This window comes from Biomphalaria glabrata, chromosome 12, assembly GCF_947242115.1.
Source record: "Biomphalaria glabrata chromosome 12, xgBioGlab47.1, whole genome shotgun sequence".
In the NCBI taxonomy this organism is placed as follows: Eukaryota; Metazoa; Mollusca; class Gastropoda; family Planorbidae; genus Biomphalaria; species Biomphalaria glabrata.
Genome location: NC_074722.1, coordinates 10202769 through 10491126, shown reverse-complemented (window position 1 = coordinate 10491126; position 288358 = coordinate 10202769). Strand labels below are relative to the sequence as shown.

Genomic DNA, 288358 nt, shown 5'->3' with positions numbered 1-288358 from the left:
CCAACGGCTGTATGACGTTAGGCCTTCGATTGTATAATTCTACCTCTGTGGGGTTAAATATGGAGTCAAAAGCAGGGTTCGTGGGGTTGGATTTTAGCTTGACTATATACTGCATTGCAAGCTTTTTCATTCTTATATCCATGGGGAGTTCTCCAGCCTCCACATGGAGACTTGGGATAGGTGATGTACGAAACGCGCCGAGACAGAGACGCAGGGCAGCATTTTGTATTGGTTCCAGTATTTTTAGGTACGACTTCCTTGCTGCTCCATATATTATGGATCCGTAGTCTAGCTTAGACTCCGATAGAGCAGCAGCAAGGTATCTCTGTCAGCTCCCCAGTCCGTATGGCTGAGTACTCTTAGTATGTTTAATGACTTTTGGCATTTCTTCTTAAGTTCCTTAATGTGGGGGAGAAAATTAAATTTGGAATCTAAGGTGAGGCCTAAAAATTTTGTAGTTTTCACGACAGGGATCTTCTTTTTGTGTATAAATAGTTCAGGGTCTGGGTGGAGCCCCCTTAGATTACAAAAATGCATACTAACTGTTTTGGAGTCAGAGAATTTGAAACCATTATAGTTTGCCCAACCCTGAATTTTGTTTAAACATAACTGTAATTTCCTTTCTAAGGTGTTCATGTTTTTCCCATAAGTAAGAATGACAAAGTCATCAACATACAAAGAGCACTCTATGCCAGGGGACAGCGCATTTATGATGCTATTTATTTTAATGTTGAACAGGGTGACTGACAGAATGCTGCCCTGGGGTACACCCATTTCCTGGTCATGAGTGTCAGAAGCGGAGTTGCCCACTCGGACCTGAAATTTTCGATTTTTCAGGAATTCCTCCACAAAACGGGGGAGGTGTCCCTTAAGCCCCATAAGCGCCAGGTCACGTAGAATGCCATGTTTCCAGGTTGTGTCATAGGCCTTTTCTATATCGAAGAATACAGCTACTAGATGTTCTCTTCTGAGTTAGATTATTAAGATTAATCTTTTGCCAAGTTTGATTCTCTTTTGTTTCTATTACAGGTATTTCCTTAATATCATTTTCATTATGATTTTCATTTGTTATTATCATCAAGCATTCTTCTCTTTCTGAAAATTTATTTTCTATTTCCTCCTGAATGTTTTGTATCAACTCATCTTCTCTATCATGATACAGTTTCAAATTATTTATGTGATATGTTTTAATTTTCCCATTTATTTCAATTTGATAATTCACATCACTAATTTGTTTTATCACCTTAAATGGACCTTTCCATTGTTTACCAATTTTATTTTTCAGGTCATTTATCAATATTAATACATTGTTTCCTACTTCTAGTGTTATCAATTGTCTTTTCTTATTTATATTCTCATGAGCACTTTGTTTGTACTTCTTATTGTTGTTATATGCTTGAGTCCATATTTCTTTCAATTCTGTTGTGATTGTTGTTTCACTGTCATTATTTAATTTATTCTCATTGCCTATTAGATTTTCTTTAAAAACATCTAATTCATCTCTGGGTTTTCTTCCATGTATTATTTCATATGGTGAAAATTGTGTTGCTTCATGGATGTTGTTTCTATGAGCAAATAGTACATAGTTAATGTAATGATCCCACTTGTTCTGATTATTCTGAATTATTTTTGTTAGTGATCTTTTTAATGATCCACCATATCGTTCACATAAACCGTTACTCTCCGGGTGGTAAACCGAAGAGTATATGTGTTGTATATTGTATTGTTTAGTCCATTTCTTAAATTGTTCTGACTTAAACTGAGATCCCTGATCACTCAATATAATTTTAGGTATACCATGTCTTGTAATTACTTTTTGAGTTATGGCATTAATGATATTTTCTGCACTTGTATTTGATAATGGGATTGCCTCTGGATATCTACTAAACATGTCTATTACTGTTAAAATGTATTTGTTATTATTTTCAGTTTGAATTAAAGGACCTATTAAATCAATAGATACTTTCTGAAATGGTGCTGTAGGTTCATCCATTTCTTGAATAGGTGCTTTATTCACTAGGCTTTTGTTAGATCTCTTTTGACATATGTCACATGAGTTTATGTATTTGTTGATTGTTGCTTTCATTTTGGGCCAAAATACTTGTTTTGACAAATTCCTATAACATTTCTTTACTCCCCTATGTGCTGCTAAATTATTATCATGTGTCATGATTAAAACATCCTTCCAATATTTCTGTGGTAAGACAAGTTGTTTTATTTTCTTGTTATCCTTACTTGTTTGTCTAAATAATATTTTATTCTCTATACAAAATTTCTCCATTGGGTTATTATTGTTTTTATCTGATATTCTTGAATAAATTTTCCCAATAATATTGTCATTCATTTGTTCTAATGCAAATTTGGGTGTTGTTTCTTTTTCACTTTGAGATATTTGTGTTTCAAGACTATTTTGTGTTTCATTTTCTATCTCTCTTTCCTTAACATCTGTATTTTCTATTTGTATTACATTACTGGTTTCTTTTTCTTTATCATTACTTATTACATTTATTGTATTTTCCTGTTTCTCATCTTTTTTATCCATTGATCTTGTTATTACCATACTTGTTATATTTTGTGTTTCTATGTTTCCATGATTTTGTCTTATGTTTTTGTATTTGTTTTGCCAGTCTTCTAATTCTTTTCTTGAACATTCTTTAACTCCTTTTATGTTTCCTACTAACATATCATATCTCATTTCTGGTATTGCAATGCCATCACAATAACCAGTGAAAAATGGAGTTTCAATGTACACCCTTATAGCTTTAAATTCCCTTACAGTGCCATCTGCTAATTCTACTTTCTTAGTAAACCCTTTATACCAATGAGGTTTGACAAATTTAGTTTTTACTGCCAAAGTGTTACAACCTGAATCTCTGATTAATTCCACTGGAATTCTATCTACAAACCCTGGGTACACTGCAAAATTGTTCCTATTTCCTTCCATGAAATATACCCTATCTGTACCTTTATTTTTGTATTCCCTACTGTAACTCCTATTTCTGTAATTTTCCCTGTCATTCCTATCTCTACTCCTATATCTACTGTTATTTTGTTCATTGTATCTATTTCTACTTCCAGACCTACTATTCCCTCTTCTACAGTTAGCTGCTATATGACCTTTTCCTTGACATTTAAAACAGGTTATTTCACTATATTTTCTATTTCCACTATTTGATCTGTTTCTATTTCTACTTCTATCAACATTTTCTTTGGTGTATCCTATTAAATCTACTTTGCTCTTATCCCTATCAGAAAATGGTTTATTTGGATAGGCATTTTTGTATACTCTCATTATTTCTGTTATTTCATCTATAGTTTTTGGGTTTCTTTCTCTAATAAAAGATTGTAACTGAGGATCACATTTATTTACAAAGTTGTCCACTAGAATAAAATTTTTTAATCCTTCATAAGAGTTATTCACTTTTTCTAATTTTACCCACTTATTGAAAAAATCCTTTTCCATATTAATGGTAGTTTGGGGTTCTATTCCTAATGATGGTATATTGTCAAAGTATTTCTTTCTAAAAGTTGTAGCATTATGACCATATGCATTTAATAACTCTCTTTTTAAAACCTGATAGCTATCATCAATATGATGGTCATGATTTTGGCATATTGTTAGAGCTTGACCATGAACAAAGTCTATCAGTATTTCAGACCATTCTTCTTCAGGCATATTAAATGTAGACATTTTTGCCTCATATCTTTTCAGGAAATCACCAATGTCATCCTTCTGTTCATCAAAACTTTGTATCTTTCTCTTTAGCCATGTCTGTGAATTAGGGTTGTCTCTTTGAGTGGTATAATTATTTGAGTTATTTGTGTTATTTCTTTGTTCAGTTTGGGCTCTGGCTTGTGCTGCGTCCAATCTCATCTTCTCCATTTTAGCTTCATGCTCTCTCTGCCTTTCTTGGTCTTCTTTTTGCTTTTCATATTCTTCCTTTCTGATCCTTTCTTGCCTCTCTATCTCTTGTCTTTGATGTTCTTCTTGTCTTTCTATCTCTTCTTTTTCCCTTCTTATTTTATCTTGACGTTCCATTTCTTCCCTCACAACTTGCTGTACATAAGCGGCTAAGTCTTTTCCTTTTAACTCCATGGCCTTTCCATCCTGCATAGCTGTTTCCTTAACCTCCTTAAGGTCCACATATGATGATGTAGCCATTGTGTTTTATATTTTATATATATTTTTCCTTAGCCTATATTGGTTATGGCTATACTTTAAAAGTTTTTACACACTTTTATACCAGTTTTAAGTGTTATGTCTCTATCTATAGATTTAGTAAATGTGTAAATCTAGTCTGAGTTATTATGGTTATATTCAAATCTGTATATTAGGTCCAGTATTACACACAAATTTAAATCTAGTATATTATAGTATGTATAATAATACTATTTAGATCTATAGTTATCAAGAGCACTATGACTTTTAGATCTAGTATGAATAACTATGATCAATTTTAAAATCTGGTATGACTGAAGTCACAGTGAAGTGTCTTAGAGTAAATTCAAGGACTGTCTAGAGTCTAGATCTAGAGTAGATTATGGTTCTATTTAACCATACGAAACAAATATGTGTATACAGTGTCAAATATATCTTCAACAAGATATATATATCTAGAATGTACTACCTTCATTCATCTTCAACTTAATAATATTTCAAAGTAGAGTCTAGATGATTAAATTGTACCAAAGAGATGTACAACAATTTGCAGATCTAAATTTAGCCAGACGATAGTGTTTGACTACATAGCCAGTTTCGGCATTATTCTCATGGCAAAATCATATTTGATTTTAACCGCTCAAACTAAAATTATTTTAGTCTGATTCACAGTAAAAGAATCCTACCCGCACTTTCTATCATTAAGTGAAAAAAAAATACAGATCTAATTAAATTAATAAAAATAAATAATTTAAAATAATATAAACAAATGAAATAATTAAATGAGACTATCACTATGGGTTGGGATGTGACAATATGGCACACAATGATAACGTCACGAAGTAACCAGGCAACAACGGATATGACGTTTACACAAACAAAACAAATTACAATCCTAAATATATAATATAGCTTTTCATCTAAATTACGTCTTCTACCCCGACGGGTTTTAAGGCGCACCACCTGATTTTACTCAGGCTAACGTACCAAATTTAGACAAAATCTATTTCTAAGGGCAATCTAAACATATACTAATAAGAAAAATGGCACTTAGCTTTTGATAAGAAAGATCCCTTTGTTCGGACTCCCGAATATGTTAGATCACAACAAATTCCACTGCCTCTCTTCCAGTTCTGACTCTGTTCTCCGGTGCTACCAGTATCCCACGTAATGCCACAGATGTCCTGATATGCCACAGCAAAATGTTCCAGTTTCTTCGACGACTGTTGATGACCGTATGTGTAGTTCCGACGACTTTGTGTACACAGTTACTGACGAATAGGTTAACGGTTCTTCTGGCGATGACTTGACTTGTGTAGATGACTACTGACAAATAACAGTCTCTTGACGGCAACTTGATCTGGACGACTGACGAATAACGAATTTCTTGACGATGACTTGATCTGGGCTGACGAATAACGGCTTTCTTGACGATGACTTGATCTGGGCTGACGAATAACGACTTTCTCGACGATGACTTGATCTGGGCTGACGAATAACGGTTCTCTAAAATAGTTCACTGCTTCTGCTGCTACTCTGGTAGTACGACGAAGTTTGCTGTTGTACTCTGCTTCACTAGACCAAACTGTCCAATGTAGACTAGGTGAGACCAAGGTCACCTCCGACGACGTTCCGTTATACGACTAACGGTTTTCAACGAGATTAAGTGGATGTAGCTGTTTCCACAACTGCAATATCAACAAGTCTAGATATGGTCTAGACCGACGAATACTAGATATATCAATGTTCAGTACTGATAAAGATTACTTCACTAACCTTCCAAAGGTTAAACACAGTGACCGTTATAAACGTGGCAAGCAACCGGTTCAATGAGCAAACTGCTCCACAAGAATCTCTCCAAGGGTAAGACGACAGAGCGATTTCGATTTAGTTAGCTACCAAACTTGTAGTACTCACAATACTTCTGACAGCGGGTAAACTGTCCTTCTCGAAACTGACGAGGTAAAACTTGATACTCAATGTGGCTCCTATGACGAAGAAAAAAATATGTCCAACAGGTTCACTAACGATCTCTCACCCGTTATGAATGAACGGTTTCTCTGGCTGTAGGTCGATTCAGCATATGAAGATCAGGCGTTGCGATGATTACGGTCCTGACGAAGGTCACCCTGAGTTAACGGCTCGTTGAACGTGCGATCAAACAGGCGACGACTGCTTGTAGATCTAGAACAAAGTCACTCTGTGATACTGCTGTGTTCAGCCGTACTCCGATGAAATCTTATATCTTCGAGTGCACGACCCTCACCTGAGTAAACGTTCTGCTTCGAGGTCCGGTTCGATGTTCGGCTTCAACAGGGGTCCGGCTTCGAGGTTCGGGGTCGCCACTGTGATGTTGCTAGTTCAGGCTGTCTTGAAGTCAACCAATTACTCTGCAATCGTTTGGGTGTAATTGTTCGGGTGTATTACGTGTAGTTGACCAACAACACAAACAAGAACTGGCACATCGATTGTAACAGGTGAAGAGATGTAGTCAACGATGACGAACAAGTTAATATATATTTATTATGATAAAAGGCCACAGTAGAAGTCTCTGTCACTAAACACGTCGTTACCCTGGAATATTCTAACGCTAACTGATTTTCCGGTCTCTAACCCAACATATCCCAAACGTCACTAGTCCCGTTCAATATGCGTCTACTATGGTGCGTCGCTAAATAACTAAAATAACTAACCTATATAAATAAGGTGTCTAACAGTAATGCATTTCTAATATAAGCTTCCAGCCTTACCAGGTGGTCAGTTGTTGTCCGCCCCTGCCGGAATCCGCACTGGTAGTTTGAGATCACTTTATTCCTTTCCAGGTACCAGACCAGCCTACTGTTAATCATTCTTTCCATGGTTTTGCAGATGCAGCTTGTTAGTGCTATTGGTCGATAGTTAGCTGGGTCAGAGCCGTCTCTTCCCGGTTTAGGTATCGGTATAACTGTGGCTTTCCTCCAGCTGTTTGGGAAAGCGCCTGTTTGCCACACACAGTTATAGACCCCTAGTAGGACTGCCAATGAGGGTTCGGGAAGGTGCTTGAGGAACTGGTAATGGATTTCGTCTTCTCCAGGCGCTGTGTCATGTGACTTGTCCAGCGATTCCCTCAGTTCCTCAAGCGAGAACGGTTTGTTGTAGTCTTCATTGTTCTCTGACCTGAAATCAATGGGGTGTCTTTCCTCCCTGGTTTTGACTTTTTGGAACTCTGGCGTGTAGTGTGCAGTGGATGATTTTTCTGCTATTGAGGATGCAAGGCAGTCAGCTATTTCTCTGGGGGACGTGACAGTTCGTCCTTGGTTTTTCAAATGCCCTATTGCATTTGATTCTTTCCCTTTGATTCGCCTTACTGCCTTCCAAACCGCTCTAGCAGAAGTTTTGGCATCCAGACTGCCGACAAAACTTCTCCAGGAATTCCTTTTGGCTGACCGTATGGTTTGTCTAGCCTTTGCTCTAGCTATCCTGAATAGCTTTAGGTTTTCCTGGGAAGGATTCTTTATAAATGCAGCCAGTCGTTTTTTCCTATCACCAATAGCACTTTTGCAAGCTGTATTAAACCATGGTTTGCTAGGCCGTTTTGGATTTGCAGAGGTTAGGGGTACAACTTTCCTGGCTATACTTAGTAGCTTGCTAGCAAAGGTATCAGCTGGGTTCTGTTCATGGAGGATATTTTCTGTGATATCCTCAGAGCATCTTTTTTGGAATTGTTCCCAATCGGCCTTATTCAGTTTCCACCGCTGAGGTCGTCCCAATGAAGGGAGATTGTTAGTAATGATGATTGGGAAGTGATCACTTTCCCGTAGATCATTGCTAACTGACCATTTAAAATCGTCCAGAAGTCCGGGGACGCATACGGTGAGGTCAATGCATGTGAATGATCCAGTTCCTGGGTGCAAGTAGGTCGGTGATGCATCATTAAGTATGCATAAATCATGTTGGAGGAAGATATCCTCCAGCATACGACCTCTTGTGTCGGTATTGTTGGATCCCCACATGGTGTTATGGGCATTGAAATCCCCAAGGATTAAATAAGGCCGGGGGAGTTGTTTCAATAGGTCCCCCATGTCTGTTCGGTTTAATGGAGCGCCTGGTGGTAGATACAGGCTGCAGCAAGTGATAACCTTGTGAAGGGTTATCCTAGCTGCTACGGCCTGTAGTGTGGTCTGTAGTTCTACCCTCTCATGGGGGATGCTATCCTTCACAAGGATACAGACTCCACCTGATGCTCTCTCTGCATCCTCAACATTCTTGGTGTAAGCACGGTAGCTTCGGAGGCTGATGCAATCTTTTAGAAATGTTTCCTGTAAGCAGACAGCTACAGGAGTCTCAGAGTCCATCAGTAGCTGCATTTCCTCGTAATTGGCCTTGAGGCCTCTACAATTCCACTGTACAATTCTGGAATCCATGGCTTATTCTAGATGACCTACTTGGAGCTATTTGGCCTTGGGAGGCCCCCGGAGGGGTTTCCCTTTATTCCAGTGACCTTGGTATTTTTATTCTTGGGTTTGGATGGAGAGGAGGACAACCCCCTTTTGGGGGAAGTCTTTCTCTCTGGAGAGGGGAGATCCCTCTGGTTAGAGCTGAGGTTTATTCCTCCTCTCTCACCTCGGGCATCCTCTCCGCTTTGATTTCTCCCCTTAGGGAGTTGGTCAACCTCTAACTCAGTAGAGGTTGGGGTGTCTGGCTGGGTTCTCTGAGGAGAACCTGTGTCAGACATGATGTCTCCGGGTTCTCCCGGAGTATTGGTTTTGACATGCTGCTCAGTCTCCATGCTCTCATCAGCGAGCACAGAGAACCTGTTCTTTAGCATGACAACAGGGCTTTCTTGTTTCTTCAGAGGTGTGTTCTTTGGCGGTGTTTTCTTCTGAGTTGGGGGAGGAGGAGGGGGTGGTGGGGTCAATGTGTCCGTCTGTGTGGCTATGGATCTTCCTTTCTTAGCAACAGCCTGGGCGTAGGTCTTTGTCAAGCCGAATTGGCCCTTGGGTAGGGCCAGTACAGCCGATTTCGCCTGGCTAAAGGTACATCCGTTTCTTGCCTTGTACTCCTGCACGGCAACCTCCTGTTTCCACACAGGGCAGTCCTTGGAGTAGGCTGAGTGGCCAGCTTGACAGTTTGGGCATTTGAACTGGGCTGTGCAGCCCTTGTCCTCATGACCCTCTCCAGCACATCTGGCACACACAGTGTTCCTCTTACAGACTGCCGCGCCGTGTCCATAACCCTGGCACTTGAAGCACCTCATGGGGTTAGGTATGTAGGGCCTCACTGGAACTCGTAGGTATCCTGCCTTCACATACTCTGGCGGTGTCCTAGTTCCGAATATGAGGATAATAGTGGCGGTTTTGACCTCCTCACCCTCCCTGCGCCTGGTAATGCGCCGGGCATGGGTGACTCCTTCAATGCCCTCCACTATTTCCTTCTCGGAACATTCCAGTAGGTCCCTAGAGCTGATTACACCTCTGCTGGTGTTCAGACTCTTGTGTGGCATGACTTCCACTTGGAGATCACAGAGTCTTCTGCATCTTAAAAGCCCATCAGAGTGTGTCTTGCTGTCTACTTCTACAAGGAGTTCCATTGTTTTGTGTAGCTTAGACACACTCTTGGGCTCTCCCACTACTGACTTGAGTCCCTTATAGATAATAAAAGGGCTCAACTTGGTCAGGCTTTTTCCCTCCTCTGTGCATCTAACCACCAGAAATGATGGCCAGGTGGCACAGCTTTTTGGGACCTCCTCTTTTTTATCGTCAATTCGTCGTTTCTTGCCCAGACATAGGTCTGGGGCAAGTAGTTTTGTGTGTGTTTTTTTGTCCATATATATTTTGGTTAATTCGGCACCTGTGCTCCCCACCCGCCATCGAGTCCAACAAGGGGACGGGCCATTCGGATGTCCAGAATGAGCCCGCCAGGGCTACACAGGTGCTATACTCAGTCAGCTGCTACATCGGACATGTGTCCGATACAGCTGCTCCCTGATTGACCCTCCAGCCACCGCCCTCCAGCATAGGTTGACGACCTATGCTGGTAGCTCGGCATGACCAGCCGGTTGACCCAGAGCGGGCCATCTGGGTCTCAGGTCTAGGGGAACTTGGAGCCAAAGTATTGTGTTGTTGTGGTTTATCCTCAGATAGCCACCACTCAAACACCAGGATCTCTTTATCCCCCCTTACCCGTCGCAGTCCACGGCAAACGGACTGGTCTAGGACGTAGTGAGAATTTAAAGTTAAGGAGACAGTGTGATGATCAATGAAGGCAGACTTAGGAAAAGAGGAGGCAGACACAATGATAGAAAAGAAGTAGGGCACTTTTGAGCTCCAAAAGTGCTAAGGAAAGAGGAGCGCAGTTTAACGTCATGTCTCGGGACGGGGTTATGTAGGATACATCTAATATAGTACAATGATGCAACATAGTAAAATAGAAACATATGGACTTGGACTTTATATTATAGATATAATACCAGACATGTGGCAAAAAAAAGGCATTTAAATGTCCTCTTTTTGTCTTTGGAAGTCTGAAAAACTCTTTGTTGGTTTTTTATTGTCATTTGTTGCTTATATGAAATCAAATTAAGTTCTATTTTATTCTGATCTAAAGACAGGACATAACTTTTATACAAACATAGAAGAAAGAAACCAAGTTGTTTTGACAACCTACTTTAAGAACAGGTGTTCATATTCAAGGCTACTCAAAACAAAACAAAAAATCTGTTACAAGTGTTACTCAGTGCTTCTCCAAATCTAAGAGTTTTTTTCTTTGCATTCCCAGACATGACATTATATTATTTATATGTTTTATTGTTGACACTAGATTATATAATAATAAGGAAATTTGTCTCACAAATTTGACAGTAAGCTTATGTGATGTCATTAGACTCTATGCTTAACTGTTAACAGTGAGGGATGGATTTCACAGATCAATGTAAAGACCATAGATCTGGATCTAAAGCCAAATCCTGGTATACAATCAAAAATGAGATACAAGACAAATGATTATAAAAACATATTATTCTTGAGAGTGTTGAAATAGACACACACACACACAAATTTTCCCATGGCAATTATATCATTAAATACAATTCCACTATCTAAACATTTCACATGTATTGAATTGTTTGAGTGAAACTAATGTGAACTAATATTACTATTTTGTTTTCTATAGATCTAGATTATATCTAGTTATAAATATTTTTTTAATGTAAAATGGTAATAACAAATACCATACTCATGCCCTATGCCTGGATAATGAATTAAGATTACGATTAGGTCTATAATATTATTACGTTTTATGACTATCATCTTATCTTTCATATTACAGACATTACTTCAAAAAAGAAGATAATTATGTCCTACACATTTAATGTGCCAAACTAGTCATGCTTGTCCATGTTAAACAATGACTTAAACTCTGCTAAATCGTTGGTTTTCCTGACTGATTCAGGCAACCCATCCCATTCTTTAATGGCATTATGATTATGGAAGAATGAGCACTTGTACAAATTTGTTATAGGGTATGGAATAAAAAATGTGCCTCTAACCTTGTGTCTAAGTAGGCCTGTTTCATTAGGTTTTGTTTTTCTATTGGAAAGTTATAGTTTAGTGTTTTAAGTATTATAGCTACTTTATTTTTTATTCTTCTGTCCTGAAGTGTTTCTAAGTTAAGGGAATTTTCTAATGGTGTTACTCTAATCAGATTTAAATATTCATTTGTTATAAATCTCATTGCTCTATTATGTATTTGTTCTAGTTTCTATATGTTTTCTTGAGTTGAGGGATCCCAAACAGACTAGGGCTAAAGGATGTATATATATATATAATAATTCTAATATTGGCCTATCTAAAGTTAAATAGCATTTTAATTTTTTGACTTGTTTTTAAAAATATCTTAATCTTTTAATAAACCCTAATTCTACTGTTCAGCTTTTTTTTTTTTTGGGAGGGGGGGGGTTCCTCTTGATTATCATGATGATGATGTAGACGTAGACTCTATACCTAGACCGATTCTAGTTCTAGTAGTTCATATAATTTATATAAATAATTATATAGAGCAGTGAGATTCATAACAAACGAATATTCACATTTGACTAGAGTAACACCTTTAGTAAAATCACTAAATTTAGAAAGCCTACAGGACAGAAGACTCAAAAGTAAAGTAGCAATTAATAATAATAATAATAATTTTATTTATAAAGCGCTGTTAACAAACAAAATGTAGGCTCAAGGCGCTGTAACAACATTACAAACATAAACATGAGAGCTAAAATGACAGTTAATCTAAAAATGTTTTAAACAGATAGGTCTTAATGTTCTTCTTAAAAGTGGTATAGCATGTTGTCTGTCTGAGATCAATGGGGAGTGAGTTCCAAACCTTTGGTCCGTGAACTGAAAAAGCACGCAGACCGTAGCTTTTGAGGGAGAAACGTGGCACTACTAAAAGCGTTGAGTCCATTGAGCGCAGGGTTCTCTGGGGGACATATGGAGTAATCAGTTCGCTAAGGTACAAGGGCATCTCATTGTTATATATACACTGATGACAAAGTGTGGCGACCTTGTAATCGATTCTCGCTTTCACGGGAAGCCAATGGAGCGTGCGCAAGAGCGTAGTAGCAGAATCTTGTCTAGTTTTTTTAAGGACTATTCGAGCGGCGTTGTTCTGTATACGTTGCAGCTTGGCTATTTTGTCATCAGGTATGCATAAAACACTGAACCATAATCTTCAAATACAAAAACAAAATTTAATAAAATACTCAGAAAGACACAAAGATAAAGGCACAATCCTCATCCCATATATTTGATATATCATATGCTAGGACAAATTTGTACAAATACTCCTTCTTCCCTACCCTAGTGCTATTAGAGCATGGAATGGGTTGCCTGAGCTAGCCAGGAAACCAGTCAGTGACTTGGCAGAATTTAAGTCATTGGTTAATATGCATGACACGTAGGACGTAATCATCTTCTTTTTTGAAGTAATGTCTGTATTATAAGATATTATATATGTAATTGTAATGATAATCATAATCATGAGTCAATGACATAATTATAATAATGTCTTACTCAGTTACTGATTACTCACTACTTTTATCATTATCACTACTATTCTAGATCTAGAAATAGTAGAGTAGAATAGTGACAATAGTCTGAATAGAATTTTCAATCTACTTTAACTTTAGTCTTTAGTAACTTACTACTATCTAGATTCTAGATCTAGTCTAGGACTCTAGATCTAGGATCTAGATCTGAATCTGACACTGAGTGAATGATAGTGATAGTAGATTATCATAAAAACGGTTACGTTACTAACGACGTTAGTAGTATAAATCAGTATATTATATATAGTTCTAGACTCAGGACTCTAGATCTAGGATCTAGATCTGAATCTGACACTGAGTGAATGATAGTGATAGTAGATTATCATAAAAACGGTTACGTTACTAACGACGTTAGTAGTATAAATCAGTATATTATATATAGTTCTAGACTAGTACACTACTGGATTCTACTCTGACTAGTACTACATACAAAAAATGGTATTAGTTTACGAGACTAGAAACGCTCAATTCTAAATAAGGCCTACCAGAGGCAGAGTGGTAGATTTTATTATGTGAGAAATGGATTGGGACTGTCACTGTGTATAACTGTGTTGTTGTTTTTTTTTTTCAGAGTTGCGCACCTTAGCTTCAGTTTGTTACCGTCTCGGTTATTTTGTGTGCTCTTATTTTATGAAAATGAAGCTCATAGATCTAATATTATTATAATATTATACCATGCTGTCTTAAAATATAGATCACTAGATCTAGGTCTATGGGTCTTTACTTAAGTCCCTATTAGCTGAGCAGATATAGAAATCTACATCTCACCTTGATGCTAAATTTATTAGCCAAGGGTTGCCTCCCTTACGCGTCCCAAAATTCCTATCGTCAACGCCGCCATGATTGACGCTTTGACAGGTGACAAAGGTATTCACGAAGTGTAAACAAAGACGAATGATGTTGCATTAATTCCTTACACATAAGACGGGTATCGTTTTCTTGTTTATGTGTTCATTTTTAATACGTGTGTAAATCTAGTTTTCCTATCTAGGCATAAACAGTTGATTTAATTCCGTAAAATGAGCTCTGAAGCTAAAACTTCATCGAAGAAAAAAGAAGGATTTCTCAGAAGACAAGCAAAATCGAAATGCGATCCAATAACTGAAGAGGAGTTGCTAAAGAAAGATGTTGTGACACCTGACGATGTGCTTAGACTTAGTAAATGCACTGACAGTAAGTATCTTTTGTGACTTTATTGTAGATCTAGATTAATCTAGAAAGTCTGATAATGTGATGATATATCTTCTAATCTTGTTTTAGAATAAGTCCATGTTTCAAAGGAATTCTTTCTACATTTTGCTCATTACTATTTCACTACCCTGTTATGATTAAGCTTCAATAGCTTTGTTATTTGTTATCAGAAAATGTTGTATTTGGTATAGAATTAAAGGAAAATGCATGCTCTTTTTATATAATACAAAGTCAAGTTTATAAAATTAAACATTAATTTAATGAGGTCAAAATCAACGCTGGTATCATCGATTAGGAGAGAAAGAGTTAAACCCTGTTAAGTTTGTGAAACAAAAATTGCTTCCAGATAAAAGTATTTGTTCAAGGCCAAAAAAAAAAGTTCCACTTTCAGACGTTAGGTATCTGTAACTGTGGTTAATGAGGGTGTCATGTGGCTATCACAATGACCAACCGCCTTTACATTTCCCCTACTGTCAGGTACGCATTAGAGCTCTCTGAACTCGGAAGGGTCATAAAGATCTATGCATCACCAGAATTTGAACCCAGAACTTATTGGTTCAGAAGCTAAATTTTACCACTCATCCTCGGTGCCCCCAGACAAACAATAACATTTTTTTTAAATTGGAGTTACATACTTTTAGTATGTAATGTTTTTCAATTTTTTTTTATCTTCTGCTCAATAAATTACAAAAATTTAAAGCTTGCATTCTACAAACATTAAGTATAAACTCCACATCTTAATTTTTTTTTATCTATATCTATCTAGAGTATTTATGCCCACCTGAAGCCAATATTTATGGAATAGATTTCACAAGATTCAAATTAAGGGATATTGACTCTAATCAAGTTCTTTTTGAAGTTGCAAAACCTGCTCCAAATTATGAAAATGGTAAGTAGAATTGAGCTGAAAATATATGTAAATAAATGTATTTATGTTAAAAGTTTGTTTGCATGAAAATAAAAAAGTTTTTAAGCTATTTGCATATATATATATATACCGGTATATACATACACAAATTTCTGTTATAGCTGTGTTATAATTAATTTGGTTTAAATGTACTGTGTGTCATTGTAAATATGTCTTTTAAAAATAACTTAGCATTTACTGTACATTGGTTTTACTGTCTAAATCTTTTATAGAAGAAGAAGAAGAGGAAAAGCTACCAGAGCCTGATGAGGATCCCAATTCTGGAAGATTTGTTCGTTATCAGTTCACTCCACAATTTTTAAAGTTGAAAACTGTTGGCGCCACGTAAGTTTTTGTTGCTTAGTTTAATGACTGGTTTTCTTCCCCTGATAAGACTTTCATTTTTCTTTCCAAATTTGTGCTGTACCCTTTTTGTAACGGCTGTTCAGCTAGTCTCATATTTCTCATTTCTAACTCTTCTATTTTCAGAGTTGAGTTTGTTGTTGGAGAGAAACCAGTGAATAAATTCCGAATGATTGAGAAACATTATTTCAGGGATAGAGTTCTTAAGTGCTTTGACTTCGAATTTGGATTTTGTATCCCTCATAGTCGTAATACTGTAGAGCATATATATGAATTTCCAAAACTTGGAGATGAAACCAGTAAGTATTTTATTAATACCTTCTTTTAACTATCTTTTTCCATTTTTTAAAGCTTGACTGGCAATATTTACATCTTGCATTGTACATTGTATTTATTTTATGAAATTTTCATTCTTTGTACTTAACAAACATTAAGAAATTCATAGGATGGATATCTCTGAATACCATCCTACCTTAACCCTTTCCATATGTCTTTAAAGCTGTATAAGTAAATTTAAAATTACAGTTCCAGTGTTAAATAATGCAGGGCAAGTTAGTAAGACCCACTCATCAACAACCAGCCACTATTCCGTTCTTCAACAAATAGATTACTCATTACAACTGGTGACCTTAAAGCTATTAAGCAATCTTAGAATGTGTTTACAATTTTAACCAACATTGAAGTAAAGAGGAAACTACCAGAAATCTACTTCTTGCTGTAACTTTTTTAGCTATCCTCTTGCGTTTTTTAGTAAGGCAAGAAAGTTGACTACAGTTTTGTCCAGATTTCACTTTTTATAAAAACTTAGAAAATCCACTCTGGGGTATAAGTCAGGAAACATTCTAGATTCTGTGGTGTACTGTGTTTAATCAGTTCTCATTCAAAATGTGTGATTTAATACAATATCAATGTTAGTGATATACTTATAGAAGATGTTAATATTTTGATTTTTTTTTTCTTTTCTCTCTGAAGTCCAAGACATGGTTAGGCACCCTTATGAAACAAGATCGGATAGTTTTTACTTTGTAGAGGACAGGCTCATCATGCACAATAAAGCTGATTATGCTTACAATGGAGGAACTGCAACGTCTTAGTTGGCACACACACACACAGACATATTTTGTGATGACGGAAGCTGACATGCCTGATAGGAAAAATAAGAACACTGTAAATGTTATGTGGTTTTTTCTTTGTTTTTTTTTTTTTTTTAATTCATTCAGCTCATTGACACTTTTGAGGTGACCCATCTTCTTTGTGCCATAATTTGAGACATCCATTGTTGGTGAATAGAATGTGTTTTGTGGTCAGAATGGTCGATGAGTTAGATTTACAGCGTAAGCTGTGCTTTACACAAAATGTTTATTGGCATTCATTGAAGCCCAGCATATTTTATGCACCAAAAAAATGCTTCTGTTCAGCTAAACTTTTATTTTATCATTGCACCGTCCAATTATAATTTTTTTCTAGTGTTGAAGCCAAATATTTTCCTGACTAAAGATCTTTGCAAAGAACTACTTTTAGAAAGAAATCTGTATTATTGCGATATATTACTTTTGAGTAATACTTAAGTTGAAAGTATTTAAAAAAAAAAGGGTTGATATAATAATGTGTACCTGAGTAATATTTTTGTTTATTTAAGAAACTAAAATGAATGAAAGTTATTTATTTAGTAATGTGTATTGGTCAAGTGCTTCAATTTACTCGTTCCCAATGGCTTACCAAGATATTTCCCATGAACTTAATGTCTCAGATGATTTTATTGCATCCTCCAAGAGTTAATGAAATTTAAAATTGTCTTTATAAATAGTTGTAAAGATTTTATTTTTTTTTGTCTTTGTTCCACGTCATTCACATACAGCATGTGCCCACACAGACACACACACACATCGCCATGTTGTTAATATATGTATGAAAGACAAGTGACATGTTACACGTGCCTAAATGTCTTTTTATTTTGTCTTGCTCAATGACATGCTTGTTATCATCCTGCTCTTGATAATATTTGTCACGTTCGACCAGAAGTCCTGGTTTTTTTAACCATCTGTGTTGTCAGGGTTTTTTGTTTTTTTTTAAATGTTAAACTGTATGTACTCCAAGCATCTCAGAATAACGAGCTCAAGTTGTTTTTTTTTTTTAAATTAGAAAGTTGTTTTTGAGAAATTACACTCCTTGCTACCAAACCTAGTGGTCATTAAAGTATTTGACTTTTGGATTGACCTTTTTTTTTTTTTTTTTTTTTTTTTTTTTATGGATAGTCACTAGCAAAAGATGTATGACAATAAAGGAAACTTAATATAATATGGAGTGAATTTAGTATTGTTTAAGAAAAGGAGTTTTAACTTCTGCTCAGGATTGACTTGTTCAGTTTTGTATTTGTTCTTTTCTTTTCTTTTTATTTGTTCCTTTAATAAGCTGTACATTGGTTTGTTTCCCACACGTTATCAGCGTCCAGCTTGTTGAATATCTCACAGCCTGGACCTCATGCATTTGGTTTTGTACATTCCAAACTTTTGTTCATTTTCTTTTTTTTTTTTTTTTTTTATGAACTTCTGTTTTGCCCACTTTCTTTCCTTTTTTCTTTTGTATTAGATAAATAGATTTGCTAAATCTTAGGAAGAGGTGAAAGAAATATGTTTAAATTCACTGATTTATCTGAATAAATGTGACAGCTGGGTTAAAATCAATTAATGTGTTACACACTCTCATTGTAACTGGATTTGAATCTCAACTTTTCTTTTGTTTGTTTTTAATTTGTACATCTTTAGTTGAAATACGTCTAATGTAATCTAATTTAATATAAATGATAGTGATCTAAAGTTAGTAATATGTACTATCTGTATCTATCACAGAAGAATAAAAGGAAAAATGTTCAATATGGTTGCAACAATTGGTTAAAAACAAAAGTACATTGTAGTGACTAAAAAAAAAGAGGGGGGGAAGTGAAAATAAGAATACTCAAAGATAGTGGTAAGAGAAATTTTATAGCATATTCCAGTTATGCAAAAAAAGATAACAGATTAAATAAATATTCATTTCGCTTATCATAAATCTAAATTCCAACTTTTTATCATTACAGTGACCATTATAAAATTGTGTGTGTGTAGTTGGTCAATATGTTGTCCAAGCCCAGTGAGCTAATTGGGAGATAAAAACATGATATAGACAGCACAAAGAGGCTCATCTCTCTATTAGAGCACTATTGTTTGATAGCAATACCAAAATATGAAAAACTTAATGCCATTGATTAAAATGATCTTTTTTCTTTGGGGGGGGGGGGGGTATTGTAGGCTGTTAAGAATTTTTATTTTGATAAGCCACAACAGAGATTCATTACTAAAACAGAAATTTGACACATTACTCCTTTGTTTGTTTTTCAACTTAGGTAAGGTCCCCATAGTGCTTTGGCTTGCAAATAATTAAGCTTCAAAGCTTAAGTAATGCAAATACAAAAATGATATAAAATCAGTTTCTGTTGTTTTAAATTAAATTAAAAAACAATAACAATTTGATATATATATATATATATATATACTTTTTTTTTTCAAAAATATCTATAAATGCATCATTAGGAATCATTGATTGTTTTCAATTCAACCATCTGCAATTAAAATCCTGTCATGTTTTATTCACTATGGTGGAGTATTTTTTCATTAGACTACTACATTATTGACATTTGGCTTATGCTCATGTGAATTAGCTATATGTGTAGTTTGACTGTGAAGTGGCTGGCTTGAAGGATTATTTACTTTTTTATTTATTTTCTGTCAAATGAAGCTATAAGTCACACTGAGAATTTCAGTTGCACAATGTGATCTCAAATGGCCTATTCTGAATCAGATGTATTCACTTGCTATGTAAGTAACTTTCCATATCAATGGAGCAACTTTAACTAGAGTTATATCTAGATTGATTGTATCCATAGCCACTAATTCTGACTTGTAAACATTATGTAAGCTTTGGAAAAATCAGCTGACAAAAAATGCATTCAACATAGATCAAACTTTTACTTCTTCATATAGTTCCCCTTTCAGACCTTACGATCTGTGGGGAAGATGATGTTAAGGTCATCTGTTTCTTTGGCCAACTGTTAACGAGTCAGATGTCATGTGGCCATCACGACGACCGCTTTCCCCAACTGGAAGTCAGGTACCCATTAGAGTTGGGTGGACTCAAGGGCGCCCTAAAAATCCCAAAATTCAAAATCAAGTCTTCGCTGAGATTTAAACTCAGGACACCCCCAGGTTCGGAAGCCAAGCGCTTAACCACATATAGAATAGCTCATGTTAGACTCAGGCAGGGCTATGCATTTATAGTTTTACAATTAATTTTATTAAATGTTTCATCAAATTTTTTTATTTTGTTAAAAATGTTAAAAGACTAAGAGGTATAAAACCTTGTATGTTTGAAGGACAATCATTAGTCCCACCTGCCTATTGTAGCCAAAGATCATAACTTACATTTATAAAGTTTGGGTTCTTTTTTTTCTATGTTGTGCTGACAAACTACTAATTGTATAATGAAGAAAATGTTTGCTATGTGGAGTCTGACATTTTACTTTTAAAAGTCTTTGTGTTTGACAAAGTTGATGCATAATTCAGATATTAGCATTGAAGAAACAAAATGGCAGATTATACAGGTTGAAAGTGAATTGATCCAACTCAGCCATTAAGAAGCATCTCACTCTGTCATTTTAGCTTTATGAAATAAAAGGCAGAACAAAAAACATTTTGTATCGAGTTAAAGAACATGTTTAGATATATTTTTTTTAAGGTTATTTTTAGTTCAATATTACAATTCCTTTTGTTAACTTGCAAACTCTTTGGTGACACAACTTGGGTGGGTGGACATAGATCTCGAAAACGACTCTAACAATTTTCCTAGAAATTTGACAGTACACATTTTGGGGGAAAATTTACTAGCTAATTGGTCACACAGAGAAAACTCAAAATATAATCTTCTGCCTGATGTGGAAACCACTGCAGGGTTCATCTCAGATATAGGATTACTGGTATGAATTCTCCTACATGAAAAATGAGAACAAAAAAGGTCAGGAACTCCTCTATATGTTGAACAGGGGAAAGTCCCCAATATATTCAGCAAAGAGTTAAATAAACAATATTTTGTGCACAATCTTATGTAGAAATCATTAGGTGGCCTGCTAGAATGAATTTGTGACAAATACAATTTATTAATACACAATATCAATATTGTATTTAGTATTCCAGTCTAGAATACTGTCTTTTTATATTTTTTTTTTTCTAGTTATCATTTCTATCAAAAAACTAGAATTTTCTATACTTTGAGTAAATGTATACTTTTGCGTAACCAAGATTTTTTTGCAAGAGGGGAGGGATCTAACTATTGTTCATTTGTTATTAAGAGTTAAAGTAATCGATCTTAAAGAAGTCATAAGCCAGCTTCACTAAAGAGGAATTGTCTTTTTTTTTTAAAGTCTTTTTTTATGTCCCTTGTTCTTTTTATTTCTTTTCTAATTATATTTGTTAGTTTGTATGTAAATATTGTTTTGTATTTAGTCACCTAAAAGTGAAATTGTAAATCAATTTTTTTTTCCATGACAAAAAATAAATAAAATGCCCCCCACCCCCCTTTTTTTTCTTTTTTAAAAATTAGAATTGAAATAACAGTATTTCTTTTTTCTGGTCACTTATTATTGGTTTTCCGTCCAAGAGAATGTGCAACAAAAAAAAAGTTGGTTTTGGTATTTCAATGAGTTAGAACATTTTGCAAGTATTGATTAATAATCAATGTTTGGGTTAGGGTTAGGGTTCTTCTGCTCTTCTGTTTTATTGACTGAATATACACATATGCTCCAGGGCCTCTAAGCATGCATCTAGTTTCAAAGATTTGTTTTAGCTGTTATTAACCTGCAGAAACTGTATCCAGGGTGGAATTTTTTTTATGAGTTCACTTTTCCAATCATGTATTGAGTTTAATAAAAACAACATTTGTTGACACTTAAACATGGTAGATTTTTTTTTTAGGCATTTAAGCATTGTTTGTTGATGTTTGTTGATTCTAAATATTTTGGTTTCAACATCTCTGAAATGTCTGCCCTCCTAAAGCTCTTGTCTAGCAATAATGTGATGATCTAATTCTTCTACTTCTGCTATCATCTAGGAGCTAAATAACAAAATGTGGATTAGGTTTTGTTTTTAATTAATACTTTTAGTTACTTAAATTGTTCTTTATAAGCTGTTTGTATATATATTAAAAAAATTCAAATTTTTTTTTTAGAACTATAAACAAGACCTTGTGTTACCTATGTAATGTTTTCATCCATTTCTGTCATAAGTATTTTTTAACATATGTAAGCTAAAATAGCTTTAAAACAAATTTATATTGGCATTTTGCTGCATTTGGGTCATCATTTAAAGTGAAGATTTTTTTTTTTTTTGTAAATTTTTTTTTCTTAAGGGACAGAAAGTAAGTTTATTTTGTATCTTTACATGAATGTGCAATCTTCAGCAAATAAAGGTTTAATTTAATACTTTCATAATAATTTTGAGACATTGCTGTTTTTAACTCTCTCTCTCTGTAATTATTTTCTACTTCTGCAAAATTATTCTTTTTACTCATGTATTTTAAAACCCTGATTAAACTTCAATAACCTTTTTTGTTTGTTATGAGAAAATGTTATATTTGGTATAGAATTAAAGAAGAATGCACACCTGTTTTTTTTAGATAAAACAAATTGATGTTTTAAAAACCAAAATAAAAGTTTATTTTGGATAATTAAATTAAAAAAATAAAAAATTACCCACTGTGACAGGTCTTTTTAGAACTGGATTTAGACTAGATCTATGCAGTATTTTATGATCCAAATTAAAAAATATGATTTTATGCTAGTTATTCATATTTTCACAAAACTAAATATATAACATATAACATATATAAAACATTTACATTTGTATTATCTTGAGGTACTATCTCATGTCATTAATATTTAAAAAGAATTAGATCCTCTTTTAGCCCCCACTCTTTAAAAACATAGTTTTTTGGTAAAAAGACATTGACAATGAAACAAATCTGTTTGTTTTTTTCCAGAGGGAAACTATACAAGATTAAATTATAAGCAATTAAAAATGTTTTGGAAGGAAAGAAAACAAAACAACTGACTTTTTAAACATTGACGATATCGTAGATTAGGCTGCAGAATGGGGAAAAATTAATGATGGTATCGTTGATTAAGAGAGAACGTGTTAAATTGGATTATCTTTCAAACGATTAGGACTATATATCTCTTCCAATTAGGCTTTAAGTTCATTTGTCTACTTTTTGTTTAGCAAACTCTTTTATCACTGAAATATCCTTCAGAAAATAAATTGTGGTCAAGGTTTAATAAACAAACCCTGTGATCATTTATAAACTGCATTAACAGATCCCTGGTTACCAATAATTGCAGACATGTAATTTTCAAATGAAAGGAAAACTTGGCAATGTATTTTTTTTTTCCTAAATTACTTCATTGGACATTGTGATGAATGTTTATTTAAGGGGAAGTTTTTAAACTTGTCATTGAGTCTAAATAGGTTATTGACTGTTTGAATATATTAATTTCAAAATGCTTATCTCAATGAAGCATCCATGTGTGCTCCTTTCATCAATCATTTTTCTATCAATGATTTGTCAGGCTTTGTTGTTTTTTTTTATCTCCCCCTCTGTCAACAACTATTGTCTTTTATTTATCCTAAGGTTAGGTCACAGACCTACATACACTTTTGTTATGAGTTCTAGAACAAGTATGGTCTACACATTGATTACTGTTGGTAAAGATCACATTGATATATGAGAGAAAGTATTTCTTGAAAAAAAATTCAGTGTAACAATAAGAGCTAATAAACACAACAAACTTCACAAATGACTTCGTTTATTGATATTTGTAATCATTACAGCAAAACTTCCTCCATCAGAAGCATGGTTATCAGACATATCTACAAAATAAATAAGTAGTAAACAACAAGCAAACATGGATGTCTGCATTTAGACAAGAGATAGTGTCCATGTACAAGATTCCATTCAGCTTTTTGACACCTGGAACATAAAAGCAAAGGAAGTTTTCATTATTCTGGTATTCTATTCTAACTGTGGTAGATCAACTAAGATTTTATATATATAGATTTCATTTATATATCAGAATGTAAACATTGTAAATGAGAAGTGAATATGAATACCAAAACTTTATGAAATAGAATTTAACTTTGTCTTCATAATAAGATGATGACTGAGCTGCTCTATAAAGCATGTGCATTTATCTTACTTTTTTTTTTCCATTTATCTTAACAGTATTAGTAGTTATAATAGTTCGAAGATTAGTGAGGAATGCAGTATTTCCCATGGCTACACAGCACCAGCTGTGACCTACATAATTTGCCACACCCAGCACAGACAACCATTGTCCGCAGGTGGTCGATTTAAATTTTCTTTTCACCACCCAAGTCTGTTCTCAGCAGTGGATTTTCTTTTGGCCTCAGAATGTGAATCCCGTGGCCTCTGTAAGTGATCTCCAGCTGTCTCATTCAGAAGCTGCCTGCAGCCAGCCAATTATTAAATTTAGAAATAACCATAACAAGTTTCCCAAAACCTCACATTGTTCAAGCCGGGTATTTTTTTCAGTTGTTTTAGGAATTCTGTTTTACTTTAAAGAGATATTTTCTTTATAATCAGTTATGTTTATGAATGAACTTGGAATAGGTTGTAATTCTAAATATTTCACTTTCCCATATTAGCCCAGTGATACCCTCTAAATAAAATATAAAATTCCCCTTTCAGACCATGCGGTCTATAGGGCAAATGATGTTACTTTACTTCTTCACTTAAATTAATCTTGTCATTAAATTCAAAGGTCTTTTTTTTAAGTAAGTAGACAATTATGGCAATAATACAATTAATAAAGATAGCAAGATGACATCCAATGCAAGACTTACATAAGATAACACCATCATCTATTCCTTGTACACAGATTTACACTCATTGCTGCATACAGTATAGAAAATAACACTGACACCAGCCAACCTCCAATATTAATAACACTGACACCAGCCAACTTCCAATATTAATCTCTGTTTCATACTTACCAAGGGAGGCCACAATGTAATTACTTCACCATGAAGACTTTCAGGAATCCATTCTAAATACTCAGCTTGAAAGACTGTGGGGGGAAAAACATTCATTTGTAGTCTATGTGTAAAATGGGACCAGATCATATCCAGATCAATAAAAATGTAATTTTGTGAAATAAGATATAAGAAATGTTCATAAACACTTGGGTTGGATTTTGGATGTTAACTTTTTATACTTCCAAAGTTGTTTTTAACACATAGAAATTGAATAAGCGGCTGTTATTGCTGACATTGACCTAGTTAATGTTCAAGGATTTACATTGATATTTATTTATTCAGATATGATTAAGTTTTTAAAACATTTTAAACTATTGGCGTAACCTTTTTTTGCATCTAGTCCTCAAAAATACAATAGAGAGAATCTATCTAATGAATAGTAATTAATAAACAACCACCAGTACTGTGGGTAGTAACTTACAAAGTGGTTCAGTTTTCCATATTCCAATTAGTCTGTCTCGAGTCTTGGCTTCTTTACTAATGAGTACTTTTAAAACTGTATCAGTTTTAGGCTGCAGCCTAGAACAAATTAACATGGCTAACTAAATAGTTTGATAAATGCAAAGAATCCAGAAACCCCAGGACATTATGAAACCAGAGTACAATAAAACCTTATCAAAACTCAACAGTGAGGCCAACATCCAAATATGGTCACTTTTTCAAAAGCTTCAAATCCTACGATTCACTTCTTTCAAGTCTAATGGCATTTCTGATTTTTGTTTTGTTGTAAAAAAAAAACAAAAAAAAAACAGTTTAAAAAAAAATTATAAACATTTCTTTATCATATGCAGTTACTATTATACATATTTGACTATTGGGTATGCATCACCTTCACTTAGCTTTGGAAAATTACAGTATTAGTATTTTGTTTTCTGTGTTTAATCATTGACAATAATATCAAACTCATACTGATCTGTTAAACTTTTCTCAAATTCTTTTGATTACGAAAAAAGAAAGATTTTAAGGTTATTTTAAATAAATTTGAGACATTAAAGGGAACTCTATTTAAATATTAGGATGCATATATATATTTTTTCAAATACAAATATAAAAAGTTTTAATTCCACATTATTTATGAGAGTTAAGGATCTTCTAATTTATACAAATTTAGCTCAATCTACTCACTTTACCTAACAACTTAAAAAAAAAAAACTTACTTTGCCCATGACTTTACCATTGTAGATGCATTCAGCAATAAAGATGATTTAAAACGTGCCAGGGCTGGAAAAACATCTCCATCTAATAGGAACTTTGCGAACCAGCGATAACTCTCTACACTGTCTGGGAATTCCATCTCCGTTGGTGCGAATTCCCAGTTACACCTACCTAGTGATTATACAGAGAAAGACAATGATCGTAAACTAATGATTAGTACCCTGATTTGAAATCCTCTTAAAGATCCCGTTATATATGGCAAATAAACATGCCCAAGAGTAGAAAGTTTATAGTCTTTTCAAATGAAAGAATTTATACAGTTAAGATGCATTTATGGATGCATATCACAATGTTACAGTAGTAACATGTCCAATAGGGAAATCAGGAGGAGTCTTCCAAAAACTACGGCCTATCTGAGAAAATAAATAAATCAGCCAATCAATAACATACTGAGATCAATAGAGAAATCCTCCTACAGAGGAGGCACGGTGGATGACCGCTAATGTGTTTGGCTTCTGAACTGGGGGTTCCGGGTTCAAATCCTGGCGAAGACTGGGATTTTTAATTTCAGTATCTTTGGAAGCCTCTGAGTCCAATTAAAAAATTATGTCCAACTTATATGCTTACTAAATAAATGTAGTAATTAGTATGACAGAACTTACATTACTTAGCAATACAAATGTAAAAAAAAATTTTGACAAAAAATCTAAAACCATTTGCATAAATGTGTTAAAAATATGGTAAATAGTCATCTCCCCTACTAAAGAGCCTTCAGTGTTTGTAACTCATAAAGCAGAACTAAGCACAAATATAAGTGGACTAAAACAAATTCATAGTGAAGTGAAGTTTTAAAAAAAATAGCAACTAGTGGTTTACCAAATGATCCTGACCGATGACAAAAGACTTTTCCAGTTTTCTGGTCATATCTGGGTGGCGGCTCCTCTAAAGGTTTAGACAGTACACAGTAGCTTGGGGCTAACTCTGGGAACCAATGTGCTTCAATACAGCACAAACCTGAAAACAAAGTACATAAGGCGAAAACTGTATTGTTAAGCTGGTTTTTATTTTTATGTTTCTCATTAAAGTACAGTTATCTTAGCTTCAAATAGAAATTATGTCTCCTGCAAGTCAATAATAATTTGCTTCTAAATGTAGCAAATATATTGATTTTGTGGAAATTAGTAACATTTTGTGTGTAAAGCTTTGGGTTCAAAAAATTTTTCAAACATCACATTGGATTTGTAGAACACTCATGCAACCATCTAAAAAGTTCAGGCTTTAATAAGGGTGACAATTTTAACTTGTACACTTGATTTTAACAATTTTTTTTGTTTGTTTCTTATTCTTTGAAACTGTCTTGGTCTCTTTCTCCTTTTCTTTACAACTAGTACTTCGCTTTGTTTAAGACTTGTTACAGGAAGTAAAAGACTTCATTACCTTTTGTCTGTTGGATTATTGCAAAATTCAGCTAATTTTAAGGCACTATTCTAGCATATTGATGTAACTACTAAACATATCAACATGGAGAAACACATAGCATATAATTAACCTCTAATAGCTAAATTGCTAAAGACACACATAACATTGACTAACTAAATTCTTGTGTACGTCTGTATTATATAAGATAAGAAAGAATTCAAGTCACCAGAAAAATAATTAAAGCCAGCTACTAATCAAAGATTACATTAACTAACCTCTCATGTATAGCCTTGATGTCTCTATCATTGACTGGTAAACAACAAACTCCACGTCCTTGTTTTTAAACATGACAGACTCTGGGTGTATGTAAACAAGATCCTCAAGCTGCATGCACTGAAAGGAACCTTTCAAACGGTTGCATTCAGTTTTATCTGCACCTGGTGGTGGGGCTGGGTTGCGTCTATACAGCAACAGTGAAAAAAAAAAATTAGACCTGCTTCAAAAATGAGGTAATTAGGTATTCAATGAATTACCCAAAAGGCATGTCTCATCTGGAACTTTTTGTGTCAAATAAAATAACAGAATCAAACAAATAAATGTTTTGTCCATTTTTTTAATTTTATTTACTAAATAAGCACCAAGTATAAATATATATAAACCAAGCCTTTTAAAGTTCAAAAAAAAAAAAAACTTTTTAGGAAAAAACAACAACATGACCTATATAAGCTTCATAAAGAAACAAAGCCTATAAGACTTTTATATAGATAGAACATGAAAATAAAGAAAATAAGTTTGTTATTGCCAGCTCTTTTATTATATTATAATTTTTTGGGGTTATGGTTAGGGTTGCTTAAGCAATTACTAGTTTCTGTGGTATCTAATACTGTCTAGCTTTTTAAACAACTGGATCCTGAGTAAACATTTAACACTAAGTTAAAACACATATGAGATTAATGTTAATGTTGGAATTAGAAAGGCACATTCCTCGTCCCATATGCTAGGACAAATTTGTACAAATACTCCTTTTTCCCTAGTGCTATTAGAGCATGGAATGAGTTGCCTGAGCTAGCCAGGAAAACCAGTGACTTGGCAGAATTTAAGTCATTGGTTAATATGCATGACTAAATGCATGACGCGTAGGACGTAATCATCTTCTTTTTTGAAGTAACGTCTGTATTATATAAGATAAGATAGAATTCAAGTCACCAGAAAAATAATTAAAGCCAGCTACTAATCAAAGATTACTCTAGTACTTCATTATATACTCCGTAGTAGAAGCACACAGATCAGAAGGAGAAAGTGGGTCAGTGAGAATAGACAATGAAAACAGACAACTGGAGAATTTTAGAAAATTGGTCTAAATATTTTTAAGTATAAACTTTTCATAACATTTTTATATAAGTAATATAATGTAACCAAAAATAGTTTGATAAAGTAAAATTATTTCATAATGAAAGTCATAAAAACTATTTTTAAAAACAACGTAGAAGATAGTAAAATTAGTCCTACCTAGCCACATGGTCAGCCAGTCCACCTAAAACAATCTTCCTTAAAGCCAAATTTTGTTCTTCATTAGGAGGAGGTAAATTAGGATCAACAACCAAATCTTCTTCTGGAAATGCTGTGTTTACTGTTCAATGACAAAAAAGTGTGTTATAAATTCTATATTAATATTAACTATATAAAAACATGCAAGTAGACACAAAAATTGAGCCAAAAATACAATTTATTTATTATAAATTTTGGTTTGTTATGTATTTTTTTTCAAGGCAATGTCTGCTCCTAGTCAGATAATGGCATAAATAGTATGCTTTTTGTTTAAAGCTACATAGAGAAATTCCGAAGGCAGAAAATAGGAATGTTTGATGAAGAGATATTTTTGTGCACATAAATAAAAAGTTAGTATTATGTTTTCCTTTTTTTTTTATTTATTTTTATACCTTTTTATGATTTGCAACAAGATCTGGCAATCAGGAGAATGGCCCAAACCCTGGACCCAATCACTCATCATCATCTTCCAAAAAAAGGCAATTTACAACTCAAAACTACCGCACAATCAGCTTCATAAGTCATCCCAGCAAAGTACTGTTAAAAATTATATTATATCGGCTAAAACCGATAGCAGACAAAATTATATCAAAAGAACAAGGGGGTTTTAGACAAGTTCGCAGCACAACAGAACAAATCCTTAACCTCAGAATACTCTGTGAAAAATACCTCCAAACCAAGAGACGACAATGGAAAAGTACAACATAAACAAAAACATAATTGAAGTTATCCAGAAGCTCTACAAGGATGCCACCAGTTGCAGAGTCCTTTCAAAACTTAAAATAATATGGAAAGACAAAGGCAGCCCTCTGCACCAAAATTAGACTGATGCGCTCCCTAGTAATGGCCACATTTGTATATGCTTGTGAGTGTTGGACGCTGACTGCAGAGCTAGAGAGGAGGATCCTAGCAATGGAATTGAGATGCTACAGAAGAATCCTAGGTATCACATTCAAATACCACATCACAAACCAAGAGTTTAGAGACAGGTTTAATGCAGTGATTGGACCCCATGATGACCTGCTAGCAATTGTAAAAAAATGCAAGCTAAAAATCTATAGCCATATCACAAGATCTTCAGGGTTCGCTAAGACCTTCCTTCAGGGAACAGTACCAGGAAAAAGAAGAGGCAGACAGACAAAGCAATGGGAGGACAACATAAAAGAATGGATGGGCATGCCATTGAATGAGATTCTAACTAAGGCTAAGGACAGAGAGGAATGGAGAAGGACAGTCAACGAATCTTGCGAGGTGCCCCAACGTCCAGCAGACTAAGGGATAGGTAAAGGTAAAAAAAAAGGTGCTTGCGAAGTTGCTAAATTAAATTCACAGTGAACTAATTAACATATTTGTCTTGTTAAAGTAGCTACTAAATAATGTTCACATTAATGGTCCTTGGTAAAATTAGAAAAAAAAATTTTTCTTTTTATTCATTTTTCTCATGTATTCATTTAGCAACTACAAATTTAAAATTCACAACAGAATTTCTATATCTGTACAAAAGCTGTCAATGTAGGCACCAAAATGTATTCTTTCTATAATAGTGTAGCCTGTTTCTTTTTTTAAGTATTTTAGCAAGTGCCATATTTTAGTAGAAAGATAACAGCTCAGTACCTTTCCTCACTTTTGCTTTCTATTCCCTAGATTGGCTCTTACAATTTGGAGTTATTTATAGGTTAAAATATTCATAAGATAACTAATGTCTGTCACTCCTTTTGCCAAAAAAAAAAAAAAAAAAAAAACATTTAAAAAAAAAAAAAGCTTTCACCTGCATTGGTCAACTGGATTCGAAGTTTTCTGATTTCTCTCATAGCTTTAAATCTGATTCCCAGTCGTTCACAAAATGACACAGCACATCCTTCAGACTCACAGGCACCAACAGCTTTTAAAAGTACCATCATGTCACCAAGAAGAAAAGCATTACCCTGAGGAACACAAAACATCATGGGTGTTTTTATCTATAATCTAGATGATATCCAGCTTCTTTTCTAATGAAAATACACACCCTCCTCTACCACAGCTGATGTATGTCAATGTTTTAGGATAATATTGATGATCATTTAGAGCATGATAATGAAAGTCTGGTAAACTAATTGGGTTGGTTAATGCTTTCTGCTTATATATCAATGGCAAGAGTGGGAAATATAACTACAAGGACATGCTAAGGTCAAAACTTCAAAATTAATAGTTCCAATTTTTATTCCTTTATAAATAGAAACAAATCCTAGGTACTTCATAGACTGTAACAAATTTAGTTTAAAGCTTAAAAAAAAAAAAAAAAGTTTTTGATTCATGTTGCATCAACAGATTCAATAAAGGATTATTCTATTTCTTTCATATTTTTGATAAGCTGTGTGATATGTTCTGTGGGATAAGAAAATGTGTTAGACAGAAGTTTTGAGAAAATGGCATTTATTTGTGGACTATACACTTCCACTGAAAAATCTCCTGATAGTATATATCTTGTAAGTATGTAAATTTTATAATTTGATAAGAAATGCAATCATAACTGCCTTTATAACTCAACAGCACACATTATATACTAATTATAACATAATGATAGTCTAATAATAAATCAACATAATTAGTATGTATACTAAATATTACTTACAATAAAATTAGACCTAAAAATACTCAATTTGGCGACTTTTGACAGCCATTTCTCTTTCTATAAGGAAAAAAGAATAAAAGTAAAATACATTTTGATCTGCAGTTTGAAGAGGTGTAATATTAGTGATTATCAATTTTCAATTTAAAAAAATATATGAGAATATTACTATTCAATTCTGGAGATTAAGCTCAGTGTTTCCCAAACAGTGTTTGGCGGAAGAGGAGTGAACTATTGGAGTCATTGACAAATAGTCCTACACATGAATTAATTCCAAAGTAAATATATAACAGAAAAATGTATTATATTAGCTCTTCCCAACATTATGAACTTTGAACTGATCTAGATTCTGACTTTAATTTGAAACAAAGCTAGAAAGATCTACCATCAAATAATTTCTGGTTAAGTTTGTCTGAAGAGTACCACAGTATTTTAAAAACAAGCTTTTGTTATTGTAACTTAATTTCCTTACAATCTAGTTCTGTAAAGCAGGATTTACTTATTGTGCTGTAACAAAGTCAAATTATAGAAACAGATTTTGATGCCACACCAGACATTAGAATTCAACTTACCAATACCATGCCCGATATCATGAAGTTATGCTTTTCAAGGAAACATACCTAAGTCATTATATCTTAACCTCGCTAGATGTTTGTCTGTATTTTTATTATAATTATTTACTTTATACTTGAAATAAAAAAGAATGCTAAATTTAGAATTGGTTTAATTAATATTTTAAAATATTTAATAATCCAACCTAAAAAAAATTAGAGAAGTGTTTCACTAGATTCTCAGAAGCATGAAGTATTCTATTAAAGAAAAGTTAACCTTTGGGCAACATTGATCTAGTTAGATTCTTCCTTATAATTAATGCTTCAATTGTGTTGTGATCAAGATTCTGAAAACTAATGTATTAGAAAGTAAGTTGAAAAAAAACAAAAACATTTAAGTGGATGAACTGCATGTGTACTCTTTGTAAACATTTCCTAAAAATATACATAGTGTTACAAACTTTGGCAAAAAAATTTGTCATCAACGTAGTAGTTAGAAAACAATTTTTAAAATTTATTGATCAAAATTTTGTTGTATACAATTATCTGCTCACAATTGCAATTTAAATTATTTCTCATTAGTTCACTAATTAGATCAACTTGTGATGAAATGTATTGTGCAGACAAATAACTAAAAGCAACACTTAAATTGTAAAGTATAATACAATTTAAACTTAAGTTTCCAGATATTAAGCCAGAAAAAAAGATTATAACAGGAAAGACTGAATCTTCTGAAGGATGAATGAGCATGATATTTGAAAATATTGAATTAGTACTCACATCACCCTCAGCATCCGAAGGTTGGATTGAATCTATGAATAGCTCATCAACAGACAAAGCCGCAACTAAAGCTACAGCATAAGGCAGCACTTTGTAGGTCTTAGCCAGCATCAACATTTTTGCATAACGAGGAGCGACAGGAAAGGTAGCCATGACCATCCCAAGATCTGTAATGACTGGACTTTTGACTGCAAAGTTAATTTTTTTTTAAACTAATTTTTTGTCCCTGTTAGTAAATGATAAATATATCTAGGAATGAAAGCAAAAACTTCATTTCAAAATGTCAAAAATGCATTACAGCTCATTCAGATGCTTGTAAAATGTTTTGTTTTATATGTTTCAAGTGTTCTTTCAGAATTGAAGACAATTCTAGTCTAAACCTCCTGCAGGAAGATGGGGGTAGGCAGCGGCAGGGTATGAGCCAGGGACCATTGAGACAATGTGATGACAGTCCAGTGCGCATACTGCACGACCAGGCAGCCATCCTGATTAATCAACCACATGGGGCAGCAAACATACTGGTCTTAATAACCAGCTAGTCTAATAAGATTAATATGCCTATTATTTATAAGACAATTTTAATACTTTAAGATTAGGTCCAATTGAGCAGCTGGTGGTCTGAGATTGACTGAGTATATAAACAAAATTGATATTGAATTGATACATATATCAGATATTTTTGATAATTATACAATTTTTATAACAAAAAATAATTGAAACTCTATTACTAATTATAAGTACATAGTTCTGATATTATATACTGTATATTATATTAATTGTGTATGAAAAGTTAGCTACCTTTTTTCAAGTCATTAAATCTTATGGACTGATTCCCTACAGGATGTAAAGCACCAAGGGACATAAGCAGACTTTCAGCAGCCTGCAAAATAAGTAGGTTTTTAAAACATAGAATATAATCCTGATTCCTGTTAAGGGGGGGGGGGAGTAATGATTGAATAGAAGAACAATACATGTGTATACGTTTTTTTTTTCATTCTTGTTATTAACAAGAACAAAAAAAAAATGTATACACATAATTAATTACACTACCACAAGAGAAAAACTAATAATAAATTGTATTCCTCACCATTAAAAACATTGTTATTTCATATCATTAAAAAGATATACAAAAGAAATTGTTAAAGAAGAAATTATTATATGTCATATTTATTAACACTATTCTACTTTTTTAGTAGAATGTTGAGTTCTAAATAGAATATCATTGATTATCCGTGTTACCTGTATTGCTTTGACAAGGCATTGAACTTCTACAAAAGATGTTGCTTTCTTTTAATTGGCTTATTGCATTAACTTTCTAACACTAGCCTAAAACTAAAAAAAAAAAGAACTTTGGTCTCTGGCCCAGAAGAATTAACTAATACCCAGCTACTTTACTCACCTTAATTTGCTCATTGGCAGGAGGTGTTGGAAATGGAAAGTTTGCAACTTTATCAATCCTCATGCTCTGAAAAAAAAATAATGGTAGTTTTAAGCTTCCGAGGCATGAATCACCTACATGATTCCTTGGTCATACTATTCTTCAATCTCCCACCAGGAACAAATGTAACAATCAAGAATAAAACTGGGTGTTTTTTTTTATTTTATTTAAGTAGCATATAGAAATAACCTTTCTAGACTGGGTAATACAAAGGTGCTAAAAATGTAACGTTTTCCCCACAGAACTTATGTCCTGAGGGTATTTTTAATACAAGGGCCAAAGGTTCTCAAATGAGATTTGTGATTTGTGATTTGAGGCACATCGGCACAATTTAGGCCATGTCGTGCCTGTCTCAAATGAGTTCAGCCAGACCAAAAGCATCACTACATCCAAGAATAACATTAAGACCTACTTGTTCAAAACATTTTTAGATTAGCTTGCCTTTTTATTTGATTTAGGTCTATTACGTTCTGAAAGCGCCATTAAGTTTAGTAACAGCCCTATACAAATATATTGTTTTTATTATTATATCGTGACCTCTTGAAGAAGGGGCAAAGGGAATGGATGAGAAGGAAGGGCAATGAGGTTTTAAAGAGTTTCCAAGCAGAAGGTAAGAACCAATCAAGCATGCCAACGTGAATTAAACAAGCAGAACAGAAAGTATTATAGAAAAAATAAATGAGATGACTTTAAATTTGGACATACTGAGGATTATGTATGCAACAAATATCTTGTTTATGATCATTTCTGTGCACAAGTCAGTCTTTACTTTCCCCTTGCCATATTTTCCATATCCCTACTCAGATATTTCTTAATGCACACAAAACTAAAAATCCCAAAAATCAGACTCTCCTCCCAGGAGTTACATTATAACATAAGATGAAGTTACAAGACCACTTTTAACACCTCTTTTCTCTTTCTGCTTATCAAATATTAATTATTCTCTGAAAGTGACGGGGCCCAGTCAGAGGCATGTGCAAAGAAAGAAGTCAAAGAAAGTTCTAAATTTAGTTTTTTATGGCTCTTATGAATGTATCACTATGGTAACCAAACAAATGTGTTCAATTTACCTTCATTTGTAAGACCAAGTCTTCCACAGGACGTCTGGTGATTTCTGGAGGTGTAAATAACTCAAAGTCACTAAACACTGCTGATGAGTATAACCTAGATGATAATAATAATCAAGTCAGAAAAAAAAAAACATACACACTTACATCACTGGTATTATTTACAATTCAATAACTGACCTGTAACAATGACCAGGACCCATACGTCCTGCACGTCCAGCTCTCTGGTTAGCTGAAGCCTGTGATACCCAAGTAACTCGAAATGTGGACACTCCTGTCACTTTATCATAGAATTTTGTTTTGGTCTGAAAAAAAATAATAATAATTCTAAAAAAATTTTTTTAAACTCTTTTAGATACAGTTGCAAAGTCAAGTAAAATTTCAGGAATTTGTCTAGTTGCAGTCATCCAAGATGGAAAAATGTAAAATATAGTAGATAAATATTTTAAGAGCATTCTTAATTTTTTTCTTTGGACACTTTACTGGAATGTGCTTTCCATTTAGTTAACCAAAGAAAATCTTGCATGATATGTTGTAGAAATACAATAATGGTGTCTCAAGAAAGTTTTAAAAAATATTTTATAATGTATACAAATAAAGAATTCATACTTTTACATTATCCATAAAAAAAAAATCTAACCTTTCCAGTGTCCACTACATATCGGATGTTGGGAATGGTAAGTGAAGTTTCTGCAACATTGGTGGCAATAATACACATTCTACAACCTTCAGGAGCTGGTTCAAATACCTAGCAGTTATATAATACATATTAGAGTACTGTACTATGTATGGATGTGTATGTGTGTAAAAAGGGATTCTTGAAAAGGTATATGTGAAAAAAATATAAGTAAAGTTTAATCACAGATTCTGTCAAATATTTTTTTTTTAAATATGATATTTTAAACTGCTTGAAAATTGAAATTGAGACACAGAAAACTTTCAAATTTATGATAGGAGAATGGAGGAGTTTCAGTATCCTTTATTCTCAACTATAATTATACTGAATGAATGAACAACAAACTCAATATAATAAAAACATTATATAAATAATTGAAAACACCAAAGTCAGGATCACTATTATCTATTGACAAAACCTCACTCTTATGATTTATCAACAAAAGCCTAAAATCTGCTCTACATCTTTAATACTAAAAAAGAAAAACCTCCTCGTGAGTTAAGTATATCTCTTCAAATCCTCACTTACCTGAGCTTGTTTATCACTTGACAGAAGGGAGTACAAAGGTAAAAGATACAGTGGTATACTGCTGTCTGGGGTCTCTTCTTTCATCATAGCCTTCTGAAACAGAGATCACACATTTTCTTCCATTGATGAATGTTCAGATATACTAAACAGAGTTGTCTAGGGAAAATAAACATTAATACTTAAACATGAGGTATGGTAGTAGCTCAGGGACTTGATATTATGAAGCAGAGCTAAAAAGATGTTTAAAGGAGGCAATATAATTGAGAATTGATAGAAGAATATAGCATTATACTTTTAAGAAGGTTGGTGGCAAGTTGTTTAGCCTCTTCTTTGACCCACAACATGGGACATGGTAGCCATGAAGCCCTAAGCTTAGAAGTCAAGGAGATATCAAGATCAAACTCTGGTAAAGACTGAGATTTTTAAGGCATACTTCAGTCCACTTAACTCCACTAAATACTTGTTATGTGTTGGCTAAAGTAATGTCTGTGTTGGCTACATGATCCTTTGTCCCATGGACTGGTAGGTCTCTAAGAAAACTAATGTATCCCTTGTTAACAAGATTGCATTGCAACAAGTCAACAAACAAAATTGCATTGCAACATTTCAACAGATAAGATATTAAAGAAGAAACAAATTTAAGATTAAATGATCACTATAAGAGTTAACATATAATGATTTGAACCTTGTCACATGCTTCATCCCTTCAGAAAGTGTACAGACAAGTCAAGTTTCAAATGTAATTACCAAATCTTCTTCCTCATCCTCTTCTTCCTTCAGTTCTGTGTTTTCCTCATCAGAGTTGACATCAATATTGTAATCATTTTCTGCCACTTCATCGTCTTGGGGCAGCACTGAGAAGCTACAGTAAATTTAAAAGTTTATTAACATGATAAATATGCATCCCCAGCAAGAAGAGCACAAAAGAGTAAATAATGTCACAGTTTACATGGAAGCAATACCTGTTTAAGTCTATCTTTATAACATCTTCAAGAAAGCAATACCTGTTTAAGTCTATCTTTATAACATCTTCATGAAAGCAATACCTGTTTAAGTCTATCTTTATAACATCTTCAAGAAAGCAATACCTGTTTAAGTCTATCTTTATAACATCTTCAAGAAAGCAATACCTGTTTAAGTCTATCTAACATCTTCATGAAAGCAATACCTGTTTAAGTCTATCTTTATAACATCTTCACGAAAGCAATACCTGTTTAAGTCTATCTTTATAACATCTTCAAGAAAGCAATACCTGTTTAAGTCTATCTTTATAACATCTTCAAGAAAGCAATACCTGTTTAAGTCTATCTTTATAACATCTTCAAGAAAGCAATACCTGTTTAAGTCTATCTTTATAACATCTTCATGAAAGCAATACCTGTTTAAGTCTATCTTTATAACATCTTCATGAAAGCAATACCTGTTTAAGTCTATCTTTATAACATCTTCAAGAAAGCAATACCTGTTTAAGTCTATCTTTATAACATCTTCAAGAAAGCAATACCTGTTTAAGTCTATCTTTTTAACATCTTCAAGTAATGATTCTTTTTTTTCTTCTTGCAGAAGTTTCTCTTTTCTTTGTCTCTCTCTTCTAGATTCTTTTTTAGTTGGCTCCAGGTTAGCTTTATAAGAAAAATATTTCATCAAAATCTGTACCCAACAAGTTCACTAAAGATGTCAAATATGTTTAATTTTCTTACTAACCTTGGCCAGGTATATAAGGAAACATTTTCCTAAGTTTTCGTACAAGTGTATGCACTTCTTGTTGTCCAGTAACAAAAACAAGAATGCCTCCCTCTGGGAGAGTTCTGTGAATTTTACAAACCTAAAAGATGAACAGGGAAGAAATAAATGTTATTTAGTTACAAAAATGAAAATAATGTACACAATAATAGGAGTCTGAAAATAAATGTTCAACAGTGAACTAAAATATCCAGTGTCTTGAATGATGTCAAACTATGATGCATACTGCTACTTTCATTCTATATCACCTTACATACAGAAGGACTAAAAGAATATGCACAAAAGAATAAGATCATTTATAAATATTTTAAACTATCAACACAAATTTTCAACAGGTTCGTGTGACAAGACAAACAAAAAAATCTTTAAAATCAAATGAATTGAAGAAAGAACAAGTTGTAAATTTGGCTTAGTACAGTACAATAATCCAATTGTATAATTTGGTGAAAATGAAGTTAATTGAAAAGTAAATATCATAAAAGAATGACATAAAAGTAGCACTTGTGATAGTCTGAAAAAGATTATTGCTGATATTAAGAAGCAGAGCTAAAAAGATGTTTACCTTCTTGTAAGCTTCACTAACATAATCTTCAATTGTTTTCTTATTAAAATGAACAGTGACAGGAAACTGACGTGCTTCTACCTAAAGAACAAACAGAATTGCTAATTAAGAATGTGCAACAAATTAATTTTTAAAAATTGTTTTTAAAATCCATTTTTTCTTGTGAAAAAAGGTAACATAAAAAAATAGTTTACAGGAATAATACCACAAAATCTAAATTATATATATAAAACAAAATAGATTTATGGCTAAAAACTAAAGAACATAAAAAAAAATTTATCTGAAGTAATTTCAGTTTAGTGAGATATGATTAAAAAACTCAGGAGACTATTTCTTTGGTCTTATTAATGTGACCCAGGGAGACTCAAAAGTTTCAGAATGACATAAAGGCTAATTTCCTCATGGATAATAAAGATTAGCAGTACTATAATTAAAAAGAAAGAGAATGTTAGACTAGGAGGATGGCACCAAAAAAAACATGATCTAATTACATTTAATTAATCTCTATTATCTTATTAGCGCAACCCATATTTTTATCACGTTCATGTAATAAAAATAATTAGCAGTAATAAGGAGATATGGAAAAAACAAAACCGGATTTGCGCTGTATGTCACATCTCAAAAAGCGCTTTTAATTTCACTATCTCCTATTTGATTAAAAAAAGCAACTACTTTTAGCACTATGAAAGCCAACCATTTTGATTTTAAAATTGAATATTCATATTATATAAATCCTTTTCAAAACAAACTGAAAAAAAAAAAATTCATGTTAAAATTTTTTTTTATCACAAGCTGAAAACAAACTATAGGAAACAAAATTACAATAATTTTAATCATGCTTAAAATATATTTATTAAACTTTTTTAAAAACAAGTTTTTTATATTGTATATGATTAGCTAAATTTACTATCAATTAGTATAACTGCAACTTTGTTAAAAAAAATATAATTACCTTAATTATTGGTGGTGGTTTTGAATATCTAAACAGGACAGAGCTTGTAAAGTCCTCAATTCTAAGGGTTGCAGACATAATTATTAATTTAAGAGGCCTCCCACGCTACAAGAAAAAATAACAATTATAAATTAAATCAAATAATTCAATGTCACTGCCTTACAACAAAACTCTGCCAAGCAACAACCTTTACACAACACAGACCAACAACACAAACAAATTCCAGGCTTGAACCATAGAACTGGTGTTAGATGATGAAACAAAATCTCAAACAACAGCCTGTGTGAAACAATTCAGCAAGAAATGAAATGATGCAAATGGGGCTGGATTGGACATACAATGCAAAGAACAGCAGAACATTTTGTAAAACAGGCTCTAAACTAGAACCCACAGGGGGAAGAGAAAGGCCCAAAGGCCAAAGCAATCATGGAGGAGATCAGTAAACCAAGAAGCAAAGATGGCAGCATGGACCCAGCTGATGGGACTCGCCCAGAACAGAATCCGATGGTGTAGTACTGTTGAAATCTAGGCTCAAAAGACAATAAAGTCAAGCCTGACAATCAAAAAAATAAACTCACTTGATTTCAAGGAAAATAATAAATAGGACTGACAGTGATTCTAATTACAGTGGGCATGGTACGCCCTAAAGCTGTTCCTCAAATATTTGCTCATAAGTTGTAAGTATCCATTTTGGATGTGTCAAGATTCACTGCATTAGAAATGTGGCCCCAACAAAGGCCACAGAAATTTCAATTTTCTAATCTGCTTCACCAAAAAAAAATACAAATTACAGCTAGTATTGATAATAATGTGTTGTTTTTTCTAACTCAGTTCAACAAGTTTTGTCAGGCACTGTCATTCATTAGTCAACAATAATATATAAACTATATAAAAAATCAATAATGTTGTAGAAATCAATCTATATGCAATCAATGGAACCTAAAATGAGTAGTTAGCTGTGCAGGTGACAGAAAAATGTACTGACGTTCTTGGAAGTGAAAATTTCAAGTTTGACAAAAATTAAATTGATTGCATTGTAAGAATTATATTTTATTAAAAATATATTTCAATCCTTTTCTATTACCAAGCTGATATATTGTAGAGAAGCTACAAGCTTGAAGATGTTAAAAAGACTTAAACAGGTATTGCTTTCATGAAGATGTTTCTATGACACTTAAAGCAAGGGGACTGTAATGAAAAGTGAATGAAGCAGTATGGGGTGCATTGATCTTATTCATTTCTTAAAGTCAAAATATATTTTTAATGCTGTAATGTTATAGTAATGCACACTGTACTACTAAAAAAAAGAAAAAGGTAATGCCATCTCTGTTTAAAATGTAATTGAAATCTGACAAATGACATGAAAAAAGCAAGCTTGATTTTGACAAGAAGATACTGACCTTTGCTCTCTGTCGCAGAACAATAGAGAGCAACCCAATCAAAATGTCTGTATAAACACTTCTTTCGTGAGCTTCATCAATGATAATGACACTGTACTTTGTCAGCAAGGGATCCTAGAGATAGAAATGGAGGTTAGTTTGTTGTTAGTTTTTAACAGTGACTTAAAAGAAATAATTTATAGCTTCCTGCCTTCTTCATTTTTATTGGTATCACCATGAAATTAGCAGTGCTTTGTGAAATAATGGGGGGGGGGGGGGGGGGAAAGTTGTGAATTGTATCCTTGTATATGTTTCATTAGCATTTTCAGGCCCTATTGTGCCATTTTGTCAGCTAGGTACTTTTAAGCAGATTGAAAATAATCAAGACCACAAAACAGAAAGCAGCCAACAGGAAACCTTCAAGTTTTATTCTCAAAGAACAACTTTACATCTTGGGTCTTTGAGTAATTAATTCCACAAACTAAAGAAACCTCAAGATTACAATGGGAATATATTTGAAGAGTTTTTGTTTTTTTTGTATGTTTTTGTATAGCACATTTTTCATGCTGCAGCATGCTCAGAGCACTCTGGTCCAAACTATTTAGTGGACATATTGAGGGAAGGGTTATCTGAGAGAAGGTTTCTGTGCTGCCTTTATGCGCTCAGCTAAAACTTATCAGCTCATGTTGGGATTCGAAGTTGATAATACGTAGCCAAGTGGTTTATGCTTCTCAACTATACATTCTAATGAGCAATGGATAGGTTTCAAGAATTTCAGTTTTTTTTAATTTATGAAATGGAAGAAGTCAAGCTGCTAGATTTTTTTGGTTATCTTAAGTAAATTAACTTAGCTTTTATATTTAGTGATTTTTTTTTACACTGTCAGTCGTCATAGTTGGCAAGAAAAAAAGTTTCCAAGTTCCTCCTCACTGTTTTTATTGGTTGTTGTGTAAATATTAGACAATTGTTATAAACAGCATTTGAGAAGTTTTTTAAACAGCTTCAAACACTAAGTGCATTACTTAAGAGCTTATTTTATAAGCAATCAAATGCAGAGATAAGGAGTTTATGAACATGGAAAATGTCAGTAATTATGATAGAGTTGGACTTAAAAAAGAAATTAACTGACCTGCTGAGCCTCTTTCAGTAAGACACCGTCTGTTACAAATTTGATCTTAGTCTCCGGAGTTGTGTTGCCCTCAAACCTAATCTGATAGGATATCTCCCTGTCTGTTAAATTCATTTCTGCTGCCACACGTTTGGACATACTGATAGCTGCCACACGCCTTGGTTCAGTGACACAGATTATGCCAGACTGACTTGATATTGTGAAACAAAAATGTCTATTAGTAACATTTTACCCATTGTTATGATTAAATCTGATGCATGAAGAAATAAAAAAGGAGGTATAAGAACTTTAATGTATGGAGGTATAAAGTTAACATTATTTATTGCAAAAAGATTAATGTGTAAAGCCTCAAGGCAAGCTAGTCTGACTGTCTCAATGGATGACTATTTTCTTTTCCATGAACTTAGGTTAGCAAAGAGAGGGATATTAATATAAAGAAATTTTTTTATAATCTTTTGGTTTGCACAATTTAAATAAAGGAACTTCAGTGTATATGTAAAGTGTTTTAATTAATAGAATTTACTAATTACATTGTTCACTACACTGGTCCTTGTTTAAAGATGTAAACTTTGGTGGTATGAAAGTTCTAAGACTGTGTATTATTACTAGTACTTATGGCTGCATGTCTTCTCTATTTTCACTCTTATTTCTAGGATTTAGAGAGGGGTGTATTAGTATTCAATATGAACACTATGATTAGGAACCGGTCAATGGGATACAACAAAGTGGTCTAAATCCAAGATGTTACAACTTCATAGATTTGCTCATCTAAGATTTCACCCATTATAAAATCATTTTCATTACTTTTTGAGAGCTCTGTGGTTTTCTGGGAAAACTCCTCTTCATCTCATGGATAAAATAGCTGATAAGTTATTGAAGATGGTATACTTCTTTAAACTTTCTTCATAAGTAGGAGGTGAGAAAAGCCTGAACTGCATATTTATAATTCTATTACCAACATAGTACAGACTACACATTAGCTTTTACTCAGTAACAAAAAGATCTTCAAAGGTCCTCACAAGAAACAAAAAGAAAAAAATAACAAAAGTGTATTAAGTGTTTCTGTCTGTAAGAAACATACTGTGCATATCCAGCCTCATAAAGAAACTGAGGAACTTGAGTAGTCTTTCCAGAACCAGTTTCACCACAGATAATTACTATAGGATTGTCATTTATAGTTTCCATGACAACCTGTTCTTCAGCTAGAATCGGTAGCTTTAACCTTGCTGCCTTAAAAAGAAAAAAAGAAATAAAATATAAAATGAAGTGGAAATACATGAGATTACATTTTTTTTTTTTTAATATTTTGGTTTCAAAATAACTTTTTTTTTGTGTTGTAGTTGTTTTTGATGGTTTTCTTTACATTTTTTTATCTAAAGAGAATAAATATTTAAACTATGTTAATCTATCAATATATACATTTATTTAATATATTATCTTTAAAAAATAATATTGCCTACCAATAAAGAGAAACAAAGAACTCAAACTTCACACAATGAAAGATATTTATGTGTGTAATATTTCTAACAAGAAACACTTTTCACTGTAACTTTGACATTTGCAAAGCACCGAACATAAAGGAGGATGTCAAATGAGGGTGGTCTACAAAATACCCCACAGTTTTTAATGATTTAAACATCTAATTTAAATACATAGATCAAAGTCAACCAATGATTATACAAAACCTGGTAGAGTTTTGTAGAACTTGTCTTGCTTTATTTTAAAGGTCAGATTTGTTTACTTGATCTAGAGTATGCTGAACAGTGAACAGATTTGATTCTTATGTTTTAAACTTATTTTGGACGCCTACAAAGTTGTGAAGCAAGGCATAACACATATTACTACAGTTTCAAGGTAACACAAAATTAAGGAACATGAATAGCTAAGAGACATTAGCTAAATACTACTTGACATCTTCACACATCATTTTCCGCTTGTATTTCCATGCAATGTCACAGCTAAACAGAGTCTTAATAGATCCACTCTATCTTATGCTTAAACAATGACTACTACTTCTACTACTGCAATTACTATGTTGCTACATAACATCATTTTGGTCACTGTGGTTAATTTACCATTTTCCCAGACGCGCTTGGAGAGCTTTTCCTATCCTTTTTGTCGCTCGATGTCTAAATCTAGGTTACTGACAATTGTTGAACCCAAGTAGGTAAATTCCTGCACCACTGAAAGGGTGTGGTTCCCTATATGTATTGTAGGTATTTCTGCGACATCTTGTGCCAGGATTTCGGTCTTGGAGAGACTTATAGTAAGGCTAAACTCTTTACAAGCAGTTGCTAAGGCGTTCACTAGCTTCTGTAGACCTTCTTGTGAGTGAGATACGAGTGTCGAGTCATCGGCAAACAGCAGCTCTCTTATCAAGATAGGACGTCTTTTCATTTTGGCTTTAAGACGTGCCAGGTTAATGCCTGTTTGACAGTCTACAATGCCTGTGTTGTGAGCACTCTCCTTTATGGCAGTGAAAGCTGGTCAACATACATGTACCAAGAGCACAGATTGAATAGTGCTACCTGAGATGCATAATGGGCATCTCTTGGAGGAACCATGTCTCCAATCAGGAAGTTTTGAGATTGGCCAATATGAACAGCATGTATGCTCTCCTGACACAAAGAAGATTACACTGGCTCGGACATGTCACCCGCATGCCAGATGGTAGAATCCTGAAAGATATCTTATATGCTGAGCTTGTGGAAGGAGTCAGACCCAAGGGCCGCCCAAGACTAACATATAGAGATGTCTGCAAGCGAGACATGAGAGCCACAGGCATCAGCCAAAGTATGTGGGAAAACATAGCCAAAGACTGGAGTGCATGGAGACAGACTGTGCGTGCTGGGACAACCCTCGCTGAGAACAAAAGAATTGAAGCAGCCTTTATCAAGAGGGGAAAAAAAGAAAGCTGCCCTGTCCGCTAGCCCTGAATCAGAGGCATACACATGTATGAATTGTGGCAAAGTCTGCCGTTCTAGAATTGGCTTGATTAGCCACACCAGATTCTGCCCAGTCTCAAGATTAAACCAAAACCAGTGACTCATTTGGGCGCATCGATTGCCTTTCGAGACAAAAAGAGCCATATTATATATTGTTGTAACTCTCTAAGGCAGGCACTCAACGAAAGACAGGTCGGCAACAGTAAACGATGTATTTATTTATTATAACTAGTATAAAAATCAAGAAATAGCAATAGTTACTAGTTAGACTTGGACGTCTACTATAAAGTCACAGGGAGTAATATGTCTAAGTTCTAAGAGTCCTACTTCATACCAGAACACAGAACAGACCACCGACACACTTCCCAGTGTCGCTCCAGGTCTCCCACACAGTTTCCTAGTATCACACAGGACAGCACTCAGCACCAGAATGTTCAGACTCCCATGACTTCTAGCCGGCTCACAACAGTCCTTCTTCCTGTCTCTATATGTCTTTCACTAGTCGTGTTCAGTAGTGCTCAGATGCGCACCATTAGTGTAGCGCGGGAGCGTGGTTACAACATAATGTTATGACTCTGCCATGCGCACCGCCATCCAAGATAGTGCAGAAAGAAGGTGCGCACTATCAGTGATCAGACAAGTCGGATGTTGACATAAGAGACTAACGATTTCCGCCCAAGTCTAGAGCCAATATGGAGATGCTGTGCTCAAGGCAGATGTCCTTTGTGTTTGTCATGTCTCAGTGTAAATAAACATCAATGTCCTCGTTGAGTTGCCTCACTTAAGTTATTACAATTGGTGTCAGAAGTGGGATTATAGACGACTCAACGAGAGGAGGTAGGATTCTAGCACAATGGCATCTTTGAAACAACTAGACCAGCTTTTAGTTAAAGAGCTAAGGCAAGAACTTCGTTACAGACGCCTGAAGCTTGGTGGTAGCAAGGAGGTGCTTACAGCTCGTCTGCGGCAAGCCTTAATTGATGAAGACGAAGATCCGGAGTCCTACCTATTTGAAATTGAACCAGAGATTTATGAGCTTATTGGCAAGATAAATGAAGGTATTGATGCAATGTGTGAACAAATGAACAGTATGGGGAACAAGGTAGATAAAATGGTGTCTCAGCTGAAAGAAGGAGTAGACTCGGTAAAGGAGCAGTTGCCTGTAGACTCGTTGGTCAAGAAGTTGCGTGGTCAAGACTGTGGTTGCACAAACAGTGGTGACGGAGACGCTGGGGATTTGAGCGCCGTCTGTGTCTGTGTTGTGGGGAAGTCTTGTGGTTGTGACTTTCAAGACGAGAAACGTGACAACGATTGCTGTGATGATCTCAACGAGATGTACCGAATCGAACGGAAAGAGACAAATGAAGAAACTGAAGACTGTTACGTGCCTGAAGCGTTTGTTCCTGTTGTACCTGTTACCAGTACCTCAATGAGCCTGACGGAGCAAGACAACGTTGGTTCTGCGTTCAAGCCTGTTGCTATGGACCTTAAAGACCTCTGCCTATCTGTCGGTGCTCACGAGAGAAATTCGAAGCTTGACAACTGCATCCAGAAGTTTAGCATGAACTGTACGTGCGGCGCATCACACATAGAATTTAGATGCCAAGAAAACCACCAACAGGGCATATGTACTTCTACCATTATCATCGACATTGGCATAGATGAATGTCAATCAAACCACTCTAAATCTGAGCTGTCAAGAGGAAGACATTTTCCACTTGAACCTGAAGAGACCTATCTTCTGGACGTAAGACTGTTGTCTGAGGATGACTGCGGTGCATTGGACTTTGCTTGCAACGTGGCTGCAAGCGAACCTGCAGCTCCCTTGAGAGGCGTCTGTCGGGAAGGTCTGCTGAGACAGCGTGTCAGATCAATGGCTGTGCTGAAGAAAACAGTGCTCGATCCTATCTCTTTGTGTGGCAAACGGCCACGTCATTATCGCAACAACAGCCTGGTCAACTGGAGAAAGAGAAAGCGGCACTGGAGGAAAACAATGCGGATGGCCTCGTGGGGAACACTCTCCCTGCCGCCTGTGGCTCCCACTGATCGACCTCCACCTGAACTGTCAAACCTCAGCTGCAGTGTTTCTTTTCGGGACGAAAAGTGCTAAGACGGGGGCAATGTTATGACTTTGCCATGCGCACCGCCATCCAAGATAGTGCAGAAAGAAGGTGCGCACTATCAGTGACCAGACAAGTCGGATGTTGACATAAGAGACTAACGATTTCCGCCCAAGTCTAGAGCCAATATGGAGATGCTGTGCTCAAGGCAGATGTTCTTTGTGTTTGTCATGTCTCAGTGTAAATAAACGTCAATGTCCTCGTTGAGTTGCCTCACTTAAGTTATTACAATATATACACATAACATCACTAATGGTAGCTGTGATGTTTCAAATCTATACAGTGGAACAGACCTACTCCAAATACTACCTACAATAATACAATTTACCTGGTCTTACCATTTATCAAAATTACCTTTGAATTAAGAACTTTAAATTGCCCACAGTTCCAAAAATGAAATAAAATTATCCAGATTTTTTTTTTAATTACCTGCATTTCTGGAATTCGATTCAAATGCATGTACACAGAAGGCTTAGAGTCAGCATTTTTAACAGGTTGTAAGTCAGCAGGTTTTGAGTCAGGATTTTTAGCAGGCTCAATCTCTGCTTGAAGCTAAACAGAAAGTAAAAGTTTTGAAAAATATGATTGTACTTTTTAAGAATACAAATTTAATTTATTTAGATGGATTTTTTAATAAATTTCACATACACAAATATCAAAACAGCAAAACAAAGCCCATTTGACTAAGACTAAAAGATAATAACAATTACAGGTTGGTTTATACTATCTATGCTGCTAGCTTCCACTGTAACATCATCTTTTGTTTGAGCAGAAGCTTGTTCCTCCATTATGGCCTCTACTTCCTCATCAGTTGACATTTGATCTGTGTCTTCCGATTCAGGATCTTCTTCTTTATCTTCTATGACTTTCATTGGCTTCTTTTTCCTTTTTGTTCTTTTGATGGAGTTGATTTTCATTTCATATGTATCTCCTACAGCCAGATCACTGAAAGAATGTCACAAATTTGTGTGTTGATCAAGCCTAGGTTTTAAAAAAGCATGCTTTATAAACCAATCCTTAGCCTAATTTCTGCTGCCCCTCTCCTCAGGGTGTGTATAATTCTATGTAATATATCATACCCCTGAACTAATTTTTCTTCAAATTTAAATCTTTATTTTCTTTGCTTTTCGTTACTGTCTAGTAAATAAAGCTTTTCTTTAAAACATCTAGTTTTTATGGGGCATATGTTTCTGCAGCAAATCATTAAAAAGTCATGTGACCAAAAATGCAAAACAAAAAAAAACTATAGTTTATACTTGCACCATAGAAATATGGGTTGATACAAACTTTCCTTAGTTTGCTTTGAAGCTTTTTATTATTGCTATTAAAAAGAAAGTTTTTTTAAATAATAATTTTAGATTATTAATTTTACCTTTTGTAGTTTTGGGTGTAAACCTCTGTGATTGAAGTAAATCTTTTCATTTCTTCTTCAGATGCTTGATTTTTGGACAATGCCTCTAATAAATTTGCTCTCTTTAAAAAAAAACATTTCATTAATAGTTAAGAGTTAAAGTTGTTAATAATTTCTTTTAAAAGTAAAGTTTCCTTATCAGAACTTGTGGCCCATGGAACAGATGTTGTAAGGCTCACCTATATACATGGTGCATGATTAATGAGGGTCTATGACTAAGACTAAGACTGCTTTATTGATCCTTATGGAAATTTGTTGTGATTACAAGTACTCTTTTCTCATGATCAGCACAACCACCAACCACCTTAACTTTCCACAACTAATTTCAGTTACCCATCCATTAGGTGAACTTAAGGAAATACTAAAAATCCTGAGCTTTAAAACCTCAGCCTTCAAACAGATTTAAAATCATGAATTTCCAGTTCAGAAGCTAAATGTTTTAACACTTGGAGCCATACATTTTAACACTTGGCCACTACACCTCCTGATATACATATATTGTATTTTAGTTGTTCAAGCAATGCAAAAACAAAAAATACCCGCTCTTTGTTTTCTTTTCTTTGGATGATGTCAGTAAGTCGTTTGCGTTCCTTTTTGCTCAGTTTTTTTACTTTCTTCTCAACAACTTTTGTTTTAATCTTGGCCTTTTTCTTTGGAATAACCACCAACATGTTTGTGTCATTGTCTGCAACATTTCCAACTGTAGATATGCCTTCCAACTGAACCTAAGAAAAACATTATTGACATTTATTAGTTAATAAAATTTAAAACAGAAATAGGTCATGAATGAATTTCTGTAACCTAGAATATGCGGGGCTCTTGGGAAAAGCATCCAGGAGTAAAGAGCAAATCTAGTGAAGATTTTTTTCTTCCAAAATTAAATAGCACATAAGACAAACAAGTTAAGAGATCCTCGAAACAGTAAGGTGAAGCGATCAAGATTATCGAAAAATTATAGATTGTTCATGATCATTTAGATTTTTTTTTATTCGGTAATATTGATTATATTAAGATTTTATACACAATACAGGGTACATAAATAATGTGAAAAATAGTTCCAAGGGTGCAGTCGTGCTGGTTCGATGTATTAAAATATCTAGTACACTGGCTACCAAGGTATTTGAATCAAGATTGTTGTGAAAGTTTGCTTATTATACACAATATATGTATTTTCTAATTCTATAATATTGAATACGTTAAGTTTGTATACACAACACAGAAGACAACAGAACAAAAGGATGAAGAGTTCCTGAAAGAATGTTTGACAATATCTACTTCACCAGATACATATGCTTTTGAATCCGAATTTGAGACAGTTCGTTGTTTATCACTTACAATACAAAGTCAGCTGGGATCTCGGATTCAATTTTCCAAAGACGAATTTCTAAAATACACATTTTAATGCACAGATGCTTCTATACTGTTATTCCAAAGGTGGCCAAACATAAAAACAAAATACATAGCCCTCTGACATCTGATCTTAAATTGATTTTGATATAATATCTTATCTTATAAAATAAAAAAAAAGATGATGATTACGTGGCAAACCTAGGTCAATCTAGTCATGCATGTTATTTAATGACTTGAACTCTGCCAAGTCACTGGTTTTCCTGGCTCCAAGCTCTAATAGCACTAGGGAAGAAGGAGCATTTGTACAAATTTTATATGGAAAAAGGAATGTGCCTTTATTCTTGTGCCTTTCTGAGTATTTTATTAGATTTTATAAGCCAACAATATAATATATTTAAAAGTCATGCCATCTTAAGATACTGTAAATCCAGATTTGATTCAACACAATTAGATTTAGATTACAATACTCTCTACTTCTCTCTAGATTTATATGAGATCTATAATAGGTATCTAAATATACAGACTTTCATATCTTTAGTAATTAGTATAGTGACAAGATTTTAAAAATCTACCTGTCCTCTAGTATGTCTTGAATTTACATGTTTCAGGAGTTCCTTCAAGATTGAAGATTATTAGAATAGATAGATCTAGCAAGCCCAAACCTCCCACTAAATGGGATGGGGGAGGGCAGGGTTCAAACCCAGAACCAACAAGACCATAATCCAAGCACATACCACACAATTGGTCACAATTATAGCACTTATGGGGGGACACCTCTGTAAAGGCCATCCTCCATGAATCTCATCAAAAAACCCTAGGCATGTTATCACCTCCCATTTAAGATAAGTGTCTGACCCACGCAGCTGCCTTCTATTGGTAAGTAATGCTTCCATACAATCCTGCCAGAGTATGAACATTACAATTACAGAGTGAATGGCCAATATTATATTATATGCCTTATTAAATTTTATGTCTTATGAAGAGCACCCAAGTCTCAGCACCACACATACATATTTTTATTGTTAGGGGAACAGTAACAGACCTATTTCACCATACGAATAAATACTATAATTATACGCTCAATTTGGAGGTGACCAAAAGCCCTGAAAGTATTGTTGGCCTTCTAAGTAAGCAAGTCTAAGGTGCCTTAAATCTTAAACTGCCTTAGTCACTTGTGAAATGGTTGTCTAAAATGTCTTTGAGTATCTAGAGTTGTTTTTTTTAGTAAGATAGTCACTAATAGTGAAACATTGGTCTGATTGGTAGGACACTATGCTGTCTACTCTAGGACACTCTAGGTATGTAAAGTATAGATTCTATTATATTTATAAACTTATGAAGTGGTTGACAACATTGAACATTTGTGTGGAAATGATTCAGATTGGGGTACTTCTAGTTCTACTTCTGAAGAATGAGCTCTATTTTTCTAGATTTCAGACAACAAAGTATGAAAGTAATGAGTTGAAGTTCCTGACACACTACACTAGACTGTGACTAGACTTGAGGATTCTAGACGATAGCACTTTGTGACTTATTGTTATTGAATTACTGAGCAGTCAGTGAGTCACCGAGAGACGTCGGAGAGTTCAGTCAGTTGAGTCAGTAACTGAGTCAGACTCAGTGTCAGTGAGTGAGAGTGACAAAATTCAAGAGAATTAGATTAGAATTGAGAATAATATATCTACTATAGACTACTACAGTACTACTGAAGTACTGTGACTGTAACTTACTTAACTTACTCTAAACTCTAAACTAGTAAACTATACTAAACTTAAAACTAAACTAAAAGTAGTAAAAGTAAAAGTAGTAAAAGTAAAAATCTAGATCTAAATCAAAATTCAAAATGAAAATCTAATATTAAATAATAAATATATATAGATCTATCTAGATTTCTAGATCTACATAAATACCGTATTTCCATCCATAGATCTTGAAGATTCAGAGGCATCATTATTTTTTCTTTTCTTTCCCATTTCAGAAATAACATAGATCTAAAACTAAAACACGTGTTTTTATTTTTGTTTACAAAATAAAAACATTGGGCTTGGATTATCTAGAATAGAGTAAAATCAATTCATCGTGTCAATAGTGCCAACTTCGAGATCACAGACCTATGTATATATTTCTATTTTACAAATCAGTGATGGGAAAAAATACAGCCCGCGGGCCAACTCCAGCCTGCGGAAAGATTTAAGTTGGCCCTACAAGTGTATAGTAGAAATTAGTTAAAAGTAACAAGTTCACTCACAAAGTAAAAAAAAAATCAAATTTACAATACGAGCTGAAATACTGGATTGATAGTTCGAATTTATTTTAATGATTCACTTTTGGTTATTAAATGTTATTCAAACAGGCGACTGTTGGGTTGGTGTTGTATATTGTTTCATTTCTCAATCATTTAAATTTAAAACATTTCAACTTTAAAATGCGGAATGAAAAAAAAAAATAAATTGATTCAAATTTTGAATGTAATGTTTTTAAAGAGGAGTGGGAGTATATTTTCATACATTTTAAAGACAAACCACCGTGTCTTTGGCAATGTGAATGTGGATATGTCAACAGGGCATGGAAGTTTACAATACTCTATATAATTGTGACGATGAGGAGGGTGATTTGCAATTATTCTGAAAGAAAATTGAGACTACATATAGTTAAGCCAGAGACAAAATAACAGATTTTTTTGATAGATTTAGAGCCCATCAGAGAAAACAAATAGAGAAAGTTCTGACAACTTTGTCAAAGACCTAAAGATTCTCTTACAGACTGTGGGTAGGGTCTATGATAATCCATAAGATGTGCTTATTGTTTATTAACAGAGATACGTGAAAAGGTACAAGAAAGTCAAGGACTAAAGTTTACCCTTAGCAAGGACAACAATATGAAATGTCACAAAGCCTTTAGGGAAATGTTTAGGGGACAAAAAGTGGGCTACTAGGACTACCACAACAGATAGCATTGAATCCATGGCAGAAGACGAGTTACAAAGAGAATTTCCTTAAAAGTTGAAAACCACAGAAACACTACCAGGAGAATACAAGTTTTATGTTAAAGGAAAATGCTAAAGGAGTTATCCATCTACCACGTCGCTTAGCAACATCGCTACGAAATATAGCTTTAGAAAATGCAAGCTGGTGGATTTATAACTCCAGGACACTCGCCTACTAAATGGGTCAGCTCACTTGTTGTATCCACCAAGAATGACAAAGTTAGAATATAGTTTTTTGTCCAAAAAGAACTAAGTAAAGCAAACAGGGACATCGCCCGAAAGAGACTACTGAAGATGTGATCACTAACATTCCAGATGTGAAGATATTCTCGGTAGGCCTTGTCAGAATTTATGCAAATGAGGATTGACATTGAAGCATCTTGTCTCACAACATTCGATACACTTCTAGGACGATATTGATGGTCACGTTTATGTTTTGTACCACAATTAAGCCCCTGAGATTTATCAAAGGGAATTTTGAATGCAATGCTTCAATGTATTAAAGGTTCATACGTCATTATTGACGACATTCTAATTGCTGGTAGGTATATCAAGCATCATGACCTCATTTTTTAAACAAGTCATAGGCTACGTAGATCGATTGATTACAATCTCAAGTTGAACCATGACAAGTGCAGGTAAGGCAAAACATAGTACTTTACATCAGTCATATCGTGTAAGAAATGGTATCAGGTCTAAAGAAAAAAAAATACACTGATAAAACAAACTGATCTGACAACGCTTATGACTTTCAAGTTGTTATCTCAGCGCTGCTGTCAATAATGTCCAGTAGGGAATCGGCGCCAATGTCCAGGTGACCGTTAAAAAGGATTTTATCCAACGGCCAAGCGTGAACCGTGAGCTCTTTACCCCATGTCCTGTTTGAAGGTTCCACAATGGCAGAATCCATTAGTAAGATTGGGTACCGCTTGCTATAAGCGACTGAAGGCCGCGCTAACCAAGGGGAATTTCAACATATTTCTTTTCTGTAACCGCCACAAGGTCGTGTTGCAGCTATTGATGACGGCCCCTTTTCTAGAACGGAGAGACAAACTTGTTGGACTGGGTTACCCGGCTATTTATTCCATCCCCAACCCGAAAGAGAAAACAAAAAGCTCACTCATTGTAGCACGAAGAGGCATTGTTTGCTTCTCGTTCTTAGCCAATCTAGTTCCACAACTAGACCTTTAAACGAGGCGCCACGCTGAGGCGACGGATGTTGAATTATCCGCATTCAGATACCAAACGTTTCAACTGAGGCGAGGCGTCGTGTTGTCTATATAGAGCTGGAATCTTTGGCTCAGAACTACCAGAAAATCACCTGAGCTACGCCTAAATACTACCAACTACATAAGAGCCACTTCTTTCAAAATGAATGGTCACACATGCCATGTGTCACACCATACGCAAAGGCAGAGTTGTCAGCTAACCAAAGAGACTCGATGACACTAGCTGAATTGACTTCTAATCTACGAAAAGTTGAATTTGTTACTTTTTCTGATACATGGATTTTATGAATTAAAGAATCAAGAGGGATGTAATCGTGTAGTATAATATCTATTGACATTTGCACATGAGCGCAATACTATGTTTTGTAGAACAATGTACAGAAATAATTGACTAACAACAATAATGTGTATCAAGATAAAAATATTTTAATGAGTTAAACATGTAACATTGTGCTTCTAGGCCTTAAATGACCATCAATTATAAGGCAAGACAACACACACACACACAGAAACAAACAGGTGAACAAATAAAAACAATATGCCACAGAAAAAAAAACAACAGTAAAAATAACTTATAAAATTATTACAATATTAAATTAACCTACTTAACAAAATAAGATGATCAGTTTAGAAGTCTCTTTAGAAAATACAAATAGAGACTGATTTTTAATTAGGAATAAGCAAGGAATCACCAAATTTAGTAAAATAAAAATGACAGTCTTTACACACACAAAAAATTAATTTTAATCAAGAGAGAAGAGACTATTTTATTTTAAACTTTTTTTTTTAGCACAATAATAGCTCAATGTTTTCTTTAACATCTTGAACAGTTTACACCTCCAAATATATACACTAATAATTTATAAACATTAAAACTATCAATTTATAAACATTAAAACTATCTTTCTTGTCAAACAAGATGAACAGTAGGACTGCTAAACAATCTGATCTATACATGTATTCTGGTACAGTGCATACAACATGTGATAAGCAATGAATGGAACACAGAATACATAAAAATATTTTGTTTATAAGACCAGTTCATTTAGATTTATCAAACAAAACAATTCATGGACACTTAAAGGTGTCCTAAGATAGACTCTGCTTCTTGGGAGACTAGAGCAAAAGAAAGAGGATCATGCTGCTACACTGTAAGAGACTCAAAGACACTAGAAAATCCATGGCAGACAAAACAAAAAGCTTGACTTACGAACCTCAGGGTCTTAAGTTTGAATCCCTAAAGTTCTAGAGTTTTAGGACGCTCCTCAGTCCACCCTACTCTAATAAGTACTTGACCTACATTAGGGAAGTAAAGGCGGTCGATCAATGTGTTTGCCATCTGACACCCTCATTAAGCATTAGTCATTGTAACAGATGACCCTTAAATCATCTGCACTACAGATCACAAGGTCTGAAAGGGGTACCTTTTTTTTATAATTTTTTTCTCATAAGCCTAGCACTTGCAGCTCCTAAATTAAATATCCTAATTTCAAATCCAACTTATATAGATATTTTTTTGAATAACAGAGATCAATTAGAGCAGGAATATGATATGCACTGCTTCTGTAGTTATGAGATAGTAAGCCATCTTAGTGTACATTCATGACTTTTTCTATTTTTTAACCAACTTGGTTTGTACATTTGGAAGTGTTACCAAATAATGACTCTGAAGATACAGTTTCAGCTCTTAGAGCAGGAAGTGGAAAACAATGATATCAGACTCTGTTCATCTCAACATTTTTGCTCTCAATAAATAAAATGGAAAGAATATAAAAAATATACTTGATAGAGAAAACCTTTTGATGGCGCTGTTTCTCTTTCTATTGCCTGAAACATACACAAGAGAGAAATGTACAAATAAATCTATTATCCACCATTTAAAAAATTGACAAACAATGTGTCTTGGTTTTGCAACAACAACAAAAAAAAATGAATACAAAGTAAAATATGAATCCTTCATTCTTATATATGCTGGTAATTTTTGTTTTCAGTAAGTCAAAACATAAACCATAATTTCAAATAATTTATTTTATTAAGCAGGATCCTACCATAACTGACTGAATAGAATGTCAAAGCAAAATACAAAAATCAATGAAAGAAATGAAACACACACCTAAAATCTTATAACTAACACAGACATTTGTCATACATCTCTACACACTCAAAGCTTTAAGAATTGTTTACAATATACATATGTACAGTATTATACAAATGGTAACATTGAAAAAGAAATGCCTTAAAAAATGGTAACTTGTCTATGAAAAAAATCAACATGTAAAACAATTGTTTTATATTCAGATACAACTTAGTTGTTCACATAGAATAGATGGGCAAAAGGTCAAACTGTTCAACTCTGCTCAAGATTGAAATGAACACTGGCATGCTAGTTTAAAAAATGATGTCCAGTTTTCTTCTACCAAGTTTTGTCTTCTTTAAATCTTGGCTTATAAAGTCACATGTAAGGAAAAATATCTAATTGATTAGCTTAGTCAAATATCATCATGATGCCCAGTAACTCCTTCAGCATGACATGCAGCTTTAGTATTAACAAAATATTTTGTAAAAAAAAAATCAGTTAATTAATCTTTTTTTTTTTTTTAAATTGTATTACATTTGATTAAATTAGACCAAATGGATTTTTTTTTCTTCAAAAAGGGCGAGATGTTTGAAAAGTTGATCAAGAACACAAGTCTGACAGCCAAAAGCTAAGAGAAAAACAAATGTCAGATCTAAGTCAGTGAAAAAATGTATTGCTCAGGTGATGATATTATGTCAAAGACAGGCTCTAGTCTGTATGATGGATGGATAACAGATAAATGTATCACTGATATTGCAATGAACTAGTTACCAATCAATAGTGTAAGTTAGGTCACAAAAAACTTCTTTCATACCTTACTTAAAATTTATGTAGAACAGGAGGAACCCAACATACATAATTAGAGACATGTTAATCTTAGTTAGATGAGCAGAGAGCCAAACACATCAAAGTAAAGAAGTTTTCAAATACCAGTCTGCCAGCAAACTCAATCTGGGTGGTCTCATTTCTAAAGGTCCATCTTTATACTGCCTTAGTCTCATAGATGACTTACTTCTTCAAAGTCTGCCTTGCTAACCACTTACTTTTATAATAACTATATTAGAAGTGATGATACAATCATATTCAACCTTTTATTGTTGTATGTTGGCCTTACAGAATCACAATTCTTACCAATACTAACAGTGCATTGGCACAACAGCATACATAAAAAAAAACATAGACAAAAAACTTGAACACTTTCCTTGCACAAGAAACAACTGTAAGCTATTGCCCTTCATGTAACAAGAAAGCACACTAGAGTAAAAACCTAAGTTTAAACTTTGTTTTAAGAAACACAATGTTCATTTGGTCCCGCTTATTAAATCCATACATTCTAAGTAACAATACATCATAATTAGTTAGACAAATATACAGCTTGGGTGGCAAAAAGAAATACTGAATTCAATTCTCAATATATGGCATTCTGAACTGCGACATTCTATTTGTAAGAGCATCCTCATCTCTTTTTTTTTTATCTAGTCTAAGAATCAGCGTGTTTATGCTGAGTGCTTTGATTACCATCAACTGCAAAGAACACTTGATACAAGTGCTGTAGGCCAGAAACCCTTGGCACAATGAATAAATAATTCTGTACATAACATAACAGTGGAGACTGGATGCAGGTTCAATATAATGGCAAGCCAGAGAGGCTCTAGGAAAGGTACAGTCTGTGGAAATCATTGGCACCAAAACCAGCATTGCATTTAGGGCACTTCCTCTGGCGAGTTTCGTAGCGTGTCCGCAGGCACTCCAGGCAGAAGACATGAAAGCATTTGGTTAGCACAGCATCCTTTTTGTTCACCTTACATGATGGGCAAGTCAGCTGCTCCTGTAGCAGACAACAAAATGGAAATCAATTAATAAGAAGTTCAAAATATCTTTTTGCGTTACATTGTAACAAAACAAGGCAAACAATCATGTTACAAATATCAATAAAGACTAAAAGTGTGTATATCGTGGGTCCCACACCAAAGGTGTGATCTTACTTTATATTCTTTAATCTCTTCCAACAAGACTTCATCTGCAGCCCCCGCCATTTCAATCTTTTTACTCCTCTCCAACTTGCGATTCAGTTTAGCAACTTCTTCCTGCATAATAAACAGTTTTCATTAGTTGAATTAAAACAATTAAAACCAAAACCAAAGCTATGTTAATATTTCTGTACATAATCACTTTTAATTAGATAGATGTCATTTTTTCATTATTATCTACAAATAAGAAATTTGAAATCTAAACTTGCAAGATCCTTTAAGATCACTAGAAATCATTTGTGTTAGGATCTTCCTCTTCATCCACCAGGGCTTGCCGGAGATGTTCTTTAAGAGTTTTGATGTTCTTTTTGTAGTACTTCAGTCCTCGCCATTTAAGCTCTTGTTTCAGTTCTTTCAGATTCAGTTCATCTAGCAGTTTTACAGAAGCCATAGGAAATCCCACTTCAAGACACCAGTGTTACCGTGTTACTCCTAATCAGGTGTTCTGTTAACAACTGCTCAACACACAACACATCAAGAACTGGACAACAAGAGTTCCAAAATAATCTGGTACTTCAATGAATAGATAACAGCCAATACTAGACAATTGGCAACACATCAACAACTAAAAATGCTACACTGTACATCACCGTACTAAAGTCTACTGTCTCCATCTCTTCCTGGACTCGTACATAACACTTGAGGACTCTGCCAGGACTGACTTCATGGCCGACTAACAGTCCCGTTCTCCTAGCTGTCCTGTCTTGAACTGCACAGCCTTACACGCTGTCTCTCGTCTGTGAGGGATTTTGATCACATGACCATAACACGGGTCATATTTGCATATACTAGCAGTACTGTCCCTTGTCCATGACAGCCCCTGAGTGACTTTCCTGAGTTCACGAGTGTCAGCTGAACCTACAGTTAACCCTATCAGGCGCCAATAGAGTTATAAAAGTATTTTAAAAAATCAAGGTGTTGACAATATTTAACTGCCCACCAGCACTGACCTGCATTCTTTTATATTTAAAGACTTCTTGCTCCAATGAGGCTGTCTTCTCTGCCACTGCCACCTGAGCTTCTTTCAGCTGTGCCTGATACTTATCCAAATGAAGCTTGAGATCAGCAGCTGTTTGAGAACTTTCCACTGCCTTCCTTTTGTGCATCTCCATAGCCTGCTGGGTAATCCTGTGGAAAAAGCCAAAGATTTCTCTTAGACACAGAATACAAAGTGAGTACACATTTATAATGAACCTTTATCATTCCACTGAAAATGTGTGGTTTCCTATGAACTTAAAGTTGATTATGAAGTCTGATCTTTGCTTTGAAGAGTCCGCCACACAGAACGCACAGGTAGGTTGTCAGTTGCAAAATAGCCCGCTTTCACTGTTTCAAGCCATGAGAAGCAATCAAGAGCTAGTGTTTCTAAATTGTGGATACCAATTTCACAATCTGAGGGAGCTCTTGAGGGTGTCATTCTATCACTTATTTTGATCCCTTTGAGAACAATTTCCAGGACACATCTCCCCATAAAAATGTTGTTTGGGGAGATGATTTTCAGGAAAATGAACTACATGTCCAGTCCATCATAGATAGAACCTTTTTGATGTGGCAAGGATACCTGTTTATCTTATCTTATATAATACAGACGTTACTTCAAAAAAGAAGATGATTACGTCCTACGCGTCATGCATTTAGTCATGCATATTAACCAACGACTTAAATTCTGCCAAGTCACTGGTTTTCCTGGCTAGCTCAGGCAACCCATTCCATGCTCTAATAGCACTAGGGAAGAAGGAGCTTTTGTACAAATTTGTCCTAGCATATGGGATGAGGAATGTGCCTTTATCTGTAACAGAAGTAAGATCTCAAAATCTGATCTGTCTATACAGCATACCTAAGATAGGTATAAAATATCAGGACCAAAGACTGCAATGTTGTACCATGTCACTCAATGAACTAGTCATCTCCTTGTAACTATGCTTTGTCTATCATAGTTTATTTTATATGAAAAGAAAAAAATAGGTCGTTGAGGGTCAGAGGTGAAGAGTTTAAATATATATATATATATATATATAAATACCAATTTCTACTTACGCTTGTTCTTTTTCTACAGCTGCCAAGCTGTTCTGTAGCAGTCTCTCTTTCTCTTCCAGGCTACGCACAACTAAGTTCTGAGCTTCCACCTGAGTTTGTAGTGTGGCCACTTGCTCAGTCAGGACATCTTTCTCTTCTCTCAACAACTTCTGAATCTGGTTGGATTTGATCCTCTACAGAAAAAACAAAAACTTTTTTCATTATTGTTAGTGAACTAAGTAATACAAAATAAACTATCTGTTCAAAACAACATTCTAGTCCAGACGAGATAAATGAGCACAACTGGTAACCTGAAATATAAGTAACAGAACTGTATGCCACCCTAAAAGAGAAAATGTTACGAAAAATGATTAGCATGTTCCTGCTCAAATTGGACGAAGGCTTGAAAAGATAGGGAATAGGTATGACCTCTACTAGCTTGCATTACACATTCCAGGGAAAATAAATGGGCTTTTTCATTAAAATATTGTTTACTTTAAATGTACCTCTGACATAAGTTTAAAATTAGCATCATCTTTTTCACGCAACTGCTGAAGAAGTCTGGTGTTCTGCTCTTGCATGTCTTCAAAGGCTTGTCCTGTCACATCTAAATCATTCAGCAGGGCTTCCTCTCTCTAAGAAAGTTTAATGTAAAAAAAAACCTTCTGTTAACAGGTGGAACTTTGGATAAAACAAATATATATTTAAACAAACTACTAGACTAGAAAAGCAAATGCACATTTTTTATTTGTTCTTTGGAAAAAAAAGTGTATTTGCTTTTATCTGGAGAATTCAATATAAATTTCACTTCAATAAATAGTAAAAAATCAAAATCCACATAGTGGGAAAAAAACATAATTTTTTTAAAGATTGAGTATAAATATTTCATATTTTAATAGAGCTTCATAAAAATGAAAATGATTTTTTTTTTCCAGTTAAGCTGCATATCCATCAAAACATTTCCATTTTTCTATACTGAGCTTTACTGAGGATCTTGCAATAAAGGTAGAGACCAAATTCTGCATCTTGCAAGCTTGTATAAACACACATCTCTATAGACCTTTAATTTTGAATCAATTTTATTGAGTAGCAATAACAACATAGTCCAGTCAGCTGGTCAGAGTAAATTACATCTCCAGCTCTAAGAAATGCAATGGATATCGATCATTTTTTAAATATATTTAAAAGTGAGTTATAAATAGCTCATGGTTTCAACAATAAGCTGTATTAATTGATATTCTAACTATCACTATAAAATTGAACATTAGCATTGCCTTTTGACTATTTTTATACTAATCAATTTACATAGAAATAGATGTTTTTGTCTTAAACAATAGAAATCTAACAATCAAAATTTACTTGTTTCTGATTAGCTAGATTTTTTTGCAGTTCTATTATAGTTTCTTCCATCTTTTTTATCTTTCTCATTGCATCTTCATCAGCTAGTTTTCTTCTCTCCCTTCTCTCACTGTCTTGCATGCGTTTAATGACTCCTTTCAAATCATCTACTTCCTGTCTGGCTTTCTTTTCAGCAGCCATCAACTGGGGAAAAAAGAAGACCTATCTTAAATGCCCATTGAATGTGTGGTAAAGGATAACTTATTAGCACAAGAAAGAGCTTGATATTAAGCTTGAGACCGTTCACTCAAGCAAACATATTGTTACGAATCTGCACTATCCAGGCTCTCTGCAAACTGCACCACACGACACAACAAACTTAAAGAACCTCACAACTAGGGGCTCCAAAGTAACAGTAACAGTTTAATTTCAAATACATCACAAATACTGTACAGTTGGCAACAACATTACACTGACTGTCCAAAAACATAGCCTCTGCTCCGACTGACTTCACACACCATGCTCATTCTGACTTCGCCTCGTACTTGTCACATAGCAAGGTAAGTGTCTTGAGGCAAGGCAAGTGTCTTGACGTTAACACACTCGCTCTTATATAGAGTCCCTACAGGCCTTCTAAAATCGGATGGAAAGTCACTTGACCACTCGGGCTGATTATATTCGCTGTGACTTACATGCTTAATATTTACAACACAGGACTTTGCAGAACTGGCGTGTACTGTGACGGTTGACCGCTCATCTAGCGCTGGCCTGGGGCGATTTCTGTAGTCTAAAACACACACAGCACTACCCCCATCTGTGTCATCACCAGGTTTATAACAATATATATATATATTTTAAACAAAAGCTACACCTGATTGGCCTTATTTTAGATTATGGCAATTATTTCTGAGCACAAAGGATGGAACAAATATTTTTAAAAAAGCATTTTTTTTCCCAAACATACAATCTATGTAAAAAAAAGAAAGGGGAACAACCCGAATTCAAACTCATGGCTCTTGCCTCCTCAAGCCAACATACTAACCACTCTGCTTAGATTGTATAGTTTTGTATTGTTTCAAACTTACTTTAAAGTGGTGACCTATAAAGGAGACTTATTCAGTTTAAACTACCACTTCAAGAACAATTTCTTTTCCTTATTCAATAGTTAATTAACTAATTGCTTAATTTTTTATTCTTTTTTTATTGATTCTCGTGTTGCCAGATGAAAGAAATAATTGTGCAAAATTTCAGCTTGATCCGAACATACAGAGTGAGTTTATAAGCTTTATAAAAATATAAAATGATAGATTTAAATTTGCTTATTTAAATCAAATAAAAATAAATAATAAAAAACAACATTAATTTCGTTTGCTTTGTTTCATGTCATTTTCTAGGCCACCATCTCATATGTTAAAAGAAAATGTTCAATTACCTGTACTTTTTCTCGCTGCTCTTTAGGTGCTGCTTTATATGTGTCTAACAGAAGTTTCAGCTCCCTGACATTATCTTGAGATTTCCTGTAAGTTATCAGTGTCAAGGTGTAGAGCTTTATACATATGATTATGGTACATAAAAGTAACAACTAAATTCAATTAAATGTCACATAATGGATTAAATATTGGTCTTGACAGATAGAAATACATGCTAATTATGAGAATAACAAGGCAGAAATGATTTTGTGTAAATAACTTAAAGAGGCTCTGCAGTCTCTATTATTATATCAAACATGATTACTAATCATTATGAAAGTAAGTAACAATGTAACATTTGGCAAGCTAGTTAAACTCACTTTAACTGATTTCTCAAATCTTTAATCATCTCTGGATCATTTTTGCCATTCTTATAGTCTTTAAGGTCATAATCATCTTCTTCTTCTTTCTTGATTGGAGTTGTCATCATTTCTCCTTCTTCTTTCTTAATTGTCTGCAATGGCGGCATTGATGACGGTGTTGAGCCTACAGGAAAAAAAAAAGTTAAAACTCATGTTACAGTAAGATTTCTACAATAGATTGATACTGTTGTCTATGAATTAAGATTTTAAAAAAAGCCTTGCTAACATTCATCCAAAGCTTAACATAAAAATTTCCACTATAGAAATTGGAGGTGGTAAAGTGCTTGGCTTCTGAACCAGAGGTCCCGGGTTCGAATCCTAGTGAAGACTGGTTATTTTTAATTTCGGAATCTCAAGGACACCTCTGAGTGCTAGCCACATAACACGGTCTTTAACCGTGGGCCACAGAAACAGATGACCTTTACATCATCTTCCCTATAGACTGCATGGTCTGAAAGGGGAACTTTTTATATTTTGCAAAATAGATTTATCGGATAGTGCCTGAAAATATAGAAAGACAAGCATGTCTGTAAACTTGTGTAACTTAGCATGCCCAACTTTTACAATTGCTCACTAAGTAATTGAAAGTCAATATTATTTGGATATCCCCAGCATTTTTGTTTAAACTGGTCTAAATACAGATTATGTTCAAACCTTCATCTTGGTAAAATGTTATACAACTTCAGAAGGCTTTGTCATTAAGTCTTAAGACAAGGAAAGAGCAGAATTTTACAAGGCTGGGAAGACCCAGTTGTGACATACACAATTTTCACAACTACTGCAGTGTAAGTCTTTGTGGTGGTAGGGTAATTATTCCATGCCTACCTTCCTCAGTCTTCCCTTTTCTTTAACAGAAATTTATTTGGGACTTTCAAGGTATGTGCAAGTGTCAAAGCTAAACCCCTTTTATTATGCCAGCTAGTCCTTGGATTTGAACTCATGAATAAATACAACTAAAGCAAACTACTAAATAATTCATTTAGTGAAGTCTATAGGTGACTAGTAAAGGACATTTATATGAAAATCATTATACTTTGCTATCGAATCCAAACAGCTGTTTCAAAATTAGTTTAAATGAAAGTCTGGAAAAAATACAAGACGGAACCAGAGGATGTTTTTTTAATAATTCAAAATCCTCTATATGAAAACTTCTGCTTTAATAGCTAATTAGCTTAATCCTACTAGTATATCTACCTTGTATAATGTTGTAGGACAAGAATATTCACATACCTGGTTCAGTTTTTACAGGTGACAGTTGTACCTCTTCCTTCAAGTGGACTATACCATCTTTGTTGTCACCAGCACATGTAGTACTCACTGCAGCAGGGGAGGAAGATGAGGTTGTTGTTACTGAAGTTGTGGCAGTCGCAGGTGTAGTGCTGCTCAGGGTAGTTGTGGTAGTCGTAGCAGTGCCAGTTGTCGTTGATGTTGCAGGTGGGTTGACCACAGCCAGTTCTTGTTTTAACTAGGAAAGAAAATTTACCATTAGATTGAGCTGGATGGCCTTCATACCAGCCATATATGACTCTTGTTTCAGCTGAAAACAAATGTAGTTAGATGACACAAAAATTAAAGTTTTATACAACACAAAATGATAAAAAAAAATACTTTCTTAGCCTTGTTTTTTAAAATAATAACAATATTTCTGCACAATGGTTTACATTATAAATGAAAAGCCAATTAAATATATTTGTCTAAATATAAAGTAACAGATATATACATGTTAACCTACCTTGTGAATTTCTGTTTGGGCCTCCCTGAGCCTTCTCTTATATCTGGCTGACTCCATCTTTAATTGCTGATTATGATTTTGTAAACTTTGGATCAAGTTTCTCATTTCTCTGTTGATAGTCACTGTTAAGATACACACACACACTGACATTGTAAATCACACTATAACATGATATATTAGAGTTCAATGATTGCTGATGGGCTAACAGTAGTACATTTTTAAACTGTCCTCATACAGTTTATCAAAAAGAGACCTTTAAATCTGAGAACTTTATTAAATTACCAATTAAATTTTACTCCGGTTGAGCTTTAGGTTTCATTTTGAACAAGTGCTACAAGGATGAATGATGATTAATGGTTACTCACAATTTTGATCATTGGCTGCCATGGCTTGTTCAAACTCAATCCTTAACATGTCATATTCTTTCCTGGTTTGAGCTAAACTGTCCTCCACAAGAATCATTTCAGTTCTCAATTTCTTTTGGCCTTCCAACTCATCTATCTGAAGAATAAAAAACATTTTTAGTGTAAGCTTTAACATAAAAAAAAAAACAACTGTCATCAAAACAAAAAAAGTATTTCAAACAATAAACATAAGTATTCATCTCAAGAGATAATGTCACTGAAGATGTTAATGCTAATTCTCAACAATTATTCTCTTAACACCCACAGCGGTATAAAATTTAAGGCTCCAATGTTGCCAGTTCTATTCTGTTTTCATATTTGATGTAAAATTGGACAACATAAGTTAAATTAAAGTTAAATCCTTCACATGCCTCCATTTGTTCAATCTGCCTGCCATGGTTGTTCTTATTGATAGTCATCTGGTTCCTTATCTCCTCTAGCTGAGTTCTGATCTGCATGCTTTCATTGTAGAGAACCGAGAACTGAGACTGGAGACACTTGTACTCTGTGGTCTCCAGAATCACATTCTCAGGAAGGTGTTGCAGCTAGAGACAGATTTTATACAATGGTAAAGAGAGTTCATGGCAACTATTTTTGTGTGAACACAAAATAAAAAATAAGAAAGTTAACGAAGCTGGCATAGAGAAGCATGATGTGGAAAAAAATAAATAAATCCTTATTGACATTTTAATAATCAAATATGGAAAACTAAAACATTTATTACATTATCTAACAATATTGTTTGCGAAAACTAAAAATTAATGCATCAAGTAAAATGAAGCAAAAAAGTAAAATAAAAATTTTAAATAAAATATTTTTTAAAAAGCATTGTATTTTTTGTTGAAAATAATGTAATAAGGGACCTTACATCCATTTTTAATTTCTCCACTTGTGTGAGCGTTTCCTGGTACTCGGCACTTAATTTCTCCAACTCCATCAGCCTGTTAGAGGACAACTCTTTATGTTCTTCAAGTTCTGAGAGTATTTCATCCAACTGAAAACAAAGAAACAGGAAAATAATGTATTATTACATTTTTCCTCTAAGAAAATAATTTGGTAGGTGTCTATTGAGACTAAATGGCATCACATTCCAAATCAAGGAAACATTCACAATAAAGACTAGAACTAATTTGTTTAAAAGTAGTGGGAAAAGTTTCAATGAAGAACTTAGTATGTTAAAATGTTAAAAGTTACTAATGTATTCTTGTACTGACCCTCCCAGTTGGGACTCCAGGTAAATTTTTAAGACCAGACAGAGGCATGTTTCCAGTTGTTTCCTGGTAGAACTGAAGTTTCTCTGAGACCTCAGCAAGCTGGCGCTCCAGGCTATCTTTCTTACACTCAGACTTGTCATACATATAATCCAGATCATCTAGTTTGTTTTTCAACTCTGCTATCTCTGTCTCAGATGCAGTCAGCTTGTCTTGGAGCTCAGATATCTGCAAGAAATGTATTATTCATGAAAAACAATTATACACTGATTCTTGTGAAATTACATTTTAAGCAGGGAGAATGAAAAATAAACTTGTCAAACAAATAATGATGTTAATTAATACTGCACATGTTGTTGTTTTTTATAGTAATTTTCAATGTTAAAAATCCATCAATGTATAAGTTCGAGCTGTTTCTGTCAAGACTATTTCACAAAAAGAATAAGTCATTATCCACTATAATGTTTGCTGTTTAATAAGTAATATTTCTTCTACTAATTTGACATAATAATTAAAAGGACTACAATATTTTAAAAGATTCCTACATTTTTGTTGAAGAACAGAGTTACCTTAAACCATATCAAACAATCACCTAATGATTTTGTAAAAAGAAAAACGCTGACCAAGAACAGGAAAATCATCTAGGCTAACAAAAGAGGCAGATTATCAGGAAAGAAATGATAGTTAGAAAGATATTAGGGAAAAGACTAAACAAGGGTCTGCTTAGTTAGTCAAAACTTAACATCATTTCTATTACAAAGGAAAGTTTACTGAATAACACTTTAACAACTCACATGGAGTGTATGCTCATGGTGGCGCTGGTGTAACTGAGTCACCAGATTCTGGAGCTGTTTGGCTTCTTTCTTCAAATCAGCAAGCTCCCCTTTCACAATGTCAAACAAGCTGGGCTCAGGCACTTTGTCTTCTTTCTCATCATCATTTTTCACTTCTGTGCTTCCTTCTTCAGATTTACTTGGTTTCTCTTTATTCTCTTCACCTAAGTCAATAAATAATAAATAATTTGTTTAGAAAAAACTGAACAAATGAAAACTGAAATGCTTAAGACATTTTGGTCAAAACTTGTTCCTATCTAATGAATAAAACTACATTCTTGTTATATTAAGTTTTTTTCTAAGTCCAGCCTTGATCTTTTGTTAATGAATAGACTTTCATATTGATTATTTCAAGCATTTTATAATTATTTATAGGTTCATATGTTCAGTAATAATAGAGATGTTATTATAAACAGCCTCAACATTATTACTATTGCTGAAGCTTTGTGTGACCATCATCTGAATAGGTAAATAATCATGTTTCTCAATTGTACTACTGCTCCTCTTCTGCTGAACTTGTTCATTAAGAATGCCAATTTATACAAATCAAATACTAACTGAATGTACATTTTTTTAAATCATTATTTGTCACTGTTGAAGTTTTGACATTTACTGTAAATAGCAGTTATTTCAAACGCAAGATATATCTAGCAAAGACCATATAACTAATTCCAAGATTGATCTAACAAAGTTCAAGCTTTTTTTTAAAATAAAAAACATCTATCTTTTCATAATTACAAAATGAATATGTCATTCAAATAACTTTAATATATTGATTAATTTTTCAAGATGTTATAACCTCTCTCATAAATATCTTTGATCAATGAACAAACAGTTTAGTTATACCCATCAAATAAAAAAGTGAGAACAACACTTAGCTGTGACATAAAAGCCAGAATAAAGGTTTTAAATGCATTTATATTACTCATGGAATGAATACATTTTCTAATAAAACAGTAACTTATTAGCTAACACTTCCAACTTCAAAATCCTTTACCACAATCGATAGCAAAGGAAGATGGCGCTTTAAAAAATATAATACACTTTTTTTTTGCAATAAAAAAAAAAGCATTAAATAAATAAGACAAAACAATAAAAAGTAAAACAATCAACTACATATTCAAAAATGTATATCTATGATCATTTTGCTACATAACATACTCTGGGTTTTCCTGTCACATTCAGTATATAAACTAAATACAAAATACCAAGTATTTGTGTATATTTATTTTTAAAGTTCTGCATAAGATGTCAGACACATATATAGCATTTTACCACAATAAAAACTAATAAGATTTTTTTTGTTTCTTATTTAAACAATTGTAATATGGTATGTAAAAATTGGAAAAAAAAAATAATAACTTCTACAATAAGCTTCCATAAAATATGTTAAATAAAAAAAAAATAACTTTCCCACTTCCAAGCTTTGACTTTGAAATGTGACTAAAAGAATAAAATGACTACACACAGCAAGCAACAAAAAAAAAAACAACCTAGACCAAACAAAAAATGACCACAACAACCAACTATTTGACTGAAGAGTAAAGAAAGGATACACCAGGTGATGAGAGTTAGCAGCACACAGCCTGGCTAATAATGGTGAACCTGAACCAGCTACAGATATTACAACAGTGTGCCACTCCACTACACAGCCATGTTGCTCGAGGGGAGAGATAACACCTACAATTTACCTTCCTTTTTTTTTTCGTTATCTTCCTCTTCGTCATTACCTTCTTCCTTCTTTTCTTCTTTCTCTTCCTTGTCCTCATCTCCTTTGGCTTCCTCCTCCAAGTGGCCATCTTTTTCCTTCTGCTCCACCTGAGGATAGAAAGACTTTGTCATTAGAAGACTTATTGGTAATAAAGAGTACAATTACTAATCACAAAATGTAATAATAAATTACAAAAGCGATTGACTTCGAATACAATTTATTGAAATTCAAATCCTGCTCAGACAGATGCTAATTGGTTTACAATGGATAAAGAGCATTGGAATGGTCTCACACCCAGTACATTGGAGTCTGGAAATCTGAATACAAAATGCTATAACTTTACTTTGCTTGTAAATGGAATACATGTTCTAATAATAATGAATACAAGGATTTTTTAATTCATTTCACTTAAATCAAATTATACAGTATGCAAATTGAATGGGCTCCATGATGTTGTGAATAACTCTTATTTGCATTTGACCACAGAACTGAAGAGCCTACTTTGGTTACTTTGTGAATCACACTGTCTCAAAAACAGACCAGATGGAAAACTAATTCAAATAACAAGAATAATTGCAAATACACATTTTAGTGACCCCAATTAACTTCATTATATATATTTTCACCTTGAAATCAATAGCGTGATGCAGTTTCTCATTTCTCTGTAACAGTCTATCAAAAGCTTGCAGCAATTTGCCAATAGCCCTCTTAGAAAACTCTACTCTCTGCCCAAGTTTTTCTTCCAGCTCTTGCTTGTCCCAGGTGGATAAAAGTGTTAAAAAGGAGGTCAACTCACTACTTTCATCTGAAATGCATGATACATATTTGAATTTTAGTGACTGGGTTCTTTTAATAAAAAAATCACCATAATCATCAAACTCCATTTGAGGGCTTGTGAGGCAATTAAAAAATACTCTCTTTCATTTAGATTATAAATGCAACAAATCTATTTTGTGATACAAATTTTTTTCTTCCTTTGTCAAGTTTACTTATAACTATTATAATAGTCCCAATTGGTTAACATATTAACTATTCAACATTTAGCCCCCAAAATTACATTAAGATAAAAAAAAATACACTTTGTTTCAATTAATTTAAATTTATTTAAAACAAAAACATGGTTTAAAAAACTATACTGTAATCTGTTTAATGTTTTGTCAACAGGGCAAAAGGGAAATAGTTAATTAAATTAGTTTTTAAAAAAGGGGAAAGGCTTGTACTTTTTGTCTCAGTTTCGTCAGATGTCTCAGCATCAAATCTTTGAAGTAAAACTCTCACATCTTCATCCAACTGAAACACAGCATTGGAATATGGTTTTAAGAATTTTATCATCTTAACTGTACAAATCAAAACAAAATCATCTGATAAAAAAAAAACAAGAAAAATTGTTAGAGACCATACTGAAATTTCAAAATAAAAACTATATTTCAGAATTGCATAAATATAACCAAACTGAACCTATGAGAAAACTTAATTAAATAGTAAAGATAGAATTCCAGAATCTATAGACTATGCATTAAAACTATTTTATTTTCAAAAAGTTTCAATTATTATGTATTATGCATTTCAGTAATATTTTTGCTAATGAAGTAGTCATCTACCTGATTCCAATAACGATTCACAATCATTAGAACAGCATCATCAGTACGTTGACGGTTTTCTAGCTGTTCTATACGCTTTTTCAATTCGGTCTCAGCTTTCTTTCTTTGCTCTATCCTCTCAGCCAGCTTTTTGTTTTGGAATACCAACACTTTCATGTCTAGCTCTTCCTGTAATGAGCATCTCATGATTAAAAGATTATACACAGATATTTAGTATATCTATCCCTAGGAGGAACAATCATATCAAAAAACAAACAAAAAAGTTGTTCAGAAAAAAAAAAATTATTTAAATTACATGGCTACTTATACAATTTTAAACAAAATTGAAATGAACAATCCCATTTCTTAAATATTTTTATATTCAATCATCCAATGCTAAATTATAATTTAGTCATGTCTACAATAGTTTATCTAATTAGTAGAATTGATTATAACTAATTCAAAAGTTAAGAAGTCATTTTTTCCTGACCATAATTATAACTACACGTTTAAAAGAAAGCACTAGTGAAGTAATCAAAAACTCCATTTTTTGCTTAAAACATTGCTAATCCCTGAGAACAAACAGAAAAATAATGTGAAGACGACTTTAAAGAATGAATGGGCTATCCAATGAAAGAGATTCTTTTCAAAGGTAAATAGACAGGAATGGAGAAAGATGATTGATAGATCATGTGTGATGCCCTAATGTTTCAACAGACTAAGGAATAATATTGTTATAAACATGGTGGTGACACAGATAGAGATAGTGCTGTATGTGTTTTTAGCTTAAGCAAATCGCCCCAGGCCAGCCACAACGAGTGAAAGTACATGGCAGTTAGGGAAGGATCTGTGTTGGGAAAAGTACTCAGGCAAAGCACATTAAATATAGTCATGTGATCAACCAGACTGATCGAGCGGCATTCCATCGGGTTCTAGAAGGCCTATGTGGACCTTACATAAGAGCGAAGGTGTCAGTCATGTCATTTCACATTACCTCACAATTTCACAAGTACAAGTTGAAGTCAGAATCAAGAACCAGCAGTGTGAAGGTCCAGAACATAGAACTGAGTACAAGTTCAGGAAGAGACAGCGAGCCAGGGTTACAGATAAGTTTTTGTACAGTCAATGTTACGTTTTTGCCAATTGTACAGTATTGGTTGTGATTTATTGGACATTAAATTGTTATGTTACTTTAGAGCCCAAGTTGTCAAGTTCTTTGAATTGGTTGTGTTGTGTGGCACAGTTTTGCAGAGAGCCTGGATAGTGAGAAACATTACAATATATGTTAACTGGTGATGGTGAAAAACAAATTTTCCACTTACCAGTGAGGTACTAACAAGAGAGTATAATTTCCCAAAGGGTAAAGTATCAAAGGGTATGGCCATTTTTTTAGCAGCAGGTGCTCCTGTGGCTGAACTGGCTGCTTCATCAGCGGGTCGCTTATTTCCAGACATTTTTTAATGACAGCTTGTAAAAAATTTATTCCATCTGAAATAATGAAAACATATTTAGTTGTAATAATACAACATGTCTTTTACAAAATTAATTGGTTCATTTAATGCTTAACAGAAATTGTGTGTACTGCAGACTTAAGGTAATGATTTTGTGATAACTTAGCATTATATATCAACTACTTGACTTAGTCCTTTGAACTCCCAGTGGAGCATAGGGCCACAACAGCACTTCACCATCAGACTGTTCTGGGCATTTCCCCTAGGCTGCCATCTTTGCCTCTTATTCTATTGATCTACCAACTAATATTATCTCGAATTTGGGGTTTTGACAAATTTTATTTAAATGCTTTTCTTTTAGATCTAGTCTGCTACTGAATTTTCCAATAATTATGATATCCTTTTAAAGTAACTTACAAAATGGAATCCTTTTTTTTTTTTTGGAATTAGTAACGAGTAATAAATAAATACAACTTCCCTTTGTGTGTATGTGGTAAAGTGGGGGGGGGGGGGGGGTAAAATCTGTACCAGATCTATTTGTTCAAAAACTGCTAAAAAATTTAACTGGACATTGAAATTCTCTCTAGATTTACATTTGCTACTGCTCTCAAAACAATATTCTCTGCAAAAGACTCATAAATGTCCATCTTCCGTTTCTTATTTATGGACTTTCCACTTTCATGATTAAAATACTAACAGAACAAATTTAGGCTTTATTAATATTTATATTGATAACAAATAAAAAAATAGTCTTTTTTTTAAATAGTATTAATTTTTATTGTAATGAAACAAACATGCTAATTTGATTCATATGGTATTGTAATAATAGCCATATGGGGAGCATAACAGTAGAATGTCTGTAGACTTAGTAGACCCAACCTAATTTTCTATTTTTAAGACCAGTGTAAGTAAATTGTAACTACTACACTTATTCTAAGTAGGTAATTTTTCACAAGTGTACCATTTATAAGCCTTGGCAGCAGAAAAAATATGAACTTGTGCTTTGCTTACAATAAATATGGTCGGGCATGAACAAAGGAAGAACTAGATCTAGCTGACTTAGTGATGTGCATAGCCGCCATAGACAAGACTTCTGAAGCATACAAGGAATGCAAATAAATGCTGAAAAACACACATAATTTGCTCAAACTGCACAGTCTACAGCAGCACCTCCAAAGCTCGAGATAATTTGGGACTATTAAAAGAACATAAATATATTACATAGCCCTCAGCACAAAATTCAGACTGATGGGTTCCTTGGTCATGGCAAAAATCCAGTATGTGTGCAAATCTTGAATAACTGCAGAATTAGAAAGGAAGATCCTAGCCATGGAAGAGAAATGTTACATTTAGGATTTTAGGAATCAAATGAAAAGATTGCAATACAAACATGGACATTTCAAACAGGATCACAATGGCAATAGGGCCTTGTGATGTCAGTGATGACTTTCTGACAACTATAAAAAAAATGGCCTTTTATATTAATAATTATAAGTTCAAGTTCTGCAGGGCAAGCAAAGACTCATTTTCTGCAGGAAAAAGTACCAGGAAAACAGACTAAGTGTGTAAGTCATAAGGGAGTCTAACAACTTCAAAAATGTTAAACTTAAACTAAGGCTAAGGCTAAAAAAATACTGCTTCAGTTGTCTGACTGTCTCAGACTCAAGTCTCAAGTCAACTGACAAGTGAGTCTCAGGCGCACTCACTGATTCATGATTCAGGTCAAGTTTTGGTGTATCATGTATGGTATGGGTTACGGGTATGACTATGACAACACATAACTACTCAATAAGTCATAAAATTCCGTCACTGACTGTGACAATCACAATCACTCACAGTCACAGTGCTCCCACACACTGACAGTACTGACACACTCATCACTCAGTATCACACTCAACTGCGACCTGTGACTGACTGTCACTGACAGTGACGTTATTCAGTATTAGTATAGTATGTTTAATAAAGTGCATTGTCTTAACATCAAGTGTGACCCATATCTAGATCTGAGAAAGCAAACATATTCACCAATACACTAAGAGTCTAGATCTTTACATCTAAATATCTTAGCTATGAATATTTTGCATAATCAACAGATAATAACATCATCAGACAATTTTGGTCGCCATCTTGATACCAGAATTTTAATAATTTTGATTAATATTGATTTCTTGTACATCTAGAATTTGGCTAATTTCGTTTTTGGCTAAAATTATATTTCAATACTTCAATACTATGATTAAGCCTATATAAGAATGTATCACTATTTTGATTTATAATTTCAATAATAAAGACATTGTAAAAATAAAATAGATTATAACCGTTTCAATAAAAGTATTGTAAATATATAAAATCCAAAATCCAAAAAGGCAAAACCATTAATTTGCACATTACATATATAAATTACAAATTTGTGTCAACTAAAAAAACTATGAAACATTGTTTTCACAGAACAATTTATTTCCTTTCTCTCTCTCTCTCTCTCTCTCTCTCTCTCTCTTCTTTTTCAAATAAAGAAAAGTTTCTATTTTGTTTCATCTGTCCGTCCGTCCTTCCAACCTGAACATCTAAACTTACAAAACACTATTGTTATGCCATACTCATAGTTAAACGTTCTTATTTTAAAAAAAAAACATCAATAACATAATGTAGGTTTTTTTTTGGCAATTTATCGAAAATAAAACAAAACAATTAATTAATCAGGAAAAACTATGTTTTAATAATAGGGCCTACGAGATGCTACAAACAGGTGAATGGCCAAAACATTTGAAGAATTGACTCATTGAAATATCTAGGGTCAAAACATAACATGATCAAACTGTGGAAAATCTGGATGAGTAAAATCAGCTTCCCAATAAAAATTAAAACTGTATTAAATTCTTCGCTATAGTGGCCCGGGCTCTGTACTCTTACATGGCTGTGAAAGAGGCTGAAAGAAGAATCCAAGAGTAAATGCTAAAGAAATATGCTAGAAAACGAATACAGATGAGTTTGTATTTATATAAGTCAACACTCTGGCTGGCTAAAAGAACAAACTCCTCAATACTGTTAAGATACGAAAGCTGAGCTGGTTTGGTCATATCGTGAGACATGACTCACCACCAGAAGTCATTCTTCAAGGTACAGTGTGGACATTGGCGTCCTCAGGATTTTTTGCAGGGGGGTGCAAGTTGCCTCCTATGGCTCAAAGTCGTAGCTTCAACATTTTGTTATTACAGAGAATAATAAAGAAAAGAACTTTTGCCCCCTCGCCCCCCAACACATACATATGCGATTTCAAGTTCACAGTAAATATTTTTTTCATGAAATTAAAATAAAAAAAAACTAACATGTGAACAAACTGTATTTACTGTACACGTTGGTATAAGTTTATCCGTGCATCCCGACAGTAGATGAAACAAAAAAAATGCAAACGCTGCCAAAACTGTCAATAACTTTATTAATAAATTGCGTCTAGTCGCGATGGACAAGCCGACGATGAACGCTTATCTGGCAGTTCTGGTATTCTTCGAAATCTGTACTTTGCAGCTCTTACATTGTTTTAGAATGTAGACAAAAAAGGTTGAACTGAGCATTATTTTTGCTTGAAAAGCAAAACGTTATTGAAGAAACTAACGAACCAAGATACGGAATGTAAAGCCGTTTTCTTTAATATCCCAGAATCCAAACATGTGTTTTTGCTCGGTGTATCTGCCGACTCCAAATTCTCGACAGCACCTTAACTCATTACCAAGTTTGTCTGCCAGCAGTCTTGCCTTACTTTGGATGCCATCCCTGAAGTGTTCCTCAGCATGGTCAAGTTGGTTTTTGATTATGTCATTAATGAGACTGCGGATGTGTTGTTGAGTGACCACTTATGCTAAGATGGAAAGACTGAAACATTGCTGAAACTGATTCAAGAATGGATGAATAATTGACGAGAATTAAAAGACAAATCAGAAACACACGAGAAGCAAGCATTGATTACAGATATGAAGTTTGTCTGGTTTCACTTACAACCGTTACTTTGATATGCGCCAAACAGTCAAAGATCTTCTCAAAGTTGTGACTTAAAGCGCGAATGAATTCGTATTTCTCAGTCCATCGTGTCTCACACAAAAAGAGGTAAACTTAAAAAATTAGCAACAACGCTTGGGACTGTTACGGAAGAAATAGATAATCTTCTTGATGACATCTTCTTTTTTGAAGTAGCCTAATGTCTGTATTAGATAAGATAAGACACCATCAGCATTACGTATATCTGAAACATCATTCAGGTCAATGATAACAAGTTCAAGTCTGTGGGACGCGCAAAGGACAAAGTCTGCTTTTGGATATTTTTTCACGAATCCGTACCTAAACACAGTTCTGAATGCTACCCACCACAGGGCAACCATCGTAGCCTTGGACGAGTAGTTTGTTCATGCCTAGACTACATAATGTATTTGCTGACAATGACGTTAGACTCGGGCAATGCGTCTCTCTAGACAACAGGGACAAAACCAATGAATTCTTCTCGAATACAATCGCCATCAACAAATCCAACGCTCAAACACATCTATTCAGTGCCAGAGATATCTGCATTTTCACTACCGAAATACCAAGACAACGCAGTTAATTCATGCTGCTGCCAGTGCTCCGTCGATACAAATCAACGTTTTGACTCAGATAGCATGGGGAGAACTTTTTTTTATATATCTTCTATCGTTAACTGGTGGACGTGTTTAACCTGCTATTTTATTGAGCGCTAACGATGACCGCAGCGTAAATGCATGTAGCCTACCAAGATAACTGCACTCTACAATCTTTTTCAAAGAAACTTTCACATAGGCCTATATCAAATCGAAAGACAGCTAGCAAGGATTTTTCCTCCAAGACAAAAACAAAACTTTTATCATATTCTAGGTCTTTACTAAATATAATGACAACTGTAATTATGTGCAAATGAAAACAAATCGTTACGACAAACCTTCTGTAGAATATTGAATTGCAAGCCTATAATAAAGCCCACATTGTCGGATATGAGCTACAAATTAGCCTATTCTAGTTTATTACAGTAATAGCTTATCCTTTTTAACTTTATTTCAGTGGGAGCACTACACGTTAAGTTGCTTCCTAGCAGAAGTTAATTGATTTGAAGGTGTAAAAAAACGGGCTAAAATTTGGTGACTCAGATTTCAGAGGGGTGCGTGTACTTGGTCAGCCATCACTTCCTGATAGACCTAGGCTAGTCTACTACAACTGTAGGCCTACTTCAGTCACCACTTCTTCAGTAGCTACTTAGATTTTAATTGATCCGATGGTGAAAAAAAATGGCTAGAATTTGGCTGCTCATAATCCAGGGGGGGGGGGGTGCAAGTGCACCACCTTGCACCCCGCCCCCTGCGGTCGTCCACGAGTACGGAGGAACCACGAAAAAAGGGTCGTCCAAAGAAAAGTTGGCTGGATAACAAAAGAATAGACTGGACTCTCTTTATATATACTGTTAAGAACAGCTGCTGACCGGGAAAAGTGTGTGTGTGTGTGTGGGGGGGGTTGTTTGGTTACGCGAACAGTCACAGTACCCCTATGACGAAAGTCAGATGATGATGTTTTAAAAATGTAGGTCTTGTTTTTCTTTTTTGTGTTAAGCGGTGGTCTATCTGAGCTAAAGCGGTGTGAGTTCCCTCATCTGTGTAATGAAAATGTCCTTAGGTTTTGAGGGAATAATGCAGCACAACTAGATATCCAAAAAAAAAAAAAGCGCATGATACATAAGGAACAATCAGTTTCACTATTGTATATGCCACCATGCAATCTATTCTACCACTTGACCCAACGAAGATGTAACACTTAACTTTCTTTTCACAAAATGAAACATGCAAAATATAAAATCACTGCCACATATCTCAATATTACATATAAAACACAATTAATTAATTACCGCTAATTGACTAATTGGTAAATTTTTTAAATTGATTCATGTATTGTCATCGGCTATGTATAATTATGCAAAATCTCAACTTGATCCGAGAATGGGAAGTTATGTAATAAGGTAAATAGCTTCACATATACAGCAACATCTCTCAGTAAGTAGCATTTATTTCCTTTTTTTCAATACCAAACAATAAATTAACAAGTAAAATTTTAATTGTGTAAAGTTTTAACTTGATCCGAGAACAGATGTGGGAGAAATAAGGTATACAAAAATTGTAGGAGTGAGTTGATTCAAGCTTTGTAAAAAAAGTTGTTAAGAAAACTAATATGTGTAAATGGTAGGTAGTAAAACCAACACACTTTTCTGTAGAGCTAAAAATAGACCATAAAGCCAATGGGAGATACAAATATGACTTGGTAATACAAGATATTTCAACATGTATTCTCTAATGGAGAGTATAAAAAGAGGATAGAAAGAATTCAGGGTCAGGTCTTAATTGTGCTTTCTTTCAACAAATTCACAGTGCATTTACTATTTTAATAATTAATATTGTCTTTATACCTAAAGCATTCTTTATTATTATACGATTCCAGTTTTTAAGAATAAATTATTGAATTTTCTGAAGTGGATATAATAGTATTTAACAGATCCTCAGCTGCACTTGATCTTTGTGTTGATAGATTCACACCCAGAATTACTGATATCATCATACAAAATAAAAAGCAGACACAATAACAAACTCTGACAAGGAATAAAAACAAAAGTCATACTTTTATTTCTTTAACTTGAAGATTCATTATTTAAATGAAAGTTGAGAGTAAATGAAAGACAAGCCATGATCATGATGTATATAAATAATAATTTAGCTTCAGAAACTCAGCATACACACACACTCACAGTAAAATGCTTACTCTACAAAACCCAGCTAGAACAAGTCGAAATGCCTTTTTGCTATCGCTGTTTTTTGTTTAATTTTTTTTTTTTAAATCTATAGTATATAAAAGTAATATGATTTCCCTCTGTCATGAAATTAATGTTAATTAATTGCAATGCAAAAAGTTTGAAAAAGTCTCATTGAACAAAGGAATATAAATAAAAGAGATGTCTTTGAAAGTTTTATAAGTCAAAATGCAGAAACATTGTATCAGCAAAACAGGCCTCTTGTGTACATCATCTTAAGCTCAAGAAAACATACTATTTTGAAATGCTTGATTCTGAACCACTGATCATTTCATCCTTGATAAAAATGTTGTTTGATTCATAATTGTACTAATAAAGACAAAGATTGAAATGTGAAAAATGAATTTTTAAAATTATGAATATCTTTAGAGAGTGAAATTTTAAAAAATTGTTAATTTATTTACAAAGTATATTCTAAATATGATGACCAAATAAATTGTCAAAAAAGTCTGATCATCTAATAATTTGTACAACTTATTTAAAATTTAAAAAGAAAAAGCTTAAAAAAAAGGAATATAATTTTTGAATGTTAAAATGTAGGTCTTAAAACATTTGATTGCTAAATCTCTTCATTTTTTTTTTCATTTAACATTTGTATAGATCTACATTAAAAAAAAAAAAGTTTAAAAATAATTAACCTTGTAAAAACATTTTCCCAGATAACCTAAGAATTTTTTTTAAAGATAAATCACTGTCATTGGTATCAATGCCTAACATTCAAATGATACAAAACATTAATATGATATTTAGATTACTTAAAAATAAAATATTACAAACTTAAAAAAAAAAAAAAAGAACATCTGGCCTGACAAAACAAGAATCACTGTTACATGACAAGATCTAAAATATATTTAAAAACTTAACCTTTTGGTAGAGAATCAGACAGAAAAGATGCAGACATAAAAATAAGATACAATGGGATGGAGTAAATTAAAATTTAAGTATTTAATAGCTATCAATAATGTAAGGTTGTATGAATGTTTTTTTATGAAATGAAGCAATATTATATTCTTGGATATTAAAATTAAGCATTAAGCTTGACATCATATTTTATCTATTAGTTTTCCTAATTTATAATAGTATTGCCTAATTAAACAATTCTTTTTGAGAACAGTACATTAAGTTATTTGAAAGGTAACAAGTCTGTAAATAACATATTTCTCATAACAAAATATGCATCTAGAAACATAATTAAAAAATAAATCAATCTTCAGTCCATTGCAGTTCTTTGCTTAGGAGTTCCACCATCGCCAGGGTGTCTTGACCTTTTAGTTGGCAAAGGTGTCCCTCCTGGACTTCTGTTCAGTCGAGTTCGCTTCAAAAACTGTTGAACATTAATAGCTTCAGCATGTCCACAGTCAGTGTTTTCTTTAGTACTAGAGCGTCGTCTGTGAGGAGAACGGCTAGTATTCTGAGAAGCTTTGCGAAGGCTTATTTTTTGGAGTGTTTCTTTGGTAATTAAAGGCTGACCAAATACCTATGAAAATAGAAAGAATGTAGCATCATTTAAAAATCATAAATTCAAAATTTCATAAATATTTTTTAGAGCACCGGTGGATTGTTTAAAACTTTGAAAGGATGGAGTTTTAAAAAATTAATCAGAGAGCCATACTGCACACAACAAAACCATTCTAATATGTCAGTAAAAGTCCACAGAAGAGATAAAACAGAAGTTATCTGTTTGGTGACTTCTGGGTAACATTGGTCATATGTGGTCAGCACAAGAATTAACTCTTATTTTCACCAACAGTTGTCGAGTAATATGTGATTAGGGTGAAAGAAGGAAAGGGTTTCAGGATCACAATAACCTTATAACTTTTGGTTCTATTTCCTGACCCTATTTTAGTCACACATTTTTATCTCTCTTGCAATAGACATTATACATTATCTACAATCAATCACTTGTAAATAAAAATTAACTATTTGCTTTTGAAGCCCAATTTGTCATGATTAGCTGTACATACATGTACTTATTTCAATTATACACCAATCAGACCTAACTATCTTTTAATTCTGTTTCTTTTAAATATTATCAACATGGAGAAACAAAATTTGTCTCCTGGATTATCTCCTATGTTTCCTGGCATTTAGCATAGACTAGGGTTTTCTCACGATTTTTATATAATCTCCACATTTTAAGGAAGTTTCTGGTCCTGCATGTTGCTCCTATGCTTTAGTAAAAGAACATTTAAGTCCTGCTGGTACTGGATTATCCATGGGATAAGATGGGGTTGGCCAATGCTCTCCAAAATGAAATTGTCTGCAGTAAGAAAGTTAAAGTGGACAGTGCACTAGGCATGCCCTGTGGAATAATCACATCATGGACCCAAACCCCTTCACACTATCACATTCACCAGTTCCAAAATCTTTCAAGATGGGATTACCTCCCATAAAATAGAGCAGTAGTAAGACATAACCTCTACTAAACCTCTACAGACAATAAAATAAGAAGGAAAATCCCACATATATAGGTGTAAAACTAAATCAGAGACTAGTTAAAACATTTTATGACAGATTTAAAAGAAAATTCCTCACAAAGACTAAACATAATAAAACACCTAGCCCAGCATAACCAACACTCTGTAAAGGAGAGTGAAAAAGGCAAAAACTATTTTTCCTTGGCACAGACTGCAAAGAGCCTACAGGTCAGCAGCAAAAAGAATTATCTTCAATGTTTTGATAATTTATTTTTGTTCTAATTTACCAGTAGACTCCTCCAAATATTGATGTTTTATTAAAATAAATTAGAGCCATGCTTCAATATTATAATTTTCAGAAAAACATGTTGAGCAGTTGATTCAGGTGACATTACCTGCCAATAGCCCAGCCTCTTTCTTCTGACATTATGTGAGATTTCAACCTTGCTTTTACATCATTAAAATAATGTAACCATCTCTGAATATTTCTGTGTTTAACTGATAAAAGAAAAAAGCTGTGCCAGGGTTATTACAACGCATTCTGCAATCCCTAATAAACCACCTTCCAGCAACCTCCGAGCCTTGGTTCAGCAAGCAGGCATTTTATCATACAACCACTGTAACAAACTACTGGCAAAGTAAATTGACAATCAAGGTTTAGGTGTGAAAAAAAAAAACCCAATTAAAAAACAAACCTTTGGAGAGTTCTCTTCAACACTTGGTTGTGATTTCAATATGCGTTCCTCTGGTTTTTTCAACCTCACTTTCTTTAGAGCTTCTTCTGTAATTTCAGGTATGACAGACACAATACCTGACTGAAATCAATTTCAGATAATCAAAGATTTATTTTTTTTTGTCTTTTTACTTCCAAATTTAAAAAATTGACGAGATGAAGTTGTAAAGGACTTGCTATACGTACAAGTATTATACAATACACTCAACGAGGGAGTATAAAATTAGTATTTATTTACAGCCAACAGTAAGTTACACATATAATATTGAATACATAATCATCAATGACTAAAAATACTAAATGTGCCCAAATTAAATACTACAGGGCGCTTAGACTAGATTCAATTAACATAGGCCGTCAATGCCACACATATATGTTACCCCCGAATAGTCCGTTCACACACATAGCAAGAATAATAATATAACATCTCCTTACCCTAGGCATAAAACTGATAAACAATCACAAGCACCCTACTCAGACCAGGTCAGCTTTCCAACTGCTAGACTGACCACTAGAAAACCTTATTGTCTCCCTTGAAAATCCTGTGCTAAGGCAGTTCACCCTCACAACTAATATAATAAACAAATACACACACAATCTCACAACTTACACACCCCTGCTCTTGACAGAAGTTATTTTTTAAAATGATAAAACAAAAACTTTGTAGGAAAAAAAAAGATTAAAATTTACTTTGTTATATTCTGAATAACTTTTATGTGCTTGTGATTATTTATATTTATTAGCGTTTTTTGAAAACTCATCTTCTATTGTATAGTCCAATATATTTTGTGCACCTGGAAGAGAGAAAGGCATTTGGGAGAATGTTTCTGTTGATGCCTTTATACAACTAACTTTGAGCCAAATCTCAAATTAAAATTGCTAGTCAACTTTGGGCTATGCTAGGTACCATAATGTTTATGTAACTAAACGGCACAGCCCAGTTTCAGATTGGTAAATATGAAAGACATATTTCTAATCATTTTTTTTTATCTAGTCACAAATTTAAATTTAACATTTTACGAAAGACTATATCTATTAGTTTCCAGTATAATGTTTCTTAGGTACTCTTAAACATGTTGAAAAAAATTTTTTTTAATTATCATGTTGTTAAAAATGTGATAAGATTATACAAATTATCATTGTAGGATCCTTATCTTCTTTAATAACAGCAATGTATCTGTATTCCATGAAACAAGTGAAATCATTTCACCTACCTTTCTTTTTTTCACTACTTTTCTCCTGGAGGCACTTTGCTCAACAGCTGCAATCTTTAAAGAGACAGGTAAGGGTGGTGGTGGTGGTGGAGGCGGGGGTGGAGGTGGGGGTGGGAGAAGGGTAACTGGTGGTGGAGTAGTGACTGAATCTGTTGAATGAGAATCAAAAGCTTTTGCTGGATTCAGCAGATCTGGAAGATCGCTATTGTATATTGGAGCAGTAAACACGGTCTGTGTCGTTGCATCCCTTTTCTCTATTACTAAGCTGAAACAAAATAATAATACAATTTGTCATCTCTTTCTATCGTCGTTATTACAGAGAAATAAATTATTGTAGACAATTAAACATAAGAATTTAACAGAGATATCTTTGAGAGAGTAGACATTAAAATCCATCATTTTATTACGTCAAGTCCTCTTAAATACTTTTCACAAAACATCCACAACGTAATATAAACATATTAGCACAGTTCACTCTTGTATATAATAATTTGAATATAATGCAGCCTTTCTCAAACCCTGGGAAAATGTCCTCACCAAAGAGGCTTCAGGCCGTTTAATTGACCTTTCATGGAGCTTATAAAATGTTTTATTTTCATAGTAGTTATAAATCAGGTTTGAATATTAATTCTCAAGACAAGATTCCAAGTTTTAATCGTAAGAACTTTAAGGAAGGAAGCAATATGTCACTGTTTGATGTTGTTTTGTGAAAACTACTAGTCAGGGTGTGACATAATGAGAACTGTAATGTCTACTCTTACTAAAGATGAATAACTCTAGTTCTTTATTCTTGTGTTAATAGTCTTTATTAATTTATTTATCTGTAGTAACAGAACAGGGTGGGGCACAACTAATGATCTGTAGACAGTTTTTCTCTATTTGTCTCTCTCTTTTACCAATACTAGGAATTGTTTTGAAATGACAAACTGACAAAAATACCTTTCTATGTTGCCAGACGGCTTTAAATCAATATTGGTTCCATTTAATTCAACACAACGGAAGCTGGGCTCATGACACTGAATACAAACATGCCGATCCAAACTTAAGGTTAACTCCCCTTTCAAAGCTTCCTGAAAGTTTTGACAAAACAATATCATTATATCACTTACTTTTATAATAATTTCAATCAGCATGCATTAAAATGCCAAAGTTCTGATATTTTATATTTCTTCTGAACATGAAACAGAAATTAAATACCTGTTCAGTATTTGTGACTTCTTTTTTTCCATTTATTTTGTCTGCGATTTCTATTTGTTTGTTGCCAATTACAAGATCTTGGACAGCGGAAAAACTCTGCAATAAATAATGGAAGTGCCTGTTAAAAAGCTAAAAACACAAAAAAAAAAATAAAGAAAATATTAAAACTTAATTTGATTGTTATATGATTGAGTAGAGAGTTGTACTATCCAAATATAAGCTGTCACCTGATCAAAGCCTTAGGGGGTTGAAGATCAATAAAAAAAAAATGTCACTCGGAAAACAAAATTTAAACAATTGCAGATTACACAACTCCTAGGAGAAAGGGAGCAGGAATGTGGCATTAGTACAAACCAACTGTTTAGTCATCCACACAGCAGCCTTTGCAATAAAAGCCTATGTAACAAAAAAAAAAGTCTCAAAATAACTGTGCTATCAGCATCAAGGGCAAAATTGGATCTGGTGCATCAAGAAATCATAATTTTTTGCTTCAGGCTGCAAAAGTAGGCAATAGCCAGAATGTAAGCCACACCAAAAAGACGTTAAAATATGGCTGAGTAGTAAAGCAGTTGGCTTCCAAACCGAGGGTCATGGGTTCAATCTTGGTGAAGAATGGGATTTTTAATTTCTGGAAAGGATGCCCCTGAGTACACCCAACTTCAATGAGTACCTGACATGTTTATACCCAACTTCAATGAGTACCTGACATTTGTTGAGGAAAGTAATGGTTGTTGTGCTAGTCACATGACACCTTTATTATTCATCAATACCTGGGTCAGGAAGATTCTTACAATCCACCAGCCAGACAAGATCGCTAATAAGGAACTATGTCATAGAACAAAACAGCAGCACATTAAAGAAGATATCCATCAGAGATGCTGGCAAATTGATAGGCCACACACTTCATAATCCTACATTTAACATCACAAGACAAGCCTTCACCTGGAACCTCCCCAAAGAAAGAAGACAGCCAACAAATACATGATGCCAATATTTGGAAGCAGATTCCAAGCAAATGGGCAAGATGTGGGAACAGTTGTAGTGACTTTCCCGGACAGGATCACACGCCGAAATGATCTACACATGATAGCATCAAGATAATAGTAATGTCGTGATTATTGTACTTTTATTGCTGACCTATACTCTTAAATCTGTGGTATATTTACCGACAACAAACTAGATACAAACAAAAATACATTTGAAATATGATTTTGGACTATTAAATTCAGAAATGCTATTTATTTCTTATCAATGCCAACTAGCTAAATGCAAGTTAATTCTTAATTGATAATAAATAGTTTAAAAAAAATTATATTTTGATTACTGAAATGTATACTGTCTCTAAAGGTACATTAAGAAATATAACAAACTTCAAAATTTACTTATAAATTTAACTATTGTCTAATCAAAGTAAATTTTGAAAAATTAGGTCTGAGTGAATAGAGTGAAGAAAGCAGTTTGTCTTCACTGAGGTTGGTGAAAAGCAAAGTTACATACCCAAAAGCCTAAGCATAAAGAGTATAGTGATTATTGCAAAATACCAACAAATAGGGAGTCTCAACAAATATCACTACTGTGATGCTTGTAAAATGGAAAACATGTTCTCCTCCCTTATGATGAATGTGTTGCCACTTAATATTCAATCATCATTTCTAAAACTGCATTGCAAAGAAATAATGGGAAATGTCCATTCTTTTTTTGTCACTTATATTCATAAAACAATTTTTACTAAGACATAATTTCAAATGAAATATAAAAATGATACAAAAGAGAGAAAATCAATTCTTTAAAACCATTCTTTTTTAAACCATCTCATTGAGTGAGATCAAAGCAAAATATTTTTTTTTAAATGTTGTGAATAACCCTAGGACCTCTGTTACTTTTACTGATAAACAACTGTTTCATTTTATAAAATAAAATTCAATATATATATCATTGGTGTGTAAAATAAGAAAAAAAAAAAAAAAATTAAATGTTGACTCAAGTAGGCCTGCTTACCCTGCTGACAGCAACTGTGCACCACTCTTTGATTTTAAACATCTCACATTAATTTTAATTTCTTTTCAACAACCTAAAAGTATAAAGGTATAGGTTTTATAGTACAGTAACACAACAGTGACATGTCATTGTTTTTTTTATTCTAATCTAATGATTTGTAATACCCCAGACATTATAATAATAATAATAATCTTTATTACTCGTGAGGAAATTTGTTTCACAATTGTGCATTAAAAAATTTTTAAACAATATTTGATAAGAGCAAACATTAGTCATTAGTACAATAGCACACAAGATATACATTTATACCCCAATTTCTTTTTAACATAAGATGCAAAATTTACAAGAGATAGCTATATATTGTTTAACGAATTGTCAAAGGAACAAAACAGTTTTTGTGTCTATTTGTTTTTGTGATCAGTATCTTTTATCTTCTTGGTGATGGTAAAATGTTAAAATATTAGTAAAAATTGCTATATTTATAAGAATTATGACAGTTATAATATTAATTACTAAACAATATTAATCTTATAATTTCTATAGAAGGATATTTTAGACAAAAAAATATGTCGAAAAATATAAAAACCATTGTGAAGAGCATGGCATCTTCTGTGAAATGAAACACTGATGTGAGTTATGGTAATATAATATGATTGCAACATCCATTAACCAAGCTCACTAACATACAGACATTAGTTTAGGAAATATATACAAAAGGGCCAGTCAGAACTTGCTTGACCTCATTTTGATAACATCCTGGTCCCAGATTAAAATTTTAAAAAGTAAATTTTTAAAACATTAAAATATTTATATCTCCCCTTTTACTCTGTCAAATAAGGATAAATTTAATGAGTTTAGAAATCTTAGTATTGTAATAAGTATGTGAGATGTTGCTTTGTTTACCCTAAAAATCTGAGTTCTATGTAAAAAAATCATTAGCTAATGCCCATAGTATGAGCCATACTAATCTAGATCTCGAATTATCACTAGATGTAGTATATATATACTATAATACTAATACTATATTATATATCCTATGCTGCGGCTATGGACTAATCTTTAAATTTAACCTTCAATTACCTCAATGCTTTCGATTTAAAAAAAAAGTATGTATATTATATGAATTTATATTTAAATCTAGTATTCTAGATAGACTCTAGAGTAGACTAGAGATTAATAAAAGAAGTTGTATCTATCTATTAATAATTATAGTTCTATGAATATAAGGCCATATTATACAATGCCATTTATATTACTATATTGGCTTATATAGACGAGAATGTCTCCAGAGATAATACAAGATCTACTGATCTAGTTCTAGAATATATCAGTGTATGGGCCATATTAATATTTTATATATGGCTAGTTATTAATAAAGATTAAAATTTAAGAATGTAAAACGTAAGTTATAAGTCTATTACTAATTCTGAATAATTTTAAAATTTAAGTTCTAGATCTATATCTAGGACAATCTAGGTTGTCTATACAGTATATTATTATATTCTTTATCTTTGAGTCTATCTGAATATTTTATTAGATTTTGTTTTTGTATTTGAAGATTATGGTTCAGTGTTTTATGTATAATTGCTACTTTACTATTGAGTCTTTTATCCTGAAGGGTGAAGGCTTTCTAAATTTAGTGATTTTACAAAAGGTGTTACTCTAATCAACTGTGAATATTTATCTGTTACGAATCACAATGCTCTATTTTGTGTCTGTTCTGTTCCAGTTTCTTTATGTTTTCTTGAGTAGAGGGGTCCTAAAAAGAGGATGCATATATTCTATTATTGGCCAAGGGCCCAAGGTTAAATAACATTGTTTTTAGTTTTTATCAAGTTTTATGTTCTTATTCTTCTTTTATTTATATTATACAAATTTTTCTTTTAATAAACGGTAAACCCTAATTGGGCCTAATGAAATGCTTTGTTAACTTTGTTAGATGTTTTGATAGTTTCATCAATATGAATATATATATGGCCGTATGGCCCATGGGGATTCCATTTTCCATGACAGTTTTTCATTTAGATTTTAGATCTACTCTAGACACTCTACTGTCTCTAGTACTAATGTAATTAATTAGATCTAGTTACTAGTAGTCTATATTATATAGTCACTATATTACAATATTAGATCTAGATACTATCCTATATTAGTATAGATTTAAGAGTCAGACCAGACTAATATCATTAAATTTTAAATATGATAATATTGAGACAATAATAATAATTAATAATAAGCAATAAGAGTAACTAGAATTAACTAGATCTATAGTATTCTATAGAATATAGATCTAGAATTAAATCTAGATCTATGCCTATGACCATGGATCATACTGGGACTGGATGGTAGTAATAATACTACTACTACTAGTACTACTTACTAGACTACTAAACTAACTACGTCTACTAGATCTAGTAATAACTAGTAACTACTAGTAAACTAGAGTATAAGTAATTTAAGTATGGAGTTAATGGAGTATTACTGTACACAGTATATCTACTATTCTATAGTACTAACTAACTAATACACTAATACAGTAATTTGAGTAATACTACTAATAGTAGTAATACTAAAAGTAATAGACAGTGTGAGTGTCTAACTTAGATAATAAGAGATCCAGTACTCCTCCTAGTCTAGATACTAAGATAAGATTCTAGGTAACAGATTCTAAATAGATCTTGATGTATTTATTTTATATTTAGTCTATGACATATGTCAAATTTGATATTTTAGAATATCTAGATATAGATCTATCATCTAGTCTAGATCTAGATTCGAAATAACCCGCTTGAAGTTTCCTTTCGCTTTTATTTTGTTGCTTTTCAGAATAATACTTTTACATTTTGTTAATCTTGTTTAACCCCAATTAAGAAGAGTTATTCAACTTACACTGATATATATTATTATATAATATAGATCTAGATCTGTATTCTATACTGACTATACTGTCTACTGTCTTCTTTGTATATAATAATTAATATAGAGTCTACTAATCTACTATAGATTTAGTCACATTTAAGTGTAGATCTATATTTACCAAAGATTGAAAGATAGCGAACGGCAATTCTCTTATCTATATATCTATCTATTAGACATTAGATCTAGATCTAGGACTAGTATCATCTAGAATATATTTTTTTTTACCATTTTGCCAATTTTGGTATTTTTTTTCTGTACTTGACTAGAGATTTTGGATTAGATTTGTTCGAATGATAAAAATAAATGATTACCGACAAAGGCGCAAACTAACTAACTACTTAACTAATCAAATCAGTAAGCCTAGGCACTAGTGACAGAGTACTAGTGACTAGGGGTAGGGCCATGCAGGGCTCAAGCTGAGAAGCTCAACTCATCAGTGAGATCAGTGTCAGTATAATAAATTATAGTATAAAACTAGATTCTAGATACTCTTGAGTCTCTAACCCTAAGACGGCTAAGATACTACACCTGACTTCAGCTGACCTGCTTTGTAACGTAACGAGCACTCTCAGTACACTAATGAACACTATTTAAAAATATTATTATCTTCAATTTTCTTTTTTTTTAATATCAATTTCTTTATACAAACTCAATTAGTGTTACTTTCCCCACTCTTAATTGGTCCCTTCTCTGTTAAACCCTAACGCCACAATCCTTAGAAAGGTTCATATACTGTCCTACTTAGTCCTTCTTTGCACTGTATTTTTGCTAAGTTATTAATGCTGGACTTTTTATGTGTCAAAAGCTTTTTTGTGCAACATGGTGTGTATTACCTCACTACTCTGATCTTTGCAGTCAATAACCAAACTTAGAAACTTAAAATCAATCTTTGAATATAGCAATTAGGTGAAAAAGCAAGTGCACAACTTAGAAACAAAAATATACTTTATTTCTATGTTGAAAAAAAAAAAAAAAAGAAATTAAATCAATAACATTTTGACTTAGAATCTACACTGTTTGTACTATGTCAAAGATAAATACTTTTTGCATTCAGTTTTTTAAAAGAATAAAGTTTGAATATTTTGATGACCTTGATGATAGTCATTTCAGCATCACACGCTTAAACAGAATAAAGAACTTTTGTTTTATTGTATTTCTTTCTTGACAGACTTGTCAATGTCTCTGTAAAATATAGTCACTGTGTACAGACTAGCAACCATTCTCAAGTTCTCCTACTACAGCTTGGCAATCCTAGAATAAAATTTATATCTATGTCAGGACTACGAAGAAGTCGACCAGATGAGCAAGATGTTATTCTACGTAAACTTCATGACATTGTAAGTACTACTGGTGTTAGTTAATTTGTAGAAATATAATATGATAAAATTTTGCCTTTTTTGAACCATAAATGTATTATTTAGCCCTACATAAACCATTCGAAATACTTGCAAGCAGTTACATATATATATATATTTACTTGATAATAGACCTTAGCACTTTTTGTATCAATCATATATATTCTCACACTCACAGCCTATTGAGATACCATCGTTTTATATTTTTATGCACATTCCTTGGATAGCTGATTTGTCTTGAGTGCACTTCACTTTCATCATTTTAGTACAGAGTTTTAACCCTATCCTTATCGTTCCCTGCATTCTTGAAGAGTGTAGGGGTAATAGGATCTAGTGTTTAACTAAACTAAATTTGATTGGTCAAAATTTGTCACGATTTATCTTGAACTTTCAGAATTTTTTTTTTTGCTTCTGCCTCTTGACCATTGTGTGTAACCATGTGTAGCATGTGACAAACACATTTTATTTACCATCAGCCACAGAAATATATGAAGCTTTCTAATTTAAAGATCATTGTGTCTTTTTTCTTCTTCTTCTTCATTCTCATTTTTATGTTAGAGCATTCAGATGACTAGACCAATACATGAGATGAACTGCGCAGTGGTTTCAAAATCAGGGAGCTCTCCATATAGTTTTCTTTCTATTGGGGTGTTTTGGGGCCAGAGTCTTTTACGGGCCTCATGGTAAAGAGAACAGTTTTGGAGGACATGGTCATCATTCTCTGGTGACACCCTTCAGCTTTTTGCTGCTGAGCTGTCAGCTCTTTTGCAGACTGTGCCAAGGAAAAATAGTGTGCTGGTGACACTCCACATGGACAGATTTCACTGGTTCCAATTTTGAGCTTCCGGTACATACGTTGTTGCATTCTGTTGTGTCCGGTCCTGAGTTGAAAGATTAGACATTGATCTTGTCGGGATAGCTTATAATAAGCATCATCTTTCTTGTGATTTGGATGAGAGCTTGTCCATTTCTCATTTATTTTATTTATTATTAGTTTCTTCATTTCTTCTGGGTAGAGTGCAGAGTTTAATTGTGAGAGTGTGTCTTTTAAAACTTAGATAATTAAGAACATAAAAATAATGTTAGATGGAAATATTAATTCTAAAAATATTACAAAAAAATGACATTTTATATTTAACATTGAAGTTCCACACAAATATATTGTTTTTTTTTTTAGCAAATTTACTGGGGCAATTGTTTATTTTTTAAATTCAAGTGTGATTTTACACTCCTACAAGTTTCACAAAACCATTTTAATTATCTTTTCGTTGTTGAAAACAAATATAAAATTGAGTTATAGGGAACTTTTTTTTTTTGCATTACCCTATGTCTTGGCCATAGATCCTGAGAAAAAATATGAATGGAAAATATTTTGTAAAGGCCATTTAATAGATTAAAAAAAAACATGTATTAAAATAATTGCTAACAAATATTTCATTAAAAAAAAATTCATATTTAAGATTTATATCCAGTAAGTATATTCTACGTTTTTGGTCTAATGAAAAAAACAGAACACCAGTCTTTTTTTTAAGCTTATAGATATATAGCTGTTTTTTAATCACAAGCTTTTTCCCCTTCTCAAAACACATAAATAATGTTTTGGTCGAAATTGCTTGTTTTGTTTTTTTTCTGTTCAGAAAATATCACACACAGAAAGACTGTCGTCTTCTTCAATCGAAGGTAACAGCAGTATGAAAGAGTCTATAGATGATTCCAGGTCTCTATCTTTACTAAAGAAGGTAACGTATATTTGAATCGTTTGTCTTATATTAAATTACAAGAAAAAATTAAAATATAATTATCAATAAACTATTATAGTATTTATTTGAATATTAATTGAATTTCAGGAAACATCATCTGGAAACTTCTTATCAGAACCTCAAAAACTTAGATGTGCATCAACTTCTGAACTATACAGTGACAATGTCTCCTCTGTTCACAATGTTTTGATGGAATATTCTACAATTAAAACTCAAGAAACTTTGCCAACTTTAACGTTGCCAGAGGGCTCACTTCTTCTCTCATCCTCAGGAATAACAAACAAGAGTATCAAAGTGGACCTGAGACCTGGTCATTCATCAAAGATGCCTTTGTTGTCACCTCCTGGTCTAACGAAACGGCTCCGAAGGTAAGAGAAAAATATTCATTTTATACAATTTATAACTTGATTTTTCTTTGTTTAGTTAAAAATTAGTTGATAAAATTTGTTCATTTAAACAGTATTGACCTTATTTGTGATGCTGGAGTTGGATGGTTGATTTAGCCCTTTTGACTCATGTCGAACATAAGACAGCAACAGCAATTTGCCATCAGACTCTGATCTGGGCTATTCCCCTTAGTCTGGTCTATGTCCATCTTGCCTTCTGTGCTTCTTAGTCTACTATAATCTCCTCCATGTTTGCTTTGGTCTCCTGTCCTTTCTCTTCCCCTCTGTGCTCCAGTCTATGGCTTGTTTTGCAATGCCTGCCCAATCCAGTCCCCATTTCTTCATTTAAACAGTATTAATTTTATTTGTGATGCTGGATTTGGTGTTTAGGGCAATTCAATACTTTCAAACATAAAGTGTAATGACCCAATTACCTAAATCAGTCTGTGAATTGGTGAAGAATTTTGAACCAACAGATTTGAATTGATGAAGAACCAATTGAAATCCTCTTGAAAAAATTGATTATTTGAATAATTCAAAATGAAATTATAGATTTAATAAACACACAATATTGCCTGTTAGATTACACAATGCAAAACTAATTCCACAGAAATAGAATCTTTATTAGGCATACAATATTTAGATTGCAGCTTGGACTTCGTAGCCATGGGAAAGGAAATACTGCACTCCTCCTTGAATCCTTATTAATTATTAGACTTATATAATACAGAAGTTACTTCAAAAAAGAAGATGATTACGTCCTACGCATCATGCATTTAGTCATGCATATTAACCAATGACCTGAATTCTGCTAAGTCTCTGGTTTTCCTGGCTAGCTCAGGCAACCCATTCCATGCTCTTATAGCACTAGGTAAGAAGGAGCATTTGTACAAATTTTTCCTAACATATGGAATGAGGAATGTGCCTTTATTTTTGTGTCTTTCTGACATAAATTTTCTCACTTATGGTTATTGCATAGTTTGAGTTCTTTTTTTCTCTGGACTACTTTTCTTGTTTAAGAATAGCTATGTGACTAAATCTGAAGATATTAAAAAACAAGTTTACATTTATGAATAGCCTTCACAGGTTTTATTTCTTGACATTATTATTGTATTAAGAAATCCTTTTCATTATTAATTCTGATCAAATTTGTTTGTATACTATATTCTCTCAGTGGCAGTGAATCTGGCATTAGTCATACATTGCAGGCCGCAGACAATAAAGAAATGGTATTATTTCATTTTAATTGGTTTTATCTATGTAATTTTGTGTATGTTACCTTAATTACATGTTATATACTATCTTTTAGATATTAACGACAAATAATGTTTTATCAATTTTTTTATGCACGAGTGTCCATAAAGCAACAAAAATTTAAGTAGGGATTGAAAAAGAGAATTCAATTTCTTTTGATTTATGTTTTAAGTAATTTATATATATTTTTTTTTATCAACTAATTAAGATTGTGTTTATTTTTGTATGAATATTTAGGTGTCAGGCTTCAACAAAAAATGGCATGATCTGTATTCTGTTCTGGAAGTTATGAAACAAGAACCTTTTGATGTTGATAAATATCTGCAGACTGTATCACTAGATTTGAAAGAAAACACATATGACAACAAAAAACAATCTGAACATGATGTGGAAGCTCTTCATGCGGACATTGTAAAGTTAAAAGAAAGCCTCCAGAAATTGGTAATCAGTTTAACATTTAAATTTGTACTAATATTGTAAAATTTACCATGGAAGATAAGCTAATGATATCAAATATAAATGCATTGAAATGAGTTTTTGTTTGTGTCAGATGTAAGAGTGTGCTTGGTATCTTCTTAAATAGGAAACTGAGGTGAAACATGTTAAATCAGAAAGAGATTGCGCCTTGAACTACATCTGTGAATTTAAGTCTACAAATCAAACTGCCATGGATGAAAGACAAGGTCAGTAGTTCTTTTTATTTTCTTGAAAACTTAGGTGTTTTAGGTCTAATAAATTACTCAATCTTGAGACGTCTATTCCATTTTTTCTTGCAGATAATCTTGGTATAAGTCATTATTACGAAGAAGGCATTGAAGGACTAAGAGCATCAGATGTAACTAAGGTAAAATATTTCTAAGAGGGACTAAACAAATATCATTTTTAGACTAGTAGCAAAAGAAAGAGAAACTAACTATTTTCTGCAGAAGCTTTAAATAGCATTATTTGTCACACTCAAAGCAATATCTAGTGTTATTATCTAGGAGAGATGCTCAGAAAATGAAGATCTTTCTTGGTTACCAAAGTAGAAAATCTCTTAATAATATTTGTTTCTTTACTTTTTAAAAAATGTTTTATATGTTTCGGATGTTCCTTCAGAGTTGAAGATAATTACTTCCTAGTCCAAACCTCCCGCAGGACGACGAGGGATGGGAGCGGGCAGGGTTTGAACCCTGGACCATCGATGAATCTGAATGACAGTCCAGCGTGCAAACCGCACGACCAGGCAGCCATCCTAAGTCTTTTGTTTCCCAGTAAAGCTAATTTTTTTTTGTAATAGGAACAAGTGTTGGAAGTGATGGGACATCTTGTGAAAGAGTTCAAAGGTCAGAAATCATACTTAGACCGTCTACTACTTGTAGTCATCACAAGAGCACCATGGATGTTGGAAGAAGTAGACGAAGCAGAGATGTTACGAAGGTCAGATTCTGATGATGACTATACTGATGATGAAGTTTGGTGTTAATATGCTCACAACTCTAGTCAGATGGTGGGCATTGCTTTAAATATAGTAATATAATCCTATAGTTTTAAACTGATTCATGCATTTATCGACAAATAGATATGAATTTACCTATGCATATACCTTGCAATGTTTGACATGAATAAAATAAATAACTATTATAATTAGATGTAAATACATTAGTGAAATGATGAGCTGATATTTCACATTTACTGTTCTTGTCTTTATGTGATAGTGTTTTTGTTGAATTTGTTTTTTTTTAAAATCAGTTGTAAATAATTCATCAAACAGGCGTTAATATTCTTTCAAGTCATTCTTTAGACATTGGTTAGTCTGTTTTAAATAGAAGGTTCCAGTTTTCACATATTATTCTGAATTTAGCATTTGTTGGTTTGAAGATATTCAATCAAACCACTTATTCAAATGAATTTGACATTCCAGTACTTAAATTGTCCCATTTTTTTTTCCCAATTCATAATTTCTGTGTTTTTAAAATGATTCTTTATTCTTTCAGTCTTTCAATTGTTTTGACTTTTTAAGACAACGCAACACCAATGTTTGTGAATCATTAATATAAAATAGTTGTTGTGTCTTGTTTGAGATTTTCTTTTTTCACATGTTATTCTGTTTGGAAAAATCATCCTCACCCAAAACACAAACAGGTAATTAGTTTATTGACTTTTCTATAGCAAATTGTTTATTGACATTGACTCAGTGGATGACGATTCCCGAACTCTTAAAGTTATCACTAAAATCCTAATGTGAACTTTTGGCATTATTTGTTATTTAATTCAATTACTAAGATGAATGTGTGAGAAAAGATTCAATATTTTAAAATTTATTGCACTTTCATTAGTATTTTTTGAAATTGTAATATATTTTTTTTAAATGTAGCAAAGACCTGTCAACCTGGTATAATGGTGATATATGAAATGATGATATCTAAAACTCATCATAAAAATAAAATAAACAGATGTTACCAGAAGTTACTGAAGGCAAGGGAATTATTTAGTCTTCTTCTAGCCAGCTTTTTGCTACCATATTTTATCTTGTCACGCAATCTGGACTGTAGAAAAATGCCATATCTTCCTTATTTGCTCTTCACTTGATTGAGTTTGGTCTGTCTTGTAATGTTGAGTAGATGTAAGATGCCTTATCCTTTTAGATGTCTTGTTTTAAATGAGACGTTGGTTTGCTCTTAGCAAGAAAAGATATTATTTTATTATTATAGCTTTTATATAGCGCTATTTTCATGCTTATAGCATGCTCAAAGCGCTTTTGGTCCAATCTCATTTGTGGACCAGTGAGGGGGAGGGGGTATCTAGGAGTTGGTTTTCCGTGCTGCCTTTAGGCGCTCAGTAAACACAACTCTGCCCGAGTCGGGTGTTGAACCTCGAGCCCCTTTCTAAGTAGCCAAGCCAAGTTCAAGCGCACTTGGTCTCTCGACCACGCTTCCCACATATTGCTATTATCCTGCTCATTGGGTTTGTTTCTCCTAAGACCTAAATAGTTCAGCCGCTCTTTTTCATAGTTGTAGCTTAACATTGTCATTAAGGTGTTAGAGCGAGAAACAGAATTTGAGTAAGTAGTTTGTTTTTTTCAACACAACTCTAAAGGTTTCACTGAAACCTATACATGTACTCATTAGTTGTATTATATGTGATAGTGTTATATAATATTATTATATAAGATTATTATTATAATTATAAGATAAGAAGAAGAAGAAGTTGCTTTTAATAATAATAATAATCTTTATTATGCATGAGGAACTTTGTCTTACAATTTGTGCATCACACCAAACAAAACATTATAACTATACAAAACCAAAATATACATTCACACCAGACTCATTCAGAATTTAAAGTGAACCAGAGTTTCTTACATTTTAATATTGTTTATACTTCCCATAATGGTAATTACTTTTAATGCAAAAGTGCTCTTTATTTTTTTTATAAATATAACATATATGCACATAATAACACTTTCAGCTGCTATCTTTATAATTTTTGTTTGTGACAATGTTTATATGTTTAAAATTTAGATTTTTTTTTTTTATAACAGCACTACACCAAATATTTGCCTTAAATAATGAATATGGCATTATTCTGTTTTACTATAATATGAAACATAAATTTCTAATGAAGTTTTCATGTTTAATACTGGTACTTATGGCTTTGTTTTCAAATGTCATTTTTAGTTCAATTTAATTTGGAACATTTGTTGTATACATTGTCTTCTTCTGCAATCTACTTTTAAATCAAGCTTCCCCGTGACATGGCAATGAGCTGTTGGTCTAAACTGCCCAAAGGTTGGGATGTTGCGGTCAGTGTTTAGGCCTTCTATAACGATTGAACTCGGTGCAGCTCCCTCTTCCTTGTCTGCTGAAATTGTATGACCTTAGTGGGGCTAACTTTATGAAATGCTTTTTAACATTCATTTTAACATATTAGGAAGAGTGAATATTTAATTAATGTTTATTAATATTATGATTGCACTTTTACTTTTTTAAGATAACAATAAAATATGTTTTGAAAGTTTTTCTCTTTGTCCTACAGTGAAAATAATGGGGAAATTAGTTATCTCATCATCATGCTGCATTGTAAATAAACATCCACTTTCACCTTGATTCCCTTTTGATTCACAACAACATATTTTTTATACACTAGAGTTTATTTATAAGGATAAATTTTATATATATATTTTGATATATATATATATATATATATATATATATCCTAGACCAAATAACTGTAATTGTATTTTGGTCTATAAATAAATCTTTAAAAAGATTTTATGTTTATTATTCTCTTTGTGGTGCTTTGTGCTTTGTATTTCTTTAGATGAAGTTTATTTTATGTATGAATTTACTTTTAAATATACTTTTAAAACAAATTATTGAATGGACAATCAAAATGCTTTATATTAGTCTTTTATATATATATTTATATTTTTCCTTGTTACTATAGCATTTTCTTCACATTTGTTTCATGTTGTATTCATATTTGTTCAACAATCTTTAGGTGAAATATAAATTAATATAAATTATATAGATGAAACTTGTTTTTTTGTATTTCAAATTTGTTAATATACATAAGTCCTAACGAAAAAATGTTTTGCAGTTTCAATATGTACCAAAAGATAAAAAGACTAGTGGGTTGATCATGCTGGAAATCAAGCTGGCACTTTTTGAGACATTTTTATAATATTAGAAATCTACCATTGGCATAGGCATAGTATGTATAACAAATATACCTGACGATGTAGACTACAAAAGAATATTACATCCATTCTTCTCTTAAGCAGAGCACGGCATGACCTAAATTGTGCTTATGTGCCATAAAATCTAATCTGAAATCTAAATCTTAATCATAGGCAGTAAAATTATGTTTCGATGAATACATGCTCGGTGAAGAGCGTGGGCGCTGTTCACTAAATTTTCAATAATCCAAAAACCCAGTTTCAGTCTCATGATGCCTAGTTAGCTTTGTGATTTTATTCACCAATTAAACACAGACTTGCAAATAGTAAAATTAATTTGAATACCCCTGATACATACCTTAATTATTACACATGTCAATGTTAGTTGTTTTTTTAGCACTGTGCTCAGACAAGCATGTTCATATTGCTAACTTTACTCAATTTTATTTCGTGGTGTAACTGAAAAGTTTTCATCCCATTCCAAAAGGGAAAATTTACTTGTCTAGATTCCAGGTGATCCCTAGCAAAATGGGAAATTTACTACAGTGATTTGGGTTAAACTGCAAAGGTCATCTAATTTATTCCATTAGATAATTCAGCAATTAACAATTTTTAAAATGAAATATTATGCTCAGTCTAAAAAATGTTTATGTTGTTTTGTTGTTGTGTTTTATCATGAGACATTTTTGATAGTTTGAGGCAATGATCTAGTCATGTAAGTTATCATTTTACACCAATTTTTAGTTTTGTTTTATCTACATATATTTGTAATAAGTAATTTGAAGACTGAAGAACAACAACATAAGAGGAAACAATGAGATTAACTCATAATCTTATAATAAGTACCGGTAATTTCTTTTTTACTGGAGTGATTTTTTAACTATTTCTTTGATGCTTTTTGTTGTTTTTGTAATTTACTCTTGAGCTCAACTTTTGTTATAAGAAGTTTTGCATTTGTCATTTCATTAAATGATTTTCAACAATTATTTTTAAATAATTGTGTAATTAAAAAAAATAAATTTCATTCTTATTTACAAAACAATATTTCCTAATGTCTTAAAATCTGCTGATGTTTCTCTACCAACAAATGATTATCTTCTCCTCACATTCATGTTTATTTACACTTTTGTTAAACAAAGATTCAAATTTCTGTATATAATTGGGTTTTCTTGGCCGGTTCTAAAAACTTCTTGTGGTCCTGACACTTCTTGCGCTAGTGGTTTTTGAATGAAGATCTACAAGAAAAAACACTTCATTTGCCACAATAGAAAGTTCAAGAAGCATATTTTTTTAAAAATCTTTTTCTAACATGATAGTCTTCAGTAGATAGCTCTGTAGTAGATCTCATGTATAACTGAGAACCTTGCTTTGGTAAAGAGTTAAATATAAGACAATCTAGAACACAAGAGTTATTGGCTGTTATTAATGTCTTTATTATTCAAAGTTCAAAGATAGTGCATTCCTTATCTATACTGTACCCAAATATATATGTAACACATTCAACTCAATATTGTGTTTTGATCAGACTGTTTCACTCTTGATATAGAATTGCTAAAGTACCAATGTACTAACCTGAGATTATCAAACTCTGTTTATCTATATACACTTGTTTATTTATTGATTTTTTTTTTTAAACCATCTTTTAGCTGCTGTATACTCCTATTTTTTAAATAGTGTCCTGTTGAATTTGTAAAAATTTGCAATCATTTAACTGCTGAAACTTTTAATAATAAAATGGAAATGTTCATTTGAACGCAACTGAGTAATTGAGCATTTTGAATGAACAGAATCATACTGATTAAACATATTCACTAAATACTGTTAAAAAAAAATATCTGTATATTTAGTTCTATTTATCAGCTTATATATTACATTTATAAATCAAACACATCTTATATCAATCAAAGCAAAATGTATTTAACTTGATTATCAGATTTAGTGCCATTATTGCATTCTTACTGGAGGCTGTATGTTTTTTTCCCTTTTTTTGATTTCTCTATCTCCTTTTTTTTTTTTGAAAAACTTTTAATATTTGTAAATTTCTAGCCTTTAAAATTAGATTATATGGACGTTAACATTTTGACCAATGATTCAACTTAATTATCATTAAAATATCTGGCCTTTCCTCATACTTCTTAACATTCTGCAGTAAAGGGTGTGAAGTGCTTTTGTAACATTTCATTTGATTTCAAATATTTGTTATATATATAAATCAAGTAATTTTTATTACTGAACTGAGACATATACACACTTTGAAAAAAAAACAAAAAAAACTATATAAACCTTTACTATCTACATATGCAGACGTTTTTTAGCGGCCCCGTAAGAGGAAAAGCCGCTATTAGGTTTGTGCAAATGTCCATCTGTCACACTCAGATCTCGAAAACTAGAAGAAAAATTTAAATATTAAAAATATTATTTCACCATGCGATGCGGCTTGAAAAGTTTAGATGCAAGGGCTAATTTTGGTTTTCTAAAAGCAAACCGTTTAATTTATAAAATTAATTATGCAAGCGATTTTTTCATAAAAATACACCAATTCTAAAACAATTATGTAAATGTAAGGGAGGCAATTTTACAATATGTTAACAAAGAAGAACAATTATCCGGTATCACTAAGTCAAATATATTTATAAAATGTTCAAGAAATATTCACAACAAATATAAATATTAGTTAAAGGTGGTTTTTTCTGGTCAACTGTCTACTAAAATTAAAAGAAAACATTTATGTTTGTTTATAAAGGCTAAGAATGCACTTTGTATGTAAATATTACTCACATTTTTTAAAATGGACTTTTTATGCAGCGACTTTCGTGCAGTAGCGTGACAAGCAGCGTCAAGGCATAGTACTAATCAGTTCCCTCAAATTTTTTAAATATTTAGATTTTATTTATTTTTTGTTTAGTGCCCCCATCAGAATAAAAGACGCTTATTTTTGTGCGTTTTGTCTGTTTGTCTGTCACGTTTAGATAAAAAACCAACAACACTAAAGGCTATTGAAAATCTGATTTAACCTTTAATGTTCCTTCAGAAATATTGCAATAGTTTTAAGTATCTATAATAGATTGATCCGGATGTTTTGTGAAAAACAAATCAATGCCAACAAATGTTTGTTTGCTCTTCTAACTTATATTAAATTTAATTTCCATGCTTAAACGTTGCAAAAACACATGATCATTAATATGTTGTTCCGTTTTTTTTAAAGTAAATAGCATATAAATGCTAAATGAAAATCTCTATACTGGTTTATATTTCATTAACTATAAAGTTGTTCTGGATATTGTTTTATAAAAAATAAATGATGTCAAATGTTTGTTTGAAATCGCATAATTGTCTAATATTACAGTTATATTCTTGGACAATACGTCACTATAGTTTATTTATCAATATCAAATTGTTCCGAATTTTTAACTTAAAACAAATTTATGTCAAGTGACTTTATTTTTTCAAAAATATCCACAATAGGTTGTTCAGAATTTTAAAATAAGAAATTTAATTTACTAGAAACAATTATTGAAAATCACTTTTTATACTTATTTTACAGTTAATTTTCTTGCAGAAACATAACAAAAGTTGTTTTATCGGTAAAGAATGTTCCGAATTTTGTTTTGAAAAAGAAATCGACATACATTACTTAATTTTCTTACAAGTCGTCGCTAAAAATGTTCAGAATTTTATATGAAAAATCTCCTAATGCCAAAATAACTGTTTGAAATCCCTCATCAAATAAATAAAACAAATAATCTTCTCATTTACGAAAATTGGTTGTTCCGGATTTTTTATGAAAAATATTTTAACTCTATGTAAAATCGCACTTCTCTCTTACACTACATTTAATTTTCTAGATAAATATTTTAACTCTATGTAAAATCGCACTTCTTTCTTACACTACATTTAATTTTCTAGATAAGAAAATCTAATTATCTTTAATATTATGTTCCGATTTTTAAGGAAAAAAACTTCCTAACACCAAAGTATGGTTTGAAAATCTCTCAACAAGGCTATGATACATCTAATTTTCATACGAGACCATCCCAAAAGTTTAATTAACGGTATTTGATTAATCTGGAATTCTTATTTTCTCTCACTATAAATATATAAACATTCAGAACAATCGATTACAGAAACTTAAAACTATTACTATGTTTTGGAAGGGAAATTAAATTTTAATAAAATTTTCAATAGCTTTTAGTCAATTTTTTTAAAATGTTAACATGACTGACAGACAAAACAAGCTAGTGGTTTAAGTAGAGTTTGGAACCAAGAGAAAATGAAGAGGGGTGTAGATTGTATTTTTTAAAAAAATTATTCTGCAATATCCTTTATAATCAGAGCCGGGGTAGGGGCGATTGACCAAGGTCCCGCGCCTTACGGGAAATCGCTACTAACCAAATGTATGTTGACTTGTGTCTTCTTTTTGTGTAGTGGCCTAATAGGAATTGTCGGCTTCCAAAGGTTCCGTGTTGCTTTTTGGTAAGTCAACCATTATCGGTTAAACATATAATTGCAATACAAATAGATAACGTAGGCCTACATGTGCATTATTTTTCAACAAAGTCTGCCCTTGCTTAATGCACTTAGTTCAACATAGTCTCCCCTTGCTTTTCAATGCACTTGGTCCATCGTTGTACAAGCTTTACGAAGCCCTGATAATAAAAGCTTTTTGGTTGAGCTTCGAGCCAGCAATGCACCATTTCTTTCTCTGATTTCTTTCAAGATAAATCTACGGCCCCTTCTAACGGAAGTCCTATGACGTCATTTTTGATCACGTGTATGGGCGTGGTTTTGCCCGGGGAGCTTAGCGCGTCAGTTGTAGACAGAATTTCGTAGAGAAAGGTCGTAGATTAGAGTTTATAGAATTAATATATTTATTTGATAACGACCTCAGAAGTGGATATTCAATCGATACAGTTTTATTTGTACATTTTTTATATTGCGAGTGATTCCTGAATTAAAGTTTAGTATTTTGAATCATTATTTGAATTTCTAAAGATATTTAATATCTACATAAGAATCCCCGGCTCACAGAACAACCCGTGACACAAAGAAACAAGCAATAGAAAAATAAATCTTAAAAAAAACAACAACAAAGCTTATGTAAGGGAAAGAACCGGTAATAACTGCCATTTATGACAGGGTTTAGCTTCCCTCTGCTATATAAAACAAAATTATTAATTAGTGTTAGCCTTATTGATTAATTGGTTAATTTTTGGATCGATTTGTGTAATTTCATCGACTATGGATAATTATGTACAATTTCAACTTGATCCGAAAACGGGAAGTGAGAGAAAAAATGTGTCAAAACGTAATAAGGGGATCAAATCCATACATACATCTCTGATTCAATAGCATCTATTACCCTTTCTTTCGACATCAAACAAAATAGGCCTAATAAATCGCCAATAACTAATTTTTATTGATTCACCTCTTTTCAGGTACAATGAATAATTGTGCAAAGTTTCATCTTGATCTCAGATTTGGAAAGAAATAAAAACATGTTGAAACGTTTTACCAGACAGAGAGACACACAGAGTAAGTTGATATAAGCTTTGCTTTGTAAAAGATATCACACTGCGGATGATAGTTAACTTATCATCGTAGCTGCTCATGCCACGTATCCTGTTAGCACCCGCTTTGGTCCTGCTCTTCAATCACAAAATTCATTACAATGCACGTAAGAAATACAGTATAGATCCACTGCACATATAATTAGTTATCCCAATCCAATTTGTCAATGGGAATGTTGAATATTGCTCCTAATTGGTTTCAATATCGATCAGGTTTCACTGTCCAGGCATGACTGGGAATATAGAACAAATGAACAAATAATGTTTTGGTTTATGTTTAAGAAATATATAAGAATGAATTTTAAAAAAAGGCGTAACATTTGTTGCCTTAGTGTTGACATTTCTATAGTTGTGTCAATGTCATCATGGCCGTTATATAGTTCATCCTAACATGGTCTCGAGTCTATTAAAATCAGATACACTGTTACTATAGACGTTTTCGACATAGGGCTACCACATGTAAAATAAAATAAAAACTAGCAAGCAAAATACAAAAATATCTTTAAAAACAAAACAAAGCTTATCTTAAAGCTTAATACTGACATATTAGTTTTTTTGTTTGTTTTTTTGTATCAAACAAAATAATTAATTAATAGTAGGCCTAATTTGTTAACTACTAAGTTATTTTTTAAATTGATTCATGTTTTTGTTAGGTACAATAAATAATTGTGTACGGTTTCAATTTGATCCGAGAATGGGAAGTTGGAGAAATAACCTGTTCAAAATTTTTACCAGACAGACAGATAGAGTGAGTTGGTCTAAGCTTTATAAAAATATCAGAAGTATACAAGGAGCATATGCGTAAAGTTCATGGGCCTATTAAACGTTTTGGTAGGTTGTTATGACATGGAGACGAAAGGCCTAGGAGAGATCTGACTGGAGGTGTTGAAGCAAGCCAGAGCCCTCCATGGGCTGTAGCGCTACTGGGATGGGTGGATGGGTTTCTATAGTGAAGGTGAGAAGATAGCGATTGGTTGGTGGCTTTGCAGTGTGAATGATGCAAGATAGACGACATTGTCGTCAAGCTGTCTTGGGTACGCCAGATGACCCCAGGATGCCAGAGTGTAAAGACGTGTTTTTATAGTGAGTTAGATTTTTTAAAAATATAAGTTTATTTCATTTCATCTTTAACCTAGTGCAGTAATAATGGCCCTAATAATGGGTAATTTCCTCCATCCTTCTGTTATACAAGCTCGAGCGTTTATTAATAAAGCGAAATCCTATTCCTTATCAACATTTAAGATGGCCTACTTAAAAAAAAACGATGACCTAGTAGGCCTATTAGCCCTTAACTTTGTGTGAAGTACTAAAATCAGTGCAAAACTTCTGTAAGCCGAATTTAGATTCCATGTATTTTTATCACAACTTATGCCTCAATAAATCGTGTACTGCGTTACAGTGTTTTTTTTTCTCTCGTAATATATTACGGAAAGTTTTAGCACACAAACGAAGACTATACAAATATAGAGATATATATTAATAATTAATAAATATTTCCCCTACCTTTGGTTTCCATTCAATTGAAAGCAACGCACTCCTATGATATTGAAGAACACGTTCCCAACCATATAAGAAATAATGCTGTTCACTTTACGCAAACACGTGGCAAATTTTTCGTCACAAGTACAGTGGCTGCTGAAACATTCAATGATCAAGCTGATAGCGAAGGGCAAGTCATAAATTCGAAACTAACCTAAAGCATGCATTTAATTATGAAATAGCTACAAAAATGAAAGGCCAGTATTCAGTGGCGTCACTAGGGAGTGCGGGTGGTGCGGTCCGCACCGGGTGACACCTATCCTAGTGACGCCACTGCCAGTATTCATCCGTTTGAGTGAGAGATGGAGCAGAAACTAAACGTCTCCGTCCTGGGTAGAAACTAATGTGCGTAATGTTTGTTTATTTTCATTTCCAGTCACTAGCCAATTGTTTGTTGTAAAACAGTTTACTCGTTACGGATGACCTACTTCCTAGTCCAAACCTCCCGCAGAAAGACAGAGGATGGCAGAGGGCAGGGTATGAACCCGGGACCATTGAGACGACCGAACGACAATCCAGCTCGTATATCACACGATCAGGCAGCCTGCCTCGTGGTTTTTCTGACTTATCCCACCGGCATTGGAGCAGGTTTGTGACAGTCGATAGCCAGAATCAGACCATGGCATAAATGGGTTCATTGCGCCCGGGCCCAGGGACGATAGACACAAAAAAAGTCGTCTGATACTTTGAAGAAGACGTACAATCATAGAGGTGGGGGAGGGCATTTTATCTTGAGCCCGGAGTAACGTTCACTTCATACGTCCCTGTTGTTCATCGCTTTGCTTGGTATCTCGTAACGTCCCTTCACATTGTGGCCGTGACATCTTAGTTGATGATCTCCCCTTACAGAGACATTCGTAATATTTCAGTACTTTCGGTCCATAGACATAGATTCTAGCAAATGAAACAAAAACAAAAAAATGCACGTGATTAACGTCATCGCTGTCAAGCTGGTATTTACGGGTCTAACTAGGGGATGATAGGTATACTTAGCCGTGTGCCCCACCTCAACAGCCTAATGCAGTAATAAAAGAACAAAAGCACACCAAGTTCATAAAAACTGAACAGTAAATAAGTGGTCACCGATCGTTGAACAAGAGCAATATTAAATACTAAATCTAGAATCTAAATAAAAATAAATAATATTACGAATTACCTTTACACAAATCATGGGGTAACAAAATAATGCATTGAACACATCTAATGCATGCACACTCAATTTCGGCCATACGCCCTGTAGCATCAAATACTACAATAGGGATTACGAATCAGTAAAGGCTCCGGGGGGGGGGGGGGCGAGCTCAAAACTACACTCTCAATCATAGCTCCAAGCCTAACTCCCGTTAAAACGGGGGAAAGAGTAAATCTGAAGCGTAACCAGATTCTATAGCTAGAAAGCTCCCTCTGCTACAAGAAGAACAATTCAGGAACTAAGCGTGACGTAAGCACACACAACATTCTTGACAACAACACTCGCCCAATACAAACTACTTCCTATACATACAAACACAACTATTAAATAAGAAAAGAAAACTTTACGCGGGCACGATAATCCCCTCATCCGGGTCAATGGCGTATAGTTATATTAGCTTTTAAAGATTGTGTTTCAATATCGATGTCTATGAAGTAGAGCGCCTAAAAATCATTCATCGCACTCTCAAGATAATTCCTACCACAGGGTTACTAGTCCAATTACCTAAAATACAACCATTACTCCTTTGTAGGAAGTGTGACATACACAATTAATGAAAAACGTTGAGTTAATTCATAATTGCCTACTCCACTCTTCATGACTTTTCTCAACAGTCCAAGAGTAACCATCAGGGCCTCCTCAGGTGCGGAGGTCGTACTTTTATAATTCATAATTGCCTACTCCACTCTTCATTACTTTTCTCAACAGTCCAAGAGTAACTATCAGGGCCTCCTCAGGTGCGGAGGTCGTACTTTTATAATTCATAATTGCCTACTCCACTCTTCATGACTTTTCCCAACAGTGCAAGAGTAACCATCAGGGCCTCATCAGGTGCGGAGGTCGTACTCTTTTACCCTAAGAGTCTAGTAAGAGTCGTCTCTTAATATCTTTACAATGGTTGCTTATTGTAATAAAAAAAGAGCTTTAGAAAAAAGCAAATAGGTCTAACTTGCTTGCAAATAATAACTTAATGTCCTGATAGTAATTTTCGTTTTTATAAAGCTGAAATCAACTCGCTCAGTCTGTCTGTAGAGGTTAAAAATTTGTACACGCAGTTTCTCCCAAACTCCATCTCGAATTAAGCAGAATTTTCACACAATTATTTCTTTCACATCAAGAAACAATTTTAAAAATTTATTTGTTTGGTATCTTGAACAAGGGAAAGAAATCGTCCTTGCCAGATTTGGTGGTATAAGTTTAATTATTCCCCTTGAGGACACTTGAGCCCTAAATGAACATTTTTTTTGCATTAAAAAAAACGATCATGTAAACATTCACAAAGATACCCCCTTCTTCTCATCCCCTTTCACAACTAGTCCAGACAAGCGATAAGATCATAGCACATTGAGAAAGCTAAAAGCTTAACAAAAACAATTGGTAAAAAGAGTGCTAATCGCACGGACTTATTACGTCAAGGTCGATTACACATATAATTACTAAACTGATCCAAACTAATTGATACAATTACACTAAATATAAGTGTTTTTTTTTAAGTGTTTTTTAAAAATGTTTTGCTTGTTAGTTTCTTCAATAAACTAACCAACTATTTATAAGAACTTACATGGTGTAGCTGTTAGAGTTGTACAAGTTATATTTTGTCACCCCGGACATAATGGTGTACTCGCAGCCATCGTGTTCCCTACAGCAGGCGTCCGTGTCAGACCACAGCCCCAAATCTAACGGGTGTTTAGCTGTATCTCCTTTTCCACACCATTTGGTACCTAGATGACCAGAAAGTTGCTGAAGTCCATTAAAAAAGTGGCTAATAGAAATGAATACCCCCCCTCTCCACACACACACTTTTGTTTTGACTATTTTTTTTTTTAACTTTAGCAGGTGTAAATTTCGATTACACTCGCATTACATAATAGTAGGCCTATTCATATTGACGCATATCATAAATACTCACATTTGACTAGAGAAACATTTTTAGTATAATCACTAAACTTAGAGACACTTCAGGACAGAAGACTAATATGTAAAGTAGCAATAACACATAAAGCTCTGAACCATAGCTTACACATACATAAATATAACACTATAAAATAAAATAAAAAAGACTCAAAGATACGGTCACATTTCTGATTCCATATGCTAGGACAATTTCATGCAGGTCTTTTTTTCATAGTGCCATTAAAGCATGAACCGGGTTGCCTGAATCTGCCAGAAAATCCAGTGACTTAACTACCTAATTAACATGTAGGACACATGGATACGAGTAGGATTTCATTGTCGTCTTTTTTTGGGGGACGTACATGCGGTTTATAAGGATATAATAGACTATCTTATAGATACCATAACACTATCTTATAGATACCATAGCACTATCTTATAGATACCATAGCACTATCTAATAAATACCTCAAGTGATTTTTTTAAAGATGTAGAGGTAGACTAATTAAATGATTTCGTTGAATTGTGAAAACAAAAGATACTAATTGTAAAATTAAATTATGTCTGGCCTTAACATAAACTTATGGGCTGCCCGTGTGTCTCTGGTGTAGTAGGCCTACTTGCTAAAGGGACTGAACTTAAAAGTTATATTGAATTTATCTGAATAAAAGAAAAATGTTGATTATAGAAAAATTGTTACGCACCTGGTAAAATCCACAAGAAATTGTCCAAGAATCCCCGCTTATAAAGGGAGTGTGTCCAGTAGGCTTTGTCAATGTCTGTCTTTTTGAACTGCTGCATGTTGTCACGTATGCATGCATTTATCTTCCGAATCACTTTGAAAGTTGTTATTTTGATTTCAAGTCGTATTCCGAAATCCCGAAGTACGTCCATAGCGCCACTTTTCCTGTACATATACGTTTGAAGTGAAAACAAAATACCAAAGCCCACAAGTCAACGTAGGTTTTATAATAAAAATAAAAAAGGTAAAAGTTGATCTCTACTCTGTGGCGAATCAATGTAAGACTAAGACTTCGACTGCTTTGTTGATCCTTATTGGAAGTTTGTTGTGATTACAAGGACTCAAGGGAAGATTAAAGGAAATCTCAAAGCCCTAGTCATGTTTTCTCCATAAACTTTTTTCAAACTATCATATTTCCATTAATAAAATTTCGCTCTACCTGCCCCTTTTTTCACAATAAATTACTAAAATTTTCTATTATTTTAAGTTAATCTTGTTTGCTGACAAAGTGATATGTAGTATATAATAGCCTATAACAAATACCCTTTCAGGCATTGCAATCTATGTTTCTATGGCCGAGGTTAACGATACCGCCTTTACTTTTCCCAAACAATCAGAGTTCGGTGGACTGAGGAGCGTCCAAAAAATCCAGAAATGATAAATTCCCGTCTTCCCCGAGATTTAAAGAAATTAGAAAAAAAAAAATAACTAAAAAGTTCTAAAACAACAACAAATACACTCTAAATCACACCTTTTTCAATTTTGTTTTCAAAATGTCTAAACTGTACCTGAGATTAAATACGATACATTTTTTTGTGTGCAGATCTTTTTCCCTTGCTGGCCAGATCACCGCTAACTGACCGTCTGAATATACAACCAAGTTGTTGCTAGATAAATTTGATTGGATGATCGCGTATAAATCCTGCATAGCTGGATCAATATTTTCTTCACAAAAAACTTTCATCAACTGGCTGTAACTTAGAGTTGACAGCACTAGAACCATCATTTGTCCAGTCATTTTTAAACACTATTATTTTAAAGCAGTAACTTCTAGTTTAAACTCTAATTATGTAAGAACAAACAATAGCCTATAACACAATCGTAAAACTTAAAACTTGTATCATATTCTCATAACAAATACACACAAACACATGATATAGAAAACGTAACAATCAATTTTTGGTAATAATAAAATCCACTAAGCCTAGAAAGGTCTATAGCCTATACTGTAGACGTAATATTTTGATGAATAGATTTTAATATCGAATATTTGCTCATGTTGAAGATAGACATTTATAGGTCACAATAAATCAGCGGTTCTATACTTTTTCTTTTAAGACACGAAATCTAATACTCACTTTTGGGCCATAGTCAAGGTTCATCACTTTGGGTGGTCTACTTCTTACCTTCAGTAGGTTGAGAAACTATAATATGTACTAAATGATCAACCTCTTTCAGAAGTTTTATGACCACACCGACCTTCTAAAATTGTTAAGTTTGAGAATTATTATCAAACGTTTGTAAATACTGCTGGAATGTCTTTGTTCTATATTGCAGCTACATCACTGTCAATGAGCCAAAATGATTAAAGTAGTTGGAGGTTCATATTAAAGTAAGCCAGTCTTTATATCCATAAATACGCGTAGGAGGTAATCATCTTTTTTGAAGTAACGTCTGTATTTCATAAGATAATAACTGAGATCTAGATCTATTTAAAATAATTTTGTTTCAACCATTTTATCAAGCAATGTTGGAAGTTCAACAAGGGAAGAACTTCTTTTATTTCTGCTAAACTCATTGAACTAGGACTAGGTGTAGCAAGTAACTTTTGTTTGACTGAAGATAGTTGAGAGTTGTTGGGGGTGCGTTTTTTTATATATTATATATATTATATTTTTTTTACACTTACATAGAAGTTTCAACCTGCGAAAAATACTGCGATTAATAGGCCGATTTCGATTAATATTTTACTTTGAAATCACATGAAACGGAGAGTTCTAGACTAGCGAACAACGAAGTAGGCTAATGATGAAACACTGTTGATTAAAACCAGAAGATTTTTTAATACAACCTTAAGACGGTCTGGTAGACCAAAGTTTCAGAATTCAGTCAGAAATAATCATTACGTCATATCCCAGACTTCCTCTAGGGCGGCAGCAGGGGCTGACTGGGTGTCAAAATCGGCCCTGGCATTAAAATGCAATCCAGGCAACAAATTGTGTGCATAATAATGATGATAATCCATTTGCACCTGTCCACACGTGCAAAATTTTTAATTTGATAATGCATACAAAACTTTATCGCACACATCAAAGGCTAAAAATTTTATAATTGAATTCATTAATAATAGCCTACTATAAGCTCTTCGCCTTCGTAATATAGTATATTTTAGGTAGGCTAATCCATCATTAAGAACAATGCATAAGGCTAGTATTGCACTGTAAAATCTACTTAAGGCATAGATCTGTAACAAATGGTTAGGTGAGTCAATGACAACATACACTGGGACCCTTTTACAAGAAAATATACAATCCTTAATAGGCTCAAAGCAAACATTAGGCGACAGCCCCACCGGCCCATTGGATGCCGGTCCATCGTGTATTTACCCGAAATCCCATAAAGCCAGTCCGCCCCTGGACGGCATTTAATAAATTAAAGCTTGCTAGTCCAAGTTCGAAAGTCAAGATCATATTAATACTAGTCCAACGTGCGTCCCGAGACTTCTGAACGGACATCACAGGTATTATGTGTACAATCAATCAAAGCAATCAAAGTGTAACTTTTACTACACATGAACTACGGCTCTTATTATTTTTTAAAACATGTATGTGTATGTATTTGAGTATGGTTTGGTGTGTATTTATTCACAATGGGAAAGTAAGAAAAGGTTTGTTTTTATTTGGTTAATTACTGCAATAGTGATCAAATTAGTCTATCAACGTCCGACATTAATAGCTTTATAAAATGCACACAATATAGGCCAAAAGATCTAATTAGTCTATCCCACATTAATAGCTTTATTAGAACACAAACAACAGCTTGATCCAAATGCACACAACTCTGTGCACTGTGCACATCTGCCAGACCTTACAACCAATGCGAAGTTAATTTTATATGTAGGCCTACTTTTGGATATTTGACGTACGACCATTGTTACAAAACTCGAATGAAAAAAAAAACAACAGATCCTTTCTTAAGAAAGTATCCTTTCGTTTGTTTGTAATAGGCGATTCAGGTGACTAACATTGCGCTTTCATTTCATTATACAGTCAACACTTTGTGAATATTTGTTTTTCTTGGATTGTGGTTCATATGGATATTCTGCCTTGTAGGAAGTTTGGACTACGGCGTATTAGTCTTTATATATGAAAGAGCGTCTGAAACTTAATAAAACAAAACAGGCTAGACAAATCACTAAAAAAAACATTTAATGTTAAAGATTTCTGATACTTTGATTATGATCCAATCAGAATAATGAAAATAAGATATACAAATGTTGATAAACACAGCAATTCTTTGCTGACATGAATATGTTTATTTTCATCCCAAGAGTGACCCCAGCCAGCCTGTTACAGAAACGTTTCCCGCCAAAACCTCGCTGAAGCTGTGCGCCGGTCTCCCTTCATTAAACGGTTTAGGTGATACAAGGTATGCAGTTCTGCAAAGACACATGTTATTAGAGAATTAAAATGGTGTTCATTGTGTATGATTCATTTCTTCTAAAGTGACACTTTGCTGTTACATTTTAAGGCACGCAAAAATAAAGAGAAATTTATAATGACTTAAGTATAAAAAATAGAATCTATATATTTACACAGCGCAATGTACAAGTGTTTAGTTTACTTGATTACAATAATAAAACTTTTTAAAAAAGTGGGGGGGGGGGGGGGGGAGAAGACAAAACCCCACATATCTCCCTCAACAATAAGAAAAGTTCTAACTTTTCTTATGAATATTTGCGACATTTTGTGAGTGTTTAAAAGGCTTGGTGCGCTCTGTCCTAACAAATGTTTATATGCTCATTTAAGACTTCATAAGCATGCCTATGTAGCCGCCAGTACGCGATATTCGGCAATGACCGCTTTGGCGCCAGAAATTCTGTCGATGTTTTAGTAAACACAAAACATTTTGTAATCAACATTTTTTTATTAAAAAGAAACAGACGTGAACATTAAAAAAAAATCACTTGATTAAAAAAAAAAAAAAAGCATTTCACACCGGTTACGCTCGTCAAATTGTTCCCATGCTATATATATATTGCTTATATCAGGGGCGGACTGGGTGACAAAATCGGCCCGGGCATTTCTATACCATTCGGACCATAATTTGTATATCATCCAATTCTACCTCTACTCAAAATCATAATGTTAAGTTTGATAAATTATCCATTTCAGACCTTGCGATCTATGGGGCAGAAATTGTACAGATCATCTGTTTCTGTAGATGTTATTTGCTTTTGTGGCTCACGGTTTACAAGCCGGTGTCTTGTGGCCAGCACAACAACCAACCACCTTCACTTTTCCCCAACTAATGTCAGGGTACCCATTATAGCTGGGTGGATCTTCTCCGGGGACCCCTCGGTTCGTAAGCCAAGCTTTTCCACTCAGCCACCGCGCCTCTTGTTTACGGATATAGGCCATTACATTAATTCGGAAAATGTGTTCGATTAAATAAGTATTACACTGTACAGTCTGTAAAAGGTTTTATTCTCAACACGACGCTCAGATGGTCAATGTTATAAGAGAATACTATAAAACTTTTAACAATTCAATACGTGTGATAATGACATCCATGCGGCCGTTTCGGTGGCCTTCCCGGCCCACTTTGGGTACCGGCCCACCGGGCATTTGCCCGAATGCCCATATAGCCAGTCCGCCCCTGGCTGATATAGACCCAAACTTTCCCTCCCCCCTGTTTTTTTTTAGAACTACCGAAAAACGTGCCGCATTTTAACGATACTTTTTATCCCGTGAATTATTGTATCTGTTACAACAAAGTGGCACGCTCTCTTTCTCTTTCATTCTCTCTCTCTCTCTCCTTCTATTTTCTCTCTCTCTCTGGAGCCCCCTTTTTATTATTTTTTTCACCTTGCATATCGTAATCTTCTCTTAAATAGACTTTTGCTTTAAATTGAAACGACCAGCTTGATAACGCCCCGTCCCGAACACACACACACACTCGCACATGCTTTTGGCCCATGAATTCTTCTATCGCTTTTACTTATCCGACCCCCCCCCCCCATAAACACACACACATGCACCAATCCGTGCACTACAAAAACGCTAGTTCTAAATACAATTTTTTTCGCCTTCTCAATTTAATATCGAACTATTAAATATAGAATTAATGTCGTTTTTTTTTTTTTACATCGAAGAGGAAGGAAATGGAAATGCAATTTGACGTAATGACAAATTAAAATTTAAAATTGAATTAGGGAAAAAGAAAGAAAACTTGCTTTAAAATTTTAGAAGTGTTAATTTTGTGTCATTTGTAGTTATGCTTTAAAAAGCACTGCGGCAAATATCGAAAATAAAACACGAAGGTTTAATAGAAAGCTTGCGTGTTTTCGTCAAATTGGGAGCTGCAAATATGTCTAAGCCGCGTCTTAGCAAGTACCCCAAAAGGTAAAAATGTCATGCGAATCGTTTGCTAGTTTAAGAGATCTCTTGATACATATACCAGTCAGTGAGGTGTATTTTTGCTCCTGTAACGTAGATTGGAGCACAATTTAAAAATTTATTCATCTTTTAAAAGACGTATTTAAATCAATTATTCTACAATTGTCTACAATATTTAGCCGCGAAACATCTGTCTCCAAAATTGCGTCGCCACGACTTTCTGATTTGGTAAACGCTTTACCTAAATGGCTACTAACCACTGTGCCTGCGAAGCACTTATATATGAGAATCGAAAGTTTTATAGTTACCAATTGTTAGTTTCAAACTTTAAAGCGGCGTCCTATTTCTTTCTACAAAGTATTAATGAGACTAATTCAACTTGTACGATTCCCAAATCATTCAAGTACAATTTCTTTCCCTTGTTTGATACCAAACAGAGTAATTGATTACCTCTAGTTAATTCATTGACTGAGTTTTTTAATGGATTGGTTGATTTTATTGATTTCTTATTGATTCTAGTTTTGTCAGGAACAAGAAATAATTTTGTGCAAAATTTCATCTCAGGTTATGGGAGAAATGACGTGTACAAACTTTTAACCAGACAGAGTGAGTTGATATAAGCCTTGTAAAAAAAAAAAAAAAGGCGTATGGTATGAAACTAATTGTAGGCCTACCTACCTGCCCAATGAGAAACCTGCTAATGTGTTTTCCTGTATGGCCATGCACCGAGTTCCTACCACATTAAAGAACAATACACCAACAGCTCTTGACGTGAATGTCCCGACGTTCTGAAGGCAGCTGCGAAGCCGTTTATCACAGTCACAGCTACAGCTGCTCATTAAAGTAATATATTACTTCTAGCTCATAAAAATATTTTTGTGATACTTAGGTACAAATTATCATTTTCTTGTAATCTGATTCTTTTCAATATATTTTTGTTTAGTAGATAAATACCAACGTTAAAGAGAAAAATATAAGCAAAATAGAAAAAAAACTAGTCGACCGGCGGCGTAGCATACGCCACTATTTTGCAGGGCCGCCCTTAGGCCACTGCAACCTATGCGACCGCAGAGGGTTCCGCGCTTTCATAGGACACGCACTAATTCAAGGTGTATAAATTATTAAATTGAACCATTTCCCGCGCCCTCCGGTTGATTTACCAGGAGCTCCTGGAAATCTCCCGAAATTTTAAAATATACGAAAAAGTCCTTAAAATATACGAAAATATATAGACAAAAATTATCATTTTGAGATGTCATGCAATATGGAAAACGCCAATCCTACGCGCGATAAATAAAAAACGGCATTATACATTAGCCGTAATTTTGTAATCTGGTGAAAGAAGCTTCTCGCGCCGCAATTTCGTGAGATTTCCAGGAGCTCTTGGTAAATCGACAGGAGGGCGCGGGAAATGTGTTTTAAGTTATAAAATGATTTCATTTAATAATTTATACACCTTGAATTAGCGCGGGTTCTATGAAAGTGCGGGTCCTATGAAAATGCAGGGCCCACTGCGGTCGCATAGGTTGCAGTGGCCTAAGGCCGGCCCTGCAAAATAGCGGCGTATGCTACGCCGCCGGTCGACTAGTTGTAATATAATGTATTAACTGGGGAAAAAAAAGCAACAAATCGTATTGTTTAGAATTGATTTTTTTTACTGACGCCTCTCACGAAAATAATATCAAAGATTCAACTTAGTCTTAGAAATTTGGACGAGGTCATTTAATTGAATAATAACATTTATTAAATAATGGCAATAATATTGATTAATAGGCCTAATCGAAATGCATTTATAACTACAATGCAAATACAACAGATTTGTTAGGCCCTTGAAAATAAAAGAGACCGTTTTCGAGTCCCCTACAGTTAGAGAACCGTGGAATAATTCTTTTCTCTGCGTTTAAACATTTCACTGTTTAAAACTAGCAAAAGAACCCGGTTTTGACCAGGATATATATCTAAACTTATAGCAGTATTACTCACATCGTGTACTGCTGATCGTTGAGTATTCCATACTTTGACTTCCCGGGCAGGATAAACTCGTCACAGTGGTCGTGTTCCCTACAGCAGATGTCGGTATCATTGTAGAAGCCCAGGTCAGTATAGTTAACTGCTAAAGAACCATCCCCGCACCACTTGGTACCTGGAAACAACACACACTGGATCTCAATGTAATCATCATGTCATTTATTATATACTTACATTGAAAGAAAAGAACGCAGGTTGGGGTTAAAGAAATAGAAATATTAAAATTTCGTTCTGCTGGTGTATTGTTAAAAGAAACTCATAATAAGTTGTTTTTTTTTTTAAATTAAAGTTCTATGTTAAAAAAATATAGTAAACTATATGGGGTCTTCAACTTTTAACACTGTCCCATTGGCCATTGTGATCCTGATCCGAATCTAGTCATTTGTGATGCGTTCTTAGTATATAATACCTAGAATCCTTTTATAGCTTCTCAATTCCATTGTTAGGATGCTCATCTCTAGTTCTGCAGTTAGCGTCCAAAATTCGCAAACATACGAGAGTTTGGCCATGACCAAGGAGCTCATCAGACTGATTCTAGAGTTGAAGGCTATGCCTTTGTCTTACCAGATTGTTTTGAGGTTTGCAACTGCTGCTGTTGACTGTGCAATTCTGAACAGTAGTTTTGGTTTGGTTACTACGTCTGAGACGATAGCTCCAAGGTGTTAGAAAGTACTGACACTTGCCAGCTTTTTGCCTCCAATACTGATGTGTCTATTTTAAAGCGCTGCTAGCTATTGGTCATAATGTGTGTTTCTTCGGCATTGAATAGAAAACAAAACAGATTAGATTTAGTAGGCCTAGTTGTGCAAGAGAAATCTAACCTGGATATATTCCTTCAAGAATATTGAAGATGCTTCGTCTTCGTAATAAGTGTTTGTGTGTATTTGATTCTATGCTGTTTAACTGGCAACTGTTGGCCATCTCTGACAACGACAAAGTGTCCAGCATGTAGAAGTTGTCAAAGTTTTCTTTCCAAAATGTTGACTTGAAGTCTTTTCTGAAGACAAAAAAAAAAAAACTATATTGTCTTTGTAAAATGTGTACTAGCTTAAATAAAGTTAAAAAACAAACTCTAATGCTTAATCAAAGCTTTCGTGAGGACTTTATCAAAGCAGATGCTAGGTCTATAAAGACTATAAATAAATGATTTGTTTTTACTGGAAATAAAGTATTCTTTTTTTTTCTGATACTATTTTATTTACAAATTTAAACTATAATTTAAAAATCTCTTGTCTAATAGTAAACATACTTAAATCTCCCCCAAAAAATGTTCAAAGAGAGTATGTGTTTCCCACAAAATCAAATGCGGCCTCGAAATGTCTGTTTTGGTTAGTAATGCAGGTAAAGGGTTAGGGTTCAATATTTTATTTTCAGCACGAATAATGAGCTTTAGAATACTTAAGATGTCACCAGAATGGGTTTCTGCAATTCAAGAGTGCAAGCAAACCCTAACCAATACCAAAAGCTATCATCACTCCATATTGTTTGGTCGACTGACGTTGTTATTAGTACCACACTGTATTACATAATAATCATAAGTATTCAATGGACTGATTGGTGTGAAGATAAGGTTCAGTTTGACCCTAGCCTAACATGTGATTGAATGACCATCTAATCCACTGTTTCCCAAACCTTTTTCTTAACGGAACACTTCGAACAGTCTGAGTATTTAGAGGAGCACTTTGCTATTTTTTTTAAAGAAAAATTGATTCACCTGGTGGCATACTAGTTAATTACACCAGTAGTTCGTGGACTTTGAAACATCTATTCATGCCTCGCGGAACACTACGGTACCGGGGAACACAGTTTGGGAAACACTGACCTAATCTACGGTTAACCTACGGAAAATTGTACTGTAGAGTGACCATCCATTTTGGAAGAGTTCCTTCCCTTTGTCAAGTGTCAAAAAGGCTAATGGCCTCTTGAATACTGATGATAATAAATAACAATCTTAAGTTAAGTACCCCTAGCAGACCTTACGATCTATAGGGCATATGATGTAAAGATCATCTGTTTCTATGGCCGACAATTAGCCTAACGAGGGTGTCATGTGGCCAGCACATCGAATAACAACTTTTTCTTTCCACGACTAATCTCAAGTATCCATTAGTGTTGGGTGGACACTAAACACTGCTTATTCAATCTTAGCTATGGTCCAACTTTAACTCACGGTACCCAGCTGCGGGAAAGAAGAGGAAACCGTGTCTCATATTCTTTTTGACTGCCCCAGACTTGCTGATCTCCGTCTCGACAGGTCTGGGAAACCACAAATTCTCGACCTGTATGGTGACATGTATGCATTATGCAAAACAGCAGTGTTTTTGTCCAGGGCTTTTGCAATAGAGGATTTAAGCCTCTCAAGCCCAAACGGAGTTTGCCTACTATTACATGTATGATGTATATCATTCAATCAAGCTCTTTTGCACACATATCACATATTTTACGTTGTCCAATGCCAAGAATAACTGAATAGGTAAATTTTTCTATTTCCATCCTACCGTATATCATACACTGAGCAAGACGAATTGCTAACACCAACAAAATTCCAAACCACTGCTGTTGTCCCATCTGTGTAGACAGTTGGTCCACATTCAGTTAATTTCAACGCAGATAATAATAACAACATCGTAATCATGTTTGTCTTTATCATTAATATATCTCCAAGAATCACTTTGCTTTGTACACACGCTTTTATTCAGACAGCAATATGTCCACACTTCATAACATGCGTTAGACAATGTAATATCCATGTGCATTGATTGTACACATACAAATCTCACTTTATATAATTATATATTTATAAAAACTTTGGCAACTTTTTTTTGTACAAAGCTTCAATTGTATGCGAACAACTAGTAAAGAGAAGTACACAGAAACTAGCCTGCTTGCACACACACACATCGTGATACATAAATCATTTCTTTGACGCACATCCTTCACGAGTTCTTTGTAGTTCTCAAAGTTTGACGAAAACATTTCCTTGGCCTTGTGACCCATGCTTTCCTTTGTATTACTTATATATTTAAGTGGGGTGTTTCTTACGTAGCAAATTTAGAACCTTTCCAAAACCTTTCTTTCTCGGGATTAAAAATGAGCACCAAGAAGAATGAAACAATAATCTGTGTGCAGCGCCCATAAGATTACAAAAAATCTGACCAAAAAAAAAACACGGCTTTCTCGTAATTAATGTAACAATTCCTTGTTTAAATTAATACACAATCATCGAGACAAATTGCACGTGCAATCCATGAATCCTGGAATTTTTCTTTAGCAACGAAATGCCTTAGCTCTAGGTAACCTATAAGGAACCCCGCTCAGTTTTTTTTTCTTTGTGTGTACCGAGTTAATGTATTATGCGTAGGCCTATATATATATATATATTTCAAATTTATTCACGTAGTGTTTCACAATCATTTACTAGTGGCCTCCAAAACGAAAAAAATAACATGTAGGCTTAGACCTATGCCTATTTCTAGATCTTGAATCTTTAAAAAATCCAAGAAAATACTAGCGAGTGTGGGAACAGTAATTAGTTTCTAGAGATAGGGATTGATCTTTAGGTCTTAGCGATTACTTCAAGCGAGATCAGTTAATAAAAAAAAATGAGTTGTAAAATAAATTTAAAAAATAAAGTTCTTTGCGCTTCTCCCGCACAAGTCAAACCATTTTGAATTCGATTGCTTGTTTTACATGTTTCGAATGTCCTTTAGAGTTGAAGCAGCCTTGCCCAAGCCTCCCTTAGGACGACAGGTTAAGGCAGCGGGCAGTGTATGAACATGGAGCCATCAAGAATAGCAAACGGCAGTCCATCTAAAATCGGCTCATCTTATTGGCTATCTACATAATCGGAAATAAATTCACTTAGATCTAGTCTAAAACCTAGAATATAGATCTAGATCTAAATCTATTACGAAACACTTGACTAAATGTATCTTGGTTCAGGTTTTTATCGCTAAATGTGAAGTCCACTTCGATGAACACCAATCGCCATTACGGGATTTTGAAACAGCCATAGTACATTGTCTCACGTTGACAACTTCGGTATAGATCACAGGCGTGTGACAGTCATAGTAATAAGGGGAGCTATGTGATGCTGATTTTGATTTGAAAAGGTTGGCTATGAAATCCTTCAAAGTAGCCTATCTTTCAAAGCAACAAGTTTTAACTTCCTATGTCATTTATTGACAGTAGAAGCTGTATGAAGTAAAATATGTATATATATATTGTTATAAACCTGGTGGTGGCACAAATGGGGGTAGTGGTGTGTGTGTAGTCAGACGACGCAAATCGCCCCAGGCCAGCGCTAGACGAGCGGTCAACCGTGACGAGTTACGACGGTCAGCCGAGTCGAGTGTCAACAGGACGGTTCGGGAAGGATCGCCGTCGTGAACAGAGCTCATGAGCGTCACGAGAGTTGTCATCTGACCAGCTAGAACGTCGAGCGACGTTCTGTCCGGTTCGAGAAGGCCAGTAGGGACCCTATATAAGAGCGGAGGTGTCGCAGTCAAGACGGTTCAGAAAAGGGGCTCAATACAACGAGGTTCACGACAGAAGGTCCACTACAGCCCGGTTCAATACAGTCCGGTCGACTACAGCACAGTTCAACGGTGCGGTTCTGTACGGAGCATTACGACGGTTCAGTGCGGAGTACTGTCAAGTACAGTTGAGACGAACGGCGTCTTGATCTTGGTCTGCGATCGAGTCCGACACAACGAGCCTAGTGTGTGAAGTCAGTCCTGAACTGTTGAACCCAGTGCAAGCCCGGAACGAGACGGAGAGGCCAGTGCAAGAGTTGATACGGCGGTACGGTGTTATCGGAGAGATATTTGTACAGTGTACGTGTTGCCAATTGTACAGTATTGGTATTACTTATTTAACTATTAAAGTGTTACGTTACTTTGGAGCCCTGAGTTGTCAAGTTCTTTAAGTTGGTGGTGTAATGTGCAGTTTGCAGAGAGCATGGATTGCGAGTTTCGTAACAATATATATATATATATATATATATATATATATATATATATATATATATATATATAATGAAACGCAATACTTCCTTTATACGGCGACTGTTTTTCTCTTAGTAACTAATGAATGTTAGATTAAAAAACAAAGGCACATTTTTTTACCCCGCCCCCCTCCTCACGACAAAGAGGAGCGTCCAGGTTCCACCTTCCACATTTTCTCCACCCATCTAGACCTATTAAGCCACCCATCATGAAGTTCTGACTAGAGGCATTGTAAAAATATTTTAGGGTAAGGGTGCTTTGGATGACATACCTTTTCTTGACGTAGATAAAGGCGAACAACTGAAGACAATAATTACACCGAGAATATTTTAAATAAATAGTTGAAGATACCATAAATTAATTAAATTTAAAAAAACATTTTTTTTTGTGTAAACGAAAAATTGCATCAAATTTTGTCTTCAATCATTGTTTCACACATATATCACGGATCAAGCAGAACTTTTGAACAACTATTTCTTTACCTAACTAAACAAGAATCAATAAAAACAAAACCAACATCAATTAGTTAATTAACTATTAGTAATTGAGTACCAGGTGGCCGAGCCTCGCTAGTTCTAAATGGTTTTTGTACATGGCGATTAAATATAAACTTAAGTCCTCCTACAGTCTAGACAAACCACAGCTCACGTCGTGTCGTTTTACAATGCATCTTTTGCGTAAAACGGCTGTATTATTATTGGCTTGGAAGAAAGTCTTCGCAGTGTAACTTCTCAAATGGTTGCCTTAATTAGCACAGAAGAATATGTAGGAACATCGAAATTTCGATTACAAGATGCTCTTGATAAACTCAATAATTGGTCCTAAGACTGGGGCATGTCCAATAACACAAAAAAGACAACATATACCATATTCTCACTCTCAACAAAACAACAAACAATAAAATTAACATTAGATAAGAAAGCTTTAGAAAAAATGACAGTCTTACTTATCTTGGAGTCACCTATGACCCGAGACTAACCTGGAAAAACTAAATAGATAAAACACAGAGTAAAGGCATCCAGAAACTATCCCTCTTGAAAAAATTAGCTGGCACAGATTGGGGAGCTAATCACAACATCCTGAAAAAGACCTATACCAGTTATGTAAGACCTGTACTAGAATATGGTGCCACAGCATGGGGCTCAGCAGCCCAAACCAACTAAGAAAAATAGACAAGGTTCAAAATATTGGTCTAAGGATAATGACAGGAGCAATCAAAACAACACCCATAAGCCCTAATCTCTCTGGATGAAAGAAGAGAAATAAAAATCCTTTCCCAATTCACTAAGTTGGAAACCTTGGAGAGGCACCCACTCAGAACAAAAATCCACAAAACTGGCACAAAAAAACCGTCTCAAAAGGACCAATTTCATACAGGAATTTCTAAACCTAAAAAAAAAAAAAGAAAAAAAAAAACACCAACATGAAAAAATTACTCTGGAATCCTCGATACACTATAATGAATGTCCACCCTGGGACGAAAGCCCTCTTCCTACTATAAGGGACCATATTGAAAACATAAAAAGAAAATCTGATTACAGACCAACAGAGCACAAGGAAATAGTGAACTGTTTTCTACACACCAATTACCCTAGCAATCAGTGGATCAGAGTTTACACGGATGGCTCATCCCATAAAGCCACCACAGATGGAGGAGGTGGAATACTTAAGGAAAACTAGAAAAATCCATTGCAACTGGAGAGCTCTCTGACAGTCACAGAGCAGAAAGGGAAGCACTAGCACTAGCTGCTACCATACTAGCAAATCATCCAAGTTCCCCTCACACGTCAGATTGTCTTTCTAACAGACGCGAAAACAACCCTCCAAAGCTTGCAAAACTCTAATTCCCCTTATATCAAAAACCTCAGAACAGCACTTACAAAGCTAAACAACAACAGCAAAAAATCTGTTATTCAATGGATACCAGCTCACATACAACTAGCAGGAAATGAGAAGGCTGACACACTCGCCAAGAGTGGGAGAACAAACTCACAAGTAATCACTGCACTCTATCCAGAAGAAATGAAGAAATTAATTGTAGATAAAATAAATGAGAAATGGACGAGCTCCCATCCAAATCACAAGAAAGATGACGCTTACTATCCCGACAAGATCAACGTCTAATCTTTCGACTCAGGACCGGACACAACAGAATGCGACAACACATGTACCGGAAGCTCAAAATTGGAACCAGTGAAATCTGCCCATGTGGAGTATCACAAGAAAATGCCGACCACGTCCTCCAAAACTGCTCTCTCTACCAAGAGGCCCGTATAAGACATTGGCCCCAAATCACCCCAGTAGAAAGAAAACTATATGGAGAGCTCCCTGATTTGGAAACCACTGCGCAGTTCATCTCATGTATTGGTCTAGTCATATGAAGACTCCAACATAAAAATGAGAACGATGAAGAAGAAGAAAAAGAAGGTTACGATCAGACCTTTAATATTGCAATTAGTATATTCATTATGGCTTTAGTGCGAAACATCAACACAAATCTCTACGTAATAGGGTAAAACAGGCACTTTGTGACAAAGTAAAATGGTGCATTTTTTCTTAATAAATGTAAACCATTGCGTTAGTTTTCTAAAGAAACGTTTCCGTGGGGCACCACTGTTACACCGACCACCTTGCCTTGGCACATGTTCGTCCCCCATATGGGATACGTGCCCTGCACAGCGTAACTGTCGGACCATAAGAAGTTTCTCTGTACAGTTCATACCGGCGTTCTATTATTTTATTTAGACTTTATTGAATATATTTTATTTGGTTAAAATGTCCAAAAATGTTACGTGATAACAAGGGTAACGCAAAGAACAAAAGAGACTTTGTTACTAAATTTTACAAAAAGATAAATTATTAATTATGTGATGTCGTTTTATCGTCCAAGCATAACATTTCTACGTTAGCTGCAAGATCGATTCAAAAGGTTCTTCATGATTATGTTTTTTACGGCAGTAAGGATGATCTTAGGACAACAAGCCCATTACAAACTTGCATGAACTACTGTAGCTTTCCTCAAGCTGTGGCTACTAATAAGGATCTTTTACCGTTTTTTTAGAGTGATGCGTCTGCAAAAAATATCGAATAAAAACTTTTTCAAGAAGACATTTCAAAACGTCTCTACTGACGTCACTCATTTTGAATGGGCAGAATGATCAAATTCTTTCTTCAGAATGGTCTAAATTCTTTCAAGTGTTTAACAAAAACAAAAAAGTTCGCGGCAAGGCTTCTTACTGAACATGAAGATGATCTTTTAGACATACGTGTGCTATATGTACATTGAACATACCTCGTATAATAGTATTGGCCAATGCTGCCTCTTCCTTTAATAGACTTAGTTGGAGCAACTTTTTCTAACTAGTATAAACAGTGCGCTCAGATTCCAAGAAAATCTTTATCGGAATGACCCACTTCGTTATAATTTAACATTGACATGGACTCTTGTTACTATCGGAAGAAAAATACGACAAAAGCTGAGAACGAAGGAAAACGCTTGGAGGAGGGCGCCAAAGGTACAAGATTGAAAAACACTGCTAATTTGCCTCGAATTTCTCTCACGCTTCTTAATTAAATTTTATTTGACCTGCAATCTTCTTACTAATAGAAATTGTACATGATAGACTTAATTAATGAAAATGAGTTTATGAAGCTCAAAAATGCTGAAAACTGCTTCGCCCCAGGACATGCATATTATGCGTCGCAGGCAGCGTAAGTGAAGGCTATTTAATCTATGCTCTTGACGCATGTAAGTTGCCCAGCTCTCACTAGCCTAAAGAAGTGTGCTCAGAACACAGGCATTGTAGACTAGTCAATTTGTTATTTTCCCAGAGAGTTTTGCAATTTCTGCAGAAGCCTTTCCTATTCTTTTTGTCAGCTCAGTGTCTAAATCTAGGTTGCTGGCTATTGTTGTTCCCAAGTAAGTGAATTCCCACACCACCGTGTGTGATTTCCAATATGTATCGCTGGTATTTCTGCGACGTCTTGTCCCAGAATTTCGGTCTTGGAGAGGATTATTGTAAGGCTAAACTCTTGACAAGCAGCTGCCAAAGCATTCACACGCATTTGAAATCCTTCTTATGAATGAGATATGAGTGCCGCGGTTCCTTAATCAAGATACGCCCTCTTTTCGTTTATAGTATTGTTATGACTTTGCCATGCGCACCGCCATCTAAGATAGTGCAGAAAGAAGGTGCGCACTATCAGTGACCAGACAAGTCGGATGTTGACATAAGAGACTAACGATTTCCGCCCAAGTAGAGAGCCAATATGGAGATGCTGTGCTCAAGGCAGATGCCCCTTTGTGTTTGTCATGTCTCCATGTAAATAAACGTCTATGTCTCGTTGAGTTGCCTCCCTTCAGTTATTACAGTATAAAATGCATTTGAAATGCAATCACGGTAACATTGACTCAGATATCCCCTTCTTTCTCAACCCTTCCTTTCAAGACAAGTGATTGGATCATAGCGCATTTAGATGCAAATATTAAAAATAATATCTATATAAATTATTGAAAATGTCTCATTCTAAAAAGTTTTAAGTAAACTAAGATTATGTTTATTGGCTATACATCAATACACTCAATTCAAGACACAATCTCTGAGTGCTGTGTAGGCTTGGAACAAGATGACAAGTGTAAAGAATGATGGAGCTCGATCTTTGACTAAGAAATTTTTTTAAAAAATATCCCAACCATAAACTCTAAATAGGAAAGTTTGCACAAAGCTGCATAAAATTGAATAATTTCATAGTTATAGTGCTTATAGAGCTAGGGGTGATAACCACGGGTAGTTCCGACTTATGAACAAAATAATCCAATGTATCCGCTAGCTTAGCATGGACAAGGCAAATGAGATATAAAATCTCAAGGAAGAAATTGTTATGTTACTTGAAGTCTATTGACTGTGACTTTGTTACCAATATTTCTAATGAAGAGTGGTAGACGGGTTTCTTGTTTTTTTTATACTCTCTATTGCAATTGGTTGTTTACATATGAAATGTAATTGCATGCTAAATCTTTTCAAACAAGGCTTTCCCATTTCTACAAGTAAGCAAAAGAAAATAGTTTTTGTCATTTTCCTTTGCTGAAAGGTGAAACTATTTTAGTGAAATGATTAAAAGTACAACACTTATTAAGATTCCCTAATTGTGCAGTTTATAAAAGCTAATTTTAAGACGTCTAGAACCAGTTTTCAATACCATCAGCTCACAAATTATCGCAGAAGCTGATTCAGCTCCAGAGGACATAACCCCAAGAGAAGCTCCAGTCAGTACTACCACGGGCGTCTTATGGGTGCCAGAAGCTGTATTTCCACACTTAAAAAACTTTGCTGCTGTTCACACAATTTGGGTATACATACATCAGTTCTTCTTCTTCGTTCTCATTTTACATTGGCAAAAAACAAACCCCATTTGGGCAGTTGTTTGAGACAAACATCCAGAAAAAAGCTAACAAGATCCTCGAAATAAAGAATCACCCTTTGTGTCAGGATTTTGTGATTTTACCATCACAAAAGAGATACAAGACACCGATAGCAAAGACAAACAGACACAAACACTCTTTTGTTCCCCTGGCAATCAAATCATTAAATAAGAACAATCTGGTATAAACTTTGTCACATGTAAATTATGAGTGAGTCTGGTGTGAATGTACACTTTGGTTTCTTATAGTTATAATGTTTTTTGTTTGGTGTAATGCACAAATTGTAAGACAAATTTCCTTAAGGATAATAATGATTATTATTATTATTACATGTTGCAGGTTTCAGATCAGTAATTCTATATCTCAGATGAACCGCGCAGTGGTTTCCAGATCAGACAGTTCTCCGTTCTTGACTAAACCTAAAAACAACTATATATACCAGTATATATGATATGGAGGCGCGGTGGCTGAGCGGTAAAGTGCTTGGCTTCTGAACCAGGTTTGATCAGGCAGTTCTCCGAATAGTCTTTGGAGAGTCTTGTTTGGGTCTCTTGATTTAGTATGCACCACTGAAGGACATGGTCAGCATTCTCTGGTGATGCTCCACAAGAGTAGGTTTCGCTCGTCCCGACATTTAACTTCCGGAACATTCAGTGAGCAAGCTTTTTTTTTTTGTGGAAACTAAACAAGTATAATCACTGGTCAATGTTGACTGACTGTAATTTGACAGCAGTCACAGTGGTAACAACTAATAAGTAAGATAATTTCACAGTTCCGGAACATTATGCACGAGTGTAAAAAGTAAAATACTGCACATTAAGTACAAATGTATATTTGTGGGGATATTGTGATATAAAAACAACAACAGCAATTTAAAAAATCGTAAAATTGGTTACAAAAATTGCTAACTCTTGTTGTAATTTTTCAACGTGGAGTGTGAAAAACAAAGAAAGAAACGTGAGTATGAAACAGCGTAAATATGAGTTAAAAGACATTCTACACAGTTAGCTAGCGTATCTTTCTAAGATATATATATACATATATACATATATATATATATATATATATATATATATATATATATATATATATATATATATATATATATATATATATGTATGCGGACCGCCATTCCCAAACTTTTTAAAATGCGGCCCTCGATACAAAAAGGTTGCCCTCCCCTGATATAGGTCATAAATACATAGACATTATGTCGGTCTTGGCTTTTGAACTGACTGTACAAACTTAAAACAGTAATCATCGAAGCGTGACAGCCGTGTAGTCATGTGTATTAAAACGTGTTAGTTCAAAGTTTAAATCTGTTAAGTTTTATGGAGTATAGTGTTCTCTTACGTGCTGTCTAGGAAAGAACGATTGAAGGCTGTGTTTGCGTTATAAGTATGTTAAGTATATTCGAAGGGACGTTGTCCTTGATACTCTGTATTCTTTCAAACCCTTGGTATCTGGCAGCAGTCCTGGCATCCTGCCTGTCTCTTCACATTATAGCAGTTCACTTTTGGGGGAAGAAGATAGGGGTAAACCCACTTGCTACAGATTTTAGGCAACCTACTAAGCCTTGTGTCATTGATATCAAAGCAAGAGATGCAGTTCTGAAACAAAGTAAGGAGTTATTCGATTTTAGTGAACCACTATAAGATAATGTTACGAATCTCACTATCCAGGCTCTCTGCAAACTGCACCATACACCACCAACTTAAAGAACTTGACAACTCAGGGCTCCAAAGTAACGTAACACTTTAATAGTCGAATAAGTAACAGCCAATACTGTACAATTGGCAACACGTACACTGTACAAATATCTCTCTTGTTAATAGCCGTTCCGCCGTATCGACTCTTGCACTGGCCTCTCCGTCTCGTTCCGGGCTTGCACTGGGTTCAACAGTTCAGGACTGACTTCACACACTAGGCTCGTTGTGTCGGACTCGATCGCAGACCAAGATCAAGACGCCAGCCGTCTCAACTGTACTTGACAGTACTCCGCACTGAACCGTCGTAATGCTCCGTACAGAACCACACCGCTGAACTGTGCTGTAGTCGACCGGACTGTAGTGGACCTTCTGTCGTAAACCTCCTTTCTGAACCTTCTGTCGTGAACCTTGCTGTATTGAGCCCCTTTTCTCAACCGTCTTGACTGCGTCGCCTCCGCTCTTATATAGGGTCCCTACTGGCCTTCTCGAACCGGACAGAACGCCGCTCGACGTTTCTAGGTGGTCAGATGACTACAACTCTCGTGACGCTCCTGAGCTCTGTTCACGACGTCGAACCTTCCCGGACCGCCGTCGATCCTTCCCGAACCGCCGTGTTGACACTTGTCTCGGCTGACCGTCGTAACTCGTCACGGTTGACCGCTCCTCTAGCGCTGGCCTAGGGCGATTTGCGTCGGCTGACTACACACACACCACTACCCCTCTCTGTGCCACCACCAAGTTTATAACACTGCCCTCTCCTTAGATCTGTCCGTCCCGGACAGAATCAACATCATGGCATTGGCTGTGAAGTTTCATCGCTGTAGGTGGGGGTCGATCGGTGGCAGTTGGCTTGCCTCTTGAGCTTGATGGAGCCATCCATGTTGCAGTCATCTTCCTTCTTCTCCTCCAGTTGGCCTTCACCTGTTTGCCTCGCCGTCGTGCTTTCATCGCCATCCACGTTGAATTCAGAAAACGTTTTCTTCTTCTCCTCCAGTTAGCCTTCATCTGGTTGCATCGACGTCGTTGTCGCATCGTCATCCATTTTGCACTCAACAAAAGTAGCCTTCTTCTTCTTCTCCGCCAGTTGGTCTTCATGTGGCTGCAGTTGATTCTTGGTAGCATCACCATGCACGTTGGACTAAGCAAACGCCGCCTTCTTCTTTTCCTCCAGTTGATCGTCTTCTTGTTGCAGTGACGTTGTAGTTGCATCGCTCTCTTGTCGTTTGGTACTGAGGGCAGCCAATTGACACATGGAGAGGTATAGGATGTAAGGGCAGGGATTACCAAGATTGTTGGCAAAAGAGGTGGCTTCATAGGGCTTAGCGAAGAAGGACTGGGATGGGATTCAAATCCACAGGACAGGGAATTGTGGAACAGATCATCATCTTCAGCCTTGTCTGGAGTGCATGCTCGTGGGGCAGGTTGGCAACACTCCAGGTGCAAAGGTCCCTCGTCTTCGGCTTCAGGCTCCATTCGACTTTCTTCACCACCATCAGGACCTCTCTCTCTCGTCTCAGTATCGGGCCAATCACTTGTTGGTTTCAGACCTTGTCGATTACTTTCGTCTTTCAAATGTCCATCAATGTCAACGTCAGACTGCCTTGGATTCTCTTTACCGCCATCAGGACTTTCCTCTCCAGTCTTGGCAGCTGGACCAACGGCTGTTGGGTACGGACCTGGCTGGTATCTCTTAGCTTGCAAATGTCCCTCAACAGCTTCGTCAGATTTCATTGGGTTCTTATGGTCACCATCAGGGCTTCTCTCGCTGGTCTTAGAATCTGGGCAAGCGCCAGTAGGGTCCCACCTTCGTACGCCACTTGCAACTTGCAAACGTTCCTCAGCAAAATGCTTGGACGCGGAGCAAACATTCACTTGATATGTCTTGCTGTTTGAGGTGCTCATATCAGGTACAGCTGCATCACAAGCTTCGTTCGAACTATGGGCAGCTTCCATTGTCTCTTCATCTGTCTCTTTCGGCTCCACAGGTCTGTACTCCCTGTTTTCAGATTGACAGGTAGCACCACATTCATCAGCATTGCCGTTGTCCCTGCATATTTCTTCAAAGCTTTGGGTGGCTAGTAGTTCATTGTTTAACGATGGCGCAGCTCCTTTATCTTTCAAGTCTCTTTGGTCGTACAGGGTTTCTTCCACCACGTCCATCGTTTTCACCACGGGGCTCGTCACTTCCTTCACTGAGGTATACATCTTTTCAAGCTTGGTACAGGTCTCTTCGTTGGACTTCTTTCATGTCGTATTCATAGCCCGCAACTCTTCCTTCCAGTCATCTAGCTGTTGGTGCAAGAACTCTCTTAAAGTTGGTGCGACTTCAAACAGATACGTGTCTGGATCTTCCTCTTCTTCAACTATACATTCTCGGAGGCGTGCTTGTAAGGTTTCTTTATTTCCGCTCGTTTTCAGATCTCGATCACGGAGTTCTTCCTTCAGTTCTCTAAATTCAAGTTCGTACAGCAGTGAGTGAGGGGGGGGGGCGGTCCTATTTTTCTGGAGAATCATAGTTTGTGAACAAAATTAGTTGAATATCTATATAATATAAACTACATATTGATATGTGGACTCATTGTATATTATGTCGTACCACACTCTAATCTCAAATTTTATCATTAGTAAAATTTAAATGAAAAAGGGTTGTACCAGTTTGGGAGGGGCGATTCATGCAATCGCCTTTCCCCCATCGGACAAAGCAATACTTTTTCTTTTTGTATTACAGTTAGGAAATTACAAAACAAAAACATCTGTCACTAATATAATTTATATATATAATAAATTAAATTCTTATATCGAGTCGCCACACCCTTATTCTTTAATGCCAAATGCAATCTTTAGCAGAAATTATTAAAGAAGCGAGGATTAATCGTTTTCACTCTACCGCCCCTCCCATTTCCAGACAGAGTTTATGTAATTTCACATGAATTTATCATAACTATTTTAAGAAAGACTTTGCATTCAAAAAATTAGAATTCAAACGAAATTTTTCAGTATAAGAGTCACGATTGAGATGAGTTCTAAACCCAAATCATTTTTTCATAGTCGCCTTTTTCTAACCTTTACTCAATCTGATATCTTCTAGTTAAATAAATTTGGGACTATAACTCACAATTTATACTTTTATTGAATATTATTTATCGAATAATTTTTTTTCGGCGGAGATCCTGAAAGCCAAAATCTAAATATGTGGGGTATCTTATCTTTTCAAGGAACAAATCGTTTTTTTTGCAATGTATTAAGGGCCTATAAATTCATGTTAGAATATTTTTCAAGTACAACATTATTCAAAAGGTCCTTTTTTAATAGTATGAATAATGAGTTTTAGGTCAGGAGAATACGTTTCTTCTGTGAAGTATGCAACAAAACTCTTTTGGCGGCGGGGCTTCGCCCCGAACTCCATTGATAAATAATGAGCTGTAGAAGTCAGGAGAATGCGTTACTGCAATGAATAATGCAAGAAAACACTTTTGGCGTCGGGGCTTCGCCCCGAACTCCATTGATAAATAATGAGTTGTAGATGTCAGGAGAATGCGTTTCTACAGTGAAGTATGCTAGAAAACTCTTTTGGCGGCGGGGCTTCGCCCCGAACTCCATTGATGAATAATGAGCTGTAGATGTCAGGAGAATGCGTTTCTACAGTGAAGAATGCAAGAAAACGCTTTTGGCGGCGGGGGATGAATAATGAGCTGTAAATGTCAGGAGAATACTTTTCTGCAGTGAAAAAAGCAAGAAAACGCTTTTGTCGTCGGGGCTTCGCCCCGAACTCCATTGATAAATAATGAGCTGTAAATGTCAGGAGAATACTTTTCTGCAGTGAAAAAAGCAAGAAAACGCTTTTGTCGTCGGGGCTTCGCCCCGAACCCAACTTGATAACCTTATAGCGATGCCCCAGTTGTTTTGTTTTTCACCAAAGGTTGAGAAATGCTGCTTTTAAAAAAATTCTCATGTATATTGTTAAAAATATGGTAAATCTACATCTCCCCTACTAATGAGCTCAAGTGTTTGTTAATTTTAATAGTGAATAGTTGTAACAGTGGTGTATTTTTAAGAAAAAACTGCTTGCATAATTGATTAAAAAAATAGATTTTTAGCTTTCAGAAAAGAAAAAAGTAGCCGTTGCATCAGAACTTTGAATGATCTTAAATATCGTGATGTCCGATTTTCATTTTCTCTTCTAGTTTCTGATGGACAGATGGACAGACAGGCCACACAAAACTAATAGAGTCTTTTCCCCTTTCGGGGGCTGCTAAAAATACATTTTAAAAACATTTAAATGTTATCTAAGCAGTAGAAAAGTAAAGTCACTATACACACTGAATCTCTCAATACTGCAAGGTTTAACTCCTTATTCTATTTAAAACATAATAAATTAATTACCACTAATTGATTTTTTTTTATTGATTCATGTATTGGTCATCAACTATGAATAATTTCCACTTGATCCAAGAATGGGAAGTGGGGGAAACAACTTGAGTTGATATAAGGTTTGTAAACAAAAAGTACTAAAAGAATCCAAGAGAAAGGCACATTTCTTAACCCATATGCTAAGACAAATTTGTGCAAGTGCTTCTTCTTCCGTATTGCTATTAGAGCATGAAATGGATCTTACCTTATCTTATTTATTACAGATGTCACTTCAAAAAAGAAGATAATTATGTCCCTTGTATTTCATGTCAATTTAGTCATGCATGTCAATCTATGACTTAAACTCTGCTAAGTCATTGGTTTTCCTGGCTGATTTAGGCCACCAATTCCATTCTTTAATGGCACTATGGAAAAAAGGAGCACATGTATGAATTTGTTCTATAATATTAAATTAGTGCATTATCATCATTAAAGGATTGGTTATAGTAGGCCTGTATCTCTTTCTTTGTATCGATTTACAATAGTGATTGTATAGTACCGTAGTTAGATTCTAATTTGTTTCGCTTAGGATAGTTATCTCTGACTCATATGCCTACACATTTAAATATAGACCGATCTATGTGATTTATGTGTAGGATTGACTATGGAACCTTAGGAACCTACTTTAGGAATTCACTGCAAATAAAAGTTTTTGAAGATTTTATGCTCTATTTTTCTTTAAATTGCTAAACTGTTTATTGCAGTTTTTAAACCATTAAGATTTATTTTTTCCTGGACGATCTGGATAATAAAAAATGGCAGACTTTCTCATCAAATGCTCAGAAATATCTCTAAGCTGTATCAAATAGTTGATTTTTTGGACCTATTTTGGTAATGGTTTTGAAGTTCATGTGAAAATAAGTGTTAGACGATTTATTGCAAAGGTTACAGTATTGTAGGTCTTATAATAAAAAGTTCAGTACAGGGGTACAACATAAAAATAATATTATACTTGCTACTAACTCTACAGGATTTAAAGCCTCTCAAGTTCCAGAGAAACTAGATGTGATTGTAATAGGAAGTGGTGCTGGTGGTTTGACTGCCGCAGTACTACTAAGCCGAGCTGGTCTCAAAGTTCTTGTCCTTGAGCAACATGATCAAGCTGGTGGCTGCTGTCACACTTTTGTTGAGAAAGGCTTTGAGTTTGACACTGGTTAGTTGACAGACCTTTCTTTAATAAGATAGAAAAATAGAAATGTACCTTTTAACAAGCCTTTTTTATACCAAATATAAACCTCCTATGATTGACTAAACCTAAAAACAACAATATATATACCAGTATATATATGATATGGTGGCACGGTGGCTGAGTGGTAAAGTGCTTGGCTTCTGAACCAGGTTTGAATCCTGGTGAAAACGGATTTTAATTACAGGATGTTTAGGACGCCACTGACTCCATTCATCTCTAGTGGGTACTTGACATTAGTTGGGAAAAGTAACGGTGGTTGGTCATTGTTGTTCATCATTAAATGTGGGCCACAGAAACAGAAGACCTTTACATCATATGCCCTATAGACCATGAGGGGAATTTATATATATATTACCCATATATATTAAATATGTAGTTGAATCTGTACATTAACTTTTGAGAGCTTGATTTGAACTGAATTTTAAAAAGTACCGTATATAAGCTTATCAAGCTAATTATATGAATAAAAAGGTTTATTGTGTCGTGTGTTCTCTGGATTCTACTAGGTTCAAGCCTGCCACTATCCCCTGCCATCCCATAAGAAGTATGGGCTAGGATGTAATTATCAATTCCAAAGGAATATCTGAAACATAAAAAAACTGTTTGATAAAATTAATTTGTTATTGAATTCCTCCTTTGAATACCTCTGCTGCTTCACATGATTTTCAATTAGAAATATTTTTTCTGTTAAATCAGAGTTTTAGATTATGCATTGCAATAAAGCTTAGAGATCTCTGCAGTGCATTTTGAGTCCTTTTTTTTTCTCCCTCTAAACATTCCACTGGTCGTAGTGTAATTCATTGTAATTGAAACTTTTGTGGCAAAAGGCTCAGCATTGTGGAATTCAGTGTCACAAAGACAGTCTTTTTTTTTTTGGTGGCATAATGCAATCATGTAATAGTAGTAAGGCTTCTTTTTCTAATTAGTTAAGCTTGTGTTAGTACCACCCCAAGCAGCTTAACCCATCAAGTTACATGTCTTAATCCTCTGTTGATCTTTTTAAGTCTAAAATTAAAAATCTTAAAAAATGTTTCTCCCTTTTTCATACTTACTAGTGATTATTGCATGTGTAGTAACCTATATATCTTTTGTCAGTCAAGAGATAGATTATTTTGTTAAACTCATCTTTTAACAATCAAGGAATACACTATGTTGGTAAACTACAAGATGGAACTGTCAACCGTACACTTCTCGATCAGTTAACTTGTGGTCAGCTAAGATGGGCACCATTAGATGATGAATTTGACCATGTAAGCTATAATGTTTACATTGTTTTTCTCAAATATTTTAATATTGGTAGTCTACTTATTAATCTAGAAATTCTATTATTAAATTGTATTTAACTTGGTAGAAACATTCACCTTTCTCTTCTTTTTCAAAGACTAATATTGCACAAGAATTTCATTATGAAGTCAGTAGAAGAAAATATTTTTTTTATGAACAGATAGCACTAGGGGATACAGCTAAAGCCAGGATATACAAGATGAAGTCTGGGGATGAAAGGTATGTTCAGAACCTCATTGACCTATTTCCTGAAGAGAAAGATGCAATCAGCAAATATATGGAACTAGTTAAGGTAAGTCTTTTTAACAAACATTTTCTTCCTAGGTGAATATTTGAGAAAAGTGTGAGTTATTATTACTATTTAAGGTATTAGAATTATATAAGCATGGTTCACTGACTTCAAATTACATAGAACAAAAAAATTTTTAATTATTGAGTCACATGTAAATTATGAGTGAGTCTGGTGTGAATGTATATTATTTTCTTTAGATATAATATTTTGTTTGGTGTAATGCACAAATTGTTAGACAAATTTCCATATGGATAATAAAGATTATTATTATCATTATATAAAGTGCCTTCATTAATACTATTTCATCTTCTTCATCAATTTTTTTGTTTGTTTGTTATTTTTTGACACTCTGGATACAGATTCAGAGATTTGCTGTATGTTTTATTTTTAAGGATGCTAGTGCATCAATGTTTGGGCTCTCCTTGTTGAAAATTTTGCCACGCTATATTGCTCGATTCTTGGTGTTCACTGGATTGTATAAACTGGTATTAAAGTGCTATAGAAGAGGTTACACCGACAAAACTCTACAAGAAGTTCTGGATGGGTTAACCAACAACAAGGAACTAAAGTTGGTCTTATCATATATTTGTGGAGATTATGGTACGTTTTAGTTTCTAGTTAAAGATATATCTAAATCTTTGTGGTTTGTTCATCACTCATGCTGTCTACCAATTTTATTGTGATCACGTCACTAATAGTCATTGAGTAACAAACGAGTGGGTGAACAATTTTGACTGAATATTTAATTGTACAAGATGAGTGATAAATGATGAATTCTACATTTATGACCATGGGCCCCTCAATGGCATCCCTATATGTGTACATAATTTTTAGAGTACAAATATAAATATATATCACATATCAAAGCTCACACCTTAAATACTCTATCCCAAGCTGGTACAGCAACACAAGCATGCATTATGCCATAGCTCTATATACATCACACCACTGGCTCATCAAAAGCCTATATTTGCTTCCAAACTGCCTGAGCCAGAACCTATCTATAGCACCATCTTTAGCTCCAAAGAATGGGAAAATAAAAGGGCCAGATAGGCTGACTAACCAAGAGCTTCAGTATCAAGCTCCAAGTCAGAGAAAAGATAAAATAAAAGCTAACATGATGTAATCACAGCATTCCAAAATTGTATAAACATCACACCTAAGCATAACTAAAATAATAAGAATATACCTATAGTTGTAGCAGATTAACAATCTAATATGCTTGACTAGATTAACATTAGGCACTCATAGGACATAACCATCTTTTTTGAAGTGTCATATGTATTTTATAAGATAAGATAATGAAATTTTGCTTAGTGCAAAGAAATCTTAGTAAAACATTTTGATCAAACTTTGCTTACCATATAGAAATCTAGTAAAACATTCTGATCAAACAAATTGTTAAGCACATAGAAGTCTAGTGAAACATTATGATGAAACTTTGCTAAGCAAAAAAGAAAACATTAGTCAAACATTCTGATCAAACTTTGCTTGGCACATAGAAATCTAGTAAAAAATTTTATCAAAATATCCAAAATATGTGTCTAATGACACATTTTGACCAAACTTTGAATGGTGCATAAAAGTCTTGTGAAACATTCTAATCAAGCTATAATTTGCTTTTTGCTTAAAAGTCTACTGAAACATTGTGATTAAACATTGCTAAACACATGAGATTCTGAACATGTCTTACATTTCCATTTTTAGTTCTTAAGCTGTTGACTTGACTAAATAACTACTTATTATTAATTAAATATTTCATTATACCTTTTTTTCCAATTTCAAAGGTGTGGTACCCAAAGACGTGCCTTTTATACTTCATGCTGCTGTAATAGATCATTATATTAAAGGCGCTTTTTACCCAGTGGGTGGCACTTCAGAGATCGCCTATCATATGATCCAGAGTATAGAAAAGTTTGGTGGAAGGGTCATGGTTCAAGCTCCAGTAACCAAAATTTTGTGTGATGATAAAGGAAGGGTCAATGGTCAGTAAATTATTTTACACTACATTTGTCTCTTACTTCTGATCTATTAATTTATTTTATGGTCAGTTTTTTTTTTTTATCAGGTGTTAAGGTGGGCAAGAATGACTTTGAGATTCATGCCAGCTACATTATCTCAGATGCTGGAGTAATGAATACATTTAACACTTTACTACCAGAAACAGTGGCTAAAGCTTCTTGTAAGTATTTATAATGTTTAATCAATATTTTGTCTTGAACAAACACCATTTTATAGTATAAATCTGTTGGATTATCACTTTTATTTCTGGTTAATCTAATAAGGTTTGGTAAAATTCATGATTAACATTTGATTTCTTATACAAACTGAAAAGGAAAAATACTTTTCTTTAATACATATTAAAAAAAAATATTGTTTATTTTGCTTTTTATTATAAATTATATGAGTTCTTGTATACATCTATGATTGTGCTCTACTTTCATTTTAAATTAGCCTCCAAATGATAATATCAATACCAAAAAAATGTACAAAAAGATTTCAAATTTTCATAGCAAATGACCAACAAAGAACGATGTAACAGTGCCAATTTCTTAAAAGCATTTTTCAGTTATACAACTGAGCACCTTTTCAAACTTTTCAGTGTATTAACTTTTGCATCTGAAGGAATTACTGTTTTGTTTTATAAATAGTTGTCTACCCAATGGTTACCAAGGTAGGACCAAGTGTCTCATATATAACAACATTTATTGGAATTGAAGGCAGCTCTACTGACCTGAAGCTCCCAGCAAGCAATATATGGCTTCATAAAACGTTTGTTAACTTTTAATAATCTAAATGTTTTGCTATTTGTTTATTTTTCTCTTTATAGTTAATAATAAATTAGGGTTGTTGTTTTTTTTATCATTTAGGTGGTACACATTTTATGGAATATACTGGTATTGATTTTCTTTAAATTAACTGTCTTAGTAATAATTATAATATCTTAGTCATTGTTATAAATACTTATGCAGAGATGATTTGAACAAGTCATTTGAATTATTCCTGAATACAAAACCAGAAGACATAGAAGATATGAAAATATTTTTCGGATTTATTTCTTTCCCATCAGCCAAAGATCCAGAATGGGAGAAAAGATTTCCAGGTCAGTTTTTTTTATTTAAAGTAAAGTTGTTTTTGCTTGTTTTGCTTTATTTTTTTAGATGTTCTTTTACAATTGAAGATTATTAGAATATACACCCTTGCACAAAACTCCCACAGGATGGCAAGGGAAGGCTGTGGGCATGGTTTGAACCTTGGACCATCAAGGCATATCACCACCTTTTTGCTTACTTAACTTATAGTACTAGTCTATTCAAAGTCGTGGGAACATATAATTTTTTAAAATGTAATTTTTAAGCATAGCAAAAAGAAAATGAACAGATTCATGGTTATTTAACATTTTTTTTTGCTTGTTAAAGTACTCTTCTTTTATAGTACAGTTTTTTATTTGTTTTTAAAATATCTTTTGTTCTACACAGAAAAGAGTAACAGTTTATAACACAACATCATCAGCATAGTGTTTTTTTTTTATTTTCAGGGAAGAGTTCTGCTCTTGTGATCACTCTGGCCAAATGGGATTGGTTTTCTCATTGGAAAGATGAAAAAGTTCGTCACAGAGGAGAACATTATGAAGGAATCAAAAATTTACTTGGCAGACAGATGTGGCAGCAGTGTTTAGACTTGTTCCCTCAGCTGGATGGAAAAGTAAGAGATTCACTTTAGTATATGTTTATATATATATATATATCTATATATATGTAATATTTCTTTTATTAATGTACATTAATACCACTAAGATACATACCTCTTTATCTAGAAAGTTTATATGGAAGTTGGGACACCTGTCTCCAACAGGTATTATCTGGCATGTCCACAAGGTGAAATGTATGGACTGGATCAAGGGAAACAGCGTTTTTCAGCAGATGCTGCCTGGAGATTAAGAGTTGATACAGACATACCAGGACTTTATCTAACTGGTATGATTCCTTCTTTAAAAAACATAGTTAAATCCTATGATTATAAATAAATTCATATGAATTAGTTTCTTTCTTATATTAAAGATCAAAGATGTGCCACATGAAAAGGTTACAACTTTTTTAATGTCAAAAAAGTTTGCTTCAATTTGTCTTTCTCCCTTTGTTATTATTATTGTAAAGTATGGAAAGCTTGAAATGTTTAAAAGGAAAAAAAGAATTGAAAAGGCAAAACAAAGAGAAACGAAATAGCAAACTAAAAAAGAGTTAAAAAGCTTCAAGCAGAAAATGGAAGGACTATTCCTAGTAAGGAGTGTTCATGTATCATTTGAAATAGGCCTAAAATCTTTTTTACAAAGGTTATATTAACTAACTCCATCAAAATTAACCAATAAATTAAATTATTATTGGTAATCAATTATTTTATTTGGTGTCGAAAAAAGGAAAATAAAAGCTACTTTTTGAGTGATGACGATGTATATGTGGAGCTATTTTCCTTATTACATTTTATGCAAGTTTTTTCTCCCACTTCCCACTCAGATCGAGTTGAAATTTTGCATAATTATTCATTATTGATGACAATCAATTAAAATAATTAACCAATTAGACAATCAGTTAGTGGTAATTAAGTTTGTTTCATATAAAAAAGGACCTTATTTCTGCAGTATTTAGATTATGATTTGACTGTTCTTTCCATTAGATAAGCTTTGTTTTTTTTATAAGTTTTTTTTTTTTGGTTATTTTACAGGTCAAGATACATTAACTTGTGGCTTCACGTCAGCAGTTGTCTCAGGGCTGCTTTGTGCATCCCAAATACTAAATAGAGATTTATACTCAGAACTTCTAAAACTGAGAAAGATTCTTACTGAGACAGAACATTGCAAAAATGAATAGTGTCAACATAATTTATCAAACTGTACAATTTCTAAACAATTTTTTTCCATGCATTATTTAAAGTATTTAAATAAATGTTACATTGTAGTTAAATTTTAATACTTCACTGACATTATCTGATACAAAAAATCATGTTTAAAAAAAACAAGAACTGTAGTTGTTGAACATTTTTATAAGCTATTGGAAATAAATAAAATAATTTTTTTGGGTTAATAAAAAAAAGCCATGTTTCTTTTTTTTTTATTATTGTTAAAATAAATCTTGCTAGAAGTACTGACATATAGAGACTTTTTGGGGAATTAAGATCTCGTAAACTAGAAAAGATAGTGAAAATCCAACATCATAATATTTTAGACCATTCAAAGTTCTTTTTTCTTTTCTGAAATCGAAAAATCTAATTTTTAAAATCATTTATGCAAGCAGTTTTTTCATAAAAATACACCACTTTTACAACTATTCACTATAATAGTAAAAAACATGGGAGGCTGTTTTTAACACATATATGCAAACAGTTTTAGATTATTTGTCAAAAAATTATTTTTTTTTTACATATTTATTGCTAAGTTATGTAAGTTGTTATACTAACTACTACATTTTCACAAAAAATTGTTTACTTTTTTTTTTAAGAGAAGAAATCTATATAGTATGCATATAAGTTAGACATAATTTAAAACAACAATTGATAAGTAGTTTTTCATATTATTGCGTGAACTGCAGTACTTACTACTTACCCACCCATGCCACATATGTGGCCGGCTTTTTAAAGCGATGATTGGACTTTACAGGCATCTTCGAGTCCATAGGAAATAAGAAATGTGCTCATCTTCGACCACGAAGGAGAAACTATGTATATAATAATAATAATTTTATTTATAAAGTGCTGTTAACAAACAAAATGTAGGCTCAAGGCACTGTAATAACATTACAAACACAGACATGACAGCTAAAATGACAGTTAATCTAAAAAGTTTTAAACAGATAGGTCTTAATGTTCTTCTTAAAAGTGGTGTAGCATGTTGCCTGTCTGATAACAAACAAAAAAGTTATTAAAGTTTAATCATAACAGGGTAGTGAAATATATATGAGCAAAATGAAAAATTCCACCGGAACGAGGAAAATAATTACGGAAAGAAAGAGTTATGGGGTAACTTAGATTAGCAAAGATGAACTGCTTTGTTAACTTGAATTTTATCTTAGATATTGTAGTGGTTCATTGGTTGTTAAAAAACTATTTTTTATACTGACTCTCTATTATAAACAATATTTTAATTAATATTTTTTTTTTACTTTGCACATTGACAGTGTTGAATGCTTTAAATACTTTCAAAAATATTGTTTTTAAATGTCATTTATTTATTAATTTTCATTTGTTAAATATTGATTGTAGTTTTAGCTTACTTCAATGTTTTTTTAAAAGACATTATACAATAAGTTTTAACCACATATTCATAAACAGAATAAACCCACAATATTTCATATATTTTTCATGTTAAATTTGTATTTTTAAATTATTTTTTTCTAGTACAGTTTGTTTTACCATAAATATTATGTAAAGAATGGAAAGCATTTTACTAGATATGACTCTTGTTAATACAAAGAGATTGTGAAATGGTTTTTCTAAGATTACAATATGGTCATACCATAAGATTATAAACAAATAACAACAGCAATAGGCCTCCTTCTGTACACCTCATCAGATAAATGATGAGCTCTGATTTATTAGTGTAGAATAGCTAGGGCACCTCTTGATTTCTGCAGCCATTCTTCCTGAACCTGGGTAATGTCCCTCTACAATCTACATACTCATAGACACATAAGGTTTCTCTTATAGTACAGTAGTTACGCTGAGGTTGTCAATTGTAGTCAAACTGAATTTCCATTTGATTGGATCAATAAAAGTTATCTTGATCAATAAAAGTTATCTTATCTATCTTTTCTTATCTTATAGACCAATGTGTAGCTATTAACATGCAGAAGGCAGTTATATGAATAAAAATGGAAAAATAATGATTGGTATGGAGTTTGTGTTATTGTTATAAACATGAGCTCTGATTAAATTATATACATTACATAATTTCTGAAGCCCTGTAAGTCTCTATTGTTTTCGAGCCTAATAAACCTTCCCCCATATATTACTCATTCAAGTGAGGTCACTCTTTTAGACTCTTTTACTGTGTGGCTTAGCATACAAATCCACTAGGGAAAGTGATAAGTTTAGGTCTCAAAATAACATGATTGACAAGGTAAGCATGTAATAGTACAAAAACTCAATTGTTCCTCACTCTGCAAGACTTTATCAGCACTAAACATCTATACTCATTTAATGAATGTGAAAAAGATCATGACGTCTGTCAAAATCAATGAAAATCTCTGTGTGTTGTGTCTTCTTTTGTCAATAGTTGTTGTTTTTAAATTTAAAAAAAAAGAATCCCTGTAATCACAACAAATTTCAAATAAGCGTCAATGCTGAAAAACAAATCATTCCCATCTGATAAAACAATCTTCTCTTATAAAATACAAACGTAACTATAAAAAAAAAAGATGATTACATCCTAGGCATGTCCCTAGGTCAATCTAGTCATGCATTTTAACAAATCATTGGTTTTCCTGGCTGGCTCAGGCAACCCATTCATGCTCTAATAGCTCGAGGGAATAGCATATGAAATGAGGAATAGTGCCTTTTTTCATTAAAAGTGAACAGTATGGATATTGAATAAGTAAGTTTGTGTGTATTTATTATTAGAGTAGATCTAGATATATATAGGCAGAAAGAATGTATTAATGTATGCCAATATTTTTATTCTTAGCATTGGCATTGTTCAGATGTTGATCTAGCCTATATAATTAACTACTAGATCTAGGTACTTATTAGGAAAATGTAGGTCAGTGAATTGTTTCTAACTCTTTTAAAAATAAAGTCTAAAGATCTAGACTATAAAAAAATTATTCTTTTCGCACTAAAGATCTAACATGGCGCAAGGAAAATATAAACCTTCTAAGATTCAAGTTCCTGGCAAGAAGAAAGAGAAGAAAAACAAAAATAAAGGGGTCCTTAAAAAAGGTAATTTAAAGCAGTGCAGTTATTCTTAAGAACAAAATGGCTTTATACGACATTACTCTCTAACTTTCAGACAAACTGATCAGATTCTTAGTACTAGCCTAGCTCTCCTCACTCTACTTCTAAACTTCTAGAGTTCTACTAGTTCTAGGAGTAGGAGCTTGACTCTTGTCAAGTCTTGTTCCAGGTCAACCGATGTTATTTTTTGTTATTGTTATATTTATGTCAAAACGCCACAAAAAAAAATCATAACTTTCTAACTGTTAAACATAAAATCGTAATTTATACACCATTGGAAAGTTCTGTTAAAGTATTTTAATGATGTACCAACAATGAAAAATTGTTTTTTCAAAGATAAATTTTTTATTTCACATCCCTACATCTTCATGATCTTGAATCTTTGTTTTTTTTAATGTAACGACTAACTCACTTGACTAAGTCGTCTAAGTTACTAATGGCTGTAATTTAATTTTATAAGATAAGATTATTAAAATATATCAATCTAGATCTAGAATCTAGTAGTTAGTCTAGATTACTCTCTCTAGAATAGGAATCCACAATAGGTAATCCTGTATAGACATCTAGATCTAATCTATATAATATAAAATATCTGAAATTAATCTGAATATCGAATATTGACGAATATCAGCTTCCCAGGTCATTTTCACATTCTTTTTTTGTCAAGGCTTGATCAACAACTTAGGACTTAGACTTAGCTTCTAAGCTAGATTTAGATTAAATTTTTCTTATATAATACAGTAACAACTTAGGACTTAGACTTAGCTTCTAAGCTAGATTTAGATTAAATTTTTCTTATATAATACAGTAACAACTTAGGACTTAGACTTAGCTACTAAGCTAGATTTAGATTAAATTTTTCTTATATAATACAGACATTACTTCAAAAAAGAAGATGATTACATCCTATGCGTCATTGCCCTCATGCATTCAGTCATGCATATTAACCAATGACCTAAATTCTGCCAAGTCACTGGTTTTCCTGGCTAGCTCAGGCAACCCATTCCATGCTCTAATAGCACTAGGGAAGAAGGAGCATTTGTACAAATTTGTCCTAGCATATGGAATGAGGAATGTGCCTCTATCTTTGTGTCTTTCTGAGTATTTTATTAAATTTTGTTTTTGTATTTGAAAATTATGGTTCAGCATTTTATGTATAATTGCTACTTTACTTTTAAGTCTTCTATCCTGAAGGCTTTCTAAATTTAGTGATTTTACTATAGGTGTTACTCTAGTCAAATGTGAATATTCGTTTGCTATAAATCTCACTGCTTTATTTTGTGTCTGTTCCAGTTTCTTAATGTTTTCTTGAGTTGAGGGGTCCAAACAGCGGATGCATATTCTATTATTGGCCTAACCAAGGTTTAATAACAATTTTAGTTTTATATTTGATGTATAGAAATTTCTTTTAATAAACCCAAATGCTTTGTTTGATTTTTTAAATAGTTTCATCAATATGGGGAGTCCATGACAGTTTTTCATAAATTATTATAACATATAAGTATTTTGCGTTTTTAGTGTTACTGGTTTACCATGAATAAGATAAGTGGAGTTAATTTGTTTTACGTTTTTTTTTTACTCTTAATAACTGACATTTTTCTGGGTGGAAAGACATGCTCCAATGAGACTAGGCTGTAATCTAGATATCTACTATCTATTCCATTGTAAAAAAATCATCACCTCGTTTAGTCATCTAGAATTTATTTCAAGACACATTGATGTCTGATGTTTATTGTGACACTAGAGGCAACTCAGGATGATCTTATTGATAATTTAATTCATTTGCCCTGTGTATGTGGTATTCACTCGGGACTATTAGCCCAATGGTTCATAGTTAAAACCCTATTACCTGTCATCCCTTGTAATTCATCTTTGGGCTCGGGCATTAACTATCTTCATTGCTGAATAAACATTCAAAATGTTGAAATAAACATATTGATTAAATAGATTCCTGCATATTCCTATAATGACTAAAGATTCATTATCGCTGTGACAGGTTGGGGAAGTGACTTGTGTTTGGCGCGTTTAGTGTCTAGGGGATGATTATTTTTAAAGCTATCACACAACAACCCGTCAGCATATAAATCGGGAGCAGGCACGCAACGAGACAAGCAATGAAAGATAGATACAGAGTTAAAAATGAATAATATTTATTTACATATGAGAATAAAAAGGGGGAGGGTTTGCATCTATCTCTAGTGAATACTATGTTTAATCATCACTCTTGCACTTAATAATTGATGTTGCAGCTGGCTGTGTCCTGGCTTGAGGTTCTGCAGCTGGAGGTGGCGCTCTAGCGGATAGAGGGACGCCGGTGACTCAGTTCTTGTGGAGTCTCAATCCAAAGTTCTGATATCTGTAGTGGGCACAGTAGGGCGGGTGGCCCGCTACCATGGGCACAAGGTTACTGCGGGCAGAGCTGATCTGCCGTGGGCAGCGTAGTTAACAGGATATGTCCAGTGAGTTGCAGAGGGTTTGGCGTAGCTATGACGTCTCAAACAGATCTGGGTCTATAGGGATGTCGCACCTAATAAGTTGACAGGTGGGCAAGGCCGATAGCGCCAAGTAGTAGAGTTGAGTAGATCCACGTAGTCAGTAGAAGATACTCAATAGCAAGTGGGCAAGTAAACAGTTGAGTAATGCCGAGTAGACACTGAACAGCAAATAGGCAAGCGCAGTGCTGAAGAGCACTAAGCGCAAAGGCAGGTAAATAGGTGATTCTCGATAGCAAATAGTTGAGTAGTGTCGAGTAGACACTAAACAGCAAATAGGCAGACACCTGAGGGAGGCTGCGGATAAATAAAGACAAGTTAGGACATGTCTCTCATGCATCTTATCGATGCCCTCGACTGTGGTGCGTTCGTCAGATTGGTAAAATTGCTTTAGAGCACAATGGGGAGATGATGACAAATGGGATTCAAAAATAGATGGCAGATAGTAGCAATATAGAAATGTACATAAAAGGGGAAATAATAATATAAAATGTACATATAAGGGGAAATAATAATCTCAAATAAACAACACAAGTTGGAAGAGAAAAGAAGGGGGGGGGTGAAATGGGCGGTGGTCATTGACCAAGGCGGTTTGTTTACATACGACCGTCGGCCGAGAACAATGGAGAGGGTGTCCGTTCAAGTGGCGCAACTCTCGCTAGAGTAAAATTAGTGAAGGGGAGATAATTCATATATCTTCTCTTCTAAAGGCAGTATCTGTGCGCTAGTAAAATTATCAAGGCGGACAGCCGAGATAAAGGAAATAAAATAAGATGTACAAATATATACATGGTTGCATCAACGATCAATTGAGCAACGCAGCATTAATAGATTAATGCAATACTTAAATACATACATAGGACATGTTTATGTTTTCTACTTACGACAGTGAGAAATACACAATGCACTAATAAAATATAAGTGAAGTAATAAAATACACATGATAATCTCCAGTGAGAAATATGCACAAAATAATTAAGATGGAACTTGTGATTAAGTTCGGCTTACCACCAGGTATTCCTCTAGGAGTGAGAATAAGTGATATAGTCCAGACTCGATTGACATCGATAGAGAAATCGGAGGGTCTGGCTTGATTTAATCTACATTATATATAGGCCTGGAAAACGTGGGCGGAAACAGGAAATGTCCTAGACTTAGAATTATCTTACACGTGGGTGAATTTGACTCGAGGTGGGAGTCGCACCTTGGAAAGGTCAATGGGCGTGTTGGTCCGCGTGATTTCCTAGATCAAAGAGAGGGGGGGGGGAGAGTGACTTGCGTTCCACACAAGGTGGTGTCAACTGCGCCCGTCAGACATCCGGCCGGTAAGATCAAAGAGAATGTGTGTATCTTTGCCCCGGTCAAGGGAAGATAAATCAAAAGACGCAGCCTAGCTATCTCCAACGTGGTCAACTAAGTCTAGCCTAGAGAGGAAAAGGTGGTGCGGGTGAAGAATTTGGGGGTAGGATGGGGAAATAAATAAAATAAATAAATAATGAATAATAATAATTAATGCTGTGATAAATTTGAGTGACTCTGACAGCAAGTTTTTGACTTGTCACAATCGCAAAAGTTGAAGAAATTGGATCCAGAGCTGTTAAGACTTGTCATAAATAAGTAGAATATCCAGTAATCAAGTAACCCCTTTGAGCTTTTGTCTCCCTGTTTCACTGCCACAGCGTAGGCAAAATAAGACTTGAGGTGGCAGAGACTAAAGCTCTGTTTGCCTAGCTTTTGTATGAACCTAACCAATTAGGAATGTTGATAGGTTTTTTCCACCTCTTTTAAACAAAAGAACAACAGATAACAAAGACATTCAACAAGTGTATTGTTGTTTTCCAAATATTGTTTTATTGTTATTTTGTTTTCATTTTGGTTTTTCTTTTTTTTTTTTTCTTTTTTTTTTTAGTATTAATTGTATTTTGGCTTATGAGCTATTTATTGTAGACACATTAAATGGTTTGAGTGTGTTAAGTCAAGTTTAATTCTCTTTGATCTGTGTAACATTCATCATTTGCATTTTTTAAATTATTGAACAGGTCACATACTAATAGCTCCAAAGAAAGCCAAACTAGTGGAAGCAGCCAAGTTAAAAAAGGTACATACATTTTGAAAATTGTATGTTTGTATCAGCCTTTTTTTATTACTTTTCTTTTTGAGAATTATTGTGTATTTGTTCTAGTTTCTCTATCCATAAACAATTCACAAGTTTCTAAATAAAATAGTTACACTAAAATACACCCTGAAATATCTTTTGAGATTGAATATTTAATCCTTTTTAAACCCAATCAACAACATAACAATTTAAATCCAAATATTGAAACAAAGTATAAAGTACTGAATAGAGTAAATAATTAGGCTATCAAATGACAGAACTTTAGTACAATTATATGACAGGCTTGAATTAGGATTAGTCTAACTGACCTTGATTCACAAGCTGGTTAATTTTTAATCTCTTGTGTTTATGTCTGATAAGTTATTACAGCGCCTTGAGCCTACATTGTTTGTTAACATTACTTTATTGATTTTTTTTTTTTCATTATTATGCATTTAACTAAAAATTTCTTACAGTAATAGTGATATTCCAACCTTTCTTAGAAGATTCTTTTTTTTTGTTGTTAGCCAATTGGCTTAGTGACATATGGACTGTCATGAACATTATTTTCTTTGACTTACACGAGAAGCTGTCCTTTTGACAAGAGTGCAAAACAATTAAGCTTGACATATAATCTTCACATTCTAAATGTTAAGTTTGTTTAATTAATTTTTTAATGATTTACATGTAAAGTAAGCAATTATTTTACCAAAAGTTAGATTTAAAGACAGAATATTTATACATTATGTAAGTGTTATAGCCAAATTTCTATACAATAAACTAATTTAACCCAGCTCTTTTTTTTTTTCTATGTATTCTTCCTGCCATTAAATGATTATAATCAAGCTTGTTAATTAAAGCTCTTGCTTTTTATGTCAGCTTTAGAGTTATAGGTATAAATAATGGATGCTTTTTTTTTTCTAATACTAATTTTAGTTAGAGAAATGTAATATTTTTATTGTATAGAGAGTTGTGTCTCCTAGCTTGTCAGTGGAATTGTGGTTGGTAAAATAAATTTTTGAGACAGGACAAATTTTGTTTTAAGTCAGTTGGTTTTTGTGAACAGTGGCTGGAAGTAAAGCCATGTGGTCAACATACTTTAAAAACTAAAAATGTCATGTATTTATTATAAATGGAAGATTTTTAAAATTTCTTCTGCACAGTGCTTAAAGCATGCTAAGAACAATATGGTCCAATCTCTTTTGTGGACCAGTGGGGGGAGGGGGTACCTGGAAGAATTTTTTTGTGATGCCTTTAGGAGCTCAGCAAACACAACTCAGCTTGAGTCAGGATTTGAACTGGAGCCCTCTTGATAGGTAGCCAAGCTGTTTTTGCCACTCATCCTCGCATAACTTCACTTTAGCTAATAACATGACAGTTCTTATTCATAATGTTCTGAAATCCTTAGTTTTAGAATTCATAAGATCCTATCAAACCACAGATTTGTCAGGCTGTAAAGATTTTTGACATTGATTATTGATGTATGATTATAAATATTACCTGACATTAGTTGGGGAAAAGTAAAGGCGGTTGGTCTTTGTGCTGGCCACGTAACACCATCATTAACCGTGGGCCACAGAAACAAATGACCTTTACATCATTTGCCCTATATATTGCAAGGTCTGAAAGGTGAACTTTACTTTATAAAACAATTTTTATAAATAGTCTAGGTTGATGTATTTCAGTGTAAGTTTGAGTATTGCTTCAATCGATTGAGAATGGTATTGCTTAAACTATAATTTCTAAAATTGTTTTTGATTAGTCTCAATTTACAATTAGTGGCAAGATTTGAAATAGCCTAAGTTGTACTGGTTAATCCTAAATCATAATAATTTATATCAGCAATATAACAATCATTATGTTTATAATTCCTATATCATACAGTGATGTCTCTACTGAATTATTCATTTAACCACCATCCTGCAGTTGTTTACTTCTTAAAACATTTTTTTTTATCTTTTAGGATTTAGAAAAAGGAATTAGAGCCTGCATTGAAGAAGAACTTACAGCAAAAACTGTTTCATTAGAGCCAAGATCATTAGCTATGTTGAAATCATCTACATCAAAGACAGCTTCAACTTCATCTAAAAAGAAATAGTTCTGAGAACAATTTCATTAAATATTGTTACATTTGTTGTATAAATAAAATAAATTATTGCTTTTAATTAATCTTTTCAACTGTTTTGTTTTTTGTTTTACTGGTATCTGTATTTTTATTTGGAGTGTATCTCATGTTACCTTAATTGCTTCTGCTTATGACCAGCACAATCACCAATTGCCGTTACTTACCAACTAATAACAGATACCCATTGAAGTCGGAATAACTCATGGACATCTGAAAAGAATTCCTTGAGACTCAAGCTTGTTATCCCAGCTTGTAAGTCAAAAGACATGTACCTTGTCATTCAATCACCAAGCCCCATTAATAATATTAACTAAAAAAAGAAGAAATACTACAGAAAACTTTAGAAGTCTTGAATGTTTATGAATATTGGTAATTATAATTTAATTATTTTTTTAAAGAATTATTTTTATCAATTTTAGTTATCTATATTAAATTAAAACAGTCATTTACACTTCCAAGATGCTTTATTGTTTAATGCTTGGATGCTAACGACTCAAGTATGCAGTTACTAGATCTAAGTTGGCTTCACAATCTTTTAGAGAAAACAATAATTTTTGAAGTAAAATAGTTTTTCAGAAAGTCCTTTTTTTTATACTGAGTACCAGTACTTTAAAAAAAATATATATGTAAATATCAAATAAAATTCAGTCTTGTTTAATATGTTACTTCAGAAATAAAAATTATTACACCCTAAGCCAAACTGTAGGATGATTGTGAAAAGGGCTTGAACTCAGAACCATTTTGATGATAGTTTGAAGTGCATACCACATTACCAGGCAGCCATTCAATTTCATCTTGCTTATATCACCCATGTGTGTAATATCCTTAAGTATTTAAGCTTTTTTTTTGTTATTTTGTGCTACCAATAGCTAAAATCTGAAGGAAAGAAAAGGCTTATGTATTTTACAACACCTTGATATATTCAAATTTAAAAAAAAATAAGTCGTTTCTAAGAATTAGTTCTTGATCTAGACTATAAGCAAAATCTCACTGTTGTCCACATCATTTTAATTAAAAAGAAAAAAGTAATATCTGTAATATATAGGTTTGTGTAAACAGCCCTATTATATCAATATAATATATATATATATATAGGTTTATGTCTGTTTAATAAATAACGTCCCTGGATAAGCTCGTTCTTCACAAAATGAGTGAAGAAAAGAATGCATTACCTTCTAAATGTTGATAATTCAATTAATATCATAGGTATGATGAAGAGAGAGCCTATGTATATTGTGTACATAGATTAGATCTAGGTAGTAATATTCTAGACTACTAAGTATCTCACTGGCCCTTGATGCAGTAGATCTGTGTCTATATGATCCGTTCAAACCCGTGCTCACAATACTGATTTGTGTATATTCTGGAATTTTTTTTTTTTAGTAGTGAATATGGCTAGGTACACACTAACACAGATTCAAGTGTCATTAGTATTAGATTTGAAATAGCATTAGAATCTAGTGTCAAAAATGTATTTGGTCCCTTTCCCGTGAAAAAGGTTGGGCATCACTGTACTGCTAAGTGTAGCTAGTCATAGAATAATAATTACAATGGAAAGGTTTGCCTAATCATCCTAGAATATCAATAACTTAGCAGATTTGGTCTCTCAGTAACATGCACAGCTAAATTAACATGGATATCTTAAGACATAATTATCTTCTCTTTCAGAGGTAGAAGGGACAAATTTGTGGCCCAAAATAAGTACCTAGCCACAGAAGACATAAAAAAACAGACTCTCTGCAGATAACGGATTTGTCTGCATAAAATTTAATTAAATATGCAGGTCACAACTAGAGTCTAGGTTTGCGAAAAACTGTACTCATCCTTAATCTTCGTAATTGAAGACATTGTCATTCAATTATTTTCTTTTTTGAAGTAATGCTAGTAATTTATAAGATCAGATCTTGAACAACACTCTTGATCTGGAACATATTTAGACTTATAGAATTTAGATTCTAGGTCTAATTCTTCTAATAGATGTAGATCATAGATGTAGGCCCTGTTCTTGTTCATTTAGTTAATGAATTAGCTACGTTTTTTTTAACACTACAGTCTACAATTAATAACTAACCCTACACTATGGCAGTGCATACATTGCTTTTGATATCATTAGATTGTAAGAGTGATTGCTATCAGTAGATTTAGATAGTAACATTAGCTTTTTTCTTTTTAAAGCCAAAATTAGTCTTGTTAATCTATTAACTAATATAAAGAGTCTACAACTACATATAATTAGATTATTTATACTAATTTATAGAATCTAATAGGAAATAAACTCCAGACTTAGATCAAGTATTATGAAATTATAATTAGCTCTACTAAATGTAGATCTAATTAATTGAAGTATCAAAATCATTCCATGAACTTAAAAAAAAACAACAACTTAGGTTAAATTGATAAATGATCTGGACTAAGGGTCTTAGGGTTTAACTGACAAAAAGATAACATTATCATGTAAATTTCTGATCATAATGTATTGAGCAAGGACTTTTTGGCATAGATCTACTTAGAGGCCTAGAGATATCTATTAGGATTTTAAAAAGTACATCAGTTAATTTTTTAGATCTTTAGCCTAGAGTCTAGTATAAGTTGAACTATTCCATATTATGATATGGTTTTGCTTAGCCATGTAAAACAATGCACTCATCCTTAATCTTCGGGATTGAAGACATTGCCTTTATTATTATAGATCTATTTAAAGATTTATTATTAAGTCAAAATATTGACTCTCATTAGATCTGCTAACTTGATGAAAATATTTTAAAAATTAGTTTGTTTCTGGAAAGTCATTTTATATCTATTCCTAGAACTACTCTAGTTTGAGTCTACAAATATTGTCATTGGAATTATCCATGACATTTGAGTTGCATCCACAGAAATGATTTCATTTTTAAGCAACATTTTTTTAAACCCATGGTTTTTGGTTGGAGGTTTTATTTTCTATATTTTGCTCTACATAATATCATCTTACTTTTTGGGAGAAACTAAAGGAAAAAACCCACTAGCTAAAGATTATAGGTTACCTCCTGAACCAGGTGTTATTGATGCTAAAGCACGAAATGCAGTTCTTAAACAAAGTGAGTAGCATACCTTACTAAATTATGTTTCTAACTAGATTTGAAAACTTTGCTTTTAACATAGAACAATAGGCTAGTATTTTTATCTAAATTTCAAGTCATTTTTTTTTTTAAAGTCTGCTTATTACCTATGAGTGTCTTTCATAATGAATACTTATTGAAATAAAATTAAAATCAGGCTAGTTGAGAGGCTGAATTTAATATTTGTTTTTGTCTTTGAAAAAGTTCTAAAATAATTTGGTATTCTTGAAAAGAAAGATAAAAACAGGATTGTTTCATTTTTCCAATGCAAGACTCAATGTAAGATTATGCATTGAAAATATTGAACATGAAAGTTGTGTCATGATTGCTTGACCACTAAACTCTAAACTGTGGGTTTTAATAAAGTTTAAATTCTGTAGTCTGTTGCTTTTTTATTCAGTATTAGAAGCATCACTTTTTCATATCTGGACTTGTAAAATTGAGTTAAAAAAAAAAGACTATTGTTAATGTTGCAGGCTACAAATCATATTTATCTAAAAGTATCAGGTTTTCACCAAAGATAATGAAAATGGGTTAGGTGAATCAATCATTCAATGGTTTGGGTATATATGTCATATCCTAATATTAAAAAATACTTCAAGCCTTATCTCATTCCTCTTCCACCTGTTTTGATTACTTAAAAAACCCCACTAAGTTACAATATTACTAATTTTAGGCATGGCAGAGCAACAAATTTATATTTATTAACTGAATAAGATTTTACCGGTACATAACATATTTGTGTTCTTAACTCTACAGGATTTAAAGCCTCTCAAGTTCCAGAGAAACTAGATGTGATTGTAATAGGAAGTGGTGCTGGTGGTCTAACTGCTGCAGTTCTACTTAGCCGAGCTGGTCTCAAAGTTCTTGTCCTTGAGCAACATGATCAAGCTGGTGGCTGCTGTCACACTTTTGTTGAGAAAGGGTTTGAGTTTGACACTGGTTAGTAAATTTAAAAAATTAATTCGTTAACTTGAACTTCATTTCCCGGGCATGCTACCCTGCCTCATAGTGGCGCCCAGGTTGAAATGATCGTAGGAGGAAATGATTAGGCTAAAGGGTAGCAAAACAAGACTCCCGTGGTGGTGCCTAAGGGGGTGCGAGAGCATCCTCATTGCACTGTGCGGAGTTGTAAAAAAGCTCCCACAACCTTGTCACAATCCAGGCGCTGTTCCTCAAGGGGCCGTTACATAAATGGAGTGTCCCGCACAGTTAGCCTGGTATAGAAAAGGAAAATGGCGGGGTTTCTTTGTGTACGTGGCCTCTTGCCATGAGTCTGACCCACCCGCTAGACAGGCCGGTGAGAGAGAGCTCTTGTTCACTTTTGCTGGACTAGAGTTCCAAGAGCCGAAGGCTCAATTCTACCTGACAGTTTCAAGAAGAAGAAGAAGTACTTCATTTTGGTTGGAATAGGCAAGAGTAACTAACACATGTGAATGAAAATAGAGACAGTTGCTAATGCCATTGTCATTTTGAAAGTCACCTATACTGTTATTTAGACTTTTGATCACATAAGTACAGAATGGCTGCCTCTGGTCATGTCTTATGAACCATCATTTGGTCGTTGAAAGCCCTGGGTTTGAACCCTGCCTGCTGCTATCCTCTGACATTCTGTGGGAGGTTTGGGCTAGGATGTAATTATCTTCAGAATCTGAAGGACCATTCAAAACATGTAAAACAAACAAATCATCTTTTTCTGTCCACTAGTTTATTTAAAGTTTGATTTTTAAAGAAAATCTGGTCTTAGATAAAATTAAAAAGTAAAGTTCCCCTTTCAGACCTTGTGGTCTATAGGGCAGATGATGTAAAGGTCATCTGTTTAGGGTATCATGTGGCTAGCACAACGACCAACCACCTTTACTTTTCCCCAACTAATGTCAGGTACCCATTAGAGCTGAGTGGACTCAGAGGTGCCCAAAGATCCAGAAATTAAGTCTACACCAGGATTTGAACCCGGGCCCCCTGGTTCGGAAACCAAGCGCTTTACTGCTCAGCCACTGCACCTCCTGGTCTTAGATATGAGACATTTAATTTATTATTTTTTTTGTCTGTCAAGTAAACTATTCACAATTTTAACATATTAAATTCCTGTTAGTGTTTTGATTTATTTTCATTTTTAAAAATAAAATTAATTATTGTACTATATTTTTGCCCAGGAATTCATTATATTGGTGATCTTCAAGATGGAACCATAGACCGCACACTTCTGGATCAGCTAACTTGTGGTCAGCTAAGATGGGCACCACTGGATGATGAATTTGATCAAGTATTCATGCATTTTGTAATATAAAAAATAGCTTTTATTGTGTCTGATACATTATTTAATTCTTTAGAAAGAATAGTTCAATGGCTTTGTTGTTTTAGTTATTAAGTATTACATTTCTGTTGTGTGAAACATTTGAATGATGTGTTGTTTATTATTACAGATAGTTGTGGGTTCTTCTGACAAGGCCAAAATATACAAGTTGAAGTCTGGAGCTGAGAGGTATGTTCAACAACTTATAGATATGTTTCCAGGTGAAGAAAAAGCTATCCTCAAATTCATGGAGCTTGTAAAGGTTAGTCTTAATATCTGGATTACATAATGATTTTTGAAATGCTTGTGATTTTCAAGATAATACATTTGATAACTGAAGTTATAGGACCTTACCATTAATCTAATATCGGGTTATATAGTAAAGGAATTATAAGCAGTTTTGGTTTCTTTTTTATGAAGTTAATAAGTGAAAGCTAAAGTATTGTATTATAATGAAGTTTAAAGTTATTGCCTTTGATATATTTTGTATTCCTCAATGAAGAAAAAATGGAAATTACTAGTATGGCTCACATCTGTTGTTAAAACAGATTATTTAACATATCACTTTTTTTTTCCTTTTTAACAAAATAATGCTACTGCAGATATATTGGAATTGATGAGAATGAGAGAAAGATAGAAAGGATGAAAGAGAGCTGTGAGAAAGATAGAATGGATGAAAGAGAGCTGTGAGAAAGATAGAAAGAATGAAAGAGAGCTGTGAAAAAGATAGAAAGGATGAAAGAGAGCTGTGAGAAAGATAGAAAGGATGAAAGAGAGCTGTGAGAAAGATAGAAAGGATGAAAGAGAGCTGTGAGAAAGATAGAAAGAATGAAAGAGAGCTGTGAAAAAGATAGAAAGGATGAAAGAGAGCTGTGAGAAAGATAGAAAGGATGAAAGAGAGCTGTGAGAAAGATAGAAAGGATGAAAGAGAGCTGTGAGAAAGATAGAAAGGATGAAAGAGAGCTGTGAGAAAGATAGAAAGGATGAAAGAGAGCTGTGAGAAAGATAGAAAGGATGAAAGAGAGCTGTTGAGATAGTTGGCCTAATAATCAGGATCAATATATAGGGCTTAGATGTTGGATAAAAGATAGTAAAGTAAAACTCCCATTTTTTCAGACCTTGGGATCTGACCTTGTACATCATCTGCCCTTTACAAAAGATATTACTAATTAATAAATTATGGAATACAATTTATTTTTCACATAAAAAAATATACCATTTATCTTTTTAACTTCTTTCCAAAACAAGAAACCAATCTCTAGCGAATACAATTTGTAAATCATTGATTAATAATAAAGTAATTATTTAAGATATTATTTATCACTAATAGATTGTTTAAAATTATGTGAAGGATGCTGCCCCAACAATGTTTTGGTATTCACTGCTGAAGATATTGCCTCGACGTATTGCTCAATTTTTGGTGTACTCCGGATTGTACAAACTGGTACTGAAGTGCTATAGAAAAGGTTACATTGACACAAGTCTACAACAAGTTCTGGACAGATTGACCAACAACAAAGAGCTCAAGCTTGTCTTAGCATACTTATGTCCAGACTATGGTTAGTTTTGAGTATTAGGCCCTTAGTTTAATCCTTTCTGGAATATTTTGTGTCAATGTTCTTGGGCAGAGGTTCTCAACCTATCGGTCATGACCACCTTAGGGGTTGAATGACAATTTGCAAGATGTCACCAAAGACCAATGAAAATATTATTTTCTTTGTCTATTTTAACTAGTAAAACTTGACATTGTACAAAGTTTTCTATTGGAATTTACCTTTATTTTTGTTATTTGAGAATACATGTTGCAGACAACTAAATCAGAAGGATTTTAAACATTTTAATTGTCGCAGAATAAATCTTTTTAACAGCTTAAATTAGTGTAAATAAATTCATAACACAACATTACGCCATTATGGAATTATAGATTAGTTTTAACGTGAGATTTATAATTAATTATACGCTATTATGTCCATGTTATTGAAGGTTATATTTTCATTATGGAACAACCCATAAAAATTGATATTGAACTAAGGAGCTTAAGAAAAGAAAGTAGAATATTAACTTTAAAGGTTGTTTTTTTTTACTTCAATAGTTTGAGCAGGAATTCGTAAACCCCAGTGTGTTATTTATAACAAAGTTCACTGCATTGACCAAATTGACTAAAAGAAGTCTTAAAGAGTAAATTAAATAATAAATTTAAGAATTTTATTTGCAAAAAAACAACAAAAAACAACACATCTATATCACTTTTTATTATATTTTGTAAATAAACACGACTTGTCTACTCTTTTTTATTTTTTAGGTGTTCTGCCTAAAGATGTACCTTTTTTACTTCATGCCGCTGTTACTGATCATTTTGCTGAAGGTGCTTTCTACCCTGTTGGTGGGTCTTCTGAGATTGCCTTTCATATGATTAAGAGTATAGAGAAGACAGGTGGCAAAGTCTTGGTTCAGGCCCCTGTGACCAAAATATTGTGCGATGGCAAAGGAAGAACATATGGTCAGTAGAATGGTTAATTCTGTTTTTATGATAATCAGTGAAGAATTTCTTTAAATTTTCACAAGTTCATTTTTTTTTAAATAGGTGTTCAGGTTGGCAAAAACAGTTCTGAGATCTATGCCAAATACATTATTTCTGATGCTGGAGTGGTTAATACTTTTAATGCTTTACTTCCAGAAGCTGTAGCTAAATCTTCCTGTAAGTATTTCTAAATTTAAGATATATTAGTTTATTTAGAGTGTTTAACTATGACTACTTGTTTTTATTATATTTTTCATGAATTTATATAGTGTGCAAACATGATTCTTTTTTAAGAGAAAAAAATGTGTTTAAATAAAACTGAACGAACTTCAAACACAATTTTTTGTAAAATGTCCACAGTACCAGTCAAGCAAAAATCAAAGTCTATAGGAAAACAATGAATGTAATAAATGTAATATCTAAGCTTTGAAATTAATTCAATTTTATGCAATGACTAATTCTTAAAACCAATTAATCCCTGAACAAAGAATATAAAATTTAGTTGCTTTTAAATGGTGATGCTTTGGTGACATAACTGGATCCTGTTAAAACATTATTAATAAATGTCAGTAAATATTCATGCCCTAAATATCTGTCACATTTATTTATTTACAATTTTGAAATTTATTTTTGTTATCATTTGAATCTCTATTTGATGGTACTATATTACAGTTATATACCCAACGATTGCGAAGGTTGGACCAAGTGTCTCATTCTTAACTACATTTATTGGATTTGAAGGCAGCTCTAGTGACCTGAAACTACCAGCTAGCAATATATGGGTCTATGCTACGTAGGTTTTCATAGATTGATTCTAATATATTCTAATATACATAAAAATGTAATTAATATTCTTACTAGTACCATTTAGTAAAATGTAGCATGTATTAAGGTTTTACAGTTCTGTTCTTAAGGAAAGTTTTAATATACGAATTTATGTAAATTTTGTTTAAATGATACTTATTTATGATATGATACTTATTTATTTTATGATCCATTACTTAGCTCACCAATTATCTTAATATTGGAGGTTTGTTGTAATGTAGAATTATGTTTGTTCTTTGTTCAAGTGGCATCTTTTTGAAACAGAAACGAAACTTTCAAAGAAACTACTTGTGGGAGTGTATTTCTTAAACACTTAAATTCAAACCCATACTTTTTAAAATACCTTGCTTTATATTGTTCAAATGATTTTCATTCTTCCTTTCTATAATGAGAATTTTATTTTCCTTTCAAGTTAGCTTTTTTTATTTGTCAACTTTCTTTTTCTTTATTTAAAGAGAAGACATTGGCGAAGCTCTAGATAAATATCTGAGTATGAACCCAGAAGACATTGAAAATATCAAAATACCATTTGGTTTTATTTCTTTCCCATCAGCCAAAGATCCAGAATGGGAGAAAAAGTATCCAGGTCTGCATTTTTTTCTAAAACATAACAATAATTCCTAATCCAATTTTAATTATTTTTTGGATAGATACTATGAAACCTTAAAAAATCATGCACCTTGTTTGCATTGGACATAAAAAGGTATTAATACATGATTCCATTTCTACAACCCCTTCATTGAACTAATCTATCATTGAATGAGTCAGGACATGGAGCTTGGTATTTTTTGTAACCTATCTTGAGATTACATTTTTTTTTCTCTCTTGTGTATACATACAGTGTTTGCATGCAAACTACAATCATATTACAGTTTACTACAGTGATAATGTTTTTGATATTAAGTTATTGTTATACTGATACACATGATCTCTGATATTTATATTATAAATATATGTCTAAAAGCTTATGGAGTTGGGATCGGCTTAGTTGAACTTTATTATTTCTTCTGTGATATTTAAGAAATATGGTAATTACAATTCAACAATCACAAATGCTTATTTTTTTAAACATAGTCTGATTGTGTGGAACTAAGCTTTACCAAAATTAATTTGAATTCTCAGGAAAAAGTTCTGCCCTTATAATCACTCTTGCTAAGTGGGAATGGTTTTCAAAATGGAAGGATGAAAAAGTCAGTCACCGTGGGGACCATTATGAAAGAATCAAAGATATAATTGGAAGACAGATGTGGCAGCAGTGTTTAGACCTGTTTCCCCAATTAGATGGAAAAGTAAGATATTAATAAATAACTTAATAAGTAATTACAAATATACAAGTGGTTTTTTGAAACACTGTGCATCAAATGAATTCATTCTTACCCTAATAATGTAACAGATTTGCATTGCAAGCCCTCTATTAGAATGGCTCACACTATCTGTTTAATGCAAATAATTCAAAGTACAATTACAAACTGTATAGGTACTCTGGACTCTATCTAGATGATCCTGGGTTTGAATCCTGCCCCCTTCCCCTTCTCCCGGCCATCCTCCGCTGACCTTTGGGAGTTTTTGGCTAGGATGTAATAATCTTCATTTCTGAAGAAAAATCTGAAATACGCAAAAAGTTTTCTTTTGTAAAATTCATTATAATGAATCTATTTCCTATCACAAATTCAGTTCACTATGTAGTTTAGGGTAGTCGTGTCAAATTTGCGAAGGTTTGACTGCATTATAATTATAGGCCCCTATCATTATTTAGTCTAAAAAAGGCACTGGATATTATTATCACTTTTCAAATCCCATCTAGAAAGTCTACCTAGAAGTTGGGACACCTGTTTCTAACCAGTACTATCTAGCCTGTCCACAAGGTGAAATGTATGGACTAGATCAAGGTAAACAGCGTTTCTCAGCAGATGCAGCATGGAGGTTGAGAATGGATACTGACATATCAGGACTGTTTATAACAGGTAATATTTAACCCTTTAACTGACTAAACTATATGACATTTCATTAAGAGTGTTAGTCTTATAAGAAAATTATATTTAAAATGTATAACATCATTTTTTAAATTTCACACTTAACTTTACTTTTTAAAAAGATTTTGCTTTGATAAGTTAATTAATATCATTATTATTTGTAGAAATCACATTACAGTAAAAATTAGGTACAATTTGATCTGAAGCAAATATACATTAATTGATCTCACTAAAGTAATATGGACCTGTATCAAGAAGATTTGATCAATAATGTTGAAAGTGTTTCTACTTACTTCACACATTGAACATTTGCTTTTTTAAATTTTCGTAATTGAAAAAAATTAGTATAGAATTGCAATAGGTGTATTTTGGAGGTGCGTTGGCTAAGCGATAAAGCCGTTGGCTTCCAAACTGGGTTTGATTCCTGGTGAAGACTGGGATTTTTAATTTTGGGATCTTTGGACGCCTCTGAATCCACCCAGCTGTAATGGGTACCTGACTCTATTTGGTGAAAAGTAAAGGGCTTGTTGGTCATTGTGCTGGCCACAAGACACCCTTGTTAACAGTGTGCCACAGAAATAGAGGACATTTACATCATCTGCCCTATAGATCACAAGGTCTGATAGGGGAACTTTACTTTACTTTTTATTGGTGTATTTTATGTGCGTAATATCAGAAATGTTAAAGAGCTACTTACTTTAAAAAGTGTAGAATAATTTTCTTGCACTTTTTAAAACTGCAGAATCAAATTCCAAAGCACTTCTGCTAATAGAAAAATGTAATTTCAAGATAGAGGAAGAATTATTGCTCAACCATTTTTGTTGGCATAAGTGATCTTTCAATACAGCATCCTTGACATTTTTTTTTTCAAATTAATGTTGGAAAGACTATGGTTCATATCATAGAAATGAAATGAAAGTCTGCACATTAGCAGTTTCCTCCTCTTCAAACAGCTGATGTGTCCAAAGGGATGTCAATAGTTAATAGTTTGGAATCAGCTATGGCACAGGTTCTGCCAGTGTGTATCACTGTGTGCTGCAAGTTGCCTAAGGGTCACTGGCTCCTGATTTTTCTTCCCAAAGCCTTTACTTTTGTTATCTCAAAATTTTTAAATGTTAACATTTGTTCTATTTTCTTTTACAGGTCAAGACTCGTTAAGCTGTGGTTTCTCAGCAACAGTTTTATCTGGACTGTTTTGTGCATCCAAAATTTTAAACCAGAGCCTGTACTCTGAACTTCTGAAACTTCGGAAGACAATCATAAAGGCTGACAGATCCAAGACTTAAAGATAGACAAAAAATAATTTTTAAAATGTTTTTTTTATTTCAAGAAACATTTCAGAGTTGTGTTGCACTAAAATTATTGAGTGCTGCAAAAAAAAAACAAAAAAAACAAAACATGAACAACACAGAAAACACAACCACAAGAAAATGAACTTCAGATCTGGAGCTTTATAATTCTGTCATTTAAAATGAAATAATCTGGATTTATATTTATGACCAAACTATAAAACTTTTTTAGGGCAGGCAAAACTAGTAAAATTGTTGTTTTTTTTTAAATGTGTCAATTGAGTTTTTACTATAATTAGAAACTGTATCCTATTCTGAATAATAATCAGTAGTTGGTTTTTAGAAAAAATATTAATAAACATTTTAAATATTTAAAATAAAAACATGACTAATGGTTATTTTAGCCTCATTAAATATGTATAATTTTCAAACAGTATAACTTAAATTTTTTACTAATTATTTGATTAAAAAAATTTTTTCACTGCTATATTTTGTTTTTAAAACAAGATACATTTTTCAAAAGACTTATTTTATTTGAAAGCTTAAATTTCATTGGTTGTAATTAAATAGTCTCTAATGGATGAACTGGCAATAGCTTTTCATTTATATTTTACTTAAGTTTTGCTCATAAATCTGTAAAAAAAAATTTAAATTTTGAAAATATGTATATATTTTGTATTTATTATATTGATCCCAACATAAGTCTTTTTTTTTTTAATATTTAAAATATGTATTTATATTCCATAGCAGAAACAAATACACACATTATTTGTGCATTTGTGATTATAAACAAATAATGATAACAATAAATAAAGTTGTAACTAATTTGATAATGCTTTGAAGACTTAATTACTGTTTGAGTTAAATTTAATGTTTACTGTACTATATATGCTCATGTAACACTTTTGTTTGTATAATTTTGAACAACCTCAAAACAAAAACAAAAATTAAAAAAAAATAATTTAATTCTTAAAGAATTTTGGTATTACAAAAGTATCCAGTTTGTGCAACAGAATTTTTTTCTTCTTAATCTTGGAAAATGAATTATAGGCCTATTACATACCTAACAATAGTGTGGGTATAGTCTGTATTTGAATGCAGTCAATGTGATCCATGCACAAGAAATTATGATGCATCTATACATATTTAGAAATTTTAAAACAAAATAATAATTTTTCCATGGATAGTCAGTGATTATATATAAAACCTTAATATATAAGCATATATAAACTCAGGCCAAAAATGACATCATTCCATTTCCTCTTTTAATATAGAATGCAGCGTAATATAAAGACAACTTTTTTTTTAGCAACCCTGTAAGAAAACTCCTCTAGATTTTGTGCTTTCAGACTCAGGTGGACGGTGTAACCGATCCAGACCATAAATTTGTGCTATATTGTGGGCATCCATTTGTACTTCAAAATTATTATGAAAAGTTTAATAGTGTATCCCAAATAGGATACAAGAATATTAATTACTTCAGTATGTTCCGAGTGCTGCAATAAAGGAAACTAAACATTTTTTTGTAACACACTCAACTCATATAGACCATGGTTGTGAAAGTTGGATGCTGAAGTTGAAACAAAACATGTTAAAAGTCAACAATCTGTCTGGCAAAAAAATGAGGAACTTCTCAAAACTGTGAATAGACAAAATCTGATTGGTACAGTCTTAAAATTGAAACTGATTCTTCCAAGAAGTTAGATCTAGTTATTAGTTAGGATCAACACTGAAATGTTAAGTAGAGAAAATAAAGAATTTTGTCATCTATCTCAGTCTCTAATCAAGATCGAGCATATAAGAAACAACAAACCATTCCTTTTATCACAGCATGTCCATTCTCTCATCTTCTAAATTCTCCTTTTTTTGCAAGTTTCATAAAGTGTCCCTGAAGAAGAGTCATATTTGAAAAGGATGCTGGAAAAGTCATGTGATCCTGATCCTATTCCAACTTCGAACTTCCTTGCTTCATGACCATCAGAATTCACCCTACATGGTACAGTGGAAAGAAAATGGAGAAAGGGTCATTAAGAGAAAGACTGGCAAGACACAGTGAAAGAATGGGTTAGCCTCTCTTGATATTCTGCTAAGGACATCTGCTGACCGAGAAAAATGGAAGCAATTTTATTATGCGAATCATCACAGCATTGTAAGTTAAAAGACAATATCAAATCTCCCCCTTGTTTTTGGTGACTGGGAAAGGGGGGGGGTCTACTTTGCTTTAGTTTTTCTCAAACTGTTGCTTGAATTCTGGTAGATTTACTTTATATTACTTTACTAATGGAAGCAGGGGAGATATAGATATATTAATAATAATTTATATATTAATCTTTTTACAATAAAATAAATTTATTTTGATAGATCTAGATCTAGTCAAAAGCATAAACATATATTGGATCTGTCGTCAAAATCAAATCAATGTCATATTAAAATGTTGACAAATTTTTTCCACCTATCACAAATTAGCAAATTAATACATTTTTAAAATTGCGAATTTATTACTAGATTATAAGGTCAAAGGTCGTTAAAATCAAAACTAGACTATCTACTAGAGCTATTCATGAAATGATAATGCTATCAGAATATTATGCAATGATAACATAGAGTTACATTTTAAATTAGACATACTACCTAGTGACTACACCTAGAATCTACATCAAGTCAAGTAGATGTAGTCTTACTTAGCTTAGCCAGGCTAGGCCTATCATCTATCATTAATCTATCATTTCTATGCGTTAGCCTCCGTTAGGCCACAGACTCACTCACTCTGAGTCAGACATACTCACATACTATGATGATGATACTTCACATAGTATACTAAATCTATGTCCAATTACTATAACTAGTATAACTATAGTTAGCCATTAAGCCATCGCATGATCATTGACAATTGAATTATTAATTGCCATCAATCAAATCAATAATTAAATATTATAATATAGGCCTACTTAGTCTTAGACTAAGTTATATTAGATAATAGATCTATACTATAACTATATTATACAAGATCTATATAGACTAGATTAATTAAATATAAATATATCTTTCTATATAGATTGATGATTTGGAGCTGACAGTTCAGAGGCAATGTCTGATTTTAAAAACAATTCTGTTATTGACAATCAATATTTAATATAAATAATATTATATTTTATACCTAAATATTTTTAATTGGTGGAGTTATTGGTCTTGAACTTAGAATATTCCCAATATTGGAACATTGTCATTACCAATCACTGCTGACAACACATCTCAGAACTAAGGAACAAAAGTTGCTTCATTGAGCTAAATTCCACCACTTCACTATGTCTATAGACATTGGGCTGCGATCGTTTATTAGCTACATTTTCTCAAATCCATGGTTTCTGGCTGGAGGATTTATTTTCTATATTTTTCTTTACATCGTATCTGTTTACTTTTTTGGGAAAAAATTAGGAAGAAACCCATTGGCAAAGGATTACAGGCTATCTCCAGAGCCATGTGTAATTGATACTAAAGCACGAGATGCTGTTCTTAAACAAAGTAAGTCCACTAGTTTCACATACTTGTTAAAAGTCAATTTTGATGATTTGTTTAAAACCTCATAATTTTAAACAATTAACATATTTAACAAATGATAGATGATAGATCAGACAGTCATGATGAGTCATATTAATTGTCACAGTTAATAGACTGATGTCACGGTGAATAGGATCTTGAATAATCTCAGATGATGATCTTCTCTAATTGCTTTGAGGTGCTGAAATCTTATAACCCTGATACAGAGGATTCTCTACTTGAAGTTGTCATCTGATAAGATGAGTTGTCTTATTTGAAGATATCAGCTGATAAGATGAATTAAATATTTACTAATAGATTCAATGAAGAAGATCCTTTTTAATTCAAATACAGAACTTTAATTACTAACTAGGAAACACAAATGTACGTTATTTACAAAGTAAACTGTATATTATATAAAACATTCAAAAGATTGCTACTAGATTCTAACTCAAAATAATACGTCTACACTATACAAATTTCATTCCAAGACTGAGGAATTAATAAATTATCTCTTGCTTCTTTGTTCACCACATAGCGTTTCCCCGCCCATATCCGGTGCCGCTTCCAATCAAATCAAAGTTTACTATTACGTGACAAATGCTTCTCTTGACTTGATTGATGTGTGTCACAACGTCATTGGAGTTTCCAAGCTTGACATAAAACCTTGAACTAAGTTATCATTATTAAATAATTATTAATTAAAATAATATGTTTAGACAATGATACGTGACACTAATAATGTTATACATTTCTTTTATTCATGATAAATTTTAGTATTTTGAGGGACTGGCAAACTGAAATTTTGACCATTTCATTTTGGTTAAGATTCATATATTGTTTTCTGATCTACTTTAATTATTACTTAGAGGATGTGCAGTGTCTTGCAGAATTATCTTGTACACTAAGTTATAAATATTATCTGCAATTTTTTTTATTGTACATATGTATTTATATATTTGTCCTTAATTCCTCAGAGTTTAAAGCCTCAGAAGTTCAAGAGAAACTAGATATGATAGTTTAAAGCCTCAGAAGTTCAAGAGAAACTAGATATGATTGTCAGATCTTCTGTAGCCATTTCTTAGTAGATGTGTGTAATAGATACCTTGCAGAATCATCTTAAATTTACAAAGTTATAAATATAATTTTTTATTATTAATGTATATCAAGTAAATTTCCCCTTTCAGACCTAGTGATCTATTTCTGTTTCTATGACCGACGGTTAACAAGGTGTCATGTGGCCTGCACAATGACCAACAGCCTTTACTTTTTCCCCAACTAATGTCAGGTAGGGTGGACTCAAAGGCTCCGAAAGTAAAAAATCCCAGTCTTCACCAGGATTTGAACCCAGAACCCCCGGCTTGGAAGCCAATTGCTTTACCACTCAGCCACAATGCCCACAATGTGTATGTATATTTAGTCTTAATTCTTCAGGATTTAAAGCCTCTCAAGTTCCAGAGAAACTAGATGTGATTGTAATAGGAAGTGGTGCTGGTGGTCTGACTGCTGCAGTACTACTTAGCCGAGCTGGTCTCAAAGTTCTTGTCCTTGAGCAACATGATCAAGCTGGTGGCTGCTGTCACACTTTTGTTGAGAAAGGGTTTGAGTTTGACACTGGTGAGCAAACATACCTCTCTACTCTTTAGAATAGAAGTAGATACCTTTCAGAAATTCTACATAATAAGCCTCTATATGTAAAGCTTCATCTAAAAAACTACAATTCTATGATAGCATATTTGTGAGCTTGATACCAATACCAGTACTAGAAAAAAATATTAAAAAAAAACAAAAAAACAAAGCTTATATTAAATCATGCTTATGTTCACTAAACCACGATGACCTATAAAAGGGACTAATTCAGCTTCACCACCACTTCAGTCAAGTGCAATTTCTCTCCTTTGTTTGAGATACTGAACAAAATAATTTATCACCAGACAGAGTGAGTTGTAAGCAGGCTAATTTACATACTCTTATCATTAAGACCCTTTGGGACTTGAAAGGAAAGTTAATATAAACAGATATTTTCATGCAGTTTTTAGACACAGTGTCTTACAAAAAGTTTGGGGGGTTGGCATATTTGATTTTGGCATATGATTAATCAAAATTGCATTTGAAAATAATTTATTCTCCCAGTTAATTGTGTTACTTCTTTTTGTGCAGGGATTCATTATATTGGCAAACTACAAGATGGAACTGTCAACCGTACACTTCTGGATCAGTTAACTTGTGGACAGCTTAGATGGGCACAGATGGATGATGCCTTTGACCAAGTACACATTTCAGTTTCTTGATTAAATAATATTTATAAAATATGTTTTGTATATATGTGAAGTCATTATATTTTATTAGTTATTTTTGTTATATTTGTTCATTTTATATAATATTTTTACTTTAAAATGTTAAGAAACTGTTGGATTTCTCTTGTTGAAGGCACCTATGAAATTTATTATTTAAATGGAAAAAAACTTTTTTTGTTATAACCACAGGTAGCTGTTGGGGACACAGCCAAAGCCAGAATTTATAAGATGAAGTCAGGAGATGAGCGATATGTCCAAAACCTTAAAGAACTCTTTCCTGAAGAGAAAGAAGCCATTATCAAATACATGGAACTTGTGAAGGTTTTCATTGCTAGATACTCAATTACTCAATAAATACTTTATTGAAAATGTAAACTTTTATGTAAAAAGATTACTTTTGTTATTTCCATGAACAACCTTAACCTATAGCAAAGTCTGTTGGACCTTAAGGGTACTCAAGTAATCTGTCAACTAGTTCGTTCCATTCCAATCTTGTTTTTTTTTGTACCATTCTTGATGTCGTGTTCATTTTTTTCAATGTTATCTTCTAGTTGTTTTCACCTGCCTCTTTTTATGCACAAAGGTCTTCACCATTATTGAAAATTTTGTGACATGGCTGTACTAGCTGAGTTCACAAGGCTTAGTGAACTATTTCATGCAGTCTCTAACTTTTATCACTTGTTATGCAGTCTCTTTACATCTAGAGTTACCTAATGATTTCTTAAAGCACCTTTTTTCTACAGATGGAATCAGCTGTCAAAGACTTACACTCATATAAGAGTGTTGCCCAAATCTAGGAGCCCATCAGCTTGATCTATGCGCAAAGGGTTATATTTTTTGTGATTACAACTTTTTACATTGTGAGCGCTTCTGTTTCCTTAGTAATTGTAGGAAAGAAAAAAATTGACAAAAATTATATATTATTCTTCTTCGTTCTCATTTTTACATGTTTGAGGTTTCAGATCAGTAATCCTGTATCTGAGATGAACGGCGACTGGTTTCCAGATCAGGCAGTTCTCCATATAGTTTTTGTTCTATTGGGGCCAGGGTCTTGTTCGGACCTCTTGATATAGTATGCAGCTTTGAAGGACAGGGTCAGCATTCTCTGGTGATGCTCCACATGGGCAGGTTTCCCATGTCCCAACTTTAAGCTTTTGGAACATATGTTGTCTTATTCTGTTGTGTCTAGTTCCGAATAGAAAAATTATGCATTGGTCATGTCACAATAGCTTATAATAGGCGTCCTTTTTCTTGTAATTGGGATGTGAGCTGGTCCAATTTTCATTTATTCTGCTCTCTATTATTTTCATCATTTCTTCTGGGAAGAGACAGATTTTCATTTGTTTGTTCATTCTTCCCTCTTTGGCCAGTATGTCTGCTTTTTCATTGCCTTCTAGTTCAATTACAATCTGATCATTTTCTACATTTTCTTTAGCTTAGTAAACATGAAGTAAATAGCAATAACTTGAGTTTTTCATTGTCACACCTTCATCTTTATGCTTGCAGTTAGAAAAAAGCACTCAAACAAAATTTAATACTTAATATTTGAAGGATGCCAGTGCATCGATGTTTGGATACTCAATGCTGAAAATATTGCCACGCTATATTGCTCAATTCTTGGTGTACAGTGGATTGTACAAGCTAGTGCTAAAATGTTATCGAAAAGGTTACACTGACACAACACTGCAAGAAGTTCTGGATGGTCTAACTAATAACAAGGAACTGAAGTTGGTCTTATCCTATATTTGTGGAGATTATGGTAATTATAATATTTTTAGTAGTTTAGTTTTTCTGACAAGATTTTTTTCCAGTACTTTTTGTCACATGGTGAATCTTAAGTTCTTGTATATGTAGATTATTATTAGCTTGTGCATAGCTGTATTTGGTCTGGGATTAGACTATATGTACACTAAGAATACAAAATAATGATAAAATATGAATGTGCTTGCATGAGCTCCAGCCATGTAATATGTAACAGACTCTTGAAAATAGCATATTAACACAACAACATGATGAATATTCTAAACCACCAGAAATCATAAGATAATATTCCAATATTAATGTACTGAGAAAATATCAAGTCTTATATCAAACATACAGAGGCGCGGTGGCTGAGCGGTAAAGCGCTTCACTTCTGAACTGGGTTCCTGGGTTCGAATCTTGGTGAAGACTGGGATTTTTAATTTCAGGATCTTTGGGCGCCTCTGAGTCCACCCAGCTCTAATGGGTACCTGACATTAGTTGGGAAAATGTAACAGTGGTTGATCATTGTGCTGGCTACATGACACCCTGGTAAACTGTAGGCCACAGAAACATATGACCTTTACATCATCTGTCCTATAGACCACGAGTTCTGAAAGGGGAACTTTTTTTTATCAAACATACGTCTATTCTACTATTCTAAGACTTTAGGTTACTGACCCCAAAAGCCTTCCAGTCAGGCTGACTGTTCACATGTCTGCATGAATTAATTCTTATGAGTTAAACTCTCATTTCACAAGCCAGACAGTGACACTTTTGTAAAGCCCATCTTTCAGACACCTTCTAGCTGGTAGGTCAGGATTTTCACTGCTAAATATGTTCTTTTTTTCTGAAGTCTTAATTGTTTTTAATTATTAAAATTTACCTTAATATTTTTTTGTAGGTGTGTTTCCGAATGAGGTACCTTTCATGCTTCATGCTGCTCTCATAGATCACTATACCAGGGGGGCTTTTTATCCTGTGGGTGGAACTTCAGAAATAGCATTTCACATGATCCAGAGCATTGAGAAGGCAGGTGGTAAAGTCTTGGTACAGGCACCAGTGACCAAAATTTTGTGTGACAGCTCAGGAAGGGTAAATGGTTAGTGATTGATTTCAGCTTTTTTTAAACTTCTTTAACAAAGTCAACAATATTATTTAAAAAAAATTAGTTAATGTAGCTATATTCCTTGGAGCGACTGCAGTCACTTAATGCAAATTTACACTTTCATCAGGTGTTCAAGTGGGCAAGAATGACTGTGAGATTCATGCCAGCTACATTGTCTCTGATGCTGGAGCAGTTAATACATTTAAAACATTATTGCCTGAAGCTATAGCCAAATCTTCTTGTAAGTACCAGAATTTTATCGTAACATAAATGTGTTGAAATATACTCATGTCAAAAACTTTTATAATTTGTATTCTAGCATTAGTATTTTATTTGTATATTTTTTCCCCCACTTTTTGAAAGAATGGCTGAACACTTTGCTGTAGTTTGTTTGAAATTTGTTTGTTATAGTTAGCTTTACTTCAAGAAAGGTAAAAGCAAATGAAATTTTTTTTTTCTAAATAAAAATGTTACAAACTTAAAAGTGTGTTACAGTGTTATCATTTGTAATGTCATGTTATGTCATTTATAAAATTTGTTATAAAAAAAATGCTAAACATGTTTTTTATTTTATTTGTAGTCATATACCCTACGATTGCAAAGGTTGGATCGAGTGTCTCATTCATAACCACATTTATTGGAATTGAAGGCAGCTCTAGTGACCTAAATCTACCAGCTAGCAATATATGGCATTACAATACGTAAGATTTGTCTTAATGAATCTTTCCATATTTTTTTATGTACTAATTATAAGAGTTGTCATATCCCTTCTTTATGCTCAACGCCACACGCTCATTGAAAAATGAAATCCAAACTTCTAATTCTTAGAAGTTTGGCTGTTTTCTGAGTTGTTTTATACTTAATGAGTAGAGTTATGGATAGGGTTAATTTTTTTTTTTCAGTTAGCATTGTGACATTGATTTAGATTTTTTTTTTTAGCTCAGTTTTAGAATTTGGGTTAAGTTTAACCTTCTGAAGACGACGCAGTCGATCTGTCGACCCAAAGCTATTTGGCGAATAAGATGAAGCGGACAATCTATCAGCCAGAATGTTTCCATCCACAAGATTGGCTAGCAAATCGGATTAGTTCTTACTTTTTTTACACATTAGTAGACTGTATTGGTGGCTTCCTTTGCTATTTTTATATGATAATTTGTTTGTATTGATTTTTTGAAGTTATCTAGTGACAGCTGAAAATTTTAACATGTCAGATGTGATATTGAGGAAAGCAAACTCATTGACTCTGATTTTATTTAAACTATGATAGCCCTAATAAAAATCTGGGCAGTATTGAAGAAAGCTTTAGATCTAAGGTTACACTAGTATTACTAGTACCAGATCTAGGTCTAGTATGTGTTGACGATGTCTATTCATGGTAACATGGTTTATAGGTAAGGGTGAGGAGCTGGATAGAGAAGACCCATTTGAGCACCAAGGGATTAGCACCCCATAGACTGTTTTATGCTCTTTTTTACTATCAGTTTAGTTCAAATGTTTGTCTGGGAGATTAATAAATATGATGCCAACTTTCTGACCAACAAACAGCTCAAAAAAAGATCCCTGGGTCATAAATGGGTGGCTGTCACTGTGGCAAAAATGAAGGTGTTTGTTTCCATGGTACTTGGCGGTGAGGAGAAAAGAAGTAAAATAATGTGATAGAAGAGTCTGGGTTTCCATATGCCTTGTTTCACTAAACACATGTATTAAGGCTTATTCAGGCCTAAAACTTCTTTGAAAACTCTTACCTTTATAATTCTGTTCTGTTTTGAAAAAAACATTTTTGGCAATTTATGCGCATAAATTATGCAAATTAGCTTGGATTATTTTAATAAATATTAATATTAATGGATTCCATAAGATTGTATTAGTTCATTCATTTCTCTTCAATAATATATATAATTTTGTGTCTGTAAAGTAATTAGTTTATTTGTTAGGAATTTGTTTGTATGAGAAGTGCTTAGTCTGGAAATAGTGCTCCCTCTTTTTGGCAAAAGACATGCTAAAATGCTCCGTCTTAAGAGGGTTAATGTTAGATTTAGATTGTTACTACAATGAGTGTCATTATTATCTATCATATTGTTTCTGAATCTTCTGGCTAAATGTATTAGTAGGCACACAAATAAAAACACTGCAAAGAACTTGACGACTAAACTTTCAGTTTCATATAACTTTAATGACTATTAACTCTAACAATTCGTTACTGTAACATGTAGCGTAGAAGACTGTACAATATCTGTCAGTTTACAGTTAGCTATACTTCGTTGCAATTCATCTCTTCACTTCGTTGCAATTCATCTCTTCTCAACTTGCATCGAGCAGTATTCCACAGAACAGACCAACCACACACTTCCCAGTGTCGCTCCAGGTCTCCCAACGCTGAACCAAGTCGTACTCAATTCTACCACATCAGAGCCGCACACGTCTTACATCGAATGTATCGACTGTAACGGCTCAAGTCCACTGTAGTTCGCTGTATAGACTTTAACGACAGTAGTCCACTCCAGTTAACTCTACCCTAGTTAACTTGCATCGAGTCGTACACATTTCTCTTCCACTAGAGCCGCACACGTCTTACATCGTCTGTATCAACTGTAACAGCTAACTCACAACTAACTTTCACATTAACTCTCTGGCTTATATAGAGTCCCTAATCGCTTGTCCAAAGTTGCACAAACACGGCTAGTATCCTCTGGAATAACACGTGAGGAAACGTCACATCCTGTCTTTGTTTATACATGTAGATTTCAGAAAACATCGGCTGCAGTGTCATCTTGCCGGGGTCACAAGTTGTGACCTCTATCTGTCACTGGACATTGCTAGTACCTTCTGGAATAACACGTAAGGACACGTCACGTCCTGTTGATACATGTACATTCCAGAGAACACCCGCTGCTGTCTTATCTCGCCTGGGTCATACGTTGACCTCTACCTATCACTGTTCATTTGTAACACTGCCCCCTTCTTAGATCTGTTCGTCCCGAACAGATTCCACTTCACCACGATACTGAAGAAACCGATCGACGATCAAGAAGGAAGCTTTGGTGGTTGCCCCCTTCTCAGAGATGTTCTTTCAATCTGGCCGTTGTCCATCTTCTTTCCATAGAAGAATGGGAGCCAAATCCTCATTTTCAGCTGGTCCTCACAGGTATTTTCATCAATCTGGGTATGGAAACATCAACCTTCAGATGACGACATTGGGCAGCATTCTAACGAGTTTGTGCTTCACTGGCTGAGTTTTACATTTTCAAGCATCTTTTTACAGAGCTTCTTCAGAGATACACAGGTTCATCACAGTACAGCAATATTCACATGCTCTTCTTTTAAACAACAGCAACTGACTTGGGTTTGTACGATGTCTGTTGGGTTGATCTTCTTGTACAGTTCTGTCACAGATGGTTACTCACTACAGTTCTGACATCTTAAACTACTTCTTTTCTGTCCTTCTTGCTTCTGACTTAATTAGCGTTCTTCTAAAACCTCTGTTATACTTCATCAAACCTATTCTTATGAGGAATGTTCTTAGATTATTCTTTAGTGGCTTCACACTTTTAACTGATTCATAAGGCTTTCTTCTTTGGTTTGATGGTCCTGGACATAATCTTTTCTAACAACATGGGCTATGGAGTTTCATTAGTGCAGGTGGGGGTCTATCAGTGGGAGAAGTGGTGGGCTTGTTTTTCTAACAACATGGGCTATGGAGTTTCATCAGTGCAGGTGGGGGTCTATCTGTGGGAGAAAGGGTGTTCTTTTATCTTGATCTTGTTGGAGTCATCCACGTTGCCCTCTGCATGTGTCGCTTTCTCCGCCTCCTCCATTTGATATTTCTTTGGTTGTGTTGATGTCGTTGTCTTGCTTTCTTGTCGATCAATGCTGATGGCAGCCACTTAACACATAGGAAGGTATTGCATTTCATAGCTGTAGTCATCAAGACTGTTGATCTAACAAGTTGCTTCAGCATTATTCTTCGATGGGTGCTTTGCGAATGATCTGCAAGTCCACTTGATGCAAGTTGTCTAACACTTTAGCACCTTCATCCAAGTCTGGATGACTCGACTGTGGGACAGGTTGATAACATTCAACGTACAAAGGTCCATCAACTTCAGCATCAGTTTCTATTGTCATTCCTTGACTATCACCAGGGCTTCTCGCGCCTACCTTGACAGCTGTACAAGCTTCTGTTAAGTCTAGAGCTTGTTGATGTATTTCTTGGCATTCACAGTCTTCTTGCATAGCTACGTACGTACAGTTCTTTTCAAACGCATGGGTGCAATAATCCAGCTCTTAGTTCCTCTCGTAGACACTGGCAGATAGACAGAAGTCTTTAAGGCCTACAGCAACAAGCTTGGACGCAGACCCAACGTTGTCTTGATCTGTCTGGCTGGTTGAGGTACTCATATCAGGTATATCTCTAGCAAAATCTTCGGTCGAACTATAGGTCTCTTCTCTTGTTTCTTCAACTGTCTCATTCAGCTTCTTGTTGAAATAGTAACAGCTATCGTCTCTTTTCATTTCTTGTGGGCCACATTCATTTGGTTCGCTATCACAGTCAAAGACAGCACAACCATCACCAGCATGCCTATCGTAATTATCTGTATCGCCACATCCTTGGTTGGACAATTGTTCGCTGTTCATCAATGGTGTAGCTCTTTTATCAGTCGACTCAATCTGATACTGCTGGGTGTTCAGCAGCTCATTAATCATGATTCTCGTTTGATCTTTTATTTGTTCTTCTGTCTTGTTGGGCGTGGTAGCTATTTGTTCATTTTCATTCATGGCTTTGATCAACTGGTTAAATGAAGAAAATCTGGTGTTGATTTCTGAATCTATCTCCTTAATGCTCTCTTTCACCGAGTTCACTTTGTATTGCAAAGTTCTCAGGAGCTCCATCGTATTAGGTTTGATTTCAAATTGGCAAGTGTCCGGATTCTCATCTTCCTCCAACAGGGCTTGTCTGAGACGTGCTGTTAGCGTTTCCTTATTTCCGTTAAGCTGTAGACCTCTTTCTCGGAGCTCTTGTCTAAGTTCTTTCATGTCAAGTTCAATAAGAAGTTTGATGGAACACATTCTAGCCAGAAAGATCCCACTTCTGACACCAATTGTTACGTATTTCTGAATCTTCTGGCTAAATGTATTAGTAGGCACACAAATAAAAACACTGCAAAGAACTTGACGACTAAACCTTCAGTTTCATATAACTTTAATGACTATTAACTCTAACAATTCATTACTGTAACATGTAGCATAGAAGACTGTACAATATCTGTCAGTTTACAGTTAGCTATACTTCGTTGCAATTCATCTCTTCACTTCGTTGCAATTCATCTCTTCTCAACTTGCATCGAGCAGTATTCCACAGAACAGACCAACGACACACTTCCCAGTGTCGCTCCAGGTCTCCCAACGCTGAACCAAGTCGTACTCAAGTCTACCACATCAGAGCCGCACACGTCTTACATCGACTGTATCGACTGTAACGGCTCAAGTCCACTGTAGTTCGCTGTATAGACTTTAACGACAGTAGTCCACTCCAGTTAACTCTACCCTAGTTAACTTGCATCGAGTCGTACACATTTCTCTTCCACTAGAGCCGCACACGTCTTACATCGTCTGTATCGACTGTAACGGCTAACTCACGACTAACTTTCACATTAACTCTGTGGCTTATATAGAGTCCCTAATCGTTTGTCCAAAGTTGCACAAACACGGCTAGTATCCTCTGGAATAACACGTGAGGAAACGTCACATCCTGTCTTTGTTTATACATGTAGATTCCAGAAAACATCGGCTGCAATGTCATCTTGCAATGTCATCACAAGATGTGACCTCTATTTGTCACTGGACATTGCTAGTACCTTCTGGAATAACATGTAAGGACACGTCACATCCTGTTGATACATGTACATTCCAGAGAACACCTGCTGGTGTGTTATCTCACCTGGGTCATACGTTGACCTCTACCTATCACTGTTCATTTGTAACAATATAAATGAATTTTTGTCTTCCAGCTACTTAAAAAAAAATCCCAAAACCTTTTTTGTCAATACATATTGTTTTTAAATACAACTAGCTATGAAATGGAAGTAGTAACATAAAACATAAATGTTGAATCTTGACCGCATTAGTCTCTTACATCAAATTATGCTTAAGACATTTTGTTATTTTAAAATACATTTTGCTTCATTTTGAGAACAAAATAAATTCATAAAGTAGAATTGTAAAATGCATTTACATTCTCTTTCAGACATGACCTTTTCTTTATTTGGGTAGTAAACTAATCAATTTGCTTTATATTGTACAAATAGTGGATTCATTTTGTGCCACATATTTACTCCTAATGTTTGCATTGAGCTAAAAGTACTATTTTAGGAAGACTTTTTACAATTTTGAACATTTCCAATAGAGATGACATCAGCAAAGCCCTAGAAGAATATCTCAGCATGAAGCCAGAAGACATTGAAGATATCAAGATCCCTTTTGGATTTATTTCTTTTCCTTCAGCTAAAGACCCCATATGGGAAAAAAAATTTCCTGGTGAGCTCAACATGTTGAAATATTTAATTAACCATGCTAGACATTTTTTAGACCAACACTGTACAACAATTAATGAACATTTATATATAATAGTAAATGTGCAAATGTCCTTGAGTCTTCAAAATTTAGAAAGATAGCAGAATCTCACATCTTGGATTACCCAGTTTTGGCCACATCTGTTGCAGATAAAACTTGTGTACTGTGGATTCATTTACTTACTTACTTACAGCCCCCTCACCCTTATTGGAGTATGGATTACCAACAGTAGATCTCCATAGTCCCCTGTCCTGGGCTGTCCTTTCCATCTTGTTCCAGATGTAACCAAACTTCATTGCGTCTGCCTCAAGTTCGTGTCACCAGGTGCTTCTTGGATTCATTTAAAGGCCTTTATTTGATGTTTATTTTGGACTCTAAGGACTATAGTGCATATGTAGGAGCTGCTCTCTCCAGGTGTCTCTTGCTGAAGCTATCTACTACAATTTTTTCTAATGATCTTCAAGCGCAAGAACAAAAATTCCTTTGTCATGGGCACTTATTATGTTAATAATTTTAAGGTTTTATGTTAAATTTAAACGATTAAGAAAGTGGAGTATTTCATGTATTTATTCAGACCTAGCTGTGACCTACACATTGGATCACTTTTAACTCAGATGAAGCCATTATCTGATGAGGATAAAGTTTTCCTTTCATCATCTGTACCTGTTGAAAATGTACTTGATGAATTCTTTTTAAGAGTTCTTTTACTGTGAGGGGTTCTTTTCTTGTTCATTGAGAAATAGCTGACTCTTGAACTGGTTTATAAAAGTGTTTCTGGGGAGCTCTTTTGATACACCTTTCTCCTTTGAGCAGTCCTTTTTTTTAAATCTAATTTAAGTTCAGTCTAGATTAGTCTTGAAAATATTTAGTAAAGCTAAACAAGGTAATTTAGAAAGTTTTTTTTTGTTTTTTTTTACAAAAAGGTTGATTCAGGATCTTGAATAATTTTGCTGAACCAGTATAAAGTTAGAATCTATTCTATCCCAGTTTAAAATTATCATGTTTTGTATTTCTCAGGAAAAAGTTCTGCTCTTGTAATTACCTTAGCCAAATGGGAATGGTTTTCAAAATGGAAGGATGAAAAGATTCGTCATCGTGGTGATCATTATGAAGGAATCAAGGATATAATCGGCAGACAGATGTGGCAGCAATGTATTGACCTGTTTCCTCAATTAGATGGAAAAGTAAGATTTGACAGCTCATTTTTACCTAATAATTTAAATAGTGTCAATAAAATCCTTGATACTATTACTCATATTCAATTCTTAGACTTGATTAAAGTTGTTATGGTACAATTAGGATTTGGCTCAAAAAGTTATTTGTTTCATAAAAGGGAATGTCCTGACTTAGAGACAATGATGTAACAAATAAAAAAACAAGTATTTAGGAAGTAAACACAGAAGACTTTTGGCAGCCATAGAGTAAGGTTGGCTTTAGTAATTGAAGTGGAGATTTAGCTTGATGACATTCAACAGTTCCCTTTTTTATTATTAAACTTCTTGTTTGACATTTGCTATAAGCGTTGTCTAGCTTATATTGTTGGCCTTTCGCCTGTGTTTTTTGTTTGAATGTTACCTCTGTTTGACTTATCTGCAAAAGTCACAGCATGGAAGCGTCTAACAAGTTAAAAAGCAAAAGAAAAAAAAAAAACTTTTTAAAAAACAAAGCTAATCTAAGCAAAAGAACTGCTAATTACTGTCATTTATCTGAAAATGGCAGCGTTTAGCTCCCTTTCTGCTATATAAAACAAAATTAATTAATTAGTACTAAATGATTAAATATTTGGTTAATTTTTTTATTGATTCATGTATTGTCATTGACTATAAATAATGAATAAATTTCAACTTGATCCTAGAATGGGAAAAGGGAGAAAAAAAAATTGTCATAATTTAATAAGGGGGATTAAATCCATCCATCCACTTCTCTCATAAAGTAGCATTTATTCCCCTTATTTTAATGTCTAACAAAGTAATCACTAACAATTAATTAACTAATTGGATAATTTTGTATTGACTCATGTCTTGTCTAGTACAATGAACATTGTGCAAAGTTTTAACTTTATCCTAGAATGGGAAGTGGGAGAAAAAACATGTTCACAACTTTTTACCAGACAGAGCAACAGATAGTCTGACAAACAGAGTGAGTTAATCTAAGTTTTGTAAAAAAAGATAATCAATAATAAATTACATACTCTATTTAGAAAGTCTACCTAGAGGTTGGGACACCTGTTTCTAACCAGTACTACCTGGCCTGTCCACAAGGTGAAATGTATGGACTAGATCAAGGTAAACAGCGTTTCTCAGCAGATGCAGCCTGGAGGTTGAGAGTGGATACTGATATACCAGGACTGTTAATAACTGGTAAGTTTTAACCCTTTACCATTGCATTTAACTTTGATACAGTCCATTTAGGATATGGGAGCATCTCCATGAACCCTTTGATCAGCAGTGATGCCCAAAATACAGCCCGCGGGCCATACATGGTTTCATCTGGCCTGCCAAAACGTCGGTACAAAGTGTAGAAAATCCCCTCTCTAAGGAAAGGTTGTGGGTCCTCATTTTTTCTCAGATGGATTGACACTATGACCTTTAACAATTGTATGTTTATGAAATGAGAGAGTCTAAGAAACTACAAGTGGACTGTGAATTTAGAATCTACCAGGAAAAGTGAACTGATCTTTTTTTTTTTTTTGTGGAACATGATAATAAACCAACATGTTTGTTTTATAAGGAAAGTGTGGCTGTTAAAATAAATCAACAGCATTTATCAAACAACAATGACAAAATTTATGGTTTGAGAAGTGAATAAATGATTGTTAAACTACGCATAGAGATTGGAGGATTGTTGGGCATATTTACCAAAAAGAGACAAAAAAATGATCCGCAGGTAAGCTAGCTACAATATTGTAAGTAGACCAATAGTCATTTTCAGTTGCGTAAAAAAAAAGAACTTCAGCTATCCCATAAATGAATGTAAGTATTAGATCCACAGGTTTCTAATAAAGTTGTTTCAGGTCATATTCATTTCATTTTTGTACATTTTCGGTGGTCCACAATTCGAGTGCCGAAATTAAATTGGCCTGTAGGTCGAATTAGGTTGGGCATCACTGAACAAAACTATTTAATTTGTCAGCTGCTTAAAAGTAAAACCAACAGAGTAAACTGAAATACTGCAATACAAGTAAAAAACAAATTCTACTTTGATAATTGGATTAATTATTTAAATGGTCTAAATGCACTTTACATTATATAATGACATAGCACATGGTTTCTGTTTCACCTATGCAATATTTAATTTGTTTTTATTAGCAGTACTTACCACTTTAAGACTTATGCATATGATTACAATTTCGAGAGTTGAAACAATTTAACTTCCTAAATAAACTTGTTTTTGTGTTTTTATTTCTAGGGCAAGACACCTTAAGCTGTGGTTTCACACCAGCAGTTATTTTTGGACTACTTTGTGCATCCCAGATTTTAAATAGAAATTTATACACTGAGCTACTGAAACTGAGAAAGATGATTACAAAGATTGACAGTGCCAGGAAAATTGAATGCTTGAAGAAAGACGAATAATGACCAAAGATTTATTTTTTTTTGCTCAGTTCTTTTATATTTATCTAAATTTGTTCATTTAGAGTTGACAATTATGACAAAGACTTTTTTAATTTAAATTTGTTGAGTCTTGGAGGTTTTAATATATTTCAAGTTGTTTGTCATGAAAATGTGAAGAAAATTTTCTTTTTAAAATTTATAAACTGAACTTAGTTATCTACTTGAATTCCTATAGAAAAATTGTTAGAAGTGTCTGAATTTCAGTACTGCTTTTTCCATTGATCCAATTTAATGTTAAAACTGTAATAAATTACATATTTTTCTTAACTCTTATTTTTGTATTTATATATTAAGCCAATATTTCTGAGATATGTTTCAAATGTGTAAAACAAACATTTCTAAGCCTTTTTTTTTGTATCCTAGACATTATTATTATTTTTGTTTGTTTCTGTATAAAGCATCTTTCATGCCTATAGCATGCTAGAAATGTTATGGTCTAATCTCTGTTATGGACCAGTGGGGGTGGAGGCGGAGTTATCTGAGAGAAGGTTTTAGTGCCTTCAGGCGCTCAGCAAACAACTAAGCTCGAGTATGGTTTCAAACCCGCTTGATAGGTATCCAGTTCCAAGTGGTTCATTCCCCTAAGTGGTATTTTTGAAATGATAATATTTGAGTGCTGTGAAGAATAATTGTGTCTTTGAAATGACAAATTAAAAAAAAAAAGAGACAGAAGCTATGTTTCTGTAATTTTTCAAGTCTTGTGAGAATGTCTGTCAGTCTTTTTACTGTGCATACTTGGATAAGAGGTTTTACTGTTTACATGCCTAAACTTCACGAAGCATGGCAGAACCAAAATAGGTATTATCCATTTTTTTTTTCAACTGACAAAATTGTCCTTTATCTTTATGACTGCAAAGTCAAATGCCCACAATCATCCTAATCTCCTCATTGTAATATAAAGTAGTAAGCAAGCATATTTCCTTTTGAAATCTTGCACCTATGATATAAAGATCATCTGCTTCTATGGCTAACAGTTAAGTGTGTTGGTGGGTTGTAATAACAGCTAAACAGCTTTACTTTCCCCAAATTATGTTAATTAAGTATTTATTAGAGCTTGTTGAAATAACAGACTTTCCATTATACTTAATAAGAACTTGCAATGTTCACCAAGATTTGCAACACAGTCTCTTGATTCTTAAGCAGAGTGATCTATCCCTTAGCTACCTCTCCAAAGTAAGTATAATAGTTTCTCTACATTTCATAAAAGTAGTCAAATCTTGCAAGGAAATCCTTAATTGTAGACTGGCACAATGATAAATTAGGAAATAGTTGTCCATCCATGCTGAGAAAGTTTGTGTGTAATTTGATTGTGTTGTGACTAGAACGTTGTTTTATTGAATAAAAAAATTATAATTTCCTTTTATTACATATTCTTGCTTTGTTAATTAAACACTTTTTTTATGGTATCAAATTTATCATTTCATTTTTTAAAGTTACAACCTAGTGTAAAAGAGATTTCTAAATCTGTTTTGAGATGACTATGAGGGGTTATAGCTCCTGAAGACATACAGCTTTTAACATGATTGAAATCTAAACTATAACAAACTAAACTTTCACAAAATCTGGAAGGCAAACATGAACATGAATTTAACAAAAATGAATGTCTGTCAGTATTAAAATTAAAATTGCACAAAAAGAAATAATAAAAACGATGTATGTGTAATTAATTACATTTTGAAGAGTTCAATTTTAAATCAAAGAAACAGTCAAATCACATAAAAAGGCTGCAGACTACACATTTGAAGCTATTGACTCAGATATCACTGACAAAACACAATGGTTTAGTCTGTGCTGGATGTGGCAAAATATATTGTTGTAACACCGCCTTGCACCAATGCTTGTGCGTACCAGCGCACTATTGAACCAGAACAGGAAGGTGTTAGGATAGAGGAAAGACCAGTGGAGAGTTGGAAACTAAGGAGCCGTCTTTTGTGCTGCCTGAAGACTGTAGTGGGGACATGGAGCGAAGCGGGGAAGGCTGTCATTGGTCCGTATTCAGGTTGCTGGTGAAAGGACTGGTATAATTAGTAACAAGACTCTTTGAATGAAGAAGACTTATGTGTTTGTCCTGGTAAATAAACACAATTATTTACCGTAGAACTTCGTTGAGTTGACTGCCTTCGATTTACAATATATTTCACAGCTAGAACTGCCTGGATATGTGAGTTACTGCACTCCTCCATATTCTCTGGCTCGAAGTCAAACCTTATAGTATGATCCATCCAAAATGAGCCAGTATTGTCCAACCTCCTAGATATAAATAGCCACCACTTTATTTTAACAGTATAACAAACTTTAAAAAAGAAATTGAAACGGCAAGCAAGATATGACAGGAGTAATTAGAATTGATACTCGAAATAAAACATGGAAAAGTAGAGAGTACAGATACACTATTCATCACCTACTGCCAAGTTTCTTCTATACATGAAGTTCTTGGAGATTTGTTTTTGGACTCAACTCTGTCTTTTGAGTCACACATAAGTCAGCATTGCCAGAGTCTGTATCTGCAGCGGTGCAGATTAAGCCCGATCTGACTATATTTGACAACAGAGTCAACAAAAAAATAAGAAAAAGCTAGCTGTGGTATTCATACTCTCCCGCCTTGACTATTGCAAAGCCAAGCTATCAGGTATAGGACTACCCGATAACAAAATTCGCTAAGCTGGACCGATTACAGACCAACGTTGCATGAATAATATCCTACGAAAAAAAACGAGTTTGCGATTCTGCTGCTGCTCTCTTGCGTACACACCATTGGCTTTAGTAAACTGATCACTCTTTCTTCTTCTTAATTGTCATAAGAGCTGATTCTAAGACTCTTGAAACTCTTAGGCCTTTGGAAGCTTGTCTCTAACTGCCTGTCTGGATAAGATCCAAGTAGAAGTAAATTATTATCGCTCTATTACCGATGGTTCATAACAGAAGATGCTCGGATTAGAAGAAAGGCCAATGGTCGAGCACACGGGAAAACTCCCACCATTGAAACGTCCTCTGAGGAATGGTGTGTGGATAGTGACATGTTAATTTGTTAATCAAATTATACTTTTTTTTTTAGATTAGTAGGCCTATGTCATTTTAGCTCTTGTGTTAATGTTTTATATCTCTTCATTTGGCTTAAGCTGTTTCTTAAAAGCGCTTTATAAATTAACTTATTATTATTAATTTTGATTCGAGTTACTTTAAAAAAAATTATTTTTTTTGGAATAGACCTATAACAAGAGTGACAAGTTGAATTTAGACTTCTAAGACTTTTTATCTTATCTTATCTTATATAATACAGACGTTACTTCAAAAAAGAAGATGATTACGTCCTACGCGTAATGCATTTAGTCATGCATATTAACCAATGACTTAAATTCTGCCAAGTCACTGGTTTTCCTGGCTAGCTCAGGCAACCCATTCCATGCTCTAATAGCACTAGGGAAGAAGGAGTATTTGTACAAATTTGTCCTAGCATATGGGACGAGGAATGTGCCTTTATCTTTGTGTCTTTCAGAGTATTTTATTAAATTTTGTTTTTGTATTTGAAGATTATGGTTCAGTGTTTTATGTATGATTGCTACTTTACTTTTGAGCCTTCTGTCCTGAAGGCTTTCTAAATTTAGTGATTTTACTAAAGGTGTTACTCTAGTCAAATGTGAATATTCGTTTGTTATGAATCGCACAGCTCTATTTTGTGTCTGTTCTAGTTTCTTAATGTTTTCTTGAGTTGAGGGGTCCCAAACAGAGGATGCATATTCTATTATTGGCCTAACCAAGGTTAAATAACATTTTAGTTTTATGTTCTTATTTGATTTATAGAAATTTCTTTTAATAAATCCTAATGCTTTGTTTGATTTTTTTGTAGTTTCATCAATATGTGGATTCCATGACAGTTTTTCATTTATTATAACTCCTAGGTATTTTGCGTTTTTAGTCTGTGTTACTGGTTTGCCATGAATAAGATAAGTGGAATTAATTTGTTTTAGTTTTTTTGTTACTCTTAACAACTGACATTTTTCTGGGTGGAAAGACATGCTCCAATTTGATTCCCATTTCTGTAATTCATCTAATTCTCTTTGTAAAATATCTGTGTCTTGTGTTGTTTTTATTGTTCTATATATTATACAATCGTCTGCAAATAATCTGACTTTTGTTCCTGAAGTAATGCAATTTGGTAAATCATTTATGTAAATTAAAAATAGTAGTGGACCCAAGACTGTTCCTTGAGGTACACCTGAGTTTACTGAATAACATTCTTAAAAAAAAACAAACAAACAAACAAGAAAAATATAAAAAAAATACTTAAAACAAAAAAAAAAAAAGCTTATATTCAGTTTGGTATTGTATCAATAAGTTTGTATATGTCATGTAATTAAATTTTTAATACATCTTGACTAACAATAAAAAAGCATTTATAGGGGAAAAAAAAGGGGGGGGGGGCTAGTCTCCGGTCGTGCGGTTTGCGAGCTGGACTGTCGTTCGGACTTATCGATGGTCCCGGGTTCAAACCCTGCCCGCTTCCATCCCCCACCATCCTGCGGGTGGTTTGGACTAGGAAGTAAATCATCTTCAACTCTGAAGGAACATCCAAAACATGTAAAACATTTTACAAAAAAAGTCGCGTACCTAACAAACAACGAACAATTTAGTTCCGTATAGATCTACAGATCTCTATCTAATCTGGGTATCATTTCGGCCAAAATGTGTGTATTTGCGTTAAAATAAAACAAAATGCGAAACTTTAGTCACGTGACTACATTTCAAGATGGCGTTGTGCTGTGCAAGTGCGTGGAAATTATTTCAATTATTATTTCAAACTAACAAATATAAACACATTTTAAATAACATCTTGTTTGACGTTTATTCAATATGTGTTTTTTAATAACATTCTCAATAGAAAATAGATCTATGTATCGTAATGGTTAATACTTTAACTCGGTAAAATCCAGACCGTCACCGGCGTTTGTTTGGGCTTGGGATTTTTTTTTTTGGCTATTCTATTCGTTATTCTACCGTGTCGTTGATCGTCTACATTGTAACATTCATCTCTTATAGATCTATTCTATTCCATAGAATCTATTCAGATTCTAGACCTAGTTATAGAATATGAATCTAGCAATTTTAGTCATTCTTATGAGTTATGTTCTGTTGATTCTAGATCTAGTTTTAATCTAGTCACTAGTACTAGTGTCAGTTACTCAGTAACTTACTGTGTTATGTTACTGAACTATTGTTATTCTTACTTTAGGACTTTACTACTCTGAGTTCTCTTTAATTTTTTTAGAGTTACTTAGACTTAATCTACATGTCACTCTACTTAGGACTTAGAGACTTCTAAAGAGTAATTTAAGAGTAGAGTAGACTCAGTACTGACAGTGACAGTAGATTTAGAGTCGAGTCGAGCATCTAGATTCTAGAGCTACTCAGTCAAGCGAGTATAAGTATAGTATTAGACTATTACTATTCAACTTGAGTAGTGTAACATACAGTTACACATATGACACACTAACTTCTAAAGACTTAGTCTTAAAGTTTGAAGGGATTATTAAAAGTGGCAGTCTTTACTCTTACTCTTAACTAAGACTTAGTTAGGTACTTTGATTTTCCGGAATAGGTCGATTTTTTTTGGTTACCGGAAACTAGTGTTTCCCTGCGGCAGTATATAAGGCTGAGACAATGTGTGGTCTAGTATAATGTGGTTTTGTTCTCAAAATCATCCTTAATCGGATTAATTGTGCCCATTCCTTTCACATGGATAGTATATCAGTTAATTATTTAGATCGACATAAGCGTGGTTCTATTGTTTTCATGGACATTTCTCGTACGGCAGATAGTGGTAAGTTGACTTCAAAATTTTTATATTTTTTATCGCGTGTCGTCATTGAAACTAATTACTGCGTGTAGATTAACATTAGACCTAACTATTTTCATTAGTTTTATCTCAATAAGTTGTTGCCTTGATGGCCAGTCGTAAGCTCTAAGGACGGGGTATCGTTTTCGAGAACGAAGCGATCGCGACCATTTTACCGGAAATGATGGAAACAATGATAACAATGGCCGTATCGTATTTTTCTTACATTCCTTTTATTTCTAAATCCATCAACAGCGATCAATTCTTTGATCATCTATTAATTTAAAACTTTAGAAATATTATTTTGATGATAATACTTAACTTTTATGATGTTATTTTCTTTATTTATCTCGCAAGAAGCCTAATATTCAATCGCGATCAAGGCCGTTAATTAAGAAATAATTTTAAAGCTAGATCTAGTCGCGAGATCATAACTCCGTTATAATTAAATTAAGCCTATTTAAAAATCTTTGCTATTTAATTTAAATAGTAGATCTATACATATATTTATAAATTTAGCAGTGGAATTAGATTTTAAATAGATCTATGTCCAAAAAGACTGGATTCCTAAAAATCATTAAAAATATAATTAAGATTAGATAGGATTAGCAAGGACCCATCTTCTAATCTAAAGACATATTTTTTTTTAAATTTTTTTTTTTTAATTTTAGAATACTAGGTCTATTTAAAAGAATATTATTATTACATACTATGCTAGATCAGTAGCTAAGAAAATATTTTAAAATAACTTTTCTAAAATAAATCAAAATCTAATAAATTGTGTTAAATTATGAATATGAATACATGATAATTAATTGAAAATCAAATTAAAGACAATTATTCAATTATAAATATTTTTTTTATTTTCACAGAAAACTTCATCATGTACATAACTGGCAGTGGTGTGCCACTAGGTGGTGAGTGTGGTGACATGAAAGTCAGATGGATGGCTGCCTGGTTGTGCGGTCTGCGCACTGGATTGTCGTTTGGATTTATCGATGGTCCCGGGTTCAAACCCTACCCGCTCCCTCCTCGTTTGGAGGTTTGGACTAGGAAGTAACTATCTTCAACTCTGAAGGAACATCCGGAACATGTAAAACAAACAAAACATACACTGATGATGCAGAGGCAGGGAGCAGTAGTGGTGTAGTTACGTTGTATTGGATGATACACTAACTTTGACACCTGGCAGCATTGCAGAGCTCAAGAAGGAGATGTGGCTGCGGTTTGACATGATTGTCATACACACTAATGTGGCAGCAACAGACAGGGATGTAATTTAATACTTTAACAGATTCTGCCACTATCATTGAGGGCAAGCAAAAAAGTTCATATTGGAAAATTATTTTCGACCTGGTGACTTATTACATCTACTTACTGTCGCCACAGTGCTATAACCAAAAAAAGTTTTGTGCTAACTTCAATCTCAGGTTTCAAAATAATGAAAAGAACAACACAATTAAATTCATGCATTTGTGCTGAAAATTTTATTCATATATCTCTGAAAATTAAATAATTACAGCCTTTTTAACAGAAAAAAAGCACTTTTCTGTCTTTTTTTTTTTTGACACGTGGTGCATCGTCATGAAGTGTAAAATATTTTCTTGGACTTCTATGTATAATTTAAAGGTAAAATAAGTAGTAACAGGTAATCAAGCATCTCTGTTTAAAATTGTATTCAATTATCTCTTACGGTTCAAAAGTTACGGTCTTTGAAATGTGAAAAAGTACTTCTTCGTCGATCGTTTCTTTTTTACAAGTAACCTCACTTTAAAAATTAATAAGAAAATTTCGTCAAAGTCTATCTGTTGTTTGAAAGTAAAATAAATATCAGGACATAATCATGCATTTCTTGTGAAATTTTCATGCAAATAACTCTAATAGTTTATAAGTTACAGCATTTTTATTGCAAAATTTCCCTTTTTCGGTCACGAAATATTTTAAAAAATATAGGCAAAATTTTCGCCACTAAAATTGCTATAACTTCTGTTCTAATTATCTTATAAACATAAATTAGGTATCAATAAATTCAGTTTAAAGAGCTCTATCTAACTATATCAGTTTCATTACAATATATTGAGTTTGAAATTTTTATCAAAGTACCTAACTTAGTCTAATAAGTGTAATACAACTAGACTCTAAGACTCTAGTCACTACTCAACTCTACTGTGCCATTTTTTGTTAGCCAATAGTCTTGAATAGTCAATGAATGGCTGGTCTATTATATATTTAGTCTATTTTGTTACCTATAAAAAGTATAAATATAATACTAATAATAGTAATATTTACTCACTATGAATACATTAGTCTTAAGACCAGGTCTATACTGTGTCTGTGACTGTCTAGAAATGAGTCTAGATCTAATCTGACTATACTAGCTTAGGCTGAGCGTGGGAGGCTAGATCTATTTTATAAATTATTAATTAAAAAATTAACTTGCAGACTAATGCAAACTTAGAAGATCTAGAATCTAGACTAAGCTAGAGTCCTAGACAAGACCTTTCTGGATCTCTATTGTGATGTTGTCAATCTAAGTGTTAAGCTACCAAAAAGAAGAGCAACTGTTTGCAACAAAATATGATTATTGAAAATAGAGCTATATTTAGGATTTTATTAATTAATCAGCTGATTTGATCTTTACCATACTTTACATTTTGACTTTCATAACCATCTTGTAGCATTGAAAAGAAATTTGGCTTTAGAAAATGTTAAAAATGCTGCTAATTCTACTTCCAGTTAGTAATGAAGTTCCAGAGCAGCCAGTAATTTCTCCTGTGTCTGGACATGTGTATGAAAAGCGACTGATTGAAAAGTACATTTTAGAAAATGGAACTGATCCAATTTCAAATGAAAAACTATCTGTGGATATGCTTATTCCAGTTAAAAGTCAGTAGATTAATTATATGTACCTATTTTTCTTTGAACTTTCACTATTATCATCTTTTCTGTGTTTTAGGTCATATTATTAAAAGAATATATATACAAATGCAAAGTAGGGCCTTTAACTCTTTGACTTCGGCATTATTTTCCACTTTTGGACATGGTTAATTTTTTCGCCATTTCAGAGTGCACTACTTCGCTTCGATTTAACTTGTATAACTTTTTTATTTATTATTGGAAAAAAAATTAATTTGATATAGAATTAAAGAGAAATGCATGCTCTTTCTATTTTTTCTTAAATTTTCTAGCTTGCAAATCATATTGTTGTAATTTTGGGTTTTGAATTTAAAAATGAAAAACTCACCGACATTGAAAATATCCATCCAAGTGCATGTAATAAGAAATTTATTGTCCGAATTGAATCAAAAAAATTTTTTTTTCTTATTTTTATCCATTTATTTACAAAGCACCATAGAAGAAACAGCAACAAAACAAATTTATAAACTGGAACTAATAATCCAATGTTACTACTTTTAATGAAAAAACCCATAAAAAAGCAACACACTTGGAACAAAAAACTTTTACCCTAAAATTAGTCCAACTGTACAGTATATATATATATATATTGTATTTTCATCTAAAGTTCTTCTAAAGGATCCATTTAATAAAATTTACTGAACCAGAAAGTCTTAATATCTGATTTACTGTTACATAGAAATAGTTAATGTACTTTTGTAGCAGTCAATTTTGATAATATCTATTTTATTTATTCTTTGAGTCAAAATTATTAGCATTTTATTTTCATTTTTAGGCTCAGCCATTGTAAAACCTAGACCTCCATCTGCTACTAGTATTCCTGCCATTCTTAAAGCACTTCAAGATGAATGGGTAAATGAACTAAAATCTTACATTTCTGTGAACATTTGTTATTGAAACTATTTGCCCACTTGAATGTACATTTTTGGTGTGAAAAAGGAATCATAACAATTTGAACCTTCAAGACATAATACTTTTTATTAACCATTGGTTCAGAAACTGTTCTGCTAAATCGTTTTTTTTTTAGTGACTCTGAATTTCTGAAACTGACACATAATCCTCATTTATGAAATTTTTTAAATGCCACATTTAGTGTAAGCTCTTAGCTTAGAAATATACCCTTTGTAGTAAGTAACTAAATTTGTTTAAAACATTCATTTTACTATCTCATCGCTATGATCACAGCATTAGTAAAATTCGTTTAAGATCTTCACTTGTATTGTTTTTTAATGAAATGAATGTTTGGCATATTCTGCATTATTGTAATGTTGTTATTCTTTGCTAGGATGCTGTCATGCTTCACAGTTTCACTTTACGTCAGCAACTTCAGACTGCTAGACAAGGTATTTAGTTGTTTGTTTTTTTGCATTATAATGAATGACTTCTGTTTTTTTTTTTTAAATTTTTTATATACTAATTACAGAATCTATGGTCCTGAGTCTAGTTTATAAAACATAAATAAATTACTGAAGGTTAAGGTCTAGGCCACAATATGCTTTCCTTTACTGCTAGATTGTTTTAATGTTTTTAATATTTACAATGATGTATAATTTATAGATTTTGTGTTTGGTTAACAGATTTTCAAAGTTATTGAGAAACTTAGTTCAGTGTATGGTTAAAAATGTGGTTTTGCTGATACCACAATGCACACTGGTTAAGATATGCTTGGTTTTGGTATCTAAATATGTAATAATAACTGAGTTACATTAATACAATTTTTTTTTCACAGAGCTGTCTCATGCTCTTTATCAGCATGATGCTGCTTGCCGTGTCATTGCTCGTCTCATTAAGGAAGTTACAGCTGCAAGAGAAGGTTTGTGTTCTAATAATAACAATCAGAAACATATCATTGTTGGCAGTCACACATTTATAGGAAACCTTTCTGAAAAAAAAATAATTTTAAAACTAGATCTGTGTGTTTTTTTAAAAACAAGTTTGATGGGCCATATATGTATCATACACATATAAGTAAATATCATAAACATTTTAAATTGGAAACTGTTTGTAAAGTAAGTTCAAAATAATTGCCAACCTTAAGTGTTTATAATAAGCTGTGAATCATTGCACTAAATTAGCACAATAGGTTGCACTATCTCTGCTAAGGTGCTGACAGTGGTATGGTTGGCAATTTTCTTGATTTGTGAAGCACAATGCAAAAAAAAAATTACAAATAAAAAAAACAGAAATATTGAGTATTGGTGCATTAATAATTATAATGGTTATAAAGTATACTTTTTCCAAATAAAATAAGCATAGATCATTAATTACCATTAATGATTATATATTGTTACACTTGATCAACATTTAAACTACGATCATATTTTTTGCTTTTATTGACTACTTTAGTCAAAGACAGATAAATGAAAATGATCATAATATAGAGAAAATTATACGTTATTATGTTTTTTCTTCTTCACAGCGTTGGCCACATTGAAACCTCAAGCTGGTTTAACTGCGCCCATTCCTGGCTATAATGCACCTGCTCCAAATCCAGTAAGCTGAGCTACAATAAGTTGAGAGAACACTATACAAGTCTCAGTCTAAATCTTTACTTAATTTTATTTTTTCTTTTAGTCCATAGGGGCTGATGCTGGTCCAGAGTCTGCTACACAGCCTGTTGAAGAAGCTGTCATGAGTGATGAAGTTATTAAAAAGGTGATAAATAATTTGATGCATGGCAGTTTATTATTGTAGATATTTTATTAATATTTTTTTCACTCTTTAAGGAATTGTCCTAATAAGCATTACTTACTGTAAATAATACTTTTTTTTTTCAACCTAATAGCTGCAAGATAAAGCAACTCTATTGACTGCTGAAAGAAAAAAGGTAAACAAATATTAAAGTTTTAGTAAGCTAAAAGAATTTGATTAAAACAGATCTGACTGCCAAGTTTTTTCCAAATGAATGATTTGCTTATTTTTTCCCTTTATACAAATTCTAATGGGTTAATACTATTCAGTGACTTTTTATAATAAATAGATCGTACGGGTAATCTTCCAACTATATACACTGTTTTTGATTGTGAAATTAGAGTTGATTAGATTTTCATTTAAATTTTCAGCGTGGCAAAACAGTACCAGAAGGTTTGGCAACTAGTGATGATATCCGAAGTTACAGACAATTGGCTTCTCATACAGTGAGTAGAACACTATAGCATATTATGACTTCCTGTGAAAATAATATCAAAGTAATGAGATGTAGACTTGCAATTTTATTTGTATATACTTGTAGAAGTTATTTATTACTTACTCATTTAAGCGTAAAAGTTAGCGTAAGAATATATTCTCAAAATTATTAGTAGCACACAATTTAATACTTTAGCAATACCATTTCCTTATACACTAACATTGCATTCTAAATGTTTTATCGTCAGTTAACTTAGTCTTAATTTTAAGTTTGAAACTTATTCTTTCTGATTATATATGTCATACCGGTGTAGGCTAAAATAAAATGTATTTTAGTACATTCTAACTAATTAAAAGTATTTTATGAAATTTATAATGAAATGTGGCCTACTGAGTACTTTTTTTGCACCAAAACTTAAGACCCCAATGTTGAAAAATGATTTTAAGGTAAACATTCTCATCTGGCTTTTTCTTTGATGTTATTTTCATTCTAGCCACTATTCCTTTGCACCTTACCACTCAAGATTGATACCATTAAAAATAGTGTCTTAATTTGCTTTCGATTTAACTTCATTTCAGGGCCTTCATAGTGCAAGTGTGCCAGGTATACTGTCAGTTGATGTCTGTCTAAGAGACACTTCGAGAATTGTCACAGGAGGCAATGACAAAAATGCAGTTGTTTTTAACAAGGATACTGAACAGGTTATGGCCATACTCAAGGGTCATAGCAAGAAAGTAACTAGTGTTATATACCACCCTGAAGAGGTAAGAATTCATGTATTTAGATATATTCACTTCAGCTTAGTGTTTTGGCTTTTCAGTTTTTTCTAGAGTTAATAATAGTATTTGTTATAGGTTCATTCTATATTATTTCTTAGGATTTATGAGATGCTTTTTCATATAACTAGTAAATCTGATGAATACTTGCCTTATCTCCACAACCACAAATCAGTTATTTACAACCAGCAATGCCAAATAGACAGCTTAATTTTTTATAGAAAGTTGTGCAGTCAAATGGGTTTATTAACAATTATAAGGTTATGTCAAAAAATTTTGCATTGAGATAAGAATCGACAGTTAGTGAATTTGCAACTTATTGATTTGGTTTTAAGTGTTAAAGAATCATAAATATATATTTAAGGATCCGCTTTAGCAGCTTATCACTCAGAACAATGTAAAAAGAAGATTTACTTATATTTGTTTTGTTTAAGGGGACATACGAGTCGGAAAGAAGGAAAAAAAAAAGTTCTCCATTTAGACTAAATATTTTATATTATCTTAATAGTACTTAATTAAACAATTGAAAAAATATAGTTTTTGACTTTATAACTTTACTGGTTGTCATGGAAACAATCCAAGATGGCCGCCAAACAAACTATAATTAAAAGCTTATAACTCAAAAAATACTTAAGATAAATTAATAATTTTTACACACAAATATCATACATGACAAGTATTAAAAACGCATGAAGGGAAATATTGTTATCTTTTATTGTCTTTTTTTAATGATTTTTTTAGTGTTGCAACCATGAAAAATACATAAATATTTCATAATTCTAAACTTTGAAACGCTAAAACAAAAAAACTACTTCAAATATCAAAAAGTTTCTGCATGCGTTTGTAGATATCTATGTACAGAATAAGTATGCCAAGTATGAAGTATGTAGCTCAAGTAGTTTCAGAGCCTTAGCGTTTGGCAGATAGAGATATAATACAAAAACAAAAAAGGAGAAAATGCAAAAAAACAAAATAAAATTTCAATTACAAAAATTTTGTCAGGAAAATACCAGATAACAGGTATGTAATTTATAGGTTGGTATAATAACTATCTGAAAACATTTAAAAAATATCAATATTTAGTAAAGGGCATATTCTAAATTTCATATAAATATAGCAACCAATTGGTAAAATAAAACGCAAATTGTACACAATTGTATTACAGAGTAATATTTCAAACAAAAAATCTACTTATTGAGATATCAAAAAGTTTTTGCATGCGTTTGTAGATATCTATGTACAGAAAAAGTATGCCAAATATGAAGTATGTAGCTCAAGTAGTTTCAGAGCCTTAGCGTTTGGCAGATAGAGGTATAATACAAAAACAAAAAAAGAAGAAAATGAAAAAAAAAAAAAAAAATTTCAATTACAAAAATTTTGTCAGGAAAATACTAGATAACATGCATGTAATTTATAGGTTAGTATAATAAGTATCTGAAAACATAATAAAAATAGCTATATTTAGTAAAGAGCATATTCTAAATTTCATATAAGTATAGCAACTAATTGGGAAAATAAAACGTAAATTGTACGCAATTGTATTACAGAGTAGTATTTCAAACAAAAATCCAACTTACGCAAATATCAAAAAGTTTTTGCATGCATATGTAGATATATATGTACAGAATAATTATGCCAAATATCAAATAAGTTCCAAAAGTAGTTTCAGAGCCTTAGCGTTTGGCAGATAGAGATATATACAAAAATACAAAAAAAAGAAAGAAAAAAAATTCAATTACAAAAATTTATTCAGAAAATCACTGAATAGCAAATATATGTTATTTACACTTTAGTATAGCAGCTTTTAAAAATAGCTATTTAGTATATTCCATCCAGATTACATTATAAAATAATATATTATATACCGGGTATAACATTTAGCAACCATAAAGAAAAAAAAACTTGATAAGAATGTAGGATGTACCGGTGTGCAATCTAAAAACCCAAACAATTTGCAACAATAAATATTAAATACTAAAGAAAAGAGCTTGCTTGAAGTTCACAGAAGATTAAAATGAAAAAATGTCATATATATAACAATGTCAAATAAGAAAAAAGCGCTAACTCAAAATCTGAAACTCATGATAACTGTTCAGTAGTTCTGTTATATCTCTACTATTCATCTAGGGAGTTCTTTAGATAGCATATATATAATTGTCAGTTTAGATAAAACTTGCTAACATTTTCTCTTGAATTAAGGTATCATAATATATTTGAAAAAGTTTGTTGATCTATATTATTTACATAAACATAATCAGATGGTGTTGTTTAAATTTTGCTACAAATTAGTTATTACATTTTTGTTTCAAATAATTAAAACAGCAACTAAACTGTCAATATGCTCTAACAATAATGAATAAAAACAAAAAAAATTATATAATACAAAAAAATATTGACAGTAGTATTGCTAATGAGCACCAGCACCATATACATTCCCATCTTTGGCCAATTCCTCTCTGACTTTTTCAAACCGTGTTAAAGAAACAGTCTTTCTTCTTTTTCTATAATCCTCTTGGCTAGTAGTGTCAGACTGAATAATTCTTTTATCATTGACCTTTTTTAAATTATTTAATGCTACATAAGAAACATCAATATGCATCTTATTCATCACGTTAATTAATTCATTGGCGCCAGCATTAAATATTGACACAGCTCTAGCAACACTGCCTTTCACTCTGCCAAGTCCCATGAAACTTGTTTTAGGACATCTCGTCCAAATCATAGCATTAAGGCTTTCGTTGTTGTTTTGAGTACCACCATGAGCCATTCGTTGAAGCAAGGACTCATCTGACATTCTTCGATAAATTGGAATTAGCTTGTGAGCCACCTCTAGAGACAAAAATGTTGATGCCTTATGATTAGAGTGGCTGTCAGGGTCTTGTCCCAACGAAATCGCTTGTTGGTACCAGCACCAACTATTTTCTCCTAATGGACATTGTCGATGATGGTGTTCAGTATCTGTAGACATGGAGTGGTATAATCCTGCCCAAACAGCATTCCTCATTTTGGACACATCTGGAATATTGTCTATTATAGCACCACGATAAAAATTTTGCAAACTGTCACATTTTTTTTCTGTTAACCTGCCAACTCCTCTGCCACCAAGATGGCTTTCTTTGGCAAGTTTTCGAAGCGCTGTCCCCATACGTTTATGGGCATGATTGATACAGTCAAGTTTAGTAACAGCTTTATCAGCATATGGCTTAGACTCAAGCACAGCTTTAAAAGCAGAAGAATCTCCATCACTCAGCATCTCCACATATCTAAAATTATATTTTGCCACAGAACGATTCCACAGAATTACAGCACTGTCCTGTTCCATAGACTTGCTGGATTTGTGGTGATTAGTACAGCAATCATGCTGTTCTTTCCAAACTGCGAGGTCAGTTGCGTTCATGCTCTCAGCTTTCTGTATGTGGCATGCATGGCAGTACTTAGATCTAATATCGAAGTCGACAACAAGACCTGTTAGTAAATCGATGCAGACACCTACACCATAAAGCGATGTAAAGCCTCGCTTTTGCCAGGTCCCATCATAACTGACTGAAATGTCAATCAAAGGGTTTTCTCCTCGTTCAATGGCTTCCCTAATGTCATCATCCGTCTCTGCATAAGCTTGACGTATGGCGTTGGCTGTGCGGTAGAGCATGTCTTCCCCAGATTCCACTTCACAGTCTGAAGAAAAAAACAAAAAACATTAATTAAATTGATTTATAAATATATATATAATATATATAAACTTTAAAAAAAAAAAAAGATTTAGATCTCTAGAGAGCCTACATTGGCTACATCATAGTGATCATACTACATGTATTTTTTATCAAAAGTTAGAACTTTGTAAAGATTGACTAGATTCTAGATCTATAGTTACTAGGTCTAGATCTATAATTTTTATATGGTAAAGATTAAAATTTTTAAAGAAATAATTCTAATAGTAGATTATTGTGTAATTTAACATACCTGTGATTTTATTATCATGGTCTTTAAAGGCTCTCTGGCTGATTCCAGAAATTCCTAGGACGATGCTAAATGTCTGCAGCGAAGTGAAACCCTTTCCTATCTCATGGCTGTATAAAACCATCTTGGTGTTTATTTCAAATGCAACATTTGAACAGTTACTTTTTTGTATTCTTGGAGATGAAAACTTTGATTTAGTATATCCACAACTACTAGATCTACAACATAACTTCAACTTTGATGCGAACCCCATGTTTTCATCTTTTATAACTCTAATAGTCAAACTTGACTGAAAACAATTAGGGCATAATGCATCCGACATCAAATCAGTAAGCTGATTAGTATTAGCAATAGTCCATAATTGCTCTGTTTCTTGTAGATCTAGATCACTTGGAACATCAGTATTTATTGAAAGACGGTCTAATTTCGATCTGGATGCACCACGTTGTCCTTCTGATGCTGGACCTAAACTAGACCTAGACCTAGAGGAATTTCCACGCAGCTTGTCAGATAGCATAACATTTCTTGCTTTATTGAGCTTCTCTAGCATTCTTCGTCCCTTTGGTCGAGGCATTTTAATGTAAAAGATATTTTCTTTGATGTTTACAAATACCAAACAACTGAAACTGTCTTGTGCAAGGCTTTCAGTGACTTTCACTACAAGAATGTGTTTACGCTGTCGGCCATTTTGAAACGCCTTTTCCGGATGAAACGGCACATTCTGATTAGTCGATTTTTTCCGAGTTTTGCCGATGTGCCATATAAGGAAGTTTCCGTAGATTATATAGCTCGGAAAAATACGAATTACAAAAAAACATATAAATCCATTAGTTTGAACCCCAGATAAACATATAAATCGGATCGTGACCTTTCTTTTGATGTATCATGGTCCTAGCTTTGTTAGATTGGTAATATCGTATCCAAGGTGTAAACATTGATAAATTTCGATAATTTGTAAATAATCACCAAAAGGTGTACATGTTCAAAGTCAAAATACACATATTTACAAACATTTTTATGCTAAAATATAATATGATTCATATAAAAAAAAGGTTAAATTTTCAAAATCTGAAAGAAAAAAAATCGAAAAAAAAATTAAAAATTCGTCATTTTCCGACTCGTATGTCCCCTTAATATATCATCGCACTGTTCATATATGATTTTTTTCTTTATTCTAGGAACTAGTAATCACAGCGTCCCCAGATAATACCATCCGAGTCTGGGGCATCACAACTGCATCTTGTGGACAAATTATACGTGCTCATGATGCACCAGTCACAGGAATAAGTTTGCATGCAACTGGAGACTATGTTCTATCTTGCTCAACAGATATGGTGAGTTGTACAAAACTTGTTTTGCTTTGTTTTTTTATCTTTAAAAAGAATTCAAAAATAATACCTTATCACTTTTCTGTTCAATATTCTGTGATTCAGTACTTAGGTGGTTTAGTAGAAAAAATATTTATTAAATTATGAATCATGATTTATTTCTATATGACATTTTGTTTTAGCCTTAAATGAATATTTATATAAGCCCCCTATTGCTGTTTGCTGAGGGTTAAGATTTAACTGGTAGAGAAAGGATTTATAAAGTTGTACAAAATGTATTACCTACTTGGTAATGAACTGTTGTATTTTCATATAATTCTTGTTTTTAAATCATACTTTGGTTTTCTTCCTCAGCATTGGGCTTTCTCTGACATAAGAACAGGGAGAATTCTAACCAAAATAATGGGGAAATCAGATCAAATTAGTAAGTGTTTTTATGTTGTTTGGGTTAAATTTTTTTCCTTTCTCTCACAATAATATGATATAATTTCTTGAAGGGTTAGTTTTGTTTTCTTTAAAATATCTTTTTAAAACACTGAACTGTGTCGAACTGAATCACTGCAACATCAGTAAAATGTTCTCACAAGATATAATATGGTCGCCAGTTGCGTACACACTACACTCATCCTTCAAATGCTCTCACAATAATATGAAATAATTTCAAGATGGGTTAGTTTTTTTTTTCTTTAAAATATCTTTTAAAAAGCTGAACTGTGTCAAACTGAATCAGTGTTAATTAGATCCCAATATTTTAATGTTTTTCTGAGTAACCTTACTCGTTTGATTTCAGCCTCAGCTTTGACGTGTGCACAGTTTCATCCTGATGGTCTGATCTTTGGTACTGGAACTGATGACTCAACAATCAAGATTTGGGATCTGAAGGAGCGATCTAATGTGGCTAATTTCCAGGGACACCAGGGACCTATTTCCAGTATCTCATTCTCTGAAAATGGTTAGTGTTAGATTTTATTTAAAAAAATCAACTCACTCTCATTTAATTATGAAAATATTATCACAATGCTATTAGACTCTAATCACTTTTCCGACTGACTAGGATTTGAATTGCTCACTATATATTAATTTTATTTATTTAATTTTTGTTTGGCTGACCGACCTTTCTTTTATTTTAATTTTCAAAAGTATTTTTTTATCACCAGCATTGTTTTTTCTTTTCTTTTTTAGGTTACTACTTAGCAACATCTGCTGAAGACTCTGTTGTCAAACTCTGGGATCTTAGAAAATTGAAAAACTTTAAAACCATTCAACTAGAAGATAACTATCAAGTGAAAGGGCTTTGCTTTGACCAGAGTGGAACTTACTTAGCAGTTGCTGGATCAGATGTCAGGTACTGTTTGTTTAGATTTTTTCATGAGTTATTGTATACTATTTATTTTTGGATTTATTGTTTGATTTCAATATGGCAAAAGAGTGTGATTGCATGATTAGTATTATGTTAACAGACCTGCCTACCGTTACGCAAAATGCGTATTCGTTACGCAAAATCTCCCAAAAATGACCGCCGGTACGCAAATACGCATTTAACCCGTCGCGTTACGCATTTCGTATGCTTGTTTTTTCTCCTCTCTAGACTAGCTTACAAGCGGTCACCGAGGTCACGCTAAGCCCACCTGTGGGGAGAGGGGCGAAACAGAAAAGGTGGGGTGAACACAATGTGCCCAGATCTATACGTTGATTGGTACTTAACAATTAGATGTCTAGAAATAAAGAACGCGAGAGTGAGGGAGTGGCGGGTTGGTACCAGGTTGGTACTGTCAGTTAGCTGACCAACGTGACTTTTTTTTTTTGTAAGTTCATGAGTAGAAATTAATTATGTTGGTGCATTCCTGATTCTTGTATACATTTGTATAGAAAAAAAATCGAACAGCTATCGATTAAAAACACATTGAGTGACATTGTAGATATCTAATCTAGATCTGGATTCTAGATCTAGAATCTAGATAACTTGTTATACAGGAATAGATCTAGCTCGATCGAGTCTAGCTAGTCATTACGTTATGATTCTCTACATTACCCTACAAACTAGTTATAGATCTAGTAAAATCTAGTATGATTTAGAATTTAGATTGACTAGATCTAGATCGATAACATCTACTATCATCTAGTCTAGATCTAGACTAGATTCTTAGTCTTAGTATAGAATAGATCAAGTATGAAGGTAGGCCTACGAAAGTTTGGATCTAGCGGATCCATGGCATCGGTAACACTTTTGAGCCCAGATCTAGAGTAGATTATATTAATATTCATTATATAGACATAGATCCAGATCTAGTCTAGATATCATCTCTATTGATCTAGATTTAGATTGTAGATCTAATCATGACATCTAATATTATATATATATATATATATATATATATATATATATATATATATATATATATATATATATATATATATATATATATATATATATATATATATATATATATATATATATATATATTATATATATATATATATATATATAATATATATATATGACAAAATAGAGGATCACGTAAGTGTTACGCATTCTGGTTCCAAAATACGCATTTTGACCGTAAGTGTTACGCATTTGGACTTTTTTTGGTAGGCAGGTCTGTGTTAAGCATAGTTTTTTCTATAAAGTAAACAAAGCGATTTCACTCATTTTTCAGTTGAACAGCTGTTCAATATTTTTATCTCACTCTCTAGTGTTGAATACTGATGCTTGTCTTTGGGATTATTATCCTCTAGAATGTGTCATCAAGGTTGACATATTCCTATTGCTACTAGAACAACTTAAGACATGGAATTCCAAGCTAATAAACCACTTAAACAACATGGCCCAATTAGTAAACAAGTTCTTCTCAATATCTTTGTTGGGCCTCCTTTTCTTATGACTGTGGAGCCCTATTCTCGAGAGGTACGAGAGTTATTCCCATCCACACCTAATGCTTTTCTTCCAGAGCTAAGGCCAATGCTTTTTCGCTGTCCATAGCTTTCTTGGTCTCCATCTCTCTCTACATACTGCAGTCTAGGACTATCTCTTTCCAGTAGTCAACATCATTACTGCTTTGAGGTCCAGTTTGATTACATTCATATATTGTAGGTGGGGATGAGCCTATCACTGGTTGTCTTTAAAGGTACAATTTTTCTCCATCTGGCGGGTAGGACTAAATTGTCTAAGGATTTTAAAGATGCCAGAAAAGCCCTTTTGAGCATGTATCTTAGTATTACACTCTCTTTCTTGCCATTTGCAACAGATTTAGTAGTACTTAATAAATTGTTAGCCAGTAGTCCTTCTCAAAATTGAACTAAAAACATACTCAATCCAATAGCTAGCATTGCAAAAACTCATTTAAAAGAGTTTTTGAGGTAAAAGGTAAGGTTTTGACATTTATTTAGTTTCTTTTGTGATTCATGTTCACAGCTTTCAGTGATAACAAGGTTTATCAGTGGCCAAATGTAGTGTCTCTCTTTCTGAAGATCTTCCTAAGTGTTTTCTCTATTTCCAACAATGTTCTAATGTAACTTCCCTAAAAATGTTGCATTATCAGTTTCTGTCTTCTACACAACTATTTTGATTCTAGATTCTTGTTGAGCTAAATATCTCAAACTACTAGCATCATATCCTTAGACTATCTGGAGATCTGTGCTGTGTTCATACTATTGTGTGATCTAAATTATGTTCTAGCATGTTTGAATAAACAATATTTGCTAATTTTTCTTTCAGAATCTATTTGTGTAAACAGTGGAGTGAACTGGCTGTGTTCAATGACCACACCGCAGCTGCCACAGGTGTAAGGTTTGGTCACAATTCATCCTTTGTTGTATCTGTCAGTATGGATCGGTCAGTCAAGTTTTTTGGTACAGCTGATTAAGAACCATGCCTGGGAAGTAACCATTGACTTGTTTGTTTGTTTTTATACAATATCTTATTCTTAATAAGGGCAAAGTTCTCCTTTGTTTTAACTCAGTCTAACTTTGTATTACATTTGGATGCTGTTGGAAGAAGATTGTTAATACTGTTACTTATTCAAAGAAATGAAATGTATAGTTTTATATCAGCTGAAAACTTAAATAAAATTAAAATTCAAAATAAAGTTCGGCTTTAAAACTTTTTAATTTTTACCGTTAGGAATGTAAATCTTTGTAATTTAAGCTACTCTTAGTATGTTATATATTTATATATATATGCCTTGAACTTGTGATGTCCATCCACCTAAAAAATATTATTACATTGAAAGAGACAATTTTTGATGGCCTCCCTTAAAAACCATTGTCCCCAAATTGGCTTTTGTCTATTCAGTTATTAACTTGTGACTTGTATTCATATTTAGAGCAAGCATTGACTTCATATTGTTATAGTCTAGGGCTCAAACTGAACGTTTTTTCTAGATAAATAATTAGATGTAACTCACAGAATGTAACAAATGTTCAGCCCTTTCTATGTACACACATTTTTGATAGAAAAGATAGATTCTGTTAAATTCAGTGTTACTTAGGAGAAACATTTTTACCCCACATTCTCATTAAGTTACACATTTGACTGGAATCTTTTTTTTTTTTAAATAAATTAAATACTTTTTTGTTAATGAACTTTGTATGTCTTCTTTTTTTTTTATGCTATGAACATTGTTCATTCTGAACAAACCATTTCATCTATGTTGTGTTTATCCAACATTAAAAGAAATAGACGTCTCTAATATTGGTGTTGTTTGACTCGCAGATGTTTTTGTTTTAAAAATGTTGTACATAGCAGGATGACATGGCACAGATTGCAAAAGAGCTAAAGCGCAGCAGCAAAAATCTGGCAAGAAGACAATGAAGTTTTTTTAAGATACATTTTATATTTTAGTATCAAATGGTGGACAAATGTTTATTTGTAACAAAGACAATCTTGCTTTTTGACAAACTAGAAGGGTAAAAACTTAATCAGACAACTGGAACTGGACATGGTTCTCCAAATGGCTCTATTGTCTTTGAAATTTGATAGATGGTCTACATCTGTAGTCCTATCATTAGAATATTATAGTCTTGTGGGTGTATACATTTGCATAACCGGGATTTTTTTTATTTTTGAGGGAGGGGGAGAGAGAAGTCTAGATCTATTACAAATGTAAGACCAGATATGTTGGGGAGCTAAAGCGGAACATTTGCCGATCACTGGACGTAAAAAGAACAGGCTTTAAATATTTTTTTTTCGAGCGATATTCCATCAGAATGTACACAATTTACGCCCAATGTTGGCCTATACACATTTATGGATTTAGATATAGACGGAAAGGTTTTTAATAAATTGCTTAGTTGTATTTTTTTTCGCAGTTTTTTTTTTTTTAATTCATTTGGGTCCTCCAAATTCACTTCGAAGGCCGGCCCTGGCATCATCACACACACTGGACGATTTGGATTATGAGCAACTAATGAAAGTAACGAGGCCCCCTCGAGTTTGGCAGCAGCCATAAACTTACTGTAGCTAACACCTTATTCCCACACAAACCACTCAGAATAACTACGTGGCACGTACCAGATAATAAAACGCACAGCCAGATCGACTAATATTGTTTCCTTTAAATCTAGCATCAACAAAGCTAATTAAACCAGAACTTTCCCTGGAGCTTACATATACAGTGGCTATAACATAGTCTTCATTAATGTGAAATTGAAATATATATAAATTCGCAAACCTACGAACCATTAAATACGATGTTATTAAAATTGATTCCCAAACATTGTTGAGGTCATCGTGGGGGGGGGGGGGGGGTAATTTGCAGCTCTCAACCTAATAGGTCTACACGAGAAGGACATTGACTCACGGATAGTATTTCACGAGTCATCCCCTGAGGCTCTTGTGAAAAAGCGAAGAAGAATTAAGCCATTGGTAGAAAATGGCATCATTGAATTATTATGCAAGAACTAACAAAGAAAAATGTAATCCATTGCTGGCAGAAGAATACTGTACAGCTCAGTGGGTCGTTGACCAGTAGGCCTACACTATAATTAATAGCACCATAGTTTGCTTAAAAAAATATAATATTTTGGCATTGATGGTCCATTGCATCAGTGGATTAAAAATTTTCTGATAGGGAGAGAACAAACTGTAACAATAAATGGCTCTAAATCAACACCAATAACAGTAAACTCAGGCGTACCTCAAGGAACAGTCTTAGGTCCACTACTATTTTTAATTTACATAGGCCTAAACGATTTACCAAATTGCATTTGTTCAGCAACAAAAGTCAGATTATTTGCAGACGAGTGCACAATGAACAATAAAAACAACACAAGATACAGAAATTTTACAAAGAGAATTAGATGAATTACAGAAATGGAAATCAAATTGGAGCATGTCTTTCCACCCAGAAAATGTCCGTTAGTAAGAGTAACAAAAAAAAAAAAAACAACAGCAACAACAACAAACAAACCTAAAACAAATAAATTCCACTTATCTTATTCATGGTAAACCAGTAACAGACTAAAAACGCAAAAATACCTAGGTGTTATAATAAATGAAAAACTGTCATGGAATCCCGATATTGATGAAAACTATCAAAAAAATCAAACAAAGCATTAGGGTTTATTGAAAGAAATTTCAATAAATCAAATATGGACATAAAACCAAAATGTTATTTAACCTTGGTTAGGCCAATAATAGAATACCCATTCTGTTCTCAAGAAAACATTTAGAGACTGGAACAGACACAAAAAAAGAGCAGTGAGATTTATTACAAACGAATATTCACTTTTGACAGAGTAACACCTATAGTAAAATCTCTAAATTAGAAAGCTTTCAGGAGAGAAGACTTAAAAGTAAAGTAGCAATTATACATAAAACACTGAACTATAATCTTCAAATACAAAAACAAAATCTAATAAAATACTCAGAAAGACACGAAGATAAAAGGACATTCCATATGCTAGGACAAATTTGTACAAATGCTCCTTCTTCCCTAGTGCTATTAGAGCATGGAATGGGTTGCCTGAGCCAGCCAGGAAAATCGGTGACTTGGCAGAATTTAAGTCATTGGTTAAGATGCATAACGCGTAGGACGTAATCATCTTCTTTTTTGAAGTAACTCTGTATTATATAAGATAGGCATAATTAAGATTCACTAACATATCAAATAGTGACTTAGATCTTGAGTCTAGATCTACGTTCGATTCGGTGAAGATAATTCGCACATAGCCATGAAAAGTCAGCGAATATTAGTGACTTAGATCTAGAGTCTACATGTTCGCTAAATCACTCGATTCTAGTGAAGATAATTCTCACATATTGTCTGCAGAAAAATACTTGAAAACAGGCCCTCGTCATAAAAAGTTGGAGAACCTTTCTATATGTGTAATGTGGTTTTATAATGAACACAAAGTTGTTACCTAAAGTTAAAAAAAAAAATTCTTTTAAAGCCGTCCAAGTAGCATACTATAGTGGTTATTACTGAACTGAAGGACGCATATACATTAAGAATTACATGCTAGGGTCTGCAACCAATACACATAGACTTTGGGCTGTTGTGTTAAGTTAAGTTGACACTTGACAGTGCTGACTCCAAACAATTCGTTACGACTATCTCATTAGAAACGGACCAACAATGGCGTCAATTAATGCATGCAGTCGTAGAGGTTCATTTAGAGGAAGCATAGGCTATTAATATTTTTTTTACCGGTAAGTTGAAAATGTATTATTTGTTTTTAATTAATATATGTGGATCTAAATATTATGATATACTATAATGAGTTTGAAAAAAGTAGCCTTATCGAAAACAACAACAACAACAACAAAATACAAAGAAAAACCAACTACTCGCATCTCCATTGATTTCACTTTCTACTACGACAGTAACCCTTAAAAGAAAACACGGTTACAAAGACAGTTTGTGTGGAACACTAACGCAAAATCGGCCCCCGAAGTGGTCTACCCAGGCAGGTAAAAAGACAGGTTTCAATATTTTCAGAAAGCATATCAGAATAAAATTCTATTAAAGGCAAATGACAAAGAAGAACGGAGAAAGAAGGCTGACAGACCTTGTGTGGTGCCCCAACGGTCCAGCAGACCAAGGGATAGGTTAAAGTGAAGGTTAAGTTAGATGTGAACTTGGCCTAACTGATGTCATATAATGATTATCTAATTGATCTAATTGTTTTGTAATCTCTTATTCAAAGCCTCAAGAAAAAAAAAAAAACAATATAAGATTACCGTAAAAATTCCTTTAGTTGAATGTTCATCGCGTAGTGTTTCACATTGCAGTTCTCGCGATAATTTGAATAACTACTTATTAATTGTTGTTTTAAATTATGTTCCACTTATATGTATACTAAATAGATTTTTTCTCTTTAAAAAAAAAAGTACTTTTAAAAAAAAATGTTGTAGTTAGTATTTTAGAACTTACTAAACTTAGCAATACAATTGTTTAATTTTTTTTGACAAAAAATCTAAAACGGTTTGCATAAATATGTGTTAAAAATATGATATGGTAAATCTAAATATCCTTCCGTGTTTGGTACTATTTATAAAGAATAGTTGTAAAAAATGGTGTATTTTTATAAACAAACCACCAACAACAACAACAACAAAAAATGCTTGCATATTTGATTTAAAAAATTTAATTTTTCACTTTCAGAAAAGAAAAAAAGTAGCCGTTGCATCAGAACTTTGAAAGGTCTAAAATATCATGATGACGGTTTTTCAATAACTTTCTAGTTTACTATATCTAAACTGGACGGACGGACGGACGGACTGACGGACCACACAAAAATAATTGCGTCTATTCCCCTTTCGGAGGCCGCTAAAAAGAAAGAAAACAACACAAGACAACGCACAAAGTGCACATGATGCTCATGGGGGTTATCGAGAACGAGGCTCTCAAATTTCGGGTGATTTGTAAATGTCATTGGTCAGCCTAACTTGTTAGGTCTCAGAGCCTCATGCAGAATTTTCAGATATTCTGAATGTGTATTGTTTATCACATGTAAAATCTGTAGAGATTGCCCTGTCGGGTAAAAGGTACAAATAAATATTTTTACTTTTGTTTTAAAGAGAAAGAACGCATTTAGTATGTAGATCTATATACTGGAGTCTAATTTAAAACAGCAATTAATATGCAGTATTTTCATTGTACAAGTGAATTGCAATGTGCTACAATTAAAATACAATTAGACATTTTACCAAAGGGAAACGCTTCTTACTTGAGGCCTTGAATGAGCGATCGTGTCTCTTTACAGAACAAATCAATTTAGATAATCATTCAATAACATCAGTTATATAATTACGATTTCTTTACCTTGTTCAAGATCCCAAACAAAATAATTAATTACCAATAGTTAATTACCTAATTGAATTTTTTAAATTCTTGTGTTGTCAGCTAAAAGAAATGATTGAATGAAAATTTCAGCTTAGTCCGAGATTGGGGGTGGGAGAAATAATGTGTTTAAATCTTCACCAGACGGACATACAGAATGAGTTGATATAAGCTTTGTTTTAAAAATCAAATAGTTTCTCTAGATAAATCAAACATTAATTGTTTCTAGAGTTTCGGATGTTTTTTTCTCCGTACCAAAAAAAATCATAACAATTAAATAACTGGCTTCATTTACATGCTCAATGTCTAAAATACAAATAGTCAAACTCCATGGATGAAAACATGGGAATCTATTTAAACTACAGCTAGGTGAAATAATTAAATGCAATTATTATATACTTTTTTTTATAGTCTTTATGAGATTCAAAATACGTTCTTACTAAGCGTGGGCTATTTTCATATCAACAGAACAATGAAATGATGTTGAATGCTATTCGAGCAGCCAGTTCTAATGCCAATGGAAAAGATCTCATTAACTGTGCTGAACATCTTCACAAGTCTTACCAATGGGCCCAGGCTCGTAGAGTTGTCAACTACTATTTATCATCTCCTTATATTCAACGTATCCCACAAACGCGCACAGACACCTTGTACACAACATCTAGATACCAAATTTCGTTGGATTTTAAAGCCCGAATATTCCACCTATCAGACAAACGTAACTTCTCTTCAAGTCACTTCTGCCTTCAGTCCGAGAATGGAAGATGTAGTCACGTGCCAGCTATGTTTGAAAACAATGACGTTGCCTACAGCTCTAAGTCTACATGGGAACTTTGCCGTGCACTCGTGATATTTTTTCTGTGCAAATTTACATATTTTACAGACAATGCTGTTCAAGTAAGTAGACTAATGTTTTACAACGATATATTTTTATCCCAAGTATTGGGGCTTAGATCTCCTAGCTTATCACAACGGAACAATCACTGTAAAATGTATTTGATAGAAATGTATCTTTCGATCTCTCACAGATCATGTCACTGTCCTATACAGTGTTGGGGAGGAGACTCTCAGACTTCATTATTGGGAGGACGATCTACAATCAATTTGTGGCTGGAAAGACAATAGAAGAGCTAAAGGATGCTACCAAAAGGCTGGGACAAGAAGGAATAGGTCCAATGCTTTGCACGCCAATTGAAACTGATGCAAACAGGTGGGTACTGTGATCTAAAAATAGTGCTTGCCATTATGGACGTAAAGATGGAATGTGGCTATTGCTACTCACAAACAAGTTGAATAAAGTTAGATATATAGCTTGCCACAAACAGGAAGATAGGGTGACCGGTCATTTCATCCCCGGTCACTTCATCCCCGGTCACTTCATCCCCGGTCATTTCATCCCCGGTCACTTCATCCCCGGTCACTTCATCCCCGGTCATTTCATCCCCTGGTCACTTCATCCCCTGGTCACTTCATCCCCCGGTCACTTCATCCCCGGTCATTTCATCCCCAATTAAATATTTTATATATAAATATGATTATGTAGAATGCTTTTTGACATTTTATGACCTGTTACTAAAGCGTTTATAGTGTTTCCTCTTCCACTTTGTTTTCTGAGTGAGAAATCTTATAATATATTGTAAATCTGGGTGTGTACTTAGCTATAGTGCTTCTATCGGATGCGGAGGTTGTAATATCATAATATTATCCGGATCGAAGGCCAAGGTTTGGTGGAAGTAGTAAAAAATCATTTGAGAGATAGAAGTGCGATTAGAATAATTATGATCATGCTGCTGATAACTTATCATCAAAGGCCAAGGTGTGGTGAAAGTACGACCATGTTTCACTTTATTTTATTTTTCAATCGCTCTTTCTTGAAAATGGGCGCGTCATTTTCAGCCTTGAAATAAGGTTTTATTTTTTTCTAATAAAGGTGGAGTTCACCCATCCTTGTAATATCATGTCGACTGTATAAGTTTTGCTTTAATTCCTTTTAAACATTAATGTGTTACAATTTTGTCATTTAAATAAAAAATGAATCAATTAAATATTGCTCATTTCATGATTTTTTTAATTACAATTTGTTAGAAAAAAATGATCAGATGATGAAAATATCAGGGGATGAAATGACCGGGGATGAAGTGACCAGGGGATGAAATGACCGGGGATGAAGTGACCGGGGGATGAAGTGACCAGGGGATGAAGTGACCAGAGGATGAAATGACCGGGGATGAAGTGACCGGGGATGAAGTGACCGGGGATGAAATGACCGGGGATGAAGTGACCGGGGATGAAATGACCGGGAACCGAAGATAGTTAGCCAAGGCTATTGCTGGTCACTGGTCACTAATGTAATTATCTCCTTGCCTTTAACTAAACAAAGCCTTCATATTGACAGGGGCAGGTATGGCGAGATTGTTATTATGTTATTTCTTGGTTGATATTTTGGTTTGAAAGAGTTATATCCCTTTCTTTATATCCCCAGGTATGAATCTGAACAAGTATACACATGATGTTTTTGAATGTAGTTTTCCTTGTATGAGAGAGAAATTTGTAGTCAGTTGCTCGCTGGACTGGTGTTTGTGTATTTATATTTCCCGAGAGTATCTGTCATTACGTGCTTTACTGGATATTCAAGTTATTCTTATTTTCATGGATAGCTGGAGTTGATTAAGTATTAATTGTTCTTGAGTAACCTTAATGAGCCAAGCAAGAAACGAACCTGACACATACCTAATGGCGTAGCAAGGGACCCGTGGGTACCAGTTTCACGATTACTTCTGCAATGGATCTAAAAAACTTAAAAGTTTGTTTAGAAAGGCTATTTGGATGTATCAGAAGACTGGAGATTATATTGAACTGTCGACTCATGATATTAATTCATGTATATCAATGAGTTTATACATACGGTAATATTAACATTTAAAATAAAAATTTAAAAAATACTTTCTTCTAGAATTCTAGAAGAACACTTCAGCATTGTTTTCTTTTTAATTTATCATTAATATTATTACTAGTGTTCAAAAATCTAACACGCTAATTGATCTCTATTTAGTAAAACGCTGTAATGAAAATGGTTCCCTGTCATTTTTTCCCCGGTCACTTCATTCCCGGTCACTTCAACCCCTGGTCATTTCATCCCTCGGTCATTTCATCCCCCGATTATTTCATCCCCTGGTCATTTCATCACCTGTTATTTTCATCATCTGATCATTTTATCTAACAAATAGTAATTGTAAAAATCATGAAATGAGCACTATTTAAAATATCCAATTTTTGATTTAAATGACAAAAAGTGTAACACATTAGATAAGAATAAAATTAAAATTAAATGTCATTATAAACTATAAAAATTTATCATGTATAAATATAGAGGTAATGTAAAAAAGGGTTATCCTGATATGGGTGAAGTCAGCCTTTATTTAAAAAAAAAAATAAAACCTTATTTCAAGGCTAAAAATGACGCGCCCAATTTCAAGTAAGAGCGATTGAAAAATAAAATAAAGTGAAACATGGTCGTACTTCCCCCACACCTTGGCCTTTGATGATAAGTTATCAGAGGCACGGTCATAATTATTCTAATCGAACTTCTATCTCTCAATTGATTTTCCCTACTTCCACCACACCTTGGCCTTTGATGATAAGTTATCAGCGGCACGGTCATAATTATTCTAATCGAACTTCTATCTCTCAATTGATTTTCCCTACTTCCACCACACCTTGGCCTTTGATGATAAGTTATCAGAGGCACGGTCATAATTATTCTAATCGAACTTCTATCTCTCAATTGATTTTCCCTACTTCCAACACACCTTGGCCTTTGATCATTACGTCATGCGCAGGATAATATTATAATATTACATCCCCCACATCCAATAGAAGCGCTATAGCTAAGTACACACCCAGATTTACAATATATTATAAGATTTCTCATCAAGAATGCAAAGTGGAAGAGGAAACACTATAAACCCATTAGTAACATGTCAAAAAATATTTAAAAAGCACTTGGCATAACCATATTTATATATTAGATGAAATGAGGGCTTAAAGTCAAAGCCTTGACAGCACAATTAAACAATGAAAAAAGAAAAATATTCAATTGGGGCTGAAATGACCGGGGGATGAAGTGACCGGGGGATGAAATGACCGGGGATGAAATGACCGGTCACTAATGAAAATGTAATAGTTACCCCTTTTTTCACGACAAACTAAACTAGGGTTTATCAGCCTGTGGATCGCGACCCCCCCCCCCCCCCGAGGGTCGAATGACTATTGTACAGCAGTCTGCTTAGACCAACAGAAATATGTATTTTTTTTTGGTCAATTCTTAAGTGTAAAAATTGACATTTCACTTTGTTTTTTTTCTTTGGTAGTTACTATTTTTTTAAAATTGTTATTTAAGCATAGATGTTGCAGACAAATAAATAAGAATTTTAAAACATCTTGTCGCGTAATACATATTTTAAACAGTTTAAATAACTGTAAAGCTAACGCAAAGTTACGCCGTTGCGAAAGCATAGATATTATTTCTATGGTGAAAATTGTGCGCAGGTCGTGAGGTAATTAAAAAGCAATAAAAAGTAAATATAAAAAATAATAGAGATGTAAAGTAAAAAGTAAAGTTCCCTTTTCAGACCTTGCGATCTATACGGCAAATGATTAGAGGTCCTCTGTTTCTGTGGCCCACGGTTAACGAGGGTGTCATGTGACCAGCACAACGTCTAACCGCCTTTACTTCCCCACATAATGTCCTGTACCCATTAGAGCTGGGAGGACTGAGGGGCGTCCTAAGGATCACGAAAAGTCCTAGTCTACACCAGGATTCGAACCCTCTCCCCTTTTTCGGAAACCAAGCGCTTCGCCACTCAGAGAAGTGCCTACGTTGCTATTTCAAATTATTTGATTCAACATTGACTTCAAAGATCATGAACTTAAACGTTATCCCCTCTACCCACAGCGTCCAGTCTGAAGGATTCTTTGATACAAATGTTGAGAAAATCTTGGACAGTTTGCATTTGGCGACACAGTTGAATTACCCGCAGCCTACGTTTCAATTTCGTCTGAGCGCCTTAATGTCTGGGAATGTATTGGTAGGTCTTTATTCATTGTATTCAAGTTTTGGACTGATAGGGACTGTAGTGTTTGTAAGACTATTCGATGAAGACTCTGGGCACTGTGCATGAACGTGAAACAGCGAGGAGTTGAGCCCTCAAAGGCGAGCATAAGCTCATACAAACACACACTGTGACACACACACGCGCGTTATATACACGAACACCCAGAAACACATCCACACAAACGCTGACACTTTAGAATGGTCCAAAATGTATTCAACCAAATTGTAGGACTTGGTCACTTGTGGGGTCAAAGAGTAGGCTATTTTTGTCAAAACGATTTAAACAACTTACAGAATATTTTCTCATATCGAAATAAAGAGTTGAAGTTTATAGCAGTTAACATTTCAGATATAAAACGTATATTGAGTGATATATGTCTAGTTGTCCAAGTTACATTTCTTGTTCATATACACTAAATAGGAAGAATTCAATTTCAACACATTTGAATACTTTTTTTTGTCACTCTTCTTTTTTTTTTTGAAATGTATCTTGGCTGGACAGAAATTAGTGTCCAAGATTTGTGGCCAGACAACACATAACGATGACGTCATTCGGGCCCTACTGGACGGAATGAAAGGAACTAGTGTTGACTTCACAAAAGTAAGTTATCTCGATGGAATTCACACAGGTTTACATACCTGATACCACCCACCATTTATCTCCCTTAAACTTATTGCGTTTTCTATATAAAACCCAAAATTAATTAATAGAGACTAATTGATGAACTAGTTTTCTTTTCTTTTGATTCACGTGTTATCATCGAGCGTGAGCTTGTATGTAAAATTTGATGACGATTAAATGAGTTGGGTTTGCCTGTGAGTCTAATATAACACATACCTTTAACAAAAATAGTGGTAGTTGTTCTTAAAAATCTATTTGACAATTTTTTTTTGTTTTTCTAGCGACCACTGTGTATATTGAGCAAAATGAATAAGATAAGATTAAAAATTAAAATATTAAAATATTTTAGACTAGTTCAAACAAAATACATTTTAAAAAATCTAAATCTATAGGAAATAAAGATAAGATAATATTAGCCTACCACAGCTCGTGAGTGCCAATAGTTTCAATAAAATAATCTGTTGCTGCTCTAAACTCTTGTATCCCTACATTACATTCGCTCACTAAGCAGGAAAGTCTGGAACTCTATGAAATCAAAAAGTTAACATCTGAATAACAATTTTCAACCGATTGACTTATTGCTTTCGGAAGCTGTGAATTATTGGAATTGAATGGAACATAACGACAGAGGCTAATTACTAATGTATTCTAAAAGTAAACATTCTACATTTTATATCGCACTCTGATATACTTAAAACGGATATAAACCTCCTGTATCTGTGTATCTAAATCATTGCTGTTTTTTAAAGGTCGTCCTTCTAATGGTTATTTCTAAAGCTAAGATTCAGAAACCATTTATGAAATTATGTACCTAACATTTTAAAGCATGTATCAATTTTTCAGTTGCCTGGTTGGGAGAAACTTTTACCGGACAACTCTATTGAGCTCAATCTAGCACTGCAAAGACTCGGTAAAATCAGCAAGGTAAATTAAAAACCAACAACTAATCTTTATACTATGGTTAATGGTTTATCGTCATTTTGTAGACTGTCGTGTACTAGCACATTTTCACGATCAACCTAACACACTTTTTAGCCCGTGAATTGGTGTATCTGTTGCAATGCAATTTTACGGCCCGCTCTCTGTTTTTTTTTCTGTCTGTCTGTCTGTCTGTCTCTTTTCGATATCTGGAACTTCCATTTTGTTTTCTTTTCACCTTCGCATCGTAATTTCTCCGACATTGACTTTTGGCTTGATTTGGAAACAACCGCCCCATCATGCGCCCTAGACACACGCACTCCTATGTCATTTCCTGGGTTTCTCAATTCCATCTGTATTTATATTTCGACCTTGACCTCCTCCCCCACCTTTTTGGTTTGTTTTCCTTTTTTTTATTTGCAATATTTAATCTTATTGCAAGCAATGTACGGTATTAGACACCAAATACATCTCTTCATACGATCAGTTTCAGCTTAGCGACGCACTATATTTGATGGACTTTGAAAACGAACTTTAGTGACGTCACGGATGAGATTATTTGATTTTTTTTTATTCAGTTGGCATTAGAACTTCATGTTGACAACATCAATTATCGACAGAGACTCGACTGTGGCCCATTTTGTATTAAACTTTGAAACCTAGACTCAGTCCTTTCTACTTGTTCTTTGTGCTTTGCCTAAACACTACTGGCACTAGTCGCAATACGCTCGTACCACACAGTCAAACTCCTGAGTAATTCTTGAAGTCAGAAACATCACTACAGCTGCGAATCAACCATTACAATCGTCACTCTTTAGCGCTAATAAGAGGTTTGAAGAACAAACAGTTGGACACTAGAGAAAGAACATAAACCATTAAATAAATTTCACTAAAATTAAGATTCTGGTAATCATTTACAATATTTTTACCAAAAATTATACATATTTTTTTCTCTAGGAGATTCAGAAGTTTGACGTGATGGCGCTGATTGACGCTGAGTACACGTATATCAACCCAGCCTTACGAATGCTATCTTTAGCTTTAATGAAAGAATGCAACAGAAGCTCTGCCAAAGTTTTATACACATACCAAGCTTATCTAAAGGTATGTCTTGAAATATTAACCTTCTTTCCTGCTTCTTCGCTAGTACCATTACAACATGGGGCAGGTTGCCTAAATCAGTCAAGAAAACACACAATTTATCAGAGTTGGACGTAATTATCTTTATTTTGAAGGAACGTCTGTTATTTATAAGATAATATAATAAACAACCTCCGTGTTTTCACGGTTTAAGTAATTCTCTGTGTGTTTTTGTATAGTGTTTGTTTTTCATTTTGCAGAGAACACATTCGACTCTAAAAAGTGATTTGGAATTCGCTAAAAAATCTGAGTTTTGTTTTGGTCTCAAACTTGTTAGGGGAGCTTACATGGTAAGGGAGAGAATGCTCGCCAAGGCCCACAACTACGAGGATCCAGTTCATGAGTCATTTGACAAGACGTCTGCCAGTTACAACGCTTGCCTTGACTTACTGTTCGACAAAATCAAAGACAGGTCGTCAAAGCCACTTAGATTAGTTATCGCCTCACATAATGAGGATACTATTTGTTACGCTTTAAACAGGTAGGTATGTAGTTAGACCTAGTAATACATCAATATAGATGTTTACTGTACATGTATACTGGAGAGATAATTCTATATACCAAGGGTATTCTACTATATAATATGTGTAGGTATGAAGTTAGTTAGACCTAGTTATACATGAATATAGATACTAGAGATAATTCTATGGACAGAGAGTACCACATTGTATCTCTAAGTCTAAATCGATCACTTATATTTCAGCATGAAGAAATTGGGCATTGATCGTTCTTCTGTGTATTTTGGACAATTGTATGGCATGGCAGATCACGTGTCTTGTACTCTTGGTAGGTAAATAAATATAGTAGAATAGTCGAACACATCCCCAACGACTGCGGGGTGCTCATAACGTTTGCGAAGATACGGCTAGTCCTGAAACCGATAGAACTGGTGCGTGCAGGGGGGGGGGGGTTCTGGTCATGTACGGAGCCAGGCACACTACAGAAAACTGCCAGATACCTGGACATTGCTATAAGGGATTAATCTCAGCACGGGACCTTAGTGCATGGAGGCTTACAAATGGTAAGTATCCTTAAGGTGCGTTGGTCCAACTACATACCAGACACAGAAATCTTAAAGCTGTCCAACATGAACAGTATTAATGCGACAGTAAAAAGGTCCCAACTTCGACGGGCGTGACATGTAGTCCGCATGCCAGACAATCGCCTTCCCAAACGACTTCTGTACGGGGAGTTGTGTGCAGGAAAGCGCTCCCATGGAGGCCAATACAAGCGCTACAAAGACACTCTCAAGAGCTCCTTCATGGAATGCGATATCGACATTCACGGCTGGGAAGCACTAGCTCTCGATCGCTTCTCATGGCGTGAAGCTGTGAGTCTCGGAGTCTCAAGATTTGAAGTAAGAAGAGTAGCCAGGGTGAAAGAGCGCCGAACCAACAAAAAGCTGAGAGAAGAAGCAGGCCTATATGCAACTGACCAAACCCACCCATGCTTTTTAAAGCGAGGATTGGACTTTTTCAGTCATCTTCAGGAAATGAGAAATGTGTTAATCTCTTCGATCACGAAGGAGGAGCTCTAGACAAATGGTATATAAATAAACGAAGTTGTACTTTCTGTACATCGTGTCCAATATTTTTAAAACCATTTAAGAGTTGAAAGAGCTGTCAAGATATTGAAGCAGACAACTGTTCAAGGAAGTGTTTCTGTGCCCGAGGAATGAGGAAGAATGCAGTAATTCGCGTAGAATACTTAGACCCCATTGTAACCTATATATTAGTTACGTCTACCGGAAATTAATCAGTTGTCTGTCGGAAGTCGCATTAACATTCTTGATCTCTGTTGAAGTCTTTCTTTGACTTGACTAGAGTAAACGGAAAGAGCATCTACAAGATCTACATCATCATCTTGGTCTCTTTAAAAAACAACAACACCTTAACTCTTGCTTACATCAGAAACACGCACATACATTTCTTAACAAGTATGTTTTCAAATTGTTTAAGTTTTTTCCCAATGTTCTTTTCACATATAGCCCATAATGGATACCATGTGTACAAATCAATTCCTTACGGGACAATAGCAGACACATTGCCATATTTGGCAAGACGAGCCCAAGAGAACACATCCATGTTAGCCAATGCCAGGAGAGAGAGACAGCTGGTTGCCAAGGCGATACAGTCAAGACTTTTTTAAAGTTATTTGGTTTATTCTTTAAGAGACTGATTTAAAAAAACAAAAACAAATAACCAAAAATGAATTAAAGAAAGCTACAGAACAAATGCAATATAATACTTTAACACAATACCACTAAGGTGTATTGTTTTATGTATAATGTATATTCTATTCTTTGTGTTTCACAAATGAGATTCGTCAGATTGAAATTGAAAACCTCCTTTACGTAGTGATATTTGTGTTTATTGACTTTGATACGCGTATCTCTGACGGGATGTGTAACGTTGAAAGACAGCTTGTTGAGATCGTGACATTTTGATACAAGCCGAGAGAAATGTCTAAATAAATTAGTATTTTAAATCGGGGGTTAACCGCTTTTGTGGTTTACGCCTTGAGTCGTCAGGGCCGAACCCACAAATTGAGGGGCCCAATTTGATGGATACTTGTGAGGCCCTTCTTCTAATTTTTTTTTAAAATAATAAATATTACTCTTTAATTAGATCATTACACCAACATTTGTTATACAACATGCATGGGAAGCAACTCAAACGCAATAGGCGCCAGTGGGTTAATTAAAGTTACCTCAATCGTACGATACACTAAATATGTTAACCCTTTAAGTCCTTCATCTTTAAAAGCCTGTGTCAAGAGCCATGACTGATAGTGATTTGCTAAATGTAAATTTCGGAGCCCCTGCCAGGCGCGGGGCCCTATTGGAGCAATCGGCCTAAAGCCGGCCCTGCTACTACTGAAGCCACACTGAGTAGTTGGGTATATATTAGTCACCCTTCAATAATACACGTTCTTCACTTAAGAAAAAAATATTTTTAGCCAATAGTTTGTTTTGTTTTGATTCTAAGTTTCTACTTTGTGGGGATATAACACTTGAACCAGTACCAACACCAGGTTATCAGATTTCCTTTGCATTGCATCCTTCAGCAGATGATGAAAGTTATAGGCCTTTATCCATTTCACTTGTCCTGAAATCTAGATCTATAAATCAATCACTAAGGCTGGTCATTTTTTTTAAGTTAGCACAAAATCTACCGTCCTAAAAGTCTTTCTGCTTGCCATATAAGTAAAGAAGAGAAAAGGAATCCTGCTGCATTAACTCCAGGGCGTAAAGGCTTTTTCACAGGCAATAGCACAGACAAAAGCGCAACTAGAAAAGAGTTTTTTAAAATGTACACAGATACTGAGATATATCAGCTAAATATCTTCTTAGTAATAGGTAAAGTAATGTTGAAAGATGGCCGTCGTAGCAGAGTAGACATAGCAGTGTTAAATGATTAACAGTCAAGGCATGAGCTAGATTTGGCTTGCATAATTTCTGAGCCTCTTTACATATAAGTCTTGCTGTTGATCATTCTCTTCCTTACATAGCTTCACGATTCATTTCGATTACATTTTCCTTAGAACCACAAATACAGATACACTACGTTTCTTGTTACACCACGGCGTCTACAAGCTATGCATACTAGTTTTAACGAAGATTTTTTGTGTGAATTAATTGTAATTATAATTATAATTGTAAATTGTATTATTGTAATAAATATTTAAATTAAGTTAATTTTTGTTTTTGATTATAACGTGTGTAGTTTAAAGTAATCTGTTACTTACATGTGTATGAATTAACTACCATAACTAATGGTACCTACAGAGACATTGAAGGATTAGTGACTATTAGTGACTATGTCAGTTATTAAGAGTAACAAAAAAACTAAAACAAATTAATTCCACTTATCTTATTCATGATAAATCCATAACACAGACTAAAAACGCAAAATACCTAGGTGTTATAATAAATGAAAAACTGTCATGGAATCCCCATATTGACGAAGCTTTCAAGTGCATTTTCTGGAGAAACATGTCTTTTATGGTTTAGATCAACATTATCACTAAGCACATCATTTGTATCGTCAGCATGAGACAGTGGCCTATCTCCACTTCGTCCTGTAAGAAAAAAAGAAGTGGCTACTAGTAGTGACGTTTCGGCCATTTTCGAGAAGGCCTTCGAGTCCAGTAAGAGTTTAGGACGTGACAGTACTAATTCAATACAGCGGTTATACAGTTTGATGTTTTGTGCTGCCAATTGTACATATTTGGCTATTCATTTATTAGGTCATCATATTATTACGCTATTGGAACAACACAATATCAACTAAGTTTATTTCCATGTGTTTTATCTCTAGATGATCACAATTCTGGGGATTACAATCCGGGACTTTTGGAACCCGGTTAGTCAGATTCTGGAGATAGTTGTGTCATGTTGTGTAGTGTTAACAGAGTGCCAGATAAAAAAGTCCTAGCAATATTGAACAAAACATGATAATGACAGTTTTTCTGGTATCCTATACTGAGACATATTCAAACAAGGACTCACATAGCAATGACACTTAGTTAGACGTCTTTAATGTGTTATAACCAAAACAACAGTTTGCATTTTATTGACATAAATTATAAGTAGACACAATCTTGCGCACAAAGAGTTTAAATACAAAACATGTATTGCTATCACAAATCATATTCAATCTTAATTAAAATGCGTACAAATAAATAAATAACACACTTTTAGTCTATAATGGAACAATACATACACGAACCATTATAGAACATGGATATCTTACGATCATCTTCTTGGTTGTAAGAAATAATAACAAAATATTGAATGAAATAAACAAAAAAATTAAATAAAGATCTAAAATTTTTAACGTTTTATACGGGGACAGTGCTTGCCGGCGTCCACCTGGTATCCCTGGTAAATCCTCCCCCTTGGAGTTGCTTAGAGAAGAGCTAATGTGAGAGCTTCAACTTCTCCTAGCCTGCCTCTACCTGCTCAACTGGCGCAGAGATTTGCAGGTAGGTATTTGGAAGAGGCGCTGAGCTATGGCTGTTATGAGGCTTCATACACTCATCTTAGTGTATGGACTTATTCGTCCAGCGTTTAGAACAACGAGACTGATCTGTCGCGGTCTTTGAGACGAGCAGGGGACTGATCTGTGTTCAAATCAGTAGGCCCAAAACTGATGGTATCCTAAAAGAGGTCTTCTGCCTTACTTCACCTCGTAAATTAAAAAAAGATTAATATAGAAAGACGATGAACTGAAACCAAAATGAACTCAAGGAATGACAACAAATTAAATGAACTGATGGTGTAATGAGCTGGTTAATGAAGGATGACACACACAGAAGCTATCACAAACATTGATACAGTCAGTGTAAGCCGAGAGCCGGAACTGATTGAAGAATAAGGGAAATTGCTTATGATAGTACGCTTGTTGAGTGGCTGCACGGGTCTAAAGTTGTCAACTAAAGGAACTTGTAAGAGGTCTTCTCTTTCGGTGTAGACACGGCGAAACTTCATCAACTGATAACATGAGAAACAAAAAAAAAATCAGCAACATCTTAATACAACGGGAACAAAATATAAACTTAAAATTCCCAAAATCCATGAAACAAATTTTCTTTATTATTTATTGGTATGCAGACAGTCTTTGATAGAATCTTGAAAATTTAATTATTTTAATGTTGCTACTTTTCAATTCTAATGGCCCGGATCTTTACACAAGGCATGCCTTATCTGTCCTTTGCTTAGTACATTTTCTTTATAAAAACAAAATTAATAAACTACTAACTAAGTGATTAACCTGGAGGCGCGGTTGCTGAGTGGTAAAGCGCTTTGCTTCCGAACCGAGGGTTCCGGGGTCGAATCCTGGTGAAGACTGGGACTTTGAATTTCATGATTTTTTTGGCGCCTCTGAGTCCACCCAGCTCTAGTGGGTACCTGACATTAGTTGGGGAAAAGTAAAGGCGGTTTGGTCGTTGTGCTAGCCACATGACACCCTCGTTGGGCCACAGAAACAGATGACCTTTACATCATCTGCCCCATAGATCGCAAGGTCTGAAAGGGGGACTTTACTTTTCTTTACTTTAATTGATGAACTAATAGGTTGATTTTTTAATTCCCATGTTGTCATCGAGCATGAGCTTGTAAGCGAATTTGATTTCGATTGGATGAGAAGAAGTGGTCGAAAAATCGAGTGTAAAAATTGAAACATACAAGAAACATACAGAGTGAGTTGATATAATCATTGTAAAACTGCTATGATATAATTTCTATAAAACAGTTACTATTCTTATAGCTTCAGATTGAATTCTTAGTATATTGTGATGTTGCCTGTTCAGGCTGTCTTGAGGTCAACTATGGATGACTGTTGATTTTCAACCAATTACTCTGCAAGCGTTTGGGTATTATTGTTCGGGTGTATTCCGTGTAGTTGATCAACAATCCAGACAAAACAAACACATCGGTTTTAACTAGTAAAGAGATGTAGTCAACGCTGATGAACAACTTCACATATATTTATTCTAATAAAAGGCCACAGTAAAAGTCTCTGTCACTAAACACGTCGTTACCCTATAGAATTATATCGCTAACTGATTTTCCGGTCTCTAACCCAACATATCCCAAACGTCACTAGTCCCGTTCAATATGCGTCTTCTATGGTGCGTCGCTAAATAACTAAACTATAAATAAGGTGTCTAACAGATTCAATGAAGGTAGTACATTCTAGATGTATATATCTTATTAAAGATATATTTGACATTGTATAAACATATTTATTTCATATGGTTAAATAGAACCATAATTTCTGGATTGGATCTATCTTATCTACTCTAGACAGTCTTAGTCTTAGAGTCTACTCTAGACACTTCAGTCATATCAAATTTTAAAATTGATCATAGTTATTCATACTAATAGTCATAGTGCTCTTGATAACTGTAGATCTAAATGGTACTATTATATATACTATAATATACTAGATTTAAATTTGTGTGATATTAATATACAGATTTGAATATAACTCAGACTAGATTTACACATTTACTGAATCTATAGAGACATAACACTTAAAACTTGTATAAAAGTTTGTAAAAACTTAAATATAAAATAGGTTAAAAGTATAGCCATAACTAATATAGGCTAAGTAAAAATATATAAATTTGGGTGAAAATAAAATACAATGGCTACATCATCATATGTGGACCTTAAGGAGGTTAACGAAACAGCTATGCAGGATGGAAAGGCCATGGAGTTAAAAGGAAAGGACTTAGCAGCTTATGTACAGCAAGTTGTGAGGGAAGAAATGGAACGGCAAGATAAAATAAGAAGGGAAAAAGAAGAGATAGAAAGACAAGAAGAACGTCAAAGACAAGAGATAGAGAGACAGAAAGAAGAGATAGAGAGACAAGATAGGATCAGAAAGGAAGAATATGAGAAGCAAAAAGAAGACCAAGAAAGACCAGAGAGAGCATGAAGCTAAAATGGAGAAGATGAGATTGGATGCAGCACAAGCCAGAGCTCAAACTGAACAGACAACTCAAAGAAATAACACAAATAACTCAAATAATTCTACCACACAAAGAGACAACCCTAATTCGCAAACATGGCTAAAGAGAAAGATACAAAGTTTTGATGAACAGAAGGATGACATTGGTGATTTTCTGAAAAGATATGAGGCAAAAATGTCTACATTTAATATGCCAGAAGAAGAATGGTCTGAAATACTGATAGACTTCGTTCATGGTCAAGCTCTAACAATATGCCAAAATCATGACCATCATATTGATGATAGCTATCAAGTTTTGAAAAGAGAGTTGTTGAATGCCTATGGTCATAATGCTACAACTTTCAGAAAGAAATATTTTGACAATATACCATCATTAGGAATAGAACCCCAAACTAATATTAATATGGAAAAGGATTTTTTCAATAAGTGGGTAAAATTAGAAAAAGTGATAAACTCTTACGAGGGATTAAAAATTTTTATTCTAGTGGACAACTTTGTAAATAAATGTGATCCTCAATTACAATCTTTTATTAGAGAAAGAAACCCAAGAACTATAGATGAAATAACAGAGATAATGAGAGTATACAAAAATGCCTATCCAAATAAACCATTTTCTGATAGGGATAAGAGCAAAGTAGATTTAATAGGATACACCAAAGAAAATGTTGATAGAAGTAGAAATAGAAACAGATCAAATAGTGGAAATAGAAAATATAGTGAAATAACCTGTTTTAAATGTCAAGGAAAAGGTCATATAGCAGCTAACTGTAGAAGAGGGAATAGTAGGTCTGGAAGTAGAAATAGATACAATGAACAAAATAACAGTAGATATAGGAGTAGAGATAGGAATGACAGGGGAAATTATAGAAATAGGAGTTACAGTAGGGAATACAAAAATAAAGGTACAGTTAGCGATATAATTCTATAGGGTAACGACGTGTTTAGTGACAGAGACTTTTACTGTGGCCTTTTATTAGAATAAATATATGTGAAGTTGTTCATCAGCGTTGACTACATCTCTTTACTAGTTAAAATCGATGTGTTTGTTTTGTCTGGATTGTTGATCAACTACACGGAATACACCCGAACAATAATACCCAAACGCTTGCAGAGTAATTGGTTGAAAATCAACAGTCATCCATAGTTGACCTCAAGACAGCCTGAACAGGCAACATCACAATATAGGCCTACACTTTTTTTGTTGATTCATCTATACTATAAAGTAGAATGTGAGGTGTATGTATGTTACTAATAGACATCAAAACCGCTTGACCAATCTTGATAAAACTTGGCAGGAATGTTTCTTGGGTACCAACTTAGACCTTAGTGTATGTATTGTAGCCCTAAAACAAACTCAAGACCCTAAAAAAAAAATAATTTTCAGACTCTATTACAGCTATAGTATTTTATTATGGATCTAGGCCATGTCTACAATGTTGACATAGAAAAGATCGAAAGGATTTAGACCTAGATCTAATTTTAAGAAATACACTTTGCGCACATAGTTTTTTACTTTGACACATGAAAACACAAAAGAAGATCCATTGATTTTATTATATAATAAAATTAACCTTCAATTTTGTGTTTCAAAAGCATTTTTGAATTAATTAGTTCGTTATATCTGTGACTGCGGATTTCCTGACAAACATTATTTCATTAGACAATACCGTAATGAATCGCTTACTAAAAATTAATTCGTTTAATTGTTTACTAGATCTAAAACTCTAATTCAACTCTAAGATGATAAAACTTCTCTTAGCACAGATAGTTTTATACTTTAACACATGAACATACTAATTATAGTCCATTCATTTCATATTTTGATCAAATAAACATTCAAATTTGGTTTTCTAAAGCATTTTTAATAGACTGCATTCGTTTACGAAAGCTGCTAAGCCGAGTTGAGATAGGCCTAGATCTATATTCATTCATGAATCCCGTACTAAAAAATATTTCGTTTAATTGTTCACTTTATAATCCCATTTATTAACAAAGCTATCGCTCTTTTCGTTTTTAATAGATATGTATGTATCGGCTTCGGGTAAACCCATTTTCGCAAAACTAATTTTATTTTCGAAGCGAAAGAGAAATAACGTGAAAGGATCATTAGCTAAGTTTAACATACATCTAAATCCAATCCACTACATTAGTAAACACAAACTTAGACCAGCAGGCCGCGGGTAATGCCAGGCTAGTATATATATATATATAGAATAGCGTACAGTATCGTCTTATTATCATACTCTTTAGTTGACCACCCTTTGTTTCTTTATGCCAGGCCAAGGTTTATGGTGTCTATTTCAGCTCACAATAGTTCATTAGATTGTAAATGATTCATTATGCGAAAGTAATTTACACAATAGTTCAAAAGACCTACAATATGTATGTAGACTCTCAGCGCATGTTTGCATATGGTCTCATGGTCTCGGTTAATTTACAGCCACAGACACCAAGTTTAAAGTAAGTCATATACACTTCTTCTCAGCCCATTCGTATATAACCAATTGCAATTACCTGTTTTGTTGACATATAGCCTACACTTCTTCTCAGTCCATTCATATATAACCAATTGCAATTACCTGTCTTGTTGATATTTTCATCGTTTCTTTAAAAATTGTCCACGTGACCGTCTCGTGGCACTCTGGTGTAGTTAAACTGCCTTCATACCTATAAAATTCATTGACATTCTTTGGTAACAGCTGCCGAAGCTCCTGATAATTCATTTGATACCTTGAATCTAGAAGAAGATATTGGCTTTAAGAAGTTACATTTAACCACACAGGCACTATTACACAGAAATAAAAGCCCAGTCCATATTTCAATAGAAAAATCACAGACTTAAATTAAAGTGATGCTTTTTACAACTAATTCAAAATGTCATTTTTTAATTCTACTTGCTTTTATCTTCTGTATATATAATATTCTCTACGTCGTCCAACCATGCGGGACAAGACGCAAAGCACGCCGACTCTTTAACCCTCGATGCAAAAGTCATGGAAAGATAACTCTTTTATTTCTGCTAGTCGGACTAGAGTTACCCCACGTAACTATCGCAGCGACAGAAAGTGCGGCTCAGAAAAAAAAGGAGGAAAGGGAGAACAAGTAATCTTCTCTGTAGATATAATTCTCTACGTCGCCCAACCACCCACCCCGTTGGGACCACTGTCTCTTTCAGGAAGTGTTCACCCATCACTAAATAGCGGCATATGCTACGCCGCGGGTCGGCTTGTATTCTTTTAAATTTATAATGACACGTAGAGAATGGCGCATTCGTATGACACTGGAGGTTGTCATTAATGGAGACCAATCCACAATAACAAGATTTTTGAGCGAATTCGAAGTCCAGAATACGGAAGTATAAATAAGCGAAGTATTTAATCAACCATATCATACTTTTTTTTTTCACCTTTCAGTATAGTAACACTACATTTCTAAGCACATCGATGTTACATATAGCTATTGGCTCAAACTTTCTTTACACACTAATCCTATACTTGTATATATATATATATATATATATATATATATATATATATAAATTTTATTTCGAGAACGGCTCTAACGATTTTCTTTAAAATTTCACGGTATGTGTATAATAGTGAGAAAAAAAATTCTCAACTCATTGTCCACATCGGGAAAACTCGAAGTCGACCGTTATATCGGTTTGAAAACGGCTCATTATCGAAAAATTAATTTTGGCTAGAATGTTTTATGAATGCAATTTTTTATATAACGTCAATGGGAAAAAAACTTGACACCGCTTACGTCACTAGGCTCAGAGCAGTACACTAAGACATTTATTCACAAACAAGAACAAGTTTTAATGATTCAATTGGCGTAATTAAACATTTGCGCACCATCTTATTGTACATCGATCCATTATGAAACTATGGAAGAAAAATAATGAAATTAAATATCTTCATGTATGATTAGTTATTGTGTTTTAAAGGCTTTATACATTATTTACACTTTAATTGCGTACACCCGTAGGTAGCTTTTACTTTGTTATTATTGTGCTGGTGAATTATTGCAATGTGTTTAAGCTTCGAAGTCTACTGTCCCATACCAAAACATAGGAAAATGTCATAACACAGCTCATCTATGCCTTACTTGCACAACCAGGGCCGGCCCTAACATTTGCGGGCCCTATGTGAAATGGATTGCGCGCGGACCAGTAAGGGTAGGGATAAGGATAATAAGTGAAAATAAAGATTTTGTATTAGAAAATAAATTTGTATTTGCATTACATTTTTATTGAATGAAAGCTGACGATGCCTTTTTTTTTATATCACGCGTAGGACTGGCGTTTACCATATTGATTGACACCCCAAAATGACAATTTTGTCTTTTTAAGGACTTTTTTTATGAGTTTCAGGAGATTTCCAGGAGCTCCTTGAAAACAAGGAGACCACGGGAACCCTATTATAAATTATAATGGTTTAATTTAATAATTTACACCTAGAATTAGCGCAGGGCTTTTGAACCTTCGGGGTCCACTGCACTGCGGCAGCATAGGCCTAAGGCTGGCCCTGATGATATCCAGCTCGCGGTCAACGAATTTTCATCACGCTGCTGCTTTTTTTGGTAACCTATAAACTTTGGTAAAACAGAAGTCATTTTCCAGAAGTCACCCAATAAAACCTACTCAGCCCAAAGATCACCGCGCATAGACATCCCTTAAAGTGGTAGATAACTTCACATTATCATTGGAGCATAGTATCAAATGACGCATTGCTTTAAAGAGAGGTTGATATGTGAACAGGGATAGTCGTGCTTTTGGACGCCTCTAAGCGAGATAAATCGCTCCGCCTGTCTACAAAAAGCAGTGTCAACCAGTGATTCTCTCAACCCCTCTATGTGGATCTGAGACATGAGTACTTTATAGAAAGCAACTAAGACTTCTTGAACGACTTCACCAAAGACCGCAATACAAACAGCGATATTCTTGCAAAATGGTTTGAATTTCTTATAATCAGGGCACTTATTCCGTATGGGGGAAGAACATATTTTTGGCAATTTATTTTTAGTAAGCTAAATAATAATAACGCTTCTTTAGAATACTAACACGATTTTTTGAAGTCTCTTAGGGAAAAATGCGCGATTTTACTTTGTAACTAGGTGCACGTTTTACACTAAAACGTAGAGATTTTGCATCACTTGATGATTCTTACTAAAACCTTAATAATAAGGCTTGTCTTTGAGTCCGTCTGCGTTTGTCCTCGGCAGCGGATTTTCTTTTGGTCTTAAATGTGTATCCCGCGGCCTTCGTGAGTGACCTCCAGCTGTCCCGTTCGGAGGTCGCATACAACCAGGTGCTCTCTTCTATGTCAGCCAAGGAAATTTGACGCCTAAGCTGGTCTTTGAAGTGTTTCCGTAGAGCGCCTCTGTTACGTCGACCACCTTTAAGCTCACCAAAAAAAAGACTGCCTTTGGCATATGTTCGTCTCCCATACGGGATACGTGCCCTACCCAGTGCAACTGTCGGATACTGATATAGAACATATCGGCGTTGGCAAGGACATCGCAGTTTGTAGTGCGGTCCTGCCACCGTATGTCCATGATGGAGCGAAAGCATCTTTGGTGAAAGCACTCAAGAAGTCTTAGTTGTTTTCTGTAAAGTATCCATGTCTCAGAGTCATAATGAATATATTAATTAATTAATAATTAATATTAAATGTCAGAAAGTAACCATTTTAGAAGTTACACTGCAAAGACTTTCTTCCAAGCCTATAATAGCCCAATAGTTTTACGCGAAGAAAGCAATGTAAAACATTAAGACGTGAGCTGTGGTTTTCTATAGGCCTACTGTTGGGGGGACTTTCTATTCTAATCGCCATGTACAATTACATTGAGAACTGACAGAACGAAAACGCAACTCTTCGAATTGATAGTCTTTACCCGATCGTTCATTTTCGTAATTACAACAATATTTCCAAAATGACTTCGGGTATATATCCTTACTTAACAATTTATTCATCCGAGCGAGGCTCGATCACCTGATATTATACAATATTTTAGAAGCAAAACTATCAGGAAATTGTAGAGTCTGCCTCTTAACAACCATGTTTTCATCACCAAAATTGTGATTCCTAAGATTGTAGTCTACAGGATTGTTATCCCCAAGATTGTGATCCCAAGAATTGTGATCCCCAGAATTGTAATTCCCAAGATTGTAATTCCCAAGATTGTAATTCCCAGGATTGTAATCCCAAAAGATTGTAATTCCCAGGATTGTAATCCCAAAGATTGTGATCCCCCAAGAGATAAAACTCATGGAAATAAAAACTTACTTGATATTGTGTTGTGTAACTTATATCCAAATATGTTATTTATTTATGTCACACAATACAAATCTTAGACGTATACATTATAACTTAATTGCGCACGGCGTTTAGTTTGACTGCAACCTTTCTTTTTCTGGAGTCCATACATTTGTCGCAGAGTTGTACAAACGTGGCTTAAAACGTCTGATGACGAATGACAGAGGATAAGACCACGGTTGATCAACCATTCAAATTTAGGTACTGAAAATAGACCTGACCGTTTGTACACTGTTCTCATTCAGGCCGGTGAAAGGGAGCTCTTGTTCACTTTTGCTGGCCTGAAGTTCCAAGAGCCGAAGGCTCAACTCTACCTAACAGTTTCAAGAAGAAGAATACTGGTAGTTGGCAACAATGCAAGTTCAATTTAGCATCCTTGACATTGGTTAGGTCATCGTGAAACTCTCCAAAAAATATCTTGCTATGTGTAATGTACAATGAAAAGAATGAATGGCAAAGAACTACAAACTACAATAAATAATTCGATTCAACTAATTCTGTGAGTGAGTCTGTTGTATTATCACGTGACATAGGATACTTACAGGGGGCGAACACGTTGTTCAACTCGTCAATGATTTTCTCATAACCTTTATTATCAGCTTCAGAAATCTACAAGCAAACAGTGATCACAACATTGTCAGTAAATAGTGGCATATTTTATGTTTGGGTTTTATTACTATACCGGAGGCGTAATGGCAAAGTGGTAAAGCGTTTGGCTTCTGAACCGAAGGGCCTCGGGGTCGAATCTTGGTGAAGACTGGGATATTGATTTTTTGGGATTTTTGTTTTAGAGCGCCCCTGGGTCAACCCTAGTCTAATGGGTACCTGACACTAGTTAGGGGAAGTAAAGTCGGTTGGTGATTGGGCTTGTCACATGACACTCTCACTTTGCCGTTGTCCATAGAAGCAGATGACCTGACCTATAGATCACAAAGTCTGAAAGGGGTATTTTATTAGTACTCTAGGTCTTTGGATTTAAATAATGTAAATTTTCTGAGATAGTACAGCATGCTATTTAATGTTAATATATGAATTGTTCCGTTTATTGCATCTTTAGTGTTCTTGGTGGCCATTTTGCTTCTATTACAAAGATTACATGAAAAATGCTTCTGAATTCATAGCGAGGACAATAAATTCAAAGTCTCTCTGCACTTTACTTCTGTTATTCATTAACATTTTTTTAAACAGTAGAAATTGATGACGTGAAAAGAATATTAAAGTAAAGATCATGTCGTAAATCAAATGTCAAACATGTAATTATGTCTGCATTCTGCTGAGAATTCAGTTTCCCACTCCGCAGGTTAAACACGTCCACTAGTTTACGATAGAAGAGATACAAGAAAGTTCTTCACATGCCATCGTCTGAGTCAAAACGTTGATTTGGATCAACGGAGCAATGGCTGCAGCAAGAAACAAATTTACGTCTTTGGTGTCAGACACAACGGGCTGAGAAATACGAATCCATTCGAGATCTTTGACTGTTTGGTGGATCTTAAAATGACCGAATTGAAAACCAGACAAACTGCCATTATGTAGTAAATGTCTCCACCTCTTGTGTTTCTGATTTGCCCAATCCTTGTCTTCAATCTGTTCTTGAGCCAGTTGCCCTGATGTGGCCGCTCAACAGCACATCAGCAGTCCCATTAATGACATAATCAAAAACCAACTTGACCATCCCGAGGAACACGTCAGAGATGTCATCTTGAGGAAGGAGAGACTGTTGACAAAAAAACTTGATACCGGATATTGAGTTGCTGCTGCCGAGAATTCGCAGTCGACAGACACATTGAGAAAAAAACAACATATGTTTGGATTTTGGGAGTTATTACAGAACATGGCTTTACATTACATATCTTGATTCTTAAGTTTCTTCATTACGTCTCGCTTTTCGAGCAATAATAATGGTCAGTTCAACTTGTTTTGTCTTCATCCTAAAACGATGCAAAAGCTGCAATGCAAAGAAGGATATCAGAGCTGAGAGGTAAGCGTTCATCGCCAGCTAGTCCATCGCGACGAAAGCAATTTATTAGTAAAGTTGTTGACAGTTTCGTCAGCCACAGTCAACGTTTGCAGTTTTTGTTTGATCGAACGTAGGGAAGCACGGTCCTCACGGATAAAGTTAACAATGTGTACAGTAAATAACTTATTCACGTTTTTAGTTTCTTGTTTGTTTATTTCACGAAAAAGAAATATTTACTGTGCACTTAATATTAGGTATGGGAAGGAGTTCTTTTCTTTAATATTATTGCCCAAAATGTTGAGGCCAAGACTATGAGACATAGGTGACATTTTGCACCACCCTGCAAAAAATCCTGTGGGCGCCCAAGCATTAAATATATAGCCAAAAACATATATGCATGAAAATACGTACCTCAAATAAAATTCCTAAAACTGCTAAACCGTTTTTCTCAGTGACAGCTTTGATTATATCTGGTTGGTCAATGTTGTAGTGAACAATGTGAATCTGGAGGGTTCAAAAGACACACGTTTATAAAAAAAAAAGTTATAGGCCTAGATACTAACAAAGAGAGACAATTTTTTCTCTAATATTTCATTGTTGGATTACCTCCAGTGGATAAGGCCTGCCTTCAATCAAATGTTCCGAACCTCGTTTGTTGTCTGAGCCCCAGTGAAAGTGGAACTGTGCAGCCCTGTACGTCCCTGGCAAACCGGCACCGGAAATGAACAGATTGCCACCACTGATGTCTGCCTGAACTGAATAGAAAGATTTGCAATAATTGAACAGTTATACAGTAACAACAGAAATGGCTTCATAAAAGGGACAAATAGTTGAGTTTTGAACACTAGAAGATTTTCTGCTAAATTTAAACCAATACAATAGATATTGGAAGCTAAGCTGATTCCACAGATATCCAAAATGAATATATAGCTCTAAAATGTGGACCTATAATAGGGCTTACTCACGAAATCTTCCATAATTACCTCAAAGAATGCAGACTTTACATTCTTCTATAAAATGTTCCATTTGAGCCCCTGCAGTCTAAGGTGCAGATTATAAAAACTATATGTTTCTGAGGCCGTCAGCTAACGAGAGTATCTGTAAGCCACCAAGTGCTTCTATTTTTCACACCATGTCAGGTATTTAATATTGTTGGATGAACGCAAGGAAGTATTAACTCATCCGATCCGGAATTAAAACCACCATCCATCACCTGGATTTGAACTTGGAGCCAAATGGTTTAGGAATCAAGCGCTTCTATCACCTGTCGCCCCATATTGTACTTAATTAGAACTATCAACTCTTTCTCTCCTAACTGACGATACCAACGTTGATTCCACTAGAATGTGGTAAATAATTACGGAGAGAAAGAGTTAACAATCAGCCTGTGTGTGTGTTACCTGTATGTCCGTTGTTCTTGAGATCTAAGGTAATGCTGCTGCTCGAGTCATAGCCTTCCAAAATAAATGGCGGCAACCTTATGTTCTGCATGTGTGAGGAGACAATGTCAATCGGCGACTGACGACTTGTGGCTGAGCTGGCGCAGAACTGATATGTAGAACTCCAATGGCTGGCACCGTGGCTGCCTTCGTATGACCAATGTGTCTTGGGAGGAGGTACTGGATTGAATTAATGATTTTCCGCCAATTAGATTCTTAGGCAAATACTTAAAAAAAAAACAACTTGTAAAAAAATAATTAATTGACTTACTATATAAGACTAAGACATTTTAATCTCAAATGATGATTGCATTACCACAATCTTTGAAACGAAAATATAGGTTTAAAGAGATAGAACGAGAGAGAGAGAGATAGAGAGATTAGATAAATATAAAGTGAGAGGAGAGAGACATGAGAAAGGTAAGGAAAGAGAAGCAAGAGTCATGAGAGGTGAGAGAGAAAATAGTGTGAGGTAGTAGAGAGAGACTGTTGAAAGTAGGAGAGAGAGGGAGAGAAATAAGAGTGAGAGAAGTAAAGAGAGAAAAAGATAGAATAAGAGGATCAATACAAATACATATAAAGAGAGATAGAGAGAAAGAGAGAGGGAGGAGAGAAAGAGATAACGAGAGAGAGAGAGAGAGAGAGAGAGAGAAAGAAAGAGATTAACTTTAATAAATAAAGAAGAAATGTTTTAAATAAAATCTTCATTTTTTTTTTATTTAGCGTTTGCTTCACATTCAAAACATCACAGCAATCTTTATGGACCCTCCAACACCACACATAGACATACTGCATATACAGGTACTGAACAGAGAAAAGAAAGGGAAGCTATTGAAGTAGAAACAAAGATGAGTGACCTCGACGTAAACCATGATACATAGCCTTACTTTTAAAGTTCCTGTGCACTGCACGAGTGTACAGAAGCTGAACTGGTCGATAATTATCAACCATTGGCACCTGCTCGCCATTTTCATAACTCTGAACTTGCCTAAATGCTTCAAGCTGGAATAGAAACATTGGCTCCTATGTATAAATAGGTCTAAAATATTATGTTAAGATCTGCAGTACAAAAGGCGGTTGGTCATTGTGCTGGTCACATGACACACTCGTTAACCGTTGGCCACAGAAACAGATGACCTTTACATCATCTGCCCCATAGATCGCGAGGTCTGGAAGGAGAACTTATTTAAAAAAAAAATTGACAAACTAAACAATTTCAACGCCCCATTGAACGATTGCAAACTAATTAATATAAATTAAGAGCTTAGAAATTTGATATTAAAACCTTGTAAAATATTATAAATGAACTTCCTATATTCTTTACAATGGATGAATAAAAAAGCTAGCTATTTATAGTTATCAGCCATGTATTTTACAAAGCCAATGAGAGTCTATAAAGCAAAATTCTAGAACTCGAAGTCAACAGTTTATATGCTTTAAACTAGACTTCGATAAGACTTAAATTATACTATAATACTTTAAACTAGATTTCCTCAGACCTGTTTGGCTGAGATTTTGACAGTGTCTTTGAAGACAGTCCAGATGACAGATTCAGCACAGCTAGGAGTGGTCAGGCTCCCATCGTATCGGTAAAAGTCACTTCTAAATGCAGGCAGGAAAGAGTTAATGCTAAAGGTTGGGATGCTGACATTGGTGTCTATGAAAGAAAAACAAGAAAAACATACAAGATACTTTTAAAAAAAAACCCAAACAAACAAAAGTATACGAAGTAGTTTGGTTAGGGTTTGGATCAGTCAAGTCATTAAGTTTGTAATAGATCTAGACCAAGTGATAAGTGATAAGAATATATACAGATTGACTTGTTTCAATTTTTTCTCTCCCTTTCTTTTTTCTATTCTACCTCCCTTTCTCTTTTTATTTCCTCTCTCCCTCACTCTATTACATTCCTCATCATCATTCTCTTTGTTTTCCTACCTCGAGAGACCAGACAAACAAGAAAATAGTTTTGTAGCGTCAACTCCCATCAGAGATTGGAAAATATTTTGTTCAAATCATGCGTGACAAACACAGGTCTTCGTAAATAAGCTAATAACTACACATAGAGTTGACATGTTACCTGGTTTGGCGACATTTCTTAGATGATCTGTTAGGCTTTTCAAGCCTAGATTGTCCAAGGGAGATAACTGCAAATATATATATATATATATATATATATATATATATATATATATATATATATATATATATATATATATATATATAATGTGTATTTAAACATACGACAGTTTAAATGAGTTTCCTAAGTTATACCGACTAAAAATAAAAATTCTTCAGTGTTTGCCGAGCTTTTACCAATGATCTACGAAATCATCTTCTTTTTTGAAGTAACGTCTGTATTATATAAGATAAGATAAGACCTCTCTCCCCCTCCCCAGACCAACAAATGTACATTTGCCCCTTCCCACCCCTACCCCTTGAGCCAGCAACGAAATCTGGGGAAGCACTGTCCGGGTTACGCTACTCAGACGCTAGTCCAGAGGTGAAAAAGGTCGATAGAGGAGGCGACTAGGCCAAAAATAGTAGCAAAACAAGACTCACGTTGGAGTGCCTGAAAATATTGTGTTTCGGTCGGAGTTGCACTGGTCGGACTTTGAAAGAGAGTCCCAACATCCTGTTTTGTGTTACATTAAAGGAAAATGGCGGAGATCCCCGGAATACACTGTCTTCGGCCTCGTCGGATTCTGAAGCACAGGCAATAGGATATATTGACATCTGCTTGGACTCTTCCCAGACAGAACTAAATGTTAGACAAGTCGGCGAAAGGGAGCTTTCGTTGGCTTAAGTTCAATTCTCTCGACATTTACAATTTGGGGGGGGGGGGGGGAGCGCTGTAAGTTCCGGAAGTGGGTTTCTCTTTTGCGTTTTTCTTTATTCTGAGCTTCTGAAATTCATTCTCCTAGTGTCTACAGCTCACTAATTCTCAAAGTAAGAAGAGCGCAGATCAAATAAGGTTAAATTTAGAAGAGATGGTAGAGTCTGGAATTGCATTGATGGAGATCTACCGAATAACGTTTTAGACGCCTTTCGTGAAAACTGCATGAAAATGTAACCAGAAGATGAAACGCTGTGCCTTTAATCATTCAATTGGTAACGAATTGGTAAAAATGACGTTTTTAGTAGATCAATTTTTGAAACTTGGATTTATAACTACAAAGCAAATATTACACATTAGTTACAAAGCAAATATTACACATTAGTTACAAAGCAAATATTACACATTAGTTACAAAGCAAATATTACACATTAGTTACAAAGCAAATATTACACATTAGTTACAAAGCAAATACTACACATTAGTTACAAAGCAAATATTACACATTAGTTACAAAGCAAATATTACACATTAGTTACAAAGCAAATATTACACATTAGTTACAAAGCAAATATTACACATTAGTTACAAAGCAAATATTACACATTAGTTACAAAGCAAATATTACACATTAGTTACAAAGCAAATATTACACATTAGTTACAAAGCAAATATTACACATTAGTTACAAAGCAAATATTACACATTAGTTACAAAGCAAATATTACACATTAGTTACAAAGCAAATACTACACATTAGTTACAAAGCAAATATTACACATTAGTTACAAAGCAAATATTACACATTAGTTACAAAGTAAATACTACACATTAGTTACAAAGCAAATATTACACATTAGTTACAAAGCAAATATTACACATTAGTTACAAAGCAAATATTACACATTAATTACAAAGCAAATATTACACATTAGTTACAAAGCAAATATTACACATTAGTTACAAAGCGAATACTACACATTAGTTACAAAGCAAATACTACACATTTGTTACCAAGCAAATATTACACATTTGTCACAAAAACAAATACTACACATTGTAACAAAGTAAATACTACACATTTGTCACAAAAACAAATACTACACATTGTAACAAAGTAAATACTACACATTTGTCACAAAAACAAATACTACACATTTGTTACAAAGCAAATTCTTAGCAAATACTACACATTTGACACAAAAACAAATACTACACATTTGTTACAAGGCAAGTTCTTAGCAAATACTACACATTTGTCACAAAAACAAATACTACACATTTGTTACAAAGTAAATACTACACATTTGTTACAAAGCAAAGTCTTAGCAAATACTACACATTTGTTACAAAGCAAAGTCTTAGCAAATACTACACATTTGTTACAAAGCAAATACTACACATTTGTTACAAAGCAAATACTACACATTTGTTACAAAGCAAAGTCTTAGCAAATATTACACATTTGTTACAAAGTAAATACTACACATTTGTTACAAAGCAAATACTACACATTTGTTACAAAGCAAATACTACACATTTGTTAGTCCTTAGGGGAGAAAAAAAGATCCCATTGAGCCCCTCTTGTCAACACTAAGCGCTTCTCGGGAAGGGGGCAACGGGGGCATGGTCTACTGTATGAGAAACACTGGTGTACAAATTATTGTTCTCACTTAGACATTCCACGAATCATTTTGACTTCCGGTATGTTCTCTTCGAGGCTATGTAAATACACATCTTCACTTTTCAATTAGATCAAGTGCAACAATACCTCACAGAAAAAGCCAAGAACAGCAACTCCTCGATACTGTGTAGCAGCTGTGGTCAGATTTTTTAAAGACTTTCTGTAATGCACTATGTGCAGCTATAAGATAAAGAAAGATAAAAACATAACAGCTACAGTAATGTATGGATCTAGATCTACATCTTATGTAACCTGGACGTATTCAATACTATATGTGATGTTTGATCATGTAAATATATTCCATTGGATAAGAAAGATCGATAGACACAAAACAACTAGTAGGTCTGAGGTACCATTCAATAGAACTTTATATTTTAGTTATCATGTAATTTCCCATATTGATGAAATTATATAAAAAAAAATCAAAGTATCAAGTTTCTTTTAAATGAATTTTATTTATAAATAAAAAACAAAAACAAAGTTAAAATGGTATTTAACCTTAGATAGATTAAAATTAGAATGCGCCTTCTTCCCTAGTACTATAAGAGCATGAAATGGGTTGTCTGAATCAGGCAGGAAAATCAGCGACCTAACAGAGTTTAAGTACCTAATTAACACGCACGGCTAGATTTACACATGGCTTATAAGATAAGATGAAACTAAAATTAACCTAAAAACAACTACAATGGTCACAGTTTTTTTTTTATAATTTCTCATAACGTCAACGCTCTCCATTGAACCCAAAGAAACGTAGCTAGACTTCAATGGATGCAGCTCAGTGGTGAGATTTATCACCCACAAACAAGCCAAATAAAAAATACTTCAAAACACCAATAACAAAGTTTATCTAAGAGAAAGAACTCCACATTTACAACTATATATCTAAATAATGTAGAATTTAATTCCCCTTTTCGATTTCAAACAAAATAATTAATTACCAACATTTAATTGACTTTTTTTTAAATTGAATATCATATTTTGTTAGATACAGTAAATAATTGTTTACAGTTTTCACTTGAACCGAGAATGGGTGTGGGAGAAAGAACGTCTTCAAATGTTTTCATCAGGCAGACAGACGGAGTGAGCTGATATACAATTTATATATATTTATATAGCGCTACTTTCATGCTTATAGCATGCTCAGAGCGCTTTGGTCCAATCTCATTTGTGGACCAGTGGGGGGGGGGGGGGGAGGGGGTATCTAGGAGTTGGTTTTCCGTGCTGCCTTTAGGCACAGTAAACACAACTCTGCCCGAGTCGGGTATCGAACCTCGAACCTCGAGCCCCTTTCTAGGTAGCCAAGGCAAGCCGCACTTAGCCTCTCGACCACGCTTCCCACAATTTGTCGAAAATAAAATATTTTGTGTATTGTAATGTGATTGGCATGCTATCGTATTACACATGGACTATCTTTTTGTAAGTCTATTTAAGATACAGTTTTATAAATTAAAAAAAAATCTGTGTAAAATTACGTTTTCAATGTCATTGTACCTCCATGGGATAACTTTTGCTGTCCAGTTGATGCTCAGATCCTCTGGACGAGTTGGATCCCCAGTGAAAGTGGAACTGTTTGGCGATATAAGGCTCGGCCAGTCCTCCAGCGAAAATAGCGATCTCGTCGCCCAGTAGCTCAAGCTCCACTGAACAGATACAGGAATATGTTAGAACACAATAACTTACAGTCTAAGAATTCGGATCTACAGAGCACCAATAGCAAGCCAGTAAAATAGCTTCTACTACATAATACCATTTCGTGACCAACCAACAGGTTTAACAGTTTTAGAAGAATCAAACTAAAATGCAGTTTATTTTATGGAACAGCATGACCTCTCTGATAATAATTAGCCCATTGACAAACTAAAATAGTTGGAAGGGGGATAATCAAGCATTTAAGATAAAATGATAACTTGATATGGTTGTCTACTCAGGATCAGAGCAAAGCTGATTGATCAATCATTAATTATTTTTTGTTGCAATTATTTATCATATTTATAATGAAAATTATATATTTATTTGAGTTAAAACAAAGAAGAAATGAGATATCAACTTAGAAATGCATCTCTAACTAACCGTAAAACAAAAAAACAACAACAGAAATGCATTCTGATTTACAACCCTTTTGGGTATCTATACCACTCGCTAAGGTCTACTCCCCATAAATGAAGATTAAATACGATCGTTCTAGACTACCACGAGATGATACATGAAACCAATTTTTTAAGCTTAAAGAAAAGAAAAAAAAAAGACCGCCTTTGCATCATTCCTTTTTTTTCTCAGTACGTCTCGCCCCTTACTTCCCCATAGATTGAGAAACGCTGGAATATATGAACTTTATGAAGGTATACTCAGACGTGAAACTACACAATTTCCAAGGCATTTTGAAGAACAATGGCGAAGCTCGTTATGATATAAACTAAAAATAATTTTTAGATTACATTATCTTTGGTGTTTAGGGGAGGTTTAAAGTTTGTATACAAAAAAATTGTTGAGTTAGATACCTTCTGAGAAAGGCGGGAAAGTTAGAAATAGTTACATTCTTTTCCTAATAGGATAGTGTGCAACAGTAAAACGTTAATTATATTATATTATTCAATCACCTGTCCACCACATTAGTAATTGTGTTAGATTGGAGTAATCAAACTGTAGGCTAACGAAAGCACCATCCACCCAATGAGCTTGCAAACACTTTTCTGTCTAGGAGAGAGCCAAATAGATGCTAACAAATCACATCCCTATTTTCAGTGCCTCGTGTCTCAAGACTCTCGGCCCTAGAGAAGAGGCCGAAGGCCGAGCAGATCAAAGAAACTCCAGTTTCTCTTTAATTGCTGTACCAAAGTGGCCTCACGGGTGAAACGCCACAGAAAGGTTCCTTGAGGAACGGGATGTGGATCGTAACCGGGCTGTTGGGGCTCTCTTTCAATCCTCAAACAACGTAGTAATTAGGCACCTAAAATGTGTCTTGTTTTGCGACCCTATTCACCTAATCGTCTCCTTTAACGACCACTGGGCGCCACTTTCGACTGTCTACCAGGTTTATCAAACGCACAGAGAATACATTACACAAAACTATTAAATTTATTTAGAACACCATCTCTATATAATCATTTTTTATTGATATGGGTTTGAAACATTTTACGGTATCCATATTTACCTGTGTGTCCATTGTTTTTGAGTATCATTCCAGACAAAGGTGGTTTCTCATAGTTTTGATAGGCCAACAAAGGGAGAGTACTTTGCCCTATCGTGATGTTGTAATCAATATTTATAGGAGATTGATTCTGTCCACCGCAACTTTCGAAAATATCTTTCCAGTGGTTAGCTTAGACATAGACACAACAAAACACTTATAAACAACTTCATGACTAAATTATCTGAACACTTGCATACGAAAACTTAAAAAAAAAATAGAAGGGAACATCCATGTGTAGCTAATGAATTAATTACTGCAAAGAAACCAAGCCATTTAAATTCGATACAAAAAAGCAAAAAAAAAAAAAAAATTAATATCACATTGAAAAGTAATGTATATAGGTTGATTTATATGAGTTCTGACTCCTAGACCATTTCTTTTCAATATAAAATCAGAACTTGAAAACCTTAACGCTGAAACGTGGAGGCGATATAATGAGGACCTCAAGAGAAACACGTAGGAGAATAAAAACAGAAAGTTTGGGAGACATTCGGAAATAGAATGACAAACAAGGACAAGGACGCCATATTGTAGAATCTCTGTTGCCAACTAAAGAATAACAATCATTTCGTGCTGAAGCGATAGACCTTCAGAAATATGATTTTATTAGGGCAGAAAATGAAAAACAAATTATCATAAACTTTTAAAAAATAAACAGATTATCAATTCGTCGTAGATTGTATATCTTATCTTTTAAAATACAGACGTTACTTCAAAAAAAAAAAAAAAAAAGAAGATGATTACGCCCTAAGCGTCATGTATCTAGTCATGCATGTTAACCAATGGCTTAAACTTTGCAAAGTCGTTGGTTTTCCTGGCTGGCTCAGGCAACCCATTCCATGCTCTTATAGCGCTAGGGAAGAAGGAGCATTTGTACACATTTTTTCCAAGCATATGGAACGAGGAATGTGCCTTTCTGGTTATCTTATTTTATATAATACAGACGCTACTTCAAAAAAAGATGATGATTATTTTATTAAAATTTGTTTTTGTATTTGTATAGACCGGATACACCAAGCTAGCTTTTTTTTTTTTTACCATTTATAACTATACGCGATAGATGAACATCTCTGAAAAAAAATGTGTGTGATGAAAGTTATCAATAGAATTAAATGTAAGATTGTGCAGCTGCTGTTTCATGTCATGGCTAGTTGTTCATTCAAACTTTTACGTTGTTCATTCGATAAGTATATCAACATTTCTGATCTGCCACAATATGGTTTTCCATCCTATACTATCGTAGTAGCCAATGACAACAATAGGGTAACGTAATTGTGTAGTTGGCAAGAGTCTATCCCTGCTGTCAGTATCAATTAACGTTTGTCATGTGGGACGTTAGGTGTGGCAGATAAGAGATACTGCAATATTCTAGGTTTACATGAGGAGAAATTGGAAAAAAATAAGACAACAGTATCAGTTTCTCTTATTTTAATCCTAAACAATAGAGCGAAAATTGGATCAGTAATATAATTATATTCAGCGTATCTTCTCTAATTACTTAAGTCGTTAATGTCTAAAGTTTTTGTTTTTTGTTAGTTTATAAAGCAAATCTGTACCTCGAAAGATACGTTACGCATGTATGTAGTTATCTATCCTAACCAGTACTGCAAATAATGATGAATGAATAACAGAGAGGTTTGTTTACAGAAATTGTGTTTTTCAAAGTTTTAGTTCGTAATAAAAACTGACTTTGTTTTTGTCTCTGTAATTTCTGATCTCTGGGGCAGTGGACGCCAACTAGGATGCAAACAATGCTGGAGACCAACTTTTATGAAAGGCGCCAAACCGCGCGGGACGATCGATCTAAGTCGAAGTACTGTAAGTATTCCCTGACAGATCACAAGCTCAAGGCTTGGACATCTAATATAACATTTTAATTAGAGATTTTCATTGATGGCGAAGATACTATTAATAGCTACCTTTTTGGTGTAACCGGTGTAAAGAATGAAGGAAGTGTTGGTAAGCTTCGTTTTAAAAAAGTTATATGATAATTCTTTTTCACTTTTTAGAACTGCTAATTAATATTTTTATGATCTTCCTTTTACAAAACTATTTTTTGTTTAGTTGGCAACATTAACGTTTAGTTTAGTGTCCCTGGCATTGTTAAGTTTATCGTAAAAATCCTCAATAAGATTTCTGCTCAGAGTTAAAAAAAAAATTAGTCAAAGATGGGCCAGAAATCCTCGTTCTCAATCTTTAGTGCGGTAAGATAGCATGGTTCCTTTATCAATGATAGGCGATGCTGCCGAGTTGGAGAGTGGTGGCATTCATCTTCTACAGCACTCTCTCTCTCTCTTTCTCTTTTCTCTCTCTTTCTTTCTCTCACTCTCTCTCTCTTTTCTCTCTCTTTCTTTCTCTCACTCTCTCTCTCTCTTTTCTCTCTCTTTCTTTCTCTCACTCTCTCTCTCTTTCTCTTAACTGTACCTTTCTTTCTCTCACTCTCTCTCTTTCTCTTTTCTCTCTCTTTCTCTCACTCTATTTCTCTTTTCTCTCCCTTTCTTTATCTCACTCTCTCTCTTTCTCTTTTCTCTCTCTTTCTTTCTCTCACTCTCTCTCTCTTTCTCTCACTCTTTCTCTCTCTTTCTTTCTCTCACTCTCTCTCTTTCTCTTTTCTCTCTCTTTCTCTCACTCTCTCTCTTTCTCTTTTCTCTCTCTTTCTTTCTCTCACTCTCTCTCTTTCTCTTTTCTCTCTCTTTCTCTCACTCTCTCTCTTTCTCTTTTCTCTCTCTTTCTCTTTTCTCTCTCTTTCTCTCACTCTCTCTCTTTCTCTTTTCTCTCTCTTTCTCTCACTCTCTCTCTTTCTCTCTCTCATTCTCTTTTCTCTCCCTTTCTTTCTCTCACTCTCTCTCTTTTCTCTCCCTTTCTCTCTCTCTCTCTCTTTCTTTCTCTCACTCTCTCTCTTTCTCTCTCTTTCATTCTCTCACTCTCTCTTTCTCCTGACTTTCAAACTCATCCTAATTGTTTGAAGATTATACTTACGTTCATCATGACCGTACTGCCAATGAATATCTGCACAGAAACAGATTTACATGATTAAACACTAGAGCGTTATACATTTGAAATAGTGGATGGCAAGATACATTCACTTCAACAAAACGGTATCATCATCACGAAGAAAAAGATGCCGGCAACAAAGCAAACATAAACTGGAGCAACAGTCGACAGAGAGAAATGTAAAAATAATGGTCTAGTAGTTGAAATGTGATAATAACGTTAACTTGTAATTTTCCCCCAAATACCCAAGTGGATGCAAAGTTAGTGCGTGTCTTGCGTGGTAGAACAACATTATGCAATCCAACTGTTACTTAGATATTTTGTATAGGCCTGCTGTTGTCAAATCAATTGTTGTTATTCCAGTAAGTTATGGAGATTACGTTTTGATAACAACAAAAAAAAAAAATAAAAAAAAAAAAATAAATTACTTTTTAAAAAATATACGTCTTCTTCTTCTTCTTCTTCTTTTTGAAACTGTCAGTTACAGTTGAGCCTTGGGCTCTTGAAACTCTAGGCCAGTAAAAGTGAACAAGAGCTCCCTCTCACCGGCCTGAATGAGAACAGTGTACACTGTTCTGTCTGACAAAGCTTATGTTTAGTATAATTGTATCAATTAGTTTGGATCAGTCTCTATTATGTACAGTTAGCCTAGACATAATAAATCTAAATATTTGTATCAATAGTTTTTTGTTTAGCTCTTAGCTCTCACTTGCACCTGGGCCAGTTGTGAAAGATGGTGGGAAGAAGCTGAAATCTTGGTGAATGTTTACTTGATCGTTATTGAAATGAATAAATAAAATGTTCATTCAAGGCAACTAATTTAACTTATACCACCACGAATTCTTTACCTTGTCCAAGATACCAAAAAAAAAAAATCAAAAGTTAAGAAACTAATTATTTCATTTTTTTAAATTGATTCTTATGTAGTCAGGTAAAAGACATAAAAAAGTAAAGTTCCCATTTCAGACCTTGTGGTCTATAGGGCAGGTGATGTAAAGGTCATCTGTTTCTGTTACGGTTAATGAGATTGTCATGTGGCCAGAATAACGTCAATCTTCCTTTACTTTTTCCCCAATTAATGTTAGGTACCCATCTGAGCTGGGTGGACTCAGACGGACCCAAAGATCCCGAAATAAAAATCTCAGTCTTTAGCAGGATTCGAACCCTGGACCCCCGATTGGAAGCCAAAAGCTTAAGCGCTCAGCCAATTTTTTTGCAAAATTTCAGCTTAATCCGAGATTGGGTGTGTGAAAAATAACGTGTACAAACTTTTTACCAGACAGACAGACAGACAAACAGAGTGAGATGATATAAGCTTTGTAAAAAAAAAATAACATTGACCTAAACATTAAGCTACTTACGAGGCTTATAATTGGAGACAACAGTTCTTCTGTTCAGGGGTTGGACGGGTCTAAAGTTCTTGGACATTGTATGATTGTGAGCATCCAACAATTTCCTGAACTCGTTGAGCTAAATGTAAACATTAACGAACAGCATGAAGTAAACATTAACGAACAGCATGAAGTAAACATTAACGAACAGCAGATTCGATATATGAGAATGAGACACAAAATAAGTATTGATACCATTTAGTCAGGATTCGAACCCTGGACCCCCGATTGGAAGCCAAAAGCTTAAGCGCTCAGCCAATAACAGTGCCCGGAACCATGGGAGGTTGTTATATTAGGGCCTAGAATATATGTACGATGGGCTGACGCTGACAAAATAATTCTCCTCATCGCGGAGCCACCCCCTCCCCATCATGGGGGCCTGGAGGTTGCCCCCACTTTCCACTCCCTAAGGCGCGCCTCTGATCTAGTTCTTTCTGACTTTTTTAAAAACATTCATCAAAAAAAAAGGATGAGTCGGCAATGATAAAGGAACGCCTTCGATCGCAAAGAAAGATTAAGGATGAATGCACGTGACCACGCAGACCCAGTCTGCATTTATATTGCCTTTATATACTACGCATGCTTATGTTAGGTATCACAGCCTAAATATAGCACCACATACACATGTATATATCACGTGACATAGCGACTGCCTAGTGACATAGTTAGGAGACAAAGAAATCAATCTAAGCCAGTGTCAACACCGACATCAGACGACTGTAAGTGATCTTATTACTATTGTCATTAGAGTTGAGACCTATTGAATCAGTAGACGTTCTCTTCCACCGGCTTGTATACAAGCAATCTGCCCTGAAGGCTTTCTAAATTTAGTGATTTTACTAAAGGTGTTACTCTAGTCAAATGTGAATATTCGTTTGTTATGAATCTCACTGCTCTATTTTGTGTCTGTTCCTGTTTCTTCATGTTTTCTTGAGTTGAGGGGTCCCAAACAGAGAATTTTTATTCTTTTATTGATCTAACCAATGGAACGTGAGTTGTTTTATTTGACAATGTACTTGTTATAAAAACTTAATTGCAACTGTTAAAGTCAGTCCAATGAATGATCCCTGTTATTATAAAGGATTACAATGGTAAGTACCTGATTCTCAGAAATGTATATTGGATCTACAAAAACTGTCCATATCACAGACTGGTCACATGTAGGTGTGGTCAAACTACCAGCATAGCGATAGAAGTCTAGATAACTTGCAGGCAGTAATGATGCTACTTTACTTCTATTTAACTGCACTGTAGCACCTGAAGAAACATGCAAAAGTATTCAATCATGAATATACCGCCGTAATGTTCAATACAGATAAGAACGAATTGTATTACTATTATTTGTTTCCCCACAGTAATTGTTTTTAAGAAATACCAGCTGAAGAAAGGAGGGGTTATCTGGGTGAATTTTTACCATAATCTTTTTTGAAAGCATTTATAAAAAAAAGGGGGGGGGCGACCTGAATTCGAACTCATGACTCGCGCCTCCTCAAGCCGACATTCTAACTACTCTGCTTGTGAGGTGCATACGAAAATAGAACATACAAGATTATATAGTTATCTATTATTTGTTTCAAGCCTGCTTTAAAGCGGCGACCTATAAAGGGAACTTTTTCAGCTTATACCACAATATCCGTCAAGTATTATTTCTTTCCCTTGTTCGAGATACCAAAAAAAAAATTAATTACCAATAGTTATTTCGCTATTTTTTTTTTTTTTATTCTTGATTCTTGTGTTGTCAGGTACAAGAAATAATTGTGAAAAATATAAGCTTGATCCGAGTTTGGGATGTCGGAGAAATAACGTGCTGTACTACTTGAATTCGAACTCCAGGGCTCAAGCCAATCATGCGAACTACTGAGCCAGCAAAGTGCTTATGAAAATAGAAGGTTTTATAATTATCTATTGTTAGTTTTAAACTTTTATGCGGCGACCTAATTCTCTACACGAAGTATAAATGGACTAATTCAACTTATACCACCACATCTGTTTAGTACAATTTCTTTCTTTTGTTACAAACTAGACAAGGTAATTAATTACCAATAGTCAATTAATTGGTTAATTATTTTATTGATTCTTGTTTAGTCAGATACAAGAAATACTTGTGCAAAATTTCAAGTTGATCCAAGATTGGTTTTGGGAGAAATAACAGGTACAAACCTTTTTACTAGAAGAAGTTGATATAAGCTTTGTAAATACCAAGCAAAATATAAAAAATCCTTTTTAAAAAATCTTATCTAATGGGTTTAAAACTATATCTATCAATAATGTACAAGTTATTCCCCTTAATCGATATCAAACAAAATAATTAATTACAAATAATTAATTGGCTATTTGGGTATTTTAAAAAAAATTGAATCATGTTTTGTTAGATACAATAAATACTTGTTTAGAGTATCAACTTGATCGGAGAATGCGTGACAAATAACGTTAACAATTATTTAAGGGGACTAAACCCAAAAAAATTAGCCATATATGTGAATACTGAAGGATTAGTTTCCCTTGTCGGTATCAAATAAAATAATTAATTACCATTAATTAATTAATTGACTAATTGGTTACTTTTATTTTATTGATTCATGTCTTGTCTATGCCAATGAATGGTTTTGAGAGAAATGACGTTTACACATTATTTACTAGACAGACAGACAAACAAACAGACAGAGTGAATATAACATTTGTAGAAATTACCTTTGACTTGAATGTTTTGTAAGTTTCCAACAATATCGGCATAGTTGTTGTTGGAATTGTTTGTGTCAGTTGTCTGAAAATCAAAGTATAGATAAAAATTTGACCTGAAATAATAGCAGTAACTGGACATATATATAAACTAAGACTGCCTTATTGATCCTTATGGAAATTTGTTGTGATTACAAGGACTCTTTTCTCATATAAAAACAACACAACAGAAACATTCACTTAAATAGAACAGACACAATAAAAAGAGTTCATTGAGCGACTACACACAGGCATCTTGGTCCTTTTCATGTTTCCTGATCAAGGAGTGGCGTTACTATAGTCTGACCGAGTATATATATGTATATATATATATATATATATAAAGAAAGAAAGATAGATAGATAGATAGATAGATAGATAGATAGATAGATAGATAGATTGATAGATAGATAGATAGAAAGATGATTGTGCTAAATAGTATAATATTAGCCTAGGGGTTAAAATGGTAATTTAAAAAGATTAGAAAGAAAAAAGTTAGGGACAAACTGTAGACTTACTAGATACATGAATCCTAATACAGCCAGCCCATCATGATATTTCAAGGCTTCACTTACATTCATGTACTTGGTGTTGTAGTGCACTATATGGAGCTACATGGAAGACATACGAAACAAAATTAATGCAAGCGAAATGTGCTGAGGTGGCTGAGTGGTTAAGCGCTTGGCTTCTATACCTGGGCTCCTGGATTCGCATATTGGTGAAGACCGTTTATTTTTTTAGGGCGCCTGGGTACCTGACTTTAGTTGGGGGAAAGTAAAAGCGGTTGGTTGTTGTTAGGTATATGCATACATGACACCATGCTTGTAAACCGTTGCCACAGAAACAGATGACCTTAGCATCATTTTCCTATAGATCGCAAAGTCTGAACTTTACCATATATGAATATGGATGACTGATAGTACGGTGTGCGCTTCGGACTTTCGACCCGACGGGTCCCATCATCCCTGCCGTCCTGCAGGAGTTTTGGGTCAGGATGTAATAATGTAAGACTTTAGTTTAGAAAAACAAAATAGTTAGGTTTAGGCTTGACGTCATTATATGATTATTATCATTATATGACATCAGTTAGGCCAGGTCACATTTAACTTCACCTTCACTTTCACCTATCACTTGGTCTCCTGGGCCGTTGGGGCACCACATAAGATCTTTCTCCATTCTTCTCTGTCATTTTCCTTTGATAGAATTTCATTCTGATATTCTTTCTGAAAATATTGAAACCTGCCTTTTTACCTGCCTGGGTGGACCACTTCGGAGGCCGATTTTGAGTTTGTGTTTCCACTTTCGACACTAACTGTCTTTGTAACCTTGTTTTCAACACTGTCCAATAAGTTGGAGTAAGATGTAACTATTTTAAAATATATTTTAAGAAACGAAAACATAAAAACAATCAAAATTTAAAAAAGCAAAGCTTATCAAAGGGAAGAACTGTGTATTTATAGCGATGTATATCAATACTGTAAGATTTATTTCCCTTAATCAATATCAAACTAAATAAGATACCACTTATTAATTAAATAGTTTTTTTTTAATTGATTCATAATTTTTAGGAACAATGAATAATTGTGCAAAGTTTCAGCTCGATCCGAGACTGGGAGAAATGACGTGTAAAACAAATTGTACCAGACAGACAGACGGACAGACAGAGTGAGTTGTTATAAGTTTTGAAAAAAATATAAAAAACTGACCTCCATAGGAAAGGCGTGACCACTAAGAAGATGTTCCGAGCCAGTGTTGGACATTTCGCCCCAGTGGAAATGAAACTGAATTGCTTTGTATTGACCAACTAGACCGCCACCAGAAATCAAAAGTTGAGAACTTTCTCCCAGAACAACCATCGCTAAAAAAAAAGAAGTGGTTTTTAGTCCATTTGTTAATGACTACTGTAGAACCAAGTACTCTTTAAAAGTAATGAAATATTCGAATTAAAATAATTTTATCTATAAAATATATATATATGTAATTTTGCGAAATAATTAGAAACAAAGAAACGAATGTTGACTTATATGTACACATGTGGTAGTAGGCATTGAAGAAAGAAACAAATAACTTAGGAAGCAGGAAGACGTTTGTGTATTGAAATTAATAAGTTAGGAAGCGAAAAACTCCAAACTGTCTCAAGCTAAAGACATATTCAGTGTTGCAAATAGTAATTCATCAACTTGGTCGACATTGAGCCCGTGTGTCATAAACTATTCACCACATTTGTTTATAAAGTTTATTTTCCATGGTTTCCAAAGCTTTTCCCCAAGATTTAAACGGTTTCCTGAACCTTGATAAAAGCCATCCTTTGAGCAATTAACCTGGGAGGCTAACGAGGAAGAAAGCAAGGTGAAGGGTCATCGAAGGGGGGGGGGGTAATCATAAAAATGAGACACTTAAAGTGTGTTATGACCTAGTCCTCTCTCCTTCTCCACCTCCCCTTCTAAACTATGCTTGGAGACTTTGAATAACAATTTCTTCGATTCCCAACATTAAAGATGAGTCTTTCACAGAACTACGGAAACCCATTTGCGACCTCCATATTTTGCCACATCTGACGCAGACAAAACCGTTGATACCGCGATTTTATTTTTTTGGTCGAGCCTAAAGTTAACAGGTGCTCCACGGAAGCACAATAAAGATCACTCCATATCGACATCACTGGGACACACACAAAAAAACAACAACAAAACAACTGGTAGAAGATTGTCTCTGGAAGATGCAGTTGGAGAGCGCTCACGAAGGCCGCGGGACACATATTTGAGGCCCAAAGAAAAGCCCTTGCCGAAGACAGGGAAGAAGAAGACTTTAATCGACCGCCGGCGGATAGCGGCCTTTGCCTGGTCACCTAGTTATGTAAATATGAGAGGTCAAATTGAGTTCAATGACGCGGTGAATAATTATGCGATTGAAGGACGTTCCTCATGTCATACATAACGAACTCGGTTTCACTTGTGAAGTCTTAGGTTCAGCGCCTCATTAGACTTGAAATATGGGGCCCTTAAGCTTAGATTTCATATGTCAGAGCTAATTTTTTTGGGGGCCCTTAAGTTATAGATCGTGTTACTTAAATGTAACCCTGCTTAGGGTGACCAACTCTTTTGACACGGGGACCCCTTTACTCAAAATTTCCCCACTTACCCCGAAATGAAAAAGCTACAAAAAAGGCACATTATATAAGTAACAATCCGGGCATGCTAACCTGCGTCATAGTGGCGCCCGGGTGGAAACGATCGTAGGAGGAAACGATTAGGCTAAAGGGTAGAAAAACAAGACTCCCGTGGGGGTGCCTAAGGGGGTGCGAGAGCATCCTCATTGCACTGCGCGGAGTTGTAAAAAAGCTCCCACAACCTTGTCACAATCCAGGCGCCGTTCCTCAAGGGGCCGTTACATAAATGGCGTGTCTTGCACAGTTAGCCTGGTATAGAAAAGGAAAATGGCAGGGATCCCTGTGCACCCGGCCCAGACAGAACACTGTTCTCATTCAGGCCGGTGAGAGGGAGCTCTTGTTCACTTTTGATGGCCTAGAGTTCCAAGAGCCTAAGGCTCAACTCTGCCTGACAGTTTCAAGAAGAAGAAAAAGATAAGTAACAAATGTAAATCAAATATTAGTGGAGTATTTATTGAGATTATAACTTTCGTTTAAAATAAAAAAAAAATTGACTTGGATGAGGCTGACGAGATTTTATGAGGACAAATGTCGAGTCGGTTTCTTTCTTTCTTTTTTATGCTGATGTCCATGACGGCACTGAATCTTTCGTTGTACGTAATAAGAAGACGGGGAAGCAGTCAGCAACTTTTTTTACAATGACCCATAATGCAGGATTTCAATTTGGAATATGATTTTGTAACCCGAATTTGTGGTATCCCTGTTTAAACATTGGTTTAAGTTCTTCGTGGGTGGGTATTTAATAAGCTGATCTTGTATCAGTATGGATTCATCTATCGTTGGGATCTGAGTTTGTCCACGCGCAAAATGGCGCAATACCCAGTCGGAAATATCCAAGTAAAGATTTTGTTCAAATCTTTAGTTTAGTCCGACATACAATAGTACACATATTGCACATATTAAACAGAAGGGAGGGGCGAGTTGATAATTATTCAAATTATCTGATTGGATAAAATGGCTTTCAGCGAAGAGGTTTTTTCCATTGTACACAATTTTCATCTTTCGGTGGTCTAGTCTAGAGTCTAGCGGACCCTTGGGGTCCGCAGACCACAGTTAGAGAAACACTGGACTAACTTACCTGAGTGACCGTTGTTGGTCAGAGTCATGTCTGTATCCACGTCATAATTTCTGTACACGAAGGGGGGAAGTTTTGTGTTGACCGTGACATCACCTTCGTAAATATTGATTGGTGACTGACTCTGTTGGCCGCACGTCTTGTAGTTAACTTGCCAGAATTCCGGCCCTAAAACATTTCAGACCAGAAAAAGAAAGAAATTAAAGTTTTATCATTATAGCTGTTTGCAGATTATTTTACTGAAGGATGAAGCACAGACACCACACCAAAACAAAGCTACACAAGCACTCAACAATAAACACACCAAAACAAAGCTACACAAGCACTCAACAATAAACACACCAAAACAAAGCTACACAAGCACTCAACAATAAACACACCAAAACAAAGCTACACAAGCACTCAACAATAAACACACCAAAACAAAGCTACACAAGCACTCAACAATAAACACACAGGAACGCAGGGCCGGATTTATGTATATGGAGGCCCCGGGACAAGTTTTTGTGGAGCCCCCACATTTTTCGAAAACTTTAATTAATGAATTTAATAAATGAAACTAGTTATAGCTAAATCTGTGGTGAGCGCTGGAAGGAAGATATACAGTATTTTTCTTTTGTATCTCACTTTTCAGTTTTAAAATGGGTATATTTTTGAGTTTGTGGATTGTAAGGCCCTTAGAATACGCACTGTCGTAAATCCGGAGCTGTATTTATTTATTCCGAAGCGTACACTTCTTAATCACGACATTTTGACAGCCGTAAAAATGCGACCAAAAAATTTTAGAAAAAAAAACAACAACTTAAAGTCGAAATTCGGATATATTTTTATCTTTTGTAGATGCCCCTTTCTTGTGGAGTCCATTTCCTGTGGAGTCCACGGGGCTGTAGCCTTAAATCCGGCCCTGCAAACAGGCTTAGTTTGTTTTGTTGGTTTTGTTTTGTAAGTTTCAGACGTTGCTCCAGAAAGGAAGATGATTACGACCTGGTCCAGATCTCCTGCAGGCCGTCAGGGAAAAGGAAAAGGGATAGGAACGAACTCTCTCTCTCCATCGTAACGAGAGTCTTAAGCGAGAGTCTTTAGAGAGAGAGAAAGAGAGAGAGACAAAGAGAGAGAGAGACAAAGAGAGAGAGACAAAGAGAGTGAGAGACAAAGAGAGAGAGAGAAAGAGAGAGAGAAAGAGAGATAGAGAAAGAGACAAAGAGAGAGAGAAAGAGAGAGAGAGAGGGAAAGAGAGAGAGACAGAGAGAGAGACAGAGAAAGAGAGAGAAAGAGAGAGAAAGAGAAAAAGAGAAGAAGAAAGAAAATGAAAGACAGAAAACTTGGGGGAAAATGAAAGGAAAGGTGGGGTGGGAAGCAGTCAATATATATATATATATATATATATATATATATATATATATATATATATATATATATATATATATTTATATCAAGAGGCTACAAAGATGATAGTTGTATTTTCACAGTGGTACATCAACTTTTCCAAGATTTGAGCAAGACAGAGTTGGGACTAAAATAATTTCAATCGGGTCTAAAACATATCACTTCTTCCTCTCTCTCCTTCCCCATCTTTTGAGGGAAAAAAAGCGAAATATTAAAAAAAATGTTTTTTAAACTAAAGCTTATATAACTGAAAGACCTGCATATTTACAGCTATACATATCAATACTGTGATATTTATTTCCTATTTTCGATATAAAAATAATGAATTACCACTAATTAATCAATTAATCTGATTTTTTTTTTATTGATTCGTGTTTCGTTAGGGACTATGAATAATAGTGCAAAGTTTCAATTTGATCCTAGAATGGGAAGTGGGAGAAGTAATGTGTATAAAATTTGTAGTCCAGACAGACAAACAGACGGAGTGAGTTGATATAAGATTTGTAAAAAGAAAGATAAAGAGACAAATAGAAAGAGAAAAACTAAATAAGAGGAGACAGACGTAGAAAGTGTTGAAAAGAGAATGAGCACAGAGAGAAAGTGAACATTAAAATGAAGACGCGTAATCTGGAGAGAGAGAGAGAGAGAGAGAGAGAGAGAGAGAGAGAGAGAGAAAGAGAAAGAGAGAGGAAAGGGGGTGGAAGTGATAGTGGGAAAGAGAGAAAAAGAAAGTTTAATATTGAGTTCACTTACCATTTTCTCCTGAATAGCTCCAGTCTGCAAAAAAAAAAAAAAAAAAAAGGTATTATAGTAACTAAGTTTCGTTATTCTTGTAATTATTTATTAATTTTTAGTTATTAATTAGATTTACTTGTCATGTCCAAGTTATTTAATCATATTATTATTATTAAACATATTTTTGATGTATCGAGTTCTTAACTCTGAGTTACAAACTAATCTAAACTCGAATACCATTAACCACTTCTTGGCTGGATAACTAGGTAAATATACCACATAGACATTTAATTTAATCTATTATGTATATATAATGGTGACGAAGATATGCCTAGATTAAAATTAAGAAAATAAATAAATAAATATATATATTATATATATAACTAAACATAGGTAGCTTTTTTTTGGTGTTTCCGGGTGTACAAATCACACAGAGTTGATAATCTAAGTATAAAAACAAATAACGGTATTTGTTAGTGCAATTTTTAGCACTGTAAAATTTAATTTCTCTAGCATTCAGCTTTATGGAGTAAACAAAGGCTACCCAAGAATACTTCGAACACTCAACATTTAGAAACAGAATCATACGAAAAATACGGCTTTCTAATAGGCAAACAATCACGACACCCACACGTAAATATTGTTTTTGCGACAACCAACATTATATATCTTGATCGTATTTTTTTATCTCTCTGTCTGAAGAGGGGTCTCACTTTAAACACTCTCTGCTATACACCCACAAAAAATATGGCTGTAAATTTTGATGTGTTAAATATTATACCGGAGACATGAAGAGGCCTAATCGTTTTGTTTGAATTTAAATGTTGTCAACTTCAGTCTAGTCAGTTCACTACTAGAGATAGATAGATAGCCGAAACAGTTTGTTTACTGGGTGTATATCAAGGGGATCGTAAACACGACGTAGTCAATACACATCCATCTTCCGCTATAGTCTTTCTCTCATTTCTTCTTTGTGTCTCCTACACACACGTTAAATGTGACGTGCACACACTTACAGAGTATATGTGTAGATGTTTGAGGTGTATATGTGTAGATGTTTGAGGTGTATATGTGTAGATGTTTGAGGTGTATATGTGTAGATGTTTGAGGTGTATATGTGTAGATGTTTGAGGTATAGATGTTTGAGGTGTATATGTGTAGATGTTTGAGGTGTATATGTGTAGATGTTTGAGGTGTATGTGTGTAGATGTTTGAGGTGTCTATGTGTAGATGTTTGAGGTGTCTATGTGTAGATGTTTGAGGTGTCTATGTGTAGATGTTTGAGGTGTATATGTGTAGATGTTTGAGGTGTCTATGTGTAGATGTTTGAGGTGTATGTGTGTAGATGTTTGAGGTGTCTATGTGTAGATGTTTGAGGTGTATATGTGTAGATGTTTGAGGTGTCTATGTGTAGATGTTTGAGGTGTAGATGTGCAGATGTTTGAGGTGTATATGTGTAAATGTTTGAGGTGTCTATGTGTAGATGTTTGAGGTGTATATGTGTAGATGTTTGAGGTGTCTATGTGTAGATGTTTGAGGTGTATATGTGTAGATGCTTGAGGTGTATATGTGTAGATGTTTGAGGTGTATATGTGTAGATGTTTGAGAGTAAATGTGTAGATGTTTGAGATTTATGCATCCTCGAGACTGTGTGTTTGTGCGTGTCTTGTGTGCTGTAATCAAGATCTTTCTACAAGTCCTCCAGCTAGCTTGCAAGTGCTTTATGGGCTCGGTAATCAAACGGGCGTTACATTTTGAAAACGGCTCTGACAGTTTTTCTAGAAATTCGACAGTTATGTATATGCATGGGAAAATATAACTACAGACTTGGCCACACATTTAAAACTCTGGTTTGACTGTTATAATTAAATTTAGCTGACTACTTGTATTTCTAACACGGTTTCAGTTCGTATTATTATGGTTCATTGAATTCCTTTGTTTTTGTGTTCAGTAAAAAGTTCAATAAATAGATGTACATGAATGTTTTGAGATGGACTATTGCTAGATCATTTTGATTGTGCAGAGATTGCTGGGAAGACTAATCGCAATAATGAAGTATTTCAAGAAATAACAAGCAAAATAAAAAAAAATACTTTTTGAAAAAAAAAAACAACAACTTATATAAGGCTAAGACATTCGCACTTACAACTGTATCCCTCAAAAAAAAAAATATACCTTTCAATACCATTATGATACAAAATAGTTAATTACCAATAATTAATGTTGAATAATTAGTTAATTTTTTAATTGATTCATGTTTTGTTGGGTAAAATAAATAATTGTGTAAAGTTTCAACTTGATCCGATTTTATTTCAGTGCACAAAACCCAACATATTTAATCATGTGTGTGAATACTGAAGGATTAATTTCCCTTGTTGGTATCAAACAAAATAATTATATTTAATAACCAGTAATTTATTGACTAGTTCGTTTCTTTATTTTGCTGATTCATGTATTGTCTAAGCCTATGAACAATTGTGCAAAGTTTCAACTTGATCCGAGAATGGGTGTGGGAGAAAAAAACGCGTTCCAACATTTTACCAGACTGACAGAAAGTCAGACAGAGTGAGTTATTACAAGCTTTGTAAATAGAATGAGAAATGATAGACCACCATCAGTTTGTGTTACTTATCTCTGTTGCCACATGAAAAAGACTTGACAAAGTTTTATGACTAAACGTGATTCGTTCCTTATTCGATACTTCAATCAAATTGGTTTGTTTGCGATGAAAGGAAATTGTTTGCGATTGATACCGCAATGGTGTAATCAATACATTACAAGATTTTTTAAATTAAATAACTGAACTCAAGGAAGCATTGAACAAAGGTCTATTTTTACATTAAACACAGTTATATGAACCTAACTTTGACACTTATTTGAGGCATAGAATTGATTTTGTTCACTTTATAATTCCATACATAAAAAAAAAAGCTATTAGATCTATATTTGTCCTCTTTTAATATAATTTTGTTTCGCAGGCCATAAATCTTACTTTAAAAGAAAGCGACAAACACAGTTACCTCCCCTAGTCATCTAGCAGCACATTGGAAAGTGTTTGACTTTCGATGCATACTCTAATATTCAATAGGCTCATAAATTTCTAACAGAGATATTCGACAAGTAGATATCTTTATATTTATGGTTATCACTTTTGATATTAAGCAGCCTTGACCGAGATACCCCCTTCACTTTAAAAAAATTAATAATTCTTCTTTCCTTTGCTATTGTGATAGGCCCACTGGCGGATCCAGGGGGGGGGGGCGGTAGGGGCGATCGCCCCCCCACTCGGCCGACCCCCCCCCCGAAGGGGGGGGGGCGGACGAACTTTAGTATAGGATTCACACAATTTGTATACGAATTTATTACTTATTTTAAAAATATATACTAATTATTTATATTTCAACCTATTTTTAGATTATTTCGCCCCCCCCTCTAGTATGTTGGCCGATTTGGTGGGGTCGGGAGGGGGCGATGGTATCAATCCCGCCCCCCCTACACTTTCGAGTGGGGGGGGGCGGTCCAATTTATTGGTAGAAATCACAGCCTGCTAACAAAATCAATTAAATATCTATATCCTTGTAACTTGTTATTGATATTTTAACCGATCTTTATATTATGTCGTTCCCTGTTTGCCGATTGGTGGGGGGGGGGGGGAGGGGGACGAATACCTCTTCTGCCCTTCCCACCTAAACCCTTTGAGTGGGGGGGGGCGGTCCGTTTTTATGGAGAAATCATAGTTTGTGAACAAAATAATTAATATATACATTTTATATTATGTCGCTCCCTTTCTGGTATTTTGGCCGATTCGGTGGGGTGAGGGGGGGGGCGATTGCATGTACTGCCCTCCCCACTCTAGCCCTCTGAGTGCTGGGGGGGCGGTCCTATTTTTGTGGAGAATCATAGTTTGTGAATAAAATTAGTTGAATATCTATTTAATATAAACTACGTATTGATATGTGACCCATTGTAAATATGTCGTACCACACTCTAATCTCAAATTGTATCATTAGTAAATTTAAATGAAAAAGGGTTGTACCAGGTGGGAGGGGCGATACATGCAATCGCATTTCCCCCATCGGACAAATCAATACTTTTTCTTTTTGTATTATAGTTAAGAAATTACAAAATTAAAAAACTCTGTCACTAATATAATTAATATATACTATAAATTAAATTCTTATATCGAGTCGCCCCATACCTATTCTTTAATGCCAAATGCAATCTTTAGCAGAAATTAGTAAAGGAGCGAGGATTAATCGTTTTCACTCTACCGCCATTCCCATTTCCAGACAGAGTTTTTGTAATTTCACATGAAGTTATCATAAGTATTTTAAGAAAGACTTTGCATTGGAAAAGTTAGAATTCAAACGAAATTTTTCAGTATAAGAGTCATGATTGAGATGAGTTCTAAACTCAAATAACGTTTTCATAGTCGCCTTTTCCCAACCTTTACTCAATCTGATATTTTTCTAGCTAAATAAATTTGGGACTATTACTCACAATTTATACTAGAGCTTTCTTGAATACTATTTATCGAATAAGTTTTTTTTTCGGCGGCGATCCTCAAAGCAAAAATCTAAATACGTGGGGTATCCTATCTTTTCAAGGAACAAATCGGTTTTATTTGCAATGTATTATGGGCCTATAAATTCAAATTAGATAATTTTTTAAGTACAACATTATTCGAAAGGTCGTTTTTTAATAGTATGAATAATGAGCTTCAGGTCAAGAGAATGCGTTTCTGCAGTGAAGAATGCAAGAAAACGCTTTTGGCGTCGGGGCTTCGCCCCGAACTCCATTTCTGAGTAATGAGTTGTAGATGTCAGGAGAATGCGTTTCTGCAGAGAAGAATGCAAGAAAACGCTTTTGGCGTCGGGGCTTCGCCCCGAACTTCATTTATGGGTAATGGGTTGTAGATGTCAGGAGAATGCGTTTCTGCAATGAAGAATGCAAGAAAACGCTTTTGGCGTCGGGGCTTCGCCCCGAACTCCATTGATGAATAATGAGCTGTACTTATCAGGAGAATGCGTTTCTGCAGTCAAAAAGCAAGAAAACGCTTTTGGCGTCGGGGCTTCGCCCCGAACTACATTGTGAAGAATAAGCTGTACTTGTCAGGAGAATGCGTTTCTGCAGTCAAAAAAGCAAGAAAACGCTTATGGCGTCGGGGCTTCGCCCCGAACTCCATTGATGAATAATGAGCTGTACTTGTCAAGAAAAGAAAAAAAACGCTTATGGCGTCGGGGCTTCGCCACGAACTTCACCAGAGAACCTTATAGCGCTGCCACAGTTGTTTTGTTTTTCGCCGAAGGTTGAGAAATGCTGCTTTTTTTATTCTCATATATATATATATATATATATATATATACATATATGTGTGTGTGTGTGTGCGTGCGTGTGTGTGTGTGTGCGTGCGCGCGCGCTGTATGCACGTTTATGCGTAGGGTTAGGGTTTACTGGGCGTTAAGGTTAGGGTTTGGAAAAAAATCGCCCCCCCCCCCCACTCCAAAGTTCTGGATCCGCTAGTGGATAGGCCTAGATCTTGTATGCTTGCTGCCTGACTTCGACAGATTACTCCGAAGAGTTTTTCTACGGGCGTATTAAATGTGATTAAACTACTAAGAAAAAAAGCCTACGCATTAACAAGTTGAACAGACTAAGTCCAGACCGTTAAACTCTGGAATGAAGTCGAATACGTAAAGGCCGTAGTCGAGTCTCTGTACATTGTCACCTTGAAGTCCTAGCACCAACTGACTAACAATACCATAAAAACAAACTAAAACCCAATATCCGTGATGTCACTAAATGTCACGTTCAAATTCCGTCAACTATGGTGCGTCTCTATACTAACTAAGTGTCTAGAGTCATGAAGCCAGCCTACCTCTCAAGTCCCTCACCTCTAAAATATTTTTTTTTGTCAAACATTTCTAAAGGAAGAGAAATACATGAAATCATTGACTGCTCAAATCACATTTAGATCGAGATCTTGTTGCGACATATTTAATTTAGGCCATTGGACGCAGCAGGAAGTATTTTTTTTTTGTTCATTCTATGTGTATATAGATCTATACTCAACTGATATTGATAAGGATCTTACTCGAAATGGAATAGGTTATGTTGCTGATGCCTAAGATATATATGTGTCAGTCGCTATTTGATCAACATTTCCCAGATAGAAGTCACAAAAAGAAATTAGAATAAATTTAGATTAGTAGTACACACCGGCTACGCCCGTTGATTTGTTCCCAGGCTTTATATTATTTATTATTTCCGGAACATCCCCATCGTTTATTTTTAATAAACAGACTACATTTTAACGAGCTCCCTAACATAATTCCTGTTTAGCCCTTGAATGAGTGTACCTGTTATAATGACATGATTTGGAAAAGACCCGCTTTATATTGTGCACCGATACATACGAGCATTCATTTTTTAGGGCCCGATATTTCAGGTTGCGGATCTTTCTAAACCGGTTCTTTCCAGGCTTCCAAGCGACTAGGATGTAAAAGGAACCGGTGTACGAAATTTCATAATGATCAGTACGGCAGTTTAAGAGATCTCTTGATCAATGAGTCAGTCAGTCAGAGGTTTAGAATTGCATAACCGCAATGATCAATGAAGTGATGTTTCTAAAAGATTTTAATAAAATGCTTGTCACGCAGAAAAAGTTTTATTTTGGTCAAAATTTCAGCTCGATAAGATTTTTTTTTTCAAAATAAATAATTCGAACTTAAAAAAGTGTGAGTTAGTAGATGGAATTTAATAAAAAAAAAAAAGAAAGAATGGCCATATCTTCTCTTTAAATCAAATGTATCATTGAAGGATATACGTAAACACCATTAACCCTCTTCCCCTTCTTGAATCTCACTCGAAATGGTATAGGTTTTGTTGCTGATACATAAGATATATATGTATACTATCTTCACATGTACAGCTGCACAGTACAGCGGTATAGCGGGATAGTACAGCGGATTAGTGGTATAGTACAGAGGTATAGTACAGAGGTATAGTACAGCGGTGCCTAAACTTTTTCGAACTGTGGACCACATATAATTCAAAATTACATAATTAACACAAGCCGCCTCACAAAACTACAACTCCAGATAGTCCGATTTTATAAAAAAAAATCTCCAATAGGCACAAAAGTATGACACAATATTAAAAAGGTCTTTGACAATTTTAAAAAAAAATTTGATTCTATAAGAAAGTGAATCTGCGATATGGGAAGAAAGACCTGCCTGAAATGTGATTAAAAAACAGCTTTCAAAATTCTCTGACATATGAGAAGAAAAGGCCTTATTGTAATGGCAGATAACAATTCTTATAAAGTTTATATCAACACACTCTGTCTGTCTGGTACAAATTTTGAACATGTTATTTCTATCACTTCCCATGCTCGGATCAAGTGGAAACTTTGCTAAATTATTCATTGTAACTGAAAAAATATGAATCAATAAGAATACTATGTTGCCTGGTCGTGCGGTTGTCTCGCTGGACTGTCGTTTGGATTTATCGATGGACACGGGTTCAAACCCTGCCCGCTCCCATCCCCCGTCGTCCTGCGGGAGGTTTGAACTAGGAAGTAAACTATCTTCAACTCTGAAGGAACATCCGAAACATGTAAAACGAAGAAACAAACATTTGCTAACCAATTAGTTAATTGATTATATGTAATTAATTACTTTGTTTGATATCGAATAAAGGGAATAAATGCTTTTTAATGAAAGACGTGGATGTATATGTGGATTTATTCTCCATGATACGTTTTGTCACGTTTTTTCTCCCACTTCCCATTCACAAATAAAGTTGACATTTTGCAATTAACCAATTAGTTAATCAGTCAGTAGTAAATAATTTTGAGATAAATAACATTAACAAGCGGTTCTTTCCCTTAGATGAGTTTTTAGTTTTGCTTGTTTTTAGTTGATCTTGAAAGTGCATTAGTGTAGCGAGTGTTTATCTAGCTGACGAGGTCCGATTACACTTAGAAATACAGAAAACTGAAAAGAAAATGTAACGCCAAGTGGAAATAATTCAGACCACCAGATGTACATCTGTGCTCCGTAGACCCAATCACCGTAGTCTCTCCAATAAATTACAAGTGACACGAACGCCTAAAACTAAACACACCAGCAAATGACCTAGATAAACGACCCTCATAATTAATCAAAGCTTCATTTATATCTTTTCATTGTTATTTTCTTAGCCAAAGGCTGATAATAGCAGTGATCTACATTATCTATAGGTATAGGTCAGTGCTTAACCTCGTAATGGATCATCCATTAACGACGTCTGCATGAGAGAGGATTTTTTTTTTCATCGGTCACACCCTTCTGGATGCATCTCAACAAGCATAAATTGACAAATGCATTTTTTTATCAAATGATAGAACCTAAAGGGCTTTGGCACACTTATATTTTAATAATAATAATAAAACATGCCACTATCCCAACCATAAGGAAAACAGAAAGTGAAAAAACGAATATAACATGGAAATCTAAGCGTAGAGATTAAGCGACAATGGAAGCTTTCTATATCAACAGTACACCCTATTGTTATATCAACTGAAGGGATAATGACAACTGACCTGGCTGACATAGTCGAAGCCCTAAGCATTCCTAAGAGGATCTTTATGACCTGTCAAAGAGCAGTATTGCTGTAGACCTGCCACATGAGCAGAACACTTCTCAATGAACACTGACAAGGGGGATAACAATGAATTTCGTTTCTCTCTAATAATAATAATAAGATAACTAACGAAAAAAAAAGGAGGACAATACGTTAGCAACGTAATAAGAGGATTAAAAGATAAAAATAAAAAAGATCAGGACCTGTGTGTTAGTTATCATAAACTTTTAAGCACAAAACACTTCGGGTAAACACAATAATTGTCCATGACCTGTGTGTTAGTTATCATAAACTTTTAAGCACGAAACACTTCGGGTAAAAATAATAATTGTCCCCAATCTCCACATCAAGCTCATATTGTCCTGGATCTGTAATATTTTACAAGGGTGTTGTGTGGCCATAACAACGTCTTATCAATTTTGCTCTCTCATCAGATTTTATTTTTATATTAGAGATTAAATAGTTTTAAGGCCATTCCAAGTACCTGAATAACATCAGGAAATGATTGTAGTTTTGGAACCTTTCGTATTTTTCTGTAGTTGGTGACTCCTACTCAAGAATTGAAGCTGCTCTATTGCTATTTGGAAAGGATAGATGGACGTTTACAATAGTTCAAGTATCAAATTATTGGAAATAAAAAATGTGGATTCTTTCTGCAATATTTTTAAATCATTGACTATCTTTTTAAAAAAAAAAAACAATTATACAACTAATCAGACCTTGCAATAATTATCAAGTGGTAAGAATCACCTCAAAGTGATTCTCTTAACAGATGACGTTTTACACCAGGTCTAATTAATGTATTCCAAAACACGGAGTCTTTGAACCGAGCAGACGTGAAGTATGTTATCAAAGTAAACTTCATTGACGTGAAATTTCGTTTCGGTTTCTTGTCTGTTACAACTGTCCTACTTTGGATGTCTGACTTCTTTGGAAACACCTCACAGAGAAAGCAAGAAATGTCTAATGACAATTTTACACTTAAACGCATTAGTCAAGCCCCTGTTTAAACTGAATCGCATTTAGTTGAACAAATGTCTATACTGACGAAAGTTGCATGGTTTAAGTGGCGTCATGTGAATGTGTCATTAGCCAAATAGGCAGGCCCGCCGCCAGAGTTATTTGGGCCCCAGACATCTGGGTACTTGTGGGCCCCTTTTCCTAACACCGCATGTCAAAAACCTTCAAATACGTAAACAAGATGCATACAATAAGTGTAAAGGACCCCCCCCCCCTTTATATGGCGCCCTGGACTGTATTCCTGTTTGTTCCCCCCCCACCCCAAACCACGTCAATGGGCCTGCAATCGGGATGGTAGAAATTATCAGAGATTTCCAATCTATCATTTCTCTAATAAATATTTCATTAAACTAGGTTAGAAATAAACTATTATCAAGAAAAACATAATATATATATATATATATATATTTAAAAAAACAGCATCAAAGCTTATATAATTGTATGAATTAATCAGAACCTAGACATAATAAATCTGTGCGATTAGACATATTTATATTTTTACTAATTGTTTTTGTTTAGCTTTTAGCTTTCTCAATGTGCTATGATCTTATCAATTGTCTGGACCAGTTGGGAAAGGTGGATGGAAGAAGGGGGTAACTTGTGAATGTTTACATGATCGTTTTTTTAAAGCATAAAAAAATGTTCACTTAGGAGGGCTGAGGAGCTCTCAAAAGGGCTAATTCAACTTATGCCACCACATGTCAGGCACGATGTCTTTCCCTTGTTCAAGATGCCAAACAAAATAATTAATTACAAATAGTTAATTAACGAATTGATTAATTTTTTAAATTGATTCTTGTGTTGTCAGGTAAAAGAAATAAGTGTGCATTCTCTTTCAGCTTAATCCGAGATTGGGTTTGGGAGAAATAACCTGTATAAACTTTTAACCATACAGACAGAGTGAGTAGATATAAGCTTTGTAAAAATAAAGGCAAATTTACAAATAGTGCACACCTTACATTAACACGTGTATTCCTTATGACTAAAAGTACAATCATATTATAAGTGATAAGTGCTCTTCATGTTTATATTAGGAATCTATGCATGGAAGTTTCATGTGAGCCTATAGAAATTTATACAGATTTGAAACGCCCCTTTGGCAGAGGCATCATCCTGCATAAACTGGACATTTCGTCGCTTAGTCACTTTGTAAACTAAACGTTTGTGATTTAATACAACTTTTAGGTTTACAAAAAACAATAAAAGATCAATATTCACCTTGTGTATACATAACAAACATTTGTTTTCTTCCGGTTTAAGGAAATAGACTAATCTAGCTTTTAAAAACTTGGACATAATGCCACGGAAATATTTTTACTCACCTCGAAGTAAATTATACTAAATGGGTAGAACGCAGAGACTTATATTTATATGTTTATGGTGGAACGATTTAAGTCTTGTAAAAAAAACACAAAAAATGTAACGATTTTCACTGGAAAAATAAGGTCTTTAGGTTAGTATCTTTTAAAAATGATAGGTCTTGACCTTTTAACAAGAGCTCATTGCGTAATCGAAATAAAATGTTCCTATGCAGATGACAGCTTTAAGATGGTCTATTGAAAGTCTATTAAAAAATTCTTAATATACTCCACCAATAAAATAACAATGAACTGTGGGTGGGGAAGGGGAAAGAAGGATTTTAGGTCCATAGAAATATTTAAAGAGTGTGTATTATAGTTGACAAAGCTGATTTGCATAAGTCATAAAGTGTCAAGACGAACGTGTAGGACAAAGACATACAAAAAATTAGTTTGGTGAAGAGTCATTCAACAATCTATGATATATTGCTGTCTATAGAAGCATTTGGTTCTGCTGGTGGGCAGGTTAAAAAAAAAACACAGAAAAACAAGCAATTTGTTTTAAAATATTGTAATTTTTATGTTCAAGGATATTGCTTTTGTTTATTATCAGTCTTAAGTAATAAAAGTCTTCAGAACTCAATTTGGGAATAGTAGGCACTAACAATCTTTAAATTAATATTTCACTTGACCTTGCTGAATGTTTTGAGGGGCAGTTGGCACTAACTCACTTGACCTTGCTGAATGTTTTGAGGGGCAGTTGGCACTAACTCACTTGACCTTATTGCGTCTTCTTGGGGAGTAGTTGGCAACGAGTTACATGACCTTACAGAATTTTCTTGCGCAGTGGTTGGTTCTAACTTGACCTTACTGAGACTTCTTGGAAAGTGGTTGTTAATAACTCACATAACCTTTTAAACTCTTCTTGTGGAGTAGCTGGCAGAAAACTTAAATTATGACCTTTAGCCAACAGGGCTTTAGAGGGGCATCAGCATTGGAGGAAAAAGCTGACAAGAGTCTGTAGTTTTAAATACTTCGGAGCTATCGTATCGGATGAGGAAACCAAACCTGAACTACTGGCCCAAATAGCACAGTTCACAAGCAGCACTTGCACAACTCAAAACAATATATAAAGACAAAGACATAGCCCTCGACACCAAAATCAGACTGATGCGGTCCCTGGTCATGGCCAGATTCTTATATGCTTGTGAGTCGTGGACGCTGACTGCAGAGCTAGAGCGGAAGATCCTTACAATGGAATTGAGATGCTACAGAAGGATCGCATACACCAATTTGAAGATAGCATCACAAATGAAGAGATTAGAGACAGGACTACTATAGCGACCCCACGATGACCTAAGCTAACTATTGTAAAAAAAAACAAACTCAAACTAAAACCCGTGGCCATATTACAAGGTCTTCGGGGTTCGCAAAGACCTTCCTTCAGGGAACAGTACCAGGAAAAATAAGAAGAGGCAGACAGAGAAAGCGATTGGACAACATAAAAGAAAGAACAAGCCTGCAATTGAAAGAGGTTTTATCCAAGCCAAAGAACAAAGAAGAATGGAGAAAGACGGTCGACAAATGTTGTGTGGTTTCCCCCAACGGTTCAACAGACTGTGGGATAGATGACGGCGGCGAAGCTGGCAATAACTTACTTGACCTTTCAGAATCTTTTTAGGGGTGGCTGGCTCTAACTCGACTTTGCTGAATCCTTTTAAAGGGTGGTTGACACTAATTCACTTGCCCATACTGAATCTTCATGTGGAGTGGTTGGACTAGCTGGACGTTATTGAAGTTTCTTGAAGATTGGGCAACACTAACTCGGTATAACTAAATACTTTTGATGTGTGGTTGGCACTAACTTGATCTTAATCTGTTTCGGTATTGTCACTCACTTAAACTAATTGATCTAAATGCTTTTCAACTTCTTTAAAAAAAATATATTAAAAAAAAGCAATTAAACATATTCATTTTTTTTCTTTTTAGAAATTCCGTTTTATGCTGAGCAAAGCTCAAGTGTATTAAAAGTAATCCTGGTCTAATGTTATAACATCACAACCATTTCGTGGTTAAGAACTTAATCCATTTTGTTGGCGCAGCGTTGATTGTAGTTAAACCGGAGTTCTTGTTTTTATTCAATCGCCTAGATGATCTCGCTTAAACAAAAGATCCAACTCTATTAACAGAATTACTGTGCTACACTTAAATTGTACCTAGTTTATCTAGACCTGGCCCCGCGAGCTATATCCGGTCATAACAAGGTGAAATCGGGCCCCTCGAAAATTCTCCCCTCAGCTCAAAATGAAGTCGCAGAAGATAAGTGTCCACTGGGCTCATCAAAACATTATTACATTGTTGTAGCCCTGCGTGATCACTGAGTGGTTAAGCGCTTTCGAACCTAGAGGTCCGGGTTCGAATCTCGGCGAAGAATGGGATTTATAATTTCGGGATTTTAAGGACGACTCTTAAGTCCGACAAACTCTAATAGCCACATGACACCCTGCTCGCTAACAGCTGGCCAAATAAATAGATGACCTTTACATCTGCCCTATAGATCGCAAGGTCTGTACTGTTGATATATGACAGCGGTTCTCAACCTTTTAAGCTCGGCGACCCCCTTTTTACAATACCCCACTCTGCCGCGACCCCCCCCCCCCATACAGAAATACAGAATTGTAGGGTAGACAATAACAATCCATATTTTCGATGGTCTTAGGCGACCCTGGCAAATGGTCAATCGACCCCCAAAGGGGTCGCGACCCACAGGTTGAGAACCCCTGATATATGATGTAATGTTGTGTGAGAGTTAGTTCCCTTAGCGGATTAGGAAGTGTGTGTTGCTGTTCGTTTTTTTTTAAATATGGTTGAATAAAGCCTGTGTGTGTTTTGTAAATCGGCCTAGTCCTTTATCTATTTCTACTTGTATTTAAGAGTATATTAACATGGTAGCAGCGAAAACACGTTAATTAAGTAAGAACTGTATTAATTATCATTTAAGAAAGCAGAGTAGATCTTGTTTGATTAGAACAATGCCAAAAATTTTGTTAAATCCACCAACAGAGTTGAATGTGGTAGAAGGTAATATCGCCGAAAATTACCGGATATGGCGAAGACAGATGGAGATTTACCTCCTAGCGTCAGGCGCTGACAAGAAATGAAAATGTCAACAAAAGGCCATTATCCTTCATTGTGCTGGAGCACAGGTTCAAGAAGTTTGTGATCATTTTATTTATGAAGACAATGAAGATAGCAATGATCCAGACATATTGTTACAAAAGCTACATGAATACTGTCATCCAAGGAAGAACGAAGTACTTGAAGCTTATGGGTTCTGGAATATGACTCGTATCTCTTCATATGATTTGTTTATTACTAGTTTGATGACACAGGCTGAGAAATGCAATTTTAAAGACAAAGACCGAATGATAAGAGATAAACTAGCTTTTTTTTCTGCTAATCAACGTCTACAAGAGAAGCTACTAATGTGTTCAGATTTGACACTAGAAAAAGCTATAGAAATCTGCTAAGTCTACGAACAAACGTCCAACAGTGTTAAGGAAATGAATAAAAAACAGTCAAACTAATTATGTTATGAAGCTTGAGAAAGCAGATAGCCACAAAGCTCGAAAAAGAAAGTTTACCAAAGATTGCAAATTTTGTGGAGGCAGACTTGAATGTAACAGACAGTCGTGCCCAGCTTGGGGCAAAACTTTGTTCAACTGTCAAATGATTAACCACTTTGCAGTGAAATGCAAGTCACAGAAGATTAACCATAAGAAGAGGTCGTCTACGTCTAATCAAGACACTTGTATCAACTCTATAACAAGAAGTTGTAGATCGTCGTTGAAACGTTTCAGAGAACAAACTAAGGACAGTAAACTTCCAGAATGTAGATGCTGTGGCAAGTAGCAATAGTAGTAACAGTTTGTCGAGCCCGGGGTAAAGATTGCCATACGTGCCTGAATCATTTTTTTGTCCCAGTGTAGGAGACAGTCTCATAAACAAAGTGAACATGTTGCTGTGTAGAATATGAAAAGATTGCGACAGAACTCTGGTAGAGATGGCACGCTGCCCTGCCTCATCGTGGCGCCCTGGAGGAAACGGTCGTGAGAGGGGACGGCTAGGCCAAATGGGTAGCAAAACAAGGCTCCCGCGGGAGTGCCTAAGAGGGTACGATGGTATCGTCATTGCAATGTGTAAAAGAGCTCCTGCAGCGATCTGTTAACGTCCAGGCGCCGTCCCTCAAGGGGTCGTTACATAAATGGCTTGTCCCGCACATTTAGCCTGGTAGATTAAAGGAACATGACGGGGGTCCCGGTGGTGTCCGCGAGTCCGGAGAGTCCGTATCCACCGGAAGTTAACGCAAAATCAAACTCTTAAGTTTAACCCCGAGTCAAACCCCCCCCCCCCCCCCCCGTCAGACAGGGGTGTGAAGGAGGAACACACCCCTCATCCAGGCCCGTGAAAGGGAGCTTTTGATCGTTTTGCTGGCCTAAGAGTTCCAAGTGCGATGCCCAAGACTACATGACAACTTCAGATGGTAGAAATGAAGATGGTTGAGAAACAGACCTCAGGAATGTATCGCCTCAACATGACAATGAATGGAAAGGAGACATTACAGAAACCCAGGAGTCTGAGGGATGCTTTGATTACAGCAGCCTGATATTGTAACACTGTGAACTATTATCTAACCCTTCAAATGGATGGCTCTGTTGATTGTATTGACAGAGATACTATGACATTTTTTCTTTCTGTCATAATTTTTTTTTGTTTCTTTAAATCGTGACATATATGAAATATTATTGCTTGAAAAAGGGGAAGACTTGTTTTATTTTAAACAATATGTGAGCAGGCGTAGGCTATGATGTTATTTTTGTAGAGAAAGAAAGATGTTGATAAATGATGTAATGTTGTGTGAGAGTTAGTTCCCTTAGCAGATTAGTCAGTGTAAGTTGCTGTTTGTTATTTAATATGGTTGAATACGGCCTGTGTCTACTTCTACTTGTATTTAAGATTATTTCAACATGTACTATTACTTAACTCTGCCTTCCCTATCGCCATTCTAGTTGGTGCAGAAGGTGTGGTCTAAGTTTCACTCTGTTGAGAACTAGACCAGAGAAGGAATGTTCACATTGAGAGACACAACGAAGACGTGTGTAAGTCTATGAGATAGAGAAGAAGATTGGTCAAAGGCTGGCTGTTATGATCTGCTTGTGATGTAAATAAATAATATATTATTTAATGTCCCCCGGTCGAAAAAAAATGTTTAGAATTCACTTGTAAACAGGCACACTTTCAAGTATTATTGACAGACCAAACATTTTCTAGATTGACTTTTCCCTTCTTTCTTCCTTTAGACGGTATTGTTTCGTTTTTTTTTTTTAAATGAGAATCTAACAATAATTATCGAGTCTGAAGGTACCACACGGAATGCTGATAAGGGCAATGCTAGTCCTGAATGAAATTCTATAAATACAAAAGTTTACCTGCAGCCTCATTTGTGTTTACAAGAAAGCAAACTGCCAGTGCTAGCAGCAAGTTCGCCATACTGTCAGCTAGTAGGGATAGGACGGCTCACTGTGACAAGAAAATGTATTATGGATTAGAAAGATAGAACTGTATGAATGGACTATTAAAATTTATATTATAAGCGCAAAGGGTTCTAATTCCCTGACTGGCATGTCACTAATTCTCGCAATTGCTGTGGACGAAAAAATAAACAAATTTAACCAGCTATTACTTTATGTGCGCCTATAAAAACTAAGCACCATTCATGATTAAAATTTACCGAAAACGATTTTTATCGGCTCCCAAAAGGGGAATAGCCACTATTAGTTGTGTATGGTCTGTCTGTCCGTCCTCCCGTCCGTCCCGGTTAGATATCAGAAACCAGAAAAGAAAATGAAAATCGGACATCATACTATTTTAGATCTTTAAAAGTTCTGATGCAACGACTACTCTTTTCTTTTCCGAAAGTGAACCATTTAATTTTAAAAAGTATCTATGCAAGTAAATTTAAAAAAAAAAATAAATTTATATATGCTACCACTTTTAAATGAAACATTTCAGAGGAAGTAAGTTTCTTTTAAAAAGGTCACTGACTTCATTAATAGCTTAAGCTCATTCCTAGATTCGCGCATTGGTGCAAAAAATGTGCATCTAAGGTCACAATGGAAAAAAAGTATCAATGTATCATTATAATAATAATAATGATAATAATCTTTATTGTCCGTAAGGAAATTTGTCTTAGAATTTGTGCATTACACCAAAAAAATGTATTTAAATGTATTAATAATTTGAACAAAATTGAAAAGCACAGCAATGGCTTGTCCTCGGACAGCTTAGAGGTGCCAATGTATTTATTAATGCAAAAGGTAGTATCACATAAGAAGAGATCGGACGCGAACAACATAATGTACTTTACTACTGGTTGCTCTAGATTGGACTAGGTCTAGTAATCATGTTGGTCTAGTAATTTTAAGATTAAACATGTAAAGTAAGACATGCGAATTCTAGTCTATATCTAAATGTTTTGATTTAGACCTAGTCCTAGCAGCTGCAGTAATAATTTACATTATGTTGTTCGCGTTCGATCCGCTTTTTAAAGTGATTCTAGTCTACATCTAGATCTATATTCTAGATCTGTAAAGTAGATCTATATTTAGAATTCTATATCTAGTGTAAGTTTAAAAGATCTAGATCTAGCATTAAAAGATGGATTGATGAATACGCATGCTTAATAAGAACACCCTATTCTGAAGGAATAATATTGCTGCCCCTTCTAGATCAAAACTTAATTAAAGTCACTGGGCATAGACTATAGAATATCTAGATATATATTCTATATTTACATATAGACTTAGATCTAGATATAATGTAGATTGGATTTGTATAGATCTAGATTTATATGTAGAAAAATTAGGCTAGATCTATAAGCTATAAGCTGAAAACGGCATTTAATAATCTACACAATTATCTAGATGTCTTTCTTATCTTATAGGCCTACAATACAGACGTTACTTCAAAAAAAGAAGATATAGAAATATATAGCCTACTTTGAGAACAAAAAATATATAATACAACAAAAAATATCTAGATGTGTAAAGCTTGATGTAGGGATTACATCGATACCACGATTGTCTTTTATGTCATAGCGTATGGGAGAGAAATGGGCATTTTTCTGTGTTTAAAATTGGACTATAGAAAGTAACCGAAAAACTGTTACCGAAAAATGAATGTATGTCATATTAATACATCATAGCGCTGTAACCATGATAGATAGCTGCTTGAAATTTGGAACAGTTATACTTCATTATATGTTTTTTTTTTTAAAATTTGATTGCTTCAATGGAAATAGCTGCTAATAGTTTTGTGTGTGGTCAGTAGGGATAAAAATATAATAATATCTACAGCACGTTAGACAATACATGTAGGCTACACGTAGGCTTTATGTTTGTGGTTGTTGATAGTTTGCAGTTCAAATAGGCTTCTTATATTCATGCTGGAAATATTGAAAGCAGCCATTTTACTTGAGTAGACCAATTCAAGGGCAGATTTACATATTATGCAAGTGGTGTGTGAATGGTGTAGGATGGCTGCATGGTCGTGCGGTTTGTACGCTGGACTGTCGTTCGGACGTATCGATGGCCCCGGGTTCAAACCCTGCCCGCTCCCATCCCCGACGTCCTGCGGGAGGTTTGGACTAGGAAGTAAACTATCTTCAGCTTTGAAAAACATTTTACAAACATGACTAATCAAACTGTACATTCAGACACTTTATAATCAAATAAAAAGGCTTCTTTATTGAGGCTTACAAAGCCATTTAAGATTCTAGATCTAGAATTCGTTACAATTAGGGCCTATAGATCTACATTATTCTAGATCTAGGTCTATTTATTGTCTTAGAACTTGATCTAAAGCTTTAGATCTAGAGTCTTATATTTATAATTAATTTGTACATTTTGACACTTAATCAAAGGAAGAGGCTTTTTAAACAAAAATTATTGAGTTTGAAAGAGAAATTGGCTCTTACGAAACTATCTGAAATTCTAGATGTAGATATTGTTACAACCCCGCCATGCACACCGCCATCCAAGATAGTGCAGAAGGTGCGCACTATTAGTGTCCTAGACTAGGAATGGGCTGTTGACATTAGATATGAAGAAGAGAACGATTTCTGCCCTAGTCTAGAGCCGTGTTCAAGGTAGATGTTCTACATATATGTGATGTCCTCGTGTAAATAAACACCTATATCTCGTTGAGTAGCCTCCCTTCAGGTATTACAATATTTTTATAATTCTAGGTGTAAATTATATTTATTATAGATCTATTTATAGTTTAAGATGTAGATCTAGAGTCTTAGATAAGCATTAGAGTTTTATATGAAGATTTAGAGTAGATCTAGTTAAAGATCTAGATCTTCAATCATTTCTTGACTATTTGACTATTCTTTCATCAATCGAAACATGACCAGTGATACTTCAGATTTTTACGTCGTAGCCTAAACCTCTGCAGGACGGTAAGGAATGGGGTAGGGTAGGATTCTTACTTCGACGCTTAAGAGGACATCGCGGAGCGCGTACCAGACAACCATCATTCAAAAAATATTCTTTTGTATTGTTGTAACCACGCTCCCGCGCTGCACTAATGGTGCGCATCTGAGCACTACTGAACACGACTAGTGAAAGACATATTGAGACAGGAAGAAGGACTGTTGTGAGCCGGCTAAAAGTCATGGGAGTCTGAACAGTCTGGTGCTGAGTGCTGTCCTGTGTGATACTAGGAAACTGTGTGTGAGACCTGGAGCAACACTGGGAAGTGTGTCGGTGGTCTGTTCTGTGTTCTGGTATGAAGTAGGACTCTTAGAACTTAAGACATATTACTCCCTTTGACTTTATAGCAGACGTCCAAGTCTAACTAGTAACTATTACTATTTGTTGATGCTTATACTAGTTATACTAAATAAATACATCGTTTACTGTTGCCGACCTGTCTTTCGTTGAGTGCCTAACCTAGAGTTACAACAGTATGCTAAACTAGATCTCTAAAGCAGAAAAAAAATGACTTTATTATTATTAGGAAATAATTTAGATGTTAGACAAAAGAATCCCTGTTATAAGTCTTGGTGTTATTACAATAAAAGGAGGACTCACTATTATATGCTTGAAAACGAGTTAGAGTTTTTTTTTTAGGTTTTAGTGGGGGTTTTTTGGTCACAGTCTAACAGTCTGATAAACTCTGATCGATTGGCGGACATTGGGGGGTCGCCTTAGAGTTTTGTAAAACACAAACTCCTTTTGTAATCTTGTTTATTCACAATTTAGATCCAATACTTTTTTTTACCGACATATCAGAAACTACAAGATTAAACTATTTTCTATGTTTCTATAAAAATGTTCCCTTTCAGACTTTGTGGTCTAAGGGGAAGATGATGTAACGGTCATTAACCCTAACCAACCGCCTTTACTTTCCCCAGCTAAAGTCAGGTAGCCATTAGACTCAGGGGCGCCCTAAAAATTCCGAAATTCAAAGTCCCAATCTTGACCGATATTCTTTCCCTGGACCCCAGGTTATATAACTGTATGTATAAATCAGAATAAATGTTTGTATTTACTGTCTACCTACTTTGGATCACACTATTTAAATATATAGTTTAGAGTCACTGCTGTACTGTACGGACTTCCTGCCAAGGGTGACCGCTTGCCAAAAGTGATTTTTTTTCTTTCACGAGCCTTAAGGAAGACGGCCGAACAGGTGCCTGGCGAAGTTCTATAAATAGAAACTCAGGCGACATTTTGCCTTCTCTGGTGTCAATGAACACAGCTAGCAGCAGATGACCTTTGAAAGAGACATCTGGAGAGCTCTCGCGAAAGTCGCGGGACAAACATTTTAGACCCAAACAAAAAACCTTGCTGAGGAGCAAATGAGGAAAAGAGAAACAAAATAGACAACGGCTCTGTATCAAATGTATTCGCATCAAATGTGGCAAAATATGTAGGTCTCAAGTGGGTCTGTGTAGTCACTGGAAATACTGCACCTATCTTTAATCTATGGAATCTAAGACAAAGTCTTATATACAGGGGCTCATAGAGAGAACAAATTTACTGAACATCAACACATAGCTACGCGACCCCACCGAAATTGTTCTATTAAAAAAAAAAAAAAAAAAAACCAAATGGAATAAAAAAAAAAGAGAAATCTGCTTAATAGCTAAAATAAAACAATAAACAATAAAAAATTAAGGGGCAATAATTCTCTAGTTTACATTTAAAAAAGAACAGAAAACACCCCACTGCTCGAATGTCAACAGTTGGTAAAAAAAAACAACAACGCATGAAACTTCTCGTGTAACTCTCATGTCTCTTCCAATAGGTAAAGTCAACAAGCCACAAACTCCTATTTTACAAGCTGTCTGCCACTAGCTAGATCTTGTTATAGGCTTTAACATATGTAATCTTCCTTCAATTTTTTTAAACATAAAAGCATACTTCTATTGTTAACTTTTTTTTGGTACATATTTAGATGTCAGGGAAAATGAAGTGGAGAAAACGGGCGGTGGAAGAGTATCAATCACCCTACACTTGTTTGTTGACTTCAACTCTTAAAGAGAAGCCCTATGCCCCTTGCACACTACACGGTTTTCGTCGTACCGCGAAAAAACAACAACAACAACAAAAAACTATTAAAAAAACAACAATAAAAAACTTTGTCTGAAAGTGCTAAGAAGGGCCTAGTTGTGTTTTTTTTTTAATTACGTTGCGACGGTATATTGGCATTTTGATACTTTACAACAGACGTGTCTTGCAACTGAACTTTACAGTCCTTGTACGTCCGCCTTGGACTCAGAGGCCAGTGTGTGTAAATGGACGCTTTCACGCTAGATGGTTTTCAACCACAAATATGAACCAATCAGCATTTATCTTACAAAACACCTCACTACAAATGAAATTTATAGAATTGTGAAATAGCTAGCTACGAGAACGAGAATTGTGAAAACTACCCGGACAGGAAAAAGCTCTTTTTTTTTTCGAACAGAAAAACCGTCTCGTGTGTAAGATACCTTAGCCTCTAGTACTAGTCTATCAAAAAGAAAGGAACATGCTATTTCTTTGGCTTACGTATAATCAGTAGTTTTTGTATGGGATAATAGACGTCCAATATTGAACACATTGCCGTCCGAACAAAACCTGATGTAGATGCCTTCGTGTAATCGCTGCCTCATTTGACCCAGCATTACGCCAAAGAAGATAGCGAATAGAGTAGGAGCAAGTACACAGCCCTGCTTCACGCCATTTTCTATTGGGAAGTGATCAGACAGGTCTAATCTGTTGTATTTTTTTTGTCCCACATGAAACTGCTTGAGAATGGATAGGAACGTAGGTGGGCATCCGAAATACTCCACAAACCATCGCGACTGACCGTGTCGAAGGCCTTGGCGAGGTCCACAAAGGCAGCGTATAGGTTTAGGTTCTGCTCTTTGCAACAAAAGAAATGGTCATAACAGAGCTTCTCTATGCCGATGATTGCGCCCTGCTAGCTCTTTAAACCTCGGGAAAACAAATCATTTTCCAGAAGTCACCTAATAAAACCTACTCAACCCCAAAGATCCCCGTAAATGGACAGCCCCTTAACGTGGTAGACCACTTCAGATATCTAGGAAGTATAATATCGAACGGCGCCTCGCTTTCAAGGAAAGTTGATAACCGTCTGGCCAGGGCCAGTAGTGCTTTTGAGGCGAGAGTTTGGCGAAATAAATCGCTCCGCCTGCCTACAAAAATCAATGTCTACAAAGCGGTGGTTCTCTCAATCCTTCTATATGGATATGAGACATGTGTATTATACAGCAACGAAGACTACTTGAGCGCTTTCACCAAATTATGCTTGTGCTCCGTCATGGAGATACGGTGGCAAGACCGCACTACAAACAGCGATGTCCTTGCGAACGCAAGTATGGACAGAATAGAGAGATAGAGAATAGAGGGACTTCTTATGGTCCGACAGTTACGCTGGGAATGGCACATATCTAAAAGGCGGTCAACGTAACAGAGGTGCCCCACTGAAACGCTTTAAAGACCAGCTTAGGCGTCAACTTGCCTTAGCTGACATAGAAAAGTGCACCTGGTTGCATGTGGCCTCAGAACGAGACAGCTGAGGATCACTTACAAAGGCCGCGGGATACTCATTTGAGACCAAAAGAAAACCCGCTGCAAATGACAGACGCAGACGGCGAAAAGAAAATCTTAATCGCCACCGGCGGACAATGGTTAGGCTATGATTGCCCTGTATGTGGCAAAATATGTAGGTCACAGCTGGGGCTGCGTTGTCACGGGAAATACTGCTTTCCTCGTTAATCTTTGGACTCGAAGACAAGCCTTATTATTAAAATGAGTCGAAATGAATCATTTATTTTGAATTGTATTTGGGTGATAAATACATCTGGGACAAGGTTTCCGTGCTTTGTTTTCTAAAACATTTTTTTTTTAAAGTTCTACTCGAGTCCAAATTCCAACTAGAGCCTGCAAGATAGGAGGCCAACGTGTTTTTGCCTCTGAGCTATTTAAATACTTCTAAAAATTGAAGTTTTTCTTAGTCCATTGTTAGTTTAAAATTTGTATTGAACGACCTAACTCCCCCCCCCCCCTTTTTTTTTCCAATAAAACAAATTTACATAATTACGACTAATGGATTAAATAATTTCAATTGTGAATAAAGGATTTTAACCATACAGACAGTCGGAGTGAGTTGATATAAGCAAGATATGTGAACCTAAGTTGTGAATAAACACAGCAATGAAACAAAGTTTATATTAGCAATGAACTAACAGTTACAAAAAAAACAAAAAAGAGTTTATCTAGAAATATTGCTATTATAATTCTAGCAACACAATAGCTTTCCATGTTCCAGTGACTCGTATGGACATACAGCGTAAACATCACTATAAACCCGACTAAAGGGGCATTAATTTAACTACTTATAGATTACGATTTAGAAGACAATATTTAGAACTCAGATTTTTTAAAATATCATCATCATTATTAAACTCCATTTGATGTGAGGGCTTGAGAGGCTCAAATCCCCTCTTGCAAAAGCCCTGGACAGAAACCCTTCTGTCTTGCGTAGTGCATACATGTCACCATCCAGGTCGAAAATATTTTGGTTTCCCAGACCTGTCGCAACGGAGAACAGCAAGTCTGGGGCAACAGGACTGTAAGCTGCCCTGCATTGTGCAGAATGCAGATGATACAAATGAAATCTATATTAACATTATAATTGTAAAAGATATAGAAGGTTAATAAAAATTTCTATATTAAATATATAAAGCACCTGTTGATCTAATTAGATCTATCATAATATTTTGCGTATCATTAATGTAAATATCCCTTTTCTTAGTAGACGATAGAGAATAATCTATATTTAGGCGATTTAGGCCTACATTTAAAAAAAAAAAGTTACCTGTTTCAGTAACCTGTCGCTGTCATTGTCATTGTGCCTGTCACTTGTCAATTCGAGGGAAAAAAAAACTACCAATAAAAACTGAAAGGCTACTGACTGTAGGCTTCTAGAGATTTATATAAATTGTAATGATTGCTATACAAAATTAATTTATAGAAAAATTGAAATACTTATTATTGTAAAGTGATTAAAAAATTCTTGCATTGAGATTAATTATTTCTCTAACATTTCAAAATGTTCTCGCCAAAGTATAAAAGCTTTATGCTATAACTTATTCACCTTTTAATAATATGTCTCTCTATACATAATGGAATATTATCGGCAATTTCCGAAGATATACACTATGGACATAACAGGAAACTATGAACTCGACACTTGTGGAACAAATGCAAGTGTGTCTTGTAGAATGTGCTGATCTTAAACACACAATTGAAGGACAGCAAATGCATCCTTTTAAAGTTCATTATACCCATCGATCATTCGTTCAATCTAAATCTCTAAGGCTAAAGGTATACTAGTTGTGTCCCCTTCTGACTTTATCCAATTCATGAAATCGTCGTTCCGCCAACTTAATCCATAAACCAATGAGCCCACATTCTGCTGTATCGTCCCGCCAACCTAATCCATAAACCAATGAGCCCACATACTGCTGTATCGTCCCGCCAACCTAATCTATAAACCAATGAGCCCACATTCTGCTGTATCGTCCCGCCAACCTAATCTATAAACCAATGAGCCCACATACTGCTGTATCGTCCCGCCAACCTAATCCATAAACCAATGAGCCCACATACTGCTGTATCGTCCCGCCAACCTAATCCATAAACCAATGAGCCCACATACTGCTGTATCGTCCCGCCAACCTTATCCAACACGCTGATGTGCTGTTAAAATACATCAACTGACACTAAACGATCATGAAGCGAATGCAGTTGAACAGAACTGATCAGTTAGAAGTAGAGGACATTGAACAGAACTGATCAGTTAGAAGTAGAGGACATTGAACAGAACTGATCAGTTAGAAGTAGAGGACATTGAACAGAACTGATCAGTTAGAAGTAGAGGACATTGAACAGAACTGATCAGTTAGAAGTAGAGGACATTGAACAGAACTGATCAGTTAGAAGTAGAGGACATTGAACAGAACTGATCAGTTAGAAGTAGAGGACATTGAACAGAACTGATCAGTTAGAACTAGAGGACATTGAACAGAACTGATCAGTTAGAAGTAGAGGACATTAAACAGAACTGATCAGTTAGAAGTAGAGGACATTGAACAGAACTGATCAGTTAGAAGTAGAGGACATTGAACAGAACTGATCAGTTAGAAGTAGAGGACATTAAACAGAACTGATCAGTTAGAAGTAGAGGACATTGAACAGAACTGATCAGTTAGAAGTAGAGGACATTAAACAGAACTGATCAGTTAGAAGTAGAGGACATTGAACAGAACTGATCAGTTAGAAGTAGAGGACATTGAACATAACTGATCAGTTAGAAGTAGAGGACATTAAACAGAACTGATCAGTTAGAAGTAGAGGGCATTGAACAGAACTGATCAGTTAGAAGTAGAGGACATTGAACAGAACTGATCAGTTAGAAGTAGAGGACATTAAACAGAACTGATCAGTTAGAAGTAGAGGACATTAAACAGAACTGATCAGTTAGAAGTAGAGGACATTAAACAGAACTGATCAGTTAGAAGTAGAGGGCATTGAACAGAACTGATCAGTTAGAAGTAGAGGACATTGAACAGAACTGATCAGTTAGAAGTAGAGGACATTGAACAGAACTGATCAGTTAGAAGTAGAGGACATTAAACAGAACTGATCAGTTAGAAGTAGAGGACATTGAACAGAACTGATCAGTTAGAAGTAGAGGACATTGAACAGAACTGATCAGTTAGAAGTAGAGGACATTAAACAGAACTGATCAGTTAGAAGTAGAGGGCATTGAACAGAACTGATCAGTTAGAAGTAGAGGACATTGAACAGAACTGATCAGTTAGAAGTAGAGGACATTGAGCAGAACTGATCAGTTAGAAGTAGAGGGCATTGAACAGAACTGATCAGTTAGAAGTAGAGGACATTAAACAGAACTGATCAGTTAGAAGTAGAGGACATTGAGCAGAACTGATCAGTTAGAAGTAGAGGACATTGAACAGAACTGATCAGTTAGAAGTAGAGGACATTGAACAGAACTGATCAGTTAGAAGTAGAGGACATTGAGCAGAACTGATCAGTTAGAAGTAGAGGACATTAAACAGAACTGATCAGTTAGAAGTAGAGGGCATTGAACAGAACTGATCAGTTAGAAGTAGAGGGCATTGAACAGAACTGATCAGTTAGAAGTAGAGGGCATTGAACAGAACTGATCAGTTAGAAGTAGAGGGCATTGAACAGAACTGATCAGTTAGAAGTAGAGGGCATTGAACAGAACTGATCAGTTAGAAGTAGAGGGCATTGAACAGAACTGATCAGTTAGAAGTAGAGGGCATTGAACAGAACTGATCAGTTAGAAGTAGAGGGCATTGAACAGAACTGATCAGTTAGAAGTAGAGGATATTGAACAGAACTGATCAGTTAAAAGTAGAGGGCATTGAACAGAACTGATCAGTTAGAAGTAGAGGGCATTGAACAGAACTGATCAGTTAGAAGTAGAGGGCATTGAACAGAACTGATCAGTTAGAAGTAGAGGACATTGAACAGAACTGATCAGTTAGAAGTAGAGGATATTGAACAGAACTGATCAGTAAGAAGAAGAGGACATTGAACAGAACTGATCAGTTAGAAGTAGAGGATATTGAACAGAACTGATCAGTAAGAAGAAGAGGACATTGAACAGAACTGATCAGTTAGAAGTAGAGGATATTGAACAGAACTGATCAGTTAGAAGTAGAGGACATTGAACAGAACTGATCTGTTAGAACTAGAGGACGTTGAACAGAACTGATCAGTAAGAAGAAGAGGACATTGAACAGAACTGATCAGTTAGAAGTAGAGGACATTGAACAGAACTGATCAGTTAGAAGTAGAGGACATTGAACAGAACTGATCTGTTAGAAGTAGAGGACATTGAACAGAACTGATCTGTTAGAAGTAGAGGACATTGAACAGAACTGATCAGTTAGAAGTAGAGAACATTGAACAGAACTGATCTGTTAGAACTAGAGGACATTGAACAGAACTGATCAGTTAGAAGTAGAGGACATTGAACAGAACTGATCAGTTAGAAGTAGAGGACATTGAACAGAACTGATCAGTTAGAAGTAGAGGACATTGAACAGAACTGATCAGTTAGAAGTAGAGGACATTGAACAGCACTGATCAGTTAGAAGTAGAGGACATTGAACAGAACTGATCAGTTAGAAGTAGAGGACATTGAACCGAACTGATCAGTTAGAAGTATAGGACATTGAACAGAACTGATCAGTTAGAAGTAGAGGACATTGAACAGAACTGATCAGTTAGAAGTAGAGGAGAGGACATTGAACAAAACAAACGTGAATGAACAACTAGAACTTGTGACTAATACAATAGGTCTATAATTAATTAATGTTGAAGTTACGTCCTCACGATACACCAACGAAAGTTACGAAACCTAACATAGAACTAGAGTTTTATGTTATGTCGGTTTATAGAGTGAGTATATGGCCCTAATATTCAATTGATCTTTTATTTTGCATCTTAAAAATTGGTAACGATGTCTTTGAATCTTGTTAAAATATATAGATTTTTCTGTCGTACATAAATTTTAAAATAATTATGAACGCTTTTCTATATAAATATGCTTTAAATAAATATTGTTACCTAAAAATATTTTAATTATTAAAAAAAAGAAAAAAACCAACAACAATAAAGAAATAAAACTGTAAACCATTATTCAATTCATATTGACACTATAATTCAAACTATGATTTTAACTACGATTCAAACCATAATTCAAATTATAATACAAAATACAATCCAAACTATTATTCACATATCATCCAAGAGCATGAGGTCCATTCACAAGATTAAACTATCCACATTTAGAAATCAATTTTACCTGATAAACTACAGTAGCATATATCACAGCATATAGGCAGAGCAACGGAACCTTTCCTATTAAAGGGGCTGTATCAATGTTACCAAATGCAATTGTCCGCTACGGTAATTTGTATTGGTTGTAGGACCGCGTTTCTCATACTAGAAAAAAAAAAAGGGGGGGGGGGGGAGGGTATGCGACATTCTGGCAAAGGTTGGTTGGATAGGCAATTAATTTATTTTTCAAGGAACAAAAACTATTTTCCCTGTAGAAGTAAATCCATGGTTGATCATTAACAAAGCAAAATGACTTTATTGCCGATGTTTCTAACATTTGAATAATTTAGAGTAAGAGACGTTGTTTAATCTTCTAATTAGAACCTTTTAAAATATATGACATTTTCATACAGCCGTCTGCAAAAATGCTGACTAGAATCTTTTTGAAGAATTCTTTTCAAAAATTTTTCGCTAATGCGCTTTCTTATGCTAAACAGTCTGTTTCTTTAGTTTCTGTTTCCTCTGTTTCTGTTTCTTCTGTTTCTACCATTTCTGTTTCTTCTGTTTCTACCATTTCTGTTTCTTCTGTTTCTACCATTTCTGTTTCTTCTGTTTCTACCATTTCTGTTTCTTCTGTTTCTACCATTTCTGTTTCTTCTGTTTCTACCGTTTCTGTTTCTTCTGTTTCTACCATTTCTGTTTCTTCTGTTTTCACTGTTTCTGTTGTTTTTTTCTGTTTCTAACAGCCGTCTGTTGATTGTAGGAATGAAACATTTATCGTTTTCTGAAGAAAATAAGATTTCAGATAGGCGAATAGGAAACACTATTTTGTAACTAGTTAAAATGCTGAAAACAGAGTAAAGTTGTCGGCATTGAACAAAATCTCTTAGAGAAATTATCATCTCTGAGAATAAAATAGTTATATTTTTTTTTTAAAAGGTTATCTTCAAAAGAAAATGTTTTATTATGACGACCTCTAAATGACTCCAACATCATGTAGTTTTTTTTTTGTGCCGCGGAAAAAAAGAAAGTTGGCATGAAATTCGGTTACTACTGGATTTAATAAGTAAACCGAAATTACTAAAAAATAAAAACAACTTGAAAACAAGCTGGCTCAATATCCCTCTAGTACTTAACATCTCTAAGAAAACAAGCTGGCTCAATATCCCTCTAGTACTTCACATCTCTAAGAAAACAAACTGGCTCAATATCCCTCTAGTACTTCACATCTCTAAGAAAACAAGCTGGCTCAATATCCCTCTAGTACTTCACATCTCTAAGAAAACAAACTGGCTCAATATCCCTCTAGTACTTCACATCTCTAAGAAAACAAACTGGCTCAATATCCCTCTAGTACTTCACATCTCTAAGAAAACAAGCTGGCTCAATATCCCTCTAGTACTTCACATCTATAAGAAAACAAGCTGGCTCAATATCCCTCTAGTACTTCACATCTCTACGAAAACAAGCTGGCTCAATATCCCTCTAGTACTTCACATCTCTAAGAAAACAAACTGGCTCAATATCCCTCTAGTACTTCACATCTCTAAGAAAACAAGCTGGCTCAATATCCCTCTAGTACTTCACATCTCTAAGAAAACAAACTGGCTCAATATCCCTCTAGTAGCCTACTTCACATCTCTAAGAAAACATACTGGCTCAATATCCCTCTAGTACTTCACATCTCTAAGAAAACAAGCTGGCTCAATATCCCTCTAGTACTTCACATCTCTAAGAAAACAAGCTAGCTCAATATCCCTCTAGTACTTCACATCTCTAAGAAAACAAACTGGCTCAATATCCCTCTAGTACTTCACATCTCTAAGAAAACAAGCTGGCTCAATATCCATCTAGTACTTCACATCTATAAGAAAACAAGCTGGCTCAATATCCCTCTAGTACTTCACATCTCTACGAAAACAAGCTGGCTCAATATCCCTCTAGTACTTCACATCTCTAAGAAAACAAACTGGCTCAATATCCCTCTAGTACTTCACATCTCTAAGAAAACAAGCTGGCTCAATATCCCTCTAGTACTTCACATCTCTAAGAAAACAAACTGGCTCAATATCCCTCTAGTACTTCACATCTCTAAGAAAACAAACTGGCTCAATATCCCTCTAGTAGCCTACTTCACATCTCTAAGAAAACAAACTGGCTCAATATCCCTCTAGTACTTCACATCTCTAAGAAAACAAACTGGCTCAATATCCCTCTAGTACTTCACATCTCTAAGAAAACAAGCTGGCTCAATATCCATCTAGTACTTCACATCTCTACGAAAACAAGCTGGCTCAATATCCCTCTAGTACTTCACATCTCTAAGAAAACAAGCTGGCTCAATATCCCTCTAGTAGCCTACTTCACATCTCTAAGAAAACAAACTGGCTCAATATCCCTCTAGTACTTCACATCTCTAAGAAAACAAGCTGGCTCAATATCCCTCTAGTACTTCACATCTCTAAGAAAACAAGCTAGCTCAATATCCCTCTAGTACTTCACATCTCTAAGAAAACAAACTGGCTCAATATCCCTCTAGTACTTCACATCTCTAAGAAAACAAACTGGCTCAATATCCCTCTAGTAGCCTACTTCACATCTCTAAGAAAACAAGCTGGCTCAATATCCCTCTAGTACTTCACATCTCTAAGAAAACAAGCTGGCTCAATATCCCTCTAGTACTTCACATCTCTAAGAAAACAAACTGGCTCAATATCCTTCTAGTACTTCACATCTCTAAGAAAACAAGCTGGCTCAATATCCCTCTAGTACTTCACATCTCTAAGAAAACAAACTGGCTCAATATCCCTCTAGTACTTCACATCTCTAAGAAAACAAGCTGGCTCAATATCCCTCTAGTACTTCACATCTCTAAGAAAACAAGCTGGCTCAATATCCATCTAGTACTTCACATCTCTAAGAAAACAAACTGGCTCAATATCCCTCTAGTACTTCACATCTCTAAGAAAACAAGCTGGCTCAATATCCCTCTAGTACTTCACATCTCTAAGAAAACAATGTTTATTTCGTTCATTTCTTTAAAATTTCTCACAATCGTCTTTTTTTTTTTTTCATTTTCTTTCCATTACATCGCCACCATATTTCTTCATGTCGTTTTCTCTTCTTTCTTTCTTATTGTCTTTTATTGCATAAGGAACGAAGATGGGAATCTTCAAGGAATGAAAGTGTAAACGAGTGAGAGAGAGAGCGAGAGAGAGAGGGAGGGAGAGAGAGAGAGAAAGAGAGAGAAAGAGAGAGAGAGAGAGAGAGAGAGAGAGAAAGAGAGAGAGAGAGAGAGAGGGGATGTGACAGAGACAGAACGGAGAGAAAGGGAGGGAGAGATCAAAACAAGGGGAGACAACAAGGCAAAGAGGAAAGTAGAAAGCGAGAAAGGAGAGAGGGAGGAGGGGAGCGAGTGAAAGAGGGGGGGGGAAGGAGTGCGAGGACAGATAGTGTAAAAAAAAAAAATCATCTGTTTCTGTGGTCCACGGTTAAAGAAGGTGTCATGTGGCCAGCACAAAGGCCAACTGCCTTTACTTTTTTTCCAACTAATGTCAAATACCCATTAGAGTTGGGTGGACTCAGAGGAGCCCCTAAATATCGCGAAATTAAGAATCCCAGTCTTCTTTGTAGAAAGTCGATTATAGTGTAGTCAACAATGTTATTTGATTTAATTTAAAATTTAGGCCTTCTATCTATAAATCTCTTTGAAGATAATACCGATAATACTAAGCCCCAATAGCGTGTTATACATTACACAGACAACCTGTC

General features: G+C 34.3%; 16 protein-coding genes across 24 annotated transcripts in view; 8 read left to right on the top strand and 8 right to left on the bottom strand.

The window, feature by feature from the left end:
* LOC106070259 (xylan 1,4-beta-xylosidase-like) overlaps positions 1-13780 on the bottom strand; it is a 32757-nt gene extending 18977 nt beyond the window's left edge. The window contains exon 1 of the mRNA XM_056006947.1: positions 13724-13780. The gene's annotated coding sequence lies outside the window, so the exon portion shown is untranslated. The remainder of the gene's footprint in view (positions 1-13723) is intronic.
* A 268-nt stretch (positions 13781-14048) lies between these two features.
* LOC106070281 (protein unc-119 homolog B-A-like) lies at positions 14049-21143 on the top strand. Its single transcript, XM_013230129.2, has 5 exons — positions 14049-14411; positions 15196-15318; positions 15570-15681; positions 15826-15998; positions 16672-21143. Exons 1-5 carry the CDS (start codon positions 14258-14260, stop codon positions 16791-16793), a joined length of 684 nt encoding a protein of 227 aa, XP_013085583.1. The 5' UTR covers positions 14049-14257; the 3' UTR covers positions 16794-21143.
* Positions 21144-23570: 2427 nt separating this feature from the next.
* Positions 23571-52278, bottom strand: LOC106070282 (probable ATP-dependent RNA helicase DHX37). Its single transcript, XM_013230130.2, has 29 exons — positions 52108-52278; positions 49387-49572; positions 48809-48909; positions 48147-48381; positions 47866-47988; positions 43453-43601; positions 42372-42561; positions 41264-41377; positions 39864-39968; positions 38912-38992; positions 38311-38431; positions 38111-38228; positions 37354-37468; positions 36607-36699; positions 36043-36150; positions 35583-35707; positions 35406-35499; positions 34297-34362; positions 33696-33777; positions 32898-33085; positions 31570-31626; positions 30727-30883; positions 28920-29040; positions 27686-27870; positions 26868-27005; positions 25994-26162; positions 25258-25355; positions 24795-24868; positions 23571-23751 (listed from the first exon to the last, which is right to left on the bottom strand). Exons 1-29 carry the CDS (start codon positions 52168-52170, stop codon positions 23737-23739), a joined length of 3471 nt encoding a protein of 1156 aa, XP_013085584.2. The 5' UTR covers positions 52171-52278; the 3' UTR covers positions 23571-23736.
* A 2542-nt stretch (positions 52279-54820) lies between these two features.
* LOC106070284 (E3 ubiquitin-protein ligase Bre1-like) lies at positions 54821-74769 on the bottom strand. The gene is made up of 21 exons (XM_056006191.1): positions 74652-74769; positions 72498-72663; positions 71197-71364; positions 70816-70885; positions 70222-70400; positions 69576-69702; positions 67846-68048; positions 67055-67279; positions 66709-66834; positions 66208-66385; positions 65802-65933; positions 65437-65558; positions 64935-65169; positions 63663-63828; positions 63306-63390; positions 61895-62077; positions 61042-61170; positions 60557-60729; positions 59470-59647; positions 58475-58576; positions 54821-58317 (listed from the first exon to the last, which is right to left on the bottom strand). The coding sequence occupies exons 2-21, from the start codon at positions 72627-72629 to the stop codon at positions 58141-58143; spliced, it is 3090 nt and encodes a 1029-aa protein (XP_055862166.1). The 5' UTR covers positions 72630-72663; positions 74652-74769; the 3' UTR covers positions 54821-58140.
* Positions 74770-79261: 4492 nt separating this feature from the next.
* Positions 79262-89694, bottom strand: LOC106070260 (proline-rich protein 11-like). 2 transcript variants are annotated; one of them, XM_056007224.1, is made up of 7 exons: positions 89639-89694; positions 87039-87111; positions 85041-85136; positions 84783-84913; positions 83844-84108; positions 82592-82711; positions 79262-80956 (listed from the first exon to the last, which is right to left on the bottom strand). In XM_056007224.1, exons 2-7 carry the CDS (start codon positions 87078-87080, stop codon positions 80690-80692), a joined length of 921 nt encoding a protein of 306 aa, XP_055863199.1. In that variant the 5' UTR covers positions 87081-87111; positions 89639-89694; the 3' UTR covers positions 79262-80689. The 2 variants fall into 2 exon arrangements, with proteins under 2 accessions (XP_055863199.1, XP_055863198.1); XM_056007223.1 differs by lacking the exon at positions 89639-89694 and adding an exon at positions 87625-87647.
* Positions 89695-90966: 1272 nt separating this feature from the next.
* On the top strand, positions 90967-101188 carry LOC106073801 (uncharacterized). Its single transcript, XM_056006823.1, has 8 exons — positions 90967-91294; positions 92950-93051; positions 93160-93440; positions 94633-94687; positions 94950-95153; positions 95296-95395; positions 95489-95556; positions 95992-101188. Exons 1-8 carry the CDS (start codon positions 91229-91231, stop codon positions 96175-96177), a joined length of 1062 nt encoding a protein of 353 aa, XP_055862798.1. The 5' UTR covers positions 90967-91228; the 3' UTR covers positions 96178-101188.
* A 3639-nt stretch (positions 101189-104827) lies between these two features.
* On the bottom strand, positions 104828-111365 carry LOC106070272 (uncharacterized). 2 transcript variants are annotated; one of them, XM_056005231.1, is made up of 5 exons: positions 111094-111365; positions 110268-110470; positions 109232-109391; positions 106443-106574; positions 104828-105172 (listed from the first exon to the last, which is right to left on the bottom strand). In XM_056005231.1, the coding sequence occupies exons 1-5, from the start codon at positions 111321-111323 to the stop codon at positions 105139-105141; spliced, it is 759 nt and encodes a 252-aa protein (XP_055861206.1). In that variant the 5' UTR covers positions 111324-111365; the 3' UTR covers positions 104828-105138. The 2 variants fall into 2 exon arrangements, with proteins under 2 accessions (XP_055861206.1, XP_055861207.1); XM_056005232.1 differs by having other exon boundaries at positions 106443-106571.
* A 2351-nt stretch (positions 111366-113716) lies between these two features.
* On the bottom strand, positions 113717-120899 carry LOC106070285 (phospholipase A2-like). 3 transcript variants are annotated; one of them, XM_056007282.1, is made up of 5 exons: positions 120847-120899; positions 118773-118948; positions 117907-118066; positions 116602-116754; positions 113717-113963 (listed from the first exon to the last, which is right to left on the bottom strand). In XM_056007282.1, exons 1-5 carry the CDS (start codon positions 120882-120884, stop codon positions 113846-113848), a joined length of 645 nt encoding a protein of 214 aa, XP_055863257.1. In that variant the 5' UTR covers positions 120885-120899; the 3' UTR covers positions 113717-113845. The 3 variants fall into 3 exon arrangements, with proteins under 3 accessions (XP_055863257.1, XP_013085586.2, XP_055863256.1); XM_013230132.2 differs by lacking the exon at positions 120847-120899 and adding an exon at positions 120450-120839; XM_056007281.1 differs by lacking the exon at positions 120847-120899 and adding an exon at positions 120462-120839.
* An 8765-nt stretch (positions 120900-129664) lies between these two features.
* Positions 129665-143607, top strand: LOC129921581 (all-trans-retinol 13,14-reductase-like). Of its 2 annotated transcripts, none has more exons than XR_008773896.1 (12): positions 129665-129999; positions 135469-135651; positions 136828-136937; positions 137132-137263; positions 137656-137863; positions 139051-139248; positions 139332-139445; positions 139915-140035; positions 140236-140366; positions 140802-140968; positions 141119-141240; positions 141986-142124. XR_008773896.1 is itself a non-coding variant. In XM_013230139.2 (12 exons), the coding sequence occupies exons 1-12, from the start codon at positions 129780-129782 to the stop codon at positions 142129-142131; spliced, it is 1890 nt and encodes a 629-aa protein (XP_013085593.2). In that variant the 5' UTR covers positions 129666-129779; the 3' UTR covers positions 142132-143607. The 2 variants fall into 2 exon arrangements, 1 of the variants encoding a protein (XP_013085593.2); XM_013230139.2 differs by having other exon boundaries at positions 129666-129999; positions 141081-141240; positions 141986-143607.
* Positions 143608-145036: 1429 nt separating this feature from the next.
* Positions 145037-151967, top strand: LOC106070287 (leydig cell tumor 10 kDa protein homolog). Its single transcript, XM_056005427.1, has 3 exons — positions 145037-145192; positions 149739-149797; positions 151758-151967. Exons 1-3 carry the CDS (start codon positions 145102-145104, stop codon positions 151890-151892), a joined length of 285 nt encoding a protein of 94 aa, XP_055861402.1. The 5' UTR covers positions 145037-145101; the 3' UTR covers positions 151893-151967.
* Positions 151968-154417: 2450 nt separating this feature from the next.
* Positions 154418-164029, top strand: LOC129921972 (all-trans-retinol 13,14-reductase-like). Its single transcript, XM_056005426.1, has 12 exons — positions 154418-154996; positions 155777-155959; positions 157174-157283; positions 157444-157575; positions 158665-158872; positions 159616-159813; positions 159898-160011; positions 160507-160627; positions 161115-161245; positions 161782-161948; positions 162464-162623; positions 163776-164029. Exons 1-12 carry the CDS (start codon positions 154798-154800, stop codon positions 163916-163918), a joined length of 1866 nt encoding a protein of 621 aa, XP_055861401.1. The 5' UTR covers positions 154418-154797; the 3' UTR covers positions 163919-164029.
* A 2423-nt stretch (positions 164030-166452) lies between these two features.
* Positions 166453-184147, top strand: LOC106070286 (all-trans-retinol 13,14-reductase-like). 3 transcript variants are annotated; one of them, XM_013230137.2, is made up of 13 exons: positions 166453-166581; positions 166977-167443; positions 168893-169075; positions 169619-169728; positions 169945-170076; positions 171307-171514; positions 172400-172597; positions 172731-172844; positions 173184-173304; positions 179004-179134; positions 180188-180354; positions 181371-181530; positions 182579-184147. In XM_013230137.2, the coding sequence occupies exons 2-13, from the start codon at positions 167227-167229 to the stop codon at positions 182743-182745; spliced, it is 1908 nt and encodes a 635-aa protein (XP_013085591.2). In that variant the 5' UTR covers positions 166453-166581; positions 166977-167226; the 3' UTR covers positions 182746-184147. The 3 variants fall into 3 exon arrangements, with proteins under 3 accessions (XP_013085591.2, XP_013085589.2, XP_013085590.2); XM_013230135.2 differs by having other exon boundaries at positions 166453-166586; XM_013230136.2 differs by having other exon boundaries at positions 166459-166592.
* A 3263-nt stretch (positions 184148-187410) lies between these two features.
* Positions 187411-205409, top strand: LOC106070288 (pre-mRNA-processing factor 19-like). The gene is made up of 15 exons (XM_013230141.2): positions 187411-187550; positions 191354-191503; positions 192309-192385; positions 192819-192876; positions 193263-193346; positions 193953-194026; positions 194108-194188; positions 194319-194360; positions 194596-194670; positions 195239-195424; positions 200572-200727; positions 201076-201145; positions 201512-201673; positions 201904-202066; positions 204437-205409. Exons 1-15 carry the CDS (start codon positions 187532-187534, stop codon positions 204582-204584), a joined length of 1545 nt encoding a protein of 514 aa, XP_013085595.1. The 5' UTR covers positions 187411-187531; the 3' UTR covers positions 204585-205409.
* Positions 196132-199851, bottom strand: LOC129922039 (uncharacterized). Its single transcript, XM_056006077.1, has 2 exons — positions 199397-199851; positions 196132-199111 (listed from the first exon to the last, which is right to left on the bottom strand). The coding sequence occupies exons 1-2, from the start codon at positions 199713-199715 to the stop codon at positions 197844-197846; spliced, it is 1587 nt and encodes a 528-aa protein (XP_055862052.1). The 5' UTR covers positions 199716-199851; the 3' UTR covers positions 196132-197843.
* A 2752-nt stretch (positions 205410-208161) lies between the features above and the next one.
* Positions 208162-220251, top strand: LOC106070289 (hydroxyproline dehydrogenase-like). Its single transcript, XM_013230143.2, has 10 exons — positions 208162-208369; positions 210471-210899; positions 211031-211212; positions 214957-215089; positions 215618-215716; positions 216581-216661; positions 217613-217759; positions 217996-218276; positions 218499-218581; positions 219783-220251. The coding sequence occupies exons 2-10, from the start codon at positions 210480-210482 to the stop codon at positions 219941-219943; spliced, it is 1587 nt and encodes a 528-aa protein (XP_013085597.2). The 5' UTR covers positions 208162-208369; positions 210471-210479; the 3' UTR covers positions 219944-220251.
* A 2057-nt stretch (positions 220252-222308) lies between these two features.
* Positions 222309-284755, bottom strand: LOC106070263 (uncharacterized). 2 transcript variants are annotated; one of them, XM_056006462.1, is made up of 22 exons: positions 284613-284755; positions 272600-272690; positions 256186-256209; positions 254050-254214; positions 251509-251660; positions 250321-250413; positions 249776-249848; positions 248184-248341; positions 247055-247163; positions 245679-245708; positions 242661-242828; positions 241001-241149; positions 239597-239689; positions 237070-237136; positions 236492-236649; positions 235880-235994; positions 234954-235172; positions 234160-234308; positions 233965-234057; positions 232136-232202; positions 227853-228010; positions 222309-223289 (listed from the first exon to the last, which is right to left on the bottom strand). In XM_056006462.1, exons 2-22 carry the CDS (start codon positions 272658-272660, stop codon positions 223089-223091), a joined length of 2502 nt encoding a protein of 833 aa, XP_055862437.1. In that variant the 5' UTR covers positions 272661-272690; positions 284613-284755; the 3' UTR covers positions 222309-223088. The 2 variants fall into 2 exon arrangements, with proteins under 2 accessions (XP_055862437.1, XP_055862438.1); XM_056006463.1 differs by having other exon boundaries at positions 284547-284694.
* Between the last annotated feature and the right edge of the window lie 3603 nt (positions 284756-288358).

Coding starts and splice junctions, on each gene's coding strand:
- LOC106070284 (XM_056006191.1), bottom strand. CDS start 72,629: ATGTCTGGAAATAAGCGACCCGCTGATGAAGCAGCCAGTTCAGCCACA. Junction 61,171..61,894: donor ATCTAGCTAATCAGAAACAA/GTAAATTTTGAT, acceptor AAACTTTCTTAG/AGAGAGGAAGCCCTGCTGAA. Junction 59,648..60,556: donor GCTGTAGAAAAAGAACAAGC/GTAAGTAGAAAT, acceptor CTTTTTCCACAG/GATTACCCAGCAGGCTATGG.
- LOC129922039 (XM_056006077.1), bottom strand. CDS start 199,715: ATGTCGGATGCATTATGCCCTAATTGTTTTCAGTCAAGTTTGACTATT. Junction 199,112..199,396: donor CCATGATAATAAAATCACAG/GTATGTTAAATT, acceptor TTTTTTCTTCAG/ACTGTGAAGTGGAATCTGGG.
- LOC106070286 (XM_013230137.2), top strand. CDS start 167,227: ATGTCTATAGACATTGGGCTGCGATCGTTTATTAGCTACATTTTCTCA. Junction 179,135..180,187: donor ATGGGAAAAAAAATTTCCTG/GTGAGCTCAACA, acceptor TGTATTTCTCAG/GAAAAAGTTCTGCTCTTGTA. Junction 180,355..181,370: donor TTCCTCAATTAGATGGAAAA/GTAAGATTTGAC, acceptor TACTCTATTTAG/AAAGTCTACCTAGAGGTTGG.
- LOC129921972 (XM_056005426.1), top strand. CDS start 154,798: ATGATTTCATTTTTAAGCAACATTTTTTTAAACCCATGGTTTTTGGTT. Junction 158,873..159,615: donor ATACTTATGTCCAGACTATG/GTTAGTTTTGAG, acceptor TTTATTTTTTAG/GTGTTCTGCCTAAAGATGTA. Junction 162,624..163,775: donor ATCAGGACTGTTTATAACAG/GTAATATTTAAC, acceptor TTTCTTTTACAG/GTCAAGACTCGTTAAGCTGT.
- LOC106070285 (XM_013230132.2), bottom strand. CDS start 120,601: ATGATAAAGACAAACATGATTACGATGTTGTTATTATTATCTGCGTTG. Junction 116,755..117,906: donor AACGATCAGCAGTACACGAT/GTGAGTAATACT, acceptor TTTAATGAGCAG/CTGTAGCTGTGACTGTGATA. Junction 113,964..116,601: donor GCAGGTTTCTCATTGGGCAG/GTAGGTAGGCCT, acceptor GTGTCTTTGCAG/AACTGCATACCTTGTATCAC.
- LOC129921581 (XM_013230139.2), top strand. CDS start 129,780: ATGTTAAGTATATTCGAAGGGACGTTGTCCTTGATACTCTGTATTCTT. Junction 139,249..139,331: donor TGATAAAGGAAGGGTCAATG/GTCAGTAAATTA, acceptor TTTTTTTATCAG/GTGTTAAGGTGGGCAAGAAT. Junction 140,036..140,235: donor AATATATGGCTTCATAAAAC/GTTTGTTAACTT, acceptor ATACTTATGCAG/AGATGATTTGAACAAGTCAT.
- LOC106070281 (XM_013230129.2), top strand. CDS start 14,258: ATGAGCTCTGAAGCTAAAACTTCATCGAAGAAAAAAGAAGGATTTCTC. Junction 14,412..15,195: donor ACTTAGTAAATGCACTGACA/GTAAGTATCTTT, acceptor ATATCTATCTAG/AGTATTTATGCCCACCTGAA. Junction 15,319..15,569: donor TGCTCCAAATTATGAAAATG/GTAAGTAGAATT, acceptor AATCTTTTATAG/AAGAAGAAGAAGAGGAAAAG.
- LOC106070282 (XM_013230130.2), bottom strand. CDS start 52,170: ATGGGAAAGAAAAGAAAAAATAATGATGCCTCTGAATCTTCAAGATCT. Junction 48,910..49,386: donor GAAAAGAAAACAAAGAGCGG/GTATTTTTTGTT, acceptor TTTTTTTTAAAG/AGAGCAAATTTATTAGAGGC. Junction 43,602..47,865: donor ATCGAATTCCAGAAATGCAG/GTAATTAAAAAA, acceptor TTTCTTTTTAAG/GCAGCAAGGTTAAAGCTACC.
- LOC106070263 (XM_056006462.1), bottom strand. CDS start 272,660: ATGGCGAACTTGCTGCTAGCACTGGCAGTTTGCTTTCTTGTAAACACA. Junction 248,342..249,775: donor ACAAAACATTCAAGTCAAAG/GTAATTTCTACA, acceptor ATGTTTCTTCAG/GTGCTACAGTGCAGTTAAAT. Junction 235,173..235,879: donor AGTGCACAGGAACTTTAAAA/GTAAGGCTATGT, acceptor AATTCAATCCAG/TACCTCCTCCCAAGACACAT.
- LOC106070289 (XM_013230143.2), top strand. CDS start 210,480: ATGATGTTGAATGCTATTCGAGCAGCCAGTTCTAATGCCAATGGAAAA. Junction 210,900..211,030: donor TTACAGACAATGCTGTTCAA/GTAAGTAGACTA, acceptor GATCTCTCACAG/ATCATGTCACTGTCCTATAC. Junction 211,213..214,956: donor ATTGAAACTGATGCAAACAG/GTGGGTACTGTG, acceptor CTCTACCCACAG/CGTCCAGTCTGAAGGATTCT.
- LOC106070272 (XM_056005231.1), bottom strand. CDS start 111,323: ATGACTGGACAAATGATGGTTCTAGTGCTGTCAACTCTAAGTTACAGC. Junction 106,575..109,231: donor AACTCTAACAGCTACACCAT/GTAAGTTCTTAT, acceptor TGAATGTTTCAG/CAGCCACTGTACTTGTGACG. Junction 105,173..106,442: donor CAATTGAATGGAAACCAAAG/GTAGGGGAAATA, acceptor CTATATTCCCAG/TCATGCCTGGACAGTGAAAC.
- LOC106070287 (XM_056005427.1), top strand. CDS start 145,102: ATGGCGCAAGGAAAATATAAACCTTCTAAGATTCAAGTTCCTGGCAAG. Junction 145,193..149,738: donor TAAAGGGGTCCTTAAAAAAG/GTAATTTAAAGC, acceptor ATTATTGAACAG/GTCACATACTAATAGCTCCA. Junction 149,798..151,757: donor AAGCAGCCAAGTTAAAAAAG/GTACATACATTT, acceptor TTTATCTTTTAG/GATTTAGAAAAAGGAATTAG.
- LOC106070260 (XM_056007224.1), bottom strand. CDS start 87,080: ATGTTTAAAATCAAAGAGTGGTGCACAGTTGCTGTCAGCAGG. Junction 84,109..84,782: donor CCGTCTGGCAACATAGAAAG/GTATTTTTGTCA, acceptor ATTTTGTTTCAG/CTTAGTAATAGAGAAAAGGG. Junction 82,712..83,843: donor AAGTAGTGAAAAAAAGAAAG/GTAGGTGAAATG, acceptor AATTGATTTCAG/TCAGGTATTGTGTCTGTCAT.
- LOC106070288 (XM_013230141.2), top strand. Junction 192,877..193,262: donor ACTTCAGACTGCTAGACAAG/GTATTTAGTTGT, acceptor TTTTTTTCACAG/AGCTGTCTCATGCTCTTTAT. Junction 194,671..195,238: donor GACAATTGGCTTCTCATACA/GTGAGTAGAACA, acceptor ACTTCATTTCAG/GGCCTTCATAGTGCAAGTGT.
- LOC106073801 (XM_056006823.1), top strand. CDS start 91,229: ATGTCAGGACTACGAAGAAGTCGACCAGATGAGCAAGATGTTATTCTA. Junction 95,154..95,295: donor AAGAAAGCCTCCAGAAATTG/GTAATCAGTTTA, acceptor CTTCTTAAATAG/GAAACTGAGGTGAAACATGT. Junction 95,557..95,991: donor GAGCATCAGATGTAACTAAG/GTAAAATATTTC, acceptor TTTTTGTAATAG/GAACAAGTGTTGGAAGTGAT.